Here is a 288358-nt window from a genome sequence, read left to right on the forward strand (position 1 = left end):
AGGGCCCTAGATTAACAAATACTTGTATTAGTTGGGGCATAATTTATGGTGGGTGAGGATGGTCCTTGTGTGTAGCTGGCAGTGTAACATTGAGAAACTCTTGCAGCTGCAGGTGTATATGGTTCTTTTTTTTTTTTTTTTCCCAGGGTGTAGAAAGAGAGGTGACGTGGCACACAGAGCATTGGCTGAGGGCCATGGGTCCAGAGGGTTTTGAATGCTCCTGTCACTGTCAGACCCAAACATCTGCAAGGTGGGTAAAGCGCATACACATGTGCTTGTCCAGCCTGTGGTTGGCATCACACCTATGTCTCACTGAAGTCCTCAAAATCCTAAATGGGACTGAGAGTTAAGCAGCCCTTCTGCCAGGTGCTCACACCACAGGTTTCTCCTGGTGCAGCCTGGTGAACAGCCACGCATCCCCTTGTGCCTCGCCTGGAGCATGGCGGTGGCTCCTCCGGCAGAAACCCATCCCTCCTTGCAGCCTGTGTGCTCTTCTGAAGGCTGATTCCGGGCACATATGTGGCTTTCTCCCCCACTGTAGCCCATTGCAATAGATTACTAACCCTCTTCTGTAATCAGAAATGAAGATTTTTTTTTTCTAACAGACTGATTTCCCAGTGCTTTGACTTAGTCACTTCTGAGAACCTCCTCCAAGCATAGCTTCCACCCGGCCAAAAATAACCCACCACAATTTGAGAGATTCATTCTTACTGCACTTACAGTCAAATTTCCCTCCTTGCACCACATCAAGCTCTCGTTTTCTTATCTTGTGTTGCTTTGTTAACAAGCAAATTTATTACACTGTCCTTGTTTGCATCTGTATTTTACATGTCTTTGCAGCCCTCCCAGAAAAAGCTGACATGTTATTGCTGATTCCATAAATTGTACTTTCTTTCAATTTTTCTTGAAACCCATGGAGACGTTATCCCATTTTTTCATTGTTATGTTCAGGCCCAATGTGATTTCTCTTCATAAATGCCCCTAATGAAACCTAATACCTGTTGCTCTACACCCTGTAAGAAAGAGTAAAAAAGATTTGTATGTGGTGACCAGCCACAGAAGCTTCTCTTGCCACTACCTGGTGGGTTGGGGCTGGGTTTTGCAAGCATGGGAATGCAATGTCTCCATCCTTCTTGGATTTTATCTGGCGTCGGTACTCCTACTCATCCCAGGCATTTAGAGCATTGATGAGTTTAATTACAATGAATTTATGGAACAATTTTGAAATAATCACCCACTATAAAATTGGTGACTTTTTCATACACCTGCAGTACTCAGACTGCTGGTGAGTTCTCCTTTATGGAGAAGATCTGGCTGATAGTGAGGCAGGGACTGTAACTTCAGGGAAAGTTTTTACCTATGTGCTGAATAAGACATTCTCCTCCACAGCTAATATTTTCCTTTTCTAGTTATCTGGAAGTAAAGCAACTGCTTCCATCCTTCCTATCCTCAGCCCAGAGGCCTATTCTAGTTTATTGTTCCCAAACCAAGAGAGCAGAAGAGTTCTACAGTCTTGGCTGATGCTGTGTCCCTAGAAAACTTTTTATAGTTTTCTATTATTTTATAGTAATATAATAAAATTATATTTTATTTTTATAAATATATATAATATAAATATATAAATATAAATAAATAGTAATAGTAATAATAAATACTATAATTTTATAGTAATAAGCTTTCACCCAGTCTTACGACACTCATTTTTGGGTCTATAAATTCTAGTATCTGTATCCAAAGTAAAAGAAAATGTGAAATATTGGAAGGACCCATGGCTCCACATCAAGGAATCTTGACAGCTTTTAATTTCTTGACAATATTCTAATTTCCCTTTGCAAGTTCTTTGCTGCTGCAGTTTATCTCTGCTGGTATGAGCCAAAGCAGTTCAGTGTTTTTGTTCTTCCATACTTCGGACATTTTCTGTTCAGTGGCAGCCAGCTGGCTGGATGCTTTTTCTATCCACCTTGTCTTTCTGAACGGCCAGCATTGCAGCTGGGCTTCCTAATTTGCCCGGGCACTGTGTAGCTGCCCCAAAGGTTCTATGTCACACATAAACTCATCTTGGGAAGCGACCAGCTATTACCTTAGATATTTTTAGAAAACATCCAGCTCTTACTTTTATTCTTTTAGTCTTTTTGATTTTTGTTAGACTGTCAGAGTTTATTCTCTTTAGCCCCAGCTGTTAATCAGCTTTCCAAAATCTTGCATGTTATTTCCACTGGGAAGAATAACTGATAAAGATACAACCTGTGCTTATTTTATATATATATATATATATATATATATTTATATGTAATCCCATGTATTTACAAAGAGTGGACTCAGAATGCTGTTTTCCCCAAAACACTTCTCTGCTTGCATTTCTGCTTCTGGTTTTCTATTGGATACACTCAACTCCATCAAAAGAAGGCCCTGGCTCCCATATCTGCTTTCAGAGTCAGGAGGTCTATTTTTGAGGCTCCAGCTTACAACCTACCCCAGTACTGCCATGCTGATTTGCAGCCATCATGGTAGCATCTACTACTTCAGCTCTCAATAAACAAAATGGATGAAAGGAGCTGTGATATCTACAATTTTGGTGAGGTTTGTGGCTTCCGAAGGATCAAAGACACACTAGTGTAGGAGCTACCCAGCCTCAAGCATAGCAATTTATTATCACTCTAAAATATGATGCACACTGCCGGTATGCAAATGACCACAGAGATTTAAAAGGTATGACAAAAATTAACCGTAATGCTTACAAGTTATTCAGTATCATGCTACCACACAGAGCATTGCTAAACATCCCAAAATCAAGGTGGCCAGTTCAGCAGGCTATGTTCTGGATGTGTTATTTAGAAATCAGGAATTTTTGTTCTCCCTGTGCAGCACTTCTTATTCCAGTCTGCACATAAAGTTCACCTAACAGGCACGTTGAATGTCACTCCACAGCCCCTTACTTGTTGGTGTTGAAGCCTGTCTTTTCCATCTTGCCCACTCTCTCTTCATGAAAACACATTGTCTTTTTAGACAAGAACATCACTTCTGTAACATTTTTCCCAACCAAACTCATTATGCATTTTTTCCGTGAGCATCTAACTGCAGCTTTTAAGATTTCATGCTGTGTAATTCATTTGTGAATAAACTCTTCCCCTGAAAAGTTAAAATTAAAGCAAGCAGCTTACTGCTTACATCAAAGCCAATACAAATAGGTCTCCATCAGGGACTGAAGGAAGCAGTTCTGCATCTCAGATTTTTGGGGGAAAGGAGCACAAAGTTGAAACAGAAATATTTAGAAGTGCCAAAAGGGAAAGCAACTCTTCTTTGAAAGAACAGTTTTATATTAAGTCAGTAATACTTGCTGCAAAAGCTTTGAAGCTTTGTATAAGAGCACTATTGTACATGGAAAACAGGGTAAATAAGTACAAAGGGAGGAAGGAAGATGTTAAGACAGATTTATATTGGGGGTTTGTAAGCCATAACTAAAGTTCCAATGCTTTTCTTTATAATTTCTACTGCTTCTTTACAGATTTTATTAAATAAGATTTCCTAATATTTTAGGTGTCTCAGTTTCTGTCTTTTGCCAGGGAGCTTCACGTGCATTTCCCAGAATCTCAGATATCTGAGTCTAGCAGCTGAAGCTCTAACTTAGATTCCCAATGTTTGGAAGTCAAAGTCCAAAAATCCAAAGTTTTGTATTTCTGATGCCATCTATAGATATAATACTTCCACTCCCTGCTGTGACCATTGAAGCCCCAGTCTGATCTTTCTCCAGCCTCTCTTCAGATCCATTTTATTTTGACTTAATGTGCTAACATTAATCCGGTATTTCATTTTTAATCCTTGCCATCTTTAATACACACACTGACAGTTTAAAAAGTGTTGAAACATCTCTCTCAGCAGCTTCTGGGTGTCTCTCCCAGTCCTCTCTGCCCGTTCCCCTGTACGTACTTCAATCTTCAGTGGACATTTACACCTACAAGTCTCTTTTCCCCTGACTCTTTTTTCCATGACTCCCTCTTGCACATTAGGAACTTAAAAGCTTCAACAGCTGCTAAATATTGAATTGCAGGAGATCTTCTGGCTCTCGCTTGGCTTGCAGAATCTCACACACTTGAGAGTTCAGACATTTTTTGAGACACTCTCAGTTTGAAGACCAATTCAAATAAAGTTGTTTTAAGATAACGTACACTCTGTTCACTAGATGATGGCCTTTTGAGCTGCAAAAATTTTCATTTTGAAAAACTCACATCAGATTGACCAGGTTCAGCTTCAGACTCCCTTCCAGCATCAGATTTCTATTTCCTGACTAAGCCAACTTCTTCCACTACAGGTTCATTTTGCCATCCTCCCAGCTCAATTAATTATTTTTCCAACCTGATCATGTTGCACATACGCAATCTCAGTTGCGTTTTTGTCACCTGTTGAGTCACTCCCTACATCGTCCCTTCCTCCTGCACATACGCAATCTCAGTTGCGTTTCTGTCACCTGTTGAGTCACTCCCTACATCGCCCCTTTTTCCTGCTTCTGATTTTCCACTTTCAGGTTTCCTTCCTCCCTTAGGAGAAAATGGACAAGTATCATCATTTTGGCTCTCAACCTTATCTTGGCTTACAGTACTTTAAGCCACTAAATATCTGAGTTAGCATCAGGCTGGACACATTTCAGGGCATTAATTACAAATACCAGATCCACATTAATCCAGGGCATATTAATTACAAACACAAACAAGTACATATCCAGATGTTATTCTGCTCTTCAGGAACTCCTGATATGTAGTTAGTCTATGTTAGATAACGCAAACTTAAAAATAAACAAGGACTTTAGTACATTTACTCTATCGTTCAATCAGAAGGAATGTAAGAAGAGACAGTAGAATTTTCTCCCAAAATTTTCCATTAAATTTTGTATTTTATAGCATATTACTATGCTTTGAATATTGGAATTTCTTATTATATGATTTGAACTCATTTCCCTCTGCTCCACTCTCCATGTCACCCTGCTCCTGGTAGGACAACTGCCATGAATAAGATGAAACAGGCAAAATAAGAAAGATGAAAAAGACAGAATATGCTTTAAGGCCTATGTTTTGATGAAATAACTGCTATTCAGGTCTTTTTTGTTTTGCTTTGGTTTGTGGTTGTTTGTTTGTTTTTTTTATGTCTCATCTTTCTATTAGTACCTTGCAACAGGAGTGGGTTAATCTACGGTTCTGAAATTCTTGGTACAGAAAGAAATTAGTTCTGTATTTCCAAGCTGAGTTTTAGATGTTTTAAGATGAAATCTTTTTTTCTTTTATTCCACACATTTGGAATTTCAGTATTCTATATGAAAAGAAATCTGAAGCACAGGTAAATATAAATCTTTTAACTGTAGACTGTATCTTTGTTTGCTTTTATTTGTGCGATCACTACTGCAGTAAACAGAGCTTCAGTTAATGAACAGATATCCTAGTGGTTTTGTTTTGTGGTGGTTTTTGTTTGTTTGTTTGTTTTCAAAGACTCACCTTAATACAAAATGCTGTTGTCTCTTTTGATTTAACAATAGCTGATTAGGATATCTTTAATTCAATAATCTTCTGGAAATCTTCCAACACATGAATGCAAGATTTATCTTTATTGATCTAGCTGGGTACACACTGGCAACAGATACATTACTGTGTTTTCTCAAGAATGCAAGAAAAGTTTTGGGTATGAAGATTCCATAGTTCACTCTCATTTAGCAATGCATCAATGGAGTGCACAACAGCCAAAACACCATATGGGTGTTTTTTTTACAGTAAATCAACAAAGACTACTATAAATAAAACGAGATTAACAGATTAATTTTTGCTCCAAGAAATAAGGCATTGTGATTTGGTCTTCAATATACATGACCTCTAACTTTTGAGAGCTAGTTAGAACTGTGTATTTAATTTTTTTGTCAGAAGCTGTCTTGCCTTTTGAGTATTGGTTTAATATATTTTATGCCACAACTCATTAATGTCACATATACTTTACATAGGTTTATTTTCTGAGGAAAAAGTATTTTTATTTTCTGAGAAAGCAAACCCAACTAAGCCTTGTATTATTCCCAAGTCCCATAACAGTTGTGATTCTCCTCCTTTTCCAGGTTCAGAAAAATCAGCATCAAAATATTGTTGGTCCAAAGTCACACAAACTGCCAGTGTCTGCATGAATGTGCTAATTAGGCAGGCCAATGTATACGTAACTCCACCCAGCACTTGTGAGGCTACACCTGGAATTTAATGTCTACTTTTGGCCTCCCAGCTGAAGACACTGAAAGACACTGAAAGACGTTGAAAGACTGAAGAGGGTCCATTGGAGGGCCACCAAGTTTAGAGGACTAGAAAAGCTGGCATATGAAGAAAGGCTAAAGGAAGTGGCTTTCCTCAGCCTAGAGAAGAAAAGGTTCAGGACGGATCTAGTTAGTGTCTTTAACATCCAAAGAATGTAGTGGTAGAGAAGACGGAGATACTCTTTTCAAAAAGTAGGCCATGGGCACAAGTTGCTTTAGGGGAAATGCCTTCTGGATATAAGAAAAAATGAATTCTTCAGCCAGAGAACTATTAAGCATTGCAGTAGGCTTCCCAGAGAAGTGGTGGGACATTTCTTGATGGAAATATTTAAGACTTTGCTTGATAATGCCCTGGATAACCTAATCTAAGGTGCTGCTTTCAATCACAGTTTGGACCACATGATCTCCAGAGGTACCATCTAACCCAGACTTCCCTGTGAATCAACTACAGGCTTACAGTGTCATCTCCAGCAAACACCCACAGTGCACGGGGGTACAGGGAGAGAAGGATTGAGCTCAGCATTAAGTGTGTAGTGCTAGGGTAGACTTAGGACACAAATCAACAAGAAACTGCATTTCACTAAATGTTTATAAAACAGCTTTTCAAACATTGCTAACATGAGCAGAGCTTGTCTGGTGCTAAAGCATCAGTGCGACATCTCCTCGAAGTGGCCAAGGTTACTTAAAGCCAAAATATAATCTTTTGCACTAGTGCTGTCATACCCATTAAGTGCCAAATTTAGTTCCTCCTAACAGTTCAGTGATGCCTGGCTATTTAGAGCACAGGAAAATGTTGCCGAGGCTCTTAAATTAGGCAAATAACAACTGATACACTAGGCATGTAAAGCAATGGGAGATCAATGCATTGAGTTAACAGAAAGTTTTTATGTAGCATGTGCACAGGCACTTGCTGGATACTATCAGTTGAAAGGCTTCTTAAGTGAAATTGAAGTCTAAATCATCCAGTGTCTCCAGGAAGAGGCCTATATATATTTCAGATGCAAGAGTGAGAGATCGCATCAGCAGATTTATATATATCAATTTGCTTTTAATTAAACTTTTTGCTTGGCTCTGGAGTCTGCGGCATTTATTGCAGCTAGGGAATTGTGGTTTACTACAGCCCCTTGTTGAGATTAAGCATGCTATAGAGCCAGAAGAGTGTTTACAGGCCCTCGTTATTGATTCATGGGTATGTTCTGCTTGTAGCTATGAAGTAGAAAACTAAAGCTATATTTAGGATTTTTGGGGGTTTTCCACATATAGAATCTGGATTTAGATTTGCCACCAAAAGAAGAATGACTGTTTTCAGAGTTTAGAGCTGATCAGTAATTTCTGTTATTTCTTTTTCAGCAGTGTGGTCTATATTTGAGTTTTTGGTTGCACAGGAAAAAAGAGGCTGTGTTCACCTGTAACCATTAAGCGTGAAGTGACAAGTGTAAAAGGTTCAGTTCCCTCAGCTACTGTTTGAGAGTCATTCAGCATCTGACAGCTGTTACAACATATCCTAGCCATGCTAAATAAAAACTTCAGGTTTTGTGCCCTTAAACTTGCAGTAAGTCTTGGTATATAGGCATACAGTATTATCCCTGTCCTACAGATAAAGACACCATGTGTCCCTTTCTATGATGGTGCAGCATTTTGACCTTTCTTTATTTAAATATGCATAACACAGCCCAGCAAGAAGTGCAATATAGTTTAAGCTATGACTTTATACTTTCATTCTATTGTAAATAGAGTTATATGTCCCACTGGAATGGTCATAATTGAGCACACAAATCAAGTGCAAGGGCAAGAGACTCCTGACAGGAGGAACAGAATCTGAGGAACATCTTCATGACTCTTGCATAAGCCAAATTCATTATATGATAAAAGTAGTGAAACGTAATGCAAAAATTACTAACTAGCAAACTAATTACCCCTAGCAAAGTCTGCTATCAACTCAAGACTGCTTTCAGTTGGATGTCTATCCCTGGCTAAAGTGGGGGATCCACACAAATACAGGAGCTTTGATTTATCTTAAATAATAAATTTAGATAAATAAATTTATCTTGATTTGTTTATCTCCACAATGGTCTTTTCAAGTCAAGTCACTACTGCAAAGCAAGCACATTAAAGAGAAAACCTTCTAAATGAAAGCAAGTTTAGTATTGTGGCAGCTTCTGGACGAAACTGTTTCAAGCCAGTGTTCCTAGCACAAGAAAAGCCTTTCACAACTTTTAAAATTAAGTAAAAAAGTCCCTTCATAAAATTAAACTCTGTTCTTCCAAGGATATCCATCCTTAGGTGAGTCAGGAGTGCTAACATCTGCTGTGGTCATCCACATATGCTTCTCACTCTTACTGCTCTGTGAGCTGCCAAAGGGCACCATGGTACACTCAACAGAAAAGATCTCCACTGGTTAACCACAGCAGCTTGGGAAACAGCATCTCTTTTTGATCATTTTGAATCTGCCACTCCCTAGGTCTCAGGTCTCTTACTGCATGAGGCAGGACACAGTTGTTCCCTGCTCACCTTTCTGATGAAGTAAGTCATCAAAACAACATAAAAAAAAAAAAAAGTAGGTAGCATGTTCATATTGTATGAGGTCTTGCCATATGTCATTATGTCATGTTATCAGTGATACAGCTTATTCAAAATATACAAGAACTGATTGATTTAGATGTTACACTTAAACATGTGCTGTAGTGTTAATGTTTCCAAAAGACACTGGTTTTGATGTCATGATAAACAGCATATGCTGTGAGAACATAAGTATGAGATATTCAGTAATCAGTTGAAAAACAGCTGGGGAACACGAGGATCCCAAGGCCAGTGGGAGGGCATGCAGCTCCCCTTCTGGCAAAGCTACATCACTCACCCTTCTTTGGATGCCATTCTGGAGGAAACCACGTATCTCAGGAGAAGACCCACAGCTGCAGCCTTCTAGGGTAAAGCCCCAGGCTTTGAGGAACTACACCTGAGGAAGAAACGGCTGCAGTGGTGGGTAACCGAGCAGTGTAACAAACCTCCTGCAAATCTTTCCCAATAACTGGTTTATTTGTCTTTAAAGATGCCCTGTGTTGAAAAATAAAGAGGTGCTGCCAACTTTATAAACTTGAGTCACCTCTGGACTCAGGTAAACAAATTCATCTGCAGAGGACCCCAGGGTCCATTGGTCCTGATGTCTGTCTTACATCTCAAGAGAATCCAAATGTCCAAAGAAAAGGTGCTTCAGATGTGGACCAGTGGCCTGCAAGATTACCAAGGAGCATATAGGGCGCAGCCCGTTTTTACTTTCCTTGCTTCAGTGTGACCAGCACTAAGCAGCTGGAGAATTGGAGAGTATGTTGCTCTGGAAGCTTAGAAACACAGGTGGACTATTATTTGGACTGTTGGGTGCTTTAAAAAAAACAAACAAACCATCAAAAAAAAACCTCCACCAAAAGACACGTCATGGGAGCCTTGCTATAGCCCTAAGCTGTAATGAGAAGGGAGACAAATTTCTTTCCTCAGGTAGAGAAATAATGATAATAAATCTGAGTGAAAGGGAGCACACCAGAGCTTGTTTTATTAATGAAGGGACGAATATTGTAGCTGGAGGGGACTATGGCACTCACCTAGGAGGGAAAAAGCTCCTGTTCCTGGCTTATGTTTCAAGACCAGGGCCTCAGCAGAAGGTGTTGGCTCAGGAGTAATTTGTTGGCTGTAATTACAGCTTTCCTGCCTCTTGCCAGCTGTTTTGCTTTGCATCTTGATGTAGAATGCTTAATGCAGGCTGTGGTCCCACAGGTGAGTGTGGCTCTGCCCTTGTGCTCCTCTCATCCCGCGTGTGCTGCAAGGTGTCATGTTATCCCTCTGCAAGGCAAGGGCAGTGTCTGTATTTTTCCTCTGCACTACAGTGTTGCAATAATTGATGAATATATGTAAAAAATGTTATAAAGCAGATTTACTTACAGTATTACTTTCCTCACCACACCAACAAATCAAAGAAATCTGGCATCACTTTTGCTCCACTTATCCATGAAAGACAACCACAAGTTATTCTCCCTCAGCACCGAAGGCTGAGGAGCTCTGCAGGACATCACTGACCTAGAAAAACATAAGTTGTTGCCACAGTAAGAGATGGCATGAGATAGAAAACTTGTTCAGATGAATGTGAGATTCTTACCTACCCTGGTGCTATGTGTCTTTCTGGCACTCTGTGTCTAAAACTCATTTAATTCACCAATGGTATTTTGGGATTTCCTATGTGTGCTAAGTCGTAATAAAAGACATCCGCTGGTGGCGAAGCGCCTCGGTAGATTAGACTCCTCCCAGCCACTGGTCAGGGCTGCCTGAGACGGCCGAAATCCACTTGAGATTGAAAAGGTGCGAGCAGTAAATAAAAGGAAATCCTGGATCACCGTACAGTGTTCTGCTCCCACACTTTGACCTCCTTTGGTCTCTTCTATATTTTGTTAAGATCATATTTCTTTACATGCTGCCTGGCTTAAAAGCCGTCATAAATCTGTGGCATGCAGTAAGAATAACAGAGAAGGCACCATGTAATACAAGGGGCTATAACTCCATCCCAGGCACTTGGGGGGAGTCGTAAATCAGTGCGGCTGAGCTTCAGCCAGGAGAAGCGGGGGCTGAAGCCGGGAAGGTGGCAGCAGCCTGGCCCCTGCCTGCCACACAGCAGCTGTGGGACCCTGGCCTCCCCTGGGCTGGGGCGAGTCCCTCTGCCTCCGTGGTTCCTAACCGGCATGGGGGGCACAGTCCCTCCTTCCCGTGATGCAGCAGTGGGCTCGCCCCTGCCCCTCAGGCAGAGCTGCACCCCAAACCCTGCGCCCTGTGCCAGCAAGTATCCCCGCAGGCTGCCCCAGCCCCTTCTGGGCTCCCGGTCCTTTCCCTCCCTCAGCCAGCATTCGGTAATAAAAATCTGAAATTAAGGTAGAAGTTTTAGGTATCTCATGAGTAACACATACTCTGTGTTTCTGACAACTGAAAGCATTGTCTGCAATTAACCCAGAGCACAAAAGAAAAAAAAACAAAAAACAAAAAACAAGTTCCTAGGCATGTCCAGGCTTTACCATTGATAAAAATGCTTTAGATATTTTTGAGGAAAAACCGCACCTTACTACTTTTGAGGGAGATAACCTGCTGAATGCAACAACATACATCTCAGGTTTGTGCACTGGCAGGTTGGAGCAAAGCCCAGACGCTGCTCACGTCGTGTAGGCTGAGGTGTTTACCTTCGCTTGGCATCATCTATAAAAATGAAGTCACCACGTGTTTTGACTCACGTATGGTCAAACCACGTCTTGACTTTCAGCTGCAGACGCTGAGCGTGGGTCAAGCAGCTGTAGGCAGGAATACGCCATCATCAGCCGAGGGAGCTTTCCTTTCCTTTTGTAGCTGTTCTAGCTTTATGTGAGCAATGACCATTTCTTACTGTGTGTTCGTGTTCTTACCCAAACTACTGTAGAGGTAGATCCTCCCTTAGAAGTCTGGGAATAGCTTGAGCTATGGACATACAACATATACTGTATAATACAAACTTTTTTTCTTTGCTCTAGTGTGAAAAATCTTCTTTCACGTGTGGAAACTTTCTGAAGGAAATTTCCCTAATTCTCCTTTTGCTCAAATTTTATTAGAATTTGGGAATGACCGCTTCTTGTTTTTTTCTGTCAGATACTGCAATATGATGGATGTTTGAAATGTAATGTATTTATAAGGGGGTTTTTTTGCTAGTTAAAACTTCAGCTTTGGAAAAGCCATCAAACTACAAATGAAAACAAAATGGAAACTAATTTTTCCATTCAAACTTCCAAACTCAGGCCCACAGTTTTGATAAAATGGCAAAATAAAAGGTAAGTCAGTCGTTAAATCCTGGGCCATCAATCATTTTGTTTTACCCATGGTAAACAGCAAAAAAGGAGGGGGTAAAAGAAAATATAACCAAAGTTTTGGACATGTTGAAACTTTAGAGGAAAGAAATGTTTTTATATTGTAAGCATGCATATCATATGCCTAAACTCAGCGAAGCTCACTGGAAGCTTAAATAAAAATAGGACCTATGGGATTCCCCACCTGATTTTCAAATAGTCACTGCTGCAACACTATTTGTCAAGCTTGCAGGGTAGCTTTTTAACAGATGTAAGAGAGGCAGTACCAAATTCAGGTTAACTCCAGAGAGGAGAGTGTGTATGTGCCCACATGGGAATAATCTGCTCAGGAAGGACTGTAAAGACCAAGATTAGGTTGGAACCTCCCAGACCTTTGAGTGCTGCAAACTATGTTTTACTCTTAACATTCCACAGACAGCGAGATGTTTTCTTCACCGAAAGCGAGATGTTTGAAAGACCTGTCTTGTCATGTAAGGGAAGAATTAAGCTGCAATTTTCCACAAAAGTTAAATGCCAATTTACCTTATCAGGAATTACTTTATTTTCAGTTTAGATGTTCACATTGAGAAACATGTAAGAAAGGTATTTTTATTTGTGTTCTAAGTGTATCAAGTGTTTCTTGCTCTCTTCCAAGTGTTAATTAAAAACATATACTAATATGTAAACTGCTGCACACTTCCAGCTGATTGAGAGAACTTTTTAACACACATGCCTTTGTTTGCATTATAAAGTCTCACTTGGGCTCCTCAAGGATGGAAATATCATTGTTTACATTTGCATATGCAAGTTGGAGAGGGAAAATTTCAAGTAAGAGCCCCGGGCCCTGGCTGGAATACAAACATAAGCCACATCAGGGAACTTGGTTACAACTTGGTTGTCTCTTAACCTGGTTACTCATATGGTTTTGATTTGTGTTGGAGTCTAGGCATGAACTGTGTTCCACAACCAGACAAAAGCCTTTATACCATCAAATGCTTAGCACGACTGGTAATCATTACTGTTAATTGTGAAACAATTAAAAGTGCCAAAGTGACTTAGGAACACAGATCTATTTGAAAATCAGTGAATATTTTGGCCTAGGTTTTTTGATTTCATTGTATTCCTCTGTTAAGCAGTGCTGGCACTGATTTCTTTTTTGGTGAGATCTCGGCGTCCAAGTCACTGCATCCCAGATCCTCCTAGACATCTTCAAAGGCTCCCATCTCCCATAGCTTTTGTAATGGAAGCTTTAATACCTGGATACCTTCATGGATGGTTTTGAGCCACATGGATCAGAGCCATCCCAATACATCTTTCACATGTTTAACATGTCGTTCAAGTTTGGTGTGCTGCTTTTACAACTGGTTTAAGTTTTACCTTTTTCCCACTGATTCCACTTCTGCCATCTGCACTGCAGCAACAAAGATGTCTGCAGCTCAGCTGCTCACAGCTCTCCCAGTTCTGCAAAGCCCACGGTGCTGGAGGCTTTTCAGCAGGAACCCAGATTTGCTTCTCTGATGTTGCCTTGGTGAGATGCACAAGAACAACCCAGGCAGACATGACTGTGCACATCAGCATCACTGCAGGCAGGTATATCTATAAGCCTAGAATAAAGGAGCCCGGTTGTACTACAGCCCAAACCTGAACACAGCTTTGGGTTCAAGCACTCTGGGATACTGCTGAAGTTGTATTTAATCAGGGCTGGGCTACAGGCTGTGCTCGAAGGCTCTAGAGCACATCCTGGGTGGTCCTGGGGGAAATTCCTCTCTGCCAAGAAGAGGCATGTCCATCTTGATGTCAGTGCAACTGTACCAAAGGTCTGGCTGGGCTGGGGGCTCCAAGACAAGGGATATGAACAGACATAAGCTGATCTTTCATGTACTTAAATGGCCTTTATCAGTGTGAGCTACATCCTTCCCTCCAAGTTGCACCTGTGTAAAATCAACAGCACCAGCAAGATTTCCTGGGTTCAGACAGATAGGCTGTTGCCTTCCTAGAGCTAACATCCTTGTGAAGTCTCTGAAACTCAAGAGCAAATTGTTTAGATTTTTTCCTGGTCAATTTTTGTAAAGTTGGCACCCTTCTTTTTGCTTCAAAAACCTTCCAAACTTTAACAGCAAGTGGGGCACAGTTTGGTGCATCCTGTTACTGACTGGCCCTCATATGCGTTTAGGTGGGCTTCAGCTCTTGCCCTTCCATTAAGTGTATTAATTAGTGTAGTAACTCAGACCAACACAGAGCTACATGGGAGAAGCTCAGCAGAGCAAACACATCTCACACAGAGGGAGAGTTGAAGATGCAAACACTTTGTGGTGTCCAACTCTTGTAGCACTTTGACGTCACTCTGCTCCGCCTGCAGTGATGCAGCATCCGTGGGGAGCTGCTTCCTGCACTCCCACCATGCCAAAGCACTTGGTGGACTCACAGCTGGACTGCTGCTGCCCACCTGCCTGCGTCTGGTGGAAAAGTCCATTCAGTCCATTCAAAAAAAATCCTTGCAAGCCCCAGCAGGTTTTAGCTACACCATCTCTAGGTAACTGCTGTGCGCAGTCACATTCAGGGTAATTAGCAATAGACTCAGACCTCCGATTCTCTGAATGGTCCATGTTGTTTTACCACAGATGACTTCTGCTAACATTTTGCTTTGTACTCATTTGTGTCCCAGTATGAGCACAGTCCTGGGACCAGGCCCTGCGTGGGGAGCCTTTCCAGGCACAAGGGAAGGCAGGCATTTTTTCCCTCCCCATGAGCACCAGGCTCCCTCTCTGCAACTGCAAGTGCCCCTCCTGTCGAGCAATACGCAGTGTGTCATGTTGAATCTGTACCAGCACGGACTGGCACGCCAGCTACGATCTTACTGCATTTTCGGATTCTCTCCCAGTAAATAATCCCCCTTTATATTTTCCCTCTCAGCAGAGTGCCCAGGAACTACTTCTGCGTTCAAGGTCTTTGCCCTCTAAAAGCAGCCGTGGAGGAAGAGCCCCAGCAGCTGGCACTTTACGATACCTACACACATGCAATGCTGGATTGTCACAGGTGGGGCTAGTAGCACAGCCTGTTATTAGGATTGTCTAAAACCACTGACCTTTGCTTTAGTGTTTTGCCAAATTAAATAAAAATTTTCATGCTGGGAATCTGGTTTTAGAGAATGTGGAGGTTTGCTGGCATTAAAAAAACCAACAAAAACATAACAGCTTTGAACAGGGGCATGGAAGAAGAGGTATAAAGAGGTATAGTGCTTCCACGCAGCAGAGATCCAAAATTCAGCAACAGGGGCTTTCATGTCAGGGATCTGCCTGATATCTTTTTTGTACCTTGTTTCAGAGCACCACGAACTTTCTCCAGAGCACAGAAGGGAAGTTAGCAACTGAAACCCTGGCCTCACAAAATCCCACACCCACCAATTTTCATCTGGTCTGTTACAAGCAAACATACAGGCTTTGCTCCAGCAAGATGTATTAAGCTTCTGCTCATCGATCAATACTGCTGTCACACTAAAAGAAAAAGGTGTTTAAGCAGACACAGATTATGAAAGTGTATGTGATGGTATATACTTATCGTGTTATGCATACTCACAATTATGCTTTTTCCCCCCAACACCTAATGTGTGCAACACAACAGCACGTGACCCCACGAAGAAGCAATGCTGACCTGGGTTTTAAAAACAGCTTGTTTTTCATCATGATTCCAGCAGCCTAAGCTACTGCTTACATTCTGATACAAACATCTTCAGGATACAGTTCTGGAAAATACTTGGTACCACCGAGTCGTGCTTTAAAGTTTCTAGTGGAGTTCCCATTAGCTGTAATGACACCTACTGCTAAGGACAGACCTGATTAACTGCAGGTTTGCACACTGCTAAATATAGGCACATGTTTTTACATTTACTGTAAATCCTAGCGAAGAGAATGCTATGGTTTTTTTGGCCTTTTTGTTTTAATGGGATTGCCAGAATGACTAGAATCTGAAAACTCACAGCTCATTACCAAGACAAAATGCTGACCCATGCAGAGCCAAAAGATTCTAAAATGACTTCAGAGACGAGATCTAACAGGCTGTTGTAGAATGCAGAGAGTGCTTTCCCTCTGTTCACCCTTCTCTCCCATCCAGAACATTTGCTATGTATATACTGAATGTAAGACCAAGCTAGAAATTTCCAGCCAATTTTGTATCCTGGAGAGGAGCAGGATGTTTTAAGCTACACACAATGCAATCACTACTCACACTCATGTAAGATGTTTACACTGCAGCTGTGAGTCTGCATTTTCAGCAGAAGAAAGAGTTCAGAATCTGCAATGCATGTCCCGCAGCCCTCGAACATGGCCAGCATGGTAAGTATCCTTGCAGCAGTTTTAAATTAAGTGATCCTCTTTAAACAGCAAGAAGAAAAGAGAAGATTAAAACCAGCCACAGTATTGCCTATTCTCCTGTTTTTCAGACACACAGCAATTTTTCCTCTTGTACCAACTGCCTTTATGCCTCTCTATGAGCACAAGTCAAGTAACATTGCTAACCTTTCATCAAAGGTATTAATAAAAGGCCCTGTTTTGAGGTGTTGAATGACCTCAAATACCATCTGCGTCCAGATACTTGTGGTATTTTTGGACCACAGAAGCAAAAAAATACCCAGTTCTGCTGTCAAATGTAACATCAGTTTTTTCATTTGCTCTCACCGTGGATGTCACAGCTTGCCTAACTACAGATCTGAAGGTAGTGCTTTTTAGGTGAGCAAGGCTTTCTTTTGTGTAGCATGTGAGACAGGAATAGAGGATTCCAACTAACAAATTTTCACTCCAGTCTACAGTAACAAGATGCTGTATAATCAAAATATATACAGATGGTTATACATAACATCTGATGCCTCTGGTCTTAAGGTAACCTTAAGGTTTACAGGATTCCTATTTCTGGTGCATTTTGCATGTGGGAGAATGATTTCTAGGTCTACAACCAAAACCAACACCTTGTTGCTGTGTTGTTCCCTTTCTTCCACAGGTTTTTGGTGTAAGAGTCTATAGTTTGTATTCTCAAAATGTCTTTAATTGACCTAATATTTCTGTCCATGGTCTTCCAGATGCAGTTTGTGCCTTTTAGATTGCAAAGAATTCTCTTTTGGGGGCATTTAAATGTCATGAAATGAGACTGAGGGACCAAATTAATGTCTGGTTTTGTTTTTAAAAATCTGGTCCTTGATTTTCATTGTTACAGCTTTTTATTTGTAACACAAAGCTGACCTGCTGAAGAACCTTGTGTGACTTAATCTGGTATTATTTGTAAAACACTGGAAGATTCCTGAGGGGGAGGTAAGGTTGAACTAAACCAGTGCATTGCTAGTAAAATTTGTTGCACTCAGACTTAGATGTCAAGGAAATAAGGACATCTTGACTGCAAGTTCACAGTATTTTTTGAATCATTTCCCATGATAACTTCATTCCACTCTAAAGAACCAGAAATGAAACAGATCCAAGAGCAGACAAACTTTGAAATAAGCAAAACTTCTTTAATTCAAATTTTCATGATAAAGACTTAAAAAAAGATAATTATTTTTGAGGCAATTATTAAAAAAAATGCGACACTAAATGAGAGCTATTGGGGGCAGGGTAACAATTACATCTAGACTTACTTTGCTGGTCTCAGAAGTATATTTTAGCTCTTGTTTTTCTGTGAATTAAGACACTGATGTCGTTATGCTGCTTATCAGGGAAGGCAGTAGGTTGTATAGTTATCTCCTGATTGGGGCAAAATCACTACCCTGAAACCACACAACCTACTACCTCATCCTGTTAAAGCATCAAGCGCATCTTCTGAAGGAAACTAACATTTCACCATTTGCAAGTAAGATTCCCTTAGCACTTTCTGGCCCACACGTTCCTTAGCCTTAAAAAGACCATAATTATGTCCTGTTGACCCTTCCTCACAGTTCTACCTGAGAGTCAGTTGGAATTGGTGGGGTGACTCCAGACACCCAAGAACCACAGTGGCAAGCACTGTCCCTCCCAAATTAGCATTATGTAATAAAAAAGCAAGTTGAATCAGTGTATAAAAACTGATTAAAGAAACCTCTTTACTTAGGGCTCAAGCATTTACCAGTTCCAGGGCAGAACACGAGCAACTGGAAGACATCCTCTTTGTTTTTTATCCAACTCATCACTTCCTGGCTTCTCAAACAGCATCTATGTAAAGTGGATGTAAATAGCTGCTGAATCAAAAGTGGCATTTTCCATTGAATATGAACACAAACGCCACGAAGTAATGGAGAAATGGGTCAGCTGTTTCCAAACGGCCACTGTCATGGCAGTCCAAGAACACTGAGCGAGAGCAAGTCCATTGCAGACCAGGTTGTACCTCTGTGCCCTGTCACTTAGACCCCACCTTCTCTGAGAAAACAACAAACAGGAAATTGCTTTTGAACATGAACGGGAAATAGAGGAATCTAGACACTGTACGGACATTTGTGTACTTTCATAACCCTACTACAAGAACCAAATCCAACATGTAGACAGAGCCAGAGAATGTTCCAGTTGAAAAATATTTGCTTTGTCTTCTGAAGACACATCCAGCGATGATGTCACAGCCACTTCAGGAAAGACAGTAGATTGTATAGTTATCTGACAGGCAGGGCATAACCCTAAAACTATACAACCTACTACCTCACCCCAAAGGACAGTCAGACTGATCAGATGAAACACAAGCTGTATTCCCAGACAGCTGGATTGCTTGGTAACAACCTAGAAGACAAAAAACTCTGGAGACAAATATTAACAATTTTGAGTCTGAAACAGTTTGCTATATACCAGATGACATTTTGCTTAATGAGCTCTAGTTTCATGTTTGAAATGTTTAATAGATTTGCAACTTGTGAAGTCATGTCAGTGACAAGATACACGAGGGGAAAGAGGATACTGCATTCATTTTTAATAAATGCACTTTTGTACTTCCAGCGCTGACATGACTGCATCTTATCAAACCAGTTTTGTCACTTCAAGAAAGGCATCACTACAGCTTAAGAGAGTGGATGCTGACTTAGAGGGATTGTTTAACATTCTTCTAGATATTCCTCTATTATCCTAATGGGGAAGAGCTGAGTTTCTCTAACTGAATTTCCCAAGTTCTGCACGGGTAAATCCCTGACACTGAACAAAGAATTTGTTAAGACTGTGAGGAAATGTTATGGCCTACTTAAACAATATGCTACTCCTCAATGAACAGTAACCCACCTCTGAATCAACGGCCAAACTAAACATATGCTACCATACTGCACAGATCTTGGTTAATATGACTAGTAAAATTGCCACTATAGTATAACCTACTCTAACCTCACACTTATGCTAGAGTTTGAGGGGGCTGTTATTGGCCACCACTTGGTTTGATGGACTGCAGCACTTCTCATTCAGGGCAGAGCTAAAGAAGTGGAAATAACTGAAATGCCAGTCCATGCTGTAATATAAATACTGCTTTAATAAATAAGAAAACTTTTAAAGCAAATACTCTACCTTGATCAGCTAACTTACTTTCTGTTAACAGTTAACTAAAGAAAATAATAAATGATACATACATCAGCCACACACAGATAAACTAGTGCAATGTTTCTCTGTAAAGCAGGTCTTACCCCAAAGGTGGCAGGTCACATTTCAGGGTAACTGAATTGATCTGCCACTGCTTTCAGCAGAATTGATATGGGGACCTAAAAAGAGAGGAGCAAGAGAAAACACATACATATCAATTTCATTTCACTGCACACTGAAACAATTACAAGGTGAGCAAGAGCATGTGCAAAAGCAGAGAGCAGCTTCTCCAGACATTTTCTCAAGGAGAACCATGCCCAGCACCACCTCTCTCACTCAGTTGTTACTACTGCAATTATACCATGGCCCGCGGGGACCCCCAAGTTGAAAGAGACAGGCAAGATACAAAGTACAGTGAAAAAAAGAAAGGTATTTTTTCAGATTGACTTGAATGTTAAGACCATTGCAGAGAAAGGCAGAGGAAGGTACCAGCTACTTCACCATCAAGGAACAAACACACTTCCAAATGAAGCAGAGAAGGAAGGAGAATGCAGATGTCTGACCAAATCAAATAACAATGTACTAGTCTGTAAATGGCAATGTTATACCATCAACTTCAAAGATTATTTCACTGTAGTGGACTGAGACCACAGTCAGAAAGAGGTGACTGGTTGGTGTGAGCTGTACATGGCGCATATTTGTTGCACAAAACAGGAATGGTGCAACTCTGTCCATCCTGAGACCACTGTATTGGAGAAAATACGTACAACTGCAGATTTCACATCTTGTCATACCAATGCCCTTGTAGGCCAAAAAGGATATACATTAAAATGCTCTTCTCTTTGTATACTATACAGAAGGAGTAGCACGAAAGATTTCAACATCTCATCAATGTACACTGGTAAAAACTGGTAGCAGAAGTTGCTCTTTAACCACTATCAAAGAAATCCATTTGGAAAGCTCTGCAGCAGAAAGCATGGTAGTTTTCTCTAGGTACTTCAGGGGTTTAGATAAATGCATTTTCTGAGTGCCAGCTTTTTTGCAAGGTCAACTCCCCTCTGAAAAAAACCCTACCCCATACCTCTGTTTTTTAGATAAAATACTTTAAAACAAACATCTTTTTCATGCCTGCAGTCAGAGATCTCAGTATTTTTCCTATGAGCCAAGAATTTGTATTGAGCTTTGGCTAAATCCGCTGCAGACATCAGTCAATTTTAGCAATGCTGGGTGGGTACCTGTGCATTGTGCAGTCACTTCACAGAAAGTGCTTTTGGAGTGAAATAAACCCTGTGCTTATATAAATGTAACAGTGTTACATAACAGAACTGGAGGAAAGCTGCGCATTGTGTGATGTGAGACTCTGGTATAAGCATTTGCTTTATAGTGGAGGAATAAAACCAATGTAACCTTTCACTGTAGCAACTCTTTATGCTCGATGGTCCAGTGAAAACAGTTCAATGGACCAGTCTGGCATTAAAAGGATGCATTCACACTAGTGAAAAGCCCAAACTACCCCACAAACCTGAATGCTTCCAACGACTGGAAATTCTGGATGAAGAACCTACAATTACAGCCGATTCTAGTGACTCTTAAAAGAGACCGAAGTGAAAATACAGATACAAACAATGGCAACATTGTGGAAAACCTGAATATGCTCTAGTGATTTACACTGCCTGCCTATCTAATGTATCTTGACTTCACTTTCATTTTTAGGTGCAATGCTAGGTGGGAGATTGGAAAATGTTCACCTTTGTCAAAAAAATGGTGAGCTTTTATTAAACATTTCAAAAGGATTCTCCTATTTTCTACAATGATAACAATGTTAAGGATTCTTTTCTCTATGTGCGTTCTGATACAAATGTTGACTTAATGTGTATTTTCCCACAAATAGAGTAGCTTGTTAATTCACAAAGAATCGAGACAATTATTTGTAAAGCATCATAAACTTTGTGCAATACTGTTTCCTATAAGGTCTGCTATTAAAAGTACCAGTAGTACTTATGCGCAGACAAAAATGGAAAAGAATGTGCTTTATCCAACACCTCAAATTAATCAGTCTTCTGTTCTCACAAGCTGCTCATAAACTTATTTTAAATAACTAGATCACCCAACAAGGACGAACTTTAAAATACTTAATGAAAGAAGAATGCATGTTCATTTTCCTTCTATGAAAAAGACATGCATACAAAATAACTATCTGGCAAGAGTTATGTTTCTAGTTTGACAACTGTTTAATACTAGGAAAAATGTGACATCTCCATATTCCAACTTTCACTGCTTACTGAAAAATGTCTTGGAACTGATGCTGATAAATACCTCAGCAGTCACTTTTAAAAAGGCACAGGGCCACATCTGCTATTCCTATGATGTAACAGGAAAGAGGACAGTTTTCACATAGGGTTGTTATGTAATTAAAAGGCTTACCAATTAACAGACTCTGGCGGAACACAAAACAAGTGTTTTGCGATTTCAGAGCACTTCCAACCAAACCCTCAGGATGATTTACAAACACAACACCTCACCGGGCTCCCAGGAGGAAGGCAAATGCCCAGGTGTGTGCCCTGGGTAGTGCAGCATGACTACACCAGGGAGATATGGCTCGGAGGCTAGTGACAAGGCAGGGATGTTCCCCAGCAAGGCTGAGGGTCTGGATGCAGGCTAGGTTGGCAGTTCCCAACATCTCTCCATATGCTGATAATCTTCTGGCTTCCAAAGCAGTGTACAGTCACTGCTCTGCTCCTACAGACTATTTAATCACAACTGCAAATGTCACATTCGTTGGCAAGAGCGGTTGTGGGGTGATGGCCGAGGATCTGCTGTGGTGGATGCTGCAGCCAAGGGAGGCTTTCGAACTGCATTCAACAGGACCTGGATCAGGCCCTGGGCAGGAACTTGAACCTCCGCATCGTTCTTCCAGAGCAGGGTTGTGACACAGCACTACCACGGCAGGTAACTTTCCTAGAGATTTCAGAAGTTATTTGGTGAAGGGAAGGATTCAGTTCGCTGGGATCTATGTATGACAAACTTCGCACACAGTATTTTAAGATATGTTTTAAATAAATATTATAAAACTGATGTACTGCCTTCATATAGCTTGTGTCCTTCAAGAAGTAAAAATTATTCTACAAACACAGATTTTGTGACTTCTGTGAAGTACAGCATAGGCTTCATCTTACCCATTACTTAAATACAGCTGCTTCTAAAACAGCAAATGCCAGCTCTGTCCCCAGTTGTGAAACTTTAATAATACAGGACACGTTCTGCTGAACGTCAGGCAGGCATACTGGGAAATACTCACAGGACTGAGCGTCCACAGCTTCCTCCTGCATTCACTGGAGATGCACAGATTTTTCTAAAATTCAGTTCAGTCAGGCTCCTGCTCTAGACAGTTCTCTGTGCAAGTGTTTGTCTTTCTCAGCTGGCTGCAGAAGAACATCAGCCTGCAAACACTAACGTTTTAGTAGCTTTAACTAAGCACTAATATAGCCAGGCTGTAACTAGGAAATCAAATTTATCATTCTGTACTTTTGTCATAAAGTCCAGATCGGTGACTGGCTTTGGTCATGATGTTTGCTCATCAGAGAGGTTACTTGGCGCTATAACGTTGTTCAGGTGTGCTGTTCTAGTTTCTACAAATCCTACTCACAGTTCCGCATGGAAACAATTTTCTCAAAGTCATCAGGATACTTCTTTTAAGAAGGGGAGCAATTCACACACTTTTAAAATCAACAGTACACTTTTGCTCAGCCTCAGTGGTCCCAGCTTTGAAGAAGGTCCCAGCGATCCAATACTGCACAAATTATGAGGCACAGAAGTTAAAAGCAACAGTTCTGGTTCCTTAGCAAACTTATACATCAAAAAAGAATTTAGGAACCATTGACTACTTGCACTGAGCAGTAATTCTATTTAAATCAGTTATGTAATTTTTGTTCACCTTTGTCTACTTTCTTTATTACACAGAACATCATAGCTACTGTGACAAAGTTCTATTTGAGAAAATTTTATGTATTCACTGAAACCATTGCCATTATCTAACTGTTTGTAAATATTTAGGAAAAAGGAGCAGCTGTGAAATGAGTCAGAACTCTCTGGGTAAATGCTTCTGAGTTCTGCAATGATTTATGTATATTTCTAAATCTGAACATTCTGCATATGGGGGGAAAAAAAGGCAACAGAACGTGAAAACAATCACATAAATTAGCTTAAGTAATTGCATCTCACATACTGTAGCCTGACTACCAGCTCAGACCTGCAGAGGAGCTTCCTTACTTGCACGTGGACCCATGCTAAAGTCAAGGAAATTCCTCCATAGAAATGACCGCTCACATAGTGTGGTTCCGAGAAGGTTTACAATGGTATCAAAAAATAGGATGTGCTTAATGACAGCTGCTTTGTCCTACTGAACGGGTGTATAAAGTTCTCACTAGCAGTAAAGGCAAGAAGCCAGGCCTGGGCATCAAAGATATTCTGCACCTTCACAGATATATTCTATACATGTATATATTAGGCATTTAATAGCCTTACTGCTGTAAAATGCCTAAGATGTTAAAAGATGCTTCAAAATGGAATGCATTAGGAAAAAAGACAGTTTTCCACCACACCACCTCATTTTTCTTGGATGTGGGATCATGTCTTCTGCTTATGCAAACTGCAGCACCTACATTGACAAATTTTTATTTTTGTATTTCATTTATTTCTGAGTTTTGCTTATGTAACACTCTGAATGCTAAAAAAACATAAAAGCTAGTATTCTACAGAATGATGAAAACACTCAGAATCTCTCCAATCTTCCACAAAACCAGAAATTAAACCAGGGCTAATCACTGTCTGCTCTGTATATTGCACTTTTTAAGTAAATAAATATTTAAGAAGAGACTTTTTTGAAAAATAGACTCCAAAAGGAATGCAGAACTGTTCAGTGTATTATGAGCTATTTGTTTTGTAGGACTTAAATAATTATCTTCTGTGTTTTCCTAGCATAATCTTTCCATCTGCTTACTTGCCAGCTGAGGAGTTCACCCCAATGGGCTTTCTGCCCAGGTCTAAGACGGCCGCCAGGTGTGATGAGGGTGGGCTGCAGGAACCACAGCGGCAGCGAGGGACTCATGCGGGGCTGTATTTATGACTCTCCATGGCAGAAACGACAATTATTAACAGATCCTAATGCCCAGAAATCAGGGTGAGGCCAGTACCCAAGGGAGATGAAACCTGTGTGGAAATGGCAAAAGCACTGGGGGCAAGTGAGGTATGTGTTATGAAAAACAAATGTTTCAGGTATTCTTGGCATCTTACACCATATGCACAAGCAGAAACGTAAAGGCTGGATTATCTGGGAGATGAGTATCTACAGTAAGATGAAGTTGTGACAAATTAGAGATTGTTCCTCATTAAGAGCTAAGAAAATGTGTCAGTTTTCCTTTGTCAGAAATAGCAAGAATAAAAGGGGCATGTAACACATTTCTTACCGTAAGCATTTCCTAAACATTCTTAATTTATCTCCCTGATCTCATGCAGATTGTATTCACGCAGATGACACAAAAATGAAGTATTAATGACACCCCCTGCAAAACAAAATCTGAACACCTCTGAACACAAAATCGACACTTGAGCACCCTTATCTTTGATGTGATAGGTGACGTCCAACTCCTCAAAATTGTATCTTTCCTGCTTCCCCTCAAGCCCCGTTAAAATAAAAACTAGGTGTAGTCACAGGTGCAGAGAACAGTCAGGATCACAGTCTGCCAGCCTCTCCAAGCTAAATACTCAGCCATCCCACAAGCAATTATTTGGGTAATGCTTTTAAGCATTTTTGGATAGAAAAACTCTTTACTGCACAGATAATCTTAAATAACATATGACTATTAAGTCTAACAGATTTGGCTTTTCAGTATGTGCAGTTCACACAGTGCCACATCTAACTGATGTGACACCACTGACAGGAAGCATTATTTATTTCAGTTCCTTAAAAAAACTAGGAAAAGAACATTAAACAGAGTCACAAGATTGTGAAAACAGTATTAACGTGACATCATCTTAAAAACCACCATTCCCAATCTCAACCCACAAATTCCTTCTTGGGAAAACTGAATTTTCACTCTGAAATGGATTTAAATCCTTGGAAATTGTTTTCCTTTTTAAAAGACATGCAATAAACCAGTATGTGCAAGTCCTAACTTAATTAAGCACCAAGAGAGAATGTCTGTCGGGGTATGTAAGCCTCAATAAGAAACTAAAATTCATTTTGCAGAAATGTAGCTGTGCCAGTAATTCTATTTGGCAGAAAAACATCTTCTTCCCCTTGCCCCATAAGGCTTTCATTTTAAATTTTAGCCTTTAGTGAGATGAAGCAGCTGACAAGTAGGAGTGAGGAAATCAGCAGTCTGGGAATCAGGGTCAGACCAAAGGTCTGAATAACCCAGTGTTACATGGATTTAGCTTAAAATTCTGTATTTACATCAGTGGACACTTATATTTGCCACTGCCGCAAACAGGATAAAGTTACTGGAGTGCTAATGAAGAATAAGCTTTGTATTACAGCAGACAAGCAAAATCCATCCTTTACAAATTCCATTTGTCATGATCACTTTAGATCTGTAGTATCCAAAATCGTGGACAGCATTATATGAAAAGCTGGCATTAAAAAACCCCACCAATCTATGTAGTATGTTTGTTTTAAAGTATTGTTAAAACCTTAAAAATCATTCCCATTCCAGAACTGTGTTCTGAGGTCTGGACTGCATTTTGGCTCCAGCCACTGGGCTTGGTTCAATCTGAAAGTCAAGAAGCAGAAGCCTGGAAGTTCACATACATTAACACAGAGAAAATATTTGTACAAGCCTTACAAACCAAAACTGCAGCAGGCTATTTATTTGGGGGAGTTGTTGGTATTTTCGGGGGGTGAGGATATAGACCTGATCAAAAACCCCAGCTGCAAGAGCAAATATTTTTGTTGACCCTTGTTTAGCATTTTCGTGTCCCTGTTAGGACATGGCATTGCCAGGCTGTGGCACACCAGCTGGCAGTGAGAGGTCTGCAGCAGCCACAGGACACCCCTCAGTGCCTGCCTCTGGGGGTGCAGTGCCCCCCCTGCCCAGCGTCCCCCTCCTCTGCCGCCCTTCTGGAGCCCAAGCTGGGCCCTGCCTCTTGCACACCTCTCACTCCCAGGGACCTCCACGAATTTGCTGCTAACCACACTGCTAATTACTGAGATCCTTTTTCCTTTTATTGTTTTTCTTTGGTTACAGCAGATGATCTCTGTGCAGAGTAACAGCTTTTTTACCACCCTTTGATACTGTCTCAAGTTGTGTTATGATTAAAAAAATATACACATGTGCTTTTGTCACGATTGCTTTGCCTCTGCTTTCATCAGTTATTTTCCATTCGGAATACTCCGCGTGGCAGGCGCAACAAAGACTCCGAAAAGAAAGCTTATACACACTCGCTACACAGCTAATGAGATTACCAGCCTCATTAGCCATCCAACGCAAAGCCTGGTCTGAGACCCAGCCCAGGTTTACACAACCCAAGTCTTAAAAAAACCAAGAGGGAACCACTGAAAACTGCTGTTTTCACCACAGGGGCCCAATCTCACCACCTGCACCTGCACGCCGAGGGGGGCAAAGGCTGGAGTGCAGGGGCAAGCGGGCCAGTGACAGCGACACGGCTCCCTGCGCCAGCCCGTGTGCACCAGCACGGCCAGCGAGGAGCCCAGCGGCCGGGCACACAGCACTGACTCTTTCGGCTCCCTCTGTACAATGTTTTGTTTTCTCGGGTGACCTGTCAGGGGCTCTCTCTGGATTTACTCTAAAGTCTTTTTACCCCAGACTAAAGCTTTCACTGGTTAAACATTAATTAACAAACTTAAAGCGGGGCTTCAGGTGGTAGAGAGTGAGCAGATCTTTGCCAGAGCTCAACGGTGTGACTCTTTGTGTTCATTATTCATGATGCTGTTGCTACAGGCCCTAATTTTACATAAACAAAACTCACAAGAGAACTGTTAGGATGAGCGGCTAGGAAGAGCACAGGAAAAGAGCGCCTCGTCAGTCGGTATTAAAGACACAGTTTAGTATTACATGTTCTGATTCTGAAGCCTCTTGAGAGTCGGAATATGCAACACATTTTCTCTGAAGAGTGACAAGCTGAAACCTAAAATCTTGAAGACGGTCTTTACAATCAATTTCTTCATGTCCTCTGCACAACTCCATTCCAATTCCCCGCATATGAAAAATACATAACCTCTTATCTCCAAATTCAGGTGCCTTACAGCTCCTTTTAGCTCCTATTTAAAAACTAGTAAAATCTTACCTTAGCTATCATGTAAGCTATTGTTCTGTGCCTGCTCTGGGATGCAGGAAGATGGTCACAATTTAAAATCTGTTGAGCAAGGAGTGTATTATACCTTCTCTGAAGATAGAAACGTTCATGCTAATAGTACCAATCCAGCAATTTAGCAAACAGACTTGGTGCAACAGAAATATTTAATTTCCCTCTCCTTATCAATATAAAACATAGAGTCATATAATAATACCTACTTTTCTATCTCACAGCATTTATAGCAAACATACTGGACAGTATTTTCAATATTTTCCTGCAGGAGAAATGACTGAAATAAGCTTCAGGCATAGAATCCATGACATGTAAATTAAGATATACTTCACAAGATATATCTTAGTTGTGAAAGTAGGTCATGCATTTAAGGCATTTCCAGACTCTGTCTCTTGATGTAAATATTCTGAAAAAATTCTTGTGTGTACAGAATAATATTTTAATTATTTATCAGATTTCATTCTCTGAGAACAGTAAAGGAACGGGTACTTCTAAGAGTCCTCATAGGGTAATAAGTATAAGTATTTCTTTGTAACCTTCTATAACTTTATGTGGTATATACTCAGTCCCTAAGGGAACTGCATGTCTGAAGCACAGAAAAGTTGATACAGTAGAACCAGCTGATGTGTGATCACTCACCACACAGATAGGGATCCTGACTAAACAATATCATGAAATTTTCAAATGTTTACAACCTTGTATTATTTTGGGACTCTTGGAATTTCCTCAGGACTGGTGTTGGGTATTTGTTCACCTGGCTATGAGCAAATTATTCCATGAGCAAATTTAAATAGGAACAAAAAAGGTGAGAGACAGAAAGTAAAAGAGCAAGAAAATCTGTGTGTTTGTGATGTGACCTCAGTTTCCAGGCCAGAATTTCTACGAAGAGTATCTAAGAAACCCGAGCAGATTCAAATTGGTACTACTATCAATTTATCCACTAGGTGTCACAAAATAATCATGCAACCAGATGAAAAGCAATTATACGTAAAATGTGTCAGCGTACTACATCAATGAAGTGCTGCTTTGAAATGAAATCTGTTATAAGAGCAGATGCAGGAAAATGTCATGAATCTCATGAATATACATACTGTCAGGAGTGTATGGAAACCTGAGCCATGATACACAAAAGCTGTTGCTAACCACGATGTATGTCATGTAATGGATTCACATACAAGCATATAAATGTTCTATTAAAAAAAAAAAAATCTTCCTAAATCCTAAAAGTGGTATTACCAGTTCTCAGAATCACAGGTCTTATGTTTCTTGCTTTTTAATGCTCCAGCCACTGGACTAATGTATTATGTCAGATTCCCTACAAATATGTAAAAATCCCTCATGACTACAGGGAAAACACTGCGAAGAAAACAAGTTCTGAAGGCAAAAATATATGAAGAAAAGAAATAAAAATGTATTATTTATATTACTGTAAAATCACAACAAATGCCAAACACTGGTGGCAATAATACGCTGATAGACACTCCTCAGATCCAGACTGTTCTTATGGAAAGGTATATCATGCAGGTTAGGGTAGAAAATTACCAAGTCATTCTGTAGCCATTATTCATAAGAAATTAACCTCTACATTAGAGTATTTTTGTTCTTAAATATTCCTGGACCATTCTAAATTCATAATTACATGTTCTCCTGCACTCATCCAAAACACTGACTGCATTAAACGGTCAAGGCTGGGCTGCTGAAACAGGCACTTTGGTTTCCAAAGAGGTTCTTTAATAACATTAACTTTTTCTGAGTTGCATAAAATTTTTACAGGCCAAGCAGACTCCAGTGTGAATTTATCATTATCTGTACTCACACATAACCCACACAATTAAAAATATTGTAATCAATAGTATATGCAACATTATAAAGCAGAATAGGCTGGTTAGATAGGAGTAGGAAACATATATTGGACGTTTTTTACCATCTAACTGCTAACAGTAACAGGGCTATACACGTTCTGCTGACAAGTGCCATTTCATAAAGCCAACCTAAGCAATGTTACAAACCCTTCCCCCTGTTCAGAAACGCAGTGAAGGAACATATGCTCTAATACTGCACTGTATTATATGTTTATACTGGATTTTATATGCTTTATCATGGTTGTAAAACCCAAGCATTTTCCGTGTGTAATTAAGCTCATATGATAAGGTTTGGACTTTTTACATAGTCTGTCTTTCTAAGGTGTGCTTTCTAAATGTCAGGGCTGGCCAACAGTTTCCAAAGCTTTGAAATACTTTCTAACTTAGGAATCACAGGAAGGAAGCTTTTATCCCCTCCAATTTTCCCCTCCTTTTTTGAGCAACTCAATTAAATACTTATCCTTACAGGAACACAGGTAAAAAGCTGAGAGAGAAATACTGGGGGTTTTGCTTCCAATACTAGCATAAGCTTATCTGTATCTCCTAAAGGAATCTGGTGGTTGTGAGATACACTTTCAGAAAAACTGAAAACTATTCTCTGAAGTTCTCCCCACGTTAAAACAATTATCTGACTTTAAAGAATACTCCCTATGACCTTCATTCAAGCTGACGGAATTCAGAGCCTCGTGAAGTCTATGAGAATTTTGTTATCTGACCACAATGAAACTGTGATTTCACTTTAGGCAGAACCATACAAAAGAAATGCTGAGGTAACTATTCATTACATAAAATCCTGACTCTTTTGATGCCAGAAGCTGAATTGATCAGATGTGCAATATTATTAATTTTCAACTGATTTTCAACAAGTTGTTCCTTTTACATCTTCCAGTGGGGTCCAAGTCTGCAGTATTGTTCCTATTTTAGTCCTTGTTACGACAGAATCAAAGAATCACAGAATAACACAGGTTGGAAAGGACCTCTGGAAGCATCTAGGCCAACCTCCTGCTCAAAGCAGGTCTAATTACATCAGGTTACTCAAGCATGTATCCAATTGAATCTTGGACACCTCAAGGACGGAGAACCCACAGCCTCTCTGGGCATCTGTCCCAGCGTGTGGCTGTTCTTTGGTAAAAAAGTTTTCTTTGTACCTGACCAGAATTTCTCATGTTCCAACTTGTGGCTGTTGGCCCTTGTTCTATTGCTGTACACTTCCAACAAAGAGTTGGGCTCCATTTTTTCCTTACTCTGCCTTCAGGTGATTGCAGACAGCAATAAGGTCTCCCCTTTGCCTTTCTGTTTCCAGTCTGCACAGACTCAGCAATCTCAGCTTCTCCTTGCTTACCATGGAGCTCCAGCCCTGACTAGACTTGCGGCCCTCCACTGGGCTCATGCCAGTACGGTGGTATCTTTCTTGTGTTAGGACGCAGTCTCCTAAGTGCTATAAAGAGGAGAGGATCACTTCTCTAGAGTGCTGGCTGTAGTTTTGCTAACGCAGCCCTGGATACAGTTAGTTCTTTGCTGGAAAGGCACGTGGCTGGCTGACATCAGCTTGTGCACCAGGACCCCCAGATCCTTTTCTACAGAGCTGCTTCTTACACAGTTGGCCCCCAGCCTGTATCATTATCATCTCACCGATGGCAGTACATACACCGTTTCTCAAATTATCAATATTAGAACTTTTTTTCTTCTTTTTAATATTTGAAAGCTCATCTATCCTAGGCCTCACTTGGCCTTGAAGTGCCATGAGTAAAACAGCTTAGGAATGTGAATGTACAGCAAATGTGCTTCCCATTAGCTCTTAATGCCATAAACCCCAAATCCTTGATACAACTGCTAAGAGTAGTGCTTCCAATCAAATCTTAAAGAAGCTTTAGACAAGATAGTAAGTCTCAACAGCAGCGTACAAGACACTTACTATTGCATAGGACAGGCTTGTAAATGCATGTGGTTCAAAGGTCCTGCCCTTGTGCATCAGTATTTCTCTTTCAATGGAATAATTTTAAATTACATTAAGAACTATAATCATATTCTACTATGATTTACTTTTTCATAACCACTGCCACTAGAAATAAACTTGAAGAAAGACATCCAGCCCCAAGTGCACTATTCTGGCAAAGTTTAGATTTAAACGAGAACATTTACGCTCATAACTACACAATTTTTTTTTAAGCTTAATTCAGTATGAATAACTGGTACAACTTTGTTTCTGCTCATTTGTGAGCAGTTGGAAATAACTGGTTAATCATTGTTTGCCATCTGCTTTGGAGAATCAACACTGTACAGAACTTTTCTGCAGCCAATGTAAAACCACAATGCACAAAGAGCAATAAAGGAAAATCTCGTTTTCAGATATGGGTTTTTTTTCAGTGCACACTAAAATGGTAAATATTTTGTGGTTAACCCCTTCTCACTCTTTGACAGCACTTCCCTCTGGACAGTGGTCTCTGTGGTACATACCACATCATTTAGCAGTCCCTATAAAGGTACAGCAATAGTGCTGTGGAGAAGCATTAGTGGTCTGCTCAATAACAACTTACTCATGGAGAGCCAACCTATCAAACCACAGGGTCACCTTTCAGGAGGGCATAAGGCTGCAGGCCACATACAAGATGCCACCTGTGGACTTCGCTGTAATTTATGCTGTTAGAACACAAACCTAGAGAAATATGAGCAACATTATTAGTTTTAGCTTTCCCCTCCCTGCCCCCCACCCTTCCCACCCCCCCCATATTTCTTCACATATGATCAGTAAACTGCTCCTGTGCACTCCCCATCAGATTTCCAGGTCAAAAATGAAGGCAGTCCCTTTAAGGTATTTGCAGTTCTCTCAGGAAGGCTTTGAATTCTCTAACCCTCTCCATACTGTTTTATTAAAACCAACTCTAAGTCCTTCTAAACATACAGGCCAGGACTTAAAATGCTGTATCGAATCAAAAAAAAAAAGTATTTGTCTCCTCACAGAAAAAGTAAAAATAGAAGAATAAAATTGTTGACTGTCTCTGCTACTTTCTGGTTCATTTTTCCCACCTGGTGGGACACACAAGAACCGTGTCAGAATTAGGGAGAGAAGGAAGCTTCCATTTTTACATTAGTTTTGGAATCTAGGACCTTCCTCAAAAAATGCATTTTCTTCAAAATGAGGAAAAATACATGTGAATGATGTAAAAATGTTCCACTTAAACATAGAAAGATTGCTAGGAAAAGGCACCTCATAAACTGTGGTTTTATTAAAATATACATTGCTAACAAGTGGCAAAAACATCAGAAGAAATGCTGAGTGTGAGAAAATCAATACTGCTAGGCTCACTCTCCTATCAGAGATCTAGCACTGGGGGCCATAATTCAGGTTATTAAAGTCCTTTCAAAAGACTGATTAAAGTTAATTTTAGTAACATCAGCAGGGTACCCTGGCTCCAATGATCTTAATATTGCAAGTGCTAAAGACTGCAGTCTTCCAACAGAAAATAAAACTGTGTTCCTCTACGCCTTCTTGCAAATACCAAGCTCACAGTGTATTCCATCATTAGAAAGGCCTGTCAGTAAAAAATATTTTTCCTTTAAAAAAAACTCATAAAAAGAACACTGAGAAATGCTCCTTCTGACAGCTTCTTGCTCAAGCCATAAACTTTAATCATCCTCCTTTTCTTTGCAGATTTCCTGGGATATATTAACAACTGGGGAGACCTACTCTTGCCGATTGCCAAGACTGCCAATGGTTTGTAATTTGAGATAACTGTTACCAACAAAGAGGTCTTAAAAGGAGATCATCCAGTAAGCCTTTGGAGACGTCAGGGTTCAGGACCCAATATTGTCTAACGTGCACTACCAGACTTTCTGAGAGTACTGTTGAGAGTCCTCCTCTATTACAGCTTGCAGCAAGAGAAAGAAAAAAATAATGAGAACAGTTCACAGAAGAGCTGCACTGCCTTACAAAAACTCAGAAAAAGACATCTTTGGAACAGAGAAGAGAGTAAGGTAGGAGGGAGTAAGGTCCTTTGGGTTTGCAGAAATTTGAGAGAGCTGGATTCATTTCACAACTGTACCACATCCTTCATGATCTTGGGCAAATACTTGGGTCAGGTTTTAAAAAAAGTTCAGTTCTCCTGGCTTCTTTAGATGCCAAAATATTTTACTAGTCAGACTTTCAAAGGCAAACTGCAACTTGGTTGTTGGTCTCCCTGAAAATGTTACAAGATGAGCTGACCCACGCTGAATGTTTTTAAACATCTGGCTGGCTGCAACTGTTGAAACTATGCATCTTCATGTATTCACATCTGTGCTTCACTTCCACACCTGTAAAATGTTACATTCCTACCTCTGTGAGCTGAAGAGAACAAATTTGCAATGTCCATGGACCATCTTTGAGAAACTCCAGTGATAAGGTCATATAAGCACAGACATTGATACAGGGAATCTGTTTCCTGGGGATCCATCTCCTTCTGGCTCCGACAAGAAGGGAGCTGTGATTCTACAAACCCCAAACTCATGATCATGAGATGCCACAGATGCCAGGGTAGGTTGCTCTAAATCTGCAGCAAGTCTGGCCTTCAGGCTAATCACAGGAATGAGGAGGGCACTTTTCTCTCCTTTCTTTAACTGAAACAAGTGCCCCCTCTAACATGTGTCTGCACTGAGTTCAACTGTTTGCTGTGCAGGTTACTATTATACTGTATCTCATAATAAAGTAGAGAGATACTTAGATCAAGATCTGACTTCCCTTCCTAAATTTAGCAATGTTCTTTGACAACAACAGGATACTTAACCAAACAATTCAGATCCTGGGTTTGAGAGACTATGTCAATACAGACATCTTAATGTATCTTCAAACTCCTAAAGGTGTCTTAAAATACACTGCATCTACCACAAAGGTCTCTAGCTTGCTTAAAATTTAACTAAAACTTTTGGACTTGGATGCATTCAGGTTAATGGACCCAACCTCAAACCAAATTCCTGGCATTCCACACCACCCTTGTAGCATCCCCTCAGAGGTAACACAGTGATTCTTGAACTTATTTTTCCAGAACAGTTTCAAAGCACTTTAATTTGCTACTCATTAGGGTGAGACTGGCACGAGTAAAGACCTGAAATACCTGCAGAAGTTCTCTCTTCCACCCTGCAGTTGGGTACAGCAGGAGCTGCAAATCAAAAGCCTTGCCAGCAAGAATTTCACACCGACCGATTCCACATTCTGCTGCCATTTTTTCTAAGAAATTGTTACATTTGATAAGTTTGATTTGAAAGATCCATCAGGAAGACATATTAATAGTTTTCTGCAGGCATTAAGAGTAGAGGGAAAGCACATTATTAACACCAGAGTATCACTCTTAAGCTGGGCAGGAATCAGGCACAATAAAACATAACGTATGGGCAAGTACATATAGTCTTTAGTTATATATAATATTTATATATATATATAGTCTTTAGTTATATATATATATATATATCTCCAAGACACAGCTATATAGGGCTGCACTCTTGTAGACACAACCCAAGACAGACATAAGAAGTTTATACTCTGATTTTTTCCTGTGGATATATCCACAGGAATGTCTTTGGTTGAGGATCATGTATTTTTTATATACATTTTCCATAAAAATCAACAGCCTTTCTCTAGCATTCAAGTCATTATCCGCACTCCCTACATTACCACATCAACATTTTATTTGAAGTATCAGTGATAGCATCCCATCAAAATTTAATAGCCACTTTCTATAATTGAAGTGTATTAACTCTTGGTTTCACCCATGGTAAGGTTTATCCTTCCTCTTTTAAAATTCTAATGATACTAAAAATAAAATACCTTTCTACAGCATGACTCAGAAATGCGTAATACTCCTTTCTTCAACTCATGGTAAAGGAAGCAGATACGAGCAAAGGCAGAAGAATTCTCTATTCCAGTCTACAGCTTTATACTAAATCTTGAGTGTCAAATGAACAGGGCTTTTAAGGAAAATGTCAACAACTGTAACAGTTACATAAGATACAGTTAGAAAAATATTTTGCAAGGAAAAAATGACAGTTTCTGTCATTTGAGAAGATGATTTATACTTCAGTTTTAGAATGCAAGCAGCCAAATGCAAGTGACCTGAGATTTATGAAAGGAAATCAAAGAGATTTCACAGCAAGATTACAAAAGGAAAACCATTAATGGTCCTATACTAGCAGTTCCTCTCTGCACTACAGAGGCATCTGCATAGTCTTCCTCTCAACTTGATGCAAAAAAAGAAAGAGAGGTCACAGTAACAGATCTCCCTTTTGGCATTTTGTGCTAACTTGCTCGATTTACAAAGGCCATCTGGTGCTGTTTATGCTGGCCTTTTTGCATTGTGTCTCCTGTTGTTCTTCATGGATGAGCATGATTCGCAGTTCACATTAACTGTGTTTTAAGTTACTTTGCAAGAGTAACTTAACTATGCATAAAGAATGTGTAGCTGTTGATGTACACTTTCCACACATGACAGAACACAGTGAAAAGGATACCAAACACAGGGATGTCCAAATAGAAAGAATAGCAGGTCAGGGGAGCTGGCTTTCATTGCTGGCTCTATTATGTACTTCCTGTATGACTTGAAATGATTATACGAGCCCTTTGGGGCTCAGTTTTATCACTTGTTAAATGGAGATCATAATGCCCTATCTCACAGTGATACTGTCAGCTTATTCATTAATGGGTTCAATTCAGTGCTGGGCAGATGGTCAATACAAATTTTATGCATCACTGAAGTAACATTTAACCTCAGAACCTAAGTGGCATATAGCCCTGTGCCGGTCTCTTAGCAGTCACTGTATAAATATTATAAATTAACATTGCTGAAAATATTTGAGAGACAGGATTTGTTAGTAGTGCTGATTTCACATTCCTCAAATTAGAAATCTACAGGATGACAAATGTGTAAGAACATGTTCTTTAAACATAGTGCAGAACAGGTACTAGCACATCTCCTTGTAATGGTTATAAATGACAAAGAAAAGGGAAAATGGTACAACCCCTCCATTGAGCGTACAGTGATTTAAATGAATCCCTGAAATGATTATTTTTAAGTCTTAAGAATAACCTCCAGATAGTATCTGGAGGGATTTCGGTTTGGTGTGGGGAGAAGGGTTGTTTTTACTGGCCTCTGCAAAAAAACTAATTTGTCAATGTGACTGCCATTTACCTGTAGAAATACAGCTACAATTCAGCAGAGTAATGAGTTTAAAGATGTATCTTAAAGATATTTATAAAGAAATAAGTACTTACTTTGCTTACTCTGGCAATCAAACAAAAGAAAAAAGTTCTTTTCAAAGCATCTTTTTCAAGGTTTCTCAGGACTATTTTTAAACTTCATTGCCAGAAGTAATCTACCACAAAGACCTAAGCAACAGCAAGAAATGTATCTCCAGTGTGACTGCTATGCATACCTTGTAATTTCTCCTCATAGATGACCAATCTTCACTTCTGTCATCTTCTAACTTGGTTCCCCAGTAAATCATTCTTTCTGTTTCAGAAAAGAAGAAAAAGGAAAAAAGAGTAAAATGTATGTTATCATTATGAGGGGAAAAAAGCGACAGACACACAGACAATAAAGGTAGGCCTTCCAAAGTCTTTTCTGCAGGTGCGGAATGTGCTTCTGTAGAAGACCAGTGTCCCACTTCAAACTTACTTTGAAAGCCTTAATTCAGGGTAAGTGGGGCATGAATGGCACTTTTAGAGGGATGACTTTACCCTCAGGGAAGCACTGTGACAAGGTTTCTGAGACTACTCAATTTAGCTGCCATAAACCTTGAAAGCTTCAAGTAAAAAAGTCTCCTCTACTTCCACAACCAAGAAATTTTTAAGAAAAGTTACCAGATACAAGTATTGCAGCCTTTACTCCTGAATATCAATTTTGTTTTCAGTCCTTTAAAATTACTATAGCAATTGGTAGCAGAAAGATTAACTGTGCTCAGACTAATCAATCAAGCATGGACATCAATACATCAAGTATATATTATTATTAAAATACAGCTTTCAGCAGTTTAGTCTCAGTAGCCAGTGATACATGTTTTGATAATGCATTTGTGTCGGTAATACCTTTGCATATGCTTTGTAATCACAGTGAAATACAGAAACCACTGATTACATAAAAAAATATATCCACTATGGTGAAATAACATTTTTTGTTTTCTTATATTGTGATAGTGATAGAACTATGGGGAACATGAAACAACACTCTAGATATATTATTCTGGGTCATCCCAAAGAAGTGATCCTATGACTGTTCTCTGCCTATTCATCAGACCACATGCTAAATCTATTCACTTCTTAACGTTTCTAGTTTTCTTCAGCTAATGCTGCTGCTGTTTTTTGAAGAGAGGTTACTCTTCTCCACAAGATCCTTAAAATTTGTATATAGGCAACAGCCCATCAAATCTCCTTGAAATGTTGTCTTTCTCCAATGAAAGACGTCTCCCATTTTGGCATTTCTCCATCTGTGACCACCATAATAAGCAACTGCTTCAAGACTTTGAATACTTTCTCACAACCTCGCAGTAGAAAAATTATTGCCTTCATTAACAGAACAGGAAGATAAAGAGACAGAGAGAGGACACAGCTCACTTTAACTGTCTAAGTTAAGATGAGAGAATTATATATAGTGTCAGCAGATACAGGGTCCTTCAGAGACAAACCTGTGGGACATACCTAACACAGGTACACTGAACCAACCCCTTAGGAGCCTCTCCCTTCTTCCCTCTGCATAGCAGCAGCTTAGGAATAACAATCACCTACACATGCACTTAAATTAAATCTACATGCAAGTGAATATTCTCTTCACTGCCAAGTCTAAGAGCAAAGTCTTGTAAAGATTTAAGCATCCTAAAGATGAGGTTTGGGTTACCCACTGTGAGAGTGAAATACAATTAGGCACCAGAGTTCCCCACACAATCTACAAGAAGAGCTAGACTTCAGATTGGTATTCCCATGCTGGGATATCAGACAGGTCTTCATACCAATGCCTATTCACTACTCATTCCAATCTTCTCTTTCTGTGAAGACAGCAATCATGTTAATATTATGGTTTTATAAGCTTTGGTTTTTTCCTTTCCCTTTTTTGCTTTAGGATCCAAACTGTTTTTCTTTCCCCTCCCCGCCACGTGTTTCAGTATTGCTCTTTTACCCCGCAGTATATCTTTATACTTTTCTATCATTTTTCCTTCAGCAAGATTTTTCTCTTATGTTCCTGTTTCCATAGTTCACCTAAGTACTATAATAGTCTGGCTTATTTTTCTCAAAGCCACCTTCTTAGCACTGCTTTATTTTGCTTTAGTGTCAGAGACCAGCTCCTCTTCTTCTGCTCCTTTAGTGACATAATACTTTGCTCTCTATTTAACTTGCTCTGAAATGTGCCAGTACATCTGTGTACCATTCTGAACAGCTGAAAGAATTTATTTTAAATTGTCACTCAGTTTATTAATAAAGAAGAAAAATGCATGTGTATATTTTCCTTTAAAACAGAATATAGGTACTGTACAAAAATGTACAGGAAAATAATCTTTAGCCTCCAGTCAGACATGGGGCCAATGGGAACCCACAGGCAGAAAAAAGTCCAGACACAAGATGGGATAGAAATGCTACAGATAAAGAAACTCTTCAGACTTGACCGCCTTAAAACTGTATAAAGAGTATGTGTTGATACAGTGCCATATTGAGATTTTATAGACATGGTTTTCAGACTATTCCATTATTACAGTAGGCTACAATCCTGCAGATGTTTAGACATTAAGAAATTTACTCAGTCATGTCAGTGTTTCATGACTGGGTCTTAAATTCCTTCTCCAGTGAGTTAATAAGAAAACCCTCACTCCTGGATTCATCACAGAAGAGCAGCAGTTGCCATATAGATTTGTGTTGAAACACGAGAATGTACAAGAAGAAACACCATATTAAACTTGTGTTTTCTGAAATGAACTATGCCTATGCTTCAAGGGCTTCAAGGACTTAAATATGGAATTCAAATTAAAGATGTGTTTATGCGTTTAGCACCAAAAAAGGGTGCTAAAAGGTAACCTCAAGGATTAATGGCTGACCATGGACATCAATGTACCTGTTTTAGTTTAACCTGAATATGTATTTTTGAAGGCCAATGGGATAAGCTACTCTTTTACCATGGCAGGTTTTAATACAACAGGATTGTTATTTTAACTCTTGATTTTTAAATGTAGTTGTTACACATAATGACAGTAGTGCAGTGCAAAACACCAAACATTGTATAACTGACACGTAATATCCACTAAAATGGAAACACCACAGTTCACTGCATAGCAATGCAAGTTGCTTACTTTATGGAAAGAAAGGAAAATTATCCTTCTAATTGATTAAAAAAACCCAAAACTTGACTGACTGGAACTCCATTGTTGGGGTTTTTTTTGACCACTTGACAATAACATGCAAGTGTTCTGTTTTGAAGACTCGCCACCAAGAGCAGTAGGTTTGAATCTACATTACCTCTTAGCTGACTTTCAGAAAGTGGAACTCCATTGCCCCACTTCTACATGAGTTACTTCCTCCATGCAGCGAAAGATTAGTGAGCTGTAATTTACAGTGGGCCTTAACTAGACTATTTTTCCAATTTTCACAATTTTTACAGGTTCTCTTCCCCTCCTCCTCCTCCCTATACTGTTCAGACTGCTGACTAATCTTTCTTCAGGGTTTTAACATTTTTTCCCCCTGATATTCAAAGATCCCAGGTGTATGCCACCTGCTTCATGGGCTGAAAGTATTTGCTTTTATTAATTGGAAAATCTGAGATCTGAAACTAGCAGCCAAGTTCCTACAAAGAATTAAAAGCACCTGCTCTGAGTGGATCTCTTTAGGGAAATGTTTCCTTTCAGAAACATACAATACTAACATAGCTCATAGAAATTAAATTTCAATAATCTAATATATCATACAAAACTTTCAGAGTCACTTCCTTGCTGACTGTCTTCCCACAGAAAAAGTCTTGCTCCAGCTAACTGCTATTAAGAATACTAAAAAAAATTCCTCAACTTGCCCAACTAATAGCACTCATGTAGAAGAATCAAATGCTCATTTCTGTTTCACATGGACCAAAGCATTTGTTCACTGAAACATACTGTTAAAAAGCAACCTAACCACAACTGAAGTACAGGTCTATGCTGGCCATCACGGAGATATCACCTCTACCATCATGACCAGGCTAGAGTTATTCCTTTAAAATGGTTAATTAATACTTGCTATCTTGAAATAGGAATCCAATTTAATAAAAACTGGTTTGAATTCTAAACGGTCCTGGAACAATCCAGTGCCTCAGTGTTAGCTTGCTGGGCCTGATACTGCTTTTTACTTTATGGAACTTTATTGAACTTTCAAGAAAGTAAGTATCTCCTAAATAAATCTTGGAAAACTGTAACTCATTTCTGCTTAATCTCTTCCAAGATAATCTTGGTGGAAGTAAGAGAACATATGAGAAGCATAAAATAGCATTTGTGTTCAAATGCAGATACATGACTGACATTTCAGAGGTAAACCCTACTAAAACTCAATGGATAAGGCTTAAGTAGGAGCTCCATGAAGTGGCACCACTAATCCCATTTTAGGAAAGTGTTGCTTATGAATATTTTTTTAAATTATTTTGTATTTGCCAAAAGACATCCTAGGTGTGATAACCACAGCTATTTCCTATGCTTATAAGCTCCACAGCCTGACTGTGCAACTTCTCTAAAACACTTCTATACAAAATGCAAATTTTTGTGACGTGATGCCACTTCAACCAACAATAGAAAATTGCTTCTCAGAGTCCTCAAAACACCTGCAAAGACTAAAAGAATGGGGTTTATGCTGAAGCAATATGGAAACAATCAAGGCAAATCAAAGCCATTATGTAAAGAAGCAGGTTACTAAAAATTATTAAGAGCAAGCTAGTTACTGATTGTATTTGAACAATCTTGTATTCACTGTCATTGCAGATGAATGCTCATACAATTAGCTCATTTGCAAACGGCTGGAATATGTGGACTTAACCCCTGTCTTACCTGGTGTTTGACAAGATGCACTGTGCAGGCCTGTATGCTAAAATATGTTACTGTGAATCCAATCATACAAATTGCAGGTTTTAGCATAAGACTGCTCTGGCCTATGGCAACTATAGCCCAGGGTGATTTTCCACACACAGTGTGACTAACATGAACACCCACAGCACTTCTGCCTATTTATTCCGTATATGTACCACTTGTACTTTTTTTCATAACTACAGTCTACTAATCACTGCTGGAAATAAGACAGTAGGTGGGACAGACCCCTGGCCTGGTCCAGAATGTTAATTCTACAAGTTCTTATGATTTTTAACCGAGGGGACTGTGTTTCTCAAGGTTTTGTTTCATACACATGCATATTGATATTGCCACATACTTCTCAGGCTGTAATTCACAATCAGTAAATGCTGTGCCACAGTACGAGCAGGAAGAACATCACTGCAGATGGAGAAGTGCTGAAACTGAAGTATATCTAATTTTTAGTTCCCCAGCATCTCTCTGATTCGCTGCAGCACATTTCACAGTAGAACTTCTGGCTACTGTTAGCCATCAATATCTAGTGCTTCATACTTTACTGAAAATTCCCATGGAAAAAGCTTTGGAAACAAAAAAAAACCCACAGACATTATCAACTGTGCATTGTGAAAACAATTATGAAAACTGTGAATGCAATAGCAGATGTGCCTCCTCACAGAAATTTCACTCCACTCATGATATAACAGGAGCCACACAACTACCAGAAGGTTGTGTCCCCTGGGACCGAACTGTGTGCAGCTAAGAGTGTGTTGCGGGCTTCTGGGTGAGAACCTCAGAACATCACCACTTTACAGCATCTTTGGACCTGCCTGGGGGAACAATATACTTTCCTTGTGAGCTATGTGAACCAAACGTACTGCTATTTTAAGCAAAATATGGCAAGGACCTAGAAGTACTGACACGGAGGATTCCCAATGAATTGGTCAGGCAAACCAAGGTAGGTAGCCTGAAAGTGCACTTTTGCTCCTGTGCTGAATCAGCAGTTGCATCTGATACTGCTTTTGATCCTTTTTATATCTTTAATGAACAAGATATGTAACTTTTGAGGTAAACCCATATTCTGGAATGTGCTGAACAAATATTTCACAAAAGGGGAAAAGTTTATCTTCAAGTAATTCTGCTGTCAAATGATTTATTAGAACTCAGAGCCAAAACAGGTAAAAGCCCTAAGGAAGTGCTGTATCTTTTGAATTATTCAATTCTAAGAGGACTTAAACTCTATATACAAACAGTAGAGTTGGTGTTTGGGAGGAAGGTGAGGAGCAGAGTTTTATAAAAAAGTATAAATGAAGATTTCCAGTCAAATAAAGATTTCCCACACATATGCCGATGCAGTTCTCTGCATCAATACCTGAAAAAGGAGCCAGCATTAAAGAAATGTATACTTAATGACTTTGCTAATGAGGTTACTTCTGTATCACAAAGTCTGGATTAGTCAGTGAATCTTACAAACTATCTAATTTGAAAAATAGTGTTTGGCAGAGTCCGCTGACATCTGCCACAACTTTATTTAGCCTTCTACATTCCCTGGAGGTACTGCATATGAGTTGCTCTGCAGTACCACACTATAGCAACTGCAGACAGAAGGGAATGTAGACAGACATGCAAAGTGTTTAAAATAGGAAACACAGGCTCTATGCTGGGGGCTAGTATAACAGGTGTATATATATTGGGAGCTTATATTAATGAGGCTTCTGTTACACACGTACAAGGCTGCCGGTAGCCTTTTCAGAAGTAGATGGGTATTTTGGTTAAAGTCAGACAGAGTAACCTCGTAGTAACCTCTAGTCTGGCTCACAGCCACTAGAGAGGACTCTGAAGGACTGTCCCTTGGTGCTGCATTGATTAGATTTCTTCCCATAATACATCCAGTGTTTTTACTCAGTAAACTTTACTAACAATTGAATCAAGAATAAAGAGTGAGAAGGGAAATAAAAGCTGTTCTCCATGTGAAAATGGACCATAAAATTAACAAGGTTCTCAACATCAAGTAATTCTGTCTGCTCTATTGTGGCCAGAAGATCAGAGCCTGTAAAATACATAAGCAACCAAGGAGAAAAAAAAAAAAAACAAAAAAAAATTCCAGAATTTATATAACATCAAAGTCAAATATTTAAACACACAACACCTAAGAAATCTAAAAGCTTAACTTTCCCCACTAACATTTAAATATTTCCTTGTCTAGATATTGTACCTGCCTCATTTTTTGGATACTAGTTATGTTGGCAAACACACATTTTTCACAATCTTTTATGATGCTGTGGAAATGTTAATATACAGGTTTCCTAATTTCCATGTCTTACTGTATCAAGAGTGCATAGAAAACACATTTACAAAATCAAACAAAAAAGCCACACGCTCTTAAATAAAATGCAGATGATAAACTGAGACATAACCAGTCTACAGTGGAGTAATTTTTCCTCTAAGAACATGAGCATCAATGTACTCTAATCTAGATCCTGTATAGTGAAAGTGCACTGTTGTCAGTTGGACTATATGGCTTTTCATATTTCAGTGAAGGCAGACCGAGCCTGTCCACTAAGAGACATTTTTAATGTATAATACTTTAATTACAACTGTAAACAAACTTTCACAGAAAATTTTCACGTGAATGAGAACGGAGAAATGCAAAGATTCACCACAAAAGTCTCTCAGACTTGCTGAATTCTTAATGACATTTCAGTCTTCAGTCTTTTGCAGCATGCTAATCCGCCTTATCCAAAGATAGCTGGTACTGTTGATACAAAAGGTTGGGCTGGTAGAAAATCAGGAATCTGCAGAGTTTGGTGATGGATTACCAATTGTTTGCTAGAATGATCCTTAGCTGCTAAAAAAAGAGGCCAAATCATAGTCATCGGAAAGACAACTGTATCACTGAACGTTCCAAATAAACAGCCCATTCATTTAAGAAAGGAACGCAACTTTCTATCAATAATGAATCATCTAAGCTCTAAATAACAATTATAAAACTCACCTACTTGGTAATTCATATAAGAAAAACTATGATCTTTCTAATATACACATAACCTATTATGAAGTATTAAAGTAGAAAGGATGAATAAGACTGTCATGACTTCAACTATCCACACTGCATGATAAATGATAAATTAAGTAAATTATTTTGCAGTATCTAGAATAAGATGGGAATATAATACATGGGATTTTTTTAATAAGGCATATGAGAATACACAAGTAATTAATTTGTATCTTCTCTAACAACACAAGTGCTCAGAATGGTCTGTTATCCAAAAATAATCAATATAGATAGGAAGACTAGATACCAGACTAGACCTTAAGTGTATCTACTCAGGCTACATGTTATCATACTGGGGCCTGATATAGTAGAAGCAAAAAAAGCTTCTTGCTACATGAAAACAGGTGTGTAATATCAAAGGGAAACAATGTTAATGACCTTTAAATACTGGCATTTGTTTGAAGTCTTCTCCCTGAGATCTTTTAAATGAATGACTTCAGTAAAGTAAGGTCAAGAAGCAATAATCAGACAAAAAATAGCCAAGTAAAAAGTCATCACCGCAAGAAGCCTAACACAGCTGATACTGAATGTTAGCAAGCCTTTTTGCTTCTAGAAACATGGGCACTGCAATTTTCACATTTTTGTGCAAAAACCTGATCTGATAATTTTTGACCCTTTGACACTAACTATGGGAGAGGAATGAAAGCTGGCCATTCACCTGGCACTAGCTTACATTCCCAGCCACTGCTGATCTCTGAAGTCCTTTTGAGTGTCCAAGCACTGTGCAAACTTACTTGCTTGCAAAAACTTGGGAGTCTACATTCAGAGGAGAAAGGTCTTATTTTAAAAAGAAAAGAATAGTTTTAAAATAAGCCTTAATATCTTCATGAAAGAAAATGAGATTTTTTTATGGAGATGTGTTTTGGAGCTTAAACCAATTGTGTGGTAAATACATGATATATTTTGCACCACAAATATTCAAAGGCAACCTCAGTTTTTGAGTGTCATATCCTTCCTATAGCCAACATTTCCTTTTCAAAAAAGACTGAGGAATCAGACACCTGATACACTCCACCATTATAGTCCGTCCTCTGGATTCAAACAAGCAACGCATGCAACTGTACGGTGAATTCCAAAATATACACTATCAACATACCCTATGAAGAAGCCTATTAAGTCATTTAAGCCATAGGCATTTAAGTATGATGAACTAAAAACATATGTACTTATAAATTTATCTGACACATACATGTGCAAGAAGTAACAAAACTATGAGTATCAACATCACTAAAAAGCAAGCTGCTTCTGCAAACCGCAGAGAAAGGCCATTTCATGCAGAAACAGAGACTGCAGAATTTTGCAGGGAATCTAGTTTTTTATCCTCTCTACTGCTCTAGCATTTAGGGAAACTCTAGGCCAGGGGTCCTCAAACTACAGCCCGCAGGCTGGATACGGGCCCCCAGGGTCCTCAATCCAGCCCCCGGTATTTACAGAACCCCCCCGCCACACCCCCCACCCGCCCGCCGGGGGTTGGGGGGGAAACCAGGCAGCCGCAGATGACTGCCTGCCACTTCATCCGCGCGCCGGCCCCCTGGTTAAAAAGTTTGAGGACCCCTGCTCTAGGCCTTACCCCATCTTTGAGCAGAACAACAGTCAACAGCCCTTTTTACAGTTACTGGAAAGTTGAAGACCTCAGCTTAGGGATCCCAGAAGAGAGCTATTAATCTATTCAGTTGTAGGATGCATTATCAATACGTGTGCTCTGCTGGTGGAGTACTTCATGTCTGCTATTTTAGAACAGGAGTATTTTAGCCAGCATTGTCCTGTAAAGTGCATGATATGCTCCCATGTGCTCTGAGGATAAAAGAAAGGACAGTGCAAGTCCCACTTTCAGTTTGTCAGCTCTGAATACAGTTTGTGACATTACACTAATAGGACAGAGGCAGATTACAGAAGGTAGGTGCAGGTAACTCACCACCAAGCACTTTCACTACCACACAGGGAAGTCTTCCTTTCCTCTTGGAGCATCTGTCTACAACCCACAATCTTGTGGCTCACACACAGTAATCCCATGTACAAGAGTTCAAGTAAAAATAGATGGCAATAAAGTTCTGCCAAAAGAGGTGTCTGCTCTGGATCGTTCCACCAGCAAATGGTGTTTCCAAAAACTATGTGTGGAACACTGTGTGGCTGCTTTCCAGATGTCAGCAATGCAGACACATCTCAAGGAAGCAGTAGAACATGCTTGCTGCCTATTAAAATGAAACATGTAATGGGAAGGGACCTAGTGGACCAGTCAAACACAAAACATAAGCCCTTGTTATTGCTACTTTAAAAAAAAATCTTTGAGGTATTGCCTAAGGTACAGCTTATCAAAGCAGTAAACGTTTTAAAGAAATCTTGGGATATATGTTTGTATTCTGCTTGCTGAGGCAGCTGTCCCTAGGAAGGATGTATTTCTAGGTAAAAATCACAAAAATATGCTATTACAGTTATGAATGCTTAAGGCTAGGAAGTACTATCATCAGCTGCTTGGTAGTTCCAAGGTAGTTATTTTGAATTAATGGAAAAACAATTATTAATCCCCCAAGAAACCTAGATTTCAGACTCTGAGTAAAAACTGCTCTTCTATAAGAGGAAAGCAAACCTTATTAACTCCTAGTTACACCTTTAGAGAATTGACTGGAAATCTCAATGTCTTATCTCGTAACCTACGATCTGAGTCCAGATCATCTGTGCCTTTGCCTCCAGTTTCACCTCAGCTAAGCTTGCTTTGCGTTCAAGTATCTTTTGCTACTTAAGTACCTATTTGTGGAGACTACTGTTCAACTGAAATTGTAAATCTCTTTCAGAACTTCCACCTTTATTTACTGTTGGGCCAACAAGAATGTGTGAAATTAATTCATAATTCGCGTGAGATGACTTTGGACATTTTTAGTCTAATGTAATGGTCCTGCCAGTTTGACAACTCAAACATCACTGTTTCTTGCTGATCCTTTAATAAAAGCAAAGTCTTTGATCAATACTGGTTGAGGGTCAGTCTCAGAAAATGAGTGACTCAAGAAAAAGCTCACTCATGAGTAAATCCATGTGGAAGTGAAAATACAGGTAATATACTTATAGAGGTATGCTTTCACTGCAGTTGGTTATTCACTGGAATATGATGATGATACTTTTACATTCACACTGTGTGACAAACCCTCCCAGTTAATATACTGTTAACATGACTTAGTCACATAGTTGTCATTTTTATCACTAAAAACAGTGATAGGTATATTTGCAGCACATTGGATGAACTTCAAAGTAATTTATAAGCACTAATAAGGAAGCATTAACACTTATTTTCGTAGGTGAAGAACACACGTACAAGACACTTATGTGCTTTTGTATGAATCACTGAGGCACAGGCAGAAACTGAACTCGAATTACCTACAACCTCTATTACTCCTATATGAACAACTACCTGAAAGAGCATGGTGGATGTAGGAAGCTGTCCTGAGAAGAACAGAGAAAGAAGCAATTTTCAGTGTAATCCTCTTAAAAGAAAGTCTAGCTTCTGTATACAATTCCCACCTCAAAAGCCAAACCCAAACCCCAACAAAACCCAAGAACAAAAAAGCACACGCTGCATTTCTAGTGAGAACTGTAGGCAGGTGGGGTCATTTCTCTGTCCCTCCTTGCTCAGTCCATGACAGCAATCCCTACCTGTCAATCAGTCTTGTTTGGAGGATTTACTCCCTGTTATGCAATTCCCCATTTTTCTTGCAGCTTTGAGATTTTACTGTACGTGTATGGGTGAGAAAGAAAGGAAGAATGACTCTACAGAAGGAGTTTCAGATGCTTTATTTTTACTGCCATACACACCGTTTTTGAGGTGTTTGGCACTAAGGGTGCAATGTATTAAAATGATTGATTGATTGCATTTTAAAAATAGAAATACTGTTCTGATACTGGGATTAACTATTATCATTAAGATATGGCAGAATTTTAAACAGCTTTGAAGCTGTACCCTACTGTGAATGTAAAGCGTCCTTCCCCATCCCCCCCTTGCCCACAATACACACACACAACAGTTTTTCGTACAGGAACCAAGTAAATGCCACTAACTTCACTCCTCACACAGTGAGTACTCTATCCATAGGACTACAGTAACAACTCCATTGTGTCCTTTTAATTCCCGTCGTGCATTTTCAGTTTGCTTTCAGCAAACTTGTAGCCTCCCCCTCTTTTTTTTCTGAACAACATAATGTGCTGCTCTATGGGAGAAGCTTAATCACTGCTAGTTTGAAGGTTCTTCTTTTTAAATATCCTATATATTCTAGATCAAATCTTGGTTTATCAAAGGGGCTGCAAAATAATATTCGGAATAACTGGTGTAATTTGGTGGCCCAGTACAGTATAAGCAGGTTCTGATTCAGAGCTGGGTGAGTGACTGCAGCTACAGGGAGACCCTGCCAGCAGCACGTCCGTGCCAATAGAAAAGAACAGTTGATGGCATCTACCCAAGGTCAGCTCCTCAAATTCGGGAGCTGGTTTTCTTCCAGACACTGTAAAGTCGCCTGTTTAAATGCAGCCAGTCGGCAACAATTAAGCGTCTAAATAAAACATGCAGATTTTGTACTCCTTTTGAAATCTCCTCCATGCCACGCTGTTTATTTTCTATTTCTCACAGTCTTCATTATCCAACAATCAGGCTACAAAATGGCGGTCAGAGCGAGGCAGACATTTTGTAACTGTCTCATTAAAAGCCTAACAGAACAATGAAAATGCACTGAATGAAAAGAAGCAATCCGAGGAGCCAAAAGGAGCATGTAGCACTACGACGACCAAGCTTTTAAGCAAACGCTTTATCTTATTTTGTAGCAAAGTTAAAACAAAGCCGCACTGAGAAGCAACCTGACAGAATTTTAACCTTGTGCAGGCAAAATACAGTCTAGGGCAGCCCTTTTCAAAGACTTTCACTTCAGCAAGTACAGCTCGTCACCTATCTGAGCAAAGAGTCTTCTGTGCCCCTGTCTACTGTGTGCCATATGGACTCAAGACCACCCATTGACAGTGACTCAGTCACTATAATCTTAACCACATTCTTCCCTTGAAAGTCCAGACACTAATGTTTTCTATTACAGCTCCAGGAACTTTACAGTCTTCAGCACAGCTTTTAAAGCACTTGCAAGAAAATCACCAGACGAACATTTAAAGAATGGAGCCTACATCCATCTCTGCAGATAACTTTTCATTCAAATTTAACTCTCTAATGTGTAATAAGCTAGGGACAGCAAAAGCCGAACAAAGTAATACCATAGCTGATAAAAGCAAAAAGCCCCAAGAATGAATAAGCATGTTCCTTTTTTTCTAATTGTGTGCCCACCCAGGCTGCTCGCAGAAGTATTAGCAACTGATATATCCTAAGAAGCAAATATGCAAATCTTTAGGAAAAACTGCAAAACACATGCAGGTCATTAAAGATTTAGGTACCTGCCAAATTTCAGGTTTTGGAGATTCAGACATTTTTATACTGTTCCCCGAGGAAACAACAACAACAAAACAAACAACAAAAACCCCACAAAAAAAAAAAAACCAAAACCAAAACAAAAACTACAATTACTTTTACACAAAAACCCTATGGTTTTGTCACACTCCTATAAATAAGAAATGGCTGAACGGATTTTGCTTACATTTTTAAATGATACTAAATGAGCAAAGCAGGCAGGCTAATGTTATATTTTAAAAGAGAGGGATATAGGTTTGAAAAAAACCCACCCTGTAATTTTATAATGAAAAAAGTAATCATTGTTGATTTTAACCCAGCTATCATTTTGAGGGACTTGCAATACAGAACTTAAACCAACAAAACAGGTAAGGAATATTACATAGGCATGCTGAAAACACAGGTATTTTACAACTGCACTGACATTAGAAGAGACTAAAGCAATGCATCTCTGTTCCCTCTTTTCTTAGGAAGGCTTGCACTCTGTGATGCTGCTACTTGATATTCAATGAACCATGTCATGAAAAAGGCAACTCAATGGGAAGAAATAGCTGGCCCCCAACAGCCAAAGTCAGGTAACTCTTCCCAGAGTACAGGTGGTACAGTGAACCAGCTACACGCAAAAACAGCTTGCAGAAGCTTATTTTGAAACTTTTGTCTCTTGGTAGTAAATGGAAGAAAGCTGATATGTGTGACTGCCTTGAAAGAAAACTACTTGGAGGCCCCAAAGTGAGCAGGGTAAAATGTTCTCAGAAAAGGGAAGAATTTACCCTGCTGTTTATATACAACTGACACATTTGCCAGTAACACTGTATCTCTCTGTGATTTTACATGTGAGAAATGTCTAAGCTACACACTGACCCTTCCCTTACAAGCCCCTAAGAGAGACTGCAAGCAAAAGAAAGGTGGTTTGTTTGGGCCACCTAGACCTGTAGTATATATAAAAGGACAGGAGGAGAATTATTACCACAGCTTGTACCCTCAGCAGAGACAGAGCTGCCCGGGGCAGGCACATGTGCAATGCTGTTAACATATGGTGGAGGTTCGAGTCCAGACTGTACTACAGCAAGCCCTGAAAGAGCCACGTCTGAAGAGTCCAGCTGCTAACCAACTCCCTCCAGCACTCACATGAAGGCTGTCTCCTACAATACAATATAGCCTTGTGTTTTATGGGAGATGTTATTTCTCCGAGACACATTTTGCAGCGTCCCGTATCTTTGCGGTGGGGCTAGCAATCTGCCACACTGCTGTGACAACAGGTGGGGCAGCTCTTTCAAAACTTGAACAAACCTGCCAAAATCCAGATGACTGCCAAGCTTACTACACAGATGCTATGTTCAAAGGTTACAACACATCTCCAAAGCCACTGATTTAAAAGCATCGTTCATTACAGTTGCCCTTTGCTTTTGTTACAAACCCCCCAAATCATGGAAAGAATTCAGACTTTTGTTAGAAACATGAAGAGAGGCCAAAGTTGATGAAGAGGTTCCCTAAGGGTTGTGATCCTTGAGTTAAGCTAACTCCAATCTGAGCTGGGAGAAAAAAGCTCTGAGCTGACACAGGGTTTCACACTGAAAGTGTGGGAAACTGGTGGTTTGACAAGATTTCCTTGCAAAGCCAGGTGAAGTTCGGTGGTTTCTGTGATATTTCACAAAGAGTCACTGGGTGTCTTTGAACTTCAAACTTACAGCAGAATCCAGCAGCTGCAAACTTAAACATAGCAAAACAAAGATTAAGAAAAAAATGTCTGTGTGAGCTCCTGGGAGGAATATACTGAGTTTCACCTGATGACATTTGAAAAAGCAAAAGTCTACACACTCTGTTAACTTCAATTTCAATAAAAACACCACGGAGGTACGGTAGAGGCACAGTTGCATTACACTTTTGACTTACCTAAGTGAGGTACTGCTGGGTGGACTGCAGGTTCCCTCTTAACCTGGCTGCCCACTGCTGTTCTTACAACTACTCACACTGATTTCTACCAGTTACATGGTGCCATCCCCACAGGCTGCATCACAGCCCCTTTTCTAAAATCACCAAAGATACCAAGGCTTACTTTCAATGATCAGGAGGGAATGAAAGAGAAGTTGGTTCTAGCCCTTAATTTGGAGAACTGGAATTAAGAAGACCAAACAATCACATGGGTTTAAGGTTTGAAGCAGTATTTTTCTTCAAATAGCACTTTTCATGTCATCTCCTCTGCAACTGCAAGCTTTAAAGGCTGATGAAACAAATGGCTTGGATTCAATTCCTTGAGGGGCATTATATTAGTTCACAACAGTGTGAATCCCTGTGCTATTTGGTGTCTGTTAGCTAGCTGATGCAGAATATTTTAAGCATCCTCAGTCTTCTGGTCACAATAAAGAGCAGCTTGTAAGCAAGAGAGGGAAACCAATGTGGAATAATACCATTTGCATGGGCAGCAGTGGTCTACAGGCATATAACTGATCAGCTTTGGTTTGCTGTATGCTAGAATAGGAATAATTGTATCATGTAGGGAATACATAGTATTTTATATATTGGAAGGGCTTTTCTTAATAGCACTGAAAACAGAATCTAGCAGCGCATACAGTTGTAAGGGAAAAAGTGAAAATTAAAGCAGGCATGCAGGTAACAAAAGAAGAGTAAAGGACTGCAAGCAGAAAAAAGAGAAAGATAAAATACGAAAGGAAAAGCAAGATGATGACAGACAAGAATAATGATTAAAAAACAACTGGCAAAAATTTAGTTTAGAAATCATACTGGAAATCAGGTAACAGATAAAAAGTAAGCATGTTAATTATGGCACATTTCTTTGATGTGCTTTTTTCTTAAGTGTAGTAAACTTTCTGAGCAGTAAAAAATATTACTATTGTTTAATTTTGATTCTAATGTTAAATCACTAGAGAAAGAGGAAAAAAATCTTAAATTTTGCAAGCACAGTTTTGTTCTTTGTGGTTCCATGTCTTTGGTGAGCTATTCCTTAACCACTTGTAAATGCTGGAAATTACATATGCTGATCCTAGAATAATAACCCGTGCCCTCCCCAAGTCTCCTTTAACACAGGAAATTATCCTTTAACACAGTAAAGCTGTAAGAAAATTAACCATTTGTATTAAATGGTTAATCAGATCACCTCAGGGTCACTGCAGCATTCTCCCTAATGTTGTAGTTTCAGTCTATCTGGGTGAAGTATTGGAAAAGAAAAGCAGGACAATATTTTGCAGAGAATCACAAAGTATCACATCTGGCTTTTTATCGTATAGTTCTGTGTCTGTTTTTACAAACCTATTTCCTAATGGAGGAGTGAATAGTTACACAGACAAGAGAGCGTCAAATTGATACAGCTGTGAGCATGCAAGTGCTGTGGTTTTGGATTGTGAACCTCAATAATACTTAAGTTGTAAAAATCATCTGGAATAAAATGAGCTAGAGCAACAACAAACCCCAGAGTGCTTTCTTGTTAGGTTAAAAAGTACTGGATTTACCATTATGACCTAATGTATCTCTTTATATACATTCCGCTTCTCTTCATCATTTATGTAAGACCAGTTGCCGTGACAACTAAAAGAATTGTTTTAATAAAGCAATGTCCCCCTATATTTTAAGTACTGCAGGTTCCTGAGACAAAGAAATCCACCCCACAACTCCAAAGACACAAATCAATACAACACAAAAAGAAGCCAATGAAAGGAAAGGAGAACCCTGCACACAGAATGAATTTTGCATGGAAGCGGTATTTCTGGTCCACAACTCCAAGTACACGTTTACTGCTTATTATAAGCTTTATTACTGATACCTCCTACATCTGTTACTTCCACCTGTGTCCCCACGGCAAACTGATCAAAACCTCTGCCTCTTAATTGGATTCCAGTAAAGTAAGCATAACACAACGAACAATGCAAGTATTGCAAGGATACAGTCTTAAATGCTAAGAGCGCTGTACCTACTGAGACCAAGGCATCAGTTAAAATCTGATGTGAGGTAGTGATGAAAGGCTGACGAATTGCCAAGGGAGAGCAGATCCTGTACATCCAAGCAAACAATCTTCAAACAAGTCTACACAGATGGCTCAAAGGAGGTATGTCTTTGCAGGATCAGGTCCTTGTAGCGTAAGTAGCAATCCTAAGGTTTACTCTTAATTACAGAGATATGGAAGTGTATTGGTCAGTACAAATAAGCGAGGCCTGGTGGGGAATGCTGGGAAGAAGAATGTGAACATCTTGGTTCACTGGAGTGAAATGCTAGCTCTCTAAATTCCCCCTGCATGTTGGCATTCTTCAGATAGGCACTTCTGTGTGCTTTGTGCTGGCTTGGATTGATTTCTACCTATTCCACAAAGTTATCCAGACCACTAACAGTTAACAGAAAATGTACAAAAGAGAACAACCACACATTGTCAAGGGAGATGAAATTAAATATCCCAACAGACATTCCTGTTCATATGACATTCTGGCCAACAGGCTTCCTCAGATACTACAGTGATAACAATAAAATTAGTCTCATTATTAATTCAGTGGAAATTTAATGGAATAAATAGTTCAAATTAGCAATTTCTTTTAGGAATTCTGGGCTGGCAACAGTAGCATCTGTCTCTCTGTAAAAGCGACAACAGACAGCTTAAACTTTAGGTTTGACACCTCTGCAACATTAAGCATTACATTACTAACCCAGACCTAGGTAATCACTCTCCTGCCAACCTTAATGAGTTTTCAGCCAGCTAAGTGAGCTTCAAACTAATGAGCACAGGTAGTATTAGCAGCATCATGGTGTTCGCAAGGGACTGGTATATCTGCCTTAGAAGCTTATCTCTTGTACTGACACATCCAGACAGTGCCTGGGACCCAGACTAGCCAGCCAGAAGCTGGTTTGGGTACATTCTGCTAAAATGCGGTTCTGGCAAGGGCTTCAACCTAGTTCTTACTTGTGTGACAGTGAATACACTGAAAAACAGCGCTTGGACTACCAGGATGATTTGATTAGTGGCACAGCATGACTGGATTTGCAGCTGATGCACTGTGTTAACTCAAGTTTGAAGTCTCTTGCCACTTCTCTATTGCATTACCAATTTAAACATCAGTAGCACTTGTTCTTCAAAACAGGCTCCCGAAGGATCAGCTGACTCAAGTGAAAAGCACCACTCCACAAAACTAGAGGATTTTGTGAGTGAATGAAGTTAACGTCTCAGTAACACTTGAATTCGGTCTGTAGTTAACACACTCAGAGTTATATACAGCTTTTATGATCTTCCCCCCACCCACCCCCCCCAAATTACTTATTTAATGAAATACTTTTAGAACTGTGTAATTAATGCCATGTTTCTGATTTTACACAGGAGGCTGCTTTTTAAAGATATTTTGAAGAATAAATACTTCACGTACTATTCCATGTAAATTTTTTACTTTTAAAAGCTTCCATCTACCACATTACATATTTCTGGGTGGGAATCACAGATTATCTAGTTTAGAATTGTTGTTTACACGAGTTTTACATTCAAAGTTTCCATCTTCTATTTCTTCGCAACTGTGAGAGAGTTAATCTCACATCTTAATGGTAGTTTGCCCTTAATAAGAAAGCATTAAAGCAAGCCAACAATAATAAGCTAAATGAAGGCCATTCTTTTGCCTTTTGTCAATATTTTCATAGTGACAAACAGATCAAACACAGATATTTTTAAGGCTTTTATTTTTTCCCTCTTTTTAAATCATAAACCCTTTGGTATATTTAATTTCAAAATGAGTTCCCTGTGGATTAGGCTAACACGACCGATTAACAAAACCTTCCCAAATTCTGCTGCATCTTAGGTGGAAAAGTACACAGAATGTTCTTCTGCTGTCTCTCCCTGCTCATTTTCTAGCTGTTCCTCTTTCCCCTACACCTAAACGCCAAACCATCCATGTTAATCAAAAAAGTTTCATAGTCCTGTTCTGAGACTTCAAAACACTAACACATTTTTCTAAATGAATGAAGGATTTTAGACTGTATTCAGAGGAAAATACTCAAGTACTAAGTATTTGCTACACCACACAGATATAGTTGGCATATTCATGTGGGAAGTCCCCCCTGCAACATGAACTCAGCCCTTGAAAAGCAGAGGGAATACCTGCATTTTGTGACAGTCTGTGCAGGTACTACTTGGTGTCTGGTTGTAGAAGAAGGGTTTAAAATTTTTGAAGACTCAATGGACTGTTATTCTCAAATCTCTACCAGTTTTACAACTTCCTAAGCAAGGTCAAAAGACACTTCTGCCCGTTGAGAAGTTTTTGTAGGACCTAACTAACTTTTGCGTACAAGGGCATTGGCCACACTCTGAAAATACTCCTCCTTCTGCAATATTTGCTTGTCAGAGGGGATTTAATTTGCAGACTTGAATGTCCTTCCTCCTGTCCTTCAGTCCCTATGGTTATACATGACCAAGGTCTCCTCAATGAAATGTAAGTACAGCTGTGAACAACTGCTTTAACATATGGACACAAGCCTTCCATTAATGTAGGAAGTTGGGGCTTGGTTCCCCACCCCCATTAAATCTGTTTGATGGTTCCTTTTCCTGGAAAAACTTTCATACAAACTGCAGACTCTGGTCCACCTGCAGATGGACATGAAAGCAGCAGTGGCAGTCACGGCAATGAGACAGCCTATGGATGGGGACATACCATGGCTTCAATGCAGAGGGGAGGTCCAGGCTGGACCGCCCTCCTCCTTCACACAGCTGAATCAGAGAACAGAGCCTTAATACTAGAAGCAAAAGTGAGAGAAAAAGCTTTCTCTTCCATAAATCACTAACTCTTCCAGCTGGCCACAGGCAGCTGTCATGTCTACCAGCACAAAAAGAGCCCATCAGGAAAATGCCATGAAAACAGCCTGGGATCACCATTTCCTTAGGTGTTCAGTGCCCTGCCTGGCCCTTGTCCACAGTGAGTGTCCCCTCTAAAAATTTTGCAAGAGTGTAAAAGCATTGACAAATTACTTACAAATGGCATCCTAAGTTTTAACAAATTTCCTTTGAGAAAGAGGCAGGCATGCAGCGTGAACACAAAATAATGAAGGCTAACTCTCAGAGAAACAAAAGTCCCAGTTGCAGCTCCAAAAGATTATGAATTTCAGCTTTAGCACGGACGCAGTTTGGGTTACTGACCATGTATTTGAAACAACTGAAATGTTTTTTTTCTGTGTTTATTTTGCAGCCGGCTATTTTTAAGGTCACAGTCCCTGCTAAGGGAGGAAACCATGTCTCTAGGGTATTGGGAGTTAAACAGAGGAAAGAAAAAGGCACAGAGAAAGTAGCAGCCTTACAGAGAGAACTCAAATGTTTTGTTTCCTTCCTTGTTCAGTCTGTAGTCAAAAAAGAACTTTACAGTAAACATTAGCTCTTTTTTTTTAAAAAAAGCAACAAATATAATTCTGAATTTCACAGGAATTATTTTTTAACTTTTTCCCTCCTGGAATCCCTTCTGATAAACCGCAATACAAAGGGACCTTACCACTTGTCAATCAGCTTTTACAGCTTGAGAGGTTAGGCTTACCACTCCTGTCTGCAGTGACTTACGGCACCTACATCAAACCAAATATTTTGTGCAGGCAGTGAATAAGGAGGTGCGGGGAAGGCAGCAAATGTTTCGAGAGGCTCAGAAAAGCAATCAGGACAGGGATCAGCTACTGCAGAGGGCACACACCGTGCTGAGGCCACAGACTTCTGTGCCAGGAACCAGAGGAAAGTAGCACTGAAGGAATCGTGTGGGAAAGGACAGAAGGAAGTGAGCAGAGAGGCTGCAAAGGCAGCCAAGGCAATTCCACCACAGGGAAGTGCAGAACCTACTGCTATCAGCCAGCAGTCTGCTCTGTCCCTTCTTGAGGTCACACAAGATGTCACCACAGCAAAGCTATACTCTGTGTCTGACAAAATTAATTCACTCTGCAGTCTTAGGTGTAGCATAATGCAAAGAAGGATCCAAGTCAGCAGCTATACAAAAAGAGGCTTCTTTCATAACTTAATTGCTCATTTGCAAAATACCAATGTTATTTATTTAAGCAACTATGACCTTTTTTGATGCACTGCTAATGTAAATGCCCATGTGGGTGTCAGAAGAACATCATGATAATAAAATACTAATAACTTAGATCAGGAGTTGCCCAATTTACTTTGCTGGGATAGCATTCCTATAGAAATAGAGCTGTACTGTACCTCACTGAGGCAGGGGTTACAGCTGTTTCCAATTCTGTCCCAGGCTCTGCATTTGCAGAAGAGAAATGAATTTGGATGCATTTTTCACATATCTTTTTCTCATGTACGTACCATAAGAAATACATCAAGATTTCTGGAATCCCTCCTTCAGCTAGCCTCTGCTCTTCTTGTCATATCCCAGATTATAGTAGATGTCAGGTACGTTCCTCCAACTCTACTGCCAAGAAGCATTATTTTTAGGTGCACAAGATGCCTTCCATGGCTTTAATTAAACAGATAAAGCATGTACAGGCAGGGAACAGCATATGCACACCAGCCCAGAGGACACGTAATGCCAACTAGAACTGGTTAGGGAACAGTGTGATTAGAACATCAAGAAGGCTAGGAAGTGAAGGAAGACACTCCCATGCCTTAAGAGTGGTACAACACTAGGCATCATCTGTTCCTTTACTTGCAAAGATGTCAGCAATAAGATAAAATTATTAAGGGAAAGTCTCTAGCCTCTACATATTACTTAGGCCCAACTGGGATAACGAACACCAAGGAAGTGCAGTAGTTACTGAAACAGCTGATTATAAGAAACTCTGGGGAAAAAAGGCAGGGGATGGGGGCAAGCAGATAAGAGAGTTCTAAAGAGTGGAAAAATAAGGAAGCATTTATCCAAATTATTCTATTCTTTTGCCTCAAAAAGGGCACACTGTCTCAGGCCCAGGCATTACAGTAAGCAACTATCATTTTTTTCAGCTAGGATTCTCAAATTTGGGACATTAATAAAAATAGGACAGGAGCCCATGACAATACAAAATAATTTTCTCTTCAGAAATTTTCTTGTAGCTGTATATGCAATTTACCTTTAGGTGATACCAATGTGTTCATACACATCCTGACCTGAATACGGGTACATACCTGTACCCTACTTTGCAGTGACAGAAAAGAACTACACAGCTTTTTCTTTTAATCACCTGCATAGATATTCTGTAATATACGTTAATGTAGGTATGTGAAAATACAGACCAGAACTGACTGCTGCTGGTGTGAGGGGAAACTGTGACCTCTCAATCCCATTTAAACACATTAGAAGGCTTTAATAAAGTCAAGCAATATTGTTAGCTATATTAGCACGACTAAACAGTCCTTGAGGTATAAAAGAACTGTGCATGCTAGAATAAGTACCAGTAAATTGAAGAACTAATAGTATTATAGCCATATGGTTACCACATTAAAAACCTAGCTTTTAAGAGTTCAAGAGGGAGATTAAAAGCCTGCAAAGCATATTTAGATAGTGAATACACAAGAATTAGGTATGTGTTTCGGGACTTGTTTTATTTAAATTCTGCTGTAATCAATACACATTTTAGAAGGCAGTGATAAACTCCTCAAGCAGATTATGTTATTCCATGGAGTTTGAGTATGAGAATATTCCTTCTGACATGCTGAGGGAACGTAGCCTTACCAAGAAAGATGTTCTAACAGAAACATGTGAATAATTAACATTCTGAAAGAATGTGGAAGCTGCACAAATAGGAAGAGCACTGTGTTACACTTGACCAAAAACAGAACGCAATGCTTGAGGGACTGCAAAGTTTTCCAGAAGTTTAGACTGTGGCAGGATGTTCTAACTAAGCATACTTTGCAGGAAGGTATTTGTTTTGATTTGCTAGCCTTCTGAAAGAATAAACATTTTTCAAAATTTGAACAGCCTACTGTGTTTTTAGCAATATTTCTTGAAAGCATGCTTTTAACTACAAAGGAGCAGGAAAAAAATATGTTCAAGTGAAAGATCATCTTCTCAACTTCTTAATGCACATTAATGACTTACCAAAATACTTCTTTTTTGAGTCACACTACTTCTAAGTCTCCCTTCTTGCTCTGACATCGTATCTGGAACAGACAACGGTAAGCAGACTCTGGTTTGCATGTTATCAGTGAACCTGAAATAAAGAAAATAATTTTTTTCAGAATTACTTTTGTTCTCCATGCCTCAAGGAATACAAGCACTGTCAGACTTGAGTACTGACATCTGAAAATCCCACTGAGCTGTCAAAGACAATATCCCCAACTCATCAGAAGCCAGTACCAAATGATTCCGCACAAGATGGATCTAAGTGAAGGCAATTTTAAAATGAGGTCTCATCTACAAAAGCTTCGTACCCCTAACACTTATCATTCAACTGATGTCCAAGAGTAAGTCTGAAGCTCACTTAATTTCTTGTTAGGTCTGTTTTCAGTGGCATGCTGTTGAAAATATGAGCATTGCTTAAACAAACTGGAAAATTTTCTGAGCCTCAGATTTTCACTGCAACCATTTCAAAAACTCTCCCTTATGAAAGAAGGCCACATTTGTATTTATGAACAGCATGGCTCATGCACTTGCATACTGACTGGAATACTTTAATAAAAGCTAAAAGCTTTAGTTTTTTGTAGCTAAATCTCATGAGCATGCAATGCAACAACCCAAAGTATAAATCTAATTAAGCTCCACAGCCTTGATTTTATGCATTAATAATCTGATCACTATTTTTATAAAAATCAATAAAGAGTCTATAGGAGTTGACAATGGAATACTGGATCTCCATCACTGCATGGCAACGTCTGACTGTATAAAAAGAATACAGTATTCTGATGATCTCTGCAACAGTTATGTAACTTATACCTTCTGGTTTTCATCACTAACTGTTTTCTTAGTTGCCATAAGATCCAGCAAAAGTATGTGAAGCAAAGAAATCCTGTTGCATTGAATGTGAGAAACTAACTGGTAGAAAAAAAACCTTCTACCATTTACACTGTGCTTTGTTACCCAGGAACAATCCCAAATTGCCCCTCAGGACTGTTCTGGTTGTACCAAAGCTATTCAGTGCATTTAACATTACCTCACCAAGCTGCAAAACCAACCATGGAGATAATAATGTCTGCTATGTTTGTAATTACTCCAAGCATCCTGGAACCAAAAGCAAAAATACATCATATTCCTCTGTTAGAAACTTGTTGAGAAGGTAGTTTTAGCCTCAAGAAACTAGGATCCCTCTTATTATGTAGGAGTCAGTACAATTATGGACTTTTCCGTCATCCTCAGGTCTGTAAACCTGCTAAGAAAAAAACATCCAGAAACCTTGCTTTAAGGAAGACCTGGTGCCAAAATTCTAACCATCTTCTGTACAGATTAAGTTACATTCAGGACACAATACCTTCCCTTTTCAGTGGCTGAACTCTCACTTCAGAGTCATTATGCAGAAATGGTTTCCTCATTCTTCCTGTGTGAGAACTATGCAAAAATCTGCTGCTGACACAAGCAGCAGCATACCCAACAGTGAAAAAGCTGGTAAATGTCATTGGCAAAATATCTTTTCACCAAGAAGGAAAGTGCACCCATGATGGAATATGATTTGTGTTTTACTGCTTTTAAAATTTCACAACTTACTAATTCCAAGTAGTGATGTATCTGCCATTTTGGTAAGGAAGTACCAGCTTTTTAACGTATCATCAGCCAGTGGTAGCTGCTGATTCTTTCACCTTTCCCAAGGTATAGCTGAATAAAAAGAAGTTTTGATAGGGTTTGCTATCTTGGAGAAAAATATTTAAATAAACTACAGCAACAAAATATAACTTCTTTCATATTTCTGCTTTCCTAAAGACATGAAGTAATATCAACAAAATACTCTGCCATAATCATTCACCAAAACACCACAAAAAAAAAAAATTCTGATACAGCTTAAAATGTATTAAAAGCATTCACCATTAGCCTGGTTGTGTCCTTCAAGTCAAAGGAAGCAAACTGGGAAGCTGAGTTCTAAGGCATAATTCATGATACCGTTTTCATTACGCACCTGCTGCTGCAGGTACTGAATAGGCACAACATTCGTTATTCCTCAAAGCGCTGCACTGAAAATGCACATATGAATTAAAGAATCATACAAAGTTGTGTGTGTGCCTAACTAGGCTTGCCCTCATGCAGAGAGAGATTAGTATATTCCTCGCCTGGACTCTGACAGTTGCCTATAAACAGTTACAGTTCGGCTAGAAAGAGCAAAACTCTCTGTAGGGTGCTTTACTGTGATTTTATTTTTAAGGGAGGAGCAGTAATTCATCTTGCTAATGACATTTTCCAGAAACTGCTTCAGATACATTCTTTCCCTCCCCAAAATTATTTTTATGATCATCAGTACCAATTAGGCTCCCAAGAACAGACTGTCTTCTTACACATACAATGTCAAAGTGATCAAAAACTAATCTATTTTCTTCATATTTTTTTCTACAATGAGTATATACATATTTGTGTAAATCTGTGTTCCAAACATCATATTTTAAATAATAAATACTATTTTTTAAAGATAATGTAGAATAAAATAAAAACTTCTTAAATTATAAATAATAAATCAAAGAGAAAACCAATACTCAGCTTCCACCATCAAACCTATAACTTCAAACTGCTCTGCTTCTATAAGGAAATGAAAGTTTTATGCACTAGTATTGAGAATCCAATATGAGCCTGATCCTTTGCACATAAACCACCTTGCCTTTGGTTCAAACTCTCAAAGCCAGCTACGTTCTAGTTATCTCCTTCACATGACGTATGTGTCCCACAGCACATTAAGTACCACAACTTCTTGCCTCCCTGAGAAAAGGCAGTGCCAGCCGTATTTTGCATGCCTACCCACAGCAAGTGCTAATTTCACAGATTAAACAAGGTTTTCTCTAACTGTAACCACAATCTATGTATTGCAATGCCACTAGAGATTTCTTTCTGCTTTACTCAGTCCAGAGCTTTACTATATTGCTATCCATTATAACTGTTGTACATTTAACTATGCACATATATATCCATAAAAAAGATCATATGTTCTACATTTTTATCCTCTGAAACATGAATTAAGGAACTGCCTTTGGTGACAGTCTGCTCTTTTTGTCTGTGCATTACCAGCAAAAAAACAACAGTGCTCAATGGATTTCAATCAAGAATTAACAAGAGCAATGAAAAATAGTTTATGCAGTTCCCTTTCTTCATATGCATAACTAAATCAGGCATGTCTTCTCAGTATTTGTGCAGATAGACACTGTTTTCATACAGTTATAAATATCACTGAGATTACAATCACAGAAAGAAGTTAGTGGGGAACAAACACATAAAAAGCTTTTCTGTTTTTGTTTATTTATACACTGTATTTCACAGCACTTTTTCCTATCGTAAGTCAACCAGTTAGATGTTGCTGTAAGAAACCCTGTCCTACAACAGCAGGAAAAGAATCGAAGCTTTGGAACTATTTCCTCAAAGAAACTAAAAGCAAACCAAAACAGAGCACAATATTCAAACGACATTATGTTAGAAATGATGTACCAGATTTTACCAGCTGGAGGAATAATGGCAAGCTAAGCATATCCCTTCAGCTCTCCCATTTTGTTAATTCTTCACTAGTGCATGTACCTACAAAAGACTTCAGCTGAATTCCAGTTTAATCTCTCCCTAGACTATCCTGGAGACATTCTATTTAAATATGTTCTCATTTTCTTCATGTCATGTTATGTGTTTCTTCCCTGGAAGTGCAGTGTGTTTTCCTGAGAGGGTAATACAGGTAACATTCAATATATAATTGTAAAAGAATAGTAGCATTTATCAACTCTGAATTCCACCGGCACTATTAATTCTCACAGAATATACCCACATAACTGAGACTACAAGCTCTGGGACTTCAAAATGCTGCAAACCATTTTTAGCTCCAGCAGCAGGGAAGGAGGAAAGTCAAGAGAAGTCACAAAGACCAAGTCTCTGTCCTGGTTCTGACAGTTGCCCTTTAGAACCTTCTCTCATTCTCCCCAAAATAACAGTGTTTGTGTAATCACAAGGAAGCAAGAAAAAAGAACTCCATAAAACATACCTGAGTTTCCCTTTCAATAGCATCTAACTTTGCAGTTACAGTTTTGCACCAAGCATTCATTAATTCAATAGCAAAACAGTGGATGAACCACAAAGTTTGAGGAAATCTTTAATTTCAATTTTTTCTAATTGCTGATAAAAACATCTTCAGAACAGACATTTACTTGACACTAACAGACCCATATCTCCTATGATGCAGATGAAATATGTGAACTAAATGATGCACTGACTAGCATGTACCACTAATGCAGGTATAACCTTCAAAAACAGAAATTCTATCTAAAACCCAGGAAAAGTCAGTTTACAAAAAGATCACCATCTCTGCTTTTTATAAGCTAGTGGTATACGCTACTTTCACCTGAAATATTGCTGTATTTTCCAGAATCCTGCATTGAATTAAGTGGCTGCTTTACCACATGCACTTGAACCAGTATCATTTTAGCAAGTGTCACTGCAGTAGCACAAAGCAAATAAAACTTGTATTCTCATCTCTACTTCTAAATTGTACTCCTGCCCTGAAGAAGCATAATGTGTGTGACAAATGCAATGCACTTTGTACTTTTCACCAGTAACACAATTTGGGAATGACCTGAAAAGGTCTGGCATACGACTAAAATTATGCGTGTGAGCAGTTCTCCACATCTCGGAGAAGCCTATGCTGACCAGTTACCAAAAAAACACCGAAGCCTAGTTAAGCGAAAAACAAATGTCCTTGCAATAACTGTATTTGTTGCCCAAATCCAGTTTCCACTTCTACCGCCAAGAAAAGCTAGCTGTGGTGGCCTACGTGCTGGTCTGTATGTATGAGCCTAGAAAACCACATTCCTCCTCGCCTCTGTTTCTCCCAAAGGTTGCAGATGCTCAGCACTCCGCTTCAAAAGCTGGGTGGCTTGAGATCAGCAGCTCACAACCTGCGCTGGGTGGCCCAAGGAGGGCACAGAAATGAACTCTATGGCAGGGGGCTCAGAGAGCAAGTCCATACATGCTGGACAGAAGCCCGATCTTTCTAAAGACCTAAGCAGATCTAAATATCCACTCTTCTTTTGGAATTTGTTTCGCAATCACAAACCTATAAAATCTGAAAACTGCTCCTTTACACAAAAGCCAACCCACTGGCAAGTGCGATAGGACACTCAGGATTGTTGACTTCATATTCCCAGGTTAAGCAACTTACTTCTGCCTTGATGCCCAACAAAAAGACTTAAGGAAGCCTTCCTACAGTTGGATGCATATTTTCTTCCAATATTAACATGTTACTCCAGAACAGTGCAACATGTATGAACATCTGAAAACAGTATGGCTATGTGAAAACAGTATGCCTGCATTTTGAACATTGATTTTTTTTTTTTCATTTTAATTACCAAGGCAGAAAGAAGTTTAAGCAATGAAGGTACTAGAACTTGGAAGCTTGCTTATCTAACTAAAGAAAAATCAGCAAACTGAAAAATAACTGAAAAATATTTCCAGTAATCGAAATGAAGTAACTGACACTAAGTAGGGAAGGGAAATCTGTGTTTTGTTTTAATATGCAATTTTAATATAACACCTACTTAGGATATCATTTGAGATTTCACATAAATATTTTAACATTTTAAATTGCATCTTTACTGAACTGTACATAATCACATTTATTATTGTATTTTTCACTGAAACAGAAACCTATTAAACATACATTTAATTTCAGTACCTTAAAGCAGTAACAGAGCTGTCTGTACCTTTGCCTGCACTCTTATGTCCATCTTCACTGTGCCCAGGACTATTTTCAACTGCAAATGATTCCTTAAGCTATAAACACACAGTAAGATACATAACTGGCTGCGTGATTGAAAAGGCTTCCGGAAGGAGGATGCAAAATCTGAACTGTCACCTCCAACTTTGTTTCTCAGTGACACAGAGGCAGAGTTCCACAAATAGCTGGGAAGTTATATTAAGAGGTTGTGTGATGTCCTGCCAGGGTCTTTACTAGCCTTCTAGAGTACAAAGGTCATAAATTATGTATTTATAGAGAAGAAGGATACTGTACAAACCATATGAGGTTTTAGGAAGCTTGTACTTTCAACCTAAATGATCCTGTGATTCTGTGAAATAATGCGATGTACATCACATTTTGAGAAATGGCATTAAAGTACACCTATAATTGAAAGGTGTCCTCTTTAACTAATACATGGTCTTGATTCAAGAAGAAAATGAAGACGCATGCTTAAATCTTGCTCAGTTGAGACACAGCTTACCTTGTTTTACTGTTTAGAAGAAATGTACAGGAGACTTCTGCCTCTTTTAGACGGAGTGAGTAGCACCGAGATGAGGATTCCCCTTATTATGTGCTTGTAGAGCATTTAGCACAGTTGTATCTTTTTTCTCTACACATAAAATGCCACCCTATTCTGCATTTGCGTAGCACACTGCATGAGATGTTGTTAGGTATAACCACTACGAGTCCATCCTCCCCAGCCACAACATACATCACTTTATCATAAAAGGGTTGGTTAAGACTTGATTCTCACCCCAGTTCTGCCATCTAGTAACTGCAACCGCTTGGCCAAAGTAAGCCTGCCTTGCCTCTGCTCTGCTGGGACCAGGTAGTAGAGCACTGTTTGCCAGACAGCTGTTCTGTGGCTTAATTGTCTCCACAAAGGAAAACAGAATTACTGCAAATTGTTGTTCAAGGACTTGAAATGCATGCCATGTCTGTCAATAATATCAGCAAATCAATCAGTATTTTGAGTACATACAAACACATGCTGTTCTCTAAAAAAATAAACGCCTTTTTCCACTTTTCAGTTAAAGAAGGAACCTAAAGTAGCCTTCAGTCTTGTAGCAAACACTGCCTTCCCTCCTACACCTCACTTACTAACAGGCTGGAAAACCTAAGCATATTGTGCCTTTCTCTCTAGCCACTGTTTTTATTCTAACATTACTGATTTTCAAACTTGACAGACCCTTTAATAAGACATAATAGGGAAGCTGAGTGTTAGTCCCAAGAGTCAGAAAAACACTCCATTTTAACCTGTCTGAAATGCAGCAAACAGCTTCAAAAGAAAATGAACAGACAGAATTCTAAGGTACTTCTATTGTATCAGTACAAACCTTGAGTATACACGAGACATATTACCCCCTCTGGAAGGTGTATAAAGTCACTGATTGTAAAAGTTTACACTTGAGATTTTTTGTTTAGGCTGCATTTATTTTGATTATAAATAGTATTCTGCCAATTTGATTTAGAAATAAACTTATTTCCTACCTTACCTGAAAAATACAGCTATTAGCAGTCTTCCTAATATAACAAAGCCAGTCACTGCTGACCCACACCGATCCCATAATGGTGGGTTTCACAGTGTCCTTTTGTGATGTCTTGACGGGCAGTACCCATCAATATCCAACCCAATACATTTCTGATTGTACTGGGCCTCACAGTTTCTTCTGATTTCTGCTCAACTGGAACACACTGTGGGAAAAATAATTCCTGTTTTTTACCCCTTCTGGCATCTCAGATCTGACATTTCTTTTGATGGGTTCCATCTTTCACTGCCAGCAATGTACTGTCCATGGCATTTTCTTACCTACACCTTCTCTCCTGTTGTCTTTATTCCTCTCCAGTGTAATGACGGCTTTTTATTCCTTCTGTTTCTTTCCCCTTTACTGTCTGTCTCTTAAAAAAACCTACCAAACCCCAGAAACTTGATTTGTTTAAAACACTGGATTAAACATGAGCAGCCAGATTTATTTCCTGCACCAAAATGGATTTTCGAAACAGCTTCTCTATTTTCCAGCTCTAAAAGCCCACCACTGATGTCACATTCTCAAGTCAGCTCAGCATCAGCTAGTTCCTGCTTCAATTCTTACAATCAGATATTTGCAATAGCCCAGGGTCAATAGAGCTGAGACTTCTGTTTTGCTACCTAAACAGGACTTCACAATTTTTGACATTCTGGCTTTAATCTTTCAGTGTCCCAGGATGTCACATGAAAAGAAAGAAAGAAATGAAAAAAAAAAAAAAAAAGGTACTTGTCTTCTCCCAAACTTTATCTTTGCATAAAAGGGATTTAGGATGTATATGATCAAATATTGTACTATACACAGCTTTTCTTTAGTTTTAACCTGGAACTCCACTGTAAGATTAATTTAAGAATACCACTGTTACATAATATAATGTCATATATTATATTTACCATAGTATTTTGCCAAAAAGATCTTACATTTAAGACAGCTCAGTTTCAGTGGATTAAGATGGGCAAAGTCTGTTTGCGTTAAGAAACCTTCTCAAAGTGGAATCTAGTAAGGAAAAACTCCCACAGGCAGCAAGACGGTACAGTGATTCAGTTAAAGTCATTCTCTCAATATCATGATTTTGTATGTTCGGCTGGTAATTTGCTTTTGCAGGAGTAACCTTAGCAGTCTGCAAAACTTGGTGAGTTAATAGTAATTTTAATATTTTGCTCTTTCTATTGCTTTCCATTTGAAGCTCTTAATGTGTTTTACAAAGACAGCAGAAGGCTCTTCTTTTTGTTTAACATAAGATGCTACAAAGGGGTGACCGTGTCTGAGGACAAAGAGCAGCTCAGGCAGTTGCAACTTGCTCATTTCTAACTCTGCACTACGCCCATCCTGAAGGATCAATAAATCTGCTCACTCTTTTCATTCCATAACCTGAGAGTTCGGTGATGGGCAGAGGCTACATGGGACCTGTAATACATCCTTTGTGTTCTATTGTTATGTCCAGAAAAGTTCAATAATTCTAATCTTAAGCACACCTTGTGACTTCTGGCAAATGTCCTAACTCATTAACCACAGGTGTGTTTATAAAACACTGGTTCTACCACGAAAGAAAAGGTACCATCAAACTCTCCGAAGGTGGAAAGTTTGACAATTTAACTCTTAAAGTCTTTCTGATCTCCTTTGTCTATTTAAGTGGTGTTTAAGCATTTATTAGCCCATTCTAAGGAGATCTTGTGTCTCACTGTATAACTGATGACTTCTGTACTTCCTACGTTCTTTAAACAGCAGGGCTCCTCATGCACCTTTACTCTCCTCTTCCCACTCCTCTCTACCATTCGCCTCAGTAAGATTCCAGTTAGGAGAAGTGCTCTACATAAAATGAAGGACATCCAACACGTCACATGATAGTGAAGTCAAAAGCATATGGTGTTTATCAAGCAATTTTTTTTTTTTAAATAAATATACACGTTCCAGCAGCATTAAATTTTGGAACTAGAGAGGTACCTCAAGAATAACACCCCAATTTGGTATCGCATATACTTAGTCTGAAGCACAGAAGTGGAGTTAAACATATGCTTAAATGCTTCCTTTAATTGGAGCCTATGATGAGGTTTTCTGCTGTTACCAAATACCACACTGCTGCGAAGACAGTATTTCTCCTGAAGCGCAGACCTTTTAGGTTAGTAGTTTTTTCATTTACAATGATACCCTGTCCTGGATTACCTGAGTGGGTTCTACTCACCACACTAACTTGTAAAAATATTCAATAGTATAATCTCAATAATCCTTTACCAGCTTTGCTGTCAGATTCCATAAAGCATCCTTCCATCTCGAACTAGCAGGAGGCAGTTTCAAAACAAACAAAAACGAAGTCACTCTTCATAACACGTGTGTTAAGCTATGGGACTCTGCTACTGAGTAACGCGGTTTGCAGGACTCGGAGGGAGATCACACAAGTATACAGAACAGAAATCTGCTCCAGTTACTAAACAGAAAGAAACTATGCCTGGCTGCATATATCTCTGGGATGGCTGAACACCAAGAGATTACTTAGTTGGAATATGATATACAATTTCCTTGTTCTTACACACTTCCTTAGGCATTTGGTTTTGGCCAGAGCTGAGGACAGGTGACAGTCCAAGCGGCTGGACAATCCACCCGCTGCTGGACGAGTCCCGGCACTAAGCTCACGTGCTCATTCTTATGCTCATATGTTCCAGCCCTTCCTAAACAGAACTCCTTTTCCTTTTGCACACTGTTATTGAGTGAATGATCAGCAATACTTAAACAATATGCAAAATATTACAGACTGAGGCTTCACCAAATCCTGTTTCAGCCTACTGGCTCGAATTATGCAAAAATGTTTCAGTATTTTTTAATTTTCTTGTTTTAAGGAAAAAAACCTACCCATTTTTTTCAGTTCCACCCAAAATTAATAGCTCCAGATACAGTTTTAGAATAATAGAACTTTCATGAATTTTTAATGTAGTTCACTTTCATAGTCAAAATTAAATTTCAAACAAAAAGTTAATGACACGCAACAAAATCAAACCTGCTTTACTGATTACCTCAAGTTCTACCCATCAGTTACCAAATTTAATGACTTAATTCAATCTCACCAGCAGCACAGATGTCCCCTACTATTCTTAGCTAAGACAAGGAGCAAAAATGATTTAATCTGTGAGAAACACTCTTTTGCCTCTTCCCAATTCATATCTATTCCTATCAGAATCAGATGTAAGAAGAAATTCCACCAGAAAAGTTTTTCTCATGAGACTGCCAACTGATTCTGCAGATTCAGCTAAATAACAGACTTCTGTGCACTTCTCTGAACAGATCCTCCTAATCACTCTTTACAGGATATGAAAACAAAATTAGAAAAGGGGCGGGGGACACAACCAAAGTAACACAGAAACTTCACAGATCTCTATGTGCCACTTAATACTTTGTGAGCAGCCAAGTATTTATTTTAATCTTTTAGGTGGAAATCTTAAGATGCTGAATCTTGAAATGGATTATAATTGTGCCAACTGAAATTTCATTCAAACAGACTTGGCGATCAATTCCACCACTTACAATCCATAAGAAATGCTTTGGCTGCAGTGTACCACAAAGGACATAGTTACTTGGAAACATGCTTTCAGTTTCAGGAATGAAAGGCAAATTTCAACATTTTAAGAAAACTACTGCATTGTTTAGATTGAAGGTGAGAATTTTGCCTCCAGTCTTTATTTTAAGCAATGCAACAGTTTCTTTACTGAAAATTGCCTTGCATTACCAAAATTGAAAGCATGTTTACGTGATTTTAGCTAGGTGTGATTACCATCGAGATACACGGTCTTCACATACAGCTGGAGGCTCAGGGTCATCCGAACTGTTGGTTCTTGTTTTTTGAAGTGTAGTGAGACAAAAGGTGCTCTGAGGTTTGGGATCTAACCCATCTTTGTATCATTTTGAATACTAATTTTCCTTTGGCTTAAATCAATCCTCCCACTATCTGCAAGAGGCTACTGGGATCTGTCCTGTGAACCCCCTCCTTTTCCCTTGCATACTTCTTCATGATGATCTCATTCTCCACTTACATATCTTCACATTCCATCTGTAGGCCAATAACTCATAAATCTGCCCCTTCTTTCATGGCTTGTCTCATTTAATCTCATCCTGTCTCATGTCTCTTCTTGGGTGTTTTGTTGTCAGTTATGAGTCATTATAACTCAGGCTTAATTCACATCTGAAACCCTCTTCCCTCCCCACATTACTGTTCAATATATGCTACTTAGGTCCAATACATGCCCTGCCTCCAGAAAAAAAAAAAAGAAAGAAAAAAGTCAGTTCATGTTTTTGAACGTTATCAAGGGAACCAAACTTTCAGACCACAAGTTCAGGAACTTCTAACACACACAAAGGCTGCCAACTAAATAATCATCTTGTCTTAATTTTTAATTTTCTTCCTCCTCAAGTGTCTTCATTGCATTTAGATGTTACAGCTGACATTGAACTAACCACTGCTACCTAGCCTTCATTTTGCAGTAGGAGCTGTTCACGTCTTGGTTGCCCAATAGCTGCAAAGCTGTAATTTTGAAACAAAGGCATCCAAACATCACCATCGGCCTAACAGCACCCAGACATCACTGTTACCACTCAATGCAGAATCAATATTCAAAAAAAGTAACTGAAACTCCTGCACTTTCTGAAACCACTGCCTTGGTTACAAAATGCAGCAAACAGGAATAAAAGTAGTAGTTAACACCATTAATTGGAATAATCCTGTATCACATTCTCTATTAGTATCTTGATACTAATTCCTCCTGTACTCAATACAGAGTGTTTTGGAATGAGCAGAATAGGATTTTGAAGAGTTTTGCAAAGCTTTCCAGTTAGGAAAAGTTCCTTTTAAAATGCCATCATCCTCTAGAAATACTGACTGTGATAATATACTGATCTCAAGTTTTTCAAGTCCTAAAATTATGCAAAATTTGTGGAATAGAAGTATTCCTTCTGTGAAAACCAAAACAAATTAAAATCTGCATCTCTCGAATACAGCAACACTTCTAAGTAGCTTTGTTATACTGTAACTGTCATTTGTTTAGGAAAATAGTGTACTGGGGTTGTGGTATGAACATGAAAGTTTTGCAATGAGTATTAAGTGTAACCTTTTCCCCAAAGAAGGAAAAACATCTTCCTTTCTAAAGTAGCTTGTTACTCATAGTTATTCAAACCATAGTTTGAAATGTCTAAGAAGAAAATCTGACTTTCAGATTTTAGTTATTTTGAATTAGAAGTATTGGAACCATCACAACCTGAAATTCGAAGTTAAGCCTATTGTACCCATGAGTTTTTAGAACATTAAGCAAGGCCAGTAATTCATATCTAAACTACTGGATGTTTGATTTGACCATCACCTTTGGGTACAGAATTACTGCTTAATTTCAGGTTCTAGTATGTTCTCAGGCACCACTGTTCCTATTGTCAATAAAATTTCTGTAAGGCTCATTTCTCCTGTCTCAATAATGTTAACTCTTCTGAACAAACTGCATAACTATGTAGTTAAACACTTTTTAATCTCAAACGTACTTATTTTCAAAAGGTTTAATAGTTAAAATTATTTAGATAAAATTAATTTTCTTATAGGAAAATATCACTCTTCAAAGTTGAAGCGAAACTTTCCTAAACCTACGTTAGGAGATTCTGACAGCACTTTCCTGTTCTTACAGAGAAAAATGTAGCTTCAAAGAGAGACTGAGGACGTTTCTGAAGGCCAATGACATGACTCAAGGTTCAAAAACACCTGGAAGAAAACCAAGAGTTTTCACCACTGACTTTACATTTTGCGATGCTGCTGCTAGCAACTACATGCATTGGAGAACTGATGCTAAAAAAAACAGCCAGTGAAGATGAAATACTGAAATTAAAAGTACTAATAATGCTACAAGATCATCCACCAGTCCCATGTGTTATATCTGTATTATATGTAGTAAAACCTGGTGCTCTGGGATTTGATACCAATTTTGCAGATGAGTTATCTGAGGTTCACTTAGATCAAGCAAATCGCACTAAGTCAAAGAAGCAGTTTGGTAGCAAAATCCAAAAATAGTACATCAATACTGTCTAAGATCACACTGACAAAACCACAGGAACGCACACATAAGGAAATATGAACTTGAAGAAATACCTGGAAGCTGATATACCGTGTAGTTCATGAATTAAAATAATATTGAGTGACTTTGCTGTTTCCTTCTATTTGCTTTTCAGACAGTCACATGTGGTATAACACTTAACAAGAGTGATTTTTCACATATTAGTGACATAGCCATTAAATATATACTCTTAGGAGATACCTCTGCTTTTTTGGTTTTGTTTAAAATACTTAATTATGAAGAAGAGTTTGCAATGTCAATTACAACAATTTAATCATTATAAAAAGATAACATAGGGTTGTAATGACTATGCAAGTCAGATGTTTTCTCTGAACCCACTTCGTATGGACGCATTCTGCAAACACAACTCTTACCTTTACACCTGTTAGCAATCCCAGTTGCTTCACTGAATTAATCATCTATAAAGGGACCTAGGTGTGTATAGTCAGTATCTCTACATTATTATCATAATACAAAAATGTATGCAATTACTTGTTGCTATTAAGTTATCAGCTTGCACATCTATACCATGCCTGTCATCACCTGCTCACATGGAGCTTTGAAAAGCAATCACACAATTGTCCTCCTTGCTTCAGAGACATATAACACTGACTAAACAGACCTGTACTACCTTTCCCTATTTATACTCTCAAAACAAAAATCTGTTTTCCTCTAATCTAGACATTTACAACCTTTCTCTAGACTGCCCTTGCTATCCAGCTAGAAAGTCCCATTTCTGCAGTGGGAAGAACTGCAAACACCTTATTTCCTTTCAACTGTATACAGAACATAACACTACTTAAATCTCAATAAAATCCTTGAGGCCTAGCAAGAGATACACAGCACCTTCTGTCATCTCTGCAAACCAAAATGAATTTCACCTTCACTGTAGGCCTACCTAACCCAGGGCTTACACAGTTCCCAGGATTTAATTCCTGAGGTGACTGGGAGTTTTATAATGCTGTACCCCATGTTCATTTTGCTCCAGAGAATGTCAGAAAAGAATCCACTTTCTCCACCATTCTTCACATGGCCATCAGTGCTCTGAGTAGTAACAGGTGGTAAAATCTGACTTAGCTAAGGGATGTGACAGAACATCCAGAAGCATCAATGTGTGTTGAACATGAAGCTACAACTCTAACAGACCAAATTTTCAACCCTAGCTTCACCTTTAAGTTGCATGATGGCATTCTGACTAAACAGCCTTAACCCTTCTTTTGACTTTTTTATTTGGTTTATGTAATTTTCTCACCACTTCATGTGAGTTAACAAGAACATTTTTCCTTAAAGGGCATGAACTGCAGAGTACTCCACGCCGTGCACCAATTACTGATACATGTAACGGAAGCACAAATACCTGAACGCCTTGCAGGTTAGTCTTGAACGTCTTCTCTTTGTGTGTTTTGAGTTCATTTTGCCACATTCCTGCTTCATCTTTTTAGGGGAAGCCTGAGACAGATATGCTGTAACAGCAGAAGAAAAAGCTATCTGAGTACGAATTTTGTCAGAAAATGCAGAATAAACACAGCAAAAGCCAAAACATCATAAAAGAAACATTTAAGTACTGTTACCCCCTACAGTCTGTTTTACTGATAAATGTGACATACCATGCAGAGCACATAAACAAGGAACAGTACAACAAACCATGTCATTTCATAGAAAAGGATGGAAAATATTTGCACTGCTCCTTTAAGCCATGGTTTTGAACTTTTTTGAACTGAGCCGCCCTCAAGACTATTGTCAGAGCTCAATGCTTTGCTGGATTTAGTGGCCGCTTAGCCAACCCCTCTCATTCTCCCCTTCTTCTGTTGAACCAGAAAAGTGTATTAGCTCAAGTACATCATTTCCATTATGACACACAGACACCTCACCGGCTTGGGACTACTCATCCAGAGTATACGCATTATAGAAAAACTATGCTCAAAAGCTAATGAAAACTTTCCCTCTGTTGGTTACTCAGGAATTGTGAGAATGAGAAACAAACCATTTGTTGTACGCTGGGGCCAAGTTATCTGCCACATAAACTGGCATAAGCTTGCACTGAGTAAAGCAATGCTGTGCCAGTTCATACAAGCAGAGAATTCGGTTGCTGCATGTGTAAACAACTCTGTGAAATACCTTTAAATTCATCAGAATAAACAACAGAGACCACTTTTCTCTCCAAACCAGTAAGAAAATGTTTGTTCTATTTTTGTGAAAGAGTCAGTTCACTGACATTAACATGAAGATAAATCAAAGTACACACACAAATATTACAACTTCACATAGAGCTGGATGAGAATGAAAATGTTACAGAATGTCCAGAGTATACCTCAGTTGTTCTTCTGTATTTAGCCTTTCTCTGGCTGAAGCAACTTAGATATGGCCTCCTCAAAACAGAATTCTGAACACCAAATAAAATGCGCTCTTCTTCTCACTGTTTCTTCCAAATCCCACCAGTCTGTGGTACGGAGTACATGGTAGACACACCTGGTGCAGGAATGGAAGACTCTAAGTCGCTGGAGGTCATCTGGCTAGTCCAGCTATCACTTGTGTATCGTAACTACTTCTAGTCTGGTTGCATCAATTTACCTCCATCAGCAGTAAGTGCTGACATGCTGTCTCAATTTAAGGTTCGCGTTTATTTTAAAAAATAATGATCAGTGTGATCTAAGTTTTAACACTCCTTATCTTGTATCTACCGCAAGTGATTGCATAGTTAAAAAAATACATATTCTGAATTACAATTAGTAGTTGTGTACAATATGTAGTTTCTTCTACCTTCAGAAAAACATGTGAATGAAAGTTAGTGGTCATCGATGAAAAGCAGCCCTACCACCCAGACACCATCATGGGCTTGTAACAGGCCCAAGTCCAAGTCTTCACTTCCTCCTGCTTCTTCAGGTCTCTGCCTCTCCTTATCATTAGATACTGACTGCAGCACATGGTAGGCTGATGTGTTATGTGGTCAAAGGTCACCCAGCATCATACAGGTCCAACTCAAATCCAGTTCAGGTAGCAGAAGACTGACATGTTAGTTTCCAGTTTCAAATGTTTGCTAAGTTTTGCCTTTCTAGTAACATCAGAATCTACACATACATTTCAAATGGATTCTTAAATGCATCTACTGTGCATGTAAAGTACTTACATGAAGGTATTCTTTCATTAAGTGTCACTGAGCTTGGATCTCTCATGAATACTGATGCAAGCCTGAAATTTTCAAAACCTGGGGCAATGTGATTTTAGAAGACACAATTCTTCCCTAACAGCAATTACTGAAGATTTTGGGTCACTCTGAAGACTCCCGAAGCTGACCACCCAAAATCACTAATTATTTTCCAATCTTAAGGCAAGGTATACTGTGAAAAGTGATGGAGCAGCCACTATTTGGATGAGATCAGGTGATGTACACATCAGTAACGCCCCCTGGAGTTCAAAACCATATCCCTTCCTGGTAGCCAAATTCTGCCATTAGCAGCAAGTACATAATCTCACTAAAGTAAACTGTAAGGCTAGAGTGGAAAAGGATAGATAAAGAAAACTGTGCACTGAGTAACTGCAGGGAGTCTAAAGCTGAAGACCTAATAATTAGTCTTATCTCTATCAAGGTGCAACAGAATAAGCTGAGGAGTGCAAGAATGCCTGACAAGGCCCTAGGGCTCTTCACAGCTGCAGAGAAGCCTCGTTGTTCTGGAGAATTTTAAGGATGATCTCATGTGGAGAGAACATGAGAAATTTATTTTTCCTGCCATGCTGCTCACGGGGGTATCTGGAAGGCACATTTCTCTACACACTCTTCCCTTCATACAAGCCACTGCAATGACGAAGGTTCACTGTTGGGTTGCCCTTTACAAGGCTGCTCAGGCACGGTGAGCTGGAGGTGCACAAAGAACAGCCTCTGGGGCAGCCAAACTTGTGCAGTCCTGTGGTGGGGAAGCCCCAGGGGAAACTCACTTTAAAGACAGAAATGTCTTCCTTGAAGTTTTTAAATTTTGATCTCTGCTTTGCAACAACACCTATTTGGGACACTTTAGTTCACTAATGCAAATATTTAGATGTAGAGATTTACTGGTGATTATTACACATTCAAACAGTAGCTGATACTTCACCTTCCAAATGGAAGGAAACACCTAGGAAAAGAAGGTGGTCCCTCATTCCCTGTGCTCTAATACCAACTCAAACAAAATACTAGCAGATAGGAATGCTGTCACACACTTCACGTCTTTCTCTGGATGATGTGCAGGTGCCTGAGTAACAGGTTTACTTCTCCAAAACCAGAGAAGTTTCTCTCTGAAATGTCCAAACGAAATGGCACCAAATCTACAGGAACCATATATCTCTATATGTAAAATTTAAGTTTTATTGTCCTTCTATTTTAAGACACGGTGGTAACTAGAATAGACATTATATGATTACTTCTTTCTAATGTTCACAGTTGCTCCCCTTTTCCATCAATGTTTTGCTGAACAAGCAGGGCAAATGATTTAACAGTGGGTCCCGACTGCAATGTCCTTTGCAGCCATTAGGCTAGTTTTCTACAGACAGCAAGTCCTTGTTTTACAGGCCATCCCTTTGACTGTCTGGAGGAATAGGGATGTTTCAGTAATCCTTGTTACAGCTATTTTCTGTGTCCAACCACTTCCATACTCTCTGAAGAAAATAATTAAAGAATTAGTTATACCAAAGCGAGAAGGGAATGTATGAATTTTACATTTGCATGGTACTACGGACGCACAGCTTGCTTCTACTCTGACAGCAACTGCATCATGGGTCTTTTGCAAATTCCCATTGAAAGCAAATGGAATTTTGCCACTGGCTTGAAAGAGAGCTGGAACAGCTTTCATGTTATTTTAAAGTGCAGGAAACAATATCCTTTTCCTTGGGCAGCATAAAATACTGCACTCGGGATATAAAAATTTGTTTGACTATGAAAAAGGACCCAAAGCTTCTATTTTTAATGCCCCAGCCCCTTCAGTGCCTACAGCCCTCCAGTCAGCTGCAGTGCTTCAACAGAACAGCGGTGGAAGAGAAACTGGAAAAAACACTGTAGCTGAAATACAAGCAAATGCCCTCGTCTACACCTGATTCCACTTGCCAGTGAAGTCCAAGGCAAGTTTCATCTTCAAAGAAAGCAGCAGAAGATCTTTACTCAGTAGAATAAAGCATGAGCAGTTTGCAACTTCATATAGTTAAAACATGTTGACCACAGCTGGATCAAGTGAGTAGTTATGCCACATGATTCTTCTAAAGTTTCCTAATGTTCTCACAAGGTCCAGAGCCCTTTTTTTGTGTTTTCTGAGACAAAAAAGAAACAGAGTCAGAGGGAAAGTAAACTGTGTGTTTGGGTTACCCTACAACTTTCTTTCTCAAGCAGATAAGAAATTTTATCATTCATACTTCATGATTAACTTTTATTACCTGGGATATTGTTGAGGCTTTCAAATCTAACTGAATTCACCCCAACATCAACTGACAAAGCAACATCAGAACTTTATTTACATAGCCTGCAAAAAAGTATTATTGGCAGGCTGAGGTACACAGATGAAAGCAAATACCTTTGTTTGTTTCACGGTTTGTACAAACACACCCTTTGCAGCCTCTACGGCACACCTAGCAATTCTGAAAATCCACCAGCTGCACGGTACCACTGATACTTACACTGGACTGGGTGATGAAATCCACAAGGAATACCAACTTAAATAGAAATTCTGACCCATGAAGTGACTATCATACTCCACAGATCTATTCTTTGCCAAATGCAACTGGTCCAAGTCTGCCATCACATGTCCCATCTGCCTTTCCAGTGATCCTGTACCGGCAACCTCACGCAGATAAATCACCCAAGGAGCTTGTTCCAGGAAGGGCCTCTGACACTGCATGCTGAGAGGGCAGATGGGATTTGCAGCAAGCCACAGCTTGATCATCCTGAGAAAATGCCACTCCTTAGCCAGCCTCTTGCCTGTAATACAACACATATAAGGGACCTAACCACAGTCGCTTGTCTCCAGTCCATAAACAGAACAACAGTACTGCTCTACTCACAGGGTATTTTCAATGGTTGAAATGTGTGAAGCTTTAAAGGCAGCGAAAAACTCAAATGCTACATGAATAATACCCAAGAGCCACAGGCACAGTCTTTATTAGTGCTGAATGTAATTACGATGATGAAAAAGCCGAACTTAACATTTAGAATCTGACTGAAGGGATTTGGACCTGACTGGAGAGTTTAAGTTAGATGATGTACCTTACAATAACCCAACGTAGTTCAATAAAACTGTCTATATCAAATCTGTATTGCTCTTTTTATTTCTGCAGTGGAACTGCACTACCAAAAACGTTGACTTGAGACAGCCACAATGAAAACATGCTAGTAAAAATTATTCAGAAACAATTTTAGCCACGTAAAATGCCTATGCTGCTCTGGTATGTTCCATTAAGAAACAGTTCACAAGATTCTGCCTTGAAGGTTACACTTATTACTCACATGTACAGAAAACAGGAGTCAGGACAAACCGTCTGTATTTTAAATACAGGGGACTGAGGCACGGAAGAATAATAATGTTCAACCTCTCCTATGAAATAGTGCAAAAGACTATACAAAGTAAATAAATAATTTGTGAACTATTATGCATAGGATTATATATTTTTTTCAGTTAAACATTTCTTTCCTAATCCTTTTAGGACTAAAATATCATTAGTCTAATTCAAGACTATGTGCCTTATTTCCTCCTTCCCCCTCAGAACAAGGCCATACCAACCAGTGTGTGTTAATCTTGCAAATCAGTTTCTCTGAACGGCTTGCTTTTCTCAGCAGCTGTTTGCTGGCTTCATCACAGAGCTGAAGTCGGCTGCTCTGGTACTTGCCACGAAAATGCAGAATGTCAATCGTTTACACTACTCATGAGAATTAGCACAACACAAGTCTAATTAGAAACTAAACACTGTTATCTGCAATGATTAGGAGATGGTGTGAGTTGATGCATGTTTTAGGAACCCTTCTTGCTGCACAGTAGTTCATGATAACACCCACCTCACAGGTCATTAGCAAATCAAAATATTATACTGTATAAATACTACTTTGCTCTTTTACATTTTACAGAAGCCCTAGGTCTCAGAAGCCTCCATTACAGAGTATATGTGATTTAGTTATATTGGAACATTGTAGGAAATGGAAAGTAGCCCTGAGTGTCCAAAAACAGCAAAATGGAAGCCAATATACTGTATATTTTGGTCCTCTCTCTATAGAAATAGTCCCAACCAGCTTCAAGACATTTTAAACTGAAATATATATTGGCAGAACACAAAGAAACTATATACTGTATGACGCTGTACATGAATTCTCAGTACTTCTGCACTGGATTTATTTCTTTCTCTCACTCTTTTCTGCAGAAAACAATGTAGCCCACTATAAATCTAGACGGCTTCAACCAGAAATCCAAATGCAAGGAGGGGGAAACCTGGCAAAGAACTAAAATCAAAGATGTAAATGTTTAACAGCAAAAGAAGGACATGAAAGGATATGCAGCTGTTTTGCTGCACGGTTTCTCAAAATGGGAATCAGAGAGCACAAATGTAGACCACGTTCTCACTTCTAGTTGAGATAAACATTTACAAGCTATTCATTTTAAACAGGAAGACATACCATTAGGACACGACCTTTAATTTCACTGAGTCTGTGAAGGCAATCCACCAGAGCTCTACTGCAATGCAGTTAAACATCCAGGATGAGATGCATACTATTCCATTGCTTTGTTATTACAGGTGTACTTGATTTTAGATTCAATGAGGAAGGTGCAATTTTATGGGCGTGTGGAAAAAATCTTTAAAATGCTTGCCGGTGGATGTCTAATGATGCCAGACTGGTGTTGCAAAACAGAATATGAAGATAAAGCATTGAACAAATTGTCTATGTACCAATGAACGAGCATTTAGGTAAATAATACATGCACAGATTTGGTGTCATTGTGTATCCTCCTTTTGTTCTTTTAAAAGGGTGCAATTCTGATGTGTTACCATTAGCTTTCTAGCTGGAAGCTGATAGAACTTGAAAGACACCAACAAAAGATAGGGGAAGATTAATTTACAGGGAAAATCTGCAGATTTTGAAAAGCCACAGTCTACTTGTAGCTTGAAAGACATTTCTTGTTTGTGTAATGTTCCCCATGTTTCCCATACAGAAACATGCACAACTTTTTACTGCAGGAAGCTATTAAATATATAAGACATCACTTTGTATTAACAGGCAATATATATTTATAGCAGGTCAAAGGCTGAAAGGGGACAAGTTTGGACTTTAATATCCCAACCTGCGACACTTTATAGGTGGATCTCCTGCACAGAATTGAAACCTCTGGAAGGGGTATCAGCAAGGTCTTAAGTTTGGTTCTCCAGCACTGACATATCCGGAATTACTAGTAATTTTTAAACCTTGGCTCATAATCTAAAAAAAAAAAAAAAGAAAAAATGTTTTGTAATATCTGTACAATCCATGATAGAACCTGGTAATGCTGTAGGGAAAAAAATATTGCACGTTTATATTAAGGGCAAAATTCTTCCCCGTTATATAACTTGCTTTTTATCATTAAAGGCCCTAAATAGACCCTCTGATTTAGCTTACTATTACTTTTCATTACATCTTCCAGAGAAGACTGAGAATGCCTTCAAGAGGTTTAATTCAGGCTTACAAAACAGTTAGTTCCAGGACAGGCTGCAACAGAGTACCAAAACTCTGGAACATGCAATTCCAAAAGCTTGAGAAATGTTTTTTGTAAAGAAGCACTAAACACAACCATGACTCCAAAATACAAACTAACTGTACAGACCTAGAAAAAGTCTTTTGCATTATTTAATAACCTGGAAAAATGCCAATGCTATGTTTTATTTTTTAAAATTATAAATACTCTTTATTGAAAGGCGAGTATACTATTTCCTATGAAACATACACAGTGCTTTGTGAGGTTTTATAATTTTCAGAGAGGTCACTTGTATAAGCATGACTTTTACTAGGAAGTTTTTTTCCATTTTAGAATACTTTTATCGCCATTTAGTTTTCCTCAATAACAAAATATGCAAAACAAGCATTTCCTGTGACTTTAGAACTGTTTTGGACATTGAGACTGGGATTGCAATCCACATCCATAACACACTGGACCAAAATCTCAGATCCTAAAACATACATGAAAAATTGATGAAAATCAAAACTAGTGCTACTACCTCATTAGAGAAAATGCAAACAGTCTTCTTGCAGATGACTGCTCAATGCACTGCAGGCAGCAAAGAATATTTAGGAATGGTATTTTGTATTTCCATCACCTTCCACCTGAAACACCTGCATGCTCAACACACATTAACAAAGAGACCTTTCATGAGGTAGCAGAGTCTTATGTGATGGTGAAAGGAAGGTACAGGGAGGTAAGTGACCTAGCGAGGCCATGCAGGAAGGCTGAGGCACAGCTGAGAGCAGAGCCCGCACCGCCCCAGCCCCAGCCCTCTGCTTTATGCACGAGGTCAGTTTCCCTGGATGGAGAAGCATGTAGGAGGTGTAACAGACAAGTCTTCTACTCCACCTTTTAGAAGGACAAGTGTTTGAAATCTTATGAAGAACACATTCAGCTGTTACCAGGTTTGGTTGCCAATCTAAAACTTGACAAGCCAGTTGAGAATTAAGAGCATGTTTTAGAGTACCAGGACAGCACCTCATTGAAACCTGGGGTACCGATTTCTGATTTGAAATAAAACTCCGTTTTACACAGTTCTAAGTAGGCACAGGAATTACCTGAAAGCTTCTGCTAATTTTCAATTGACTTCCAACCGAGAACATGCAATAATTGAAACTACCTAGCTTGCCATATCCTAACTATGAACATTTGAAGAGAGTGTGTTTCTTTGACCCTGATCTACTAAGGGACAAAAATGAGGACAAGAATCCAAATTTAAAGCAACACTCAAGTGCTGCAAACCTGTCTGTAAGCATTATGACAGCAAATATATCAGCATTAATTTACGATCAAAAATTCTGCACAAAGTAAGGTGAAAAGAAGGAGAAAAAAGACTTTGTGAAACACATAAAAGTCACCAAGTTTGCCTTACTCTAATTAAAATGCAGTCCTGGCTGGCATTTCCAGGCTCTGTAATGGCACTGGCATGTCAGATCTTGCTGCAAAATTCTGATTATTTTTTTTGTTTCATGAAATTTACCATCCTTGGTTAAAAGTGGGTTTTTTTCATAAGAGATTCACCTATTTATATGCAGATGAAAACAATCTAACTTGAGGTGGATTAGTCTTATGAATAGGGCCCAGAAACATTTAAAAAAGGGAGGGAGTCCTGTTTTTTGCAGAGAAACTAATACAGTCCATTTGCAGTTTAACAAAACACTAGCCTCTTGTTGCAAGGTGTACAAAGCTATACGTTCTTCCTTTAGTTCTATGACTGCTTTCAGGTTATAAATATTATGAGCTAGTTTTTTTCTGAAAATTAATTGCTATAGAACCAGGCCAGCTGGTCAGCTGAAAAGCAGCACAGGGCAAGGCTGAATAATGAGAATTTCAGTTAAGCCTCGAAACACATTAATCAAGGCAACATTTAAAAACTATGTACATACATAATGTATGTATGTTTGAGATAGTTCTGTATTACTGGTAATAACTGTAGTTATTGCACAGAGAAAGTAACTTGTCCAAACCAACCCATAAATAATTAAGGCCAGGATTTCAAAATCGGATCTGTGTGGGTGGATTTTTGCACCCCCGCGGATTCAATGGCAGGATCAAAGATAAGGAAAGCCAGAAATACACTCAGAATCTGAATATTGCTGAAGTACAGCACCTGGCATTTCCAGTGCGGGGAAGGGTCTGTTTTCACTGCCATCCTCCCACCCGAATGCCTGACGAACAAACACTTTCAAAGCAGCAAACAAATGTATTCTTGTTCCACCCTCCCCACAGTAACCAATTCCTACAGCATCCATTTCTTTGAGTTATGAGTTAGAGCTAAGGAAACAACAAGAGCTGGCATGTTGAGTTTTACTTTTCCTTACTATTCTAATTAAAATAAGTTTAGCTTAAACCTTTCTTCCCAAGCTACCAATCAGTATTTTTACTGGGTTTTTTTTTCAGATTTTCTAAAAAATACAGTGTTTATTTTTTGTTTCAGCTGTACTGAAAGTCATCAGAGAAAAACTACACCCATTACTAGCGGTGACAGCACAGACCAGAGGCAGATCTGCTGGCTCTTGCTGAGAAAGTTGTTGACAGCTGTCACTCAAGAAGTCATTTGATGCTGACAACTGGACAACTGCCCACAGACTGAACTTCTACTTCTGGACAAAATTACTCAGAATGCCAACAAGTTCAAGCATATGAACAGAGTAGCTCTATTTGCCCAAACTGATGAAAGGACAGACAGGGAGAGGTCACAGTACTCTGTGGTACCCTCCCGAGAACTTGCGATGGTCATGTATTAAGTGATTGCAGCATATCTAATTGCTTTCAACACTGGTCCTCAGGAGACACTGCAGGCAGTGTCCTGTCCTCTAGAAATCTTAAGAGTTGCCGACTTGCTTTTTCTTTTCTAGAAATCTGGCAAAAAAACCAAACTGCTATCCTTTGACAAGTTTGGGCCACATGTTGCTTTTCCTCCTGCTCAGCATGTCTGGAAGGTAACGAGGGAGGTTTATGTCCATCAGGCACTTATGTGGATGACGCTCAGCCCCTTTCAACTCAAACATGTCTGTCAAATACCTCAGTAATAATTGGAAGAGAAACAGGCCATGAATGAAGGTTCTACAGCTGCAACTCAACATCACTAAAAATAAGGTAGATTAGCTGTAGAAACTTAAAAAGTAATCATGATGATGACTGCAGCTGTCCCTGGGGGTTTTTTTGAGCATTGTATGTTGCCAGGACGTCAAGCACATGTGTACATGCCATACTGTTTTGGGTTTTTTTTATTATTTTTGGTAAATTTGTGTTTCTCTTGATACAAGAGAATTTGTAATAATGGTAATATTTGGGAATCTTGACTTAAAACATCACTGGAATACAGTTCCCATTTATATGGGATAAAAGGGAAAATACTATGGCCAACATTATGGACAAAATCAGCCTAGATGATGTCCCCCCAGTTGCCTTGATTTGTGGGAGAAATTCAAAGCTCATCAACAATTCAGCTGATTTCCATGGAAACACCATTTCAACTCGTGAATCAAAATCGCGTGAGGGCCAAAAATGCCAAACACAGATTATAAAAATATTTTTCCACATTGGGATTCTCAAAATAAAAGGAGTTAAGCAGAATAGGAATAATAAATTCACAAGGGACTTGTTTCCCATCATCGACACTATCTTTGTTTCATATAGTGCATCTACCTTGCATCTACACACTTACATTCTTTGAGTATTTCATCAAATGCCCTAAATATCAACACATTGTCATGGTTGTAATTAATAACTTAAATAATTAATAAAACATTAATAACTTAAAAGCAGAAAGTGCCTAAATGTGATGAAGATACATCAGCATTTAGTTTAGCGCCTCACCACAGGCCACCTCAAGATCTGGACTTAAACTTTGCTGCAATATTGTTTAGCATACCAGCTAAATAAATTTTTACTGCATTTCCCAGTGGCAACATTATCAATAGCGTTCTCTGCTTCATAATTATCACTTCTCTTGAACACCCACAAAAAATATATCATCATTCCTCTGGAACACATTTAGAGTGTATGTAAACAGGGCTCACTGTTATACTTTTCTCTCAGTAGTAACTGAGGCTCTTGCAATAAATACTTGCAGTAACACTTAACATTGGCAGTGACAAAGCTATGTAAGAATTATATTATTTTGTAATTTTCAGTATTTCACTGAAGGAGGTTTTATAGTCCTCTTTCAGTTTACATCGTTTCTCACAATCTACAGAATAAAACCAAATCTGGAAATATCCAGTTCACCTCCAAGGATTCAGAACAGCAAGTGGCATTCTGCATTATACCAAAACGGCTTAATTTGTTAACATCTTACTGTCTAGAAAGAACTTTTTCAGATCATGTAACTTAAGAGAAATTTTAAAACCTCTATAAAGATTGTGTAGTCTTACAGACATGACATTGGTCAGATTTTAAATATATGAAAATAAGATGAAAAGTTTATCAGCTTTGTTTTTCAGATCTTAAAATACTGAACAGATCCCCTTTCAAATTGAAAAGTAGAAAAAAAAATAAAATTAATTCAATACTGGGAGTCCTTCCATTCCATTCAATGAAAATTTTGTCTGGCACATAGCTGGTGGTTTGTTCACTTGTTTTTTTCTTGCAAATATCTTTATTATTTGGTTAGATCTTTAAGATGGGTGAATATGTTTCCATTATTTTTTCAGGGGGTTGCCCAATTTTCTTTTTGAATAAACCACATGTACTGCAGATATATAAAAAAACCTAGCAGAAAAATTCATAACTGTATCTGTTCTCCTATGGTTCAGTTGTTCTTTCTACATATTCCTGGGTTTAAGAATCCTTCAAAGCAGTACCCAAAATAAAACATCAATGTTACATACAACTTTTTAACTCAAGGAATCAGGGTTTCCTAAAGACAGCGTCTAATGAAAGTCGGGGGTTTGGTTTTTAACACCAACTTTACTGATGCAGTTATATTTAATTACTGTTAACAGTCAAGATTTTTAGCTGCTAGATGAAGAATACTGTATTAGCTTAATAACCATATCTTTCTCAGACATTTTAAAACCTGTTTTCTGTTCTATTGGAGCAGAAAGCTAAGGCATTGGAAACTACCAGGGATTCTTTTGTAGACAGAAGTAGTTTAACTATGTTTGCTCATATAAGACGACAACTCTAATTCTCACAAGTCAAGAAGGAGAACAAACAAAAACTACATTACCCTTCTACATTAGCCAGAAGCACATATTCTCAGAAATGAAACAGGACAGAAAACATTAGCTGCTGTACCAAAAATATACAGGCGTAAAATAAAATCATAGAATTGTAATTCAGGAAATTTGAGACCCTAATCTCTTCAAAGTTTTATGAGAGAGAAAGCCTGTGCATTTAGAGCTAAACTGGATGAATCCATCACTTCACTCAATACCCCAAAGAAACTGTAGCACACAGTATATTAAGTTAATAAAAAACAAACAAATGTACAGCTAATAAGTCTGAAAATTCAAACCTTAAGTTCCTCATTATAAAAGCCACAAGTGATTTTCTAAGCAGAACTAACCAAACCACTATGCTCTGTCCCTTGGGACAATCAGTTTTCCTTCTCATCTTCTTTGCTGCTTTTGTACCAATGTATAAAAGTTTAGTTGTCTGGGGCCCAACCATTTTCAGGCAGCTTTGAGCAGTCACCAGTCTAGTGATGAGATGATCATATGTGATGAAAGAACAAGGTTAACTCACAATTTCTGAGCTAGCATTAGTGTTTCATGTACCACATGATGAATAACAACATGAGAGGCCCCTATTCTTCTAAAATATAATTGGCTTTTCTTTACAGAACGGTGTACAGAAACAGAAAAAATGGGGGTAACATTCAGGTCATGCTCAGATAGATTAACTTCCTGGTGCCTCTTTCAAACATTATCTTCCTACTTCTCTCTCTGAACTGCAGACGGGTCACCACAACTTTTCTTTTGACAGCTGTTGTGCTTTTCATGCAAACATTTGGTGACTAACTAGCGGCTGCTAACTCAAAGACACCAAAAGGCTGGCCTTCTCCACCAGCCCACTTGGGCCAGCGTTGTTTAGTATTCCTTCATACATGCTGAGCTCCAGAACAGCCTCTTGTTTCCTGTTCTGCTGAAACAGAACTTGCTTTCGCCTTGCTGCAACCCCATCATACTGCCTGTTGGTTTCCTTCTGCCGGCTTTTCTCTGGCGAAGGACAGGAGAGCCCACGAAGCATCAGCCAGACGCACAGTCCCACTGCTCACTGCAGAATTACACCCTTGTGATTCTGTTCCTACCAGCCTCTAATGTTACTTTGCTTTTGTGCATTGCTCACAGTCTTCACGTCACCAGCACTCCTAGCTGGCTGCCTCCACATACCTTGGTTACACTTGTCCTGCCCTCTGCTTCCCAGCAGTGCCTTGTTGTCCCTTGCCGCAGCCATGCTGCTGGCTGGCTCCATGTTCCCACTGCCAGCGGAGTGGCTGCTGGATCCATCAGTGTAGCACAAATACAGTTACTGCAATCACTAGCTGAAAACATAAGTAGCGACCACTTTCTGCAGTGGGCACGTGCTACAAGATGTTGAATTTGCTTTAAGTCTTGCTGCAAGTTTCCCCCCATACCTTGGAAATTTCTCCACAACTTTAAGCTTTTTCACAAAAGAGGCTGCATGCAGCACTGAGACCTCAGTAATGATGATTTCCACACCCCTTCCAGCATGTGTTCGGAAGAGCATACCAGCACACTGCCACAGCAGCGTCCTTCACGACCCTGTCTCTACCCCATTTCCTGAACTCACTTTAAGCATAGCCTGCATATTGCAAGAGCGGCCATCATTTTGCTCCTTTTCCCTGGACAGTTCAGCTGCTCTTGTTCTTTGATTCATTCCTTTAGGGTTAGATGTCTTTTTCTCCGCAATTCCTCCTATAAACTGGAATCACATGTCCCACAAATGATCCTGTCTCTAATTAGGAGACCTTTTATGTTTCTAAAGTACATGTGCATGCCAGAATCCTCAGCAACACGATGCAAGCATCTATCCTCTTCTCTGCTTCTTGCCTTTGGGATTTAGAGAAAAGTACCCCTCTGCTACCTCGTGTATATTTTCCTCAAATGTTTTCCTCAGCTGTTCCAGGGTATTCATTTGTGTATTCATTCCTGGCAATTTTTTTTCACTCTTTCATTTTGTGCTGTGAAAATGCAAAAAGCTGTACCTTCATTTTGTCATTTTTATTCCCTTTGTCAGTTCATGTACAGATACAATTCTTCCACATACACATGGAATCTTGTTGGCTCGGAAGTTCTGCATTCCTAGTGGTCTGATTCCTTGCAGGGGATTAATTTGCCCATTTCTAGGTGTTGTTAATCAGATTTTTTTCTCTCTGCAGGTCTCTCTCTGTCTGCCTGATGCTAACCATGCACAATATGCTAGGTAAATAACATGAGGGCTCCATATTTTTGCAGCTAACTTTAATACAGGTATTCAGAGAGCTTTCCTACATATAATACTTGGATATTTCAGTCAGGTACAACAAGAACAAAATATCTAGTTTTTCAAACTGGCAAACTATGCTCCTCTTTCCAAGTTCCTGTTGGGTTGCCACAGCCATTGCAACAGGAGGTTGTTCTGATGAGCTTGGCAGACACCTCCAAATCTTCTGAAGTATTCTCCTTCACCTGCCTCCTGCCTAAGTATTAAATTTCTTTTCCTAGACTTCTCACAGTCATGTTTAAGAAAACTACAACCTTTTCTAGTGGGAGAGCTTCCTAAGAAGAAGTGATGGCGTCAGTCTCAAGTGCAGATAAACCCTCTTGCTCGAAAATTTCTGGAAGCATTGCTTGAACTTAACAAATCACCTAGTAGAATGACTTTTCTCTTCTGCAGCACAGCTCCTCCACTCTGTAGCAGACACAACCTGTCTCCCCATTAATTTATGCCTCTAAGAGCTTCTTGGCTCCAGAAGCTGAAGGGAAATTATGTTTTAATCAAGTACATAAGCTCTGAAAAACAGGCAGAGGCTCTGCTCTAGAAAGATGCTAAAATCTATAGAAACAAAGCTCCCCTTCAGTCCCTCCTGCTGGGCTGAGTTGCTTTGCGGGGGCAGAGTGCCTTGTTGCCTCAGGTTGAGAAGCTCCACTGAGTCACCACCAAGGGTGCACCCACCTGAGGCATGGCATCAAAGTGTTCTCCAACCATGCACTCTCGATTTGTAGGTGGAGGTGGCCATGAACATTCACATGACAGCCAGCACTTCAAAATGGGTCACACACAACCGCCCCCAGAGGGGGTAAAACAGACACAGCATCCTCAGGTCAAGTACACAAGCCAAACAATGCTATGCTTCAAAGTGGCAAAAACACTGTTTAATGTACTTAGCAAGTGAAAACACTGAAAAGATGTGAAAATTGAAATAGCTTGTGAGGTTACTGTATGCTTAATTTGATTCAGTCGTAGAGAAATATTGTCAAGCCACACCACCAAAGAGCACCTCACATCCAGCTGGTCTTCTCTCAGAACAAAGGTGCTGGAATTCCATCTTCTGGTGCCCTGCTTGGAAGCATAAGTGACAGCAAACTTTAAGGGCTAAGGTTTGGGCTTGGTGCAAACCTTTCTTTTCACAAATGTGAGTTGATTTTAAGGTTCAATGTAATTGTCACTAAAAATAAAGTTATAGAAGAGTTCCAATCTTGCACTATAATGAACTGCAGGCTCAATTGTTTGAAGAAGTAAAATTGCATTGATGAGACCAGATCCAAAACAATAAAAAAATAAATAAATAAATCAGGTATCTCCTCTTGAGGGTAAACATTTTAGGAGGGTCAAGCTTTTTCAAGCAGCCCTTACTGCAGTTTTAAGGCAGAGAGATCTCAGAGTCAGATTTAATCTTATTATCAAAACAACAACAAAAAACGAAGTGGGCACATGGAAACGTCATTGTCAGAAAACGGTCAAAGAAAACCAAATGTAGCAGTTGCTGTTACTAAGTGGAATATGCAACCAATCTTGCTTTGTTTTAGAAATCAGCTGCAACACAGACAACAGAATGGCATTAGTAACAGCTACAACTGTCTACCATCCCCAGGCAGTAAACGTCCTGGAAAACTACAGAGGGACCACCATTTTTAATTCCTTGCCAACATACACTTGTCGTGATTGTTGGGATGCCAACCATTTCATGACAGAATTCAAACGGCAGAATTTTTAATCCAGGGAATACTCAGAACAACTCATGTCAGTGCCGGCACCTCATTCCAGAGTCTGAGAATAATATATCACACAGCTGTTACAATTACATCTAATATAGACTTAAATTCTTTCATGCTTTTTAATTGTTTATTGCTGCCAGTTTACTAAACCTGAATTTTGTGGACACACAATTTAATTGTCCAATAATACTCAAGAGAACTGAGATTAAAGAAAACATCAGAAAGGCCAGATAATTGCTTGAACCCAGGTTGTACAAAACCAGTTTTATAGATGTACCTTCTGATTACGCCAACTATCTTAGCAGCCCTAGACTTGCTTGTGATTTGTGGAGCTCTTCTACAGGGAGCTGAGTGGTCAAATGGCATTGATTAATTTCATGTCTAGCTGCTAAACTGTATCTAAAAAATGAGAAAAGGGCAGACTACACTTTCTTTACAATATTATCCTATAATCAGTATTTGTAGTCAGAGCAGTAGTGCTGCATGAACCTATGAATTTAGACCAGTCTGTGCACCCGTGACCAGCAGTTCCACATTTACATTAAAAATAACATGCCCTTAAATTTACTTTTCAACAACAGCATGCACACTGGAGTTTTCTTATAGCAGAAGCAGTTCTCTTCCTTAAAAGAATTCATTTTTAAAAAGCCCAACAAAACAGAAGAATCATATCCTGAATATCACATGCTTAGATTTAATCAAATACCAGATATACCTGTGAAAGGGCTCCAGTATTTTCAACATACCACCACCTCTTATTCTGTTACCAGTCTCAAGGATTGCTACAGTCCCCTGATAGGCACATAAGGCTGGAACTACCTAAAGTCTATAAACACATGAGACGAGAGATAATGACCTCAAAATTGGTAGGGTTCTGCTCAGCATCTAAACCTGGTTTCTTAAAAGCATACCCAAAATGTCCCTCCTCTCAGGCTACCTGAAGATCTTCTTCACTCAAGGTCCAATGTTAAAGGCAACATTAAAGACTGTCCTCTAAGCAGTTTTTATGAGTCAGATTGTCTGAAGCAAGTGTCACTTACTGACTGGTAAATCGGAGCAAAGGTAAAGTTCCTAATCAAATGTCTCCGTGGCTGTGTTACAGGCTGTCTGGATCCTACAGCCACACACTGACCAACCTGTGGGCTGCTCTGAGTGCTAAGGGACTCGGAGAGCACTACTTCAGAACTCCAGGAAGCAGCGAAATTCAATGAGGAGTTTTAAATCAGCTTTAATAGTTCAACTGATCTGTGTTCTGCAGCAGTAATGCCAACACTGGGATCTGGTTTCATAACCGTCACTTGTTCACAGAAAAGAAAACTTGCCGTATCACCCAGCCATCTCACTGAGCATGCCTGTAAATTGCTGGAGCATGGGTAGAGAAAACATTGGGAGTCATAAGAATCATTAGACAAGGAGACTAAACTGTTAATGAAAGCTGTCCAGTCCATTCCACTGGACGTACCTGAAGCCTGTTTAGCACTAATGCAGTACTATGTCTCAGGTACACCAAGGCAGAAGTCACTTGGAGATGCAAGACAGCACAACCCACAGCACGTCATATACCTAACCGAGGAATTCTCTCCATGGAGCTAAGTCCAGAATGATGGTATTTAAAATTGTGGGTACTTCTTAGGGGAGAAGGCAGCAGGCACCTTTAAGATCCATTCATTGTGAGGTGCCTTTAATTTGCTAAAAAGAGGCATGCTTCTTAAATCTATTTCCCTGAAAGTATCAAAACCACACAGAATATACAATAAAAAGACAGAATTGTATTAACAGATTCATCTGTCTCTGATGAACTGCGATGTCATACTAACATTTCAAATGGGAATACTGACACCTTTGTCACATCCCCTTTCTACCCTGATTTTGACCACTCTCTTTTAAAGAAATAAATACACAAACACATATACATGAAAAACGATGATGTTCAGAAATTACAGTACTTCCTAAAAAGAGACAATTTAAAGAAAAAAGAAAATTGCAACAGCAGTCAATCTGCCATCCTGCTATTTCAAGACCTGCTCCAACAGGTATAAGCTGAAATACAATGTGTCTAATTTAGAAATAACATACATGTCCATGGTGAAAGAGCTTTAGGTCCCAAAACACAAGAATGACTCTATGCTTTGGACTTACACAGCTCAGTCACTAGTTGGTTGAGGATGCTTTGCCATCAATTGCATACACAGGTACAAAACATTATTAGCAATCACCCAACTCATTTGATCTCCAGTGTGGCATCTGTCAGGAACAGCTACACATTGCTAATGCTCTTCTGAACTGTAGTGATTGGGCTGCTGGTGTAAATAAAAATACAAAGCTTCAACACCAAGACTCTTCAGAATTCAGCACTAAATAATGTATCTGGAGTATATGATAACTTTATTTTATTTCCTCCAATGTCAACATTTTTAGTAAAACCTCACTCGTAAGATTTAATTTTTGTTTTCTGCTTGTATATATTTAACAGTTTTTAATAACTAGGCCATTCTTATTTCTGACAGTGAAATGAAGAAACTTCTTTTTATTAGGAAGAATAATTCCTAATGCATTTTGAAAGCAAGAACACAGAAGACACTTATGCTTATGGCAGAGGTGTCCTGAGTTCTGCCGTTAAAAGCAGCAAACCTCTTCCCAGTCAATTTAACAGGCACTGGTTCCAGTCTCAAGTGTTATGGCTATGCAGGTCACGTCCTGCGACTTCAACCTGCTAGACAGTGGGTGCCCAGAAGCAGGCACCCACCATATCTGATGGAGAGGACACAGGCACTTACAGAAACAACACTTTCATCCAGAACAGGTTTTTGAAGTAGGTGGGAAAAGATCACCCATCTCATTTCATCACTTCCACAGAAATTACACTCCTAATGCCTTAAACATACGAACTATCAACTCTTCTGATGACTACCTGTCTCAGATTTTGTTTAAGCTGGGTATGTAGCTTCCAACAATGAGAATTCATGTATGCTAATCACTGTTTGTTTAAAAATTCAGTTTCATTGATTACTAATATAAGCAAGTTATTGGAAGTACTCAAGTAATATTATGAGACTATGAAAATATTTGGTAACCTGTTTGGTAATTTGTAAAAATATAATACCTATGGAAAATAAAGAATATGACATATCAAAATAATAGAAAGATTAAGACCTACCCAAAATACTCTAAAAGTAACACAACTGCCTACCTTTCTCCTGGTTACCCAGGGAATTCAATTACCTTCTCATGCTATTCCTTGCAAGCTCCTTTTGTTCCTTAAATCTTCAAAATAAAATTTCTTTTTACAATGTTAGCTAGAGCTAAGCCACTCTTTCTTATAGGACCTTTTGCACAGGTATTATGTACACAGAAAAAAGAGCTACACACTTAAGACCACCACCATATTTATTTAAGCCTGCAGACATTTTTTTAGAACCTACCAGAAAAATGTCTGAATTATAATGGACATATACTCATCTTGCAATCACTTTTCAGCTGGAGGTTCAATCAGCCAACTGAGTATATGAACAAAGAATTGTATTTAGAGAACCGAATAGAAAAAGGTTTCAGTTAAACAAGCATAAAGTCCCCACAATTCAGAAAATACCAAAGTGTTAAAGCTGCTCTTTTTGCAGAAAAAGCTGGTTTGACTGAAATTGCCCTATCACAGTAAGTCTGAAAAAAATATGCTCAGCACTGGAAGTTCATCCCAAATATTTTTAAGTTTGGTGGTATTCTAAGGAACTGATAGCAATGCAAGTATGAGGCAAGCAGCCTCTCCTACAATTAACTTTCCCGGCTTTACTACTATCATCTTAGTTGGAAGAGAAAGTCAATACCTTTCCAATGAATTAACTAACTTGAGGATATGTTTTAATCTTTATGTTACCTACTGTATTTCTATTTCAGTACATTCCTTCTCTGGGGAATAAAAAAAAAGAAAAGGAAAAACAACAAAAAAAAAGGATTATCAGTCATTTCCCGTGGACTGGGAAGAAATCTAGACTTGAAAGGTTTGCAAGAGCAATTTAATATTGGAGCAACTGTACTGTCCATTTTCTGTATTCATTTCTCACCAGTCAAGTTAAGATCTCTTGTGTACAAGACAATCTGCTTTTCACAGGTGGGTTTAAAGCTTTTGGTAGGAGAAGTCCAAATTACTCTATTTCTTGTGGAATTACAAAGAAAACTGCAGCTGAAAAAAAAAAAAAAAACCAACAACCACACAACCAAACCTCTTTTCTTCACCTGAATACACGTAAATTAACTTTCAAGAAATGTAACGAGCACTGAGTCAGCCTTTCCCCCCTGCTGGTTTGAGGATTTGAGAACACCATACTCCCTGGGCCAGAAACTGAGAAATTAGAAATAAGCAAACCAAATTTGAATCTGTTTGCATCTGTTTTCAGAATGCCTCATTTCTCACTTTGCAACAGGTAAGACAAGATCAGATTTACTGATTTATCTTTCTATTTGTACCTGGAACAATGCAGCATCAGCTGACAGGGTCAGCTACACATATCCAGGGCACGGGAAACATGGGAGAACAGCTTCTCCTCCCTCTGAGAGTACTCAAAACAAGCTTATTTGAAGGAAGGTTTATTGAGCATTTTAAGGCATGTTAAAAAAAAACACCCTTCTATGAATACCTAAGTGAGAATCAACAGAATGAGAAAATGCTAAGAGTATTGAGTATTAGTTAGCACAAGACTCGAAGGTTAGTTTTTTGCAAAATAAACTAAATTATTTCTGTGAAAATTATGAAACAATGTAATAGTAAAAAGAGAGGCTAGTATTTAATGTATACATTGAAGACGTTCTAACTACAAATTTATTTTAATTATTTGTGACAATATCATTGGGAATTACCTGCTTTTATTGTTAGCTGGGTTTCTTACTCAATAAATGAACTTCAGTCTGCAGAGACTTTAACCTTAACAAGACTTCATACATTAAGAGTTCTTAGAATAGATCACTTCCTTAAAAATACATGAGGATCGAGTGTTAGAAGATTTTAATTTAGTCTCTGATCTCGCAATTTATTCTGAGGTCTAGTTCTAAAGAGACTTATGTATATCAGAGGCAGCAATAGTAACTCGCTGTTTTCTTAATAAGAACCACTAGCTTTTAACCAGACTGATATTTTTTTTTCTCTTTCTCTCTCTCCATTTTTTACAAGAAGATTCTTATGGTTAGCTATTTATGTTTTAAATTACGTGTAAAATATATGGACATCCAAATCTCAGCTTTTTAACACCACTGGCACATAATTAAAGACATAAACCAAGAGAAAAATCAGCAAATTGGTAACATTTCATCAGTGGAAGTCATTACTCTATATAATTATTTTAAGGCCTTGAAACTCACAACCCCCCAGAACCTTTCAGTAGGTATGCACAGCCCCAGGCAAATGTCCCTAGTTGTTGCAGAGACAAATGGGCTTCATAGCCAACAATACACACTAATTTGGACCAAGCTGAGAGAGGAATCAAATCATAGATACAGAGGGCCCTTAAGAGAAACTGTGGTGCTGGCAACTCTCCTACATACCAGTGACCCTCCAGGACTGATACTTCAGCTGACCTCAACTGTCTCAGAACTGACACAGAAGATGCACAATCCCTTAAATCAAAAGGTCCATCACATACTGGGCTTTGTTCTCAGACACAGTAAATCCAAAACACTTTATATATTTATACACATGTATGCATGAATGCACATATATTCACCCATACACGTCTCCTATGCAAAACAAACTACTATTATCCTATGCCAGGATTCCTGTTCAGCTTTATCATGTTCTTCATTTAATCCATAGTTGGACCACGCAGGCTACAGATTAGTGCAATGGATTCATCAGAAAAAGGGCAATTTACACTAGTCATTTCTAGAAATAGGATATTGATACAATGGTTATATAGTCTCTGTACATTTTCATTCATATCTCTGGTGGTCTGGGATGCACACAGAATGTGGTACCAATGTATAGCTATCATTTTTATCTACGGCATTTGGAATAATAACAAAAAAAAAAGTATGCATGCTTTTCCTTTATTGCAGATACACAGATGATAGGAGGATAGGGGATAACCAGACTTTAAAAATAAAAAAAAATTTAAAATCTGCATCCTCTTGATTCTCCCACACTTATTACCGACTGCTATGTCTTCTACCACAAATATTCTCTTTGATGTTAACAAGAAAGATGAGCTGCAAAGCTGCAAGAATCTTTATGCCCGTTACTGTCTTAATTATAAACTTGTCTGATTATAAACAAATGAAAAATAAATTGTTTGTATGTCCTGGCCAAATTCCTAAGGCTAGAAAGTAAGCATTCCATTATTTCTCATAAGAAGCATTTTATATTGCCATGAATGTAAACACCTGCAATATTAAAAACCGTACCCAAAACACATTTAGACAACAAGGTCTTTAGCATGAATTTTAGTCACACATATGACCTGAAACAGAAGCAGGAGAAAAGATCCATTTATAGAAGAAAGTACTGATATCCCTTGGAAAATGCTCTTTATGTGAAATACTATGACTACAGCTACAGAGAAGGTATACTGATGACACCACAACTACCCATACTAAATCGATGTAGCAAAAAGGAAATAAAACTGGAGGACTTTAATTCACCAAATATAAGACAATAGATACCACTCCTGAACACAAAACAGAAACACTTCAGAACAAGGCAATGACATTAACTATACCCAGCGCAAATACTTCAGCTCTCAAGAGCTAAGCAAGCCAAAATATATTGTACTACTCAGCAATTCATAATTTCCATATTTAGACTGAAACTTATTTTTCGTAATTAAACATTTCTGTACTTTGATATATATTACCAAAAGAATAAAGAAAACATAACATATGCTTTCATTTTTAAACAGTAGCCCATTTCTTCAAATATATATACATATAATCCTGGCTTATTTAAGCTTATTGTTGTTTCTTTTTCCATTATTTGAACAAATACTGCACTGAAATTTTCTTACATGGAATTGCTCCTATAGATGTTTCAGCATAAAGGTCAATGCGCAAACAGTATCTTCTCAGCCCTAGAATTATACTTTCACACTTTGTATCAGCTTCTACTTTACAACTAAGTTGTCCTTTTTTTTAATCTTACCCCAGGTTTCCGAAGAATGTTCTGGGAATCCTCCAGACAATGTGATAGAAAACTTCTATTTGGCTACTTTCATCCTGCATTTTGAATGATGGTTCAGATGACGAAGAGCTTTTTCAGTGCTAAACTGTACTTCTGCTGCAAATTTTACACTCTGTACCGGGAGACTACATCCAGGCTGATACACTGAAAAAAAAAAGAAAAAAATCTTTCACCATGCAGAAACATGTTAAATATGTATCAACTAAAGGCAGTAAATGTCTGTTAGGGTGTTCTTCTTTCTGCTTTTGTAACTCTTGGGCAGGATCATCAATATTAGGTGTAAAAGAAAGGCTGCCTGAACATTTCATTTAGAACTCAAAACATACAAAGAAGTATGTACAGAAGTGAGTTTAAATCAATTTTACAGAAACATCCATTTTCAAAAATTGGGTCCTGTATCACAGTGTAGGCAGGGAAGAACAAGACATTTTTAGTGCATAAATTTTAACTTCGCAAAGGCGGCAATTCCCAAACAATTCCCCATACAACAATTTTATTCCTTTTGTGTCCTTTTTATCAACACGCTGCTAGATACTTCTCTATCTTAATCCATTAGCTTCGTGATCGCACTGCACAGAACGACAGTCTTTGTCAGGACTGCACTGTACCATGAAGAAAAAGCAACAGATCAAGCAGTGAGCACATGTACTTCCAACTGCTCTCTATACAGTGAGACAGACTGTAAAAGAAAAGAAGGTATCTGCATTGTAAAGCAGGACAGCAGTATTGTTTTGAACTGTACGCTGCATGCATTTCAGTGATGTGAAAAGGACAGACACCTGCTTTTTGACTTACAAGTCACGTAGTCTGTAAAATAACAGAGTAAACTTGATCTGATGAATTGTCCAGTATAGGAGTAACATTAACGGTTTCTCAAATGTCTTGCAGATTATTTATTACAAAGGTTTTCTAGAATGAAGAGTAACCATGTTACAAGACAGTGGCACTACCTCACAGCCTGCAGATTCACACTGGAGATTTCTCAAGGACACTGTGCAGCCTTCAGGAAGGCAGAGACGGAATAAAAGTCGCAAGCTTAAATCTAAGATAAAACTAATTAATGGCTGAAGAATTATCACGCTTTTTAACTAGAGAAGGGCTTCCTCCACAAAGCTCGTCTCTCGGCAAAAATCCGTTCTACAGTTGGCAAGAGAGGGGCCAAGCCTGGTGTGCTGTGAGAGACTCATCCCCATCTGCAGTATGTATGTGGAAACTAGTCATCTTGGATGATTCAAATCTTGCAGAGACAGGAATTCCTGTTGCCCTGCTCACATAGATGCTTGTGGACAGCTCGAAGGCTCCTTGAGCGGTATTCTAGCATTCTGACAATTTAATTTTTAGTGGTTAATACAGTGCGGGAGTTACCTTTAAAAATACTTGTCCCAGACAGGTTAAATATGTAATTAGAACCCTATGTATATTTAATAAAATTAAATGTGTTGTTTATATTGAAACTATATGTAATAAAATTAAATATGTGAAATACTACGTGTTACTGTACCCATGTAAAATACACAAACATACAACTTTCTATAGCAACATATATGTTGTTGTACTCAGCAAGCAATTTATATAGTGGCAGCGTGATTAATTTCAATCCATACTTTTAAATGCACGTCTTAAGAGCATTAGTGTATACTTTAATTACAGTGCCAAGCAGATGAGCACACAATAGCAGCTATCATTTCTGAACTTTACAGACATGGTTCACTATTTGAAAAAACCCTTCTCAGAGGAACATTTGCTTTACAAAAGCAATAGACTCTTGATCTGATCAGTGTTGCTTAATTTTAAAATCAAATCACAAATTTCATGACATTTAGCATTGTTCTTCAAGCTTTGGCTCCTGCAGTTATGCAATTACAAAGCACTTATCAATCTTTAAGACTAAGTATATCTCTAACGCTCATGTTTTTTGCTTACAGCATGTATCCCAGCAGCTCAAAAACCACCCAGCTCAGTAAAACTCTACAGTGTTTTAACATCTTACAGCATTTAAACTACGTCATATACTGAATCCAGGCTGATATTTTTCTGAATTAATACCTGAAATTAGTAATGCAACACTACTAACCCTGGAACCTGCTGTAAAGGCCAAGGCTAGGCCAGCCAACAGCATCAGCTGGGGGCAATGCCTCTAGCTGAGCATCAGCAAGAACACCTGCATGCCTCAGGCGGCTTGGAGGGAGCAGCCACGAAGCCTGTCCTGGCTACCACCATTTCATGGATCTGCGTGTGACCGCCCCAGCCAGCCAGGCCTTCTGTGTCACCCCTCAGCTGGCTGAGTGCCACCAAGGCAGGTGAAGGTGGAGGCCCCACGGGGCAGCGCAGGGGCTGGGGCATGAGCCCTGTGAGAGGGGGCTGAGGGGACTGCGCCCACCCAGCCTGGAGAAGGAGAGGCTCTGGCCAACAGCCTTTTGTACCTCAGGGGAGGTTATTGAGAAGGTGTTCACAGTGGGGTGTGGTGGGAGAACAAGACACAACAGACAGAAGTTGAAATATGAGAAGTTCAGTCTGGAAATAAGGAAAAATTTTCTGCCATGAGGTCAGTCAAGCAGGCTGCACAGCCTCCATGGCAGGAGGCCACCATGACCCAGCTGGATGAAACTTTCATCAACCTGGCCTGATGTCACAGCTGACCCTGCCTGGAGCAGGAGGTTGGACTAGATGCCTCCTGAGGTCCTCTCCAACTGGAGATATGAGCCTATGATCATTCTGTGTTGTTGATCATTGCTGCTGAAGTGGCATGCTTTCTGGAGCTAGGCTTTTCTCACGAAGCTTGGTTTGCTCTGTTCACTTCTGGAGCCCTCACCATGACACTCTTCAGACCTCACAAGTGTCTTATCTAACACTAGTGTTGTTTTTTTCTTGAAGAGCCATCAGCTTCAGGCACTTGAAAGCCAAAGTATATTAGCAGATACTCTGAAAGCCATGAGTTGATTTTGAACTGTAATTGTTACTATCTAATGAGTAACCCTCCTATGGTAACATCATGCAAAACAGAGAGGGAACAAAAAAATACCTTGTAAATTTTTTTCCTCATCATGAACAAAATTAAACTCAGGACATTTTCCCCTCATCTTTTCAAAAAATACAACTCCATATCTGACCTTGACATATCCTTTCTCATGGGGGCAAATCAGCTGCTAAAACTGCTGGTGTAAATGTATTTCCATTATTTTTCTCCTGCGTATCTTCTACATTTTGAGATCCAAAAGCATACCATGGGTATCAAGAACAGCCCTATACAGGCAGGCAGCTTCCACACCTAACAGAAAATCAAAGCACATGCACAGCAAGACCCATGAAACTGATCTCCACACATGTACCTGTTTTTGTAACTACTATAACACAGAGCATAACAACATAGATTCAACAATATATGAAGGAACTGAGAAGTAAGTGTTGAGCTACCTAGAACTTCAACAATCTGACATTTTTTTCACATGTTCATCATCTGGCTGTTACATGAGGTCCTGGGTACATTTTGGTACACTGATTGTATTATTCAAGTCTGAAAACAGTGCAGAGTGAACTCACTGAAAAAAAATTTACTAGGAGTAGTAAGAAATACAGTTATAACAGGCCAGCCCAAAGCACTTCTAAAACACTGTTAGTACAACGCTGCTACACTTTTATTTGAAGACCACCTTCCTAAAGCAACTGATTTCCATCAGTTCTTGGAGTGCTTTTGCTCAATTTCTTTTCCTTGTCCAGCTGTGCCCTAACTTCACTTTACTAATGTATATAATTTTCTTTAAGAAAAAAATCAAGTCAGGTTCCTGCTTCTGGCACCAAGATATTACTGAGCTCCATGAGCTATTAAGGGGTTCCAAACTATGGCAAACAAGTCCCCCAAGGCTCACTTTGGAAAAAATATAAAAACACAGGTCTAAGCTTGCCAGAGCGTCTGCCTCTTACATTCATAGAAACTTGCTGCAGAAGGAAAAAAAAATATCTTTATTATGTATGAGGTACAGACCATCTGCGGTGGGCTCCAAGAGCCAACTTGGGGGGGGGGGGGGGGGGGGGGGGGCACTGTTCCCAGCTGCACCACAGTCAGCAAAGAGCTTAAGACTTGGAGAAGCTGTTTGTATGTATGAAAGAGATGATGGATTAGACTGAAGAAGGATATACAAGACATGTCATTTAAAGGATGGAAAAAAACTTACTACGTACGTACTGTGTGTAGGGGTATACAGAGAAGAGCAACCAGAACAAAGAAAACCTGGTGAAGACAAAAAGATTGGCCCACAAAAAAAAGTTTTCTAGGAGTACTCTCTCCCTGTCACTGTAGTGGAAGGAAGAAGCATACAGAAGGTAAGAAGGGATGGTAACATTATTACTCTGGTTGTAATATGGACCACTGACTCCTCATGACATGGGAAGTAAGAATGGCAACTGCAGTAAACTGGTAGCAATGAAGAATTTGGGGAAGCTTTCTTTCTCACTCTTTTCTTTTAAAGAATTGAACACTTCTTTCAATATTAGTCTTATAAATTTTCTTAATTCTTGACACCTCTTTTCACTACTGCCATTATACATATCCATATTAGTTATTTACTATTATGCATGCCATAAAGCTCAACAGTGTTTCATTTCTGAAAAAGCAAAAAACAACTTTGTTTTTTAACTTTAACCACTGAAACTCGAACTACATTTAACCCTCCCACCAGAAAAAAAAATCCCATGAGAACATTTTCTAACTTCTAGCAGCTCGCTATGCATTTATGTGTTTGCAGTTCAATAAACAGAAGAGAGTTACATTATAGCTATAAATGAACTGTGACTAGGTAAATATGAGTAAACCTTTCGAAGTGACTGTTGCTGATTCCGTCAGGAAGCAAATCTACATCTCTACTCAAACCAAAATCATCACAAGTCTTTGTCCTGTTCTGCTAAAATTTGCTGGCTTTTTAAACACTACAGTTAAACTCCTGATTTCATTGATACCCCTGGCTAAAACTCCGCTCACCTTTCTGGGGCCAGGATTTCACCTGGAATTTGAGTCTATATATGGGTTGATCCTGTACGTACTTACCCATGATGGAAGGGACAGTGACATTTGAGCTCTGGTGAATGTTGCCCTCAGACACTGAAGTCACTTTTCTCAGTGGTCTGCTCCACCTAGCTGCTGGAGATTATGACTCTCCATGCTGAATCAGCAAACATAGACCTAAGGTACACTGCAGCAGCTTAGCAGAAACTGATGCGTTTTGGAGGGTTTGAGCTGAACCTGTGGGTTTTGCAATGAAGCAGCTAAAGTGTGGGTACACGTTCCCTTCTGCAGATTCTACGGAGGAATCGGTAATCCCCAGTGAAAGGGTGGAGCAGGGAGTTTGGGGCAGTAGCAACTCAAACCACTTCAAGGAGGTTTGCCAGAGCTTGTCTGTCAGCACTGGGGCTTCACTCCTGTAAAGCATCCTATCGACTTCAAAGGGACAGCATACACTGGTGCAATTAGTGACATCCTCGCTTGCGGAGGAGACTGAAGCCTCATTAAAATACGTATTTTTTAAATGTGCATGATGACATCACTTTCACTTTGCTAAAGTACTACAAATAGTAGGAGAAATAGTGCAAGATTATTGTGCTTAAATTTGCTTATTTATTTAAAATAAGGTAAATTTTGCCTACATATGCCAATATCCATAGAAAACTTACTAACTGTATACCCCTGCAAATCTATGCTAATCTGTTTACACTAGCATAAATTAAGAAGAGCCCTAGCTATAAAAATGCCTTTTTATCCAAGTATCCAGGAATATGCTTATGCCTAAACAGGGAATTTTAAGTTGTTTCCCAGACTGTTCCTGTATCCAACTGCAACCTGTTTATTTTGACCTCAGTTCTTAGAAACTGTTGATGCCACGGTAGAAATATGCTGTGTGTTCCAACAGGCAACAAACAGTCCTAATGACAGAATACTCCATCTGTGCTGCCAGAGCATACAGCCTCAGTCTATAGCTCGTATATGCTCTAGCTGAGCACAAACCCTCAAAACACGGAGACAGCAAGAATGTAACCTGCGCTGCAGCTCACACTGCAAGGTACGTTCTGACATGACAAAACTACCCAAAACAGGCCTTCACAGAGAGTCTAAAGTCAGCCAGTTTACACCAGTACCATGCAAACACACCAGCAGCACTTTCATTCTACCCGCCCTGATCTGGTTTTATTCAGTACAGGCTTTCAGGTTTTTTTAAATGTTTCAAAACTACAAAGTAAAGAAAGCTGACTTAAAAACTGTCCAGTGCTATCAAAAGGTAAGAGTTAAAGTGTGCGGAACATATGGCACTATTTACAGCAGGCTAACACACTGAATTCAAGGGAATTTTCCATCAGCTTCATACTCTGGAAAAGGTATATTACAGAAAAATGCATGTGGGGATCCTTTAATTTTTCTTGCATCTTCTCTTCTTATATGATGCAGCTGTGGAGCAACACCCACTGGTATTGGTAGCGTGAAACGGCGATCCTTTTCTTTTACCAAGGTCTGGTACCAATTATCATGGATTTAGAGGCACTATATAAAAGACAGTGCTGATTTGTTTCTAAATTTGTATCTTGATTAAACTGTCAGACTACAGCACAAAAGCAAAGCTCACCTGACTTTAAAATGTTACTACAATAAATTATCCAAGAAGTGCAGTACAATTTGAAAATGCTTATAAATGGATCAACACTACACTTTATGTTTAAATTTTAAATTTTGGTGATGCCAAATCAAATGGGAGTAGACGCAGCATTTTATATTCAAATTGTAAACTCAGTCTGTCCAAAATAAAAACTGTATGTGAGGAGAGACCATGAAGAAGCAGGATTTTAAAAATCTACAAATTAGACAAGAAAATAACAACTGCATTACTATTTTCAAGGTTATTTTAAACTGTATTGTGGTACACAGAAAAACAAACATGAAAGACCAAAACTCATTCTCAGGAACACAGATGTAAACCTCCATGGGTCAGAATAGCACTTTTCAGCATTTACCCCTGTAAACAGAGCAGAATTTGGTCTCGCTCCAATTAAAGCGAAGTCATTTCCCTCAGGATAGCTTCAATGACACTGAATGTATTTTAACTATCTAGAATTTCAACATCTAGGATTAGCGCTGTAAACATACATCTCAACTGCACTCTTAAGGAAAGAAAGAGTCAACATAAACATGGTGAAGCAAAAGCAAGATCAGCCATGCAGAACTTCCAAAAAGTAGTTTAGGAATTAAACTACTGTTATTAAAGTTACTGTTATTAAACTAGGGTTATTAAAACTTTAACAATATACTGAACCATTTTGTATAATGCAAATATTACGGAAAAAAAGATTAATTTTCAATCATGATTACAAGCCACCACTTTTCCTAAAGCCTCTGCTTTTTTTACCAGTGTTCTTGCATGTCCTAACACAATTTTTCTACTTTTACATGGTATCCATAAAAACTATTCTAAATTAATTAATTAGCATGCACCCTTCCAGAGAGGGAATATATTTTAAAATTATTACATAGTGAAGTTCAGGCATATTTTTATACCCTCAAAAGAGGGTAATTGATCCTCCCCTCTCCCCAGTTTCAAATGTGGAACTTGGCTGCTATGGCTTCTTTCCCACACAAATCAAGCCTTAGCTCTTTTGAATTGAAACAATATGGGATGATTATTGTGGGAAATTTTTTACTGTTACTGTAATTTAAAACTTTCTGTACCCAATTTTGCATTTTCTATAAATCAAAAACCCATTTCACTTAGGGCTACAATTAAACAGAGGAAATCAAAGACTAACTTCTAAGGAACTCTTGCTATTAATCATAGGATGAACTAGTAGTACAACTACTTTTACTGCAGTTTCTTTCTGCCTGAGAACTACATTTTAATCTAAAGCTTGAGCTCTTGAAGAGACTGTGTCACTGATGAGACAAATTAAATAAAGGTATCCTAAATGGTATAGCATTTAAGATGGAAGAAAAAACCCAAAGCACACCGACTTGTGTAGTAACTCCAAAAAAATCACTAGCAACAATACAATCAATCATAGTTATTTATTTATAGCAGCTTCTCTCACCTTTTAAGACAACAGAAGCCTGCTAAAAACTACAGTGCTGGCAACATCTGCACCATCGCAATGCTACTATAGAGACAACTACTCAGGGTCTGATGCTGCAATTACAGAAGCTATTGCACCTTTTCTTTCACCAGAAGAAGCCATGGAATCATGTCTTTTACTTTATGTAAAATGTAATGCACTGAAATACAGGTTCTTCTCCTTTTTAAAGAATAATTTACAAAAGCAATTGTTTTCAACATCAAAATTTAAATTTAAAATGACATACAAACACAAAATTAATATAGTAGTGAAAAAATGAAAGCTTGCAGAATATGCAAACTTAGGGCTTCTGCTTTTTCAAACCAGAAGTCAAAATGATGCATTTTTAGTTCCTAAAAAGAAAAATGCACCTTAATTACTAGAAAAAATAAAATATAAACTCTTAAAATCAAAAGAAAGACATGTTTCACCCAGCTGTCTTTATTTTTCCCCTCTGTCTCTGTTTCTCCAAAAAAATATTTTTTTTTATGTCATTACTGTTTTCCAGTGCCCAGATACTTTTAGGGAGAGGTTTAAAGCCTCATGGCGTTACTTTTAGCAAAACTGTCACAGAGGTACAAGTGACCACATTATTTGCAGCAGAAAATCCACAGTAAGAAAAAGAATAAAATAAAATATATACTCAAAAATTGGCTTCCATTTAAAACAAAGTCTGTAACATGTATATTCCATACTAAAGATGAACCTTTTACTGATTGCAAGGTAGCATTAAAATGTATCTTTTTAAAATTCCTCCCCCCCTCCCCTTTTTTTTTTTAATCAGACACAAAGGAAAAAAAAACTGTTTAGATTTTTGTTACTGGAAGGGCTTCTTACAAAAAACTTTGCAACAATGACTTACTATTCAAATACTGTCTTTCAATAAAACCAACAGAAAAAAAGTTTTCAGGCTGGAGAAGAGTTAGATTTAAAGAAATGACTTACTGAGACTACAGACTGAAACATTGTTTTACTATTGATTTTATTGCTAATTTCCAGCGGACTTGCAGATCTCATCATCTCTGACAAACTCCCAGGGCAATCAACACCCATTTTCAAAAAGCGCATTCAAAACGTGTCAGTTTGTCTGTGACACAACGAGTTCCCAGGTCTTTGCTTCAGTTTGCTGTAACTTGCTCATCATTTTGAGCATACCATCTGCCGAGCTGAAGGAAAGGGGGACTTCTCATTTTGTCTTCTCTGATCTGAGCATCAGCCAAAAACAGGTACTGACTACAGAGGAGAGGCACAAGCCAAAACAATTCCTACAACCATAGCCTTGCCTACCAGTAATTTTGGAGACTGGATGGGCATTGACCTGAAGAATAAAGAAGGAGTGGTGAAAACCCAAAAATAAAACAGAAGTTTTGAAATCTTGTGCAAACCGCATGAAAAAACTGCAGCATATACTCCATTTAGGTAGTTACAAACCCTGCTCAACTTAACTGTCCAAACTAGAACCTTTGTCCCTTCTCTTTTAATCCTCAGGTTGATCACACTAGTTTCTCCCATTTAATCTCAAATGATACTGTAAACTGAAGAAAGAAACTGCCTACCCTGGCCAGCTTACACTCCTTGGTGCTCAGGATGCCTACATACAGCTTGAACTGGAAGTGTTCTCATACTGCAGGTAACTAGAATATAAGATGACTGGTTACCAGAAGCACTCACAAACCATCTGGAGACACCTAAATACAAGCACTAGAACATACATGGAGCCCAGCAGCACTCACCCAAAGATTTTCAGCACCATTAATAACCAGGCTATAAAGCTCCTAAATTGGGCAGAGGATTACTAGGAAACATTTCAGAAATCTCTGGCTGTAGGACTCCTGTATTTTCACTTCTGGTTCAAAGCACTGTTTTTCACACAGCCCTTAGCAGCTGCAGGTAAGAGGAGAGGGGAAGCAGGAGGAGGGGGGAGAGGACATGGAAGCTACACAGTCTGGAACTACCAGTGGGTGGCTGCAAAAGTAAGCCCTATGCATAAGAATCTGCATGATTTGATTCTCACAGGTACGCTTATTAAAAATTTGGGAGGGGGGGACACGACACACCCACCCAAACAGTTTTTACAGTACCCGTTAAAACACAGCCTTCTGCAGTAACCGAAACAGTCAGTACAGCTTTTAGCTGGCTTGAAGCTGTCCACATGGTGGAACCAGTGTGGCTCTCTGCACTCGGTCAAATCCTCGTCTGCTTCCCAACTCTGTGCATCACGTGTGTGTCTGGGGCACTCTCCAGTGTAGCTGTGCCCTTGATGAGAACGAAAATTGTAGACAGGGCGACGGAGAAAGCCTGCTCACTTGAGCTGACTGTAATTTGCTACACAATGCCAATGCTGCACGAACCAGGCACACTAGCGTGTCTTGTAGAAACTAAACTCTTAATACAGAGGATCGGTTGCTGTAAAAAGAAATAAATTGTAAACTCACCTACATTCACGCAATCAGGAGGATAAAAAGAATGGAATAATCAGACAAAAAAGAGTCAGCAAACAGAAGATTTAAAACATATCAGTGTCATTATTTTAAAAAGTTCCCTCCCCGTTTTCTATCCTGCAAGGAGCACATAAAATTTTATCATCTGTAAGTTTTAGTTACCATGGTCCTTGTTTAGTATTCTATGAAGGCTTGAGGGGTTCGGGTTTGGGGTTTTTTTTTTTGTTTTTTAGTCAATGATCTAATTAACTTCCCCACACAATCTTAAGATACTATCAACATACTGGATTTTAATTATTTGTACAGCAGAATCCTAAACTGGAAGGGCAACAGACCAGGCAATTTCACAGCATCTTTCTGTTGAGCTGTTCTGATCGGACTTAGACTTCGATTTGGGTTATATCCATGCAGGTGCTGTGTGTCGTGCAATCTCTGCTATTACTTATGAATGCATAAAACAGAGCGACTAATTTACAAGATGGTGGTGATGAAACATACCTCATGGCAGGTAAGCAAGAGAGCACATAACCTTCCACTTCGGTAAAGAATGCTACCAAATCTTGCAAGGCAGAGGAGTTGCCTCCTAAAGCTATGAGTGAAAGTCTCCATTCAAAGGAAGTCAAAGACTTGGAATAGCAGCTGCAACACAGATCCAGACTATGAGATGCGTTCTTGCACAAAGCAGTATTTAACCCCTCAAATTCTGTAGGCATTGCATTTCAAAACAGTCCACAACTTTTCCCTTCTCAGCTCAGTGTTCTCCACGTGTATGTTATACGTGGTTTATTCAGACAATAACTGTTTCTCACAGAAGAAATCCCACGAGCAACGTCAGGGTTACCTCCAACTCACAAGGGGAGGTGCTGAGGCAGAGATGGAAGAGGAAACTGGAAGAGGCTCTTACTGTTACACCCAAGGCTGAGTGTAAAAGAATCTCCCAACTTCTTAACTCATTTTTCCAGACAAGAGCACCACCACTCCCACATATCAATACTTCATCAAGGTCTAATTTCTAGACAACAGCATGTCTAAGATGCATATTTTACAGATTAAAGGATATTATGTTAAAGGATAGAAAAGTGACTAGATAAAACTCTCAGGACTACAGACTATTTTGATCAGAAAGAGTTAACCCCACTGATTTCAATGGCACAATAAAAATTATTCTTTGTACCCAGTATTTCTCCCAGTGGCTTCTACAGTAGTCGTACCTCCTGGTACATAAAGGACAGAAAAAAGCTGTATCGTTTGAGTGGGACTTAAACTCTATGTAGGCCTTGAATTAGTCATCTGCAAAGAGATGAAATTCACTCTGTGAAGAATGGCTTTATTTTTTTAATTGCCATTAGAAGTAATGCCCACTAGACAGTAATGTGAAACACAGCTATTGATCACCTGGATAAACCTTTTCATTGGAAGTGTTTTTCAAAAATGCTCACACTGAGCTGTAACAGTCTGAAAGTGCACTAGCAAGTAATTTTTCAGCTTGATTTCTTGATGTTAAGTGAATTGCAAGACTTTTCTATTTGTTCTCCCACTATTTGCGACCTTAAAACTAATTTACACAGTTAAGACACAGGCCAGGTTTTTCACAGATTCATCTTCATGAAAGCTTGTTAGCTCTTCCTGCTGAACATTCAGTTAATCTGTATTTTAGGTTACATTGTAACTCAGGAGGAACATACTGATGACAAGTAAAGTTTCAAAATGTGGGGATTTGATACTGGCTCACTCACCCTCCTTTTCCACCTGAAGTTCAATCCACCACCAAGCAAGTGTATACTTTCATGTATTCAGCTCGGCAGGCATCAAAAGTTGAAAGGCTTGCCGCAATTATTTTAACAATAATGGAATTTTAGTGCTTCTGTGTCCAACCCAGAACCTTATATGGGTGCAAAACAGCCATATCCAACTGACAGCGTAAAGAAATCTATTTTGGGAAGAGAATTACACTCATACTTTAAGTTCCTTCGAACTCACTAAAACTGATGGCAAGATGTGGACTGCAGTGTTACAGGCTGAAGAAATATTCACCAGCAAGTACAGATGTGTATGTACGGTACCTTCCATAAGCGTGAAAGTATCCTCAGAAAGTTATAACCATATTGTTGTCACTTCTGACTGCCACACTGGCCTGCTCTTTACAACAGGTACAACCACCTTGCAGCTTGCTTCCCTCTCACGGATCAATCCCCTATTTCTAGAAAGTGTAGACCACCTTGTTCCCAGCTGGCTGTATCTGCCGCCAAGCACTTCCCTAGCTGTTTGCCTTAAGTTTAAGTTTTGACTCCTGAAAACATTTTGGAGCAAAAAATACAAGCGCCTGATGGTTACCCATTTTTATCCTGTTCACCACCCCCACCCCCTGAGAGCATTTTGTGTTACAGAGAAGAAAGTAATTGCCACTCTAAACAAAGTACTAAACAGCATCTTAAATGTGTGCACGTGAATATTACATGTTTAACCTCATTTTTATTTACACCAAATAGGAATGCATCCATACAAAAAATACGCTTACCTCATATGTGAAACATACATATATGTATCTAGTAGAGTGGGTTATACTTTAAATGAAATAATTTTATAGAGACATTCAGAAGGCACCAAGGAGACAGTAGAAATAATTGGTTTAGTATAATTTAAAATGTAAATGTCATGTAATATGTAATTTAAATGTAAATCTGCACCTTAAACCTTCAATCCATCAATGTAAATCTCCATTTAAGAAACAAAATTTCCATGTGATCATGTTAATTCCTCCTTCTATAATAATTATAGAATGAGAAATGTATAACCTTCAATTAAAACCTGGTAACTATCTTCATAACAGACTGAGTTGGAAAACTATTTTAAAAAAATGGTTACTAATAAAAATAGATTTTAAAATGTAAATGATTTATTCACGTAATAACTAAGCAACCAAAAAATCTCTATATTTCACACTGCATTAAAAACAAAACCAAACCCCATGATGAACCCCTGCAGCAAAATTTATACATGCATACCCTTTGGGCCTGTAACAGAGTTTCCATCCATTTTGGGATCAATTCCCTCCCACACACCCTGCAATTCATAAATGCATGCTGGAGTATGGAGAATACCAGTGCTGTGTCCCTTAGAACAAGAAAGTAAGACTGTCAACACTCCTTGGTTTAAAGTAGACAAAGTAAGAAGGTAAAAAGCTAACTTCGTAAGTCCATAAGGTCTGCTACACACAGAGTGCAGCGTTCTTTAAATACACTTTAAGAGTTCAGGCTTCCTGTATAAGGTTTTTAATTTAGTGGTACTTTGGCTTGAGAGTATAATCCCAAACTCTCTGATACCTGTGGGAGACCTTCCACTGCCTCAGGACTAGATATACTATTTTGTTTCCTATAGACAAGTAAGACAATACATCTCATCTGCCAAAGGTAGCAAAAATATAATGAGAACTCTCCTTTTTAAAAAAAGAATCTGCAACCAGAGAGAAAAATAAATACAAAAAAAAAAAAAGAGAGAGAAAAAAGAATGATATATCAAAGACCAAAATCTTTTGAAAATAATACTTGCTGTATATACAAATGTAGAAGTAAATATACCACAGCTTTTTGTGTATGGGTAACAAAACAAATAAAGTGATCAAAATCTCTTGAATGCAATCAAATAGCTTCCATACCCTTTTGCACAGTGAGTTCCAATAAAAAGGAAGACTAATTCTGAAAAGATCACTGATGCATTTAAAAGTCAATGTCAAAGCTTTCTGTTCACCAGCACAGTACTTCCTAAACTGAAACAAGTAACTGTCCATCTACAACACTGTAAACATGTCTACCTTCTTCCTAGTTATCACATTTTGCAGATGAAAATGTAAATTAATTCTTCTACAGCTTTATCTTCTGGCCAGAACAAAGTCTTTTCTATCACCTGTCTACTGCAGTTCTGTAAGACCAGTTACTGTGAACAACGTATTAGAAAGAATAATATAACTTCTGTTGAAAAATCAGTATTAAGTGTGTCACCTTTACGGAAACCCCAAACTGACCTCTCCCTCTGATGAATTAACTTCAGTGTGAAGTATCTTGGCCTACTATGGTTGTAAAACACAAAAACGCTATCACGTATTTAAGCTACTCAGTGCCACTGCCTGCCCCCTCTAGCATTAAAATAAATAGACTTGATGGTGCTGCTTCTTGTTTTCTAGCTCCTGAGATCAACTATTTCCAGTGTATTTTCTATTTTTGAAATTACCTAAAACAAGAAAAAAAAAAAAGAACACCAGAGGACAATAAAGGAAACAAGACCACTTTCAAACAATGGTATTTTTTCTAATTTGGTATTCTAAAAATATTTGTGTCTGCAGTTATAAAACCACGTGTTCTCTTCCATTATTAAAACTGAAGCTGCCTTCGCCTTCTGGAAATGTCTGCTTTCATTGACAAAAGAATTTCAGGAGCTGAATGAATGCCACAGTAAACATATCTGTATTCAGGTATCTGAATACAAGGGCAATATGCTAAGTGTACCTTCAGATTTTAAGTGTTACAAAATATCAGTCAGCAATTCAAACACAATCCATCAAAGGCTACAGAAAATTACTACTTAATTAATATTTAATAAAGGTATATTGGTTATTATAGTAATAAAATAATTTTTCCTCAGCTCTTCTTCCTTCCTCTTTGCAAAATTTTCATCCAAATAAGTTTACTTTTCTGTTTGTGTTTTAACAAGTTTAAAAAGAGCAAATCAGTTTGAAACTCCAGAGAGACTGGACAGGAGCTAAATGTTTTCTTTGGCAGATAACAGGATACAACAGTTGAGGTTAATTTAAACTTATGTGCGTAAAAATAAATAAGCAGTACACTGCCATCTTAAATCTATAGACTCTTTCCAAAAATACTGCCCTAATTTAAATAAAGAATGCATAAGGTAATGCACCAACTACATAGCAAATATGGAACCAGCGTTCACTCTTTATTTTAGTTCATAAAACTCTCATATGGAGCATCAGTGAGATGAAGCTCTTTGGAGGTGCCCCCCCCCCCCCCCCCCCTTTTTTTTTAATAAAACATGACCAATGCTTAGACATGTCTTTCAAAGTACCATTCCTGGACAATTTTTATGAGAGTTTTGAAAAGTTTTGTGGAAGACCCTGAAAGCCACTATAACAGCCAGATCGTTATTGCAAATTATTATGTATATAGGCTTAATCCAAATCCCATTTGAAGTCGGTGGAAAAACCCCCGTCGCCTTCAGAGGCCTTTGGATCAGATCCTTTGTTTCCAGAGGTACGGCATAGCAAATTTCAAATGTATGCAAGAAGGAAGAGCGTACAACTACTAAGCAAGTGGTAACACTAATCTTCTGTGAAAAAAAGACTGTTTTTACAAAGGGCAACTCAGAATGATGAGATCATACATTTGACGGTGTTTTTTTTTTTTTTTTTTTTTTTTGGAAAGACAGGCTGCAAAAGGCCTGATTCTGGGCACTTTATTCCTGCATATCCACTTACAAATCAAGGCATCTTGAACAGAATTATGTTCTATTCTGGAGACAGTAAGTCCATTTTTAATGAAATCCTACTAGTACTGGGGTCACGAGGACATTTGAAATATTCTATGTGAGCACAGAAATACCTGTGGACAAATTTCTGCATTGTCCCTAAGAAAATCACGAACAGGTTTGCTCATTAGTGAGAAGTTATAGGCCAGATTTATTAGTGATTCCACAAATGTACATACATACTATGTTACTGAATATCCAGGTAGAGGGGGATTGTTCCAAAGCCCATCAAACTCAACAGAATTCATCCTACTGTGGATCAGGCGTGGAGTTAAATGCATAAACAAGTACAGATTGCACAGCGAGTACAGTTTACAGTAGTATAAACTTATGACTTGCAAAAGTGCCTGTGCACTTGAAAACATCTACCCCACCATTTTATATCTACTGGAATCACTCTGCTTATGAATGTCGACTGAGCTGGCTACAGATTTCAACTTTTTGTCTCCTGGCTGCAACTGTAAGTCTAGCTAGCTGCATGCACACTGAATAAATGAATGCCTATCTTGGCGAAAATCAAATGCATTGTACAAGCATGCATGCTGTATGAACACGTATGTAGCTACGAAGAAACATGTTCTACAGTATGTCTTAGTTGAGAAACAAAGTCATGCAAACATATCTCTAAAATATTTTTTTTTCCTTCTCAGACAGGCACAGGTGCCATAAATCAAAATTAAAACTGTATGGCAGTATTGCTTTGTTATATATATTAGACCTCCACGACACTCGCCATTGCGGGGGGAGGAGGAGGAGGCAGGGCTGACTACCTGCACCTGTTTCAAGCTAAGAGCAACTGATACAGTTAGTAGGAAAAATGCCTAATTAGAATGTATTTCCATTTTCTTGAGGGAAGGTGTCACAATCACAAGCCTGCCCATGCCCTGAGCGCCCATGTGCACAGGAGACTTTGAACGCTGCTGTAGGAGGTACAAGGCCCTGCCGAGGTTTATCACACCACAGGAATACTGTGGCACATGGACGAGGGCCGATTACAGTGAAATCATTCTGCCTGCAAGGGAGCTGCTGAAACCCTGAGCGGCTGTGAATTACACCACACACACCCCAAATCTTTATTCTTTTTTTTTTTCTTCCCTCAAAAGAAAACTGGATGACACAAGGCATTCCTTCCAGTCCTCCTTGTATTCATCCTTAGTGGATACAAAATGTTTATGAACACTTAGCACGTACTAGGAGAAGGCAGTGCTGTACCAATACAACCATACAAAATATAATCCAGCCTTACAGTCTTACGTTATCTTCTATATTCAACAAAGAGAGAACTCCGGACTGCACCCACATCGAAAACTCCTGCTTCATTCCCTTTCTCCTCTCCACCTCCTCCCTTTTCCCTCTTCTTTACCCACAATAAAATCTCCCTTAACCTGATCCAAATCCAGCAATGTTCATCCAGGCAAAATTCCAGTTAATTTAAAAAAGTTTAGCCTGAATAAGGATGTCGCACATCCCACTTACTATCCCTGAAAGTAACCATCACATCGTAACCCACCTATCCATGTAAAATGCTGCGCTCTACGCTCCCCTTGTTTCAGTGCAAGCTGCTCCCTGCCTTGCATGTAGCAGTGCTCTCTGATGAGCACTCTGTATTACTCACAGGCCTAGAACATATGTACCTTTCCCTCACGTTCCCCACTTTCGCTGTGTTAGTACCATTCAGTAAAAGCCATATTTTTAGTCAAGATAGGTGGGAGTTTAAGAATAATAGACTGTTCATTTATCAGCAACACCTTAAATATCCTTTTGGAGGATAAAAATCCATTTGGAGGATGAGGGTGAGGGAGAAAGACTGAGTTTGGAGCAAAACCAGTGCATCTTATGATTATTTTCACTGTGTTTCACTCAGTTATTATCTGAAAATATGCAAAACTTCATCCTAGCCAGCTATAAAAAAAATCTTTTAATTCAGCAAAGTATTGTCTATGCTTTTCATTTCTCATTCCGTGCACCAAACATTTTGTACGAGAATCTTGGTAGACCAACACAAAATAGTTTCAAAATATAAATGCTGTAGCTCATGTGCATAATTCCTGAAGGCATTCATCTGAGGAGCTGAGTATTTCTATCAGCAGCTGTATTTCGAGTTACAGGCTAAAAAAAATTTTAAGTTTAAAACCTGACATTCACCAATCTAATGAACAGATTTTAATTCTCTTCAGTTAACGTACGCATGATCTTTATGCACTATGTTCACTTCAGCATGCTTATAGGAAATCCTCACTGTGAAATAAACCAGTAATAAGGCAATTCTGCTTCTTTTACTTTCACAGCAATCATCTCTAGCAAGCCACTACAAAATAATGAACTAATACACCAGAAGCAATCTTATATTCCTTTAAGTGCTAGACCACCACAACAAAACAACCCCAACAAGTATTGCAACCTAAGGAAAAAAAAAGAAAAAAAAATCCTCCTTAGATATACAGCGTCACTAGGAGCAACATCACCGAGTGCTCTGAAATTTCTCAGTGAAGACTGTTTAGCAGTTTGTGCTTCTATAACAACTACAAGTTAAACCCCCAACTAACATTTTACTTGCATTGTACTGTGCAGCTACTACAGGCCTCTAAAAAGTACTTCGAAGAAATTAATTTTAGCTATCACCAAGCCATACGTTCCTAAAATCCTTTCTTAATCTACACAGTTCAAGCTCAAAGTAAGTAGAGAATGTTACAGTGATCGGCCAATAAATACTGCTTTACTACTTAAAGTTATGAGTTGTGTTTCAGTTTATGTTGCCATAAAACAGTTCAAATGCAATGCCAATACAGAGATGGTTGTGATACAATGCTGTCAATGGCCTGCATTTAGAACTATTTTTGTACAAGGGACTAGGTATTTTCTAATTATTTTGAGGGGGGGGGGGGGGTGTAGAGAAAAAAGCCCCAAAGTTATTTAGATTTGTTATTTACTTTAATTCCTGGACATAAATAAAATTAAAGGGAAAAGATTAAAATATTCTACATAAACATTCCATTTTTTTCAGTGTCGAGGAAAGCATTTGTTCTACAAATATATATGAAAGAACTACTTTTCTCATAAAGTGTCTTTAAAATATATTTATTTCCAAATACTTTAATTTGCACATGCACTTGTCTATATAAAGAATACAAAGTAAGTATTATAATAGGTCTGGCAATTTCATAGTAGTAATAAATCTTAAGTGTATAACCATCTGCCAAATTGTGCCTAACTCAGTGCATCTACATCCACATGCTACTTTGAACTATAAACGGCATTACTCTAACATTTAAGTATTATACTTAAAATAAATTCCTTCATTAACACCCAAAGAGCAAGAGAAAGAGAGTGGGAGTGTGCACGAGCATGTGCCCGTACGCGCACGTAAGATAAAGAAGAAAATACACTTATGGCACTTACGGACCTTTAAAGGCCATGAAAAATAGTATTTTAAAAATATAAGATAAAAATGGTAATTGTAAACTAATCCTGAACAATTCCAGGTATTCTAAAATTTAAAGACAAACCCTGAAAATATTTATGTCCAAATTCACACTGCTAAGACAATCAGGAAACGTAATTGTAATGAGATACAATTACTGAAGATCATCACACAGTTACCTTAAAAAATTCTGGTTGAGAAATGCAAACACGTACCCTCCTGTGTAACACACACAAATGGCATAAAACCCTACATACTTGTAGGCATCTGTGTTAGAACTGCTCTGCACAGGGATGTTTAATAATGTTTCAAATGTAATGAAATATTCAATAAATATAAAACTTGCACCACCCAACTTTGTTTCTTTTCTTGAGCTTCTTCCTATTTTTTTTTTTTAACTGGAAGGGGGAATGCCATTCAAGAAAGAAGCTATATTGTAATCAATGAAGGCAAGACTGGCACAAGTCCTAGAACATTTGCATTCAGAAATAAAAGCTGTGATCGACCTTTGTCTGCTAAGAAAATGAAGCTTGCTGCTTTTAAACAGACTAGCGAAGGGAGGGGCAGACTTCATAGAGAGGGAGAAGAGAACCTAAAAAACAGCAACAATAGCAAATATTAGTATATCACATCCCTAATAGCTAGCAAGCAATCATCCTGAATGAGCCTAAACCTCGTCGGGCTGATAACTGGTACTACTGGTTAATAATAAATTAATAGGCAGACGCCAGCCAATTTGCCAATACCCACGTAGTTTCTGAAACTTAATTTTCCTACTTGGTAATTACTCGCCGCTCACGCCATCGTAGCGGTACACAAACGCGAAATGCTGGTGCACGTCAAGGGGGAGCGGGGAAGGCGGTGGGGGAGCAGCTTACCCTGCGCAGGGTGGGAAGCCAGCCTCGGGGAGCCGCCGATGTGGTGGTGCTGGTGGTGGTGGTGGTGGTGTTCACCTTGCAGCTCTGCAGTCTCCTGGAAAAGCAGGCAGAAGGCACTGAGCTAGCTCTGTGGCATTTCTCGCCCTTGCAAGTGCACGCAGGCCTGGGAGAGGAGGGGAAGGCGGTCCTTACCTAGCAACCGGCGCCGGCTCCTCCGCCGCCCGCTCCCCTGCCACAACTGCCCCCGGCTGCCAGCGCCCGACAGCAACAATGGGCGGCTGCGAGGGGTGGCATGAAAGGGAGGGAAGGGAAGGGAAGGGAAAAGCGAGAGGAGGGAGGGAGGGAGGGAAGGAGGGAGGGAAGGGGGGGGGGGGGGGAGAGAGACGGAGGGAGAGAGGAGAGGAGGGGAGGGGAAAAAGAGAAGCGTGTTAAGCTTGTCTGGTAGTTAACAAGTCTTGAATGAAGAATGTTAGCAAACAGACAAACAGCATGTCTGATGCATGCTAATAGTCCTGGCTTCACCATTGACACTATGAATAATTCAGTAGAAAGGAGGGAAAAAGCGGGGGGGGGGGGGGGGGGGAGAGGAGGGGGGGGAGGCACCCTCCCCCCTCCCTTCACGCTTTCAAACGTCTGCAGAGAAGACGAGAATAAAAAGTATGCCGCAACTTTCTGCTTTCCACCCATCGCTAAGAAAATACTCGGCAAAAAGGGCAGTTAGGCACCATCGCGTTCGCCAGTGCTGCCTCTCGGAGATGTTCGATTCCTATTTTTGTTGGCTATTAATTCCACCATCCCACCACCCCCACCACCACCCCCCCTTTACCCCCCCCACCACCCCCCCTTTACCGCCTATTTTACTTCTTTTGTCTAGGAGCTGGCACCTGTCCCAGAGACGGCATTTTACTGCACATCCCCTTTTCCCTCCTCAGCAGAGAAAAGCAGGGGGAGAGGTTTGCAAGGACGAAACAGCCTGTGCACCCCCTACCCCAATTCAGCCCCCTGCCCTCCCCACCCACCCCCAATATTTCCATTTCAGCCATGGTCAAATTACAGGGGGTTTGGAGGGATATCATCCGCCCTATTTCACATGGCGCAGATACCTAAAGCCCTTAAAAATACATTTCTATTAAAGAGAAAGCCAGCAAGAGCGAGGAGCTTGCTCCATAAGCAGCACTGTGCACTGATACTCGGGGGAGAGAAATGACAAATAAAAGCCTTCATTCTCACAGCATACAAACTAGCAAAGGCCGATTCATCGCTTAGTCAAGGAAATCAACTTCTTTAACGGAGGGGAAAAAAAAAGCCAGGGAGGAAAAAGAGAAAAAAGGATCAGCGGAGGGGAAAACACTTGGAGCCTTAACCTCAACATTGCGATATACAGTACAGCCGAGCACAGCGCAGGAGAGACGGAAAACGAGCCCCGCTCTTAGACGGTGGAAGAGGAGGGTTAAATAAAGCAGAGGAAAAAAGAAGATCCTATTTGCAGCATTTTTAAAAGTTCTGCTCTGGCAAAGGCCGTCTGAAGGGGAGGCCCTTGCAGCAGGAATGCGAGCAGCAGCAGCAGCAGCCGCCTTTTTTTCCTGAGTCCAGCCTCCCCCTTGTGAGCGACTGGAGCAATCTGGCTAAGAGGAGGAGGAGGAGGAGGACGTGAGCTAGCGAAACGCAGAGGGCTAGAGCTGATGATGAAAGAGAGGCACGGCCCTGCGTGAGCAGGCTCGTTTCCACCGTACGCAGCGGCGCGGAGAGGCACGGCCCGCACCCGCACCGCGCCCGGCGCCCTGCCAGGCGGCGACACCCGCCCCGGGGCTGCGGGCGGCCCGGGGGTGGGGACGGGGGCGGCCCTGCCGAGAGGGGACATGGGGAGAAAAAGAGCAGCGGGGAGGAAAGGCGCTGCGCTGGAATGCGAACGCACCCACGCTATGGCAATGTGCTGTGCAGTGCAGGGCGGCTGGTGAAGGCTTGGGGGGGGGGCGGGGGACACGGGGACACGACGACGTCCTACGGGAATATCTTCCGGGATTAAAAGGGAGAGAAGAGGGCTCCTCTTCGTATTTACACATAGCTAAGCGCCCCTCTGAAGCAAAGCAGTCCACAAGCACCACCAAACTGCAGCACCCACACACACACACACACCCCAACCCCACCAAACTGAAAATGGGCATTTGAAAAAGTAAATACTGCATGCGACACGAAAACTTGGTGATTTTGTTTTCTCATGCCCTTACTTCTAAACCAGCTGCACAGCCAAGCTCAGGCTGCTTGGCCCTTATAACTATCTTGGCACCGAGTCAAAAGCTGATAAGCATTTGGGCGAGACAGCTCAACTGCTGTGCTGGAAGAAAAACAGCTGCCATGATTGCTGTTTGATTGAGAGCGCTTACACACACTCGCAAAAAAACATATCGGACTGCAAAGACGGGCCACAAATGCCTGAGGATGCAGCTTCAGAGGATCAACACACATTTCCTTTAAAAAAAAAAGAAGTTTCATATAGTTTCTCCTCCGTTCCCCCTCCCCTTTTTTTAAAGAAAACGTACTGCGTGGACTTGCTTTTCTTCTTCCCATCCCCCCTCCATAACCTCAAGCAAACTCAAGGAATTGTGCCAAAAGTCCCGTTGCTAGTTACCAAGTGCATTTTTTTAAACGTCCCTTTGATACTTCTTTCCCTCGTGCTTGCCATGGAATATGCAAGTCAGATAATCTTTCCATTACTTCTCAGAAGTAATTAAAAGAGAAAAAGAACTTCTAGCTCAACGTTCCTTCCTCTTTTTCTCTCTTAAGGGGCAAAAGGAGGGAGACGAGGGGGAGAAGGATGTTTTTTCTCTTTGCCGAGTCCAACATTTGGCTTTTTCCATTTGTGGCAGATCACTGTAACGCTATTGTAAAACAACTTCCTGCCCCTTTTGGCTCACGTTCCAGAAGCTGCTAGGCTAAGTTCATAGCACAAACTTTTTTCCCCCTTGCCGAAGAAGAGAGACAAAAAAAAAAATTTCCTGCAAATCATTTTCCCCCTTTCCTGGCTAATCGACTCACAAGGTGAATTTATTGCAGCTCTTTAAGAATGTTACACAGGAGACGTCGGTATCCCAGCTGGATAATTCATAAGATGAAAAGGTGGGGTCATTATAAATATATGTCCGTCTGTGTCTCTGTGTGTGTGCATTTCAATTTTGTAATTTTGAATTCTAAGTCTTAATACCATCAGGTGGATAACGAGCTAAGCTGCTTCATCTGTCGTACTAATTTGTGTATCTATCATAGCACAGATCATTGGCTTAGTGTATACAGCCTCCTACTTCCCAATTGCTTTTGTACTCTAAGGTGACCTGCATCTCTCTCGTCTTCCTCCCCTCCTCTAAATGCTCAGCCTAATGAAAATACCCACCGCAAGCTTCTGAACCCTCCCTGCTAGCAACGGGAGATGTTGCAGTCACTCTGCTATAAGCCAAAAGGAAAAAATAAGGCCTCCACAACTTGCTCTCTCACTATCTCTCTCTCCCTCTCCCTCTGTTTCTCTCATAGCAACAGCATTTCTTGGTACGCCTGCTTTGGCATACATCAGCATTTCTACCCGTCCAAGTGTCCTTTTGCGTCACATCTCGCCATTTCACTCAACCAATGAAATCTCCTTGTTGCAATAAAAATATATATACTTTTTCTGTTATTGGTATATTCAAAAAAAATTTTTATGTGCTTTCCTGACAAAAAATGTTGTGAAGTGTTTGATTTGCCCTACGGGGGGGGGGGGGGGGGGGGGGGCGGGGGGGGCGGCGCGGGGAGGAGGGAAGTAGACTGTACAGGATTCAACCTTGAAGAATCTTCTTTGTGGAAAATATGTTACCATAAGAAAAAAGGGATTACATGGTTACTTAAGGAAAGTCATAGTTGTCCCCCTCATTTAATATTTATTTTGCTTATGCTATCACTGCTTTCCTGATGTACTTTTTAAAACAACTAAGCAGTTTCAACTAATTGGAAAAGTCAACACCATGTGTTTCTAAGACTTTGTAAAATATTCTTTGGGAAGAAAGGTATTAATTGATCTTTTATTCCTCTAAATATTGATCATGAGATGACCGAAAAAAATGCAATGGGAAAAGAAAACTGGTAGATGTGTTTCTATCCCTTGCAACTCTCACATCCCATCCAAATGCTGCTCTCCAACCTTCTGCTTAAAAATGCACTGTCCTGCAAAATGGAGCAGAGGTCTTTAGAGTAATAGATTTTTTTCCAAGATACATTTCCTTGTTACAGAAACTCACATTATTTTAAGAACCACAGTATTTAAGTGATCAGCTGTGCTAATGGTAGTGACAAAGACTTAATACTATTTACAATATATTATAGCCTGCAATATGGCCATTCCAAGAGCTGTACGTATTCTGCCTAACTGGTATGACTGGCAAAAGCAAGTACTACCAAGAATAGTACTTATTATATTTGATGGAACATACTTTCTACCTGTACATCATCAAGTATGTGAAAACCCATCTCATTGTTTTCAGGCCTGACTTTGATCACATTTGCCCTATTAAAATGCACAATATTAGCCAAGTCCAGAAAGTATAGAGTGGCACATGTGGGTTTCTCGGAACTGGCTGGCTGTGCCACATCTTGAACAACTACTGCAGTGGCATATTTAAGGAACCTCTGTTACACATTTTTATCCAGCCTCAGATCTCAAGAAAATGCTCAACCACTGGCATTCTGAGGAGAATAAACATTTCTTTTGTAAGCCAAATATATGTTTTACGGTTTACCCTTACCAACTTTTTTTTTTTTTTTTAGTGGTGTGAAACCACAAAATGTTTTTAATATTTATTTTTAGGGAATTACAGTAAAAGCATACCAGAGATTATCAGGACATACCCGACAAGATATTTAAACAGTAACTTTCCCACAAATTTTTATTTCGGTAAAATGACACATAGTAATTATGACCTCTTCTAATAACTTTGGTATCTGCTGCATACAGACCGTGCACACAGAGGATATGTATGCAATAATTCTGGGTGGTTAAAAAGTAAAAGTAAAAAAATATTTCTATATAACAGACTTAGCAGCAACCCTAATGTCCAGCTAAAAGGCTTACGATTTTTGTTTTAAAATAAAGGCATGACATTCATTATAGTATTTATTTTAAACAGAACATGCACAGATGAGAATGTTAACCCTATGCAAAAAAAAGAAAACAAAGAAAAAAAGAGAGATTACATGCAATAGTGCATTCAACAACTTTTAGTGCCAATGTAATATAAAACATGGACCTGTTTTTTAGGGAACGTGCTCAGGTATATAAATAATTTAGTTGCAAGTGTTTTACTTACATTTAATCGGTTTTCTAAATGATTTTTCCACTTTTTTCTCAGACACTATTTTTAGGTCCTTATTTATTTTTGTACTTTCTATATAAAAATACAGATCTCCTTGTTCTTTACTCTCTATACCTATCCCTTTCTTTCTCACTTTTGGTATAAAGGTGGAAACAGCCGAGTTTAATCTCTGCATTTGCCTGTCTCAGATAATTCTGATGCATTTGGAGGGTTAAAAGTGCATCACCTTTACGCAATTATGGCTTGGATTCATTCATTGAAAGTTGTCCTTCTTCAAGGAGATATATAAATGCATTGTATCTGTCACCACAGTTGTAAAATAAGATTGAAACTAATCTACCTTTAGGTTACTGCAGTACTAAAAAATAAAGATTCAGAAAAGAGGAAAACAATTATGTGAAGTTCAGCTTGTAAGCTCTGCTTAATAGAAAAGGAATTCCAAAAAGGAAAGTGGAAGAATTATTTTAAGATTCATCATGCCTGAAGTTCAAATTATGTAAATAGTCATAAGCCATATTTTTACGCTGCAGTTTATACTATTACAGAATTTTATAACCTCTCTCTTTGCCCTTATCACAAGTTTTGTCTATTAGAAGCTCATTATAGATACTCCAGCTATACACCAACTCCTTTGCCTGTATTTCCACTCAGAGTGGTATCTCTTGTTCTTTCGTCTCCGCTTTCTGTGACACAGGCATTAACACTAAGGTCAGCTCTAAACCGATTGTGATTTTTTTTCCTTCTAAATAATATAGCTTATTTTCAATATGGGTTGGTTTCTAATCTAACAGCCTCTAGCAATATTTAGTAAGAAATGATCAGGTACATGATTTTTTTTTTTAATAAACCAATCAAACATACTTCTTTTTTAGGATTAAGCTACCCTGAAAAGTATAGATTCACATAGTACCATCAAATGAATTTCAGTACAGTTTATAAAAAACATCACCAAGAATAGCTTTACTTAACATTTAGAGAGCTTTTCTTTTTAAAGATGCTCTCCAGGGATTAAAAATAGTAATAATTTTAAAACATGTACATAAAAGCAAAGCAGTCTTGTCCATTGTTCCCTAAAGGGACCGAAGGTGCTCCATGGGATTACAGCTGGTGTACGCTTCCTAGAAAGGACAGTAATTACACATTGTACAGGTTACTTGGGAAAGTTCTGTTCTACTGTTGAATAACTTGCATTAATTCCAGTGGATCAGTGGCATATTAAATTATGGGGGAAAACATTTAAATACCAAATAAAGACAATTTTGAAGTGAGTCAAACTGTAAAGGCAAGCTGAACAAGGATAGATTTCCACAGTCTTCCCTTCAAAATGTAATGAAACATTCTGCAAAAGCACTTCCTTCAGTACTTTAAAAGTAATGTTTTATAGCAAACTTGGCATTAAACTGGTATCAACATAAATGAACCTCTGGCAGTAGGACAAAGGTTTTGGGTTTTAGTTATTTTTCTTTTTAAAGAAAAGAGGCATTAAAGAGTGCATCGCATTAACAGATTTTTTTTTTTAAGGGTACCGACACAATTTTGGTTACCTTGCAACTATTTTTCCCCCCTTTTTTATTGTACAGAGTCACATACTTGAAACTGATGGTATTCATAGCTTGCTTATACGCCATACTTACTGATGAAAATTTGTAGCAGCAGCAGCAGCAAATCAAAGCCCAAACCAAGACTTTTATTTACTGGCCTCTACTTATTTATCGCCAATATGCTGCAATGTTCCTGGCGGCTAACTAATACTTATATGCACAGGAGGTGCAAGCTGGGAGCTAAGCAATGGCATAGTCCCGTCTAGTTTTATGGCCGGGTCTGAAGCAAGCTCCTCAGCTGTAGAATACCACGGGTTTATTTTACTGAAAACGTAACTAAACTTTACAGTACAGCCCGTTTCCCCCGGCACTGCTAAGTCATGCCCTGGCCGACTGTAATGTATTCCTCACGCTGAGCGCAGACAATGCAGCTCCACACTCTGCATCACTGTCTCTTGCTCTTCCCTGCCAGCCCACGCCACGCCGCCCCCCCCACCCCCCCACCCCGGCACAGGTGCCGCCGGCCCGGCCCCCCCCAGCTGCCGGTAAGCTGCGGCCCCCCGGCCCCCCCAGCCCCGGGGGGGGGAGGGGGAGGTGTGCACGGCCCCAACGTCGTCCCCCCCCCCGCCCCGGCTGAGGGGGGCTGCACGGCCCCAGCGCCGCTGCGGAGCGGGCACGGGGGGCGCGGACCCTCCCCGGCGGCCCCGGCACCGCTGCCCAGGGGCGGGGGGCGGCACTGGCCGGGGAGAGGCTGCACTGCACGGGCAGCGTGCAAGCTGCACCAGCGAGGGGTTCGTTTTACCATCGCTACCCCCGGACCTCCAGCAGGGACGGGCACTGCTGCTCTCCCGCTGCGGCTGCTCTGCCTAGCAGGGCTGCTCTCGGGCCAGCACCAGGAGCACAGTTAAAACTACCCAGTGGAGCTTACAACGCGGCCCCTCCAGTTATTGAAATGGACACGTCTGCTTAAAACTGGATGCCTCGCAGAAATTGCTACTGGGGGGGGTGGGGGGGTGGGGGTGGGGGGGTGGAGGGGAAGGGAAATAAGTGAGATAATTGTAAAAAAAAAATAAAAAAAATTAAAAAAAGGAAAAAAGGTAAATAACACACTGTAAGAAAAGAAAATGTTAATTCTTAGAGAATGATAAACTGCAAAAAGTAAGCAAGCGTACACGATGCAACCTGTAATGAAAACTTTAAACATTTCTTAGCTCTAAAAGGGGATTCAAATACCTTTATATTGTAAATTACTTAAAGGCTTTTAAACTAGTCAAGGGTTGTCCAGTGACTGAGTTCTCCAATATTAGGAGTATCTGTTTTTTAATTACAACAGGGTGCTACAATCCTGCACCAAGTTAATTGTAAGGGGAACAAAAATTACATACAACAGAATTCCTTGGTGGTTTGACAAAAATGTTAGTAAAGATACAAAACTTGCAGAAATTGTAAGAAAATAAAAAGGGATATCCATTATGGTAACATATGTGTAACATAGTTGCAATTGTTTAGTACACAGAGAGACAATCCAACATGGTTGTAGATACAGAATTCACTGGGACAGGATCTGTTTGTGAGCTGAGTATTAGTATCACATCTATTTTACATAGCCAAATTCAGTTTTATAGCTCAAGTTGATCTTTCTCTTTAGCCCATTAAAGGTAAAATATATGGTACATAAGGTGCATCTTAGCTTGAGCTATCTAGCTTGGCTATCTAAAATATCGCTGGAATCACACTGTAACAGCACTAGTCGATTTCAAACCCTCCTGAAAAAAAAAATCCTCACATGGATGATATTGACGCATTATTCCCTCGACCTTCTATTTTAGAACAACAATGAACCTACTGAAAGTATTCCTGTATTTATCTGGACAGATAATACAGGCTTCTACATTATTTGTATCAGTTGCAGGTGTAATTTATAGCTGAAAAAAAAGAACACCATCCTTAATTCAATACTTCATAGAATTTGTGTTCCATGAACTGTCTTCCTGGGAGTCATTTGAGCTTTTTCTTCCCTTAAAGTTGTCACACTTGCACTATTACATTTCTTACATTTTGAAGGGATGCCTACATTTATATATTCAGCTTTAACGGTATTCTGCTGCTTTTCAGTTTTAGTAAACAAAATGGTCACACACACAGAGATCATTCCGTATTTCCTTTGTCCAGAAAGATGTATTCCTACACAGAGATATATTTAACCATTCCATGATCTATACACTTACATTTGACAAAAGTGACAGAATACACAGAAAGGATGTTAGCAAATTAGAAGGGACAATGGCCCTGCTCCCAAACAGAGACTGTGACCAAGGCACGGCGTTAGGTAGCAGGCACCAGAAGTTCAAATTCGCTCCACTACCAGCAGCTGCAGTGGTGGACTGACGGCTCTGGGACTCCAAAGCAGATGCAGCAGCAGCAAGGCCTCAACTCAGAGCATCACGCTCTGAAAGGAACCATTTCTGTTCATATAGAAAGAAGAGACCTTTATGTTATATTACCTTTATATTACATGGCAAGTCAAATGTTTTTTAAAGACAGGGTGATTTTGGTGTGGCCTGCAAACCAGAAGTTTATTGCGAAAAGTCCTTTTTTTTAATTTCCAATTTTGCTTTTAAAAAGATGAATCAGCATCCATGCAGATTAAATGTATGCCATCATCTAATAAAGGTTATTTTAATGAAGTTTATTACAATCTGACAAAATCAATACACACACTTATAACGAAAACATTCAATGGAGTTTTTACGATGCTATTTACACTAATAAAGTACAATATGAATGCTAACACTGGCATCATAAAAAAAAAAAAAAAAAAAAAAAGCAGTGAGAAGAATTGTGAAAAGCTGCTTGCAGACTTATTCAGTGAACTATCTTTTCCAGTTGTTTAAAAACACTTCCTTTTCAGAATACTGAAAATTCCCAGGGGACATCAGTGACTAATCCATGGAAATTTCAAGTTTCAAATTTAACTATTTTTTCCTGGGGCATAAATGTGTTTGTTTTACTAGAGATTTTATATTGATGATAAAAGCATTGAAATGTTAAAAGGCCAACTCTTAAATTTACATTCCCAGAAAATGTTATCAACAGAATTGTAATGCAATGAATTTTTCTTTGTCCACCAAAAAATTTCAAGAAGGCTGCAGAGTTTTCTCTAGTGCAAACAAGTAACTTACTAAGAAAATTGTGCAGGGTAAATGAGACAGACCTTTTGCCTGCTGGAAACAGGACAGTGAGACTTGGTTGGAAATAGGGAACTCTCCCTGACTCAATTAGAAATACATCTGCTTTTCAAAAACTTTTGAAGCCAAATACCAAAAATCAAAGTTGTCATCTAAAGCCCCTCTGACACTTATGTGTAATAAAATCCAACATTTCCCCTTCCCCTAACAACCGTTTTAGCAAAATCACATACTTCATCTCTTCTGCCTGTGTGTGCCCACACATGTACTGTGTGCATTATGATAGACCTATACACGAGAGATACATGTATGCATTTACAGTCTCATGTTACAACAGCACAGTACGTATGAATACTATTAGAGTAAGATTATAAATTCATATTCAGTTTACATAATATTTACTGCTCAATAGAAATCACAGTATTTTACTAATGCAGCCTAAAGATTACTAACAAAAGGGTTACATTTGAATTGTAACAGGAAAAATCATGTAACACATGGTTCAGGACTAATCTTTTTTCCTAGCTGTACAAATAAACACATTTAAAAAATGGTAACATATCTAAAAAAAAAAATAGTGGAAGAACTATACAAAAGAAGTTGATCATAACAGCACTACATCAGCAGTAATTTTATCCCTTCAACATTATCGTAACAACTCATCACTACATTCAGCGAACACATATAACTGACTGCTCTGTGGCTACCTAAATGTAAAACCTTGTTCCTGCACTAGGCCTGGAACAATTAGGGAGACTGACACAAAGATCAGGGATTTTGTCTAGTAAAGCATTGCACACACAGACCAAAATGTTGTTCCAGCAGTCTGCTGGCAGTGCTCTGAGCTTTCAGCACAGAGGGGAAAGTAAAATAGATCCTCTAAGATTTGTTGTGGGGCCTCGCAAAATACAATTTTGCTTTAATACTGTACTTACCCATTTGCTATATGAGCATGTGGGTATCCCATACATACAGGGGACGATTATTACAGGAATATCAGATTTGCTGTACTATTGTTCAGCTTTTACTGGCCAGCTAACAGCCAAAACCTTAATCAGTCTAAGAAATTTACTGGAAATCTATTGGAAAAGGCCATTTTGTGCTGGAACTACTATGTTGTTCCAGCTTTCATCTTTGCCTTTCCTTAGCAGAGAACACCATTTTGAGGCTGTCACACGTTTTTCTTTCCAAAGTAGATAATGCCAGTGGAAAACAGAAGGGTGGTATCCTCTTACCACAAAATACAGCAATACAGCTTCACAAAAATAATAATAAAAAAAAAAAATTTTACAGGTGCAACTGAAGTCTGTCCTGTGTTTTCTACCCACCCTAATATTAATTTCAAAATCACAAATATATAAATGTATGATATGAAGCTATCTGTATCCATTTAGCTTTTTGAAACTTTCATATCTTTTTTTAATGCAAATATTCAATGGAAATAGGCAGAAGAAGAGATTTCACCAGAAGACAAATCAGACAAATAAGCATTTCCTTCAAATGAATTTTGCTGCATTTCACTGGGCCTAAATACATATCTGGCAGTATGGTGTTTAGAAAAACATTTATCTTCAAAAAGTAAAGAATAGACTTAGTAATTTCCATAGTATATCTGAAGCCTGACCAAACCCATGTTCTACAAGACTATTTTAAATTTTTTCTTGTTTTTTCTCCTTAGATAAACTGATATAATGCAAATCATTGTCCAAAGGATCAAATAAATCAACCAGGTAATAGAGATAGCTTAATATTAAAACATACAGGTACACAGACAGGTGTACAACAGTTGCTTAACAGGGGAGGCTGTTAAATATAAATGGTTCCTTAGTTTTCACTGCAGAGGTCACATTTGGAAACTATTTTGATAAAGCAAATTTAGGAAAATAATGCGGACATTCATATTTCAAATTTCAGTAACATCTTTGTCTAGGAAATAAGAAAAGTCTTAACCACCATTAAACTTTACCAGGTACACTAGCTAGAGAAATCACTGCCAGAAAGAATAACGCAGAGGAATCAAGTTCACACAGTAAAATAGACTGTTCTCTGTCATCTATTAATCCAAACTTTGCCAGGGATAAAGCTCTTTTTTAAACAGTAAAACAAAACAAGAAAAAAACAAAAATCCTGAGAGGTCTGAGTCAGGAGCATTCAAAGTGAAAAATTTCCAAAAGGCTCCACGCAATATGAAGCTTTCAGAGGAGGCACTGCTACTACAACTCTAGATTATCACATTGCACGCTGAAATATGAACACACACAGAAAAAATAGTTTTCCTTTCAAGCAGGCACTTACTATAGTTATTGTAAGGTTCCAATATCCTTTTGAGGAAAAAAAGATATTTTAAAATTTGAGTATTGACTGAATATTTTAACATTATTTTTTTTTACCCTAAGCAGCTATCCACATTTTAAGATTATCCTACAGCTCATTACCTCCAAATAAAGTACAACCGTATGAATGCTTTAAGGCAAAACCACCACCCCCAAAACACAACTGACATTGCCTTGACTCTTTCTTTAGTCTTTAAAATCCTCCAGATAAGACCAATTCTAGTACTCAGTAACACATGATGAAAAGTGACTTAGTATTTTCATTAGTAAACATATTACTTATAACTAAGTAACACAAGTAAGGAACATACGTATGCTAACCTGACAGTATTATGTTTATTAGATAATAGGTATAGTAAATATACCTTTTCCCTTGGGCTTCTATTAAAATCTAAAGATAGTGGACTTTGGAAATTTCAAGTAACGAATACAGGACACAGAAAGGTTGGTTTCATTATTGCTGTAGTCAGCATCACTTGCTGCTAACGTACTAACTCTCTGCTGCTCGCGTTTGGCTCAGCTTTGAGTTCAACTTTTCATTAAAAGGGCATGATATTTCAGTTGCTTGGCCACTTTTGTTTAAAGAACTTACTTTGCTGTATTACAGAATGCACTTTTAAATCTAAGAGTAGATTATTAGAACTGTTTGTTTAAATAGTACAACTTCAAGAAAAATAAGGGAAAGATAATATTTTACTTGAAATTACTGAAATGCAAAGAAAAAATAAATGAGGAAAGAGAAAGAGAGAAACAGAAAATTTTGCTGTCTTACACAAAAGACAGTATTCTATATCCGGTAAATCCAAATTACTACAGATAATTTGAAAGAATTAAAAAAAGGCTTGAAGTCTGCAACAGTTAAAAAAAAAAATAATGGCATGCTCTCTTCTCCAGAGAAGAGTCTGGTATGGAAAGCAAATCTGTGTAGCGAATGCAGCAGCACTACCCCAGGCTCTCCGCCCAGCCCTGCCCTGTGCCTTGGAAAAGCCTGGGGAGAAGGATGCTCTGGGCAAGGCGAAGGCACTGGGGATCTCCTGGCCACGCACTCCTCCCAGCCCCTGGGCAGGATTGAGCCACCTCCAGCATGGTTAAGCCTCCTGCTCCACAAGTGTGGACTGTAAACGAGAGGCGCCCAGAACTGTACGGAAGACACAGACTGAGATGCATCTGTTGGATGGCTTACTGCTTATTACTGGAGCGGTCTAAAAGTAGTCAAGAGAAACACAACTGCAAACAGCACAGCAGCTAGCATTTAGCAGTAACTACAGGTGAACCTACCCTGTACTCCATTACACCAGTAGAGTCTTCCAGGGATTTACAGTGGTATAAAACAGGGGGGGGGCAGGGGGGGAACACGACACTACCCAAACCAAACCAAACCAAACCAAACCAAACCCACCAAAACTAGTAAGCCCAGAAATACCCAAGTCTGAGAGCTAAAATTTAGTGTCATACATTTTTACTTTCATCCTATTTATATCGACAGCTACAGAAGCCTCGAAGCTTACTATCATAGCATTATTTTTGTGCTGGTAACATTATAAGCTCCCCTCAATACACGCATATCCCTTGTGCCCAGTCTTAACCCAGCTGTGTTTTACACACCTTTGTGGGGGCTTTTTTTTTTTTTTTTTCTGATAAAGAATGTGGAAAAGCAGCATTTTGACTGAAGATATGTGTTTATAGTTTGATTATTTTATGATCTATCATTGTATTTCACAGATTTTACTGTTAAGCAAAGAACAGCATATAGCTGAAAAATAATAAACATCTTTCAATGAAGGGTGATGGCTTTCTATACGCAAGTCTTCCAGATAATTTATCTCAGCTTTCATGTTTATCCATGTTCCCTGGTCACGGCAACTAAAAAAGAGACGCATCACATTCTGCTCCCAATCACTTTTGAAGCCAAAAAAAACCCCCAAAGCAGCATTTCTGCATAACATTAGTGATAAATATGATGAAGTCCTACTTCACTTTGGCTTAGTACCCCATGCTCAGCTTCACAGGGCTCTGAGTGCGTGCATGTGTGTGTGTTTACATGGTACCACACAAAGAAAGTGTTATGAAAAAGGTGATGAATACAATCTGCTGGGACACAGCAGCACGTTTCCTTGCAGGCTGAAAAACAATGCTTATTTTGAGACCTCAGAGGCCCAAGCTTAATGGTGCAATTGCTATGTGGTTTCTCTCTTTTAAGAGAAAAATCCTCCAATTTTCACTACTCTATGCCTCTTCATTTACAACAGTCCAGCGCAAGGCGGGGAAAACAAAGTTGAAAGGCTCAAAACCGAGAAACTGAACTACTGGCAGCACGGGGGAAGACCCAAGCAATATATTTAGTTCAATGAGGGATTAAGTGCCACAGCCATTGGTAATTAAAGAGCTAATACCTCCCCTTTGAAATAGTTTGACTTTTACTCTCACTGCAACTGCTGCGCACTCGGAGGTTGGGGTGAGGCAAACCTGATACTCTGCCATTCTCTGCCAGCACGTGCCTAAATTAGTTCTCCATTTTGTGGTGGCCCTCTGAGAGCAATTCCCATTGAGAAGTGAACAAAGGCCGCGACCCCAGGGTCAGAGTGTAATGCAGGAAGCATGACCTCCCCTTTGTTCAGAACAGCACTGTTTACTCTGCCTAAGTAAAGATCACCAATACATTAACTAAAGAGGATTAAAAAGGTCATATCCCTAGGGATGGAGCTCACGCAAGTGGCAACTCTCTTCAGTCACTAAATCATTTGACTTCCCCCCTACCCCCCGCTTCAAAATAGAGACACCTTAAGCTGCCAGGGCTCAATGGCACATTATTTCCAGAGCAGAAGTCTGCACAAACTTCATGTGGTCTTCCTTCCAAAACCAGGTTAATTTCTGCACAGCTAGACAGCTGTTTTGAAGTTGTTTTTAAAAAGTTATCGAAAGATTTTAAGTGAAAACTATTACCTCAATACGTGTTGTTTTTATTTTATATCTCCTTTTGAAAAGCTCAGAGTTGAGCTATTAAATTGTTAGGGTCTTCAAATGGTTATTAAAAATTGTAATCTTTTGTAGCTATTATAAATGCGAATCTTAAAATATCCTGTAGTTTCTGGATAGGCATAAAAGTTACCTGTTGCTGTACATAACCACTAACTCCAGGATGGCTCACTTGCAAAGAAGAAACCAAAGAAAATAAAGCAAAAATATGCTGCCTATGAGAATTCACGCATGCTGATAGCTGGGCTTCATCAGGCTAAATAAGCACTTCTTTTGACTGCTAAGTTTTCTGTTATCAACTTCTTTATAGTATCTTGGAACATCATTATTAATATGACATATATTAACAGAAATCTCTCTTGAAATAGCTAAATTAATGCTGTACCGGTAACATACGGGAGGCAATGTGGCCAATTAGACAGCATGCTGAATTGTCTCCCTTCCATTCTCACCTCTAACCCACTGGCCTGCTGGATCACCCAACTTTTGCTTTGTGCCTTGGTTTCCTCATCTGTGGCAATATCGCTCACTGGGATGCAGATGTTACCATCAGTTACTCAGCCAGGATGGGAGAAAAAGCATGTGGAAGGGAGTGGTCTAGACAAAGATATTTTCCCTTCTCTACCCTCAGGCACAAGCACTTCTGATGAAGCTGAATGTTGCTAGAGGTTCCACAAGAAAATAATAGGAATAAGGCCAGGCAGGGGTCCAGGCTGATCAAAGTCTTTGGCACCAGGAGCTCAGCATCACAGACAGCCCCACAGGGGCTAAATGCAGCTGAAATCAGCACTACATCACCCATTATGCCAGCAACTCTGAAAGGAGGACCAGGAGTGCCAGACTCCAAAAACCAAGCTCCTAGAGGCAGCACAGTACAAGAGATAACTGCATGGATTGTATGGGGGGAAGGGGTGAGCTTCAGCTCTCAGACACTTTGTGCAAAACAGATATTTTTGAATCCACAACAATATATGCAGCTTTCTAGTCTCTAGCAACATGAATTAATTCATAAAGTGTGGCAAGCTGGGGTCTGATTATACCCAGCATGCATTCACACTGGTACGCTCTGCAACCTTGCTGTCTTCTCTGCCAGCCATGCATCCTCAAGCATCAGGCAGGATGAAGAAGGATGATTCTTTGCAGTCCTCTTCAGGACATTCAAAAAGTCACTTTCCCTGTTTAAAGCCTTCCTCATAGCAGAAACCCATGCATTTCAAATTTTTTTAGAAGGATCTGAACAGATAAATGAAATCAAGAATCCAATATAAGCATTATGTTTGCCTTACTATGTTTGTGAAAAGAATCACTTCCTTTTTCATCCATCCCTGCTGTTCCTTGCTCTGATGGTTTCTGATCTTTTCTCAACCCAGTAGGAAAAGAAGGAAACCTACTCTCATCAGGAAAACCAAGAGGAAAAGCCTTCTTAGCATACACAACCCACTGGGGAGCACAGGCTTTAGCCCAGATGGCTCACAACAGATTCCAACATGGCCAAGCGTAAAGAAGAAACTTCCAAACTGTGTTTGCACCATGATGGGCGGTATTCCCACTGCAGGTGGGTGAAAGACTGGCACTCAGTGTAAACACTCTTCCACATTTTCTCACCCGTCTACTTCTGTGCCTGGAACAATCAAACCAAATAATACCATTTCCAGTGATTGCTGTTCCCTGAAATCTAACATACAAGTGTTGGGCTTTTTATTATATACTAGGAGTCAATAGTGGAGTTAGAAAGTCTTCACAAACAACAAGTTTAGAAAAGCCCCTGCCCAGAGCAAAACAAGCACCTAGTGAAAAACAAAAATGTACAGCAGGTATTTAAAATAAGCTACCTGGAAATACAGTACCATATTGTCACACTGTATGTTTATCAGACCTGCCCACTGACTTCAATGGGAACACTTTTTATGCAATGAAAGATTATCTAGGCATAGCATATCCCTCATAAAAAAAAAAAAAAAAAAAAAGGAAAAAAAAAGGGTAACAAAACCTCTAGGCACAGAAGAAATAGGTGGGCAAGGGCAATCCAAGTACTGAGAAAAGCTTTCTAATATGTTGAGGCAAAAAGGTACCATCTTCCAAAAAACAAAAGCACTGAACTGAAACAACTAGAACAAAGAATATATTTAGAAAGTAGTATTTAAAAATGGAGACTAGGAGCATAAGGACTGAACCAAAGACATAAGGACAATTTATTGACATACATTAGAAGCAGGAGGACTGCACAACAGTTGTCTGGCAAGTCTGAAATAGTACTGGAAAACAAAGGGAGTGAATAAAGAGGAGGAAAAACACTGCAGAAAAGATAATGGCAGATCATGACCTTGTGATATTTAGTCATGCAAAAGAGTAAACTCACCCCTTCTCACCCTGTATGACCATATTAGCATTCTTATTTGCTGTATTCCTATCTAGGGTATTAAAAAACAAAACAAAAACTGTATACCCACTACTTCTTCCAGTGGAAACTCAAGATTAGGCCTCTCAGACTCTCATTTTCCAGTTTTCTTTCACCTTCACACCAGCCAACAGCACTCTCCCTCCGAGACAGAAAGTAAACCCCACACTCTAGAGAGTTATGGAGTAAGATGCCCCTTCTCTTGAACAGGAAAATAGAGGAAACATGACTTTGTGGCACAAAATTCTTGCAGTCCATTCTGGCGGGGGGAGATGGAGCAATATGGACCCTACCTCACATTCCTGGATACACCTCTTTATCTCTATTCCCTGAAATCAGACAGACCCAAAGGTACCTTTTAGCTTAAAAAAAAGTTATCAGGCTTAATACAGCAGGGGGAAAATCTATGGCATTCAAGTGAACAAATTGTCTCCTCTGGTCCCTCCAGACAGCAAATCCCACTAATCAATTATTTTGCAAGTAAAGGGTGAAAGAGCACAAAGACAGCAAAACAGAAAGTGCTGAAATAACGGGATGAATTAAAAAGGCAAGCCATTCTGAAGACTAGATATACATGCAGAAGTTCCAAAGCAGCTCAAGGTTGGAGGCAGGGTTTCCAACAAAAATAGGCACTCTCCTATCAGGAATGAAAGGGTAGCACTCCTTAAAAATAGCCACAAATGATGATCCAGATTACATGCCTATGAATTCTAGCATTTAGTAAACCATCTGGAAGGCTACTTTAAAAGATTGTAACTTTAATGCCTAAGCAGAGATTATATAATGGAGAAAAAACCCAACATTGCTAACATAATGAAAAAAACGTCTTTTTTAAACTTGGAGTGCATTCGCAGAAGAAATTGTTATTTATTTGGCCTTTCTATAGGCCTTTGATAATGCGACTCATAAAGACCATAAAGAAAACAGAGTAATCATGGCTGAAAGTTAAAATTATTAAAAATCAGCTAAGCAGCCAAAAGTGAAATGTAGGCATAAAAAGACATTTTAAGAGGAAAAAGGCTAATAGCTGCTGCATGCAGAGGCCATGCTGGTATCAGCTTAAGTTCAGTTAGCAGTTTCAAAGTATCAGCTGTAACACAGAGCAGCAAAACTGACAAGTAAGGAGAGCATACTTGGGTTACTGAAGGGTTTAACAAAGTTGAGTGAATGTGAAACCATTTTTTTGTAATTGCTAAGGAAAACATATTGCAACATTCTCGGCGAAAGGAAAAGACCCGGGTGTCATCATAACAAGCTGACGAAAGCTTTCACATATATGCAGCAGCATCAAATAAGCCACATTTTACAATGCATGCAAAAAAGCACAGAATACTGCACTGAAAACATTACCCTGCTAATATATACCTGCCAGGGAAACACCTTCATGGAGAATGCTATTTACAGTTCTTTTTACCTTATCTCACTAAAGCTAGAAGTAACAGGAGTACAAGGGCAGGTGACTTAAATGATCTGACTTGCAAAAGGACTGCCATATACAAAGACATAAAGCAATTAAACTATTTATGTTAGCAAGCACATAAGCTATGGGGAACACAACAGAAATACAACTCTGAAAGTCAGGAATTGTAGTCTGACTTTCTTGCCTACTTCCAGTCTTGAATGGGAAATTATTCAGTTAAATTAAATAAGCAGTAAATTCAAATAAATTCAAACTATGGGAATGCATTATTTTAGAAAGTGCAGGCCGAGCATGTGAATATCAGTGCCACAGTCCATCATTAAGGGACATCAGTACGATTCTGAAAGAACAGGGTTCTATTCACAGCCTACAAAATATAGTGTTAAATGAGATTGTTTGCTGGAAAGACCATAAAGACCTTTGTGCAATGCCATGATAAAGCCATTGGCCAAGGGATCTAGCTGGCCCACTTTCTGACAAGGACAGGGTATTCCAAAAGGATCAAATGTTGTTCGTCTTCGCCCTCCGTTCTCTTACCAATCAACCCTTTGTAAGAACTGTCAGGGTAGACTTAGCATTAATTAGACCGTGGATCTGATCCAATGCAGTAATTTCTACTTTTGTTTCCTATGGCAAAAAGAAACGGCAAAAAAATTGACAAGTTCACTTTAGTTAAAGCAAAATCATTCATCCTCTAAGCTAGCTACTGTGCGTGATACAATGCTATCAATGCATCACCCAGACTTCACAAATATACTTAAAAACATGCATGTTTACTTTGCCACCTGCTCTTCCCCCTCCCTTTTGCACACAATTAGCAAGAACCTAAATTATAAGACATTGTTTTACTATACAAATGCGTTTCCTTGTTTATTATCTTTTTCCCCATCCACACATCATTATTTGCAAAAACCATTTAATAATTATAAGAGATTCCAAGATGTGTGTCAGATCCTGGGATATTGCCACTCGCATGGTGGTTTGCTACACTTAGCCTTCAGTCCTGTGGCTAACAGTTCACCCAGACTGTGATAATACCTCACCACAACCCACATACTGCTGCTCTTCAAAGGAAAACAAGGATGCATAATTAAGAGATGATGAGCTCAAATGTAAGACAGGAGATGAGGGAGCAGATTCTGTAACCACACCTGTGAGCGGTTATACTACTTAAGAAGTTTCTTCCACTCCATCTTCACTCACAGTATCAAAAGTCACACATTTTAAAAATACATTTGCAGGAGCAACATTTACAGCAGCCAAGGGAAAAAAGTGATAAAACTATGCCATTGCAGAAAAAACATCCATTATGCATAATTAAGATTGTATATAAGCATTATTTGCAAATAGCCCTTGTGAAAAGGGTAGACTATGCCTTAAAATATATATAGTTTTACTGGGAATACTATCAAAATCTTATCACACAAGTACTGTTACCTGAAAATATTCCCAAAGTCTCATTCCAAGCTTTTGTGATCCTGTAATTATTATCATAATAGAAAGAACTATGGACAAAAACATCTCTGTGTGTGTGTGTGTGCCAGTTCAGGGGCTAATGGTGCAGCATACTGCATGGAAGTAAAAACTGAGAAGTGGGTACGGTAAAGACACATTCTAGAGTCTTCAGGACCAGTCCCTTCTTGGATATTCAGAATAAACAAGACATCAAACCACTTTCCTTATTACTCTATAATTGGAATTAGTTATTGTTGGTTTTGTCATAATCAGTGCCAAGAGTTGAAAAATCTGGGGCAAAACGAGACGCAAACATATCTACCGAACTCAAGTGAGGACAACTGACCGTCCTTCACAAATATGCATTAAGAAACAATAAGATTATAAGCCTACTTGATTTCCGATTTACAAAATAAAAATTAAAAAAAGAAATATGTTTTACCTAAAAGAAGTCTTCGTTTTGCCATGACGAAGGACCGCATCTCCAAAAGCTAGTGCCTGTTTGCAGGGCCAGATCCTCTTAAGCGGCAGCCACACCCTTCTCTTCCTCATTTTTTTCCAGTGACCATGAAACACTTTCTAAGCCAGGCCCTGAAAAAAAAAATACATTTTTAATGGACACCAGATACCACATTGCCGAATTAAATAGGCAGATGAGAAACAAAACAAATATATTTGCACACACGTATTTGTATTTTCGGTTTCCTTTCAAACAAATTTGGTAGGCCTGATTTGGCTCTCTATTCAAATCACAGGAAACATAATTAAAAAGTGTTTTATGCTGACAGCAGAATCGAGCCCTCTATCTCTTTTTAGAATTTAATATAACATGTCTTCCATTGGTACTAGCAAAATTCACAAATCAGAGGCTTTTCAAAGTATCTTCCAACAAGCCTATGTATTTTGTAACAGTAACAGATGCCAACACAAGGCAAGCTTCGAAAGATGTTCCAGAGGTTGTCTATTCAGTCCGTGGGATTCTATGGATTTGAAAGTCAGGCAGATCTGTTTAACTCTGACTTTATTTAATTAAAAAACAAACCAAAAAAGTAAAATGTTCCCAGTTTGTGTATCACTCAATCTCACCCAGATCATCAAATTATTTGGATCATGGTATCTTCAGCACCGTTACTAATGATACTGCATAGCAAGTATCACCCAACACATCTTTATTTCTTATTTTATTTCATACAACTTTATCAATAATTCAGCACTACATAGAACTACATGGAAACTGTTGCTATAAACTGTTTTGCATATTGTATCATCTGCTGGCTTTAATGCATTATTTAAATGACACTGTAATTATACTATATTTCACATGCTATTTAACCACAGAATACTGAATATGAATACAAAGTGATAAAAACAACTTTTTCCAGTATCTCAAAAAACACCCACTTCTTGTCAAATAACCAGCTCCAGCATTCAACAACAAACCAAAAATACAGTATTTTGGGTTCTGCAACTTAAGCTCAATTTTTTGCAGACTACATAAAGATGATATTGTTCAGCTATCATTAGGATTGTGAAATACGTATTAAAATAAGCTGCTTGTTTATTTAGATTTAGAACTAGATATGTTACCTGAACCCACAGCTTCACTATTATGTTTGCTGAAAGAGCAAACTGATAAAAAGTAAAAATGTAAAGGTTATATTGAGATGTGTGTTAGGGGATTCAATATATATTACAGGTAGTATATTAAATAATGCCAAATCCAAAATAATTTTGTAATCCCAGGACCTACTACATATTTATTCATCATGTACGATTCCATACCCACAGAAAAACTCTTAAAAACAAGTGATACACTTTCACTATTAGAAGAGGTGCTGAGTTTCATATAGTCCTACATCCTAATAGGTTTCCAATACACAATTTTGAAATTTCAAAGCCTGCACAACGCTGTATTTTGCACATAGCCTGCATAATACTGTATTATATAGTAAAATACAATTAACTTGCAGAATAATCCCAATACTATAGTATCTGTAGACACGTTAATTCACACAGAAATCTTTTTTCTTTAAACTGCAAAATACGCATACCTCTCATGATACTGGAGTGCTCCGATACACAACACTGACTTTTAAATCCAAATGCACAGTAGGGAAAAATGTTAGCACATTACTATTTTACACATCTATAAAGATTCACCCCGAAAAGCCCTCCCATCCACATATTCTGTATCAGAAAAAAACACTTACTCCAAACTGTTTGCATTTGTATTTATGAAGGTGCTCTGCAAGAAAGGGAGCAAACAGAAATTCAAGGGTTAACAGAAAAAAAACGAAACAAAAACAAGCCACTACACCAAAATCCCCAGCAATACTGAAGACCCTGCAAGAAAAGCAAAATGCTCAGAGATAACAGCCTAACAAAAAGCTAACAGAGAATTTAATGTCTCAGTATTGCCTGGATACAAGCTTGGGATTTAGGCAGCCTTGGACTACAAGGACTATTCCCTTCAAAATCTAGCCCAGAGTCCTGCACTGTTTTCTACCAACACCACATCCAAATTGTGACTAAACACCTCATTATGCTTCTCTGGCACTATCTGAAGCAAGCATACCATACAATTCTGCGTGGCACCTAAAACCGGAGGAAAAAAAGAGGCTATTTTTTCTACTGAACGGCAATGAACTGACAAGCAGCAAGTTCTGTGCAAAGGCTTCTGTGCTGTGATCAGTAAATGCTTCCCCACCCCACCCCCTTTCCTTTCTGTGGTAGGCAACAGGTGACAAAATACAGCCCCCAGTCTTCAGCTTTAATAAGAAAATTTATTTAGCCTACGAGACATCTATAATACAGTCTCTTTTTAAATTATTTTTATTAAAATTGAATGAAGAGGTTTAACTGGGCCTCTATGCTGGGTTCAGAAAGTAAATGCCTTTGTCAACATTCATTTGTAGACGTTTCATTTAAAGAAAATGCATCTCTCCCAGTTACAAATAATAATCAGTGGCTTAGGTAACAATCTAGTACTTGCAGATCTTGAAAGAGAAAACCCAAACTTCATTTTCAAAGGAACTGCATGCCCCAACTACTTCACTACAATCTCTTTTTCCAATAACCTGTTAATTGATCTTAAATATGTAGATGAATTATGAGGCAATAACCTCCAATTTTCTTAGCTCTTACTCCAGACAAACATTATATTCTGATTTATGAGTATGTGAAATATTTAATTTGCTGTTCATGGCAATTAAAGTGTTAATCTAATTTATGAGAAGTAAAAATACCCCATTAAAGATTCCTTCTATTTTCTCCTTTAAGCTTCACCACTTCAAAAGCATTTCTTCCATATGTTATTATTTACAAATATTCTTCCTTTGTGCACTGGACATATTCCTATAGTTGAGGAGGCCGTATCAGCAATGTGATCCCTTTGCTAGTCTCCCTGCTACTCATTAAATAATTTTACTCCCATACGTACATACACAGCTGGTCAAGTACAAGAAATGACTGCTGCATTCAGCTACATCTCGCACACTTCCACAGCAAGCCTTGGCGAAAAAAAAAAATCCACAAGGCTACAAAAATTATCAGCTTCTATCACTGTCCATTTCTGAAGTCTTCTATTGCTCACACTACCATTTCTGAACCCGTGGTATCCTGTACTGTAGCAGTACACCTGTGTCCCTTCTAGCAAAGAACCTCATCCCAATAGGCTAAAAATGCTTCAGTTCTGTTAATACCCATTTCTCAATTTGCAATTAAAAAGAATCTTTCTTTAAAGACACTATTTCCCGAAATATTTAAATGCTTAAAAAAATAGTTTTCTATTTGGAAAGCTTTGCAGTGTCTTCCCTTTACAAAAAGGGAAGCTTTGCAGCACCAGCAAAGAGTACCCGGTACAGCAGATGGTTAAAACTCTACATCATTTTTAATGGCCTTAAGAGAAAGCACTGCCTTTTTTCGGGGGAGGGCGGGGATGGAGGAGAGGAGAGAAAAAAAGCTGAGAACAGCAATTTGCAGCCTTTTTTTTTTTTTTTTTCCTTGACAGCAGCTAGCCACGCCTCAGTCTGGCCCTTCCTCCAACCTCTGCTAACCTAAAAACCAGCGCCAACCTGGCAGCAGGCCATATATTCAGAAGTAAACATTATTCTCCTGCCATTTTTCAGTGTGTTTATCACATCCTGACCTTCCCCACCACCACCACCCCCGCTGTAGCTGAGATCCCTGGCTTTGCCCCGGTTTGTTTCACTTTGCAACTGCATCAAGACATCAAAGTCACACTCTTATCTAAGATGGCAAACTTGCAAAAACGCATTAGAGGGATTTTACCTTCACCCAGTGAAGCAGCAGGCTATTTTGGAGCGGGAAAACCAAAGTCAGGCGTATCTTTACGTATCGCAGTCCCGCAGAACTGGATGGTATGTCCTTCTCCATCACTACAGGCATGGGCTCTTCCTGATACAATGCACACGCTTCGTTCACTGCCTGTAGCTGCCGTTGGAAACCTGGTTTTTACTTCCACAGCTTTTCCATTTTCTTACTTAATGGCTACAGGAGCGTTTAAAAAAATAAATTACTCTAAGCAACCGTGAGAAGGCACGTACAGCACTGCACCTGACTCTTTGTTATCCCTCACCATTCATTCCCATTCCCATTCCCTGTCCCTTCCGCTCCTCGCTTCCTCCTCCCACCTTGGACCGCTCCTCATTTATAAAGGCTCTAAAAAAAAAAAAAAAAAAAAAAAAAAAGGAGGAAAAAAAACCCCCAGACTAATTAAACTACTTGCCCGTTACTGATTTGTTGTTTTTTTTTTTTAAACCCTAGTGGTACATTGCATTGAATGGATAGCTGACATAGCGGCAGGAAAAGGAGGTTAAAAAAAAAAAGGGGGGTGGGGGGTGGGGGGTGAGGGGTAAAAATAAATAAATAAATAGGGATGCTGCCGCTTGAATCCTCGGAGCCATCCCCTCCGGCTGTGTGCTGGGAAGGGGAGGGGATGGGAGCCGAGGGGAGCCGCGCCGCCCCGCTCCGTCCCGCCGGGGAGCGGGCAGCCAGCATCGGCCATGTTGTCCCCGCCGCCGCCTGCCCAGCCTTATCGGGTGAAGGAGCTGGCAGCGTGCCAAGCCGCCTGTCGCAAGGCGGGTGTCAGGCGAGGGCAAAGTTTATTATTCGGCGCTGTTATTGGTACCTCGTAGGGTGGGGGGTAATTTTTTTTTTTTCTTTTTTTTTTTTCTCATGTTAAAAGGACCCCCCCCCCCCCGCCCCATCATCAGCCCGGGGCAGCGCCCGGCCGGCAGCAGGTACCGGCAGCCTCGGGGACTTCGCCCCGCACCCCCCTCCCCCCCTTTTTTTTATTTTTTTTTTTCCTCTCTAGGCACTGTAAAGTGCAAAATAACGTGGAGTGGTTTAGTCAAAACAGTCATGTGCAAGTAGCCTGGCAAACAAAAGCCTTTATTTATTTATTTAGCTTGCGCATAGATAAGGAGGAGCCTTTGTGCAGACGAATTTCACACACATCAGAAAGGCGATGCCATGCTGCTTCCCGCGGGCTGACACGGCCTGTCTCCGAACGCCACCGGACAGCCTGCAGGCTCATTAATAATTGCGAATGGCTCGCCATTTCCATATTTAAATTGTGAAGCAGCGTATGATTAATTAAGGGGGGGGGGGGGGGGGGGGGGGGGAAGGCGAAAGAGGCCAGGCCTGCGCGGCTGCCCGGGCGGACCCGCTGCCCCGCTTTAACTCCTCGTTTCCCACGCGCCCCGGGCCACCGGGGGCTCGAGGGACACCCCCCACCCCCACCCCCCACCCCGGTTGCTGCCTGGGAACTCGGAGGGAATATTAATTCTGCTATTTTTGTGTAGTTAGGCAACCACGTGAGTTCTTTTGCAAGGCTCTGAATAGCCACGAACTAATGAAGAGAATTTGCTGCAATCCACTCATCATTAGCTTTTCATTTGGGGTGGAAAGGGAAAAAAAAATGCTTATAAATTTTAGCGTGATTGTAAATGAATGTATTTTCATGCGGCGAGGTTAAAAGAATATTTACGAAGTTATTTATATAAAGAAATATTGCAATTAAAACCCAGTAAAATGTGTAATTTGAACTCCTCCGAGTGCTCGACTATGAAAATATTTCGCAGTGAAACGCTGTGATTAACGCGCGCGCAGCCCCCCGACGTAGTAATAAATACGCTGTATACAGTAATCAAAATATTTAACAATTTATCAGAGAGCCTAAACTTCACATTATTTTGTTTCTCTCAAGCAGATCTAACTATAACAGATGCCGGATTGTTACATTCTTATTTATTTATGTATTTATTTTGCCTCCTAGGGAACGGCTGTATTTCCGACCAGTAGTTCCTCAGCTCCCCTGCGAGCCTTGCGGGAATCCAAGCGGTGCGAGCCCCCGTACGGCGGGCAGCGCCCCCCGGCCTACGGGCGGGCACGGCAGCTCCGGAGGGGCCGGGACTACCCCCGTCCTTGTTTCCCCCCGGGCCCTGCGCCCCCCGCACCTGCCCCGCCGGGGGCAACCGGCGCGGCGCCACGTGACCGGGGTGATGCTGCGGGCGGCGGCACCGGCACCTCCCGCGGCCCCGCTGCCGCCGCCCCGACCCGCTGCCCGGCCCACCCCAAGCTCGCCGGTTTAACCCTTTTATTTTTGCAAACCTCCCCTTCCCTCAAATCCAGTTATTCCCAGTTTCATCGGGTATCTATCCCCATTCGTTCTTCCATTTCCTTGGCTAATACTTCGTGCTACGCAGCATTAGCAAAGGCTGGCAATTTTTTCTGCAGACGAGCACTTGATTTGTCTGGGAGATGTGCAAAATAGACCGACCGTCCACTAAACTAAAGCCACCTTCTTTTGTTAAGCCAAAGACATAGTCATTTGACATGTTAAAAACATTTTTTTGCAGAGCATCAATTCCAGCTATTACTTGTCAGGTGGCTTCAGCAAACCTGAGTTTCTCCAGGTCTGAATCAGGCTAGGCATGCTTCAGTGTCTTAGTATGGTCAGTTTGCAAGCTGGTACCAAGTTCGTCCTGGGAAGCTGTAATCCCATTAGTATTATTCAGCATATTAATTAATGCTCTGAGCAAGGTCAGAAAGGAGAGGCTGCAAAACGAAACAAATTCATTTGCAAGGCCCCAGGTTTAGGACCCTAACACCATCCACTACACGCTTGGTATTGGAAAGAAATTTCCCCCATCTACGCGTTAATATATGCATGCCTAGCAGAGTCCCTCGGTTTCCTCTAAACCACTTGGTAATTGCTCCAATGACAGAGATTAGGGAGAAAGCTGAAACACCAGTGGTCTGATCAGGGATGACAAATGTTTGCGTTTTCCTTCCTGCTATCAACATTCTATAAAAGTTTTCACTGGGTGTAATCTGTTTATCCTTCTACTACCTGAAGCCACACTGGGCAACTTACCAAAATAATTCTGTAACTACCACCATCAAGAAAATGTTCATCCTCTTCACCCATCAGGATAAAGTACAGTCTGCTGTGCAATATGAAGAGCAACATGCCATACCCAAATGTTTTGCACTTGAGTTGGCATCCAAAAGTAAACAAACAAAACGCATACTGAGCAAATCCTAGCCCATAAAGACTTACAAAGGCAGGCCTGAACTATTTAGATATGTATTTGGGTTTAGAGGCTACAGAATTCTTTGGAGGATATAATCTTTTAGCAATAAAAATGTTAATAAATACCTAGTTCAAAATGAACAAAAAGCTTGCTGCTCTCTCTTACGAAGTTTGTTTAGTCACAAGAGCAAGTATCAAGTATTTTGTTACAAGTGAAAGTTGCAGATACCAAAACGTTTTCTGTTACCAGTGTCCTTGTACATTTACTGCTTTTCTCTTGTTTAAAGTAGCATGACATTGTCAGAGCTAATACTAACCAAATACTCAAATACAAAACACATGAAACATATCAGTAAGACTTTAATTTCTTATTTCTAAAATAATTTTTAGAACATGTAAACATATGTTTTTAAAATAATTAAAGGTATACTGAGGGTGTGAAAACCGGAAAAGTTGGTAACAATTTTAGCATGTTTTTTTCTCGTTTCTTATATACATGTTCAATTACAGACTTTGCAGTATTACAAAGCTTATGGGAATTGGCTAGTGAATCCACACTCGCCATGCTGGCTTAAAATGATCTCTCTATGCTTTCGTAGCTCAGAGGAGTATGAGGAAGCTGCACAGCTGTATCTTACTAAACTGTAATGGAAAAAATACTCCCTTAAAAATCTTCACTACATTACTAAATGATCCAAAAATATTATAGGTAGGGCTAGCACAACTGCCAATTTCTATGATTGCCAGATACTTCCTATTATAAGACTGCATTTTCAGTTGCTTAAAAACTTTGCCAAACTTAAACTGTTTGGCTGAAAATTTCCCTCACCAGGTGTGTGCCTCAGGGATAACTTATTTGAAAATCTGCAGCCAAATGGCTTAGACCTTTCCAAGAACGAGCCTATCAAAGCATCAATTGTTTGGTCCATGCTGCCAAATTACAGACACCTTTTCCTTGAGAAGCTCCTGCATCCCCATGTTTGGAGCAGAGATTAGAATGTGAGGTAGCCTGTTAAGAAGTGGGTTTTGCTGCTTCATTCTAACCAGGCTGTATATGTTTGAAAACTTCAGTTCGTTTACACTTGCTAGGGACTTGCTGAATAGGAAGAATTCCCAAAGATCTTGCTTTCGCTAAACGTACTGCTTCCTCTCACAGCTGTCCAGGTTGATGAGATGGCACATAAAATGGCCACATACTCCAGAACTATGTAATTTGGCCCTGTAATGGCTGAATTAGGTAGGCTCAATCAGAAGCACCCATCTGGGTGCCACAAAACAAGTGTCCTTGGCTCTAATATTCCTCCTGCTTGCATCCAGACAGCCTAGTGGAAGTTGTTTGATTTCACTATAGAAAAACTACAGATATCAAACCAGAACAGAAGAAAAAGGAAGGAGAACAGCAGCAAACTGACAAAGCCCAGCAGAACAAGGGAGGCAGGCTGGGTGCAGAAAGTGGGAGTAGACTCTCAGTTTGAGCAGGGAAGCTACAACTATTAGCAGAAAAACCTGGACTTCTTGGCTGAGGAAGCAAATGGGAACAGGAAGACAAGAGAGAGTGCTGAGAAGCCAGGACATTGTCAAGAGAAAAGAGGGAAACACCAGCAATTCTGTATTGTTTCTCTATGGAGGTGCTTTAAATAGAAAATTATATTCTTAACTTCCATCAGTTGGCTCAAGTAGCAGAGCACTGTGGGATGGCTCAGAATATTCCACTCCTGATGACTCATTTGGATGTTAGTAGACTGCTACAAGATAAAATCTCTGCTTATGCAATTTGGTTTAAAATCCCCCCTAACTTGCAAAAAATGACATGCACAAGCATGTGCATTCACACACGCATCACATGCATACATGTGTTAAAATTGTATTAAAACAAGGGTTAATCTTGTTCAAACAGGATTAAAGAGTATAGAATCAAACAGAAAAAAACAGGAATAAAATCTACTGTACAGCAGCATTTCTTGTATACAGACCTTGTATGATACAAGTCTCACAGGCCTGTATTCCATCTTTACTGCTGGGTCCCAGCTTCATTAAATGGATGGAACAAAATGATACCAGTATTAGTAGCTACTCTATTTTGTATTCTCCTTGCTGAACAAGGTGCAGCCCCATGTCTTATTTAGTGGATGCGTCTCAAACTGGAGCCTGAATTACAAAGTTTTTCTGTGGCACTTCTTACCACTGCAGTCCTTGAATGCTTCTCAGAGATGCACTCACTTATCTTCACTTAATACATGAGCTGGAGGAGAGAGACTACCCACATTTTAAAAAGTAATAATCTGGCACAAGTATCCCATCCATTCTGGGTGCCCAAACAGAGATGAAGAACTTGGCTTTTCAAGTTACTTGGCTTTATGAAGTACTGCATGTATTGGCACTGGATGCTGAAAGCACCTTCCCCCTAGATTCCCCTGGCAGTGCCAAGTGCTTGCCATAGTTCACAACCAAATGAGAGTATGAGGAATCAAAATTAACAGACTTACAATTTGAGTATTAAAAAACCAAAATAGCTGACCTAATGCATTTCTGCCAAATACACACGCTTCCTCCTTTGCAAAGCAAAGTTTTAAAGCAAGTACTGCCATGCGTTGGGAGGTTATGTAACAATTCCCATCGCTCCAGTTTAGTAAAACTTGTTTTCTTAGCATTATAGTGTCAGAACACAACATAAAATAAAATCGTTTTTTAAAACTATTTTTGACCCTTTAATATCTTTGTTTGAAGTAAATATTAAGATCTGGGGGAGGTGTGACTCCTGGGTTTTGAACTGTGGAGTTGGCAATACCAGTAGTGCCTTAGGGCGAGGTGCCACGGGTTGCTGAGCCTTCCCTTTTCTGTGTTCAAGCCGACTACAGCACACGTGGGTTATGATTCCCAGCCGCTGTAACTGATGAGTGCTCAGTGGTCCACGTGGACTGAGTCAGGTATCCTGCACCGAGGACAAGTGCTCACACGACCCAGTGACCATCAAAAACACCTGCCAGGCCAAAGCGCCATCAACTTCCCTTGTAATTTCGCACAAAATGAAGACTGAAAGACAGCTGAGAATGCACATTTCTTTTATGCAACCAGAGGTGGGAGGATACACGGTCAGGGCAGCACAAGGATGGCCACAGTGCTCTTACTGTAAAGTCCATCAGTATCAGAGTTCGTTGTTATTTTGGATAACTATTATTCTGGTAGCACTTTGTTCAGTTTGTTCTGCATCTTCTGAATTTTCATCCTTGTTTCTTGAATATTTTAAGTGTTTTGAAAGACTGCCTAGAGCTGAAAATCATGACTCAAAGAAACCTGTATTAACATGAATGCCAACGTTAACTTTTACAGGTATCTCTGAGACACTCCAATTGCGCTACTGCTTTAACTAGCAATGGAAGCAAAACTCTAGGTGGAATAAATCCAAAAAAACACAGGAAACATAAGTTGTGAAGTTAAATGTGACAGTATTTGAAAAGAAAATTGTTTTTCAAGGTGAATGATTTTGTAAGAACTCACTGCAAAGAGATCTAACCATAAATAACCTTTTTCATAGCAACAGAAGACCTTGAGCACCAAAAGGCAGGCTGGGTCTTTGGAAGAATAAACTTCTACATCATCACATGATGATGCAAACAGCACAGACCTTGAATTAAAGTATGGTCAGATGCCCATTCCCAACAGGAGATGCAGTATGCTTTAGTGAAGCAGCAGTCACTTGAAGATATACTAGACACAAATTACTCTCAAACTATGACAGTAATGGGAAAAATGTTGAGAACATGCTTTCTAATACAAGGACCAGCATCTTCCCAGTGGAATAGTGATCACCATTTGGGGTGAAATGTTCTTAGTACAGTGCTATAATCTGAAACCAATCTTGTTCAGGGCAAGCTTGACCAAGGCTGAAAAAATGACTGCAGGAGAGAAGCAGTTCAGATAGTCCAAACAGAATTTGTAAAGGACTTAAGTATAATTTTGAAGGCATCCTCTGATCTGGAGAAATGAAAATTTCAAGTTCTTCCCTACAAAATATTTTTTCATTCTTGCCTCATCTCAAGACTCTTATACAACTTCTCAAGAAACACACTCATAAAAAGCCATGCTAAAATCACATTCTGGAATCCTAGCTGTCCTACATGAAAGAAAAGTCCCAAACCAGCTCAAATTGTTGGCTAGTGTGTGAACATTTTCAGTGCAAAAAACCCAAACAACCTGAATGTGAAAGCAGCTCTTTAACTTTCTTACAGAATGTTAGGTTACTTCTGATTAAACTTTTCATTTTTAAAAGTATTTTTCTTTGGAAAAGGTACAACTCACCTCCCTGAACTCTCATAATTCAGGAAAAATAAATCTAGTAAGTGATCTGATGAAGAAAAAGTAGAAAAATTAGGAGTTAAAGTTGCTGTTTATAATGCACACTGCTAATTTTGAAAGGTGAAAAGGTAAGTGGGGAAAAAAAAAGTGCACAAGAGATGAGAAAGTACTGGAGCTTCCCTCTTAATGTGGTTCCCAAACACTCAACTGTGGTTTATACTCTGAATAAAAGTCATATTATTCTTATCTAAACCATCTAAGAGCAGCATTCACATATTCTGGAACAAGACATAACATTTCTGGGAAGTAAGGCTGATACCTGAGTAGAAGAATAGTGAAAGTGGAAAAAAAACCCCAACAGTCCTCTGTTCAATTAATTTAAAAAGTCAAAATAATAATATTTTAAAAAAAACCCAAAAAACAGAAATTTAAACTGATCTAGTTAAGTGTTAACCTATTTCCTACCTTCTATTTCTTTTTCTCACAACATTCGTTGTTATCACAACATGGATTTTTATTTATTATTTCACCTCTAGCATAGGACTGCTTGGTGCTTGGCAAGCAATGTTTATGCCTTTTGTCATATGTCATTATTTTCTTCCACATAATTATGCATGCTAATGCTAAAAGATACCTTCCACATTTTTTTAGCCTAGATACATTTTTAAGCTATTTTAAAATAAAATAACAAAAAAATGGGGTGAAGTAGTGTTAATTAAAGAATGTTAATTCAATTGCATTGTTAAGGTTATTCTGACATTTGAAAAAGTGGCCAAGCACATCCTGCCTGTTTGGTTTTTATACAGATGCATCTGCCAGGAAGCCATGCACGAGCTTGTATGGAACTCCTACTATTGTGTCTGTTGTAAAATAAATCTGTACTGGTCTGCTCCCAATCTAAATATACTTGTGATTAAAGCTCTTGCATGCAGATATAAATCTAGCGAATCAAAATCTGTTTCCAGGAGCTGTAACTTATTGAATTTATATACAAAACCTAACAGGTGATGAAAAAAAAATACATCAAAGATTACTTTAACTCTACCGTAATACACTTCTACTATTAGATCTTATTTTATTGAATGATTCATGCCTTATTGGCTTTTCTAGATTTGCTTTTATATTTCCGCCTCGCTATTTTAAGATGTATTATCTTTAATCCAGAAACTGCCATCCTACCTAAACCTACTTAGAATTTTCTATGATGAAATCTCATTGAATGAAGATTAGTGAGAATTATGGATCTTCCATGGTGCAGTCTGAGGGAACATACCAACCACAGCACAGAATAACCCAACAAGATCTTACCCACCTTTAAATTTTATGATATCAAGATTTAAAGCTACAAAATACAAGGGATTTTTTTTCTTCGCTGAGCAAAAAAGATGACACGCTGATTTGTGTTCAGCTTGTACTTCGCAGCAGAAAGCCTCACGGCTTTCATATATTCCTGTATTATTTGTACTACGGGCAGAACCTATGAAATGGTGTGTTGTTTCTGTAGAAAGGTGCTAACAGGGATTCAAATCTCAGAGTGAAAAGGAGCTTAAAGCAGGACAAAACTCATCCGGAACTTGACTGCTTTGTAGGAAATTCTCCTATTTAGAGCCTCCACAGATGTTTTGCCTGAATCTGTCTGCACATGCAATTAGCAGAAAATGAAGAGAAGTGCAACTATTTGGGAAAGACCGGGGCAATTATTTAAATAATTAAGTTGAAGCTTTTATATCCAGTATTTTCTGTTCACTCAAGATACAACACCACTCCCCTTTTAAGAACTCTAAGAAGTTGTTTCCCCTACCATTTAAAGGGAACTGGAGTATACTGTGCCGTGTGAAGTTACCAGAATTACTGAACATTTATATTGCAGTGTGTGCCAGGACTATGACTGTGGGCCTGACTATGCTGAGTGCTGAGCAAAGACAAAGACTTTGATTATCAAGCCTTTAGGGCAGTGGCCTTTTTTACAGAATAAGTAAAAAAAGCAATCTTACATATTTGTAAAATACAATCTCAATTTTTAGTTGAAGAAGTAGCACTTCAAGGGTATTCCTCCACGTTTCAGAATAGTTAACAGCAGCTACAAACCATTAAGTATTACTTTAAAAAAACCACTTAAAACTTCAGCATGTTTTTGACTAAATTAAACATCTTCCTTCTCTAAAATATCTAAAATACATATTTCCCATATTATATCTATTTATAAAATATATAATATATATTTATATATATATTATATAAAAAATTTCACTCTGAAATGTCCCCCCCAATTTCTGAGTTAGTGCATGATCATTTTTTAATGGAATATCTCAATATGCCTTTTCTGCAAGAAAAATGTTTAAAAGATAAAAATCTTTAGAAGTATGTTTTCTCTACATTGGTAACAGCAGAAAATGAAAAAAAAACAACCAACAAAATACTTCAGTTTGGTGCTTGTATTTTGTATTCTCACACTCACTGTATTGAGTTCAGCATTTTTTAAATAGGAAACCATAAGATGAAAAAAACCCAACAAACCAGGTATGTGTAAGGTTTGTTTACAAAAAATAATCCAGTTATTGCTCAGTTATTCTTGTTAATGTGTAGATGGGGAGCAAGTTCATGTTACTTTGAAACAATAGCTTTTGTTCTTGAGATACATTTTAGAGGCAGAAAAATACTAGTGGCTGCAGCACTACAAGTTCTTGATATATTGAACAGTTGAGGAAATAGTCTCAGAAACTATGTAAACTGCTTCCAGCCTGAACTTCGCAGACTGCTTTTTTGCCAGTATTTCAAAACACATTTAGCTGAATAAGCATATTTTCAGCATTACAACAGGGTGTAATCACTTTTTCATCTGATCTGCTCTTCATGTATGCTTTATTACAAAAAGGTGGAAAGCTATATATGGGGAAAAAAACAGTCATAAAGAAACTTAACATAAAAAACCTCTCTAAAACATTTTCCATTCCCCTCCAGCACCCTCCCCAGTAAAATGCATGAAAAAACCTCACGTAGATGCTGAGTGTATAGCTCACAAGGGAATTTCATATAGCTTCCTCTTCCACTGTAAGCCTCACCGGGATTCTCTGTCTCACCGGTATGTATGTTGTTTAAGATATTTTATTTCACCTGAAGCAAGTGAAAGAGCCTGAGTAGCACTTGCGAAATTGCTCCGTTCCCTCTGCTACACTACTCCAGTGCCAAGGCGCGGGGGTGTGAAAGCTCAGGCTTCCTAGCAGAGCGGAGAGAGGTGCTGGCACCGGGCTCTCCGGGAGGAGGCCTCCTGCCAGAAGAGCCCAACCCTCTGCCAGAAGTGGCTGACCTTAGAGGCACCACACGGACACCTGTCTGCTGAGGCTCAGAAGAACGTTGAAAGTTGGGATACAAAGCAAATGTGTGTCAGCATAGAACTGTCACAGGGCTACAGGTCTAGTGCTCCTCTCCATCAATGGCTTTACTCCTTAGGACTTGAAAGGACTCAGGATTTCACACAATGAAACGGTTGTTCAGCTGCAAAGTGAAAGGCTACCAAAATGACAAAGCAGAACCCATATGAAGCAAACTACAGAAAGCGACTTCCCCACTGTTCCCAGACTTCAGAGGAGATAGATCCCTTGCTGGGCTGGTGTAAACACCTGTAACTCAACTAGAATAAGATTGTTCCACATCAGCATGGGACCTGGGCAGTGCATGGACAAGGCTGGAGGCAAATACCACTGTGAGGGGAGGTTTGATGTTTGATGTAGTTTTGTTACCTTGCTGGAGAAAGAGAATGTCTGGGCTTGAGATGTCATTCAGTTTAGTCATCTGGTATGGAAGAGCAGAGCATGCAGTTCAGGAATGCAAGCTCATACTTGTTTCTAAGTCATCTGTGGCTAATACCTAGATTCAAGCTCCATAATGAATATTTGAGCTCTTACACAGATTTTATGCAAAAGAAAGGGAACTGTTTAAGGAAAAAATGGCTGTGTCTATCAACTGTGGGTTAAACATTTTTAGATTGTGTCTCTATTTATCAACAAAAACCTGGCAAAGATAGTGGCCAAGGTCTGAAAAACAGGACTGCAGAGTGCAGTACATTATACAGCTTTTCAACTTCCAGTCACTTTAAAAAAAAAAAAAAAGAAAGGGTGGGTGGGTGGGTGTTAGTTGGCATTAATTATCTGTTACCTGCTCTCCAGAATTTACTATTCATACTAATCAGCACTACAGGACTACTTCAGATCCCTTCTTAATTTTAGGGTGCTATTGTGCTAGGGTATGCTTTGGAAAACTTACATTTCCATGACATTTAATGAGGAGAAATATAATGCAGGGAAAGGCTGGGAGCAATAATAATGGTTTGGGGATGTGTCACAGTTCCTGATCAGTCTCAGGATGCACTAACAGCCACATGTGGGACTAGAACCCCGTTCCTGTGAAGTACGGGATGGGAGAGAATAGAGGAGGGGAAAACTGGACTGTCATTGCGCATCTGGTCAAAGAAACTAATCCATTCGTTCTCAAAGTAGGACTCATGTAAAAGTTGTTCACATAGATACTAAAATGCACAGCTGTAACTTGCTGTGGCTTTACCACCTCTGTAGGAGCTGATGCGAAGGTGGGAGACCTGTATGTCCTAAGTCAGGGATTTAAATGCATAAGTGTAGGGCAAATTGGAAAACTTGCCCATATATTATCAGTAATGATGTTTGTGAGATCAAGAGCACGTCATCCAGTGCTACCTACCTGCATACTTGTCCAGTAATACACTCAACTTTGCAGACAGCTAGTTATCTTTCCTCGTGTTTTCTCAGAACATATTTAGTGCCAATGGACATAATAGGGCAGAGGGGTAAAACTGCCTTTGCTCTGAGGAGCGATATCTGTCCAGTTGGGTTGATGTTTATAAATAGAATCAATTTATTGTATTTATTTGTCTGTTTTACTGCAGCTGTTTTGCAGCCTTTTCTTTTTTTTTCGTGCTCACACTAGTAAATACGAGGGACAACAGACTGATTAATGATGACAGGAGTGAATCAGGAATGTGACTAAGGGATGCATGATCATACAGATTCAATCATTTTGCACAAGCAAAATGGGGAAGAAGGGGAGACTAAGAAGTAAACAAATTAAAACACTGTCTTTAAAATAAGCTCAGTATTTTGGCAACAATATGGAAATAAAGTAGTATCTCTTGACTTCAGAGTTCTCTTTAATTCCAGAGCTGTATGTTATTATTTAGTGTCACATGTTGTTATTCCAACCTTAAGGTATCCAAATATTGGTAAATATAAATAACAATGGAGGGGGAGGGAGAACAGAGGTATCAAAGAGTGCTCCCCCAAAATATGGCGCCTTTTCTTTAAAAAAATTAAGTCTAAACTAACCCTGAGACGAAGACACACAGCAGTTCCAGCACTGCTGGGCAAATAATGCCCTTTTATGTTAATTGTGTGAGGTCAAGCGATACCAACGTTGAGATTTGCAACCATCAAAACAACAGAGTTTGCTTGGGATGATCAGGCACAAATAAAAAAAAATATTTGAAAGAAAACTCATGCAACTGTTTATTTTTGTTAACTCATGGGATGGGCTGTGTATCTACCAATTATTTAAAAGGGAAAATGCAGTACAGTGTTTTCCTTCATATTTCAGACTCTTTCCTTAAGGGCTGAGTATAACAATTTATAAATGGACAAAACCAACTTTTGAAAGATACTGCAGTATTTTCCAAGTGACAGAATGTCTCTGAGAAAACACATTATGTCTCAAACACCCTCTCTCCAAAATACAAGACAGTAAATAAATAACACTATTTCACACAAGGAAGTTATGATGTCGAACCTGCAAACACCTCCACCTTCTGCCTATAAATACCCTGTGTAGAAGATCCTCAGGACCATGACAGCTCAATAGGCCTCACCTAAGAGCATCTTCAGCCAGAACAACTACACTGTCAACATAAAATGCTGTATTTTGCACAGTAATGTTACATGACGTCCACTCTGGAAAAGCCTGATTTTCTCCTACACCACCTGGCTGCTAATTTTTGGTCAATTGAGACACACTGTCTTTGCTCTCCAACGCACCCAAAAATACGGAGCTAAAGTCAATTTTCATGTTGGTCCTCCTGTTCAAGTACTGTCACCCATCACCTTAACATATCTATCTTGTCTAGTTTACAACTTATCTACAGTGTCTATTTGCATAATTTTACAGCAGAAGAGCCCCTGCTGAGATGGCCCGAAACTCCACACAACAATTCTGCAAGTAACTCATTTTCCACTTGTCCTTTGCTAAGTAGAACTCAAACACACTGAAGGATGGCAACCCGCATGCCCAGTTCACACAGAGTTTTTGCAGAGCAGCCTGCTAGTGAAGTATGCATCAAGCATTCACCCTCAAGAGGCTTTGAGTCCTCCCTGCCAACTACTAGCTGGAAAGCAGAAATTAGCCAAGATACAGAAGTTTTAGGGCACATCGGAAGGCTACAAGCATACTGTGGATTTATAACCTTCCATTCAAGGGGTTCACTTACCAACTTTGAAGTGCCAAAGGATGTTTTGTTGTGTGTATTGTCTATAAAGTAACATACTAAAGCATCTTCTGCCTTTAGAAGGCTGCAAAGTCCAGCCCACTTCTGTAAAGATTACCTTTATAAATCTCTAAAAATGTGGTGATTCTGCCTGAACTCCAATATATTATTATATGCAAAGACAGTAGCCAGCAGCTATTCAGAAGTGCTCAGACAATGTGTTAGCAGTTAGTATGTGAATTCATTTTTCTGTTTTAAAATCCTTTCAAGAAACGAATAAACTATGATAACAATAGAATCTTTAACAATATTACTCAGACAAATGTTTGGACATCTGACATGCTAGAGTGAAGTGTGATAGCATCTATCACCAGCCGATGCTGTACAATTATACATTTCCCTGCAATCAGGAGCTACATCAAATTGAAATGCTGTGCTGTAGAGGCAGGCAAAGAACTTCCTTGCAGAAACAGAATCACACAGTCCTCACAGTTTTCCCCTGCTGACACCAGGAATGCACACTGAACAGAGGAACTGCAGGTGTGTAACTGGGGGGCAGCAGGCAACTGGCCTTCACCGACTATCAGTGGGAGTTGTACCTGTGAAATAATCTTTCAGATACTTAAACCCACAGTATATTTAACTACAAGGCATTTGTGGAGTAAGCAAATTTATGGATATGTGTCTCCTTGTGTCGTGCAAAACTGACACAAACTAACATAAAACCTTCCTAATATAAAAATCTTCCTAATATGCAGAAGGAAACCTATTTTAAGAATCCATTAGGCCATTCTGCATTTTTACCAGGCACTACATTAGTCTCTGATTTTAAAACCATTGTAGCTGCCAAAAGTTTTGCTATGCAAAGACCACAGTGTTAAATGCCCTAAAAAATATTTCAAATGTTTCTTACACAATGAGATGCTAAAATTTTCCAAAGTTTGCTATCTCAAGACTTCTGTAGGTTTGAAGTTGTAATTTGCACTCAAGTGAGTACCCCTTGCGGAATAAAACTCCCAGTTTCTATGCCACCAAATTACTGGATCCTAAAACTGTGCCACTGATCCAAGACTGAATGCTGCAACTACTATAATTCCTTTTTTAGGTACCTTCTTTGTTTAGGCATTAAAACATATTTGTGGTAGATAATGATTTTTCTGTTAGATTTCCACCGTTCTGAGGTAACAGAAAATTTTGCATGTTAGAGAAAGTCACGGATGAGCTGGATTAATGACAAAAATGCATGAAAAGCAGTTTATCCAGTTGGTATCACCATACTGCTAGACAGGATAGTAACTGTAAATCCATGGCATGCATACAACACCAATATGTATACCTGCATGCTTACATCATTTATACATAAAAAAACACGTTCAGCAGCAAAGAACCAACTAACATTCAGTCCTGGTTTTTTTTGTTCATTTTTGCTTTGTTCAGACATACACTTTTTTAGGTGAAGCACTACAAAATGCCTTTGAGAGTAAACTTCACCTCTATTTCTCCTGCAAGATAAAATTTTCTATCAATGCACGCATACATGGAAAGAAAGAAAATGGCTGCAGAATTAGACTCACCATTATTTAAAAAAATTAAAATGTAGTATTAATCTTTAATATTAATTACTCTTTTAATAGCCCCTCCAAATTATAAGTGGATAGCTAGAGCGTTCCCTCCAGCAACAGCACTCTAACCTCACCAAGGGAAGAAAAGCCCTCCTTGCAAGGCATGCCAGAAGGAGTCCCAACCAAACACTGCATCTTCCCTTTCACAGACACCCAAAATTTACACAAAGTGGTCAGGACTGGCCACATTCCAGGCCAACATTCCCTGTAAAATGAAAAACCTTTGGTTATGTCAAACAAAATCCCAGAGGTATTATATACAATACCTAACTCGGTTTCATGTCTGGCAAACACAAGTCTGCTAAATGCAACAAGTGCAAATCCCTCTTTTTGTAAGAAAAAGAAAGGAAATTTATATGGCCAGCAGCACCCTCACTGACTTTTCAGCCTACTTCTACACCACATTTGTATTTACTCAGTTGCAGTCTGTGGTTACACATCCTCACAGGTGAGTTAAAAGTATTGAAGCTGGTATTAATGTGGTGACAACAGGAAGGACAAGGGGGGATCAGGGTGATACAAGGAAAGCAACAATTTAACTCCTCTGCCTCACCAGTTTTCTAATCTGGGTTGTCCTCCAGGCCTGACCACTGACTAAGCCCCCAGTATGTCACCCATCCACTCCTCAGTGGCTTCCAGCTCTTGCCCCTATTCAGATGTGAGTGGCACAAAGCAGTGCGCTGCAACAGGAGAACCACCTTCACAATTAAAATCCATTATATTAATTTTTTGTTGTTGTTAAGTATACAACATATTTCCTTATTACAGAAGGAAATTGGGTGTAAAATTCTGCACAGTAGTAACACGAGCAAGGGAAGAATTTCTTCTATGGAACAGGCTCAGGATGCCTGTGCTCCCTTTAATCACCTCTGTTGTGGCCAGGTAATTCAAATTTCCTTTTTCAGATTTAACTGTTACTGTATATGCTTTACACTTAAATTCATCAAAAGGGACAAATGGAGGTCTCACATATGGGCAATCAAAAGGAGACTGTTCTCCACACCAGCTCCTCAAAGAACCCTTGCATTTACTTGTGTCTACACAATATCCTTAAACTTCTACTGTATGTAGCAGAAATAAAAAAGGATGATCAAGTAGTGCCATGATTATTGCTTTAATATAATTTAATATATTTTGAAGTAGTGTTGAGCTGTGCAGAGTACCCTATCTACTTAGAGGTTGCATTTCATTATGCAAGTGGGCCACATAGACACGCACCAAACAGTAAAGCACTATGGAAAATTCTACAAAACTTTAGGGTTTAGATTGCTAAAAATTGAGATTGACGTTTTCTACAAATAATTCTGTTTTAACTTAATTGATTATGTTCTTAAAAACGTTAATTGCAAAAACCTAAAATCAGTATCCACTCTCCTAGGCGTTTGAATTCAATGAGAGCAAGCGTTCAGGAGTTATTTCCTATGCTAACAGATCAATGAGATAAAATAATAGCATGGGGGTAAGATGAGGAGTAAAACTATGCTTAGCTGTACAGTACATATTTGTGCTGAGGCCCACATGCACAGAAAGTGCATCCAAACCTTTTCATAATGAAAAATGGTCCCCATTAACACTAGGATCTTCATTAACTTCAGGCATGTTCCTTGCTTATTCAACATAATTTTCCCAGTATGAGTGGAGAGGATTACTTTCAGTGTGTTCCGAAGCAGGGGATCTAAGAGGGTAAACTAAAGTTAATAAGAGCAAGAGTTTTTTTCTGATCTTTCAAAGACTTGACAGGAGAATATGTCTCCTTTGCAGGGATCCAAGTTCTGTTTGTCAACTGAATTTGTCAAAGTTTCCCACTGTGCCTTAGTCTTAGCAAGAGGTGAACGGAGAAGATGCGGTTTCCTGACAATTCTTCTAAGAACTGACAGCTAAAATCTGTCATTAGCTCCTTTACGATCCACCACAAAAAAATTCTAGCAATGACCAGCCTTTGCAAACTCTAGTTCCTGGTCATGATCTACACCATTCAGCTTTGGACTTGACTTGTGGAAAAAATGCAAAGAGAACATATTTTAAAAAAAAAAAAAAAAGATCTTGGGATCAGTCAGCATCCATGTGAGCAAATTGCACTGTAATATCCGGAGAGGCAGACAATGACAGGCTGTCACAGCTCTATAGGGAAACTGGGGAGGGGTCGCGCACACAGCTGAGGAAGAGGGACAAGCTGTGGTGGGGATGAGGGCCTCTCCTGAGACAGGGGTAGCATGCCTGGAGAAAATGAAGCTCAGTAGGCTGCTGGCAGTATCAGGGCATGCAAATACTTGTCATGTTCACCAGCTTCTCTTAATGTCTATAAATTGCATAATGACACAATGAGGAAAATAGCCATTTGTTCTAATGGTAAAATATCAAAAACATCCTACCTCTTCAAAGCAAGGCTATGCATATTTCTGGAGTCTGAACACAGCCATCAATCCTGTTGCAAAGCTAACAGGAGAAAAAAAACACAAGGTGAGAGATTCTCAGAAATAAAATCAGTATTGAAAAAAAAGAGAACAAGTAGAAGAAAACCAAAGAAACAGATAAGAAAATCCCATCTCCTCTTCTTTTCCTACCTTAAAACAAAGCAACTGTCAAATGTTGATTTATTAACATTTTTTAATTTTTCTCTCTGAAAAAATGACAGTTCACAACAACCTTAAATATGGGATCTCTACAAACGTCCTCACACTGCATACACCTAATTAAAGGATTTGTCTTCATCCAAAATTACTGCAACATGTTACTAGTCTTCTCACACCTTCTCTGTGGCACACAAATCTCAAGAAACAATTTCTGTCTTTTCCCTCCCCTATTCAAAACCAATGGTATAAAACCAAACAAACAAAAATATCCCTCTGCTGGTAAGGGCTGCAACCCTCAAAGAATCCACTACAGTCCAGGACACCCAGCCGCATCCAAACTGTGCCTGCAACTTTTGCTTTCACTTACGAGTAATCCAAGGGGTTTAGGAGATGACAGAACCCACGTGAATAAAAGCATAAACTAACAAACAGCTGCTTTTCTTATGTTAGGGTTTGTACAAATAAAGTATCTTTCACACTAGGTCAGAAAGCAGTGTGTATTTTTATAAAAGTAAGTATCTATTCTACGAGTGAACCATTACAAAATATGTGTGCTCACCTTAGAATTCCAGAAACAATGAAAGAGCACATGTGTACGTACACACATACACACTGAAACGTGAATTAGAAGAATAATGCCAAGAAATGATTCATTTGATAAATCTACTGCACTATGAAAGAATTACTGAGTTTTAAGAGTAAAATAACTGACAAAAAGAAAGCTACTCTGAAAGTGTATACTGAACCTACAAGATTTGAGAGAAAAATATGAGAAATTTTTCTTGATCTAAAATCAGAATATATTTACATGTTTGTAATGTAGTCTAGATGTTTGGTTGACCTCTGTTTTCAGAGCTAGCTACAAGGAGCTTCCCATATGCTCAGTTGCATCCATGATTATGAAAATATTTAAAACCACAGAAAGGATTTATGACTGTGCAGACATGCTTTCTGACATCAAATTACCTTTTGATCTGAATGCTTTAAAGATAGTTCACTACTTGTATGCATCCAGAAGTTAATGCTAAATGAAATAATTAGTGAATGAAAGAACTGTTTTGTCACAAGCAAAGTGCTTTATGCCTTGCAAATTGTTGGGAAAAAAACAAGTAAGTGTAGTTTAAAAAAAAAATCCATTATAATTACAGTATGATTTAATACAGCTACTAAAAACTGTATTATCTATGTATCCAATAAAGTCATAACTGAGATGCTTATAAGTATGAAGCATATAAGCAAGTCAGAAAATTTTTTTGATCAGGACAAAAGGCTGCAGATATAAACTTCAGAATTGCATTTCCTTGCTTCTTTGTCCATACCCAAACCTTAGCAGTGACTGGAGTTGATGGGATTCAGCTTACGCTTTCACTGTGTGGATGGTAGTCACCCACATCACTGTATTCAATGTTTACTTGTCCATTTTGAAGCTAAGATTCAAATTTGATTTCAGAGCATGACTACATTTGCAGCTAGCTTATTATTGCTCCTTTACTAAATATTAAAGCCATGAAGCAATATGTATCTAATTGCTGAAAACATTCTCAATAAATCAATCATGGTTGTGGTTTTAAAAATTAGTTTTTATGTGTGGTAAAATATTTTGCTTATTAAAATAGTCAAAACTGACTGAAATATTTATTTACTAAAGCGATCTTATGACAGGCTGATTTTTAAAGATTTTTAAGATTAAAAATAAAATAAAAAGAGAGATTATGGAACGTTCTTCCCAGATGAATTTACAACTAGTTACAATGTTATGCTGTTTGCACCACATTAGTAATTGTGTAGGCTAAGAAAGGAGATTCATAAACAAGGTGGGTTTCTTGTGCTTATTAGTATTCCAACTGCAGAATCTTTTTCAATGATTCAACTGTTAAACACCGCATCTTCCCATTAATACCTTATGTGATTTTTTTAAAATGTTTGTTTTATGAGATGCTTTTTCACAGCAAGGTTTAATATTTGTAAACATTTCCATTTAAAACATGCTTTTGCTATTTGCATGTGTCTTACCCAATATGGCATTTTAAAATAACGTTCTCAACTGTATTTCTAAGGGTCAGATACAACTTGGCATGGGTAAGACAATGAACTGATTATACCTAAGCATTTGTTTTGGGGTAATTGTTTGCAGCTAGTGCAGCTGAAGAGTTAAAACCATGTGCTGAATTTAAATCTATAAACATGAAAGATGGTGCCAACTTGGCAGCGAATCGTGCATTCAAAAGTAAACGGGTCTCCCTGGCTGCTTCAAATGGAGGCATCAATATGAGGTTTAGCTGCTGCCTCTCTAGTTTACAGATGCAACCTTCCTTGCCTATGTCACCTTTTACTCAGAACAGTCCGTATTTTGCAGAGAGTCTCCTTAAAAAAGACCAAAAAAGGTCACAGTTAGCATTTCAATGAGCGTATTAAAAGGAGATCTGGCACATTTTATTACTTCTATAAGAAAAATCTCAGATCTCAAGATATAACTGTAAAGACAAACAGGTTTTGTAACTGAGTTTTAAATAAATCACACTCAAGAAGGGCTTACTGGTTTCAAGAGCAATGGGGCTACAGTAAGCTAGCCTGGAAATGAGATGTCTGCTCCTAACAAACCTGCAATACTATCCCTCACAATGTATTCAGACACACCATTTAAAATTCAAAATGCAGTTTTAAAGGAATCAAATTACAGTGGATAAATCTGTATTTTGTTTTAAGAACTGCAAAAGGCCAAACCTCTTCTAAAACTGGAAGACGAAAAACAAAGCTAAGGAAACGTTTTCTTTGGGGAAGACATTATTTTAGATAGATAGATAGATAGATAGATAGATAGATAGATATAAAGCTTTGCACACAAGTTGTCAAAAGATCAGGTTATCAGTGATATCCCAAGATGGTTTTCATTACATATTTTTATATGTGACCATTAAAGCTATATGAATGGCTTCTGAAGTCTTCGATTCTAAAATATGCCTATTCTTTGTCAGTCTATGCGTAAATTAAGATCTCCACATAGCCTTTGCACGTAGCTAAGCAGGAAGCATTTTAGGATGCAACTTAAATGCATCTAAATAAAAACAGCAAAAAAAAGAAAACCCAAACGCAAACCAGAAGGGAGATTAAGCTAATGCAATGTTTTCTATGAAAGGACAAATGTCATCCTTTATTCAGCTGGACTCTTTTTTCATAGAAGAGAAAAAAATAGCAGCAATACAGTACACTGGTGAGCAGTGCCCTCTCACTGCCTCCAGATGTACTGTCATTTGATTTGCTGCTGATTAGTATGGGCAGAAGAAGGGGGGGGGGAAGCTGGCATCAAGTCACGTCCTCCATCTTAGTCCCAGCTGGTACCAAGCTCCAAAGAAACAAAGCGACTTCAGACTGTGCTATCATATATTCATGACCAAGAAGAAATATAAAAACCAGCACGTTTGAATTCCTGACAACCATAGAAGAATAGTGCATTGGCATGTTGAATTTTTCCAGCCAGCCTTTGCTGACCTATAAACCTTTGTGACTGGAACAAATGCAAATAGAGCTGACTTGCCTCACAAACTACTGAAGGGTATTCAAACCGAGTTGTGTCTAACAGGCTAACAATAACCCACTGTCCCACCCATGCAAAACACACAGTCTGGGAAAAACAGCTTTAGAAAAGCACTTGACGGAGACATAAAATGCAGACCACGCCAGAAAAAAAAAAGCCATCTTTCTTCATACTTGCTCACCTAAAATGCCTTAATAAACAAGCAGTTTGGAGTAAAGTTACCTAACTACTAAATGAAGAGTGCACAGTTTTAAAAACAGACTGGGAATTAACAACTGAAAAAATCAGGGACTGCGTTGTCTGAAGCCAGATCAGGCTTCAGCCACCAAATTACAAGCCCTAAAAGCAAACCTATGGTAAATAACAGTCTAAAAAATGGCTCTGTCCTAATGAATTACATACTAGCACTGAACCAAATTATATTTTGGGGAAAAAGTATATCCAGAGTAAAAGGTCTGGTTGACTACAAAACCCCCTGGATTACATTTCTTTTTCAATGATCATTATTCTTACATTTTTACTTAGGAAAGGGAGGTACCTGAAGATATTGACCTCTCCAGCTTTCATACGGCCCCAAAAATAGCTACAGACAAGGAAGATCAAACTCATGCAGTAATTCAGCAAAATCCTCTTCCATCAGAAAAAGGAAATAAGGCACTACTGCAGGGCATTTATTCAGTGAAACAAATAATTTCTTTTTGTGAGGGAATTAAAATAGGAAAGTGGATAGCTCTTTTCTTGAGTATCTGCATGCCCTTGCTATCCTTTCATTTGACGCTGCGTAGGCTTGTGATTGAATGGGCCCAAGTAGCCATCCCTTGGTCTGCTTCCATCAAAGGCCAATTAAAGCAGCCCCACTCCCTGTGCAGAAAGAAATGGATGAACAAGAGCAAAGTAGCACAGGGGAAAATGTGGTGCCATCTCAGTGCTCCTGCTTTTGTTAGGCAGAGCCATTAGTGATTAAGTCTGACCCTAGATTTCATCCTGTGCTTGCACCGCTTGACCATTCATTAGGTAAGCGATATCATTTTCATCTTAACGCTAGCAGATAAATTCAAGTATCTAATCTATCCCACCTAAATTCAGGTATTGAGACATCTGGTTTTCTGAAGCTGTGTATGTAAGCAATGAAGGAAGAGGGGCACCTCCTGATGAGCATTCGGATCACTGACTGAGTGTGCTGGAAGCCTAGACTGAGCAAACTTTTCATCAGGTACTTTAGTCCCCAAATCTAATCGCGCTAAAGCAGAAAGAAGCCAGGCCAGAGCTCTAGTCCTACAAGCAGCTGCCATTAGTCTTTTTGCATTCAGCAAACTACTTGTGTGTATAAAATTGATTGTGTAAGTTCTTAGATTCTGAGCATGGAAGATATATTTTTGAAACCTTTTCAACAACCGGCCTTTAAGAAGAGAGTGTTAAGGAAAGTTGAGAAGGTTTGCCTCAAGTTTCCATTAAAGCACCTATGACAAATAGCATTTCATAAACATTCCCCCACGTTCATAAAAAATTCAGAGGTAACTAGCACCCAGAATAGCTTAAAAGAGAACACAAAAAGAGAAGTTTGCATTTCTATCACCTAACAGCGAAAGGTAAGGCATAACCCTTTCAAGAGGCTACTGAATTTGAACAGAAAGGGGTAAGTCCTTTCTGGACCAAACTGCTATATAAGCACTTATATATATGTAAGCTATATATACACTAGGAAGTTTAAAATGGAGTTCAGCTACATGTGAAATCCCTTCAGCATAACTGATTTATATGCAGTGACAGATACAAAAACTGTCCAAAAAAAGTAACATATCTGTGAGTAATTCCCAGTGATGAACTAAAAATCTGCCATTACGCCATGTTCTTTAAGAAAGGAGATATGTATCCTTAACTCTCTTGGACATTTGGGAGATTTAGGCCTGTAGCAGCCCACAGGGTATTTAGGCTGGAATTCATTCCACGAGCTGCAGCTGTCTGTGTGAGGTACCAAGAGGAACTTGCCTCTTGGGCCGCCCGTACAGCCAGCAGAACAAGGCAAGACAACAGGAGTTGTCTTCTGAGGTGACAGAAGGCACCCTCTACCTCTACAGTTGCTACAAAAGGATCCTTGATGACCTTCACAGAAAAAACATTTCACATCTAGAGGCTGAAGTTCTCTATCCTTAGTCTTCTGTTATAAAGTAACAATGCATACCAAAAATAAATTCTACTATGCTGAAATTACAAATGGTTAAACAAAAGCACATATTCCGTTAAAACTCAGGTATTCACCTATTCAGTGCAGCTATGCATAGATTTTTTATCTTCTTTTCTTTTTAAATACTTCTTCAGTGGCATTAGTATTGACTCTAATTTGTCTGGATTTGCAGTGTTTATAGTTATGTAGAAGGGTGAATATGAGAATAGGAAAGTCACTGACTGTCTTCCTTTGGCTTTGCTAGATCAACATTCACTAAAGGTGTTAATGTGGCAGGGCGCTGGCAATGTTCTGCCATGTGATGAAATCAAGGATGAAGAATGAAGCCAAATTACCAGCATTCTAGCTTAGAAATAACTAGGATAGTTCTGCAGGATCATACAGGTATGTAAAAGGTCTATTTTAGATTTAATGTAATGCATCAAATTTATTCTATGGATTAAAAGAAGTTTACCTTAAAATAAACTGAGATAATTTTTATGGACTTGTTCCAATGTGAAAAACAACAGTGGTTTTTTGTTTTTACATCTTTTCCTGCTAAAGTTCAAGAATTTCAAGGGTCAGATGTGTTTTAAAAGCATCTGGTTTCTTCAAAACTTCCATCTTACCCTGTTAAATTCAAAATATTAAAGTAGGCAAAACATGGACACACCTGAAAGCTGAGCTCCCAGCTCTGGTCTCTAGCTATGATACTGCCTGGTCTACAGGGCTGTAGTATAATGTCTCACACATTTGTTAAATGCCTATCGTAAATACACAGACCCTGTCTATCCAAAACAATCAAATCAGATACACAAAAGCCTGCCTTAGATCATGGTACTGCTCAGTTAATGTAGCATATAGCCTACTGGCTTTAGGCTCACATAACCTCCAACTATTGAGTCATATTATAGTTTATTATAAACTGTAGCATACAATATATTTTCAAAAAGGTCTGTTACATTTAACAGCTCCATCAGCCAGCTAATTACAATTAAAACTGCTAATTTGGTAGTTGTAAACAACATGGTCCTCTTCATTCTATTTTTCCTGTCCTTGTTCTTTTTTAAAAGTACTGGAAATTCTTACTGCTGGCAAAGAAAGATACAACACATCCATCTAGGCTCTCATGAATGGTGATGATAGATGTGCACCCACCGTGGATGCTAAGAACACCCAGCCAGAGGAGTATAACTTACATGACATTTCATACATATGTCATGTCTTACATGAAGCTCAAGGGGGGGGGGGGGGGGGGGGGAAGAGTTTCATAGCTTTTTTGGAAACAGCAGATTTTTTCAGTGATTCCATTTGCCCTTCTGCAAGAATACTTGAGTAGGTGTTTCAGTCAATTTAACTTTGAATCCAGACTAAATGGCCCTTTCAGTCCAAGGATTCGTCAAATAAATTTCTTTATGTCAGATGGGGAAATCATCAACAGCGAAGATTAAATATAATATTAAGAGGTATTAATCAGAATGCTTTGAATGCTACTGAAACCTCAGCAAGCCAAGGCAGCCACAAACGAGACAAAAGCAAAACCAGCACTTGCAGAAGGACACTCATGTGGAAGGTGAGCTTATGTACTCTGTAAGCTTAAGAATGAACTCAGAGAGCCTACCTTTTAGGTCTGCTGTCCTGAAACTCTTAGCCAGTGTTTTTTTTTATTTCTAGCAGGCTGTTGCCTTTTTCAATCACAAAAGCAGCACAGATTTTACACCCATAGCTATATGAAAATGGCACAGGGTTTTTGCTGCAGCCAGCTCCCCAGTGCAGTGTTTTCCAAGGCTGAAACGGCACAGAATCATTAGACCACCATCAGTTGCTGCTTTCCTGATAAGCACTTCATATTAGAAATGCTGAAGGACAGAGTCTTGAAAAATAAAGTTTCTGGAGAATGAAGTTTGTTGTTAGGAAGGCAAGGCAAAGCAAGACTAATATACCGAACAGCTAACAGGGGAAAAAATCAAACCCACAAGCTTTCTGGCATGTAAGGTGTTCTGGCTTCACAGCTACACCATCACTACCATTTCTTGGTTAAAGACAATACAGTGGGCCCTAAGACCTTAATTCAGTTCTCAGCCTTGATTCAGATCGAGTTCATGATCCTTGAAAACAGAGGTAACTGTTCCTAAGATCTAAAACAGGGATCCTGCTCCTTCCATTTCCCAAGCCTCTCCACTGACACTGACTCCAGCCCGTAACGGTGTCTCAGTACATAGATAGCTGTACCACCCAGAGTGGCCCCTGACTGGGCTGGGCCCTGCCATTACACAATTAACGCTGCAGCGATGCTCCCGTGTAGCCAGATACACCTGCCAAACACCCATTTGTCAGAGACTCAAAGTACAGAGCTGGAGGGCTTCACCTACAAACTGCACGGCCATGTGGGAGAGCTTCTTCAGAATTTCTGAGGCAAGAGGAGCATATGCACAGCTAAGTATCTTCAGGGGCTGCCAGCCCTGATATGCCTGTATGTCTCTACAGCTCCATAGTCTTCAACCACTTGTAGGCAATCACAATCCATACCAGTAAGGCTGGAGAATGCTGTGTGATCTCTATTGCCAAAGCAGATTTCACACAAAGAATACAATGGTGAGAAGCTTCTCTGTAATTTCATAAAATAGCCAGGCACAATTTAGCCCTTATGCCTTTTTGGGGTTTTTTTATTTGCTAGGTTTTTGTACCTTAGCTTAATCAGAATTAGGACAGATTATACACAAACTTGCTTTTAAACCACCTGCCTCGTCATCCCCTTCTGTATATTTTACTAACTTGCCTTTCTTACACCATTAAGGTAACACCTAATATGGTAGGTATGCACTGATACTTCCTTTTAGAATTTTCTGTGCTGTGGGTTTGGATGTGTCCTTCCTCTACAAAGTTAGACTGCTAGACAAATCAAGTATGTCTGATCACATAATGTGAGAAAATACGCCTGTTCTTGTGTTCCTGTGAGCTGGCAAATTTTCTCATGCACTCTTCAGTCTTGGTTTAACTCATCCTTATTTGAACAGAGGAGTGTTACCCCACATGGGACAGAAAGAGCAAATCTTGCTTTCAACACAGTATTTTGTTCTAGGATAAAAAGTTCAAACAATAAAATAAGCTCAAACAAGATTTGAATTCTGCATCTACATCTATGCAGACAGGCTTTTTAAGGCAAGGTGTAAGAACAAGTAAAACAAATAAACAAGAACCCTAGAGAGGATTTCATCTGAACTCAGGCTGAGAATCACCCAGAATTTGGAGAGAATGCTTTTGATTGTCAGCACTAATAGGGTTTGGGTTTTTTTCCCAATCTAAAAACTGAAGGCTTATTTGTACAAATTCATCCTGCCGAGTGGTCACCTCCCCATATAAAATCATATTCATTTGGTAAATCTTTCACATAAATGGGACAACTCATATTGACACAATGTTTCTCAGGATATTACAAACAAACTGATCCAAACACAAGAAGCAACTGATTAATTTCAAAGGGATAGTGAGAGAAGGTATTCTTTCAGGACGAGGGTCACAGAAGGCTTTTACTACAGGATTTGGGATGTGCAGGCATTCTGGAGCAACCAGTGTCAGTGAAGTTCTGTCAAATCAAGTCACACGTGGTTATAAACATAAAAATGTGGATCTAGACATAAAAAAAATAGATGTTTATTAGGTACAGCTGACTTAAAAGCAATAATTTCCCATTAATTTAAACAATAAACTTGGGGGTCTGGAAGAATTTGATGTTAACAGTCCTGATCACGTCATCAAATATAAACCTTGATAGTTCTAGTTTTAGTAAAAAGACTGGTTTGGATTATTTTTGTTTTGCATTTGATGTAACTTTGATGGCTTTTGCTATGTAATAGTGTTCTCTTTGAAGAAAAATTAATTTGAGCAATTTTTATTTAGTGTATTAATTTTCAGGAAACACTTTCCCCAGTTACATTTGCTAATATTTTTCTAGTATGTTTGTTCTTCATAGTATTATACACAGCATTTCCCTTGGGCTGTTTGCCCTTATTTTGTAAGGCAAAAGGGACAATACAATCCTTCAGAAAAATGAATTGCTGCATCTCCCCAGAACAATTCTACAGCTCATTTACTTATTTTCAACACAGCAGCATGGGCAGCACCACAGAAATCCTATGCTACTTCAGTCAGATCACAAAAGATCTAAAGGATCTCCCTCTTGACTATATGGAAGAATAGTCAAGCAGAAGAAATTCCACTTCAACTAGAACACAAGCATCCTTTAGCAGTCAACCCTAAGGTCAATTTTGGTAATGGTGCTGCAGTATAGAATTCTGAGTGCTGGACCTGGGATCCATGCAGGCCCCAGACCTATTACACTAATCTACCAAAATGTATTTAAGTATTAATATTACATTGGTGCCACACCTGCCACAGTTCACTACTTGAATTGCATGATGTTGGGAGAAAAGTTATGAAAAATGGCTTATGTTGAAAATGCTGATCTTGAAGAATAGCTTATGTTGTCCTACTACAGTAAATTGGTTCAAGTTCTGCTGTTGCCTTCGAAGAAAGTAGGATCCATCCTCTTAATTTCTGATCTTTGCTGTAAATCAGGTTGTTGTCATGAATTATAGATCAGAGCTTTAGGAACTTACGGGTAAATGTTAAGAGATTTGTGCAATTAGCATGAGACTCACATATGTGTGACTAGGGAGAAGAGTCTTTCTGATTATTCATTCTGCTAATTTCAGATGCTTTCTTGTGTTCAGACACTTTCTCTAATATTCCCATAAGTAAGTTCATGACAGAGGTAAAAGACTGCTCCCTCTTATTTTTAGAAATAGAGTCAAAACCAGAGTAACAAGAACACAATCTGCAATACCACAAAATGGGAAGCAACTCACTTATACACCTAGTTGTACAAAAGGGTTGCCTGGCCAAAACGTTTGGAATGGATCATTAGGAAGTCTCCAAATGCTGAATTGAACAGTCAAGCGATACAATTGCATCAATTGTTCTGCACTGAGACAGTTTGTAGCACGCCTGTGAAGTGGGAGGCATTTCCCACGCCTGCTTTAGGCTGCGGTAAATCACCTAGGTTGTTCCGCATCTCTGTGAGCTTACAGTTTGTCACAGTGTACTGTAGATGCCATGATGGGAGAAGGGGGAGGGAGCACGCATTTGATATGCCTCATTTCCCTGACAGAGATGGCCATTAACAAAATACTGTAAATTAATCTCACATTTAAGAGAAGCATTTTCATTTTTAGGCTGTTCACTCACAGATGATAATGTAGAATAAATTTAAGTTACTTTCTCTGAGATTGTGGCAGACCATGCTAGAAACAACTGATTCAGGAGAAAAGAAAAAGAATTCACATATCTCAAACTGAATCTCACAGTAAATACATGGAGGTTACACCCTTACTTATTCCAAGAATGAATTTATTTAGTTATTGCCATCACTGGGAAGACCTAGCACAATAATATGCTCATGCTCCAGAAAATCTTCTTGATTGTTTTCCAGTCAGATCTGCAGACATTCATACCCTTAATCATTCCAAAAATTAATCTACTTACGTATGTCCTTTATTTGGAAAACTAAAAGGATAGTATGGTCTTGCCGTAGACAATCTTCTGGATGCTTTTAACTGCTGACCTCTTCTACTTTTCTTTTATTAATATTTATGTACTACACTAAGACCATTCTAAAGAAGACCTTAGCTAAACTACAGAAATTATCAGAGGTCTTCCACATTGAATACTCCAGTAGTCTCAAAAACTACAGTAGCCTCAACAATCATTTTACATTGATATGAACATATTCTCTTCAACAATTTTGTGTTCCAGAACATTTATTCATCCTTTCTTTGCTTATTTTTTGTGTAACATGATAGCAACACAGCACTGCTTTTAGAGGCCTGTTTATTTTAGTTTAGCTGACCATTCTGCTTTTTATGGGTTGATTCCATAATATATTTATGTTTTGTCATGCTTTCATTTCTAGCACAAATACAAAGAAACACATGGATATATGAGACAAATCAAAGTTGTACTTCAGGAACATCACAACGGGCTATGAACCTGACTCTGTTTATGTATTTGAAATCACTGCATATGGGTATCATGTCAATCAAGAAAAATCAATTCTGTTCACTGTGAGAGTAACAGTGTTTGTAATAAACTGCTAGAATATTCTACCTTCATTCATGCGTAGCAGTATCCTTTGTGTTGGAATGCTCATGGTATGGATCTGAGAGAAAGAAGGTTGGTTAACTTTACCTAATATAAGAGTACTATAATAAGTGTGTCACAGGGCAAATATGATTTCATTACATTGTATACGTGAATAACAGGCTCAATCTGAAGGCATTATCATAGCACTATATTTCGTATATATCTATCTCATGCTACTTGTGAACTTCATTCTCTGGACTAAAACTGATGAGAAAAAGCAACACAAGCAAGGTAAATGTCTAACATACTTCTACAGCACAATTTCTTCTAGCAAAAACCAGCATTAATTTATGCTAGAAATATTTCTATCTGCCTTTTTTTTGGATCATGGAATGTACTTTATTATCTCAATGCTCTTTTTGTCAGGCCATACTCCCTTGGGTAGGAGGGGCTGTTTCCCAACACAAGAACAGACAACTCAAGAATTTGGACCTCTACACTACAAGTGGAATAGATATTGCCAAGCCCTTTAGGGTCACATTTTTTGAAGGAGATCATCTTTCTTAGTCAAGGCCTGCTTTGCAGAAGCACCCAGCTCTCACACGCATGAAACAGAGCAGCTAAATTTTTAAAAGCACTGAGCTCCCGGGTGTTGATCTGTTTTGCAAACCTTGCACCAGCTTTAGGTTTTGAATACTGGAGATACTTAGCTCTAGGGGTTTTGGGTTTAGCATAAAAACACTGTCAAATTTCAGAAAGCTGTAATGTAGACGAGGATCAATCATGTGGGACTAAACACACTAGAGGAAAAAACTTGAGGAACTGAGCCCTTGGTGAGCTAAAGTGTCAAGAGTATAGCCATTACAATCAGATGAGCATACATCCCAGATTTATTTAAAGCATACAGACATACCACATCAAAAGAAACTAACATGCTACACAAACTATATTTGTAGTGGCAAAAATTATTTACAAGTTTTGTAAAATCCTCCAAGGACAACTTCTGCATTGCCTGATGCAAAGGGGAATACTGTACTAAATACAACAACAGACTTCTTAGCCACACATTTCTTTGTGTTTATTACTCTCATACACAAAAATATTTTTTCATAGGTCATAGAGCAGATTTCAAGGTTCTTTATCAATCTGTGACCTCTGTTCCAGTTTTTGTAAGCAGCCACAACAAATACCTACACCGTACTTAAAGTAACATGCATTAATACATTTAACAGATTGTCACTGGAACTTACTGAGATCTGTTTTGACTTGGAGAAGAAATCTCACAACTGAAACATTTCTAACACTTAAAACGTTTTGTAAAAGACACCATCAAACGCCAAAAACATTGTGGGTTATAAAGTACTTACATGGAATTTCTCTTTAGGCCAATGGTAAGAAAGCACAAGATCTAGATAGCATGAGTACTCATGGGGTATTGGAAAAAGGAAGAAAATGTGCTCTTAGGAGAAAAGACAAATTCTTCACATTTATTCCTCCAAAAATGCCTCTTATAAAATAATTCATATACAAAACAAAAGGTATCAGAGTTCATCTGGCTCAGTATATGCACTGTAGTGTTTACATCACAGTGTTTGTATTCTGATACTTGACTTGAGCAACCACTTCTTAAATACCACTACATGAGTATCCCCTCACTTCGCTTCTTGGGTTTTCCTCCCAAGTTTTAAAAGGATGGATGAAAACATTGTTTCACACTGTCTTTAATAAAAAGTTAGTTTCATAGCCTTCCTAGTTTAATATAGGATTTAATACAGGATTTTTCCACTACAGGCAGGTTTTACTAAATATAATAAAATTACAAGATTGTTACTTTTCTAGTGGCAGTTTCATTCATACAGATCACCCTCATGCAGCCCTTGTGCCACATAATTGCAATTTCAAGTTAGAGACTTCAGTGTGTTTTACTGTCCATTAAAACTTTGGGATAGCCTCCAGTGCATTTCTAAAAAGAGTTCCATGGGCCAAAATCCTCTGCTGTATAGCACGGAGAAAAGCTGCTACAAGACACAAACACTTAAAAGAAAAGCTTTCTCATTCCTGCCTTTTTAGTATAAAACTCCACATACAACTGACTTCTTAGCTAAGGCATTTAGGAAAACAATCACCATCTGCACTGGATTGTCATCTGTATTTCAATTATTAATTTTTATCCCTTTAATTCCAATTAAGTGGGTAAAAAAGCTGCCTTCATGAAAAATGTTGTCCGTATTTATAATCCAGTTTATAAATAAATCTTTTTCATTGCTCTTTGTGCTTAAAGATGGAAGAGATGTAATTTATACAGTGAGTTCTATCCTCACACTGTAAATATACTGCAGAAGTTACACAGAATGGAAATGCTGTGGTATAGCAGCTTTATCTCTATTATCCTGCTAACCACAAGACCCCTAAAATGTAAAGCCAAGAACAATAAAGATCATCAGAAATGGATGCCAATAAAACATTAACACCACACATAACATTGTTATATCTTCTTCATGTACAATGAAAATAGCACAAGCATTGTTATTTTTTCTGTTTTCCTACAATATGGCACGTCTGCCTCTAAAACCCTCAGAGGTAAAAAGAATAATAGAAATTATGTATTAAAAAATAACTATAACCCACTCTAGCTTTTTTTAATGTGCAAACCCCATTATTTTAAGACTGATTCTCTAGAGAGCACTAGTAACAAGTGCCATGTGTCCCCAAAATTGCAACTTCTTCCTTTCCAACAGCATAAAGAATTGTTTCATGCAGATCTTAAACATGCCACTGCACCACTGACTGTTGTGTACTCCTGGGCATCAGGCCAAAATATTATGGGGGAAAAATTCCACATATGCAAGGGGGAAAAAATGAAATAGTTCCCTGGCAGAGATATATGTGTGTGTGCACGTGCCCACATGCACGTCTTGTTAAGAGTAGCTTTAAGTTAATCGAAGAGATTAGAAAAGCTCCACCAGAGATCATGTACTGAACGAGCTACGCAGTCGAAGGTCCATAACCAATAACAGTTTATTTATGGATATTGTCCAAAGGTGTGTATATGAGGACACCACATACCCACACATGAGAATGAACAGTCATTCCAGTAGAGAAAAATAGATTACTATGGCTCTAGGAAATAAGTGCTTCCTTCTCCTGACAGTGAAAGCCTTAGCTGCAGGACAAAGAAGCCTGTGAAAGAATTATCCTCCAAGAGCCTTAGCTGCCAAAGGGCAGCAGTACTGAGACTGAAAAATGTAGGCAACATTCCTAGATGTAGTTGGTCAGTCTCATACACCCTGTTGATAGTGAGGGACAGCCCTTGTTTCCTTATCATCCAAGCCCGATGAACACTGCTGATGTGTTCTGTAGCTCCCTCTCCATTCATACGCCTAGGCTTGTCCTCAGAAGGAAAGCAGGGTTTGCCAGGATTATGGTCGTGACAAGCAGTAAGCTTGCAAGAGATGCAACTGGGAGCCAAGACGCTGGAATACAAGGCAAAGGACATCTGCCCTTAAATAGATAACCTGCAAAGGTCTGTTGGCACCACCATCAACTCAGATGAGGTGGTGCTAGATACCTCCAGCTTATATTTCTTAACTAACTCCTCCTATCATCTCCATGCCCATACCATCTACTTCCACAGAGAATCAAGTGAGCTAGTCAGACAAATCTACTTAGCTGCTTCTTCTATACACGTAAAAGGAAGATTCAGTCAAATCATGATCACCAGGGAATACCACGTGAATTTGCCGTAAGAATCATATCAATCACAAACTTTAGACAAGTACCAGAGGGGAAAAAATGTAAAAGTTTTGAAGCAGGGATCACCTTTTTTTCCATTTGTACACTACCTAGCACACTAAAATAATGACTAGTTATCAGTATGACAAATAAAAAAATAGCTCTGAAATCTCTACTGGACTAAGATGAAAAGTTCTGCTTCTGAACATTAGGCTGCATTATCATGGGAGCAGCAAAACCAGAATACGCATAACATTATGAATGCTTTTGTTTCTCATGTTTCTTTAGAAATGTTTACATTAGGAAAATGTAAGGGAAATGAAGAAGAAATAATTTTGAGAATTATTCATGTTAACTTTCTAAATGAAGAAGGAATAATTTCGAAAATTCATTTTTCATTTTAACTTTCTAAATGTCTAGGAAGTAGTATTACTTTCACATCTGATTTTCAAAGAAAATCTACCAAGTGATGCCATAGGTGATATAAATAATTATCATCAACACTGTCAGGGATGGTAGTTTTCTGTTAGATGAGCAGAAGATCAGGGACTGCTAATCCTCACTCCAGGTGGGTCTCACAAAATACGTCTCTGGCTCCTCATATTCTGCAAGGCTAACCAAATTCTTCTACTGTTGTGAAAAGTTTACACAGCTCTGATACTGCGAAAGTTATACCTTTTGACTCCATTTTGAGACTGCAAAAGTTTACTTACTAAGAACAGAGAATGAGAAAAACCTGACTTAATGTATGGTTCTTATCTGTGTCTGAGCAGCGTGCTTGATGAAAATGTCCTGCCCCTAGCGCTTGCCATCTCAGGACAGTGGAAAACAGCTTTACAAGGGGCCCAAAAGGCCTGAATGCACATATGTGATATTGTCTGGGTCAGAAAATGCAGTTCTTTGACATTCAAATGTAAGAAGATAGCAATGTTCTGCACAAATAGCGGGTGAGAGAGAAAAAGTTGACAAAATACTCAAACTGAGTAAAATGACTAACATATTTGCTACGTTCTCACAGCTCCACATACCCTTAGGATCACATATTTAAACTGAATAGCCCTCACTGTTATGGAAAAAAGGAAAATTCCAGAAAATTTTCACTATTAAATCAGTTACAGAAAGAATTACATAAACAGAATGAGGAAATAAAATGTTAGGACACAAAAAATGCATGAGTTACCTAATTCAAACCTACCTCTTCAAAAACTTTCTTACTTCCAGTGTACAAGAATGATAATCCTATCTGTGCCTTCCTGTCTTGTGTTATATGCTTGTGCACAGCTTGCTTTACTTCTGGAAGACATCAGACCATGTAAAAAGTGAATGCTTTGATTTCCTGACTTGCCTGATACTGTGGTAAAATGCTCTCCTGTCCTAATCAAATTCAAAAATATTTCCTAGTACCAAAAAAATATGTTCAATCTTTTTGATTATCATCACAATGGAAATGATGTTCTGAAAAGGTTATGTGTCAAATACAATGTATGAGTATTAGCTACATACAAGTTCAAAAAAGAGGAGCTCTTCTAATATAATAATTCTAATAATAAATGGGTTCCTAAAATGGACTTTGTTTGTCAAAGTCTTTTAGAATGCACTTAACTTTAAAAATAGCAATAAAAAAAATTTGCCTTAGGTGAAAGTTCTTACATGATTATTGTCATTAACTTCAGTTTAATAACCACTCACACAAGAAAGGTTTGCTGGACTGGGTCTGCCTAAGTTTGGCACAGAATATTGTACTGAAGAATCTAAAAGATGGAAAGCATAGAAACACCAGGAGATAGATGAACCACAATTTTTTCATTTGGGGCCCTGGTTAATAAATACATTTTCTGTGAGTCAGAAATTAAAAGCTTGACCTTGTCCAACATCTTTTGGTAGTCTGCTGGAGGAGGAGCTATGAAAAGGGAGGATAATAACAGGGAAGCAAGGGTACAGGAGAGCAGGTGTGTCAGGCAGGTGTGTTTGGAGAGCTCATTATTTTTGTGTGCAAGTAACAGGGCAGTTGTACCAACGCAGTGCTGTGACTTCTGACTTAGCAGTCTGTATAACACACTGACACAGTATCTTCACGTTTCAAAAACAGTTGAATGTCACAGAGATTAAACAGAGAAACCAAATTTCTTCAAATGTATGCTAAAAGCCCACTGCCAGGTCTCAACCACATGCTCAGACACAATTTTTCAAGCGAGTCAGAAAAGTCTATTTAAAATGTTTATTTAATTACCACAATGTCAAATAAAAGCAGTTCTGTTTGTGCAGCACTGCAAGCATGCCATATTCCAAATACAGGCATGTGTCATTTGGGAGCCTTGCTCATTCAGGACAGGTAGGCGCAGTGCATGCTCTGGATGGGAGCTACTTCTTTGCTTTGCTCTCAGGAGGGAGCAGAACCTCTGCTCCTCTGCAAGTGCTCTCCTCATTGCCACTCTGCAGCATGTTGTCAGATGCCCAGAGGGAACAGGTTTCTCTGTAAAACTTCATAAAGTGCTGCCTCACAGCTGAGCCTTTATAAGATGAACTGTGTTCAAGTTTCCATGTTTGCAGGAAACACAAGTAGGTTCAAACAGGAATTATTAAAAAAAAAAAAATCCAGTTTAGCTAAAAATTTGATTTCCTTCTTAGCTAAAACATAAGACATTCAAATTAAAAGGTCACAAGTCTTGCTAGCTCCTCCTTCATATCACTCTTGCAGAACAGAAGAGATATGAAGTGGCCTCAGGCATTGGCCAGAACTTGAGGGACAGACTGAAAGGGTGAAAGAGACTTATTTGTTCAAATGCACCATTTATCACGCTTTAATTAAATACAGCTCAGGAATTTCCCCAGAGTTGTAGAGGGAGGACCACAGAGCTTGTAACAAATATTTAGGAGTCATAGCTACAGTACCATATCCTCGTATCAGCACAGCATTCTGTGAACAGGCCATTCTAAATTAACCCAGGTGCTGACCACAACTGTTGTTTCACCCAGGTTTACAGCATCCCACCTAGTGGTCTCAGCCTGTAAAATTATATATGCCCTGCCCTGGACTTCTCAGTACTTTTAAGTTGTCCTCAAGCTGCTTACTGCCTACATTTTCTTCTTTATGGAATGCAGAGAAAATATTCTCTGTCAAAAAAAACTTGTAAACCCTACAAATTACTACTTTGAAATGCTCATGTGTTAAGGTCATGTAAAATTGCAAAGACTCTGATGATGCTCATTCATGTTTAATTGTACCCAGCAGCTCAACAGGACTGCTCACATGAGTAAAGTGAGGCAGGAGTAGGAGTTGGCAAGATCAAAGGCCTGTGCAACTATTCTCTTCTTTCTAGTTTATAGTAAAGGCAGAGAGGGACTGGCTTCTAATGATCATTGAGATCTTTTCTTGAAGAAACAGATTAATCATATTCTATCCAACAAATGCCACCAGGAAAGTTGAGATCTGTGGCTGCTGCAAACTCCACTTATTTTCTCAGACTCTGCTCCTCAAGCTGTCCATGCTTACTTCTGTTGGCTTACATTTGCATGGACCTTTTTCATGTACCAGCTGGTATTTACCCCCAGTGTGACACATTGTAGATAAACTGACACAGACTATGCCCTCTCCCCAGTTTTACACAGATTACAGACACTTACAACAGATAAATAAACAAAACCATGCCATGCAACTGATGTTCGTATTTTCTAAGGACTGTATTTGCAGGGAAAAGGACTGTTATTAAAACAAACAAACAAACAACAAAGAACAAAAAAACAGAAAGGATTTTTTTAAATGTATTTCTTTCAGTAGTTACTAAATTTATTTAGTAATGTTTTTAATATGCTTTTTTACATACTGAATTGTGATGTAATTTCAATTTCTGTCTCGGCAATATTCTGTGTCCACAGTGCAGGTTAAATTTCTCTTGAAGTTAATAGTTTTGCCTTAACAAGATAGGGCAGATTGGCCTAAGTCCCCTGTCCTCCTGAGTGATATGAATAGCAGTATTCAGGGACCTCCAGTTTTGCCTCAGCACCTTATTCTTACTGCCTTCTGCAATCTTCTCCTCCCTTTAGCACAAATGTTTTTAAACTTGAGCTCTTCGTTTCCAGTTCCAGTGTCGAGGGACTAAATTTGAAAGAGCTTTGGCTTTCATTAGCAAATCATCAGTACCAACAAAACGACAAGCAACAAAAAAAAGCACATCAGCATGCTTTTCAGCAATGTCGCTAACTGACATCTTCTCCTTCCCTGAGCTTTTTGTGTTTTGGGGGATTTTTTGTTGTTGGTTCTTTAATCAGTGAAACTAGACTATTGAGCTTTGAGAAGGAAAAGAGAGCCGGTCCTTTCATTTTATAATTAGTGGAAATTCAGTAGTAGCATTAACAGCTGTCTCTTTCAAAAAAGCGCTTAGCATCATCTATGCACGAGTTATAGCACAGATTGGGAAGAAATACTAGCAACAACATGTTTCACATCCATACTGGTGACACACTAGCAATTGGTTTTGACTAAAGGACGGTCCAAACTTGTTGTTCGGGCAGACTAATGGCTTTGTTTGGCTCTTTTCAAGAATGTAACTTTTCATTTTTTACTTTTTGATTAACAATGTGAAGGAAAGAACGCACAAGAGCCGCAGACAGAAAGACAGACAGTGTCCCACATGATGAGATCAATTAGGCAATCATTGTGGACATGTTCAGACAAAGAAGGTGGTCTCCTTGGAAACTGCAATCACATGCACACACACTCAGAATAACTTCTCCCACATTCTATTCTCTGCTCGACAACAAACTTGGATGTAAGCTCTAAGGGACAATTGCACACCCAGTGTCAACAGACTTGTCAGCATTTCAAATTCCACAAAACAGGCCCCCTACTCTCCTCTCCAACAAATTTACCACAGATTGGAGTACTAAAAGGTGTATCAGGAGGGTGACAAGGAGGGGGCAGGCATAGCTTTCAATGTTTAAACGCAAAAATGATGACTTTCTAGAAAGCAAGATGGTGTAAAAATATCTCTTAAAATCTTGAAAGGCTTCAGAAAACTCAGACATTAAAAAAAAACAAAAACAAAAACAGTTGGAGAATGTCACATCCCTAAAATGAAATATTAAGTTTACTACTAGGACAAGGAAAGACCCCAGATACTTAGTTGACACTTTTTTTTCCAATTAGAAAAATAAGGGAAACAACATTTTATATCCACATTTGCAAAAAATTCTTCATACTCCAGTGTTCTTACTTATCAAAATTATTTTATGACTAAAAAAAAAAATCCCATCCCCTTCTTCAAGACTGTGACATAATCTTTAATGTTATGAGTGATAAAGTCAGACATTACAAAAATTGGAATTAACTGCGTTAACTATTATACTGACAAAAGGTGGCCATTTAAAACAAGTAAGAGCCAGATCAAAGTCTTTTTACAGAAAAGACCAATTATACGAGGTTAAAGTATTTTTTCAAGAAAGGACAATCACATAAGGTTAGACTCCTTAAAAAGAAACTGTTTCTGAGTCTTCTACAACATTAGCATACATACTGGAGTCCTTTACCATATTTAGTAGTCTTCACTGTATTATTTTATTTGTATTAAAAATGTATCTCACAAGAGTGTAGTATAGCTTAATTAACATGAACGAGACTTGGTACACAGTACTCTGACGAAACACAAAGTGGAATGTAGTTTTATGTAACAATAGGTGGAATAGTTTCCTAAGCAATCCACATATAGGCTTCAATTAACCTTAAAATAAGCTTCACTTTTTCAGGCAAAAATACAAAATTTTCTAATTGGAAGCTTTTATAACCAAACAGCGCCAACATAAGCACTGAAAGAGCCAACTAACCCTGGAAGAAAAAAGATAATTTACCAGAGTTCCCATTTCACCCTGTACAAAAGTTCCATGCTGGAACTCCCTGGAACTCCTACAACAGCAACTTGAAAGTTAATGTAAAGTAACATTGTATGACACACATATCATGGCTATAACTGTCAGTGGGGCCCAAACCTACAGTCTCATACTGCTTGAGTAACTGTGAACTCTTCAGCTGCTCCATGACAAAGGCATTATTAGTACTGGGACTAAACAATAAAAGAAGATGAATTAGTCCCACATACTACACCAGTAATTAGACTGATAAGAACGTTCCTTTTTCAAATGGACCTCCAGACGCTGTAGTGTTTCTCCTTTGCCATCTGAAAGCAGATGCAAATTGGAGCACAGAATAAATCATCAGAAATGCTTAAAAAAGGATAAAATATAGACAGATCTGATCCAAATTTAACTTTCAAGCTAAACCTGTGTTTTACGATAAGTCTAATGGAAAGGTAAACATAGGATTCTCTTCACATTTTGCTTCCCAAATGGAAGCATTAAAGAGGAAGTAACATGCTTGTCTTCTGCTGCTGCTGAATAGCTTTTTGCAAAAGAAACATCTTGCAATGTATTCTTTAAACTTCCCCCAAGACTCTGTCATAACAAGCACATTTTTCTTGCAAGAAACTGAGTCAAACCACAAAAGCTCTACTTCTCTAAAAATTCAACTTCATGACTTCATCTATTTAGTTTTGCAGCTACAACACATCCTGCCTCTAGACTATAAATGGACAGGATTAAAAGCATAAATTCCTAAGTTCATAAAACTACAAAGAAGGAGTTTTCATTAAAGTAAAAAAGGTCAAAGACACAGAGCTCCTGCTGACTTCAATGTGAGCCTTACGGGCTTCTGAGATACCCCATTTCTGCAACAGCCCCTGAGCCAGCCTTTGCATACACTCAGCACATATTGTTTGTAAGCTCAGATGAAGTGCAGGGCGTTGCTGTGTAAAGATACACAGAAGGGGATTCCTGGACTAATTTTCAAAGTTACATAGCTAACCATGCCAGCAGAAGGTAAAATTGATTTGTGGATTTTGAAAATCTTGAAAATGTGTGCTTTTCATAATAAAACTTCAGAAGGTAAACTACTAAATTCTTATTTCTGAAATTCAGAATTTTTGGCATTTTATTCTTTTGTCCTGATTTCACTGAAACCTTGCTCATACAGAATAATGGAAATAAAATTGAAAAATTATAGTGGTCCCCCTTAAATCTCTCCAGTACAACTGGTCATATGAAATATCTGAAGTTTTGCACAAGGGTGGCCCACCTATTTTAGAGATTCTTCAGTTCAACCTACTGCTTAGAAATGCTCAAAAGCCAAGTCACACAGGCAATCAAAAGTTTCTAGGGCATTTTAAGAGTTCTTGGCAATCTGCTACCTTACATTAATACAGGATGTTAACGTTTTGATTCTAAATCCTTGTGTAAGGGTGATCCCACATTTAAAGCAAGTGCCTCTTTTTCAGGGACTGATGCAGACCCAGAAATTTTTTTCTTCCGCTGCCTGTTAGGTGGAAGTCTGCACTGCCAGGCTTTCTCGGGGAGATCTGCTGGCCAGGTGAGACTGTAAAATCGTAACAAGCTGGTTGAGTGCCTGCAGAAGTCAGGCATTCTGCCACACTCAGCTTTGCCCCATCGCAGACTCACACAGCTGGACTGCTGGGAGACTAAGGGAAGGAGGTTGGCTGGTGGGAACAAAGAATTCCTTTCCACTTCCTTTTTCCTCATTCCTTCTATCACCCGCTTTCCTTGACATCCTGAGCTCTCTCTGCTGAGATAGGTGTTTTGACTTTTCCCCATTGAAATCTCATCGTCCTAATCCATTTCAACAGGGACAGGTTTGTTGTCATCATTGTCTTGAAGTATAAAAAAAGACTTCCAGCTTGAATACAACTATTTTTTTTCATGTTTAATGTGTTGAATGATCGTGCTACATTCATTTCTATTTCAAGTTACTAGAAAGGACACGTCATACACTGGTTGCAAACAAAAATACCATCCAGTCTCTTTTTAAACATGAATATGGTTTTCTTTTCAAAGTAGGTATTAAGCCTCAAATCCAAGGACTCCACAAATATCTTGTGACACACCTGGTTTTACATTACCACGTGCAGCTAGGAGAGACAGTCACTTCTTGATCCAAGATGTAAAGTCCCACAACAAAAACAATTACTTCTGCATGATACAGTACTTGACAGGTAGTTTGACAGTTTTTTATTTATCGAAGACTTAAAAATCTCACGTTTTAAATTTTTCTTCTGTAGCATACGGAACCACCATTATGGAAATACTAACAAAGAGCTGACTGGCACTTGCAGTAGCACGGACAGTACTTCTGTGCATTCTTAAGTCTTCCTTGCTGGTCACCACTGAAGTCCTGCCCGTGCTTAACAGTGTTCCTTTGGAGGAATGAATTACTGAAGCAAGTAATTGATCCGTGCCTTTCTATCAAAAGTACGTGTAGCCCCGCTCTGAGTAAGAGACAGCATGCATGGAACCACATAAGCCACACTGGGGAGTGTTGATGGAGAGTGCTCCAAGCTCCAGAAACCCCGATCAGTCTACAGCAGTTCACAGGGCTTTTCCCAGGCAATTCCAGAACAGGGTTTAATTCTGCACCAGAATACTTACATGCCTTACAAAGCACTTCATACATGTTTTACGGTTCAGGAGAATTATTTACTGATAAGTAATTTCATCATTGTTATACACACAGATGTTGTGACAAAGCTGGCAATGGTATTATTTCTTCTTACTGCCTTAAAAAACTCCAGTCCTTCAATCGTCAGTCTCTCAAAGACCAGTGTTAGGCCTTATCTAAATGGGTGTAACTCCTTCAAAATGCACCCTCAGTTATGACTTGGTACATTTCTGCTGTTGTAGCTCACAGACATGGCATAAAAAGAAATTTTAATACTGCTCTATCTAGTGTAAAAGGCAAACTTTAAGACATTTAGTTAAGATGTTAGAAATTTACTCTCAATACTGTTGGTTCAAGGAATTAAATAGATAGTAGGCAAAACCATGTAGTATTATGTTTTCAATTAGGTAGACACTGTCACCTCGAAGCTTGCACAGAACCAGTAATCCTATGATAACAAATCACTATTGCTGTTCAACACAGAAAAAGAAGTTCAATAAAAAGGTGAAAACCGTTCCTTCTTTACAACTTCATATATGTGTTACTGTACTGACTCATTCAGAAAAGCTCTTAAGCAAAGGAATTCAGACCAAAACCAAACTAACAAGCAATTGGCATCATGTAAGTTTTGCCGTAAATTCAGTAAAAACAATTAAAAACATCCATCAGTCAAATCAGAATATTAACAGCTTTACCTCTACTACCTAGGAAGTTACAATATCTCACATATGCTCTCATGACCCTATTATCCATATGTTTAGGTACCCTAGTTCTGTACATATGGAAAAAATAAAGAACTCCTTATTTTTACTGCCACCAATTTCTATACACTTCCCATTCTCTTCTAAATGGCTGACTCACACATATGAAATGATGACATAGCTACTGTGGTGGGATCACTGTTTTTTCTAACCGCATCACAGACGTGTTGAGAAATGCTAAATGGGGCTTAACAGGGTCTTGGTGTTGCCAAAGAGTTGACAACCACCTACAGAAGAAAAATTGAGGGTGGTTCATTCATTCTGGATTGCTGAGCTTGTGTTTACCAAAGTCAATGAAAAGAATAAATTGAACAAATAAAAAGATGAAAGCTGAACCCCAGAAGAGCAGAAGAGTATGCTTTTCATTTAAACAGATACAGAAAAAAAATACATATAAAATTAAGGAAACTACATTTGGACTAAAACAAATTCTATACACATGCCAAAAATGCTGTCATTTTCCATTCTATACTGGCAAAAGGGCATTTTTTGCTACATTTTTCTAGCCATTAAAAAATATATATGAATTTCTAAATAAAGAAATATTTAACATTATTTTAAAAGGTGTATTTTGAAAAGGAAACACAAGGCAAAATACACGAATTAGCAGAGCAATTCCAGTATCTAAGCACAGAAATGAAATCACTTAAAAGCTGACACACTTTTTGATCCTGCTCCTTAAGGTTGTATCGCAACATGGTAGCATATACCCAAAGATCAAAGTACAGCTTTAGCTGGTGCTTTATACAGTATCAGCTGCTCTTCACCTCCTTGAATTTGGGACTCTTGTCTAAAAAGCCTCTCTCTTTGGCCCAATGTCAGGCATTATACAGTGTCCTGAGGACAGACAGAATAGCTTAAGACAGACTGGGTCACAGCTCCCAAGAAAGCTGGAAGAAAGGATGCTTTTGGCCTCATGGTAAGATGGGTTCAATTTTTCTCCCCCATGGAAAGTTGCTGAAGCTTGTGCTCAAGGCATGGATTTGTATTTAACTTGCAATGGGGTGTAGAGCTAGGCTCCAGGTTTTAACTCTTGCCATATCTAACCTCTTTGTTAAAGCATTCTGTGTAAGCTCATACATTAAGCAACAACTCAGAAGGCTTCAGAAGTAACATCTCCCCAGCACAGAGAAAGAATGATAAAGCAGAATTCCTCTCCAGCTGTGTACAGCTGTGCATATTTCAATCAGTTATTACAGAATCAAAAAATAATTACATTTGGAAGGGACCTCAGGAGATCGGAAGTACCACCTCCTGTCATTGTAGGGACAACTACTAGGTTAGACCAGGTTGGTCACGGCTTCATCCAGCTGGGTCGTGAAATCCTCCAAACGCGGGGACTCCACAACTGCTCTGGGCAACCTGTCCCATTGCTTGACTAATCTCCCGGTGAAAAAGTTTTTCCTTATATCAAATCTGAACCTCTCATTTTAATTTTTGTACATTGTCTCTGTCACCTCTCATCATTCACTGCTGCGACTCCATCTTCTCAATAACCTCCCTGTGGATACTGGAAGGCTGTTATTAGATCCCCTTGCTACTCAAAGCTTTCTTTTGTCTTGGGTTAACAGACTCAGTTTCCTCAGCCTCCCCTTCTAGGAAAAAAGCTGTAGCCCCCTGACCACCGTGCTGGCCCTTTGCTGAACTCTTTACAGTTTATCAATGTCTTTCTCATACTGAATGGCCCTCAACTGGATGGAGTTTTCTAGATAAGTTCTAAAGAAAAGTACATAAGGGGGATAACCTCTTCCCTCAACCTACTGACTGTGCTCCTGGTTAACACAGCCAAGGATGCCATTAGCCATCATCGCTGCCAGGGCACAGGGCTGGCTCACGCTCAGCTTGCTGTCTGCCCAGACCACCAGGACTGTTCCTGCAGAGCTGCTCACCCAACCCAGGGGGATTCTTCCCTCCCAAGTGCAGGACTTTGCATATATTCCTGTTGAATTTTGTAGGGTTTCTGTTGGCCCACTCCTCCAGCCTGTCTAGGTCATTTTGGATGATACTTCTGCCCTCAAGACTGGTCCCTACAATTTGGCGTCATCTGCAAACTTCATGAACATGCAATCCATCACCTCCTCCACATCACTGCTGAAAGTGTTAAACAGAACAAGTTCCAGAAGAAACCCCTGTGGTGTTCCCCTTGTCACTAACCTACTGCTAGAGTACAACCCTTTAATCACTACCCTCTAAGACCGATCATCCAACCATTTTTTATGCATTTATTTGTCCACCCATCCAGATCACAACATTCTAAATTGAACACATGAATATTTGGAGGCATTGTCCAAAAAGTCTTGCTAAAGACAAATGGCATCTCCTGCTCTCCCTCATCCAGCTGTTTTGTCACTGAAGGCAATCAGTATAAACTTGGTAAATCCATGCTGTTTCCAGTCAGCATCATCTCCCTTCAAATGATGTATTTATGTTTATTATTTACTCACTGCCCCAAAGTACTATCCATAAACTGTATGTATGTAGAATATACCAGCCCATAGGCTTTGTCACTGAAATGAGCAGCACAGAGGTTGCTTCAGGAAATATCTCTCCTCTACACTTTGATTTGCACCATATAATGCTTTGCTGCAAACCATTTGTTACAGCATTCAACTTCAGTCATGAAGAAGAGTGTGCATGCATATGTATATATACGTATACATGTATTTATAGATGAACATCTAAAGATAATGCAGTCAGTCATTCAGTTGTCAAAATTCAGTATTCACTCTCGCCTTTCAGAATGCTGGTCAATTTTAATTAGCTGAGGTATTTTAAAAACACTGCACTATGAAATCTAACTGAAAAAAGACAAATAAACCATTTCTTATTGCTTCCAAAACAATAATTATTAATAATGAGTCTAACATATATATACTACATACGGCAATACATACTGCAACTCTAATGAAAATATTCCATGGCATTTAATACGATGTTAAGAACCAACAGTTAAATGCGGTGGTACTGCAACAGAATGACAGATGATTAATTAAATCTCTCAAAAATAAAAAGCACAGTAATGAAATGTATGTGCATTTAGAATAATTTCTAAAGAAAAGCACACGTTTATTTAATCCCAATGAATTTCTACAGCCCTTTTCCACAGAGGGATATTGCCTGAGATGAAAAATAACACATTCAACCTTCTTTTAGCAAGTCTCATATCTGCGTGCTCTTGAGACTACATTCTTGTTTCTGCAGGTAGGTGTTACATAAAACTGTAATACAGACCATCTGATAAGCATTTTCCAAGACGACTTCTTCCACATGAAGAGAAATAATTTCTCAGCACCTGGATGTCACAGCATAAAGATGGTAATTGAAAACCATGCTTAGAAGTACAACGAAGTATCTAGAAGTAGCATAAACATAATGGAAATCTTAGGCAGAAGCATAAAATTCTATAGCACCCTGTACCACATCTGACTAGGACAAGAATTGGTGCCAAAAGTGATAAACTGACCATACTATGAGAAACGTAATTATAAACAAGAGAAAGCCGACCTTACTAAACACACACAGGTTTTCCAAATGTCTGACACTATCAGTAGAGTTCACGTTGCCTTTTCTTCTGTTTACATTTATAAAATTGCTGTTGCATCAACAAACAAATACTTAAGATAATTCATTCTCATAACTGTAGCACAACAGTGAAAACTCCCAAATTTTGCACACTTAAATACTGGGGAAATTAGAAGCACTATTTTTTGAGACATTCAGCACTCTTTCTGCTCTACTGACTTGAAAAACATATCTGAGAGTGAATTGTCTTGAAGTGCCCTTTTAGATTACAGTCATAGTAATACAATTATTGATAAATGGATGTTAGATACTTCTGACACTGTAAACCTATGGAAGACGGAGCTGAAATTTATTCTACCTTTCTACCTTATCTACCTTTTTATTCTGTGTATTTATTTAAAAAACACTGGTGACATTGGCTTCATCATCAATAGCTATGGTTTGATTTCCAATTTTAGACTGCCTTTGCACTTGAAAGAAAACAATAGTCTCCTGTTGATATGTAACATACAGGAAGTTTTATGAAGTGATTGGTAAGAGTTAATACAGAATCTGAATGAGATATAGCAGTATAAACTGTTGCTTGCTCAGTTTTTCCAGAAGCCCTTTTTTTTGAAGAAGTGTTATTAAATTCCACTAATAACACTCAGAACTCAACTTCAGACAAAGTTATATTTAGAAAAACATGTACTATTTAAACATATCGTATTATCAGAAGCCCTCCTCTACTGTGTATGATATGTTTATATTAACTTCACAGAAATTTGCAATAGGAAGATCTGGAAAAAACTACATGAGGTGGTGTTTTCTGTCTGAAACTAAGAAAAATTTTAATACTGCAATTTGACATGAATGTCTTTCAGAAGTTTGATTGTTAACAGATCCCAATAAAAAGTTTTATTTCAAAAATGACAAGTATTTCAGTTCATAAGCTTTGAAAATATTTAATGTTTGAGAAACTTCAAAATGGGAAAGGAAAACAGGAAATAAAAGCAACTGACAGAGAACGGTGGGATTTAGGGGTTTTTTTTGAAGTACAGTTCAAATGACACAAGAATAAAACCAAGTTAATAGGAGCCCTTCTATTTTCATGAACCAACAACTTCAAAAACCAGTCTTTTTTGTTAATTTTCCTACATATTCAAAATAAGCCATCCATTCCACTATGGAGGAAGTTTCTGAGATCCTAAATTGCTTAAGTATCTCCATGGATAGCCTTTTGGATCAAAATTTCACAGAAACCTGCAGTAACATCTCCCAGCCTTTTCTGAGAATAAGGGAGGTGATCTAAAATGGACAAGACCATTTTCCAAAGCAATCTACTACACTAAAGTGAGTTAGTTAGTTGCGTATCACACAGCACTCTCAATTTTAAAAGTGTGTGGTATGGCCAAGGACTTACTACGTAAAATATTTCTTTTTTGGAGTCAAACATTTCTTTGTAGGCACCTCCTACTTGCAGCACTGGTTTTGAGTAACTGGTATTTTTACTCCTTTCTGAAGTCAAAAGTAATCTGGTCAGAAGAGGTAAATCTGCAAAACGGGTAAGTGAAAGGCACAGCATAAACTTCATTCCAGTAGCACAAAACTGCTGGATTAGCAATAGAACAGCAATGTGGAAGGGCAGTGAATAGGAGGAACAGAAAGAAGACTGGAAACAATACTATAGGTAGCTACAAGAGCATCAAACCTATATTCATTAAGTAACTACATAGTGTAAGATTAACAAATATGTTGTCAGTCTCTCAGGACCATAATTTCTCTTTCTGATGTACTGGTCTTTGTTTCTACTTACTGGCATGCAGCAAGATACTTCAGTTAAATAGAGCCACTCTTAATTACAATTGCAGTTATGCCCCTACCCTGTGAAACATCACTACTACCATTTTGAGGACTCTACATGCCTACTGACCAGATTCATAACAGGACCACTGAGAAAGAAACACATTTAAGTGCATTTTCAAAGCTTTCACCTATGGCTACATGGAATCTCTTTCACACATTGGGAAAGTCAAGATACTGTTTAACTCCTGGGATATTGCAGAAGCCCCTACTTTGTCCTGACAATACCACATTTTTTTTCAGAAAACAGTATGAAGGTACTGAATGGATTCTGGTTTCAGGTTGGCACTGATTTTAGATTAAGAATTGGCTTAAGCTTCACACCAGAGGTTAATGAGGTTGACAAATCACGGTTTATATAGCTCTAAGATACCAATCACATTTAACTGAGATGCTTACATTCTAAAGTAAACTTCACAGTCACTCTCAATTAGAAGGCCTATTCTTCTTAGTCATCTCCAGTAAAAACAGAAACATCCGGGCCATGTTTACTTCAACTGAACGCAGGCAGTATTCTCACAATTCCAGAGGCTACGTCCTTTCACGTTTTTCACAAGGAGTAATTTGCTTCATGTCTTTATTAATTACCAGTGCTGCTTAAAAAAAAATTACTCTAATACCTCACAGCCTGTTCTACTCTTCCAACTATATCATATCCTGAAGTGAATTCATAGGTTTATTTTCTAACGTTAACCATGAATGTCACAGTTTCTCCTCAAGTGCTCACACATGCTTTAGCACAAAAGATGTGGACCCAGGTTCCAGATTAAAATTACACACAGGATTAAACAGTTTAGAAACAGGAGGTAAATTCATTTGAAAATCTTGATAACTGCCTGCATATACCTAGAAACACTTACTAGAGCAAATTTTGAAGAGAGTGCAAGTCTAGTGCAAGTCCTTTCTGTTCATGGGGAATTCAAAGGAGACATGGAGAACCTCCTTTACATAGCACCATCATGTAATACTGCAACTTCATCCTAAACTGCATGAGAACTTCTAGCCGCAAGGTTCAAATGTATATAAACAAGTTATTAAAAAATCCTCTCCCCTTTTGAGATAGCTCAAATAGTGGTTTCATTTAGTGCTCCTCACCAGGAAATGGCAACCACAAAGAACTGATGGGATACTTTTGAAAACCAGAACTGTAAAATCTTGAATTTGGGAGAAAAGTAAGTATACCGAGGAGAGACTGCATGCAGGTCAACTACTTCTCGTGGACCAGAATTCAGGCCTGCTCTGAGTATAAATGTGTATCAGCTAATGACACAGCACAAGTCTGAACATGAAACTGAAGAAAATTCTAATACATGTATTTATAATCGCAGCATTTTAAAGTAAAAAATAGTTGGAAATACCATAGCTCTCAGTTTAACTTAAAATTTATATTGCTGGTTTCCAGTATGCCATACATGCTACGTAAATAGATACTTAAACATGTGTGTTCCCTCACCAGCCATCTTTTATAACTAGAAGTGCTAACCATTGAGATTTGTCCCAAATGAACAGGGAAACTCTTAAGAATGTCCTTCAAAGAAACTTCTCACTAGCAAGTTTTGGCAATGTGTATCTAGCAACTTCCATATTTTCAAAAGATACGGCATTCTGTTCTGCTAGGACGCAATTATCTGGGAGGAAGGGACTATGTATTTCAGTAAAGTATGTGTTCAGCTGAAATTAACAATGCCTTTTAACTCTACACCAGAATTCTGTACACTTAGTTCCTCTTAGTATCACTTCCTCAATAACTGTTGCAAAGAGTAAAAAGTAAAGAGCTTTACCTTTGTCTTTTCAGAGATGAATGTTTTTATTCTACTTTGCTACATTCATTTAAACACTGTCAGGCAGCTAATGTAAGAGACTCCAGCCATAAATATTAGATCTAAAACCTCAGTTACCGTATGTATTTTGAATGCTATCCCATATTGGAAGTAATTTTCTGTCTCAGAAATTCATGCTACTTTTCTTTAAGTATTACAGAATTATATATACCTACAAGAATGTGAGAGTAGACTTGAACAATTTTTTCTTTCACCCTTTATTATCATACCTTTAGTATGATGTTTTCCTCACATCTTTAGGGGTAACTTAATTTCACAAAGAGCACTCAGGATGTAAAACTCCTTTTCAGTATCATTTAGAGCAGGGGTCCTCAAACTTTTTAACCAGTGGGCCAGCACGCAGATGAAGTGGCAGGCAGTCACCTGCAGCTGCTTGGTTTCCCCTCCCCAACCCGCAGTGTGTGTGTGGGGGGGGGTGGTGGTGGGGGGGGTGGGGTGTCTGTAAATACCGGGGGCTGGATTGAGGACCCTGGGGGGATGTATACGGCCCGCGGGCCGTAGCTTGAGGACCCCTGATTTAGAGGTTTGAGTCTAGGAGTAGATTTCAAAAACTTATGCTTACATCTTAATATCAAGTCTCATAAGCACCTTCTTTTCTCCTCATTTAATTACTTACATTTCTAGGTTTTTTATTATTCCCAGAATCACCAGCACTGAAGCCTAGGAGAGCATCTTAACTCATCTCATGTTTAAAGTAAGAATCCATGAGGTAGCCAATTCATGCAGCTGCATTCACTGCACACATTGAGTTCAGCATGAACCACAACAGCCTCACTTATTATCACTAATAAACAGGATCTATGGTGCCACTCATCTTTATGTAACATGTTAGCACCTAACTACATGCAGACAAAGTGGAAAGGCAGGTTCTTTTCTCTCGTGAGCCTTAACTGGGTTATATTGTACCTACCAGTACGGGAACTTTAACCAGGAGGATACCAGGATACTAGCAAGGTTGTTGAAGTCATTCAGAAAGAGATGCGAGATTAACGGAGAAAAGCATGAAGAGATTACTGTAAAAACATGAGACTGCTTCCTGGTGAATAAGAAACTCTCCAAGAAGAATTTCTTCTAGCAGTTCTTGTCTCATTCTCTAAGTACTTGTTAAATACGTAGGCATTTAATTCTATCATTCAAGGACTTACTGAAGAAAATGAAAGTGAAATAGGAAACAGTTTTGAGACTGCAGAATGTACAGAATATAAATGAGTCCAACAACTCTTCGACAAACATGAACCATGACATTACCTTTTTATTTCCTGCACTAAACATATTATATGCTGGTAAAAAAAGTCATAGAATAAATAACATTTTTCTTTTAAAAACATAGCTTACTTGATGAAATACTGCAAAATCACAACTCATTTTTGTCTTGTCCTTAAATATGGTATTTAACCAAGTAACAATTCAAGTTCCATAGACTGCATGTGAACAAGAAGCTGGATAGACTTTTGTGTTGGTTAAATCATAAATTTCTCATACAAACACCGCTTCACTACAGCAACAGAAGTACAAACTCCACTTCTGAGGAAAAAAAAAAAGAAAAAAAAAGGCAAACTTTTGCTTCCTGTGATGTTTCATGTTATCTTTCAAAAGTTCAGCAGCTAAAAGCTACCATGAAACAAGCCGGAGTTATTTAAGGAGACAGAAACTGGCAAATAACATATTTCATGGGACCAAGTTGTACTTTTCCTTCAAGATAGTCAATAAATTGTATTTAATGCAAGAAAAGGACTGCCTATAGCTCTTTAAATAAATATTAAAGGACTAGTAAAAAGCAGGAATGTATTCATTTGGGAGAAATTTTTATTGCTTATGCCTCAGAAATGACTTTAAAAACTAAACTAGTTGGAACAAAGAGAGTCTCTGCACTTCAGTTGAAAGGTAAGGGTAATCTGATGAACTAGTATCTATATGAAATATATCCCACACTGTTTTATGCAAATCCTATTGAAGTTTGGTTTTAAATAGAGTAAAACCAATAAAAAATTGTTCCTATCATTTAAAAATTGGTTATTTGGTATCCAAGAGATTTTTTTCATTTCACTGTCTAAAAAGATTGCTCCCCCTGTATTTCTGCGGCAAGCACTCTACTTTTGATAATGGTTTCAATGGACATCCTTAGCTTCATTCTTCCTTCTTTATACCTAAACAATCACATCTACTGCCCCAGTTTCTGTTAACCTTTATCCTACTGGTTCAGAAACTGTAGCTTTCCATTCCTTCTCCCTACAGTCTCATTCAGTTCTGTATTACTGATACAGTCTATTACTTAATGCCTTTCCACTGTATCACCCTGGATACTCATGCAGCCTCTACATTGTAAAGAACAACTCAATCTGGTGAGTTCACCTGCATAAATATTCTTCCCTTCCAGTGATGCCACCAAACTGCCATCTCAGTCACACATTGGATTCCTTCTTCATCCTCTCCTTGCATATAATGGATCTCAGTAATTTGGTTTCTTTCCTAGGCTTTTCCATGTATTCCCAGTTTTACATTTCTGTCTTACAAGCTACAAAGCATGCTTCTGTCTTACCAAGTTGCTCCTTAGGAAATCATGACATAGTGTCTCACCTCCTGTGCTGCCGTCCCTTTGCACACAGCAGCAAAAAGGCTTTTTTCCTTTTGCTCCCTTAACCCAGATTTCAGTCCTTTCTGTGCAATCTTCTCAGCCAATGTACATTTATTTAGTCATGAGTTCAAGCCACTGAATAAATTCCTCACAGGGTAAAAGGCACCTCTTTAATCAAACTCTTAAAACCACCTTGAAATTTCTGCTTGTATTTTATTATGATAGCTATGTAAAATGGAAACCAAAACTATGTATCTTTTTTTCTACATATATTCCCGTTACTATTCATATGTAAGGTAGTTTCTTATTGGCATTTCTACTTGCAACTCTAACACACATTGCTATTTACATCTCCACAAGACCATTAAGGTTTATCTAGAAAGAAATATACTTTGAAAAATAAATACATAAACACAAATATCATATATCCTCTGCCCATCCACTCTAATCTATTAACATTTTACTATGATTTTTAACCAAATCAGCAGTATTGTATCTAAAAGAGAGACTAGAAGTCATCCACAAAAGCAAGCTACAGATTAACAATTCTGCTGGTCTTTTAAGCCATCCATAGTCCTGGGCTGTTACAGACAGTGCTGGAAACAAAAAAGAAATGCTGTTCAGGAAGACTAACACTGAACAATTGTGTAGTTTTCTATACAGAGTGAAGATCCTCAAGGAAGAAAGTACGTGTGCAAACGACAGAGAAGAGATTTTAGGAGCACTCATACAGCTAACGCTTTTTGCACAGATGTTTTACCACTAACCAGTAGATAAGTGTTCCACAGAAGTTCGAAAGTCTCCATTTCTGTACAACATCACCTTCAATGGTTCAAAAAAAGCACTCCCAAATAGCGTCTAGGTCACACAGCAGTATATAAACTTACAGTTTTGGAAAAGAAGAAAAGAAATGCTGCACTGCCAAGTACCTTGTAATACAAAAAGAAGGGGTAAGAGGAGCATCTTTTCTGCAAGCCTCTTAGGTTTTGTTTTGTTTTCATTCTTCTGCAGTTTTCTGGTTTGGGGTTGTTTGTGTGGGGTTTTTTTTCATTTTTATACTTTTATTCTTTTGTTTTTCTAAATACTGAACCTCCTAGATTCTCTTGCTCTTCAAGCTCAGCACCAAAAAAAAACAACTGTCAAACAAGAATGAACCTGTCCCTGGACAAATTATTCTTGAAACTTCAGATACTGTATCCAGAAACTTTTCCCTTTAGACACTGAGAGCCGAGTGAGTGATTCTGCCCCTGGGAAGGTGCGGTCATCGGCAGTCACATAACATTAGCATTCAATATATCCATGAGTGATCTCATCTTTCTACAACCCCAGGGTATCATTGTTTCTCCACTTTTCCAACTCTTCTCTGTCTAATTGGCACTGCAGTCATTACCAGTGTTAGCCAAGAATTTAAACCTCCAGAAATCTTGTACATGTATATAGAAAGAATCGCCCATACAGCCTCCTACAGGAAAGCAGTCATGGAGGTCTTCGGTCTCTAGACATCCTCATGTATACAGAGCAGAGCTCAAATAGACAGCAATTTGATAAAGTCTGTGTCTGGTTTGATTGGTTTTGAAAATATGAACAAGTCGGTTTAGCTTTACTGAAGAAGTATTTACCACAGACTCCCCATTACAAATTTGTTTCACCCAACCATCTGCACTGACTATTGAAAACCACTAACAAATGTCCAGCTAAGATCAAAGGAAAACTTATAACCAAGATCTGAAATAACAAATGTTGATATTCAAAAGTTAGTGTACATGCATGTGAGACATGCTTATACAGCCACACAGCTGCATGAGTACCTGTATTCTTAGTTAACACCATTTGTGTTGTAAGTAGGTGTGAGTTTGGGATCTCTGGACTCCCAATTTATGCTGTTAACTTCTAAAGTGGAAAGTAACATTTGCTTTGGTGTTAAGACAGTTTAGGTCACAGAAACCATTCAAGTCTGACTGCAACAAAAAGCAGGAAACCAGAAGTTACATGATCATTACTGCAGTAGTCTTGCTTTTATAGTTGTGCTTATCCACATGCTAACAAACTACAGAAATACCATGGAGTTCCACACACAACAAGGTGCCCCATCACCATGCTTATGTGATACAGCACCATCGATATGGTTAGAAATATTGGCAAAATGCTCATCAATGTAATGAAAAACATGCTGATACATGTAGAATTCCTCCATTCAATTACTGGCCCAATCATACTACGCCCATCTTGTGCTAACAGGTTCACAACACAAGGATGCTATATATGTGAATACTGAAAAATTAACATCTTTGCTTTCAAAATATCAGTATGGGTTTTCTTTTAAATTACTTTATCAGTAGCAATTGGTCATAGGTTCTTGCATCTTTCTCAACTAAGAACTGGGCACAATCATCTGAATTTTAATTTCACTTGTGTTTCTAGCAGAGCTTTTACAACCATTCCGCACACTGGCTGGCATGCTGTTTTGGTTCATTAGTAGCATATACTCCAGTTTGGACAGAGGTTTGAAACCAGTTCCCAGAGATGTGAAACTAAAACTGCAAAGCGCTGCAGAAAGCTGTATTTCACTGATCTATCTATAGAGATGTCTCCCTCATAAGAGTTTTATTTATATGATTTGCATTTATACTCCTGAAGTTTATTGACCCTCTGATGTTCTTTACCAGATTTAACCTGATTTCAACATGTTTGACATTGAGGGCATTCATCAAATCCAACCCGTGACTAATTCTTTCCAGATTTGTTTTTACTATCCCCAGTGTAGTATATAAGAAAGAGGAAGAGGAGGATAAAGACTAGGATACCTGAAAAGCACCTGATATAATCTCTTGTGGTTCCATTTCCATTAATACATTTTAAATACAGTTGTAGCACTGGAAAACACACTGAAGCTTTATTGCTGCTAAGTTGTGAAGGCAGTCATACAGAAACTGTGTGCTGCCTTGCCAAAAATGCTCGTTTCTTTCAAGGTTTCTACAAATACAGAAAGCTATCTACTTTCCTAAAGCAATCTAGACTAAATGTAAACTAAAGCAAAACATACAGGAAAACTTACATGACTTCTACTAAGAAAAAATTTCTAAATTTTAAGAGGGACAGACACCAACAGTACACAGATGGCCCAGAAAAAGATATAATTAACACTCCCACAAACTTACCCTTTTCCCCAAAGAAATAAGACGAAGAACATGCCTAAAGAGTCAGTCTGACCCAACAGCAGCCTGCGCAAATGCAGTACAAAAGCAAAGTAAGGTTCAGTGACTAACCCTAGTCCTTAGCTGGACAACTTACAGTGCTTTTCCTCATTATGATCTCCTTGCAAAAGCATTACTCAGATCACCTAACCGTATGTGCAGCCATTCTGTTCCAATATGGGCTAAAATACTAAAACTGCAAGAAATGTAAAAAAATACTAATTTAATAAAGTCACCCTGAGTTTTAGAGTTATCTCACCTACTAGAAAGGAAGTACAAATCCTCACCATTCCTGTTCTTATTCTATGGGCTAAGACAATGCATCTTAAGTGATTTGAGCAAACCTAAATACTTTGCTTATAGAGCCAATGAAAAAACCCACCAAATTTAGTAAAGCAATAGTCCCACAGAATGAAATGAGCAATATTCATTTTCCTCCCCATAAACTTTATAATACTTTTTTTAAAAAAGAGGCAGAGAACAGCAAAGTCCCTCAATTTTGTCAGACAACACATCTGCTATGGACTTCTTATTAGAGATAGGTGTCATTGCTGCTTGCTGATTAAACTGTCTCTACTGGGAGACTTGCCAAGCACGTATCAAAGATGCAGAGTTTTCTGAACTCAGAAACAATACTAGGACGTACAGCTGGTTCCTGAGGATAAATGCAGCAATATACCAGGCGATTTTAGTATACCCCAAGTTCTTTCCAAGGTCTCAAAAGAAAGTCAACAACAAAAACAGTGAAGTTAAAACTGGTATTCATACAGGGCAAGCAGGGCTAGGTGAAAAGCAAGTAGGCAATTCTCCCTTTTGTTACTCAAAAGGTAAGCAGCACTATATGCAAAATACTTAAACAGTATTACAGTATTGATTTTTCTTTTTATACATTTAAGTTTTACAATTGGTAAATTAGACAGCAATTAGACTGGCATGACATACCAGTGGTGTGAAAAACAGCCCTTTTTTAACACCACCTTCCACTTTATAATTCAAAAAGTAGCCTCAGAACTGTGCTAGCAGGGGCAGCTGGATGAGGAAAATGAGGTTGCCTTTCAGATCTGAACTCAGCAGAAGAGCTCCAGTGAGCTCCTACATACAGGCCAGATGGTTTTAAAGCCCACAGATTGAACTTTGGAAGAATAAATATTTTCAAGCATTGTTTAGGAGAGAGATTGCATGGACTAAAATTGTGCCAGGGAGCACACTTGAAGCTTAAAGACATGGGATGAACATCCAGTGTCCGAGTTACCCACATCTTGGCCCCATTTGGTTTGCTAGGATAGATGTAAGCACTGTTTTCCAAATGCATTTGGATATTGGTGCCTGGCTCCTCAGCACAGGAGAGGAAGCTGGTGTTGGAGAACCAGCAGGGTGGGAACTCTGTGTCAGCAGCCCAGCAAAATACTAACAGGCACATCGTACACTGTCATCTGTACCAACGTCTGCTGGAGGTCACCGGGTCTATGAAGTCTCACAGAAGTAGAAAAAGAAAAGCGAAGTATTTCTTTAGGAAAAGCCAAGGCAATTCAAGAGATGACATTTATGTTACACCTAGTTTCAAGAGAAAATGACATCTTGGGTATGGCTGCTACCCTGTTCTTGCCCAAGTTATGTATTCTGAGATGCACAGGACACCCCATGGATTTTCTCAGGTGAAAACACCTTGTTTTTCTTGTTCAGAAAGTGATGGGCTTACAGGGGGTGTACAAGTGCCTTGCACAGGGCAAATACCATCTCTCTTCAGAGCCATGTAGATAGAAGGTAAGTAAGCCAGGTTATTGAAGGAAGACCAAAACTTTGGAGGTCACCTGTGCAACCTCCTAAAAACTGAGATAGCCCAATACCCAATAACACTTAATATTGTAAACTTATGTCCTCCTATCTCTATTAAAAAGGTTATTTGAATGGGTGCTTGATAAGACACCTTAGGACTTCTATCATCTCCAAGAAAAGCCTCACAGATACTCCTGATTAGCTAGGCAGTAAAGAGCCTCCTACCCATTTTCCTATAAAGTATCTACCTATGTCTGTCTGTTCAGATGTGATGACTGAGTATATTAAAGTTGGTATCTTTGTATTCAGCACTTAGGATCCTAAAGCATTTCTGAGTCACAGCTGCTTATAACTAAAAAAAAAAATAAAAATCCTGAAGTTTCATTAGTTACCACAGTATCAACAGTAAGACTGTGAAAGCACTTGAACTGTATTTGGCTGTGTGCATTAGCCACAATCGGTCAGCTAAATTTCAGCTGGGGATTTTTATGGTTAGCAAATGCAGCCCTGAAAGCACACAGAGTGGTTTTCAAATTGAACACTTCTCTGACCTGTACGCAAGTGAATCTGTAAGTCACTGCCAGAAAGAAACAAAGACAGACACAGGGAAAGGAATGAAATAAACACAAAATTCCCAGGATGCCATGTTTAGTCATTCTTCCAACTATTAACACTCTTGTGCATGGCAGAGAAACAGCCTTGTAGTTACTGCCTTTCTGAAGAACAGCTCACTGGAGTCTCACAGCAAAAGGAGTATGTCTCAACTCTTGAGCTGGTGCTTTACTAAAAGAAAAAATAAATACTGAGACAAACTGTGACGTATTACAGGGACTGCACTGCAATAGCAACTGAATTACTGCATTGCTGAATCTTACTTCAGATTTCTAAGTTTACCAAGAGGTACAGAAGTTGCCCGTAAGACTAAGTTTAAAGTAAAATGCTACATATCCTTATTAATTTTAGAATGGGAAATTCTAAGGCCAAGGAATAACCTGACTGGAAATTTTACTGAGGAAACAACAATCAGTGAAAGACTGTGGCAGGAACTTGTGGTTTACAATTTACCTGGCAGTGGTACTTAGCTGCCACAGCTAGAGATCAGAAACATGCAGCTTTGGGTATAACAGACAGTACTTGTAATCACAGGTTAATACAGTTCAGCAGCTTGAGTCACTACACTGTCTAAACTCAGTGGACAGAGAGAGGCTTTGCTATCGTTCTTACTGCTGTCTTCTGAATAGAGAGAAATTTTGCATATGGAAAATAAAAATATCCACACTAGTTGAGAGGGGTTTTCTTTTTGGTTCTTTTTAAAAAGGATATAAACCGGTGGAGTTCTCTCTCCCTCTTTTTCAAAAAGAAAAGCTAACTGAAACAATGTAATACTGAATTTAGTGAGAAGAACTGGAACTTGAGTTCTAGTCTAAAACCATTTAAAATGTAAGTAATATCAGATCTACAATTCTGTTAATGTATTTTGCTTTAAATCTATTAAACATCACCTGTGGAAAGCATCTCTCAACCCATCCAGGAGTATGGAACTCATTGCTTAATACCACAAAGTTGTTTATGTAAGTTTATATCTGCTCAACTGCTGTTAGGCTGGCAACAAATGGACTGAGTCATAATGATTTTTGTGAGGATTTCTGCAATCCAGATGCTTGCGCAGAAGAAATAGCATGTATGCAATCTATTCACTAAAATTCTTAAATAAAAAAGTTATTTCAACCTCCCAAAAGCTATTAATGTCAAGAAAAAAGATAAGTAGTGATTTCTAAAATGAAAACTTGCAGCCATACTGCTCCCAGCCTTTACCTTTCACCCAATAGCTGGTGTGTCTAACAGTTACGTCTACTTCTTCCCATTTCCCCTCCTACCTAAACAACCAATTCCTTTCATTTATTGGTACTGAATTATAGAAGCATTATTGCATGAGATACGAAGAGAAGCGTGTATCGGAAGAATGTACATATATATTATACTCAGGACAACATGAGAAAAATTGAACATTCTCTTTTCCAGTTTGCCTATTCACCTAGCTAAATGCTTTAAAGAATGCTGACAGTTCTCCTTACCCACTTCCTTTCTTTGTCTTTTTGGTGGCTTACCACAGATTACTATCATTTGACCTATAATGAAACTATCTGATTATGGGTTGTCATAAAATTTTTCAACTACATTACATGATGTAAGCACTTTTGTACTTTCCACAACCTCTAATTCCAACAGGTTCCTGTTGTTAAAGAAAGTGACAAGATGCAGGTGGTTCTCCGAAGAAGTGACTCATTTCTTCAATACGAAACAGTCTTCATTGCAGTTCAAGGCTGCAAATACAGTAAATACAAGCACAGGAAAAATGATAGAATGTAAGACAGACATGAGTTCTGACTCTTAAATCTAAGCGACAGTGTGTCCCAACATACACGTACCTTCTTTGACAGTGTATTCTTCACTGTTACATTACAATCCATATGTAGTAAATTCAGACAATCAGTATTAGCATACAGAAAGATCAGAGCACTTGAAACAATTAGCTATGATGGGGGTTTTTTAATACCCGTACTTCAATGTTAAATTTCAATGACTGAAATACAGCCAAAACGGGATGCTCACTTACTCTCAGTAAATACCATGTAAACCCCAGCCCAGTTCCTTTTGAAGTTAGTGGATGATTCGCCTTTCTGTTCATAGGGACTAGAATGAAAGCAAGCAGGCTTGTCTATGCTGCCAGTTCTACCAATTACTTAAGGTGTGTTTTGAACAACGTTACTAAAATTCATGCAAATGTCTGTCCAGGTAGTCTTGGTTTAGTTAAAATTATGTTTATTATGTTTAGATTGTATCAAGTAAATGAATTAAATGTACTAAAATAAAGTCCCCATTAATCTAAGAGTGAACACACAGAGCATTAAAATATTTGTTTTGTATCATCATATAATTATACCGGCATAGCAATTCTGGCGAGAATGCTTTTGTAGACAAGACCTTAGAACCGTATTTAGACCAAATTCAAAAGATTTAGTCTGAAATTGAAAGAGTAGTGTCCCCCCAAGTCCCCCCAACACTATATGAAGCTTGACCAAACCAGTTCAATACATCAGTCCAACAGTTACTGCAAAAAAGCCATACTATAAAGCTATAATGGCTCAACAAATTAGAAGCTGTTACAAAATGAAGACCACAACAATTATTAACTAACACTAGCACAGCACTTTATTATTGCTAGTACAAAGGATTTGGTTCTCATACAAGCTGCCACTGAAGAGTAAGAATGGAAATGAAACTAAGTACCTTAAAACCTCCTTCAGTTTCTAGGCAGGTAAACTTCTTCTCATGGAATGGAGTATAGTATAATAGAGCAATTCTCAAAAAAAATGCTGCTGGTCTGTAAGTAAACTTAAATACATGACTACCTAGCTAGTATATTTGTCTGTTTCACTGCAGTAGTGCCTCTGAAAGAAATGCCAAGGTGCTGAAGGAACAAAAGCCACTAATTTATTTACAAAGCTCATCTGACTTCTCAAGTTTCATATTAAAAAAAAGGCAAAAAAATTTCATCTTTGTGCAGAAATCCTTTATTGTTTTTTGGCTTTTACTATCTGTGTACATATACGTACATATTTAATCCAGACCCAGGACTTTACTCTGCACTCTTGAAAATCAGGATCAATACTCTGAAAAGATGTCACATGGAGTAAGGTGAAAATCAAGATTTAAGAGCCTAAATACTTTGGAATTTTTTTCTCAGACTGTTGGTATCCATTTAGATATCATCCAGCCTCCTGCTATCCCTTACTCCCTCTTTAAAAGTACAAGGGGCAAGTCCACCAAAATGAAATTTTAAACCCAAATGAAAAATCTGAAATAACAGGCACATGTAGTTCTATTGCTACTCCTCTTCTAATGCTAGTATACTTACTATTTACAAATTTGTAAGCAGATCATTTTAGTATTAGTTATCAGCAAAGAAAACCCCCAAACTATTTGCAGGAACATAAACAAAAAATTCTTGGGCAGATGCTCAACTTCTTTCTCTTGAGTCAGACAAACAAATCTGCTTGTCCTCTCCTGACTTCTGCTTTCTACAAAGCAAATGCAAAAATTCACAAACTTACTGAATTACTGTAATTGTTCAGGAGTTAGACAGGTTAGCTCTTTAGTGGTCTGGTGATCTATTTCACCATCAGAATCACTGAATGCCTTCATTTTCTTTCATCCTTTGCTTGTCACATAAATAGGCCTTCTGTCTACCAAGTGGCATTAAATATACCATGTGATGCTGATGTCTAATTTACTGCACTCATAACCTCTCTTTCACAATGACCTCACAGCAATAACAGCTTTTGTTTTCACATGAGATAAGCTGACATAAAATGACTCTAGCGAAGTATTTATTTGTTGGGGTTTTTCTCTTTATATATAATGAAAATAATTACGCGTGGAGTGTTTTTAAGGACTTAATTACAGAAGACTTGGAATTACCTGGTTTTTTGTGTGGGGTTTTTAATTTCTGACAAAACCTTTGATGAACGTTTAATCAGACAACATGATTCAGACTTACAATGCCTCTTACTTAAACCAGAGGAAAGTGCACCAGGATTTTCAAGATATGAAAGTGACAAGCTACATGGAAACAGCCATGTCACTGACTAGTATCATCCACTTCTTCAGTCTTAAATCCCCTAATTCTTTGTCCTTCTCTTTCCCCTCGACCATTCCCATCTGTCAAAGCCATTATCAATTAAAGAGTACAGCTCCTGTTCTTCACTGACATGCAGTTCTAAGAGTAACACCTGTCGTTGCAAGATACTGAAGGCTATTTCCAATTTCCTGCTTCTCATTTCCATTTTCTTTTTCCTTGTCTTGAGCAGAAAGAATGAAGAAGAGAGTTTCAGTTGACCGGATGGGTGGTGTGTATTTCAGCTTTGCCTCTTACCCTGAAAAATTAGGTAAGTACTACCCCTTTCTCTGACAGGCAACAAGCAGGGTTAAAGGGATATCAGCAGCTGCTAGGATGAAAAGAAAGAAAATGCATGATATGTTTCATCAGAGATGTGCATCTGGCACCTAATAGCCAGGTGTAACACTCTGAAGGCAGGCAAAGCAGAAAAAAAGGAAACATGCACCTAATGAATCAGTGATAAACAGTTGTGGTACAGCGTATTACTAACCAGCAGCCTAAGACTCATTTTTGCTCTTACAACTTATAGTTGTAAATAGTAAGATTACAGTTACAAATTAAAAGCTTGTTGGAAACCCAGAAATAACATCCATTAAAAGCAAAAGTTTGCCTTAAAAAGTGAATCAGATTTATGAAGTGAATCCATGAACACATGACCACTAACTGTCTTCCTTCTTCCTTATTTGTACTCTTCTATTACCGTTACTCTACTAATCATTCCACATTTCACATGACAGGCTTCAGCATTGTCCTGCTTTCAGCTGGGACAGAGTTACTTTTCTTCTCAGTACCTGGTGCAGTGCTGTGTGTTGGATCTGGTGTGAGAACAATGTTGGTAGCACACTGATGGGTTTGGTTGTTGCTGGGGGGTGTTTATACTGAGTCAAGGACCTTTCAGTTCCTTGGGCCCTGCCAGCGAGAGGGCTGGAGGGGTGCGGGAAATTGGGAGGGGACACAGCCAGGACAGGTGACCTGAACAAGCCAAAAGGATATTCCATACCATGGGACAACATGCTGAGTGTATGAGCTGGGGGAAGAAGGGGATGTTCAGAGTAATGGTGTTTGTCTTCCCAAGTAACTGTTACACATGATGGAGCTCGGCTTTCCTGGAGAGGGCTGAACACCTGCCTGACCATCCTTGGTTTGTTTTGCTTTGCTTGCATGCAGGGCTTTTCCTTTATCTATTAAACTGTCTTTATCTCACCACACGAGTTTTCTCACTTTTACCCTTGCGATCCTCTTCCCCCATCCCACTGTGGGGAGAGCGAGAGAGTGGCTGCGTGGTGCTTAAACCAGCTTAACACAGCCAGGGTTAAACCACGAGAAGCATTATCAGTGATGTTAATGTTGTCTGACTGACATCTACCTTAAAAATCGTCTTTTCTATTTCAACATCAAGAGTGGCAGCATTTGTTCATAGAAGGAAACATAGATATGGAAAATAACATCTGACCGAAGAATCAATTTTTGTGAAACAAAGTATTTGTACAACAGCAACATATTAACATTTCTCAGCCTTTATATGATTCCCTGTAACCTGAACTTCTGTCAGTAGTACCTCTTATTAATAACGTACACTATTGCATATATATATATATATAAAATTCAGCATTTTCCTTTTCCTTCCTCAGTTAATTTGCTATCACCAGGAAGTGTTTTGGTTTTATTTTGTTTTGTTCCTAGGTATCAATGACATTTCCAGTTTGAGTCCAGGGCTGTGCTTATGTAGCAAATCTGACCTGACATTCAGGTCTGGACTCCTGACACTGGTCCACTGCTCCCTCTTTTGCTGCTGTACTTGAGTGGGAAGCACACTGATGTTTTTTATGAGGAAATACTTTACCTCTGTTTTCTGTGAGATACCATAAGTACTATTGGACATACATATTCTTGGAGCATGTAGCCAACTATTTTAAAATGCAAATCACACTATTTCTTTTTACTGAAAACTGCACAACCTGTGGAGAGTTGCCACTGAGTTGCTACCAGTTTCTTCCACTTCTCCCTGCATTTTGTAACTTCAGATCATCACGTAGAGTACTCCAATGCTAATGGGAATGATCCATTCGGGGCCTGATTTCAAGTCAATATTGTGTCTCCTCTTCTAGTTCAGCTCAGTTAGCCAAGATGTTAGGTGACCTCATACATATTACATGAAATGCTTAAGCCTGGCGCCACACAAAACTGTGCAAAACGTCACTTGAGTTTACACAAATCCTGCATACTCAAACTATCCAAGAAATCTGTCCATTCACACTCATAGTGTTCCTTGCAGACCCACTGCCATAAATACAGGATGGTTAAGTTTCTCATTTTCACACCACACAGAAGGCCATGCAATTCCATGCAATTTTGGTACTCTGACAAATGAGTAACGGTGACTTTGCAATTCTCTTCCCTGTATTCCTTGGGCAACTTTTGCCTTAGTCTACTGGGATGATCAAAGCCTTTATCTACATACAGATTCCTTCTCTTCAAGATATACATTAGAAACAACAAAACTCTTCCAAGAACAAATCTAGAACATGAAGTAGAAAATAATCCCATTCAGTTAGAAGAACTTACTAGATCACTTCGACTTTATCCTTTTTAGTATATTTCAAATTATTTCTGGTAAAAGTTCACAATAACCAACATGTTTACATATGTCAGAGGGTGAATAAATGACTGCGACCTCCAGGTAGCACAGTGATATTGTACAACATCAATCCTTCACTTAGTCTGACAAATGAATCACTGACACCTTGGATTTCCTTTAAGAAAATGAGGGAAGAGGGTGAAACAAGTTGAAGCTTGTTTCACCTGCAAGCTAACCCAACGACTCATCATTCATTTCAGACCTCTTTCTAAAGTATTCCATAAATCTAAAGTTGGTGGGCCAATCATCATACCGAGTTTTTAAACTAGTATCTTCCCTGCCTCTGAAAGACTGATGTCATTTTACGTGAATTACACGCAAAGTAGTATTATCAATTGCCTTTTCTTCATATTGAGAGATTACTTCTGAAGAAAATCTGTTGAGTTCACAGAACACACACTGACACCATGTAGCACTACATCAATATACAGGAAAGCGGAGATGAAAAATAACTTTTTTTTTGCATCTTGAATGAGGTCCAGTTCACTTTAATCCTAACTAATCTTTCAAGGTTCACATATACTGAGTCAGGAAGACACATCATTGACAACATAACCCTGATTTCAATTATACAATTACGATTGATTAAGAGATAAGTGACCTTATTGAATACTTTGTTGCTAGTGCATTTTCTTTATCAAAGATCTCATCAGTGATTTTGCTAAATGCTTCCTCCCTTCAAAGGAGGTGTCTTGCACAATATGCATTATTATAGTCTAACAGTAAAAGCTTTCCCATAAAATCATCCAACTTTTATAACAGAAGCTACTTCAAATACACGATGGGAAAAATCAGAAAACTTTTGGAAGGAGGACAAGAGAGGAAAAGAAAGGAAGTCAGAGGGATGAGAAGCAGAAAGACTATTTCTTAATGGAATTCCTAATCAGGAAACCATGATTCCTGAATAAAAGAAAATAGGCAGGTAAGGAAATTCCCTTCAACAATTTTAAGGTGCCACATTGTTTGAATTGATCAACAAACTATTGCTAAACTCACTAAAGAATCTTCAGGCAGAATTTCCTGCAGGGAAAAGGCCTTTCTCTCCCCTATTTCCAGGCACAAAAGGCAAGTGAGGGTACCCAGTGGAATACATGAGACTTTTTTTTCCCTCCTCTTTCTCTCAGTGCACAAGCCAGCAGACTTGCTGAGGAACTCAAAGTGTTCACTTTTGTCACCACTTGCCTTTCTAAATCCAAACAAAATGTGAAATTCCAAGTCCTAGTATGTGCGAAGTATTTAATATAAAAGTTTAATCAGACTATATAATGGGCCTTACCTTGAAGTCTGTGCTTTCATGAAGTTTTGTAATTTCTAAGGTAAAGCTGAAGTGACTCAGAGAACTCAGCATGAACAAGGACTTTAGGATTTAAGGATCAGACCTAATATAATAATAGATCTTATAATCTTATAATGTATACAATTTATTTTACTATGAAGAGTCTCAGGGTATGTGCATTCAGAAATCTACAAGACTGGGAATTTTCTGGTGACATTCTTTCATTTGAAAATAGCAGGTTGCTCTGAAGGGTTTTCATGTACCAGGTAAAATTTCCAGCTAGAGAGAATTCCCAAGAACAGAAAAAAGCTCAGTCACCGGGGCACTCACCTGCACTGTGGGACATGTAGCTTCAAAATACTCTGTGTTCTGCCTGATGCTCTTTTCTATTTATGTTATAGTTTTCACGTTTAATCACAAGTTCATTGGCCTGTACTTTACAGTCTGATGAATTGGATACTTGCCTAGGAAGCAGGAGACCCAGGTGAAAGTCCCCATTCTGTCCAGTTCTTCAGAAAGACTTCAGACTGGCTGAATACCTGAGTGAATGCATTGGCCAACAAGGTCTTTATGAATAGATCCTACTTTCTTTTCTCTTCCTGCAGAAAATTTTCAGAAATTCCTTCTTACGTACAGATATTCAGGCAACTGAAGCTTATTTTGGACAGAAGATTCCTCTGCAGTCTAGTGCCTTACAAAACACTGCACAGCACCACCACCTTGGAACAGCAAAGCCAATCTCACTTTCAGAAACCTAATCCAAGAAAGGACACAAATGATCAAGGAGCCTCAAATCTTCAGCAGATCATACATTTGATATAGCAAATTTCCACAGCTTTACAACCCCACTTGGAACAACCAACAGGGACACAGGTTTTTCTTTCTTCTTCCACCTAGTGGATACAATGCCCTCTTATACCTCTTCAGTGTAAAGGCCTGAAATTCCCTGCTTGCTTTCTTTTTTCCCCATTATTGAAAAGGAAAAAGTAAGAATGATCTTTGGGTTCCTTTGTCCCTCACAGCATGGCTACATACGCTAAGATACTTTGCTTTTAATAAATGACCCATGGTCTTAAACTCCATTTTGATGTATCTTTAGGTTCATGACTCCCAAAAGTTCTGTTTCAGGGCTGTCAGCAGATACAGAGGAAGTACTACTGTATTTTTGAATATTTTTTTTTCCTGGTTTATGTTTTCAAGCTCATCTTTTAAACAGAAAATAAGAAACATAATATACAGGTATTTCAAATGAAAAAGGAGAACTACATTTTCATCACAAGAGTCTAGATGCTGCCTATAAAAGTATACACCTAATATTATCAATGTTTAATTTGGCCTTTATTATAAAATCACTGTAAAATAGACAAGAATTTTGCCTGGGAAAGTAACTGAAAACTCAGGTATCTAAGGACCCTTGCAATCCAGGAATCAAATACAGAAATAAAAAAAAATTACATTTTTTTTCTAGCAGCTTATGTTTTCTTTTCTTTTTTGCTTTTGCTGAATTATGTATGTCTAAAGCTGAATGTCAAAATGTATTAGTTATTATCACCCAACTAACACATATATTCCCACTTTTAATTTTTACTTATGAAAATTTCACGTTTTTCAGAATCCTTAGTAAGCTCTCTGGTTGTGGATTTCCCACCACGTGTATTTTCCATTTTTTTCCATATTATTTCCTATTGTCTGTGTTCCATGAATGCAGATAGAGGTTGAACTCAAAAAAAAACCAAACCAAAAAAAAAAAACCCAACACATATTGCACTGCATATTTAGATCCCTTCTCATGCTACACAGAGGGGAGAAATCTAAATTTCATATACTGAAATCTTATTTTGCTACAAACAAGGGAAAGACTTTTGCTAGATAAGGCTCCAATCTTGAAGAAATCTAATAAATACTTCACGTGCATCAGTTCTGGTACCATTAAAAAACTTGTTTCAAAACTAAATCCCTGCAACACAAGTTAAAGGTGAACAAGTAGATACTCCTAGCAGAGCATTGGACAGGAGAACTTTGGTTCTATTACTATATGCTGCTATCTTGTTGCATGACCTTGCATCAGTTGTTTCAATTCTATGCCTCATTTTTGCCTTTACAAAATGAAACTTTGAATATGGACTACCTCTATAGAATACTACAACATTTGTGTACATGAGCTGCATAGATAAGGTATTTTGTAAGCAGTTAGGTAAACAAGTAGCTTTGTTTATATTACTAGTAATCTTCACATTTGTGCATAGATATGGAACAGATCTCTCACAGGAGAAGGAAAAAAACCCACAACAAACCACCCTTCTGTGTAGAACACACTTCTGCATCCACATCTCTCGCTGCTTAGTTTGGCAGGTGTACACAATGGAAAGAGACATTCACATCACCAGACGAGCCCTGCATAACATAGCAACAAAAACAATTTCCACTCTTTGCTGAATGAGGTGCCAAAACCCAGTAAGGTTACTTAGAGGAGTACTAATGTCCCATTTTTCATGCAACTCAGATGAATATAATTCACCTGAGGTATATGAATTTTAACGGACAATAACTTACATAAAAGGCATTTTCACCAGGACATCCAGCTCTCGTTAACTTCTTTAAAATCAGAGGAGATGCCTCAAGAACAAGATTTACAGATCAATATAAAATTACAGATTGCTTGTCCTACTTGCCAGTCATTTTTGCCTCAACAGAACCAAAACTTCAGAAACTCTAGTTTTAACACTTACAAGTATACTACATTCACTTTGTAGAACCACCTCTGATACTAAAAAACTGTAGCTTACCAGAAGAAAACTTAGGATTAAGACTTGCAACTGGGTAAGATTCTTCTAGAAAAGGCAGCTATATATGGTGCATTTTCAGAGGATTTGATTACTCACAATTCTAGTCAGATGTTTCTGTATTTACACAGGTTAAGTATCTGTATTTTAAAATAACTGTACTGAAAACAAACAATATGGCATAGAAAAGATCTGCTAGCTGTTTAAACCTACCGCCTTAAAGAACCACCAACCAAATTATTTTCCATTTAAGTTAGGAAAGTTTAGCAAGTAACAACTGAATCTGAATCAGTTCCTTGTGTCTAAGGCATTGTTCTTATATGTGGTTTTAAGAACTCAAATGGCAGCAAGTAAACCTTAATTGTTCCCTGTTTAGCTTCCACCATTTAAATAACTAACACATCTGCTTTTATAGATATCTTTGTATTTTCTCCGCCACCCCCGCATTGGGAAGAAGAAGGGTATCTGTCTACTGACTTTGCTTTGTACATGGGAAATGTTATTCATCACATAGAACATGGATGCAATTAAGCAATCATATTGAGAGCTGCTGTTCTGTTTCTTAAAGCATGAAGTTAACTTGAGTTGACTTTGTCCTTATCAAAGTGGGATGGTTCCTTCAACCAAGCTGGCAAAGTTCAACGGAAATGCTGTGCCTGGTAACGCACACAATGACAGACAGATTTATATAAATGAGAGAATCCAGAAGATTAAAAGAACAATCAGCACTTGACAAAACAGGACTTATAAAGTGAAGTTCAGTGAACTGGGCAACTTTATTCTAAGAAGAAAAGATAGAGGAGACATTATCACAACTGCACATACATTTGAAGATGGTTATTAAGACAGCCGTCGTCTAATTTTGCCATGTCCACATGGCAGGGTTCTACCCCATGAGGTTAATGGGATTAATTTACAGAAAGGCAACGTCTGGCTGGTTAGATCTTACAAAAGCTTGCTGAGCATAAAGATAGATATGCCCTAAAAAAGGCTACCTAATAAGGCTGTGGAATTCACATTATTGGAATTTTTAAAAAGCAGGATAAATAAGCATCTCTCGGGGTAAGGTATGTGTTGTGTACTTAATGTTCAGTCAGAGCAGAAGGAGTCCAGATGATCAGGTATGGCTGTTAATGTTTCTAGGTATTTTATTTCCTTCTAGAGGTATTTTACTTCCTTCTAGAGGTTGTTTTTTTCTTTCCCTGGTGCACCTGGTTTTTTACAGTTCAGGAACTTAAAAATACCAACTGTGGCTAAATTAAATTTCCCTCTTAGAATAGGAAAGCAATACGCATGTCCCCAGGCCATTTATTTTTTCCCCTCTCGGAAGTAAATTAATTTGCCTGCAAACTAAAATAAATGTAAAATTGGTCCTTGAAGAAATCCAACACTTTTATTCCTAAGACCCTTGGCAGAAAAAAACAGGCTCATTAGAGTGTGAAGTTAAAACTCACTGAAATCTTACATAGAAGCTTTACTCAAATTGTATGTGTAGGCCTCATTGTCTTGATAATATTTTTAAAAAATAATTGCCATGTATCCTCATTCAGTTGAAATGTTTTACCCTAGAGACTTTACTTTAAAATTGTCAGCTATTGAAACTGCTCTTACTTCTATGGATTTCCAGGATATCAAGACACTACCTTAAATTAAATTATTTTTCTAAAAAGCAAAGTTCCCTAGTTCACAATAGAAATGGGGTGCAAACTGATCATACACAAGCACAACCACCTGTCCCTCTCTGCATCCCTCTCCATTGCACAGGTCAATCTAAACAGACAATATTTTAAAGTCTATGTTTGTATGAAAAATTTCAGGGATTGATTATTTCCAGGGGTTTCATTCTAAGCAAAGACAAACTCCAGCATTGCTGCCATGGGGGACAATGGAAAACTGCCTGAAAGAGGCGCTTCCTATGAAGAAAATGCAGTGGACAAAAAGGTCCTTGAAAAAGTTCCACTTAACAAAAAAAATAACAAAAAATTATAACCATCAAGACAAAGTAACTCTGATTTGGAGTTCTTTAATGAGAAAACAAATTCTTTAAACATATGATCACCCAGTACTGAAGAAGAATAAAAGAGAAGAGGATAGGGCCAACAGATGGAACAACAATCCATGCCATAGAGGAAAGAACATTGAAAGAGATGTCAAGAAAAGCGGAAGGAAGAAGGTTCTGAAGTATGTCTACCATGAAAATTGTGTGCAGTGTTCAGAAGAACATATACAGAACAATACGAGATAGAGGCGACTACCTTGCAGCTACTGTTTTGCTCAGATTTCTTAAGAGTTTTATTGCAACTTTAAAATCCCTCAGTTTTGTAAATCCTGTTTATTGGAGTACTTAAAATATCTCTGTAATGTTTTGTGGCCTGGAGTCATTGATATCTATTCTCAACGTTAATTCTCTTTTAATGCAGATTTTGCCAAGAATATAAGCCAGCACATTAGAAAACCGTTAAACAAATCACTTAGGGAGAAGTTACTTCTAAAAACGCCGCGCCTGGCCTCAGGTAATCACAAGGTGCTGCAGCTGGCATGGCTACAGACTATTAAAAGATATAACACTGGATCAACTGTTTTCATTCTTGGAGAGGCCCCAAAAGGTGGTATTAGGCAATAGCTTTTCTATCTAGAAAACTCATATGCTGGATAATGCAGAGCACTCCAATCCTCTTTCATCCCGTGTGTATATGAGTCACTGTGGTGCTGTGGCCAAGTACCAATGTAAAATCCCCCAACGCTTCCCTGCAATTTCAGCTGGATATTGCACTCCTCGGTTTCTGTCCCAGACAAGGCAGTTTGTGAAGACTGGATGTGTGATTTTAAACAGCTGCTGCACATCACTGTATTCATTGTATTTCAGTGGCAGGTGAAAGGAATTGTGCACTTCAATCTAACTGTATGTACAAGTGATACACTATAGCTTTCTACAGACACTGACAAGAGGGTTTTTAAAGTATTCTAAGAATCTCCTGAGCAAAGAGAAAAAGGTACTGGAATTCTTTATTAATATTGCATGTGCTTATAATATCCTTGCCACAAGTTTGAAATAAGCATAGGAATACTGAGCAAAGTCACACAGCCACTTGAAAGTTTTTGAAAAGTTACTCCCAGAGTCCTACACTGTACTTCTGGAATCCCAGTGTCAGTGGTTTGTGGCCAATGCACAATTTAAAGAAGAAAATCAAGCAATGCTTTTTCTTTTAAATACTCTATTTCTGCTCAACCTTGCTGAGCTAAGTTATAAAAGCCTATTAGAAAAGACCGATTTGCTTCCTGGATTATAACTTTGCACAAGTAAGCAGCGTTATCTCAAACATACTGTAAATCTGCTAGATATTAGAAAAATTCTCCAAACCAAAAAACTGCTTCAAGTTTTTCAAACTCACAGCTGTTGAATTATATCCCACCAGTGCTTTGTGGTATGGAGTAGACAATCACATATTTAGATCTTCAGAAGATACCAAAATCTATGCAAGTCAGGAAGACTGAGAAAAAAGAGAATATGACACAGTTAATTTTTCTCCTGTGCTCCACTCCACTGAATTTAATGGCATTACTTTGTATTTAATCCATACTAATAGAGCAGAAAGTAGTTTACTGACTGAGACAGATATGGATTGGATTAACTCACTTTATTTAAAAGGAAACAGTCCTAAAATTGCTGATATTTTGCCTGTTAAACTATTACATACCATCTCTATGGATCAGCACAAAATTAAAACGGGAAAAAAAACTTAATTCATGTTTCCATGAGGACATATTACAAACTTCTATTAGTTTCTTTTCTGTGTTCAATTGGTATCTTAATACAAGAGAGGAGAGCCTGCAGAAATAAACTGGTGCATCTTTAATAGCACATCTATACTAGAAAAAGGGATGCTTTTAAATAATGTGTTAAGCAGTGTCATAGAATCCAGCATGAACAAGACAGTCCACTTCTAAGTGTTAACGGGCAGAGAACAAATCTTAGACCCCACAATCATCCCACCTAAAGAAGGTCTCTGAACTAAAAGTATACTTCCCAATGGGTTCTCTATAACTCCCCACAGACAAGAGACACACTTTTCTAACAGCTGAATAACTTCCTGGTAATGTTTAGTCCTCCTCACTGATAGTACAAGCAAGTTCTCACTTAGGTGCCTAAAGCTAGGTAGGATGTATCCTACCATCTACCTAACCTTCTAACTCAATTTCATCTTCACCAACTATACATACTTAAATGACAACATGCCTCATCTACACTAGAATTTGAAAACGTGCTAACTGGCATGTCTACATGGATACATACTCCGCAGAACAATTCTTTCCTCAACTACACTTCTAATGTGCTCCTGTGCCTGTACACACAGGTGAGGATAAGAAGAAGCGGGGGCGGGGGGGAAGCTCTAATAAATCTTTTCTGTTTCCTAAGGAAGCTGTTTTCCTAGGGATATTAGGAACTTTTGGCTTAAACTGATATTCACAGATGGCTGCATTTGTAGGAAAACAGAGCATCATCAGAAACTCACCATCTCAGGTCATCCAGCTGAGTCACAGTACGTCATTGAATACTACTTCTCTAGAAATGTGGCATTAGAAAGAAAAGACATTGTGTGATACCATGCAAGTTTTCCTGGCATGAGAACAGGCTTTCCATATTACCCACAAGTGATAAAATCATAGGTAGTCATACAGGTTATTTCAAACCACTGTTGATAAAATCTTGACATATCATCATGTCTTTCTGCACAAGGACTATGCCATAAAACAGAAGGTACATTCTATCATGGGAAAATCTCTATCTCAAAATTACTATTCCTGCCCTTGATAGCCCTTTCACTCAATACCTGATACAACTAATTTCTGTTCTTCTATAAAGGAGAAGGCAGTGGTTACCTTTGTCTTTGCAAAGGCAAAATTGCATCAACTTCCGCCATGCCCCCCCAAAACAACCCATATCCCTCTCCCATCCCCCAGCTCACAAAGACCAACTGTTTAACATTTTTAGAGGTATTTTATATTGGTTAATTAATTATTCTCCTCTGTAGGTGTCAAAAAAACAATTTTCTCTAAAGAGGGCATAGGAGCTATCAATCTCAGTGTCTCTACTCAATACTTCTGTAAAGTAGGTAATTTATTGCATTGTTTTCATGGAAACTTCCTCTGTATTACTTGTTTCTTTTGATCTGAGATGATAGCTTGCCAGTTTGTACTTCTTTTTTCATTAGAACACTATAGACCTACGCTAACATGAATAGGTCCAGTCAAGTGAACTGAAAATTATCTCCCTATATGTAACTACAACGTCTTGACAATACGGTAAGAGGCTAGGATAGAGGTCTTTAAACACAGTTACTACCTTGAGACAGTTAACACAGCTGAGAATTTTACTGTGCCTGCTTTATGAAAGTACTGAACATAACACAATTTGGTAGTGTCTCACACCTGGCTGATCTTTGCAACCTTGGTGAATCCATGAGAAAGCCAAGTAGATTTTGCAATATTGCTATTAAGCATGAAAGGTCTGACTGAATATTGCATTGAGACACCTCCCAGATTTTGGCAAGATCTCTGATTCATGTTTAGGAGTCATGTCCACAGGCATGAGCCACTTAAGCATCGTAAGCATGAAGTACTAACTTTTGCCTGTTAATTCTGACAGCCCATGTCCACCTTTTTGAGTTTTACCAAGATCTAAAGAGATACAGAATGCTGATCCCTCCCTTAATGTCCCTTTCACCGTCCGTTTATGCTGACATTTGTTTGAAATACATACTAACAGATACTGTTTCACTAACAGTCTATCACTGCAGTCCATCATTTTCCAGTGTACTCAAACTGTTTCGGCATTTCCCCATTTGCTTTGCACCAGATTGAAACTTCTGGGGGTAAGCAAAGAAAGTCAAAAGAAAAGGGACAGTTTCCAGCATGCTTATCTCGTGCCTTGCTTCCTGGCCAAGCTGTCCACAGTAACTATAATACATCTGCTCCAAAGTTTAAAAGTATTTCTAGAACAGCAAGTTTCAGGTCATAAAACAATTATCCGAACAGGGGAGAACAGAAGACAGTATGACTAGGGACCATCACTCGCCCTTAATATCTATGGGCTGTCTCACAGCAAGATCAGATACTTTACTTGAAAAAAATCTATGATCTTAAATCCTATATAGGGCAAACAGGGCACAAGTGCATTCTGAGCAGTTCTCTGTTCAAATGATCTTCAACTCCTTAACTCTGTAAAAACAATACATTGTACTATGTTCCACTGTTAATGGAACTTACATAGCATACCCACATAGTAAAAGTGAATAGTTACGAAAAATTACCTTCATATGACTAGACTACAAAGCAGCAGGTGTACTGTTTATATTGCACAGTTCCGTGTCAAAAATCATATAAGCCTATTGACTGACTTCCATACTGACTATTCAGCCACTGAAAAGACCGGTTTAAGGAAACAGATTAGCCTTTCAGAAACTGCATTTACTAGTTACCCAAGTCACTAGTTACTGAAGTTATTAGTTACACAAGACACTGCCCACTAAGCACTGCGCTCCAGCACATCAAAACCCCTATCGCCACTAACATTCAGAGAGATTATATGGGTCAGAAAACAGGACCATAGTCTCCAGAAAGTAAAGAAAGACACAGAGGCTATGTATATAAGCTTGACAGCTGACTTAAGTGCAATCCACAGGTCCCTTGACAAAATGCAGAACACATTACAAAACGTTTCCATAGGGGTATGCCAATGTAGCTGTGGCAATGAAGTGTATTTAGCACTGATACTGATGCCATGCAAGTCAACCAGTGGAACTGGACTGCACTCAACCAATAATTTGATTACATCATTGAGGACACAGATGGATGAGGACATGATGTACAGTTTATCCCCTCTCTAGAGACTTCAAGTGCAAATGAGATCACTGATTACATCCAGACTAGAGACACTGAGGCAAAAGCGTGGTGTAAACATCTGTAGACTGGAAAGCTGCAGGCAAAAAAAAATCTATGTCTGAAACTGGGCTCCATCACCCAAAATCCTATTTGGTAGGTAAATGAAGCAGGATACCAGGTGACCGGATACATGTCCTTAAACAAGGTTTTATGAAGAGTGTTCTTCCTCTGTTTTGACTTCTTGCATTTTGAAATATTTTGTTTTCAAAGACTAAAAATTATTTAACAAAGGAATCTTTACATACAGGTATTGCATTGATAGACTTAGTATAGGAAGTCATTATCATTATGCCCATTACAAGGAAGGAGGAAAGGAAGCAGAGACATCTAAAAGACATCCAAGACAGATCAATGGTTCCATTTATTTCTCAGCAACCACTTCAAAATTCCACGTTTTGTATTTCTAATCATATTGTCACCTGTTATATATACTAAAAATCTGTATTTGTACATTCATTTATATTTTTACACAATATGTTACTTCACTGCCTCACTTCATTACATTGATATTTATGTCTATATACAGAAAAACAAATATGGATTTTAAAACAAAAAACGCTTCTGGCTTGAATTTTTCCTATTGTATACTTAGCCTATTATCTTTGCCACTATTTATAAAAACATGCACGTTAAAAAAGAATACTGCTCCAGCTCACTCATTGATGTTTTTACAAAATCTAAACCTTCAAATATCTCTGAATTACTAGTAATTTTACACAAATGGGGGTGGGGGGTGGGGGGGCGTGCGTGTGTGTGTGTTTCTACCTGCCTTTTGTATCACAAAAATTTCAAAATTAAGGAGTAAACACAGATTAAGCCTGCTGCTTACAATATGTAAGCTGACTACTGGGAAGATCTCAAAAGACATTTATTCAGACTGAAAGCATTAAAAGCAATTCAAACTTTCTGTATTACGTCATTGGAAGCAGTATGTAATTTGTTCCAATTGATGTCATTTGCTCACATAAAGCCGTTATTTTACAAAGCACCTTAGCATATTTATACTTTCCTTCCTCCTAATGCTCCAGTCAGACTCAGTTGCACCTGACACATGAAACATGGGAAAGATAATGTAAAAGAATCATGACTGACAAATATATTTTGCCCCAACCAAACTAATAATAAATAATACGCTGCATCATATGTACTTTTAAGCATCCCCTTGTAACTGAAAAAGTGAAAAGAATTCTCCACATTCTGTTCATAATAACCTTGGATAACTTAGATCTGCTCTTGTGGGATTTGCAACTCTTTTCCTGAATGGATGCAAGATGAGGTAATGCCATTCAAAAGGGGCTGAGCAGTGAAACGTTACATGCAGAACTCAAATATTCTGGCCCCAGTTCTAACCTTGTAATTATATTTAACTGGGTCAATGGAATTTTTCAACTTCCACTACTTGTTTCTTTCCTTCTATATTTAGAGTGCCAGTTCCATATGGATAATAAGCTAATAGACAGTATTTCAAATTAACACTACAAAAACATTCAACTGCAAGAAACACAGACTTGTGCTGTTCATCTACACTGTGGCTGGTAAACTGCAGCGTGATACTTTCTGTGCCTTGGTTACCGTTTTACGGTATGGGTAGGCCCTTACTGTTTCACCACATCAATAAGACAGCCATCCAACTGCAAGCAATGTTTTTAATTATCAAACTATATTCCTTTCTAAAAGTGCTTTAAACAATAGAATCTCTCTCAAGCAGAGGACAATAACTTGTTTTAAAATTACTCTGAGGTCAATTAAAATCAAGCAGCTTCACTGCATGCCTTTAGAACCGAATGAAGTTGTGAACAAAAATGTTCTGTATGATTTGACCTGTCAAAAAGAAAATCTCGCATTTTAAAATATCTAGAATAACAGTGGCACAATCAGTGCAAGTGTTAATATAGTGCATGCAAAAGATAAGCATGTGTTAAGCAGAACAGAGGGGGTTTGGTATCTGTCTCAAGCTATCTACCCCACAAACACATCATGCTAAGCTTCTAAAACCTCATAAAACCGAATTCTCAGAAAGCAAAAATTCAACAGGGCATAAGCTTGTGCCATATTAATCAAGACATCCATAAACAACTTGCAGATATATATAGATTTACATGGATATATAGATAGAGACATTCCCTACTCTGTTTTCTTTGCACAAAGCAATACAGAAAAATCACCAGCTAGCTAGCAGAAGGCTACACAATGTGACTGTGAGGTTTAAAACAATTCCTGTATCTTCTGGTTATCTTTGGCAGAGCTCTTTTTATTTTAAATGCATACATCTTCTTCCTAAAAAACACTCCATGACAAATTAAAAAAAAAGGACAAATTCAAAAAGAAAACAGAAGTAATAACATTCCTCCTTACCTTCTCCATCTTTGATGGGTCACTAGTTATTTTTTGTCTATGCCTCAAATCATGTTTACAAACCATTTTTTAAATGTAACTTTTGAATGGCATGGCTGGACACATTATAAGTCACAAATATAGTATAAATAATTGTATACACACATCATGAAAGGCACATGCTTATGGCTTCAATCTTGTGTCTTCTTTAATAATAATAAAGCTTCATAGTCGAGAACACCATAAAGCATGCAGAAAAATGACAGTGCTGCATATTCTCCATAAAGTGCAGATGGTACTAAAGCAGATTTTCAGATAAAGATGAAAATTAAACCTCATTCACTCCTCCTTGTTCCACTCCTGGGAACAAACACACACACCTCTACACATCACCAAAGAAAAAGAAATAGCAAATGTATGCACAGCATATAAATTATTTGCAATTTCTCACACTGGGTGATCAAATGTTACCTAAGACATGCAGAGAGAACCAGCTTAAAGGCTTTATTTCTTTTCTGAACTGGACATAAGTTGACAGACCCAATTAAAATTAATACTTCCGCACTTCGCTATAATGAGTTTTTTCAACAGGAAATCAAAATTAATAATTGTCATATTATATGACTAGTGAAATGTTAGAAGTTTCAGAGAACAAACACTAGTGCAAATATAATCAGAAAGAACGTTTTCTTAAAACTTCCACCAGAAATGAGTGTTTACAGAAACACAGTACGATTTTTTGCAGTCCAAGGTTATATATCGAGAGCCAGCATGCCTTGGACATTTCCCCTTTCCAATTAAACTTCAACTTACCTCGCACAGTCAAAATCAGCTAGTGAAACTCAGCTGTTAGAAATCTTGAGTTCTTTTGTCCACTATCTCTTATTTATGTGCCTTTTTTATTTTCCATTCTGCTGCCATCTGCTGGCAGCAAATTTATTCTACATTTGGTAGTCTGTTGTATCACTTACCACCGTTACAATATGAACCTTATTTTCCATGTTTCTTGGCCAACCAATCAGGTACCATTACACTTTCAAGTCAAAAATTTTCAGCATCAACGGCCTGTATTTTAGAGACCAACATGACTTTTCTTGCCTTGGAAAGTCATGTTGGAAGCGCCTCTAAGATGCTGTCCATAACAATACAGCATTTGATAGTTGTATCTTTCTTAAAAATTAAGGTTTTTTTCCAGAGAGATTGTAAAAACATTTTCGAGCACTAGTAAAACTTGCTGAATCTCTTACTTGTTCCTGTCAAAGTACAAATCTTGAAGTTTATATGCAGCCACTTCCCCTTTGAGGTTTTTGTGCATTTTCTGATAAAATTCACAAGAGCAGTAAAATGTTATCCCGTGACCTAAGAGGATAATAAATAAAATGCAACATAATTGCAAAAAAAAGTGCAATGTGCAATATTTTTATGCTAACTAGTTTTTCATTAACATCGTACTTTAGGAAAGTAATAATAAAGTATTTCATTACAATCCTCTAAATTGTAAAACATGACACAATGCAACAGGTAAGGAATAAGCAACGCGAAAAACAGAAAATGGTTCTATGTAGACAAACCCTCTGAAATAGTATTTGTATTCTAAAACTGACAGAAGCACCTTCTAAGAAGAAAAAGTTCAGTGATCTTAAACTGAAAAGTTATGCTGGCTAGCCCCTGGATTACAGCTGTACATAGCTTACTAGTGATAGGGGAGGACACAATTGGTTTTCCATAAGTTCCAGGGAAAACCACAAAACAAAATAAATCATTAAAAATACCTTCAAGCTTTATGTAGGAACCTTTGCTTTGTCCCCTTGTCTGCAGATGTACATACTTAATTATTCTATAGAAGCAAGAAATTCTTTTCAATACCCACTAGCTAAAGTTCAACATATGCAGATCTGTCCCAAGGATTATGCTGACAGTTCTTCCAGAAGCCTGCATGTGTTTGTTTAGCCTTTGTTTCGCTCTTGCATTGTCTGGTCTGTCCTGTAGCAACAAGATCTAAACTCCTCAGACATAAACTTGTTCTTTTCAAACTACAGGTGCACATAAATGAACTGCCATGCTTTATACTGCTTGATACTGTTAAAAAAGATCTTTTAATTTCAAGGCATTGAACTAGCCCTTTCTTAGTCTCACTAATTTGGCTAAGCACATGAGAAACTGAGTTCTCATACTCCATGGACCACAGTGAGGCATCAGATAATTAAGCTATAATTTTGCCCAGCTAAAATCCACAAAAGCTTTTGTTACTGATGTTTTACCCTCTCACACAAAACAACTGAAGTTCTACCTGCTTTTGGATTGCTTAACACAAATGGAGGATCTGTACAGCTCAATATCCAAACCAAAACACACATTCTGTGACTTCTTTCAACTCAGCTGTAACATCAGTTCTTTCCATTCCCTCATACATGCTGAACTACACCAGCGTGACTGCATGGAAGTGTTTCTGCTGCCTCAAGACTGGAAACACTATTCCACTGAAAAGTTAGCAGTCTTTTCAGAAAAGGGCCTTTGAAAGACACAGATCTTTTTGAGCTGTGAGCCTGACAAGAGACTGCTGATGCAGACCACCTCCAAACATTGAGTGCACAGGGTGACCTGAAGAACCAGATAAAGTGGAAATGAAAAACCATCAGAGTCCTATCAGTCCAAATTCTTTGTCAGCAGCAATGAATATGTTTTACACCCATCCTACAGTCTGTGAAAACTCTGAGCACTCATCTGTGTGCACAAAAATATATATGTTCATATGTATGTGTTTATATATGTGGGGCATGTTAGAATACCCTCAAGTTACTAACAAAATTTGTCTTGTAGGAGAAAGTGAAAATGCCAAATGGTATGGACAGGCAGTTGGTGCTGGAGGAGCAAAAGGAAGAGCCAAAGAAATAATAAACTAAGCATCGTGAGTGCGAGGTACACTAACAGCAAGAGTTATAATTTTCAAGAGTACTTTAACAGCAACATGATTTGAACAATCTGCTCTTTGAAAAGCTGATGCAGAAGGGGCATTTGTGATGCACAGGAGCCAGGGTAGCCAACCAAAGGATGCAAGGTTTGGATACAGCAGTTAATGAGGAGTCTACATTAAAACTCAGAGCAAAGTCTTGATTGCATCTTCAAATATGCTGCCATATTTAAAGAAAGAACAGTGAATGTTTCATCTCATTCAGTGTTTGTGCACTTCTGCAAACTGTCATTCTGGTACATCAGAAGTATTTCAGTAGTTCTCCAAGTTTTCTTTTTAGAAGTATAATATACTGTGGGACTAAAATAAGAGAGTATTCTTTTTTCTCTCCCCCCTCCCCATTTAAACAGAAATCAAATCAAACAGTGTATGTAAGAGATGCAGACAGTTGAACACCAAAGCAAGTAAGTAACTTATATGATTACTGACAGAAAAACATTTTATCATCTTTGTGGGAAACTAAACTCAAGAGTCCTTGACTTTGATATAGATAGGATTTCTTCTCAAACACTTACTAAAATAAATAAATAAATAAATAAATAACTTCCGATAGCCTATTTGGACTATATAATTTACCCTGTTGCATTCTGAACCACCTTTCAAGAACAACTATCCTTGTTTTCAAGAACATCACAAAATATTTAAATCTGGAAATATGAAACATACACATGCAAGCATGAACAAACACAAAGCCATGATGAACATGGGCACACACCCTTTTCTGCGCTTTAGGTAGGAAGATTATTATGAACTAGTCTAGCAGAAATTTTTCTAGATAACAACATATGATTGACACACACACATCCTGCTACACTTCAAAATTCTCTGATGTCCAGTACTGAGACAAGTAGCTTTTTAAACTGGAGCAGGGTTTATACAGACCAGATGCAACCATAAAAATACAAACCACTTGAACCTTAATAAAATACACAGTAATGAAAATGTTGTAAAACAGATACTCAAAACATAAAATCTTAACAAGCTTAATCACAGTGAAACAGGGTCAAAGCCACCAAGTCTAGCCATCATTTGCAGAAAGCCAACAAACACCAGATGTATGTTGATTTGGGGCAGGGGGAGGGAAAAAGAAAACCAAACCCAAACCTTTTTTGAGCATCGTAACAATCTACTAGCGATACACACCCAAAATACATAGAGCATTTAATAGTTCACTAGAAAGGTTCCAATTTTGTACTAAAATCCATTCATTCACAACTCATAAACTATCCAATAAAGGGACATCTGGCATGTGTTAATAATACACAAACTGAGGGACAGTTTGGCTTTTCTCTCCCCTCAACCCTTCTTTAATATTATTTTCTGAAGAACTTTGAAAAATTCTTCTGAAACAAGCAGCTCCACTTTAGTGCAGAAAATCCTGAACATTACTCCAAGTCACAGTCCTTATAACTTACTATTTCTTACATGTATATGAGGTACTTTTGTTGTAAGAAGTAACATTTATGTGAAAAACATCTGAGAATGAAGTGTCATTCATATTTCAAAGTACGTACGTTAATGTGACAAAGCAGCAAAATGCCTCTCATTTTGCTCCTAAAAACTAGTTTGGATGATTTTAATGATCTGCTGCATCTGAACATTGTATCTCAGTATTTTCCTTTTTGTGGTACAGTTCCCTGTTTACCAAACTTTCTGAACCACTTCAACCTTCAGTTCCTTTAAAGTGAAAACTACACTCCTTATCATAATTTGATACCGTTATGATTGCAAACACCATTCCACATGGTTTCATAAAATCCAGTTTATTAACCGTTAATCTTAGGCTCTACAGGACAGTGTAGTACGCTGATTCTGCAAGCAGCAGAAAGGTATTTTTGCAGTTGTAAATTCATCAAGTTTAGGATTCACTTCTCTGTGCTGATTTCTGTGCTTGCATAGAACCCAGGCAAGTTAGCAGACCTTCATATAAGCATGGAATCAAAACCTCTAATAATGAGTAGCCCAAGCATTTAAAAAGCTTAACATTTTATAAAGAAAACTTGAAAACATTTGTTGCCAGTTCCTTTGTTTTATTTTTTTTAAAGCGTTTGCAAGCATTTTCATCAGGGCAGGGGGTGTGCGTGGGGGGAGGCACTTTCACTTTCTTCCTTCTGAAATAAAAGTATCTGTGACTCAGTTAACTGTAGCTTCAGGAAAAACACCAAGTATCATGAGACAGACATGAAAATCACAAAGAACTGGCAAGAATTTCCCATAGCAGGATGAGACTGCCAAAGCACTGAACAATTATCTAGCAGCCAAGTTGCTCATACAGTTTTCTAATAGCACTGCCTTCCAGATCATCACATAAAATGAATGATGAAGGGAGGGTTAGGCTGCTCCAAGGAGGAGAAAGGAAAAAAAAAAAAAAAAAAAGGATTAACAGAGTGAAGCATTGCCATAGATTTTCCAGGGAAATTGTGGGATCTCACTCATGAGAAGTTTTTATAAACACGTTAGGCTGGCATCTGTTGGGAATGAAGCACCATTTATCCTCTCTGCGGGCAAAGGAGTGACCAACAGAACATCTAGGGGTCTCTTTCAATCTTACTTTCTATGATGCTACACTCTGCAAACACAGAACAGAAAAATATTTCTTAAACAATATTCAAGTTTTAGTATAATGTTAAGAAGCACTCTGAAAAGAAAAGCAGGGCAGAGGAAGCTCTAAAGGTTCAAGCTGGATGTTCTTTACCAGACACCACTGCTCTCTAGCTTAATGCACATTATTTCATGGATTGCTTGTTAAATCTCCAAACACAGCCACTGCTGACAGATTTAAAATTCCCCTTACTCTGAACTCTCTAGAAGGTACAATCTTTCTTTTTTTTCTTTTTCTTCTTACCTGCAAAGGAAATTCCTTTATTCTCCTTACACACACAGAGACAAGCACATATTTCAAAATAGTTTATCAACCCTGCACTGATCCGTCACCCACCAGACATCACCCTATAAATCTCCCAAAACAATTTCGTTACAGTCAGGTACTAATCTTTAGAAACACCAATCTTTAATCACTCCTGTAAGTAGTTACATCTTGAACTGGGTGGATATATACTGTCACTCAATATTTAAGATATCAATCCTAATTTTATTTATGTACACACACACGTATATGTATGGGAAAATCCTCTCTGGGGAGAAAGAGAAAGATTACAGCAAATATGCCTAACATCATAGCAAAGAGGAGAAGGGATCAACGTAGGAGAGGCACTTACTGAAATTTATGTTTACACAAGGGCTGACTCTGATCTTGATTCTGACATATCTTCCTTAAAATTTTCACTTTAAACCCTGTTTCCCTCTGTTTAGTGAGAACAAAAAAAACAACTTAAACACAGCCCTAGAGCTGGGGTGTAATAAGTCAGCTCTCAGCCTCACAGTGCATGAGCCAGAAGGGGGAAAAGTGGACTGGGAAAGGTTTCTGCCAGGGCCATTGTTAGACTCAAGTGATTTTTTTTAGAGGCCTTGAAGTAGCCAAGGCTGAACTGGCTGTGAAACACTGAACGTGAAAACAAAAGGGCAAAAATTCTCTCAGAATCCAGTCCTGGGAAGAAGCTCACAGCCCGAGTAAATGGACTGCATGATTAGACAAATGTATTCAAAAGGCTCACCCTGCCCTGTAGGAACTGGCTTCCGTTCAGCTGCAGCTGCTATTTCTGCAAGGTATGGGCTGCAAACAGAGCAGCAGATGTGAGCCGCTGCTCTCCATTATCCCACGGGGCACGGCAGGCTGGTGCAGGCATGTTACACAGCCAGATCACCCCCCGACCTGGCCGCAGCCTGACACTTCCCAGGCCTAACCAGGGAACTGTCACAGGCCTCGGCACTGCGGTACCTAAGGGTAGCGCTGCCTTACTCCTCCACTGCCATCCCCAGCACCGACCACCCCATGTCCGTATCCAAACAGGGTACAATTATTACCACTGGTAGATTTTTTTCTTTGAGATTTTAAATCTGATTTAGACCTGCAGTAGGGAGCTTCTATACTGCATGCATCCCATACAGTTTCCTTTGTTTTCTTAAGTAACTACACGTTTAAGCACTGAGACGTATCCCCAGCTGAAGAAAACGGAGGTATGGCATTGCACAACAGTGAACCACCAGTCAACAACATTTTCATAATTTCATTCTATATTTCAACAATATTCTCTGCACACCCAAATTCAAAAATATGTTCGGTTTAACTGCAGGCTAAGTTGAAAAGGAAAAAAATGCAGTACTTTATTTGTAATGTTTTATTGCGTTATGAATGTTGCTAAATTCTTATACTGAAGACAGGGGAAAAAAACCTTCCAATCCACCTTCTGTACACCACTAATACATTTCACTATCTTTTATTATGTCTGTCCTTATTTATGTCCTCCCTCATATAACTAATCTCTTTCTTTCCTATGTATCTTCACTTAGAAGCTTCTCTGCAGTTCCAATTAATTCTTATGTTTGCGAAATGAATATTTGTTTTCTTTTTCTAGGCAACCTTTCTTAAAAATTAACTACTGTAATACAGTATCACATATTAGATTAATCAAATTATGTACGGAACACAGGAGAGTATTTCTTCAAGATCCTTATGAAAAGAAATGGTTACTTTTCTTAACGTCACCTCAGCCCCAACTCCCTATTGCTGCCTTCTGTTCCAGTGTCTGGGAATAATCTCATCATTTCCCTTCAAGTTCTACTTAGTCTACCTCCCCCTCTATCAAAGCTCTCCAGTTAGGAACCTATTTGGATAATTCCTAGATTGAGGTTTCTTACATGCACTTTTTAATTTATTTCCCAGGCTGTACCAACTAATTGGTTTAATCAAATGATTTGTTGTCTCATATTTCAAAGGTAGAGCCTGTCATGCAGGAATTCATCCTACTTTTCATGTTCATCCTGTGCACTGAAGATGTCAAACACAAATAGTTTTGAAATCTGTAAACCTTTGGGAAATAGTTTTCTATCTGGGCATATTAGAAGACAACAGTCATCTTAGTGACTTTTTAACATAGTATTCTTTTTATATTTAAGAGTTTCATTTGGACTTCACAAAACTGAAAACCTTTGTATTTCTTTCAACCAGAGCTGCTGCTGGCAAACTTTTTAAAAAATTAACTCCTACTTCAAAGTTTAAAATCAGTTTTTAAAAACCTTGAATATATTTTTATCTCCATTAATAACCAAACTATTCAGGTGCAGAAGTATGTTCTACAATGCAGATATGGGCATGTAAATCTGGAACAGAACACGTACTAACTCCTTGTTATAATTTATAATGTAGTTGCTGTAATTAAAATAATTACTAGCTCTTCAGTAATGCTACCCGAATTTGTACTGGCCCCTTCTGTCTATAAAATAGCCAGTAACCACCTTCAGATGGTTTGATTAGATGTATGAAATAATGTAGCATCATCAAAATAACTTATTTCTTTCAGAAGAGGCCCCATGACTGGAGAGGGGAAAAAAAAAAATCATCTATTTCCTGCAGTGAAAACAACTGTCCACATTCCGTCCTAGATACAGATTAATTAAGCTGGAGTTAATGTGAGATAAATATTACCTTCAAAACAGTATTTCTTGATTTATCATTCTATATCTGTAACACCTTAACAAGAATTTGGTTTAATTTCTCCTTAAAATAAACCATTAATTTCATACAGTTATTACAAAAGCCTGCAGTCTAAGTGTATTTCTTTTATAAAGACAATCCTCCCATATGAGCCACAGATAGGGAAACATTTATAAATCCTTCAGGACATCTTTTAGATTCTTCTCATTTTTTGCTTATTACTGCACTTACATGAAGTTATCCATTTAGTTCATTTTTAAACCGTATTTCTCTCATACAGGCTCGTGAGTTGCTGTGGAAAGGATCGTGCCTTTCCAGAAGGACAGTCAAATGTAAAGCAGATATTCTTACAGCTTCCCCCATGCAAACAGTCATTGAACATACATAACCTGTATCTCTTGACAGTGAAAAAGTAATGTGACATGTAGGAAAACTACACTGCTAGCAATAGTTGGTATCATGGAACTGGTAAGAGCACAATGAAATCTCAATGAATGTCCATACAAAATCATGGTTAGACAACCAGCTCAGTACAAAACCACTTCTGTCAACAGCTGGTTTAATAGCAATTATTAGTTTCACAGTTTTTCCACCTCAACTCATGTGAAAATGGTGGCTTGTAAGACATTAAGAAATATTGACCATTTGAGAACATGCAATGCAAAATACCACGTGTTCCCTCCATAAGCCTTCTCTAAATCTCAACACTTCTTCCAGCTATATGGATTATGATTTAAAAAAGATAAAGAGGTCCTTTACCAGTAATGGAGTTGTTAGTACAAACACCGTAACTTCAGCAAGACAGGCTGGCTTAACCAAGAATAAAAGATAGACGCTTCAGAAGGATCCTCTCTTTGCTGGCCCCTTTTTATAGTGGCATTTAGGCACCTCATGGTCTTTGCATTCATAGTATAATTGCAAAGCGAGGCAGTATTATAGTTGCCAGCCTACAAATGAAAGAGAAACTAAGGAGCTATATTTTAAAGGTACTTAGGTGCCTAAAGATGCAGATAGACACCTACTGGTACTTTAGCTCTTAACCTAATTAGCAGATTTAGTTGCAAATTCTAGCCTTGGGCATCAGCATTTGATAGTTGTACTGTCTATTAAATCACCAGGAATATCATTACAGCTGTCTTTTTGAGTTTTTTGTTTAGTGTTTACATGCAACTCTAGTTAAATGGAAGGAGAGAAATATTCCACAACAGTGGCAAATAGACTTAAAGTGAATATACATGAACAATTTGCACCAAAATACATTTCAGGCATTGGAATTATGCCAAGACAGGATATTAAATACCCTAATTTAGTTAGTTTAGTTGCATGGCCTTAGATGTATTAACCACATACTACTTCTGTCACATTACAGCTTCTCCTTTCACTCTGAAATTCTAGTTCGTACCACTCCATTCTAGGCGAAGTAAATCTCCCCATTTATTTCACTCTCAGCTTTAACAGTTAGTTATTTAATCTTTGTATATTGTGTCTTTCTCTGAAGTAAAAAAAGAAAGAATTGTTAACTGTATCAGGTTACACACAACAAATAGTATGTTTATACAGTCAGGAAAGTATTAACAACTTCGGTACTAGTTAGCATTAAACGGGTTAGAAATATTTGCAAAACAGCTCCCAATACAAACACTGCACAAAGGGTTTGGCAACATGGGTAGGAATTCACAAAAAGGTACCTTAAATAACCTAGAAACATTAATATTTCAAACTTCCCAAATCAAAATAAAACATTAAGAAGGCTGATATTTATTCTTCTGTTTTTATAGCACAGCTCATAAGTTGTATCAGATCTGTATTTTTGTCACTTCAAAACCAGAAATAGCGAATGTTTCCCACCTTGGTGTGCTTCATAGCTTCAATAAAATTTAATTGTTCAATGTAACAAACTAGTATCCTTCGACTAAGTGACTATTGTGCCTCTTTTGTGACAGAAATATTAACTAACTATAATTCTGCTCTATCAGGCAATGTGACAGGAAATAAACTGGCTTCAGTTTGCAGTTCTCCTTGGTGCCACATACTTGCCAGAGCTTTCACCATTGTCTCTTCTGTAAGATAACCTCACAGGTCAGATCTCTGGCTGCTGCCACTATACTTAAGCATCTTATCTCTATTCAAGTATGTATGCAGAGCCACACTATATTTCACAAATGATAGATCAGTCACTGAAATACACAAGAAAATGCAATGATGGGTTTTAATATCAAATAAAACCTAATACTGAATTTAGTACCAAATGTAAGTATTTAACTACTAATAATGAATAAATATTTTTAACTTTAGTTTACATTTAGATTGACCAGTTGCTGGTCCATTTCAACAGCCAGCTTAAAAAAGGCACATATCTTCTTTTGAAATTCACAATCCTAATCTAATCAATTAAAGCAACGCTGGTAAGAACAAGAAAACAATACCATCACAGAGAAAAGGTATTGCAAGTTTCTATTGTCATAGTATAACACTATTTTTCATGTGCACCTCTGGATAAGCAAATACAACATTGTAGAGATAGACTTAGTTTTTTCTTCCTGCTGACTCTGAACCAACCGCTCCTAATTTATCCAGCTCTTCCCTCTGCAACTTACATACTAGTTCACCCTTACAAATAGATTAATAGCTATCCCCTGCAGTGCCATCAGTGACAATTCCTGGACTGAGCTTTAGGAGATGTTACAGGATTAGCCTAATTGCTGGGGCCTTCCAGGTGACCTCAAAGCCAGGAACACCTTTACCTAGAGTTACCTATGTCCACTCCTACAGTTCTCATCAGACACAACCCATATCATTATACCCTTCAAGCCACATCTCAGCAACCCATAACCTATGCACATCTTCAAAAACATCATAGTACATGCAAGATATCCAATCCTCTTATTTATTGGGCCACTTATGCTACCAGAGGAAAATATCATGCCTAACAGAGAAATCCCTCAAGATACTAGGCGAAGAAATACAATAAATGCAGCTAATGGAACTTGAGCATGCCTTATTCTCCCTTAGAAGAGGGCTTATCAAAGTATGTAGTTACTGCATATACAGTCTCTCTCATGTGTACATGTACACACATCAGACAATATCCTTTTTCATAGGGAAACAATGACGTTGGCCTGCTTGTCTCAAAACTGCTGGCTGAACACTGAATCCAGTACTGCCACGTGACATAAATCTGTTTGCATACCGCCTATAACTGAGCTCAGAAAGAAAAAAGCAGCTTCATGTGCTGCATGAGCCAGCTTAACATGTGTTTATCTGCCAATACTTTGTTTCTAGCAGGTACAAAATCCAGCTATGCTAGTTATCTGCTTGGCACATCCCTTCTCCCATCACTTACAAATCAGGAGAGCTCAGCACGGTTGGCCACCTCTGTTTTCTGAACAGGCAACAGTCCTGACCAGTGTCAGTCTGTACAAAGACGTTGCTACTCCCTTTTACTGGAGCCACTCCAGTAACATCAGCAATGTACTCTGTAAAATGAACTTAAGTGATGTACAGAGGGAAGTCTTCCTGGCTTTCTTTAAGACAGCAGAGCACTCACATGTAGAGCATCTTGATTTACTGGTAGATTAGTTTTTGAACTGACAGTGCTAACACTGCCAAAAATAAAAAAAAAATTAAAATTATCTTTAACATTAGCAAGCATAATGTGGCAGATAATCGTCTCTAAAGAATAAAACAAAGGCCAGACTAAGTCTATGCAATCTTTCATAGAGTTGTCAACTTTTTTTTTTTTGTTTCATGATTTACAACACCACAAATTGTGCAGCAGATATAACAACAGCAAAGTCTGGTGTTAAATGATTTTTCCAGCTCCCCTTATCTTCTCTAGTACTGAAAAGGCCATGTATGTCTGTCATACGGCACTTTTCCCTCACACAGAATCTTTAGAAACCAGCCTGAATATATACTTTAAAGCGGGAGAACAGTGATCAGACTGTCAGTGCCCAGCTTTGTTAACAATATTCTGGTGAAGCACTTCTACTACAGCCCCCACAGTGCAGAGGAAAGGACGGGGACTTTTTTGACTGTTAGTATTTGCTTTCCTGTCATTAAGTTTCTATGTGCAGCCACCTTTACTTACTTCAAGATGGCCCAAGACACAGTGTTCATCAAGAGTCCTGGGCAGGTATCAAACAACCACAGAGGCCTTGGAACACTGCTTTTTAGGAGCAGTATATGGAGGAAAATCTTGTTGCTTATGGATTTTTGGAGAACAGCTAAGACATCTTACACACAGTAAGCTTTTGATTTCCAGTAGGAGTTAAAATGCAATGCATTTGATGACAGGAGTTACCTACTTAATAAAAAAAAACCAAAAACAAAAACAAACACTTAAAATCAGCTGATTATGATAGAGGTATCTGCTTCATTTGTTCAAAATGTACTGTTCATTACTGAATATTACAGTTTGCTGGAGTGGTGCAGCTGGCAGAGATAAAAATGCCTGCTTTGCACCAGGTACTGGAGTTTGGGTCAGACGGATACCTCTGGAGAAAGGTGGAAGGTGTAGAATCTTTCCTTTTCTGAGAGTTACGCAAACTGTTCAACTGCTGAAAGGTTCCAGAGTGCAGGTGAAACAGAGGGAGTGTAAGGAATGCAGCATGCAGATAGCCTGCAGCACAAAAAGAAGCAGGAAAATAGCCAGGCTTCAGATGCGAAAGAAAGTCTGAGTTTTCTCTGAGGACACAGCATAGTCAGTGTCAAAATCACTGCAACCCAAAAAGCCATTGAAAATTGCTGGATGAAGAACAAGACTGAAACAAAAGATCTGTCCTTCAGAGACACACTAAGCAAAGTGGAAATTTGTTTTCAAACCTCTTACTTTTATTCAACCTCAACCAGGAAATCTTGTTTTGTGTTTTTATAGCAAAAAAAACTTACTGTTGTAGTTTGTCTCCGAATACTACTAGACATAGGATACAGTTTTTAAGCCACTCTGACTTTATATATAATGAGCACATTATAAAAGAAAGATACAGGAAGATCTACTACAAAGCTCTGGCTGACATTAAGTTTTCCTCTACACTTCCTCAAAGGAAAATGGCAGCCAGCCCCTAGGTGCTGCTCTGGGGGAATGATGAAGGCCCAACCGCTCCACTGGCAGTCTTGTAATATCAACAGGAGGGAGGACTCACCTGCGGGCCAACCCTGAGACACAGATGCCAATCTGCCCTGTGCCAGTTGGCATCTACCTTATTAAACAAGACCTGCCAGATCAGCGGAGAAGGCTGAGAGCCCCAGGTTAGGTCCAGCTCCTGCTAGAGTTGCCATCCAATTTATAAAGAGTGGTCACAGATAACAGCAAGAGACAAAACAGTGTTATGTAAAAAGAGTGGCAAGTGCACTGAAGGCTTGACCAGATCTGGCTACCAAACCTGTACAGGGTCTATGCTAGGCTGTGTGCAAGGTTGGGGGTGTAACTGCTACAGAGAACTCAAGCAGGCTCTGGGCTAACAGAGGCCCTGCTGGCAGCGCTACAAACATTTCAAAAGATTTGTGGGTTAACTTTTAGAAGTGTCAGAAAGCAGAATGTGACCCCGACAAAGTGACAAGAGAAGCGTGATTCAGGTGCCTATTGCCATCTTTAAAAGCCCTATATGCCCTGCCAGACCTCCTGTAAGTCTGTTTCATATTTGCCAGTCCCCTGCAGATGTCTCACATACCCAAAACCATAAAAATAGGTCATCAGGTGCTTATGTGTATGCACCTGAGTCCCACTTTCAGTGTTTCTGAGACATTTCTGAGAGAGCAATTGATTATTCTTGTGTTTTGACTAAACAAAATGTTCATCTAATTACAGCTAAATATGAAAACAAGTGTAATTCTGCCAGTCTGGATTATCCCACATGGGGGGCAGCAGGGCAGGATGGGATGAAGGGGAAAAAAAAAAAAATAATCAGTAGTAGCCTTCTGATCCGAGTTTCCACAGCTCTTACATCGAAGATGGGAAACGAGCCACCAAAACCGAGATTTGGCTTTCTAATGCTGTAATTCCAGAGACAGACAAGAAGCTTCAATGAATGTGAACAAGCTCCAAGCGGTTCTGATTTCCCATTCTGGCTCTCTGGTGGCTGAGATGAGCATAAAACCAAACGTACAAATGTGAGAGACTGACTCTCAGATATGACAGCTGGTGGTAGACAGCAACTGGGCAAGCACAGACAGGAAATTGTTACCAGAGAGGCAGACAGGATGGCAGACATTGCAGGCTCCATCCTAAACTTCTTTTTCTTTGGGGCATGTGGCAGATTTGGAGCTGCTCTGTACTTATTCAGGAATACCATACATTAACTTGGTCATTAGAATGTTTTTTCTACAGCTGTGGTGGTTTAATTCAGTCACAGCCTGTCTGGAAAAGCAGGCAGGAAGGAAAAGCATGGCAAAATACACAGTCCTTCTTCAAGAGTTAAAAGCCAGTGCCAGAAGAGGTAGTTTTGGTTTCGTTTCCAACCAGCCTATAAAATCAGCTCTGACCAGGACAGGCAAAGCATGCAGATACTGAAGAATGTAAGAATGAAGATGAACACTAACAAAAAAAGCCTCATGCTCCAAAACTGTGTTTTATTGACTAATAGGAGAAAATCATTAGTGAGTAATATTATTTATATAAAGCTATGTTATCGAATTCCCTCCTTACACTGCTGCTGTCTTACTATAAAATACTTTGTGTTAAAAGTGCCTTCTTTAAACACAATACACTGTAAAGCACAGATTCCCAAAAAGAACAACTGCGAACAACTAAAGTCAGTCAGAAAGACAAGATAGTGGATCTGACAAACTAAGAAAACTGAAAGTCCACTTCAAAGTATAAAATAGCCATATCTTCCCCACTGGGAATAAGACACTTGCAAATAGCTTTCAGCCAGCTCTTCTCTGCAATTAAACATAGATATTATATGACTACAACACTACGCACCCTTAGCATTCACTAAACCCACACGTGAACCACAAGATGGGTAGGAGAGATGCTGCAGCTTCTACTGGGGTAACATCAACCTGGGCCCAGCACTCAGAGGAATCCCAAAAAACCCACAGATCTTTGCTGCAGATTAGCACTATGGTCCCTCCCCATCACTTTTCCAGAGTCCACCTCTCTCTCACATGGTGGGAGTGCTTTATGGAAGAGAAAAAAAACTCAGAGCATGAAACAGCATAGTTATGAATAAAGCAGTGTTCTTCAGGAACTCTAGACTGGAGTCAGTAGTATTATCACTATTCACTCTGAGGTACCAATAACCTGATTTTGTCTTTTGAAAATGCCAAAACTGTGTCTCCTTTCTTTGTTCACTGTGAAATTTATCCTAATGGACCCACAAGACTCATTCAGTTCACAAGTCTAGGTGTAACTTCTTCTTTTAAGGAGTAGGTTATAATGAAAACAAAGTACAGGAAGCAGTCAGTCTATTCTCCCTGTGATAAACCTTATCCAAAATGGTAATCAGACGTTTCTCCTCAGTCCTCATGAACCTGTAATGTTTTCTTCTCCTTACTTCCCTAGGTTGATCAAAATGCAGCTCTTGGAAGCCTCCTTTCTAAAGCCCCAGAAAAGAAATTTACTTCCTCCAAACATGTAATTGAGGGTTACAATATATACTGAATGGATCACACTAGAAAAAAAGCCCTTAACCAAATTCTCAAAGATGCTAATGGAATTCATTTGGTTAATGCAGAATGACCTTAAAGAGCAGATAAAACTGGACATAAAATATCACTAACAGGCAACAATAAGACATTATCTTTACAGTGACAGGAAGAGTCTTTAGAAAGGTGTACCCTGTCTGGTGGCAACCACACACAGTATTTTATCAAAGTTTAAAGGCAAACACAGGTGGCAAAAAATAAAATTATCTGGAACTTCCTAAGCACCAGGGACAAGGTTTTCAGAATAGCATGTATGATGTCATACTCTCACACCCCAAAATAAAAATCCTTGGTTAAAAATTCTGGTCATCCAAAAGACTGTACTAAAGGGTAAAGGAACTGACTCTGGTGTTCCTAGTGTTCTTTGAGAAAGATGTCAGTACCTCAATTATACTTAAGTTTCAGCAGGTCCTTTAGGAAGTTTTAACAATTATACGAGAAGATTAGGTAATTCACTTGCTGGAATCATGAAGACAACCTTTGTTTTTGCCATCAATTATTTTAATGCAGCTACATTTTTTGTGACAAGAATATGCATCACATTATACATTACTTTAATCTGAGTCTACCATTTCATTCATATTAAATTTATAAATTTAATTTTATTTGTATTTTATATATTATATATAATTTAATTATAAATTAAATAAATGTAATATAATAAATTTATGCTACAGCAGATTTTAATGGCTCTTCTGCCATTACACAAAACAGTCCCTTAGATTTTTAGCTTAAAATCAATTCCTTGTTTCCCAGGAGTTAGTCTGGTACAAGGCTCACTTCGTGATATACTTCGCAGCACCCACAACTGGAAAGATTTTACCATACATGTTGTTCTTTTTTACCGGTTAAGTATCTCCAAGAGTTTATACAACACATGTTTTGAGAGAACAGTCACAGATCTCTGTCATTTAACTAGGAATACTCTTTTATTGTATTCACTTATATCTCAATACAGGATACAGTGGTTTTGTTAATTGCTGATTTCTTTTATATGTGCTTACCTAGCCCCTCAAGAATACAGCCCATGATTCCTTTTTCACAGGAGAGACAGAAACATGTCAGAATATGAAGTCCATACTGCCTGAGTAAACAAAAAACGGTAAGGAGGCCTCTCATATTTATTCTCCTCCAACAAAGAAGCTGCAGCTTTTGAACTTTGCTAATTCCCTTGACTAGCCCAAGAACCTGACTCTTCTCCCTGGTCCCAAACTCTTACCACCACAGACCATCAGTGAGCAGAAGCCTGTGGGTTTCAGGCTGACAGACAGAACAAATAGCTTGGCGTTCATCTGAAACGGGGGGAAAAAATAGGGAGCTAATTTTGATAAGAGAATGAGTTTAAAGGTCTCGGGAGCAGGGAAAGAATGTAAGCAAGGAGACAGGAATGAGACAAGGAATGATTATGGATGTGCTGAAAAAGAAAATACAAAGCTCCTCAGGAAGGGGAAGGTTATACAAGAGGGAGGACAGGGAGAGGGGGAGGAAGCAAGGGAACATGATGATAGAAAAAAAACAGAAAAGATATCTGAAAAAGCACAGTGAAGGAGTATTAGTGTAAACATACAGCTTTCCTACTTAATTGAATGTTTTATTCCCTCTACTATTAATTTTTTAGTATTTTCTCACTGGCTGTAAAAGAAGTTCTTTGAGCCTGCCAGTATGATATTTACAGTGGATAGGAGATAGAATCCCTCAACAAGCAACTGGATTGACATCATAGCTGCTATCCTAGTAATTTACAATCAGATTTCATCAACAGCCTGGAAGAAGGCTATCAGAAGCACTTCCCAGTTGCTCTCCTATCTGGTAAAGCAAAACAAAACAAAAAACAAAACAAAAAAAAAAACTCAAAAACCAAAAAACCCCACTTGCCCTAAAAAGGCAGAATCCAGTAAAAGCAGCAGCAGACCAGTAATGTGTGGGTTGCTGAGTAAATGACCAGAGATTGAGGAAAAAGCAGATGATCTTCCATTTATCAGTTCACTGGTCCCTAGGTGTCAACATTCCTGGTATGTTCATTGACTCAACAAGCAGTCCTGCAATTTATTAGCTACATCTCTTCAAGTTTATAGTGCTGAAATGTGTAATTAATTTGTGTGTTGTTACAAAAGCTAACCCATTTCTGTGTTCTCGCTAGTCAGCTAGCCTGGGAATCTTTGTATATGTTGATTATTTATTGCTAAAAAAGTGAGTTATTGACATTTAGAGTCATCACAAAAGACTCTTGTAACTCAAAAAAATCTGTTCCTGGAAGTACTTTAAAAAAGCTGACCTTAATGCAAGTGATTGCATGAATCCAAATGAAAACACAGTAAGAGAAGGCTAGCTGGAAATTTCAACAATCTTTTAATCCTCTCACAATTCTTTATATTACTGGACCTCTTCAGGAAATACATGATCAAAATGAGGCGACTGCAAACGGATGTGTGGTGCCTTTTAAACCCTTGCCAAAATTCTGCTTACTGAGCTAGAATCCCAAACAGTATAAAAAACATGAACTCAGGGGGCCACAATGCTCCTTGATTTACTCAGTTAAATAATATGAACCCATATTATCAGCTTTATTATCCATTATACTACTTATGCATCAAGATGGCACTCATCCTACTTTTGTAAGCTGGTTTTTTTGTCTTCTCTTGACAATAGAATCAGTCTATGATCATCTAACTATTTCAAGAAACCATTTATAATAGTCAGCAATTGACAATATAAATATAACACCGGAGTATGAACGTAACTTTAAAATCAGTTAGGGCTTGCAATATAGTTTTGAATACAACAGAGATGTCTATACATCAAGGCTGAATACATACCACTAAGCTGAATATACAACTAATATGAATTACATCACCAAGGAAACTATGTACTCTTGATGTGTGAAACATGTCCAAACATTTACTTATCTTATAAGCATACGTATGTAGATTTCAAGTAAATCTGCATTTTGTATTGTTGCTATCCTTTCAGCTGGGGAAAATGAGTAAGTATAAACCAGGAAAAACATAAGAATAAAGAGGAAAAAATAGGAAAGACTATTGCTTTCAGATTATATGATGTACAAAAAATTTCCCTGAGACTAACATCTTACTAAAACAATAAAGTAAAAGCATAACTGCGAGCCTAAAAATAATTAAAGCAGAGTTCACCTTATTACCCAGATCACTCAAAAAGTTAGCCATATACAGTCTCCTTTGTAGTTAGGCATCTATTCCAAGCCAATCATTCCCCCTCTTTCTGTAGTCAGCCATTCCAAAGGCAAACTCATTCTGCCTATGGAGGGCACCTACTTTAGGATGGCATGGGTCACCATTTCCCCTTGACTTCAGAAGGAAGTCTATATAACTATATAACTATAAGTCTATATAACTATCAACCAATTTTTCAGGTGGCTAAAACCACACAACAGACATCTGAGGTTTTCCATTACTGTAACAGCTTATCCTAATTTCCCTAGAACTGCAAAGACAGTAAAAAGCTACATCAAATCAGAGGTATCTGAGGCAGCTGGATTCTGAAATATGACTTTTTGAACACCAAACCTAGCCTTACTTGAAAAATCTGGAACTGAAAAAAAAAAAAAAGGAAAAATATTTTTATTAATATTGTTCTTTACAGAGCTCTACGAGTATGAAACACTGACCACTTTTTGTAACAAAAGATGAGTAACTTTTAATTAATTGATTTATGTATGCTTTATCCTGGCTTAATGTTATTTTATCTTTTTCATCTAGTATAAAAATAAAGAACAAAAAGGTACATGAAGATCTAAAAAACAACTTTGCACAAAATCTAGGATGATAATCAAAGTTGTTTGGCTTGTTCAGTCACATAACTTTAGAAAGGGATATTCATGGAAAAAAAATCAATGGGGGGAGAACGTGACTAAAAAAGTGAGAAAAATGTAGTTTGTGAAAAAGATTGTTTATGTCTTCTTTAAAAGACAAATGAACTGAACCACAAAGACAGAATTTTTATATTACATTAAATTTTAAATAAAGCTGCATGAGAAATATTTCTGTTAAATGAGGCATTGAAAAAAAAAAGGAGATCCTCCTCACACTTCACTGCCATTCCATCAAAACCTGATGTATAATAAGGAGAAAAGGCATAAGACGACATGAGTTTCAAAATAAAGGCAAAAGAAGAAAATAATGCAATAAAAAAAAAATCTGTAAACATGTGCAAGAATGTTAAAACTGTTGCTACAGCTACCTGAAATTTGTATTTACTCAAGTTTGTGCCGGCTCCTTTTTCTGTACAAATAAAACAAGTGTTTGAGGCACCTTTCTCTTCTTTTTATTTCCTGTATCAGTTGAATTAAATTGTAAGAGAACTTTTTTTAAAAAATCTAGATTCTCTTCTAGTTTTCTAAGTAATTAAATAACATCTTTTTGAAGACAAATTATGATGTTTTAGCAAGAAAAGTTCTGACTATAACCAGATAAACCCAGCAACCACAGGAAAGGCCATTCCACCCAACTTTAGCGATAAACTCTGTAAAGCGTGCTGCATCTACTCTAAAAAACCCATAGAACACTAAAGAGGCTTTCTCATAGGCATGTAGGACATGTCACATACCTGCCATCATGGTGAAATCTGGGCACAGCTTGCTTGTGTTCTGGATGGCAATCTGTATCAGGCACTTCACCAGTCTTAATACAAGGCCTAAGAAATAGAAGCAAAACAAAAAATTCCATCAGAATCCACATTTACAATGTCTGCAAACAAAGATGCCTTCCATGTCATGCTATCCATCACCTTGCTCTTGTGTGTTATTTGTCATTCAGTTTGTTCCATGACAGAAAGGGCAAAAGCCATGTGTACCTCGTTTAGGCTTACCCAGTTCAACAGTGAGATCTGAAGAGAAGAATTAGTCTGGCTACAATTGAAACATACTGTTGTAAGCATTTTGCCAACCACTATCATCCTGGCACTGTACATTGCCACATACTTTTGTATACTACTTGATGAAGAATTTCTAGCCAATACACCCATCTGTTATGTAAGTGAAAATAATCCCATACAAATAAAACAAGGAAAATATGCTTGCAAACCTATAATAAACTTGGGTTTCTATAACTATCAACAATTGAAGTTTTATGAAGGTCTACCCTAAAAATAACTTCTTGTTATGCATTATCAATTAAGAGTAAATATTTAATGAGCAGCTAGCTGTACAAAATTGTATCTTAAGTTTACTTGAAGACTAGAGCAAATTATACAAAGTTTAAGGTATTTTAAAATAAAAGTATGTCGAAAGTAGTTATTTAAAACTAAAAACAACTCTAAAGCTGAAAACTCAAAAAGAACAGTGTGGTACACACTTCAATTCAATCTTGATCTAGGAGATCAAAAGGCTATTGCCAAAAAATGTATCTGTGGTAATAAATCTTCAGAACCAGAGTTAGAGCAGTTCACATGCAATGGAGTAGAACAAAAGACAACATTTAGGGAGTGGGCAATCTGCTCATGACAAGGACAGAACCAAACTGCTACAGACAGCTTCCTTCCTCTACTACTGAATGTATGGCAACTGTTTATTTTTAACCTGGACCTCATGCTTCTGGAAATGTAAACAATACTCCACCAATATTTCAAAATAATGGAAGACTACTCCAATTAGCTTTATAGGATGAACACATAAGATGTCTACATTCACTCGAAGTTTTGGTATTTTACTGAATTCAAGCTCTAAACCAGAATGTTTTGGTTACAGAAGACATGCTTGAGTTGTCAAAAAGCATTTAGTTGTAACCTATGAAAAGCACTGTGAGCCCAAATAAAGATGTTACTTTTTCTTCCAAGAGACAATGAACTTGTACTCAATTTAGAGGTGAAAAATATACACCAAAGGAATATTTTTATATTTGGTAAAGCTATGTATCTTGTAAAATTAAATATCTAAATCCAATTCTTAAATATTGATCTTATATAATAACAGCTTACCAGTTTATACTAAAATGATACTACATCTGAACGAAAACCTCTGTAAACATTTATACTATTCTAAGTCATAAAAAATACATGCCCTATATTAACTTTCTAAAACTACTGAAATATTTACAGGATAATGTGTTCTTTTCAGTATAAACACTAAAATGCAGCAGACTTTACTTGATCTCTTTTGGATGCTATACCATACTGAACTGAGTTGTGGAATACGTTTTCACCATCCTAAAAATCTCTAAGAATCTCTCATTGTCATTTGCAGTAATTCTCCAGCACAAAGTTAATTAGAAGTGCTAGCTTACATTTCGATTCTTTTTAATTAAAGAAAATAAATGTTATTTCCTAGGCAGGTCAACATAAAAGAAATTAAAATTCTAAAGTTATTAGCTATTATAGTGTAACCTGCCAACCAAAATTACTTTGTAATGGCTAAAAAAAACCCTTCAGATATACATTTGATACTCCTTGATAAACTAAGACATCTATATATCATGAATAAACCATGGAAATGCTAATGGAACTAGGATCTGCATGTCTCCAGGGTATCTGCAAAAATCCATTCCAAGTTGCTAGTGCTACATGAACTGTATAAATTTGAATGAAAAACTTTAATGGAGTTGGTAGCTGAATCCTTGCTGTTATCAGATACCTTGCTGAAACTCTAATCACCCCAACTGGCACGTTCATGAAGAATCTCAGGAAAGAAAGAGGATCTGAACTACCTGTGTGTGGGAATTAACTGCTGATGTCCTGTATTTCCTACATGTTACTATCTTGAAGAAGGAAAACTTAAAGTACCAATAATAATAAATATTTTCTCAATGCATTAGGTTCTTCTTTATCTTGAACTGCAAGTGACACAGAGACTTATTCTCTCAAAGACAATATTCTCATTTCTCTTATTCATGATTTTATTAAAAAACGAAGTGCAAAGAAATTATTGGGAAAAAAATTATATTCTCTAGGAGAAAACCTGTTCCGTGCAGAAGACTGCTGAAAGATATTCAATACTAGCTAAAAACTTTTTGATACAATATTCAAAAAATGTCCTGAGAGTCAGAGAGAGAAGCGCCTACAGCTTTCAACCCATTTGGAGATAAAAGTCTGGACGTTTCTCGAAGAAGCAGCTATACAAAGGGCCCTATAGAAAGGGAAGGAAGTTCTCTTCATGCATTTTGATTTTTGCCTTCTACAATTAGACACACTAATCATTACAGGTTCAACTTGCTGCTATGGAAACTGTACAGAGTAGCTACTCCCCTTTGGCAATGGAGATGCTCCGACTACAACAGATGAAGGAAAACTTAAATTCTGTCTGTTTTCACCTGATCTAATGAAAATTCTTACTTCGTCACTCATAACAATCCATTGCTATACTTCCACAAAAACAAGCTGGAAAAGGCCTCTATAAAATATGACATCATTTCTTCACATTATAGTTTTAGTGTAAAAAGGGCAGAATAAAGTAAATTACTTCCATTAAAAAGTGAAATAGTGAAAAGTGGAAGACCAATAGAGAAAAAGTGAATCAGTATTATAAAAAACAGCACTGAAAGATAATGCCTACGCTTAATAGAAGGCAATTTACACAGCCTGTTTAATTACTGGGTTTGAGGCATTGGTAACAGTTTATTTTAAATCAATCAGTGTTGTTGAACTTGCAGTTTTATATCCAGATTGCATATATAGTTAAAATACAAAAACATAAATCCTGGTTGGTCCTATATTTGCTTTACCATATCTAACCATTAATAATCCCATCTTAAAGAAACACTTCCTGAACTACAACCATACTTGCCTAAAAGCAGCCATTAAATACTCAGCATTGCTATTGGGCAGAGAGGATTCCTAGAACATTCTCCAGTGGGACTAGTTACCCATGTAGCTGGTCCACCTTTCCTCAGCATTCTGAAGAGCAGTGCACAACACCAACGGAATACTGCTCTTGTGACACATTAACTAAAAGAAACCAAACAAACAAACAAAAAAAAAACCAACAAAACTCTCAGTAATCTCTACCAGAGTAAAACTGGCAGTGTTCAGCAAAACTCATGTTCATGGAGTTAAAAGAAAAAAAAAACCCAAGAAATTAAATCCCAGCTTAGGCACTGTCTTTCACAAGACTTGAAAGAAATCAATGTAAATGAAAACTGGGTTTACTTGCAATGGTCACAGAAGGTTTTACTTTAAAAGGAAGAGTTCTAGTTGTGTGTGTGTACAAGTCTCTTTGCTTCTTGTATAGTGAATAAATTGTTCAGACTCCAGTTCCCTAAAAAGAAATATGACCTCTGTAATTGCTGTCAAGTTCAATGAGAAACAGGGTAAGTGCTTAAGTGCTGGACATATAATTTACATCAGTCTGGAGCAATTTTAACATGAATTTTCAACCTGTTTCTTTACTCAAAACCTACAGTTTTGAAAAAATAAAGTAATTTTGAGAAATTTATGATATGAATCTATTTGGCAACAATTTCTGCTTTCAAATACATGCACTGCCTTTTTTGCAACCATCTATAGCAAGATTTAAAAGAACTGTGGATTTGAATAACTAAAATTAAAAGTCAAATGACATCACTTTCCCTTTGAAATACCAACAACCCCAAGATGCTCCAGGTTGAAAAAGACAAAAAAGCTGAACCACAAATGGTAACTTTATTTCATCACAATTTGGGCATATATTTTTTTTGCAATTACTTAACTGTTGTTAACATTTACTGAATTTTGCTGAAACATCTCAATTCCAATATACAATCTGCAAAATTCAGTGTCTGGGCTACATCTGTTAACAAAATGCTGTTAAGAGAAAGCAGATTTGTTTTTGTTAGATGGGAACATGCTCCCAATGGATTCCAGTAACAAGGTTGCGTTGGTAGTGAAACGATAGATATCTGCAATGATTAATTCTGACCAAAATGTAGGCTTTATTTACCACTCCTGTTTAACACCTCCATAAACCCACCTGGTGCAGTTTTAAGATGAAAGTGACCTGGGATGCTAACAGATCAAAACTGATGCACAGTCCATTAACCAAATCAAAACACGCTATTCTTTATGATATTAAAAAAAGGAAATGCAAGATGACAAAATTCATCTTCTTTTTTTCTCTTCCTTCACATCTATAGTTAAGAAAATACACAACTTTGGGACTATGCTAAGGTTATCATAAATGCAGGAAAACAAAGAGGAAGTTACTGAATATGCCCTTTTACAGCTTTGACCTAGGAAAACAAATAATCCCAATATTCTAAGGATATTTAGTTTGCCATAGGAAAGCATACATATTCTCTGCACATCATAGATAACACTATCTTCCTTGGAAAAAGACGCCTTGTCAAGCTCCCAAAGAAATATCTCGCTTTTAACTCATGTACTTGGCTACCTAGTAGAAACAAGATTTACTCCTAAATCCCCAAAATAACACAAGATTATGTCTATGGTAAGATCACACTATATACTGCTTTTTTGTAATTCCTAAACTCACAATTTGGAATTGGTCAGTACCATGGTTAGGAACAGTTGGACAAGCAACGCAGTTACCAAGGGGCATTAGAATCTGACATAAAAAATTTGACCAAAACCGCTGCACCGCTAACAGATGTGGTAAAGGAAGGTAAAGAGAATCTAAATTGCTACACAATACTATTAAGAAGATGTCATGTCATACTGTGTAACTCCACGTGCTGTAAGGGAAGTCCAAAACAAGGGCCAATTCCAGAGTAACTTTTCTTGTTAAGGCATATCACAGAATCTTTGAGTTGGAAGGGACCTCTTGAGATCACCTAGTCCATCCCACCCCACCCAAGCAGGGTCACCTACAGCAGGCTACCCAGGACCATGTTAAGTCCGGTTTTTACTCCCTCCACAACCTCTCTGGGCAATGTGTTCTGGTGTTTGACCACCCTCACAAGAACAAATCTTTTTCTGTGTGTGTGAATATGTGGAATTTCATGCACTTTATTTTGTGCTCATTGACAGCTATACTGTCACTGGACACTACTACCAAGAAGAGTACGGCTCCCTCACCTTCATCCCCTCCTGCTAGCTATTTATACCCTTTGACAAGATCAGAGTCCCCCCACCCTTGAACCTTCTCCAGGCTGAACAGTCCCAGCTCTGAACTCTTTTCATAGGAAAGATACTCTAGTGCCTTAGTCATCTTCATGGCCCCTTGCTGGACTCATGCCAGTACGTCCAAGTCTCTCTTGTACTTGGGAGCCCAGAATGGGACCCAGCATTCTAAATGTGGTCTCACCAGGACTAAGTAGAGAGGAAAGATCCCTCCCTCAACCTGCCGGCCACATTCTTCCTAATGCAGCCCAAGTTACTCTTGGCCTTCTTTACTGTGAGGGTGTTCCTGGCTCACGGTCAGTTTGGTGTCCACCAGGACCCCAAGTCCTTCCCTGAAGGGCTGCTTTCCAACTGGTCAGTCCCCAGCACATACTGGTGCATGGGATCACTCCTCCCCAAGTACAGGATTTTTTTATTTCCCCTTACTGAAAGTCTTGAGGTTCCTCTTTGTCCATTTCTCCAGCATGTCCAAGTCTCTCTGACTGGTGGCACAACCATCTGGCACATCAGTCACTCCTCACAGTTTTATATCATTTGCAAACTTGACAAGGGTGCACTCTGTCCCATCATCTAGGTCATTCATGAAAATGTTAAATGGTACTGGGCCTAGTATTGATCCCTGAGGTACACCACTAGTGACTTGCCTCCAGTTGGACTTCAGACCACTCATCACAGCTCTCTGGGCCCAGTCATTCAGCCAATTCTCAGTCCACCTCACTGTCCACTTATCTAATCCATACCATACTTTCTCTGCTTGTTTATTAGGATATTATGAGCAATAGCATCTAAAGCCTTACTGAACTCAAAGTAAACAGCATGCATTGCTCTCCTCTCTTCCATCAAACTGGTCGTCTCGTTATAGAAGGCTATCAGGTTGGTTAAGCATGGTTTCCCCTTCATAAAACCACGACAAATACTTTCAATCACCTTGTCCTTCACATTTCTGGAAATCATTTCCAGAATTAGTTGTTCGAAAACCTTCTCACCACTTGAAGTGAGGTTGAGCAGCCTGTAGTTCCACTTCTTGAAGACAGGGGTTACATGTGCTTTATTATAGTCATCAGAAACCTACTCTGATTACCACAACCTTTCAAAGATAATAAAGAGTCGCCTTGCAATGACATCAGTTAGATCCCACAGCGCTCATGGGTGTAATCCACTAGGCCCTGTGAACTTACAGATGTGCAGTTTGTTCAAGTGTTCCCTAACCTGATCCTCCTCCACCAACAGTGAGTCTTTGTTGCTTCCTTCTTTTCCTTGGGTCTCAGGGACCTGGGATTCCTGAAAACTTTTCCCTGTATTAAGGGATATCTTAAAACATTGACCAAAATCAAAACATTTCTAGATTAAATACTATTCCTAACTTTCCCCCACAAAAGACTGTGCAAGAATAGTAGTATTTTCTTCCAGTACTACTCTACATGTAGTTATTTTAAGTTAGGTACTGCTAGTGCAGTTCATGACAATATGATCATGTATAGTAAAGAAATACCTCTGAAATCAAAAGGAACACTTACAGAAAAGCAATTCCATTGACTAAACTATTCAAAAATAAAAAGACAAAACCAAAACAATTCCAGCTTAAAAAACACATTGTAGGTCTCTGTGTTTGGTCAAGTGAATGTCATTCTAAGAAGACAATGAAAAATAACTCAAATGAGCTCTCAGACAATGGGGCATACATCCAATAGACATATATCCCAAAACTCAGTAACAGAGGAGTGGACTCGAAGTGTCACCTCAGGCAGAGAAATGTCAGGCTACAGGAAAACTTATATTGATTTTTAGGTGAGCCTTACAGTAGCTAATACCAGTTGCTTTTAACAGTGATGAAAAGAAATACTACCCTTGCACATGAGAGTTTTTTTGACTATTGCACAGGGTTCTTTCCTAATGTAGAATGAACCCCACAGATTCAGAGTAATTTAAAGACTAAAACCAGAAACCTATCAAAAAATACCACTGTGGTAGAGCCTCGCATGCAGCTCACCAGAAAAAGCACTTTGTCAAATTGGTACAGTAAAATCTGTGTCCTTAAGGTCAATCCAGTTCAATCAAGTTCACTAATGTAAACATAATAGTAAGTCAAACCTTTACATTGATTTCTTTTTGGGCTGTCCTCCCCTTCAAATCTGCTGAAGTTGCATTACATTTCATTGATAAAGTTGCTGCAAAAGGAGCTGTGAAATGGACGTACATTTCTCAACCACGTGACTGCAGAACTACATGATAGATGACCTGGTGCATTGGGTCTGGCTGAGCCCCGCAGCAGCCCTCAGAGTGCTGTGCTTGTATTGGTAGCTAGAAAGGGGGTGATAACACACCAGAGGTTTGAATACTGCTGAGCAGCGCTCACACAGCAGCAAGGCTGTGTCTCTCTAACCTTGCCTGCTACTGCTACAGCCACCACCCATTCACCCACCACCGGTAGGCTGAATGTGGGCAAGATCTTGGGAGGGGACACTGCCAGGACAGCTGACCCAAAGTGACCAGTGGGATATTCCATTCCTTATGACATCTGCTCAGATATAAAAGTTAAGAGAAAGGGGGAAGAAGCTGGGGGGTATTTGTCATTTACAAAATTTGTCTTCAGGTGCAATTGCTACGTGTACTCAAGCCCTGTTTCCCAGGAAGTGGCCAAACATCGCCTGCTGATGGGAAGTAGAGAATACATCTTTTGTTTTCCTTCACTTCCATGTGTGCAACGTTTGCTATTGCTTCATTACACTGCCTTTGACTTGACCCTCAAGTGGTTTTTTCCTCTTATTTTCTCCCCGCCCCGTTCTGTTGAGGAGGGGAGCAACAGAGCACCTTGGTGGGCACCTGGTGTCAAGCCAAGGTCAACCCACCATGCCTGGGTTTAAGATTGCAGGTGGCAACTTTTGCTATTCACACACAGGACAGAAAACGAATTAAATACATTAGTAAATTTCAGTGGATGGGAACCATACACAGCACCAGAGTGAAGGACTGAGATTCTATCAATAGTGGAAATTAGTGCTTCTCAGTGCCATCTGGTAAACATCATTTAATGTAACATTAACAGGAAGTATAAACACGATATACAGACTTGTTCATTTCATATACAGCATTTCCAGATTCTGTGGTTACTAAGCTAATTTGTAATGGAAGCTTGGAAAATGCTTCCAGGGATACTGCCAGGTAAGACTCTGTCAGTGCCTCTAATAACCATTGAGAGACAAGAAGCTCTGCTGTGCCAGACTTTGATTAAGGACAAACTTTGAAATCAAGAATCTCTGTTGCATATGCAAGAAGGCTGAATTACATACATGCATTGTAAGTACCAGAAGTGTTCTTTCACACATGGAAAAATATTGTCTCTTGAGGACAAAAGAAAGTATGGCTCCAAAATCTGGGTGCCAGAAATGCCGTAAAACTGCACAAAAATATGAAGAGAGGAAAGAAAAAAAAAAAAAAAAAAAAAAAGAACCCATGCCCCCTTCCCCACTCCACCCCCCTAAATAAAACCCACAACCAAACAAACAATAGATCCATATACTGCCCAGGTACAACAAGCCAACAAATACCTCAATGGGAGGCAAAGCTTTTCCCCAGCAACACCTGGAAGTACAGAGTCAATTCCAGGAGCTATTGTAGACTGAAGCAAAGGAGATCCCAAAAATGTAACAGGCCTATTATGGAAGTGACAAATAAGCTTTACAAAAATCAGCACATGAAATGGGATTGTTTCTCAATATGCAGAGAACTAACAGGTGAATTTTCTTTCCTTTTTTTTTTTTAATTATTAAAGATGTTCCAACCCTCTCTTCACCTTTCTCCCCCAGACCCCAACAATCAACTCAATTCTTTCTACAGAGAGACCTTCAGAACAGAGAGGGAAAAGGGGTCCATCAGGCAGCCTAGCACAACTAAATAACTAATCCAGAACTACACATGTAGCTATAAGATGTTTACCAACCAGAAGTGTCACTATCATCACGATGCTGCAGTTAAGGGAATTAAGTTTCTTCAATGCTCTTTGCTGTAATCCTCTATATTCAAATTTTGTGACAAATCTTTACTTCTGTGATCTTAATCTAAAAATTCAGAATTATGTCATTAATCAACATAGTGTCTACAGGAAAAAAAAAAAAAAAAACACACAGCTTTCTTCCACCATAAAACAGTAACTTGTCCCATACATTTGCTTTCATTTTATATTAACTGCAAAGGCAAAGAATCAGACACCAGCATTTCCTTGTCCCCATGACTTTTCATTCAACATTTTTTATGAGTTGTAAAGACCACTAAGAAATACCCACCCAGGTGTAAAATGGATGGTGTAAACAAACCGAAATTACAAAATTAATTACAGCATCAATTTCTCATGACAATTCACACAGATCTTCACTCTTGTATCAGAAAACACCAGCAACACAAGTACACCTGTTTTGTTAGCCCTCTTTGGCAGGGGAACTCTTTACAGACACAACGGAAGGATCACACTGGAAAAGGCCAGACAAACACAGCCAGAACATAATCACCAAGCAGAGAGCAATAACCTTGGAGAAGAAACAAAAGAGAACAGCAAATCTTGCCATTCACATTAAGCAGGAAAGTCAATGGCAGCAAAACAGAGAAATACCAAGGTAGAAAGCAGTTCTGCTAACCTCCACATGGCTATCAAGAATCTCTTTTGCTATGTATGGACTATGTGTGTTTAGGAAGAATTGTTAACTCCCTGCAGCATGTTTGGACATGTAATCACTTTGGGATCAAATAATATTCCTGGCTTTCCTATGCAGTAGTAAAATACATCATCAATATGCTTTTCAACTACTATTTACATAATATGACTCATTAAGTCCTGTTTCATTGCCATTCTTCCATACACATAAAGAGGGAAAATAGTAACTCCATTCCAAAATGAAAGTGTGACAGCTATTCAAAGGAGGGAGACCATGTATAGACACCAATTCAGTGGTGCTGCAGCTGCCCACTTTAGACCTGAATTTGACCTAAAACAATAAACTATAAGAGAATAAATAAGCTCTTCGAAAATACCTTTCTTAAAAATAGTGAATCTATTTAAATCAAAATAAGAATTACTATTCTCCAAATACTAAGTAAGCCTCATATTTGCGGTGTTCTTTAATTGAGGCTTAAAAATCATTAAAAAATAAATACACCTTACATAGTCCACACGCATGCATGTAAATCCTCAACATCCAGTACATCTTTGACTTCATTTTTAGCCATGGAAAATTGAAAGGTTCAACACAGTAAAATTACTTGATCATGGTTTAACCTCAAACCTGTGACAAAACCTGGAATATTGAACTCCCCTGTATCAATCATTACTTTGTTTTAATCCAGTTGCATAAAGGTAAAATCTGCTTGCTGCAAACACTTAGACATGGTTCCCCCAGGCCTCACTCAGAGATTGTGAGTTAACTGATAGAGGACACCAAGCTCACAACCATCTAACAAAATGAACTGCAGTACTGTTACATTCAACAGGTATAACAACGCATGCCTTCCATACACACAGCTACAACAGGAAGAATTCGGTATCATCATTTAACTCATGCTCAGGGAGCCCCCCGGGTCAAAGTAACTGACAGTTCCAGCTCCCCAGAGCTCAGACACTCACCCCACCTAGTGCAACTAAGAGACACTTTGTGGTTCCTACAGCTTCAGTGACTTGGATGGACAATTTAAAAGTTCATCTGCAGGCTACACAGGAGTCTCATTACAGAAGGCCCCAAGTTGGGATGACATCAAGCACAAACACAGAACCCTTCTCTGCTCTTCATACTGCAGAGAATACAGGAAAGGTATTCCGAAAATTACATCAGGCAAATAAAGGTCCTATGCCAGATTTTGATTTGAGATGACGTATACACCTTGATGCTGCTTATTGCCTCATGCAAGATTTAGAGACAGTTCTAGGAAAACTGAGAAAATTCTCACCTGAATTTTTTATTTCAGAGTAATATTAAATGACCAACTGACTCTGCTTCCATCAGTCTACAACATCCCATATCATTTAATACATGCATTTTAAAAGCACCAATTTTCAACATCAATAAAACAACATATTGGGGGATGGGGGAAGACGGCACTAGTATCAACATGATTGCAACTGAACAAAATGTGAGGCAAATAAACCATTTGCCTGCAACTACAAAAAGCAATTTAGCCACTGGAACTCCATGCTGACTTTCTGCTTTCTTGTACAAGAGAGGCATGAAAACCTGCTACTGACATAAAACACAGAAGAGCATCTGTCAAAATACTGCGCTCTGATCTTAAACTGGCAGGGTTGCAGAGAACAACTCTGCTTCTACCTAAAGAGCTAAACAAATCACTGGTTTCATCAAATCTTAATGGACTTCAATTTCAAAATTAGCAGCAAATGTTAATACTGCTAATTCAACAATGCCTGTGTACAAAATGGAATGAAAAAGAATCAGATTGATGATCTAACAGTAATAAAACTTCTTTGGGCCAGTATCAGCATTTTTGAGTGGTCATGTGAATACCCTTCCTCTCCAGGTGAAAATGAGACACCTGTTACATGCAATCATGTTACCAAGCACAGGACAGGACCAGACCAAAGGATGTAGAAGACGGTAAATGAGATAATATTAGTCATTTAGTTTGAGTGCAACACATAGAAGTGTTTGTGTAGGGGATATTAAACATACATGACCAATAATAACATAAATAATAAGACTGTTACTGAGTACTTCAGTCAATTCTGCAAAGATAAAAATTAATATTTTAGAATTTTAAAAAGTTTTTAAAAAATGCAATAATTTCCAGCAGATTCCAACATTGTTGCTGTATAAAATAAACCCAGCATTTTGCAGATTATACCTGGTTTTAAACCTGAGTACAGCCCACAGTGAGAAAAACACACACAAGTTGCAAATAAGTTAACCCCAAAAATACATAGAGCATGGACTGAGGTTCTCCTGTTTTGCCTGAGTATTGCACACCAGGAGTTAGTACCTATTACATCTTAGAGAAATAAAATAGAATACACAACCCCAAGAAGCCATTTCACAATAACTATTATGTAATTTTTTTCCCTAAGAAGCCTTACAGAGTAAGTAGTGAAACACGGACTTCTGAAAGGTTCCAGGATAGTGGTAGTACATAGGTAAAGATGAGGAAGTCGATTCTTCACAACTCCCTTGTCCCAGAAAGGTCAAAGAGACAATTGCTAGTAGGAAGCGCATCTCATAGAGTAATGATTTGATAAAAGACTGCATTTAGGTTTGTACAGAAGTGGAAGGCAAAATGCCCAAATGTTATGTTTACAATCTTGGTCTATCAATCCAAAATTACTAAAGATCTTGTTTGCTAAAAAGGAAAGGTGACAGCTCTTTTCTCTTGCTTTTATCTTGGATTTCTAGGGTTTGAGTTTTGTTCAATTATTGATCTTGATCATGCTTATACACTGTTTGCGATGACTGGTCACCTCAGATATACCATATTCTCTATTCTCTGATTTTATGCCAAATTTCAATTAAAAAGTAAAGCAATTTAACACATGAGTAAGGACTTCATAGTGATCCCAGATTCTTCAGACAAAAACTTTTGTGGAAAACACAGACCAACTCAAATACTAGTGAAATTATTCCTTCAGTTCATCAGTGTCTTCATAATCACAATAATGATTTTTATAGATATATTCAGATACTAATATAAATGGTCATGAACATAAATAAAAATTGAGAATTTTCTTTGAAGTAAATGCTGGGTGAGTCTTCATGTCATATTCACCAAGTTGCAATTAGAAATACCTGTGGCACCCTGCTGACTAAGTTTTCTGTATAGGGGAATACACACAATAGTATGTTGTGTATAATCTGTGTCTATGGTGATACATGTCTGTTTATAGCAGGCAATATAAAAAAGGATTAAATAGGATTTGTGATAAGGATTTGTGCATGATTTGTTTCAGTTTAGCACTTTTTAGACATTATGACATCATAGTTAATTCCAAACCTCTTGATGAGGTTGACCTGATTGTAAGAGTATCATATTCCCACTTGGGTACAAGAGAAAAAAGAATACTAAATAGCACAGCTGACGCCCTTCCCAAAGGCACCATCAAACATTTCATTGAAGATCTGAAGCTGTAATAACTCAAAATCCCAGCCTTTAAAAAAAACTTTGCACATGAACATTACCACTTACTGTTTCAACAAAACAGTTCAATATTAGAGCTACAGCTCTCCTGTACAAACAGATTCCTTGTTTCACTTTGTCAGAATCTATGTAATAAGAGGTATTAAAATTGAATATCACCCATTATTATGGGTAAGAAAGATCACCCATTATTAACATGCTGCATTAATTACCTTACTAATGAAGTTAATTCTGCAAAATAAGGAACACTCAAGACTTCAAAATGGAATCAAACTTTCATTGTGTTAATGGCAGGCAACTCGTACATGTTAGTCCCATAGGAATATAAACTTAAAATTCCTTCAGAGAGGCCGGTGCAATTTCCTGTAACCATGGCAAACTGTTGCCTCCTATCAGTTCACTTTATCCTGTCTTTTCAACAACTCCTCCACAGAAGCTTCTACCATTGACTGTTGCCTCTAAGCAAATAAATGAAATATCCTTCTCTCCATTTGTGCCTCAGCAGAACAGCTATCATGGAAATCTGCTGTCTAATCACAGTAAAAATTCCAGAGAACCACTGTACTATTGTTTCAGTAGGTATGCAGCAGAATAAAAACTGTATCAGACAAGTTTCAAATAAAATCTGAAATGCAAGATATAATAGAAAAAAATAGTTACAGGATCAGGAGCAGCAACTCCAGCATAGAAAGAATATGAAACACCTCTCTACTCATACCTAAAACACAAAAAAACCCACGCTTACTAAATTCACTGCATAAGCTGTCCATGTAACAACACTTGCAACACTACTACAGTCCCTTTACACCCAAGACATGAAAACAGAAATAGCTCAGTATTCAGGTATCTGCAACTGTGAGGACTAGAATTCCAATCACTTGCTCTGTCAGATCAAAGCAAAGCACAATGATCTTACGCAATACTTGTTTCTTGGATTGCATCAACATTTACTTTGTGAAATATTTAGATGATTTTAAGTACGGATTTTATCTTTTCAGATCTGAGTCTGAATCAGAAGTACAAATGAGCAGGGCGTTTGGCTGCTGCTGGACTGGTTTAGTTAAGTAATACACCTCTTTAATTGAAAGCAGGGAGTTTGTGCTGGTGACACCAATAATGAAATATGATCTTTTTGTTGAAAGGTGGAGGACATAGCTGAAGCCATAAATCATTAGTCTTTACGAATGCCGAACTCAAAAGCATGCCTTGCTTTCCCTCGGCTTGCCATCAAACATCCATCCTCAGTAGGGCCAAAGCACACAGTTCTTCCAACGGATACTTCTAAAATATTTTTTTCCACAGGATCTGCTGCGGTGATTTAGGGCCGTCCCTGGATTCTGTATAATTTTCTCCTTTCCCTTTAGTTCACCAATTTAGGTTTTTTCTTCTCTCCGGACTCAGCACCTCACAACAGCACAATTACATGACCTCTCACTCTGCAAAACAGGACTTAACCACCTCAGTAGACATGTGAGCAGGACAATTGTAAAACCTCCTTGGGGGAGGACTACAGTGCCTCTAGGAAGGTGACTGGTTAGGCCCATACAGGATGCACCTTTTGAGATGCCCGGTGTCTCTTGAAGAACAAGGTACAATCTACACTCCTTCGAAAGCAGGTTTATTCAAATTCACCTGCATCATCCCTGAAGAGGTTACAGTGACCTCCATTCCTAATATCATTTTAACACTATGGGTATTTGGGGGAGATGACAAATGAATGACCAGGATTAGAATAGAATCAATTCTGTAACTACAAATAGGGTCAGGGCAGACAGTCAGGGAGCTGTCATTAAAACCACTTTGTTGTTGCTATTGATTGCTAGTTTTTCTAATACAAAGAATTATAAAATCAGACAATGATGTGGCAGCATATGAAATGGAAAATAAGAGTATCCTGTATTTTCAAAAAAGCAGAATTTGTGTTGTTTTTTAAATATTACTCAAGAATACCTTTACAAAATCTGTAGCCATCACGTAGCATGAATTTATGACATTCCAGTGAAATTTGTACCCTAACACCACGAGTTATGGAACCCGACCATAAGCATGTGATCTGGAATGGAACTTGGCACAAACATACTTTAGCTAGAGAATTGTCTTTGAAAGATACAATCGGAAAATTTAGCAGTATATAGAATACAGATCAATAAAAAAAACCCAAACAAACAACAACCTATATTAGCACCCGAGATGAAGATACTCCATTTCTACCTGTGTTTGCAGGTGGACTTTTTTGCCTGATGCATAAGTCTGCAGCATGAACAAACCCCTTTATGAGAATGATTTTTTTGGTGTCTGACAAGGACTGAGCTTGCCTATAATGAGGATAACATTGCAAGTTCTTTCCTTTATTCAGACACTTCCATTTTCTCTAATAATTTTAGTTTATCGGTGATGGACTTTTTTCTCTTCCCCTAAATACAACATTACCCAAATCCTTCCAATAACCCCTATGCTTACAACCACCATCACCAATTATTTCTGTCTTGCCTACCTGCTGGGCAAAAACCAGCGTATGTTGTAACTGGAAGATTGTGCTTATCAGTTGGTAAGGCTGCACATGCAGAGTGGCTGACGGCTGTACCTGTTCTGAACAGGAGACCAAACAGAGCATTTTGCATTTCTGATGCTTCAGGGTTGCACAAGGCCTGAAGACAGTATATTGAGCAGGCCTTGTGTAAAAATACAGTATCAAAATGGCCACCTCTCTGTCAAACCTAGTTACAACTGGTAATCAGTTCAGAGATTATTAACAAGGACACAAGACAGATATGGCACAGTTGAGTAATTCTCATCTCCCTAGGAAATCAGGTTAAAACAGAAATTTGAGGCACCATTTGTTTCAAAGACATTCTTCTCTGAAATTACAAAACTAAGTCAGAAGCCTAATACAACAGCACTGTAATTTACAGTCTGAAAGTCTGAGTTTTAAAATAAGAGCAAGAACTACCACAAAATTTATGTGGTGCATGGAAGACAGGACATGCTAAAACCCTGGGTTTATGCATTTATGAAAGCAGTCAAGAATTGGCCAAAATGGTTCTAAAGATTAAAGACAAGCCTCAGACAACAGAACAGCTACAATGAACATTACAGGTGAAAATGTCATTATACCAACCCCAATGTGGGAAATTACGCATTTTATGCAAAATCACAAATATTAACCTGCATGAATGAAATTTAGAACTACCCATTTGCCAAAAAAATATTCCCAGTTACTGCTGCCATTTTCTTTGTTTCCCGTTGTGCTCCTTGGTTGACTCGTAATCTAAGATAGGGTCTGATCCAGTAAATGTTTCCAGATGTAAAGCGCACATTGAATACTCCACCTAGAAGTAAATCTTATTCCCACTAGTTACTGTTTGTATAACCTTCTGAGTTCAGCCTTAAAAAAAAAAGGGAAAAAAAAGGTCCATATCCATCAGAAAGTTATTAACTTCTTTATTCCCTGTCAGAAGTAAAGGAACGCAAGTCTAGGTATCAAAGTAAACAGATCATCCAATTTAGTAAGATAAAATTCCCACTGACTTCCACAGAACTTGAGATCTCACCAGGTTATGGACAATCTGACTCAGGACCAAATGAGAAGGGGAACATGGGATAGAGAGTGATAATCTCCTGAATCTTTCCACCGCTCCACAGAAATAGCACACACTTAGATGTTTAGCCTATGCCACTGCGCATTACCTACCATCCTATTGTAAATACAGCAAACAGCCCACAAGACATATTAAAGGGACAGCATACAGCTATTACCCAATTGTCCATACACCATAAAAAGGAGAGCACTTCGATTACCTACAGCATTCTCTCATTGGCCAACAAGTGGGGCTAGCCCTCAGCTGCATACAATACAGTAGATTGCTAGATTGCATGGAAAGCAATCTTTTGGGCATCAATTCAGTTATTTCTGGCTTTTCCTATCCCTTCTAAAGCTTCCTTGAAACTCAGTGAAATAACAAGACACGGTAGTGTTAAAAGCTACTTTGAGAAAACTGCTGTAATCAGGTCTACGATGCTGACAGGTCTTTTGTGTCCCTTTGTACATCAAAGAAAGGAAATCAAACGAAGCCTTTACATATTGGCAAGAAGTATGATGGGATCTCTGAGCCTTAACTCTCTGCAAAAACAGTAATAATAACTTTTACTGTTATCTAGAAATCCAGAGCGCCTCTCAGATAACTGACCTTTCCCAGACAAGCACAACCAAACATAAACAATTAAAACTACCTATAAAAGGATGCCCAGGGACCTCAGAAGATTCTTCTTCGTCTTCTCTCCTCTATTTCCTTAGAAAAGAATAACTGACTTTTTCTGAGCTCCACCATTTCGCCTCTTTTGAGGAAAAGAAATCAAGTCTTTTCTCCTAAAAATAATTTAAAGTTACTTTACTAATGTAAACTTAAGAAAGAAGAAAACAAAAAAGTAATAGTACATTCCAGGCAGTTTATTAAATAAAGTACAAAAGCACCTCTTGGGTGCTGGAAGCATTCATGCTTCAGCCTTATGGCTTTACAGCAGCCCTGTCATGTGTTAATGATTACATATATTCATTCACTACCAAAAATAGTTTCTTCTAGAATTATGCACAAAGAACATTTGTCCACAGCAGATTTCAAGCTTGGCTAGTCTGCTTGGGTTACAGTTAATCCTAATTTTACAGTGGCAAAAATCCAGAAGTCTACTTTGTGTTAGCAGTTTATCTTTTATGTCAGAATATTTTATTCATTCATTCAAAAGTTAGGAAATTAGCAGCACCTAAAAACTGAAACCTTTACTTTACCCATGGAACCAGTTATCACAATATACAGATTACTATACCAAAATCCTAGTTAGGTTGTCTGGAAGGAGCATTTCTCGCTCTCCTTCGTCCCCTCTGCTTCTCTCATTTTGGTCTCCTCAGGGAACCTCAAGCAGAATCTTCTTGATCACTTTCACATGCTTTAAGAAATTAGTGCATACTAGCGATACTGAAACATTTGCAAGCTTCATAAGTAATGGTTACAAAATCAGTAAAAAAGGAAATACTAACAATACACATGATTTTTATTGTATATGTCAACTATCTTATAAAATAGGAGTGCCTTGGGATCGGGGTTGGGGGGTCGTTGCTGCACATTTTTCCAAGTACTGACACACATTACTTAAGGTGTAAAACATTTTACACTTATTTTAAAAGTTAGCTGCATAGAAGCATCTTGGAAGACTTCTGTGTTGCTTTGAAGCCTTCTATTCCCCCCCCACCACCACCACCCCCTTTCCTTTTTTTTGGATGCAGAGAAAAATTGCTCCATTCCTGCTTGGAATCCAAAGGAGAACAGGAAGTAACGTCTGAGCTCCACAGAGATTCATTTTTATTTGCTTACAGGACGTGGCGGATTCAAAAACTGGCTTCATTTTTCAGTATCCTTAAAGGACCTAACTTTTCTTTTTTTTCTTTTTGGCAGGGAGCACAGTTGGAACTTCAAGTTCAGCCAAAATAGACAATAAAACAGTAAGAAGGCATAATGCCAAAAATGCAAAGGCATCAGCGTCCAGAGCATAATTCCACCCTTTTTTCTCTCCCCCCACAATGATTTACACAGGAAAACGTAAAAAACAGAAAACTCTTTGTCCTAGAATGAACTCTCATATTTTAAAACAGCCTACAAACATCTCAGACCCACTGGAGGCAAGCTAAAGAATTATATTCCTCATTTAAGTTGACAGATATTTTTTTTTAATCCATATGTTTTATTGTTATGTTCTTTTGAATATCATACTTTGTTCTGCTTCTTGGGAGAAAACAGTTCTATGAAGTAATAACATATGGAATCTCTCACACAACACAATATGAAATTTGGTTCAAGAGTAGCCTTTTTTCCTCCTCCCCCATGATACATCGTTTTAAACATTATTCTCACTGGAAGTAAGCCTGGGCTAGTTTCTAAGCCAAAGAAGTCTCAATTAATTTTAAAATCTCATTTCTGTTGCGGCAAAACCGATTTATTTATTTAGGAGGGTCTAACCTGCAAATAATATATGAAAATGACATGGAATGACCAACAAATAAATAAAGCTTCTCTGTGAGGATATGTGCAAATGCTTCCTCACATTTGCAACAGGAAGCCAGGCAGGATGGGTCTGGGTGAAGGTCTGGAAGCTGTATAGCAAAAGTGGAGGGAAAGACAAAAATAGATTTTAAAGAGGATATTGTCTTCCTTACTGCATTAATCCATGTTTGGAATTAGAAGCTAACTATTCAGCATTTCCTTTCCATCATATAAAATTGAACCTGTATACTTTGCAGAAAATATCCAGAAGCCACACAATGCCTTAATTTATTAACAAGAGTCAAAGAACTACCCCTGCAGAAGCATAAGTCCAACTCAGAATCCAAAAAATGGCAAAATAGAGGCTATCTCCTTTATGTGAGAAGTACAAAGTGCACCTGAAAAGTATTACTAGATTTTTCTTTCTGAAGAAAGGAAATGAAGAATAACTACATCCCTTGCATTAAAACCAATTAAAATGTTAATTGAAGACAAAAAGGTAGACTTTTTGGGAGGGTGCAAAGTATTTTTATAAAGCCTTTGTGAGGCCAAATACTAGAAATCTGTGTAACTACAGAAAAATCACAGAAAAGACCATTCAATCACTGAGGATTTAAACATATGGTTTTCAGAGGAACTGTGGTATAAACTCACTTTGAAACAGGCAAGACAAAATGGCATACTAGTCTGAGCTAGAGAAAATACAGATCATCCAGCAGGATTAGTAGGAGCCTAGTAGAAACAACAAGGAGGGGGGTGTGGTGTGTGTAAAAAGGAAAAAAAAAAAAATCTAAGAAAAGTTTCATGACATTGACATTTCAGGTTGCCACATTCAGAAAACAAAATGTACCAGGTATGATAAATTTACATACAAAATAGATACTATCTGCACAGCCTTGTGCTCATCAGGTGAATAAAACCAGGCAAAACAAAACAAAAAGTCAACCAATCAAAACGAAAACCAAAAAAACTTCACACACCACACAAACAATCAGGAAAGTAGACCCAGATAGGATGAAACAATTGGCTGCTACAGATTATTTAACAAGTTCCTGTAATTTTAAGAAGATAAATGACAGAATGTCTATTAGGATGCTCAGTGCACAAGTATTCACATGAGACGCATCTTGCTGGTGTCATGTCAAAAACCACATGAAGTTACAAGGGCAAAGATCATGTAACATTTTGAACTAATGTGGACTTGTAAAAGGAAAAAAAAAAAAGCCATGAAAAAAAATCATAATGGAAGCCAACAATGTAGCTGGTAAAAAAAATATCCACTAGGATGCTTAGGTTTCCAGTAGAAAAATTAACTTTTGATTACGGATGGGCTGGACACTAAGCTCTGCTCTATCTGAATCATCAAGGTATCTTGTGAAAATTTGATTTCAAGTCCCTCATGTATCCATCCTACAAAGGAAATCCTGCTTCCCAGCTGGACTTCCCTTAACGAACTGTAGCAGAGTTCCAGTGGTATGTTATGAAAATGCACCAAACAGCACAGCTGTGGCCACGCGAGTTGTGAGACATTGTTAAATGCCTATCAACACAGTCTTTTGCAAGCAAATGCACGCATGCTCTGCCCACTGTCCAGCTTTGCCGGGTGCAAGTAAAGCCTGAAACTCAGCTCAGGCTCGGTGCCATACTGACAAAGATGTACTGTTTTGAGGCAAGTCTCAAACGTTTTGCATTCAGTTCCCTCCAGCCATAAGGCTAACCTCATTTACAAAAGGCTGCATATAGGAACATTAAAAGTTTTCAAGCGGGGTTTTTTTTTTTTTCCTTAAGTTGTCAGGTTATATGGCAAACATTAATCAAAACATAACTCCAATTTACCCCATGGCTAAATACATTACTCTTCAGCTCTAACCTGGAAATTAAACACAAAAATAACTATATTCAGTACAATAGAAATAGCTTGAATCTTCAGGATACTATAAACCCAGTACAGTAGTAAGACTGTGATATATACACTATTTTAGAGTAGGAGACTATTGCTGCAACATGCTTTAGTAAGAAATGTCTACACCCTTAGGTTCTTTAAATAAAAAAGGACAGTCAAACACAAAGAACCTGGAGACAGGTGCTCCAAGTGAGGTTCGGTGTTGGGGGACGTGCACGTGTATGTTTTCATTTTTGGTTTTCAGGCTTTTTTCTTTGTTTCACTGACTTCTAACGTATGCACAAACTACAGTTGGAAAGAGATGATATCATACACCATTTCTGCGGTAACGTAAGGTGAAAGGGCTCACCTAAGTTCTAGGAGCACACAAGTAGAAAGAGAGCTGATAGATTTTCACTCTTAAAAGGACTCATTCAGCACTGGCAGAAGCCCTCTGTGTGCTTATTTACAAGTACTACATTCTCTGTTAAAAGACCTAGAAGAAAAAAAAAGCCCATCCCCGCATACTCTTTATCAACCTCATGAACACACTGTTCAAATGACAGCAGAATGGTTAAGTGGCCTAGTGGGCCTACAACCAAGAAAGCAAGCTAAGACCAGAGGAATGGGAACCAAGCCAATTGTCTAGACAGCAGGCAAAAACACATGCTGGCTAAATTTAATCAGCTGCCTCCTTTATTTTGCAAAGTGAATGGGTAGATTATAGCCAGGGTGACACATAATTTGTGATTGAAATTGCTTGTTTAATTGTAATTTAAAAAGAGATGAACTTCATCCCAGTTCCATATCCATCATTCTCATACTTGCACATCAAAACCCATCTTCAAAATAAACAGCAGCTGTTGAAAGCCTCCAGCTTCAGCAATGTCTCTGCACTTCCCCTGTCTTTATAGGTTTTTTTGCTGATCCCCTCAACTCACCCCTAAAAGAGAAAAAGAAGCCCTTTTTCAGGCTACCATAAGTTCTCTGCTCTCCACAGAAGGCCTTTTAAGATTTAGACTGGCAGCTTCTTTCTTGAGAAGGGGGCAAAGTTGGCAAAGGACAAATAACATTATTTATAACGTACTGACTACAATCCGTTGCACAGACTGCAGTACAGAACAGCTGGCAGGACAGTGAAGAACAGTTCTTCTTAGAGATCTGCTATTTAAACTCAGTAACTATATCCAAATTTTGATCCAAAGGCCTTAGAGGAAACAGGGTGAAATTCTAAAACATTTGGGGGGTTGGAATGGGTGGGGGGATTAAAAAATAATCTGCCTTTGTTGGTACAGATGTCTAAAACTCTTAACACTCAATTTAACCCTTCTCTAAAATTTAAGGTGGAATTTGTGATTACAGACCTCATGCAATACTTCACCCGGGGGGGGGTGGGGGGGGGTGGGGTGGGGGTGGGGAAGGACATAACAGTTACAGCTAAAGCAGAAAACTACCAATCCCAAAATTAAGTGCTTGTGTAAATTTTCAAGTTGCCTCTCCTACCACCATTTCTTTAAGTATTGATATTTCAGAAAAATCAAGATGAGTTGGTAAGATTATCTCCAATTATTTTTCATCCATAACGCAGCCACTGAAAATCCCTGTGGGAACTTTAATGAACACTTGAATATTGACCAATTCTGTTTAAAACTTCAGCTCTTCACATACCTTGATGATACTGCTTACAGCAGCAAAAATATCTCTTAAGCAACTGTATAGAGAATTGACAGTTTTGCTTACATTATTTTAAAAAGTAATCAAACGGAACATTTAATACTGAAATTATCAAATCTGTAAAAGTAATAATACCCTTTGTAATTATTATTTTTAAGAAAAGCAGAATTGCCTTTCATTACCTTCTCAAGTTGAAGTAAAATAGTGTATCATGATCCCTTTTTAAAAACAGATTGGTATCAACAATAAATTCCTTACACAATGCAAGGATACAGTATAAAAATTAACAGCGTTACACTTTTCATCTAGAAAAATATCACTGACATGTATTTGTAATTAACACACTGGTTTAGAAAGTGTAATCACATGTATGTCCTGGACGATGTTTTCTGAGGAATTCTAGTAAGTTATAGCAAGTTTATTTATTCAAACAGTAATAGCTAATATTACAGAATATACACTGAAAACATATTCAAAGTTCATAATCACAAGCACTGATTATAAAAACCCTCCTGCACACACTCAGAGATCATATATGTATCATGAAATTCACAATGCAATTCAGATGTCTGTTTCACACCATATCAGAAGTGATGGACCAAGAGCTATTTATATAGACTTTTGATTAGATATCTGTAAGAAACAAATAAACTTAAGTAAACTGCATGTGATTCACAAATAGTTTTGATCAAAAGATTGTATTTAAGTGAATTGCTTCCATCACAGCAGGTTCCTATCAACTCCTTACAGTATAAATTACTGAAAAATAAACACTTTTCTGCTCACAAAAGGAAAGCATGGATATAATTTATTAAATCAATACATTACCTCTTAAAAATGCCTGTTAATGCATAACTACAATATGCCGATAACAATTTTGTATATATATGTGTGTGTGTTACTCTTATATACAACCTCCACTGTTTCCTATTTTTAATAGGTACAAATATTGAAAGGAAAAAAATAATCAAGTGAACCTATATGGAATCAATAAACTAGTATCAAGTTAATGTATAAAAAACAATACTGATGATGCTTTTTGGTCAGTTTGCAGGCTTTCTATTACCTTCTGCCTCGGAGTTGCATAGGGTTCCATGCACCTGCACAGATGAGAACTGCACTATGGGCAAGTGAGGCTTACAAAAAAAAAAAATCACTAGGAACAGTGTTCTGTACAGCTTCACGGACTGCTCTACCTCTCAGTCTGGAATAGCTGCCATAGTGGATAAAACAAACTTCACCACAGGGCATGGGTTGTCAATGTTTTATTTCAATCCATATTCAAAGAATAAGCATCTAAAATACAGCCTTCACATACAGTGGATTTCATCCTTTGTTTACTAATTTGGATGTATGAAGGAATAGGCCAGAAAGCCCACATTGTGAACACTGAAACAGTGAAAAACAAAATGAAGAGGCAAAGCAGAAGTCTTATGTTCATGAGAGAGCAAACACCTATGCTAGTAACTTTCTAATAACCATAAATTCATGCCAATGAAATGGATATAAAAAAAGGTAAGGAAGAGAATACAAAGAAATACAAATCACCTAGTAAAGCAAATTGATATGTATTTGATTCCAGAGACAAAAGTTAAATGAACAGACATGTACTGGCAAAAGGCCAGCTCCTAACAGAACACAAACCTCGTAAGATTTGAGTTCTGGTTTTAATTTCAAACCCACAAACTTTAAGTGGATTTCAAATCAGGCAAAACATGTTCATCCATTCCTATTTATAACAGGAAAGACAGACAAGCAAGCTCTAGTTTGGGCACTGGTAAGCAAGGCAGTCACACAAATCATCCTTCTGCTTCCCAACCTGACGTCTGGTAGAGTATGTGTACCCTGCTCTAAAGACAACACAAAGGAGAGACTCACAGCTGGCGATGCCCCTCCTGGAAGACTGCAAAATGTACAGGCCTGCTGATTGTCTCAAAAGCTCTCTTTTGTCTGGTTTTTGTTGTTGTTGTTAAGTTTACACGAAAAGGTTTCTATTCAAGGAGGCAAATAAGGAGGGGGGGCAGGGAGGAACCTCCTGTAGAATTTCAATGCAGGCAAGCCTAGTTGAAGACCCAGGCTGCACACATTTGCAGCAATAGCGTTACTGTAACCACCATAGTCAAAGAACACAGGATGGTCAAATTTGAAGAGATCAGTAACAACTCTTAGGAGACAAACACGTAACTGGGAAAAGGAAACATTTCACACACAAAACCACTTCTATTTCAGACCTGAAGAAAAGCTGTGTGTCTGCATTCTCACTTGCTTTTTCCAGTCTCAGTAGCAGCCATTATTCCTGTTGACAAACTTTTTTAAACAAAAAATATTTTTTAAATTACATGTAAAATCTCACCTCTGGAAGCCTAGAACAGGCTTCAAAACTGAACGGTAGGCACACCATTATTTCTGACTGACATTTGTGCCATAATTTGTTGCTTGGTCTTTCACTGAGATGTCTCACCCTTTAACTGAAAGATCATATAACACATTCTCTTTGGACAGAATTATCATCACCACACTTGGAACTAACTAAGAAAAGCAAACAGGAAGAAGGTATTCCTACAGCGTCATGTCCCACGTCATCTATAACAGGTCTCTGAAACACTGCATCCCTCTCTGGAATAGCTGGTGTTCAGTACAGGTAATGTAATAGGGCATAGTGGTTACTGCCTTAAGCAGACAATACCAGAACTCTTAATGACAAAGAGCATGAAACTCACTCTTCAGCTTTTTCTTCTTTCCAGTGAGTTCAATCAGAACAAATTCTTTGGCAAAAAAAAAGTTAACATAAAGATCCAAGAAATCAAACATAAATCTGGTAATCTGCCGAGAAGGGAAGAGAATTGGCAGGCTTTATTATTAAATACACTTTGTGTTATCCAACAGATCCAAGATTAACATAGAGAGATTGGATTCTGTTCAGGATATCTATTACACTGACTGCTCTCCAGTTATGTGTACTGACAATTTCAGAAAAATCAAATACCTACCTCTGGATGCCTCAGGAATAAACATGAATAAGTGTCTTATTTTCTTATGTTTGAGATAGACATAGTCAAAATTTTTCCATCAAAGCTGTTCCTCAGTAATGAAACAGGTTTTCAATAAAACTTTCTTCTCTTTTCATGAAAAGTATCTGCTTTTGGATGCTTTCCTGAGATGTAATTCAGCTAGGAAACCAGGACCTTGGAGCAAGTATGTTCATTCTTCTAATCAAAACCTGAAGTTTTCAGGTTTTCATTTTAAAGATGTAATTCTCTTTGGTGGGAACCCCTTCCTGGGGTTTTTTCCTCTTTTCCTGCCTCTTTTTGGGGCATTTCCATGCAGGGATTCCCTTCAGAATTCCATAATATTGGTACATTCTGGCATTTAGATTTCACAGGTATAAACCATCCTTTTTTCCAGTTTTAGTTTTCCATTAAGTAGAATCTGCAGAAAAACACTGATCAGGTAAGATCACAATCTATTCTGACCTTGTTTGGAGCCAAGTATGCTTATTACTCAAGGACTTGCAGCATCAGTCATTGGCCTTCCTGCTCAATGGGAGCTCAGAACAACATGGTCTCTGAACATGGGACCACCCTACCTACCCCTCACAACTGGCTGCTTCTCTCTGCGTGGTCCTTCTGTGAATCAACTAAAACCTGCAGAAAAATAACTTTATTGATATAATGGTTTAGTATTTTTAATTGTAAAGAAAGTTAAACACCAGAATTGATTGTCTGGAAGGCCTTAGACTTTTTAGCACTAGAAGTTTCAAGACAAACACTGACAAACTTGCTACTGAAACTAATCCTGCTCTGGGTGACACTTAAATGACAGTTTAGTCAAGTCCTCAGCCATGCTTCCCATAATTCTACAACAGCTTGCTCCAACTGGCTGTAATGGAAATCAGACAAAAATTTTGCATCCTAAAGTTTAAAAGAAGTGTACCAGGTTTAATTCCTTGTCCATTTAAAATATATTACCTTTACAATAAATAATAAATATTAATACTGATTAATCTCTCCACTTTTAAATAAATCTTAAATTAAGCACAGCTTTTCTGCATAATTTTTAAAAGCTTACTTTTCACTACTTCAGCAGGAAACAAGTGCTCCTAGACAGAAAATGCAGTAGCAAGCTACAGTCAGAGCTACATGTTTATAGAAAAAGTGATAAATCCTTGAAAAGAACTGTCTGATAACTTAAGTGCTGCCACAAACTGCTTCATAGCAAAATGAATAAATAACTTAGAATCAAGCAAATGGCTTCAGACTTGAGAAATATCAGTGCCTAGAAAATCTGCATCTAATAAATAAATTTTCTTTTAAACCTTTGACATAAATACAGCAAGATTCAATGCTAAATAAGCAGCAGCCCATGTTAAATTTAACAACTGACTTTTTAAAGTAATGATTTCCTATTTTTCTACATTTTTAATGAAATAAGCAGCCCTATATGCTAGAGCTTCTGGATTTAATTAATTTCAGAGATATTTAATTTTCTCCCTTGGAGAATACTTTCAAGACACTGACCAACAGATTCTTGAGATTAAGAGCTACATTCATCATAAGCACTTTGTATCTGTTACACAAAACTTTTTATATGAAAAATAAATATATGGAGTATGTTTTCTTTTGCTTTCTCCCCTCCCCAAACTTACAAATCAACAAGTTTTTCCACAGTATCAACTGCAGAACGGCAACTGAAACTGTGAAACATGCCTACTACAAAATTTAGATTTATTAGTATTTAATTAATACTAAAATTTAGTATTAATCCTGCTAGTTAGCTGCTGTAATGTGCACTTTTAAGATGTTTTCATATTTAGTCAACAGTTTTGTGCTATTTTATACAATCAGAATGCCTTAATTGGATTTTTTTTAAGATTGTAATCTTGTTCTGCGAGACAGCACTGATTAATTTCAAAGGACTCCTTATATGCTCAGGTTTACTTGCCTGTGTTACAGAAGTTTGGAACTAGAGTTACAATGAGTACCATCAGTTTAACACACATTATACAGAATCAAAAATGGATAACCACATTTTTTTTTAAAACTGCCCTTTATGTCCTATAAAGCAGATCTGTGGGTTCTCAAACTTTCAGTTGAATACTAAGGGGGATTCACAAGTAACTCACTCTGGTTTGTGACATAATGAGAAAGTGTCTCTCAAAGTACTTTCAATCACAATCCAAAGATTTTTTTGTGTAACTGGTTCCAGCTAATGATATTCCACACTTTCTAGACCATCTATATAATGGAATATCTATTCTAGCCCTCCCCACCCAGTAACACCATTAGTTTGTCTGTTATCTCAGGACTTACATTCCACCCATGTAGCCATCTTCTATTCTTAAGAGATACACCACTTCTTCCAGTCTACAAACCATCCTCCTCCTAATTTTACACCCTAGAAGGTACCCCATGTTTACACCTTGTCTATAGTGTTCTCCCTGTCCTCCACTCCTCAATGCTTTTCTTTACTGTGCCCTTTTCCTTACTGTGCTTACACACACTTAAAGTTTGGACAAACTATGAGAAGAAAATGATCAGTGGTATAAAAAAACAGCGGTAATACAAAATTTAAAAAAGCATCAGAATAAATCACAACGTAAATAGCACTATACAGAAAGGCAAAAGAAAAACAGGGTTTTCCCAAACTGAAAATAGAAACAGACTGCCAAAAATGTCATAGTAAATCCACAACTGAAGTGGGAATACAGATTACACCTTGTCTCATACAAGCCAAGGCTCCACTCCACACCAACCCCTCTGACAGCATGAGCAGTTACTGCAGGCATAGAGAACTACATAAATTAGGTCTTCAGCTGCATCACACAGGCTGACCGCCTCACTCACAGCTCTCCTTCAACACCAACCCATACAATTCTTTCCATGCTTGACTGCTTCAGCTTTTTTTACTCAGGCACATTTCTGTTTTTCATGGTATTTACACAGCCATGGGAATTGTATGTTTCATTCTAGTGGAAGAAAAAGAACTAAGCATCACCTTAACTATATACCTACTAATAGAGTTGAATGCCATCATGCATACTGGAGGATTCCTTAATACATCACTTCTAGGTTATACAACAGACAGCAACTAGAACAGTGCAGAAACTGAAGAATTAGAAGACCAGGTAGCAACTGTAACTAAATAAGTTTCACAATCTTATAAAACTATCCAATGTTCTAGCAAAGCCCACACAGAGCTATTATCTTCCTTTGTATAAAAAACTGACATTATTCTTCTTCTGACTTCTCAACCTCCAACATTTTATGAAAAGCACTGATCTTAGGCCAACAACAAGATGAATTTAAATTTGAACAATGCATAGGTCAAGTGAGAGTGTGAAATATTCAGTTTTATAACAGATGCTGCTATTCAAATTGGAAAAACATCCATATTATTTTCCCTTTGCTTATTTTAAGACAAGTACAACACATTGCAAACATCATGCCTACAGAAACAAAAAAATTAGGACTAATATACAAAGACTCCTAGGGAAAAGGGTGGATGCGGGGGGATGACCAACAGACATAGCTCAAAAGGCAAAGCCATTAAATCCAGCTTACAAGAATCATGTGTCTGGAATTAAAGAGAAAGTATAGGATTTCAGCATGTTTTTCACCAAAAAGGGGGGGGGGGACCAACTTCTCTCAACTCTCCCTCACTTTCCCAAACATTGAAAAAACATACCATAGAAGACATTTAGAAAATGTATAAGCCACTGGTAGAATTGCATTCTTTATAGCTTGTGATGAAAGCGTGTGCCATATTTATTAGGTGCCGATCAAAGTATCTCACATTTTGCTGCTTTTGTACTTCAAACTTCATTATCATATGGAAGTGCACAAACAAGTTCACACATAGACATTATACTGTACAGCTATACTACCAGTTTTGATGCAGCACTTGGTGCCCAGGACATGCTCCTGAAAGAGGTTCTGCCACCCCAAGGAATTTTTGCATATCTATTTCATTATTATAGTGACTTGTGGGTAGACCAGTTACAGGAAATAGTTCTTTCCCTACACACCAGCAAAATAAGTAACAGTGCTCTCTGCTATTTCAGCATCTTAAAGTTATTTTAATACTTCTGAAAGGTTACAGAATGAGAACAAAAACATGGGAGCTGTATTTCTGTATTCACAATGTATTCTTAAGAAGCCAACACACCCTCAGCTTTCCTAAACCAGTTCAACACTTCAACACTTTCGCTGGTGCAAAGTGAAAAAGGAGCCTGTGAATGGAGCATATATACCCACTTTATCTCTCTTTTTATGCTTCTCCCCAGTATCACTAGCAGGGTATAGATAACTCAGTTTCTGTCCAAGTTATCTAAGCAGAGGACAGCCTTCACTCTTGGCACATTATTCAAATGCAATGTTTTTATAACCTCCATTAGCTGTCATGCTTCTAGGAAGTGAAAAATGTTATATAAATAAAACAACTGAGTTCTGGATTACAGCAGAACTTTGTCAGTATGTATTGTTAAGTAATCATTCATCGCTAGGCATGACATTCCTACTGAAAGGACTATTTTAATTTATTTTAAGAGTACACAGAGAAAATGAGAGAAATCAAAACACTAAAATTATCAACGCTAACCTCCACTGAGAAGGATGGTGCAATGACTGGTTAACAGTTGCTTTCATTGTGTATCATGGCTCTGTTTCAAGTTCATCAGGGTGACAATTCTGAAAAGTTTAGAGGAATTTTTCATAACTTAATCCTGGAACGTAAGAACAACGTTTTCTAGTGTACTGTGTGGAAACCAAGCAGTATTTGTTGCTTGTTTCTACATATACAGTGGCTTTGCTAATAATAATGTGGCACCATTTCCACATACAGGCTTCGAATAACCAGCATGTGTAGCCAAAGCATGCTTGCTGAACTTAGCTTATGAAAAAAGTCAGTACACTTCTATCCATATTTAAAAATCAACTTGGAGGATAATTTTGTTGTTGCACAAACAAAGCAGCAATAAATTAACACAGCCTGGTCTCAAAAAAATGACAGGATTCAGGCTTAACAACACACATTAAAATACAACTCACTATCAACGTACTACAAAAGAAGGACACTGTCTGAGTCTTGACAGTGGTTAAGACTCAGAAAACTGACTACAAGCATCTGTTTTTTGAAAAGTCTTACTAAAAACATTTAAGCTGGCCAAGACAATTTTGACTCAGATTGGAGCAGCTACACCTAGTTAGGTTAGCAGGACAGAAAAGTGGTAGCCTTTGGCAAAGTTAAAAACAAAAAAAGAATAAAATAAGGCAACTGACAGTGAGTTAAGCTAGCAATCACTTAACTCTGAACAGCTGTAGCCAAAAGCATGCTTGATCATACCTTACATCACCAAGATAAAGCCTATTGGGAGATCCTCCTTTTCCCCATTACTGAAAACAGTCAGTGGAAAATCCTCAGATTTTAAAAGAGGCCTGGTGAATGAAGCATCCCCTTTACATTTATCCCAATACAGAAACTGGTATGTGGCTACATTCTGAAGGAAGATAGTGACAAATCTGAGCAGAAGAGTCAACACCTGCCTATCTGCTTTTTCCTCATTTATTAGAAAAGACTCTGTTCCAGTCTTAATGCAGATACAGACATTTTCTTTAGGAACTAAACAAAAAGGAGATATATGACTAATAAAAAGAGACTAGAAAACCAATAGCTGGATCTTTTACGCATATTCCATTGTATTAGTCTGCCCAGAGCCTGTGTTTTTATCATAGGCAGCATGATGCACAGCTGCCAGCAAATACAGGTGGAATTACCAGCAGTTAAGACTGCTGTTTGGTCATGAATACATGGTAACTAGGTGAATTCTTTTTATTTACAAGCCAACCAATACAGTATTGATTTTTTTTTTCCTAAGCTTCCAGTACTATGTTAAAATACCAGCAAATAATATTACAAAATAAAAGGAGAAACGGCTAAGAGAATAAGCTCAGCTGCTTGCATTTTGAAATTTAAGTTAGAACTTTTAGCATTCCTTCTTGTTTCATCACTTAAATGTTAAGATTTTTATCCGAACTATTTTAATTTTACTGGAAGTGTCCAGAAGTATTAGCAGACATTAAGAATTATTTACAAAAGGAATCACACATCCTCCAATCTTGTTTAGCTGTATAGATCTTCTCCCTAACACCAGAAATAACTCATGGTCGTAGTCATGCACTCACCAACATACACTCTTTCACTACAGAGCCAAAAAAATAGACTTTGAATCAGTTGTTTATGCAAGACAAACTATTATTTGGTAGAATAATGTAACAAGCCACAATGGAGGTTCTAACCATCTAACCACAAGTTACCTTTTCTTTTTTTTAAACAGAAGTAATGACCTAGACCAGTGCTTCTCATACCTGAATGACAACTCTCAATGAAGTAACAGGAAGATTCAAAGGGTGGGAGTCATAAATAGGTAGGGGAAAAACTTAATTAAAAAATTAAGCTATTAAAAAATAACAAGAAAAACAATAAAACTAAATTACCCTGATTTACAGCTGGAAGCAGTTCATTTCCTCCAGGGGAGTCAGAAGCAGCTATAATTATCAGCTGCACACATCCCCAGTAGCTAGGGAATACCAGCTCCCTTAAACTGCTGGCAGCAGCTCGCTTCCTCCCGGGCAATATAAAGAGTATTTACACCTGCAGCTGATAATTACAGCTGATTTTCATGCCTTTCGCCCCCTCCCTCAACACCCTGAGGAACTTAGCTGCTGCCAGCAACTAAAGTAGTACAGTAGTAAATTTTTCCTTGGGGATTGCATAAAAGCAGATGAGCCCAGTCAGTGTTCACATTTGCAAGAAGTTGGGGAAATACTCATCTACCCTATCCACTGCTTCATCAGTAAAGAAAATCTATGTTGATTAATACCATTACATATGCCTGAAACTAGGACCATACTATTTTTCAAGGTTTATAAAAAAAATCTCCTACCTAGATAGGAGGCATACAGAAATTCAGGGCCAGAAATCACACCAGTATTCAAACACTAATTTACAAACACTTATTACAGAAGACTTAGATTTCATGCTACTTTATTTCATTCTACCTGAGCATCTGACCTAGAAAAAACATTATGTCTCTCTTTTCAAGCCATCACTGTTTCCAAGAAACCATCCAAATCACAAAGGTGATATAATATAGCCACACAGTAGGTACATGGGGTATTCCTGGAAGATTTCCCTATGGGCACACAAGTCACAGGATTAGAAAAATCATTAGGCTTCTAAAAACATGTTCTCCATCCACACTAAAAAAGAAAAACATTCTGTGCTGGGTACTGCCTGCTTTACCACATAGACTGGTAAATTTTCAGATGGTGCAGTTACATAAGAGGTAATCCTTCCCATTTGTAAACAATAATATCCCTACTGTTAATATAATAAAAGTATATGCAGCAGTAAGCCACTTTTGGGGGAGTGGGAAGTTTTACACTGTCTAGCAATGCTGTAGATCCTACTTTTACACTGTGAATTTATCAAGGTATTCACTGTATATAAACGTAGATTCTTCCTCCTCTCTGCCCACCAGAAATGAAGTTGTCTTTCTTAAGACTGATGTTAATTTTAAAAAAAATTAAAATACTTATTTCTGATGCAAAATAAGATGTTAACTATATCCTCTAATAACCCTGAAATACACTACACAATATGCAAGATGAAAAAAGCCCCTTCACAATAGACACATATTCATCATAATTAGCTTTAGAACATCAAATCAGAACTTTTTTTCTCTCCAGCTATTCTGCAACCAATTTTCTCCCAATCCCACCCTTCTCATGCATTCTTTTAACTGAAAGAAAAAGAACACTTTCCAGGGAATGTCTCAGCCATGTAGTAGGCAAAGGTGTATAGCATTATCCTATGGGTTTGGACTTCGGTCTTTTCTATGAATGGGTAAACACAGCATTAGCCTGACAATCTCCAGTTCTCTAATTTTTACATTACTTATATACTTTAAAACAGAGCATTTAAAAGAAAGCATCACCCATGTACAGTTTCAGTATGAAAATTCTAAAAGTCTAGTCAAAACAATAATGGCAGGGTGGATTTATTTTTAAAAAACACTAGTAATTTTCAGGTCATTTAATTTTACAACTTCATCTATTGCTTTTGGAAAACCTATAGATTTCAAAACACATACAACATCACATCTTTTAGTTTCTATGTACTTACAATTACAATCAGCTAGGAATGAGCATCTGTGCCACCTCTCATATCCAAGCTTTCTCCTAACTTATTTTTTTAAAAAAACTTCTCCTATCTAAGCTTTCTCCCAATTTATTTTTAAATTTAAGTGAGTTCATTTCACAGTTAAAATACACTCTTCATTATTCTTTTTACATTATAACCCACTGCAGCATTATTGTACTTGCCAGTGGATAACTGCATAAACAGAACTATTGCACAGTGGATGTTGATGTAGCAGAGGCTTTAAACCCACAATCCTCACATGCAGCCCTGTCCTTGGAGCTGTCATGGGACCAAGAGGCATTCCACGGCTACACCCCCTTAACCATTGCAGGTCTGTCAGCCCCAGTCACAAGCCTCTACCTTCATTGACACATAGTTGTTTTTTTGATAGTCATTCTGTCATAAAATCCTACATGGAGGCAAGGCTTCATTAAACTACCTCCCACCAGGTAGACAGTAATCCTTGCAACTGTCTTATGTGCAGTGTTTTGTGGAAGGATAGCTAACATGTACTTTGCTGAAGCAGCTGCTACTTAGAGGTTACAGGGGCCAGTCAACTCAAATTAAAGGCATTATAGACAGTAACACGTTTATCTGTGATCAAGTCAGAGACAACATGCAAATTAAAATTCCAGTTAACTGAACTAGGAATATTTGATCAGGAGATTTAGAGAACGTTTCAGAACGGTCTGAGATTACTTCTGAGTCATGTTTAAGGTCATTAAAAATTTTGCACTAAAGCAAAAACATTTGAAAGTTGTACACACATAACATATACATCACTACTGCTACTACTGTAATGCATAGAACATAGGTTCAACAGATCCTACACCACATAAGGGATCAAATATCACGAAGTTCATAAAGTTTTACAAACCAGTACGTTGTCATTATTTCACATTTGTTTTTTCATTACATGTGATTAAATAAAGAGACTGGTCAAACAGAGAGTGATAGAAACCATATGATGTCCACACTGAGGCTAGTTCCGCAACAGGTGTTAACAATAGCTTGGGACAGACATCATTACTGAGCTCCACAGAACTGTGTATTTCTTTACTGTGAGAAGGAAAGAGAGACCAAAACCAGCCTTCAAAATGCAAAGTGAAGTCCCATCAGGGGGAAAAAAAAAAAAAAAAAAAAGGAAAACTAGAAAGAATGAATGAATCAAAAAAGAGTTACTCCTACACTGCTGGCAGCTACTTGCATGTTACAAATGTGTTCAGCTTTATTAATTCAAAGGGCTGCCTGAGGAGGAAAAGATTAAGAAAAAAAGTAAGAGTTAAATGTCATTCCTCTCCCTTTTCCCTCCCCACCTCACCTGACCAATTTAAAGCTCAGAAAGAAGGTCCTACTTCTGATCAACTAGTATATGATAACCTTAACTTATCCAAAGCAGGTAACCAGGCCATCCATTAGAGGAAAATGATTACTGCCTATGGACCTCATCACTCTCCAATTCCCCTAGCAAGGGGTGTCACACCCATTTCATCACCTGGCTCAATCAGCCCGCCCACCCTCCCACAAACAGCTCCTTCACACCCCCTCATCACCCTCCTGCACCATCCTTTCCCCTTCCTCGAGCCTTCTCCACTCTTCTTCCCAGTCACTTTATCCACTTTCCCAGGGAGAGAGGACACAAGCCCCCTCGCCAGCCACGAGGACTGCGCCACAGGCCTCTCGCTGCTCCGTCCCCGCTGCCAGCTGCCGCTGCCCCTTCCCGCCGCCGGGCCGCCCGCGCAGCGGCAGGCACTCCCGCCGGCCCCGCTGCCACCGCCGCGGGAAGGACGTTCCCCTCGCGCCTGTCGCTGTTTAGGGGGGCAGCTGGCGGGGGAAGGGGGTATTTTTCCTGTTTGGCTCGTTGGGTTTGAGGAGGGCTCTCCGAGATCTTTCTAACCTTGTGCCCGCTAACAAGCCACCTCCACGGGCAGCTCCAGCGGGACTCTCCGCACCTCCAGGCCGCCCGCCGGCAGCACCGGGGCGGGCGGGGAGCAGCCGCCCCTCCCCAGCCCCCTCGCCACCCCTCCGCCGCGGGCGGGCAAGTGCCACCGTCTCAGACACCCGGACCCCTCAGGCGGTCCCCTCGCCAGTCTGTCCGCGCCCCGGACAAACAGGCTCAGCGACCCCCGCCAAATAAAAATAAAAATTTGAAAATGTTTTCCCCACGCTCGTTACTAACTACTTGCACAGCCAGCCTCACTGCCCGCCTTTCCACACTTGGGAACGGCGACCGTTCTGGCGGAGGTCGCCACCGCACATGCGGAAACCACCGTGCCCCGTCCCCCACCTCCGCAGGGGGGGCGGGCGGGGCGCCGGGGCCGATCGCCCGCTCCCAGCCGCCCAGGGAGTGTCCCTGCCCGCGCCGCACTCACCTTGGGCTCGGCGTCAGTCACGGCCGCCGCCTGAGCGAGGAGGACGGGCGCCTTAGCACGGCGGCGCTGCTCGGTGCCACCCCGCCCGGGGCTGTGCCGCCGTGCACCTGCTGCGGGCGGCTTGGCGGCGGCGCGGGAGCGGCCGTTGGGCTGCCGCGGCGGCGGCCTGAGGGCAGCGGGCGGCGCGCAGGGGGAGCGGGCTGGGGAGGCCGAGGGTCGGTCCGAGGGAGCTGGGTACAGCGGTGCAGCGCAGCCCCGAGCGGCGGAGCGAGAAACTTGGCGTGCCCGCGGCGCGGCTTCCCGCCCGTGGGCGCCGGGCTCCCCTCAGCGCCTCCGTAGCCGGCGGGCGAGGGGGGGCGGGCGGCCGTGGCAGTGGCGTGGTTTTAAGCTAGGTAATTGGGGAGGTAATTTGCAGAGTCAAATCACCACAACAAAATACTCTTTTGTGTGATTTTTTTTTTTTTTTACCCCACCGAAATGATGGGGGTGGGGCTGGGGGGTGTGTGTGTGGTGTTTTGCTGTACACTGAAGAGACTATGAAAGGCTCTTTTAACTTATTTCCTATTAAAGAAATAAAACTCACCTGAAACACAGTTTTCTTACATTAATGCACCACCTTTATTCCTAGACCACTTTACAAGACATGGTCCTGGCCTTGGGTCATTCAGTGCAATTCCCTAACAGCCTTAAGGTATAGTATATTTACAGAATCTGGGTTTATATAGGACTACCTATGTCACCTCCAAGATACAGACACTTCAGGACAAAGAATGGCAGCCCAAGAGGGACAAGCACACCCTCTGATAGGGGAATGGAGGGATTTCAGTCAGGGAACCCTGGTCTAACTTGGGAAGACAGAATTAAAGAGAAAAAAAGCCAAGAAAATAATTTGATACCTCAATTCTGAATGCATCATATTAAATTATTAAATTTAATATTAAAGAATTAATCAGATTACTTTATTCAAAGCTCCATAAAGATGTCAAGCAGTGGTATTTTCATGTGCATTTCATTCACCTTTTGCATCCAGTCCCAAAGAGGTGAACTGATTGTCCTTTTCATTTTCAATCCTATGCGTCTGTCAGTAGAGTTTCCCACTAAATCTGAAAAAACCTACGTCAGGGTCTTTGTACTTGGAATGAAACCTGTATAGCAATGATTTTTTAAAGTATTTTTCAAAAAAATCAATTTTAGAATCTATGACTAAGAGGAAAAAGACTTTTAAGAAAGCTTATCTGAAACCAGTTAACATAAAATGGAAAAAACCCGATCTTTAAAAGAATGTAAATTTTATGGCTATTAAATCGGGGCACAGTTGCAGCTTGTTAGTATGGCATCCTTAAAATACCCTGCAGTCTTCCAAACTGTGATGGTCTGTGTGAGATGTCGCTCTTGCCTCCTCTAATCAAGCTTCAGTCTCTGTTTTCAGTCACATTATTTTATTCCCTATTTCATTTATTAAATATATAATGTGTGCAACTTGTCTCTCAACATCTACTTTGTAGTGATCAAATGCCAGAAGTATAAAACCTTTCAGTGTACAGGGAAGAGTTAATTCACAAGGCAAAATCATTTATTTAGATGTCTACACATAGGAAGAATATTATAAACAAAGCTTTCACTTCTGACTGGGAAAAACTCAAAAAATTTTAAAGCATAGGTATAATTGAAATCTTATAGACTTTATAAATAAATTGACAGTGTTTTGTGTTACAGATACTAGTGGTTACTTTTTGTTGATTAGATGCTTGAGTGCATGATATATGTGTAGCTGAAACATAAGAATTAATCACCAGTACATCACTCTGGAAACCTAAGATACTCATTGTTATATTCTAGGACTGTCTTATCTTACCAACCAAGAAACTTGAAAAGATTAGAGAAGTCAAATCAGTATGTTTTCCACACTGCCTTTTTTTAACCTAGATATCAAGTGTTCTGCAGCACGTGGTAGATTAAAAAGGCCTAATATTTTTGAAGTCATGTTCATTGTTTGTAAACTAAGTTTGTCTCCACTTTTTTTGCCTTTTGAAAGTGGTCGGTACATAAAGCTTCTGGAAGTCTTCCCATGGTTGTGGAAAACTGACATTAATGATTTGTTTGAAGAAATTAATATGCTAAACAACATAATTCTGCTAACAGCATTCAAATAGTGAGGTACAATCTATTTTAGCAAGAATTGTGTAAAGCCTTTACTTTTAGTTTAGCTGAATCATTATTTATTTATACACAGTGTATCTGTAATGTCACAGTAATATATGAAGCTATGAACACACATACCACCCTACTTGCTACTTTTTTGATACCTGTTCCATATGTTTGTCCATATATTAGAGAAAATGGAAAAATGTTACTGTTTAAATCAAATTTCAGTTATCATTTGCTCACTAGTTTCTTAAGTTTCTTTAGGCCTGACCTGTGTCCGTATCCCCTATAAAGGATTTCTTTTTGAGTTTGTGATTTTTTTCAAATGTAAGCATAGATTCAGTATAGCTTTAGTTGAATGAAACACATCAGTGGCTTTCATTTTTATATGTCAAAGTTAGACATAATATATATGACATGTTTTTTATTTAAAGTAAGGAAGAAAAAGCCACCTCTAGTTAGAAGAGAATTTTCTGCGTAAAGCTTAACTTCATAACCAATGCTAGAGCATTAATGTTTCCAACCAATAGCTTATACAATAGCTCAAGTGGATGTGAATTTTCAGTAGCAGTGATTCTCTTCAGTGTTAAGCTGTTTTCATTTATGCAAGTCCTTTAAGAGCTGAGCCATCCTTAGGCAGCTCAGAGATTAAGACGTGGAGCTCAAGTCTGAATAGCGGTTAAGGCTGCCTTAAAGAGCCATGCTGCCATTCCGTATCATCAACCCCTCCTCCCGATCAGAAGTCAGAGCAAGCCATGTAGGAGTTACGCTGCACAGACACAGCAGGTAGTTCTCCCTAAAATTTCCTGCAGCAAGTTCCACCCCATTTTTCTTCACTTGCTATAGGTCACTTCCAAATCAAACCTAGTCAAGGGGCTCTGCACTGTATCGAAATGAAATGAATGGAGAAAAACTGCTGCTTTTATCTAACTGGAAACAACCAGTATATCTGGCTAAGCCACCATCTCAGGAAACAGATGATAACAGCAACATTTCTTAAAAAAATATTTGAAAAAGTTCATGACACTAACAGCACCAAATCTTCCATTCTGAAATCATGTGTAAAAAGATCTTAAAACAGTGTATTGTCCTTTCCCCTGTTTTTAATAAAGTTACATACATGGCAGCTAAACTGGGAAAAGAACCCAAAACACGAACCCCAAAACTTAGAAAGCTACTATAATCTTCACTATATATAGTGCCTGTTAAACTGACTGCCTTTAAGCAAATATATATTGTTTTCAGTTGTTTCCCAAGGCTTGAAAATCAGACCGTAACTGTTGTACCAAGCTAGATAATCACAAGCTATTGGCACTGGCTTCTTTGTACTTATGAAAGGGGAGCCAAGAGCAAAATTTCTTGGGAGGATCAGCTGGAAACGATGAACATAGTGGAATTTTACAAGGAGAAACATAAGAATTATGTGTTGTGTCATGCCAAACCCCGACTGCCATACTTAAAGAAAACATGCTATTTAAAAGCAGTAATGTAGGCAAGGAAAATTGCATAAGGTGAATGTGTTAGGTTATCACCATTTTTCATTAGTTCTTTGTCCGTCAAATTAAAAACAAAATTTGCAAAACCCAACAACAGATCTCAAGTCAAAATAGGTAACGTCAGTGAGATCTGACACCCTGTGTCATACAGGTTTAACTTCTCATCACATACATGTAGTTTTAGTTGATTAAAAGCAAATGTGTGAAAACAGGCATCAGCACCTCATGCTGCAGTTAGCAGGTGGCAACAAAAGAATACTGTATTGCAGTTCTGGATTACTTGCCACTCATTTTTACTTTTTTGAAACCTTGCTACACAAGAGTCTCTGACTGTAGTTGAGCAACTAAGTTCTATAGACAATTCAGGCCCAGTTACTTACTGGAATGGGACCAGTAATCAGGTTCAGACTGAACAGGAACTACTTTAACTAGCTAATGTTATGAGTACTAGCTGGAAAGATGTATATACTGATGTTTTAGACACCTTACAATTTGTAACAGAGAGGTCCCAAACTGTTTCCCGAGTATGGACATCAATGCTTTCTGGGAAAAAAAAAAAAAAAAAAAAGAAAGAAAAAAAAGAAAAAAGAAGAAAAAAAATTGTGGTTGATCATACCTCTTAAAAAAAAAAAAAGCCAAGAGAGAGAGGCTTTCAACTTTTAGCCCAGTCCTGCGGATAGCAGAGTATTTTATCATATGTTCATTTAAAATAAAACAGAAGCTGCCCTCTGACCACCAGCTAGAACACAGACCTCCCCCTCAGTGCCTTAAACACCATGTTGTCATTCTCAGTCTTGGTTTTTCCATCTCTGGTCCAGGGAGGCCCTAATTCCCTATGTACCTGACAGCGTTTCCAAGGAGACTAAACAAGCGCAATGCTGCTAATTTCTAAAGCAGCAACCAGGTCAAGTTCTACATTTGTTTTGAACTTGACCTGATGTCACCCAGCACTACGTAAAATGGCCCAGAAAACTCTTTTGGTTTCTGCCTTTGGTTTTTTTCCCTGATTTGCTATCTGTTTCAGAAGGAGTAAGAGAATCCTCATCTAAGCAGTTCTTAATCCCCAGAATGATGAAGCAAAACAGAACGCAGTCTGTTTATACCATTTCCTAACTTTCGTAAGAGTTTCTGTGTATATATGTACATGTGTATACTTCCCTAGTCTCCTAGGGCCATGGGAGGCTGAGCCAAGCAGGTGCCTTTCTACACCTCCGAGAAAAAACACAGATATCAAGGGGCTTCAGCAGGCTGTGGAGGTCCACCTGCATAGATCAGTTGCACAGCTGGGGTCGTGTCCAGCCTGACTAGACTTGTCTAGCACTGCTTTCATTCAGCGTCAAAGTGTTGTATCACTTTGAAACTTACTAATACAAATAATAGCAAAATCTCCATCTGAGATCTTGAGAGGTTTATAATAAATGCCATGCTCAGCCTTTTTTATCCTCCCTCCAAGCTGGCTACGTAGATAAGCCACACAGCAAACTATCCCGATAGAGCTTACAATCTATCAGGACTCTTGAAGACAAAATCAGAACTGAAAAACTTTTGTTTAAAATCCACCTACAATTACAAACAAGTAAACAGAAATGTTACAAAGAAGTTACCAAAATCTCAATTTCCACAAAAATAAAAGCATCAGTGTTCTGCGGCTGCTACAGTCATTAACTATTATACAATTGACATGATTTGCAAGAGTCGTCAGCACACTGCTAAACTGATTATAACTGGATCCACTTCAACGTATAGTGTGTCACAAGAGGGACTACAATACTGTGACCCATAGGAAGGTTACTGTTTGGGAGTACTGAGATTAAGAATATGCCAAAAGCATCAGATTTTCTAACTGCTGCATTAGTAAAGGTCTGTATGATTTTTGTTAGTGCTGACATGGAACCAGAAGATTAAAACCAAGCGTGAGTATGATATAAGAATGTACGCACAGACATTGCTGGTTTATTTTTGCTGCAAGAGAACAGTAATATAGCAACCACTGGCTAATAATCATACAGCGTACACAAATATTTACATTTCTGTGTCAATGTAGTATCTCACAGGTCCAACTCAAGTACAACTTTCAACTCTTGAGGTTATCACTGATGAATAGGAAAATGATAAAATCATTACTTAGAGAACAGAATGTCCAAAACTGCAGATAGATTGAAAAACAAAAACATTGCTTAACTTTTCGGCAATTAACATGCAGTTATACATATTAAAATGGCAGTTAATTTTTTCTTCTACACCATGGCTTAAACCACTCATCACAGGAGTTAAGTCAGCCCAGAACAGAGCATTGTACAATTGGTTAGATCTGGTACAGTAAAATCTTGCTTCATAAGGCAGTATTTTTTATTTGATAGACCAAATCTGTACCATATTGTGGTAAATACTGTACTTTCAGTTTTCTAATTAATCAGCTCCGCAAACAGAACAAGCATAAACATGGGGACATGTATTAGATTATTTAGCCATTTTAACATGCCAGAACAGTAGTACTAGCACACATGCAAGAAGCTTTAAAACCATGGTATTTTTAACCTGGCAGTATATATTAATGGCTGAACAACAGGGTGGGTGGGGGAGGGGAGGACTAGCTGTACTATAATTATGTGGCATCAATCAACAATATTCACCAAATTGTAACATGACTTGGCCTGCTGCAAAAGACTGAATCTGCTGCAAACATATTCTAGGCACCTGTGGGAGTGATTTGTAATGAGAATGATGGAAACCACAAATTTAACAGGTTTTATTTAGTGCTATCATATTTCACTGCACAAGAAAGCATGAGTGCTTTAAACAGGTGACTTTACCAGGTAAGCACATTGTTGAAACCTGTTTCAATAATATATTTGTTTTTAATAATACACTAGTCTATAATAACCTACAATAGTAACTCAAACTGACATTATCTATAAAATATAAGATCCAATATAATTCAATTAAATACCAATCTAACAATTTTTATGCAAATTACTTTACTCCATCTTGCACATTCCTTTATCTCTGGGGATCATTCTCAATTTCCTTTTCTGTAGCTTTTCTAGCGCTACACTGCATTTTGGTAATATCCACTGAAGCTGAAGACAATATTTCAAGTATTAAGCCTACCAGAAAATTATTGTTAGATTTATATATGTTTTAGTCATACAACTTTGCTTTCCAATGATGTTTCAAAGTACTTTTCCATAAAGACTAGAAAGTTCAGACAGGACACCAACATTGGTTTCAGTCTATTCTGACTTTCAAACTGGTTTTTGAATATATTAATAGCCTTTGTACAAGCATGTTCATTAGAAAGAAGGCTGTTAGCACATACTGGATTGCCAGACTCTTCCCATTTTAAATCCCAGTTGCTTATAACTTTGCCAAACATTAAATACTTGGGCTGAAATTTTCCATGAAATGCCTGTGCCTCAAGCTGAGATGTGTTGGAAAATTTCAGCTAAAAAAAATACAACTGTTTCCAAGAATGAGGGTAGGAGAAAAACATTCTGTTTCACTCATGGGGGAAAAAAAAAAAAAAAAAAAAGAAGACGACGAAGGAAAAAAAAAGGAAAAAATCAGAGACATTTTCACTGCAAAGATCACTTGCTCTGATGCACTGCCCTAAAATTGACAAGAAGGAATAATTTTGTTAGGAATTACACTTTTTTTACTTTTCCTGTGAAAATCAACTCAGTATGGGCTACTTATAAACCCTTCAAAAACTGTGGCCTATGTGAATTTACTACAACATGGGATTGGAAAGAAATTCCTAACGGGTGGAAATTAGTCCCATGCAATCATGACAAATGTACAGTAGATGTCCAGGTCTGAGAGCTCCACAGACAATCTTGGCATGTTCTCCTGCAAGCCCTTGGCCCCAGAACATTCTATTATAATGCTCTATTACAACACACTGAAAACACGGAGCATGAGATTAAAGCCTTTATGCCAGTTTAGTACAGGAAAAAAGCAGCAGAAGCTGGAGAAAGAGGTGTGAAGGAATTGCTGACACAGTCATCGCATAACAGATTTTGAGGTGATCTAAGGACCAGGCTGCTAGGCAAGCTGTAGGCTACAGGGGAGAGCAATGGCCCTTTGCAGTTTGATGGGGGGGAGAATTCCTGTTGACTTCAGTTCCAGCAGCAACCACCACTGGCAATTAAATCCACACTGACAAGATTTTCACCTCTAGTCTGGACATTACTGGGGTGTATTTGCGAATGGAAAACATGGTATCTGTCTCTCCAGTACCTTTAGTGACCTGCTGCTGCTGACACAAAGGGAGAAACTGGTTAATTCGGAAATCAGAAGAAGGCCTAGCCCTGCAGCAGCAGCTGCAGTGTCTACAGCAAAGGGAGTCAGCTGGGAAGAGAAACCTGGATTGACTGATACTGGATGAGTCTATAGGGGCAAGGGAAGACTGCAGTGCTCCACAACACACATATAGCGCACGCGTGGCATTTTCAACTTTGATATCCAAGTGCTTTCAAGAAGCAAGGCTGTCCTGCCACCAGCCTTTCAAACATACAAGCCATCGCTTTTCTGCAACCACAAAATAGCAGTTTACTAAGCCTGTGACTTCCCTGGGGTATTTGACTTCATAAGCCTTGACAAAAAAGATGGGCAGGATCGCCAGAACTATGATGGGCAAAGTTATTTTAAGGGTTGGTCATAAAAAAATGAACAAAATTCCAGCTTGTCTGAACTTGCTTTTTGAATTGTATAACTTGTA

The 288358-nt window shown here is 38.6% G+C and overlaps 2 long non-coding RNA genes across 4 annotated transcripts; one reads left to right on the forward strand and one right to left on the reverse strand.

The window, feature by feature from the left end:
- Nucleotides 1-17593: 17593 nt before the first annotated feature.
- Nucleotides 17594-146026, reverse strand: LOC308066284. Its single transcript, XR_013929117.1, has 4 exons — nucleotides 140177-146026; nucleotides 60300-119181; nucleotides 37211-37287; nucleotides 17594-19801 (listed from the first exon to the last, which is right to left on the reverse strand). It is a non-coding gene; the product is annotated as an uncharacterized lncRNA (long non-coding RNA).
- Nucleotides 119921-141373, forward strand: LOC308066285. Of its 3 annotated transcripts, XR_013929118.1 has the most exons (3): nucleotides 119921-122204; nucleotides 123438-123565; nucleotides 135832-141373. It is a non-coding gene; the product is annotated as an uncharacterized lncRNA (long non-coding RNA). The 3 variants fall into 3 exon arrangements; XR_013929119.1 differs by lacking the exon at nucleotides 123438-123565; XR_013929120.1 differs by lacking the exon at nucleotides 123438-123565 and having other exon boundaries at nucleotides 135835-141373.
- Nucleotides 146027-288358: the final 142332 nt, after the last annotated feature.

The sequence above is a fragment of the Falco punctatus genome (assembly GCF_963210335.1).
Source record: "Falco punctatus genome assembly, chromosome: 6".
Lineage (NCBI taxonomy): Eukaryota > Metazoa > Chordata > Aves > Falconiformes > Falconidae > Falco > Falco punctatus.